The following is a 219446-nucleotide window of genomic DNA, read 5'->3' as shown; positions in this document are numbered from 1 at the left end:
GAAGACAACCTGGTTCCATGTTCTTGGTATGCATGCTGTCAAACAGGAAGGAGCCATGGTGGTGTTCAACGAAGGCTATCAGACACAGCCTCACTATGTAGCCTTGGCTGGTCTGGAGCTCACTATTAGGCCAGGTTGTCCTCAAACTCCCGGAGATCTGCCTGTCTCTGTTTCCAGAGAGCTGGGATTACAGGTGTGTACCACCACACCCAACAGCTGTGAACACAACTTGTAAATAGCACTTTCAGTCGGTCACACCCCTAAGAGCTTTAGAATGTTCTTACAGATGCACCAGGTAAGGTTAGAACATTCAGTCAGTGGCTGGTAAGAACGGGAGGGAGAAACTGGCCAGCTCAGTGTAAACCTGCCCTCAAGAAAAGGGACTGGTTTCTTTCTTGGTTAAAAGCCAAAGTGTCCTTGAGAAATCCCATAGCCCCATACTTGCCAAGGGTGGGAGATACCATAAAGGGGCGTGGTTTTTCCCTCTGCCTTTTCACCTTTTCCAGAAACCATACTGAGAATGTGACCAAAAACCACAAGGACCTGGACTCCTGGAATGAAAACTTGGACTGAGTAGCTCACTGTGTCCATATTCTTTGCCCTGGAAAGCCTTGTTAAATCCAAGGCAGTAAGACTACTTTTTTTTTTTTTTTCCTCAAAGGAGGTTCCTTTCTCTGTGATAACTCCATCTTGTGTCAAATTGACACACAAAAATAGCCAGCACAACTCCCAAAGACACCCCAATAGTTCTGTATCACAGATGTATTTTAATAAGCCAATGGACACAGGCTGGAAAGCTAACTCTGGCCATCTGTAAATGACACTGATTTTATCTTGATTATTTCACATGGTATAATTTACACCAAACTATTAGTCTAGATAGGAGACGGCCATCAGCAGATCTGGAGGCCAGGGAAAATAGATCTTCATAGTGACCTTCTAATACAACTTCTCCTTTCCCAGCAACTCAAACACAAGTGTGGGGAGGAAATGCAACTGCCCTTTCCCAAGATTCAAAATATATGAAAGGGAAGAAGATGAAGGGAAGTCTACTTCCCTGGGTCAGAATAGAATCTGAGTTCTCTCTCTGGTCCTGAGTGGAGATAAAGAGACTCCAGTCTCTCTCAAAGATTACAGCCTTACACACATATGCACAAATAAAAAAGATAGAAAAAAAAAAACCAGAACTAAATCAGAAATACATAGTGTCATTCAGTAGCAATGCATATTTCTGATAAGAGAGTCCATGGACATGTTATTGTTACAAGTGTGTCTTGCCAGAAACACACATGAACACATGTATGCCTTTCTACAATGTCAGAGTTTACTGCGTAACAATAAATCTACAAAGTTTAAGGGTTTTTCATTTGTTTGTTGTTGTTTTTCTGTGGCTTTTCCAGACAGGGTTTCCTGTGTAATGGCGCCCTGGCATCAGGCTGGTCTTGAACTCACAGAGATCTGTTGGCTTAGATTTTTCAAAACCTACTTTTAATGGCTTGATCTCCCTCCTAGCCCACCACCCACAAGAGGCAGTGGAAAAGAAAGGTTATTAGGATACAGGGTAAGTGGACCTGCTAAGAAATATTTCTTTGGATCAAATCCAATCTGCCTTGTCAGGATATCAGCCATGCAGCTCACTCTGAATCAGCAGTGGCAGCGCGATCCACTCACAAATACTGTTCACAAATCAGCAATGGCAGGCCGATCCAGAAGAAGCTGAGAGGCTCTGCTGTTTGCTGTTTAGAAGTAACTCCTTGAGGTAATTTCAGTCTCCAATTGTCAGGATATCAGCGGTCCAGGTCAGTAGTGTCAGGATAGCAAACAGGAATCAGCAGCTGTGGCTCGACCCAGCAGAAACGAGTCAGCAGGAGTGACCAGGATCAGCAGGGACACCAAGAGTTCTCTGCCTTGCCTCTCACAATGAAGTAATCAGTGAACATGAAGACCCAAGACCAACAAAGTGTTGCAAAGCTAGCTATGCAAGCCCGCCATCACTATAGGTTGGGTCCTATTTATACTCCCTGCAAACATCATGTGTCCTCCCATGGGTCTCGCCTAACCACGTGACTCTGTATTAGTTGACATATCCAGAAACTTCCACTTCACTTTGCCAATTGCCCCGAGTCTGAGGAAGTGGCAAGAAGCCGCCAGAACACACACCACCAGAAGTATTTTGGTGAATTTCTTCCTATAAAGTCAAGACAAACGATGACCAGTAAGGAATGGCAAAGCCTATCAATACGTCATCCACTGTCTGTTGGGTTTTATTTATAATCCTTAACCTCAGGCATCCTTTCACGTGTCTGCTTTAGCAAGGCATCCTTTACCTGCGTGCCCCAGCAAACCATCATTTGACATAACTGACTTTCCAAAGAAACCAGAAGTTTCTACTTCAGAGATCTGCCTTCCTCCAGAGTGCTGGGATTAAATGCAGGCACCACCATGCCCAGCTGAAATTCAGAATTTTTAAGGGTAACTGTCATGTAATTCCACCTACCTCGGTAGCCTAAGGCAAATAGTTATTTTTCCTCATTAATTTATTTATTCACTTTACAGTCCGATAACAGCCTTCCTCCCTCCTGTCCCCAAGTCCCACCCTCATACCCTCCTCCATTCTCCCATCTCCTTTTCCTCAGAAAAAGGGAGGCTTCCCCAGTGGGTACCACCTCACCCTGGCACATCAAGGTACAGCAGGACTAATAACATACACTTTCACTGAGGCCAGACAAGGCAGCCCCCAAAGGCAGGCAACAGAGTCAGAGACAGCCCCTGCTTTAATTGTTACAGCACCCACATGAGGGCCAAACTGCACACCTGCTACATCTGTGTGGGCGAGGGGGAGCCTACATCCAGTCCAGGGATGCTCTTTGGTTGGTGGTTCAGTCTCTGTGATCCCCCATGGACCCAGGTTAGTTGACTCTGTAGGTCTTCTTGTTGGTGTCCTTGACACCTCCAGCTCCCTCAGTCCTTCCCTTGACTCTTCCATGAGACTCCCAAGCTCCATCTAGTGTTTTGTTTGGCTGTGGGTCTGCATCTGCATCCATCAGTGCTGGGTAAAGTTCCTCAGAAGACTGTCTAGGCTCCTGTCTGCAAGCATAGCATAATGTCGGGGGGGAGGGGGTCCGGTCTTTTTTTGTTGTTGTTGTTTTTTGTTTTTTTTTCCGAGACAGGGTTTCTCTGTGTAGCCCTGGCTGTCCTGGAACTCACTCTGTAGACCAGGCTGGCCTCGAACTCAGAAATCCGCCTGCCTCTGCCTCCCAAGTGCTGGGATTAAAGGCGTGTGCCACCACCGCCCGGCCATGGATCCGGTCTTAAGGTGGACCATTCACTGGTTGGCCATTCCTTCAATCTCTGCTTCATTTCAATCCCTATACTTCTGGTACACAGGTTCTTTAATGCCAATCTTAATTACTAGTATTAATTCTCAAGTCATACCACACAGTGAGTATGACTGCATATGTATGACTCACAGACTGAATACAAGTTAGAAAGCCCACAGCAGAGCTGCTTGGTCTGTCAGTCAGACCAGAGCCAGGAGGGGCCTTTAACTGGCACTGCTGGAGTTGGATTCAAGAGCTAAGCCACTGAGGCCAGCTGCAGGTGGAAACGCTAAACAAGGGTCAGAGTAGGAAAGAGCCTTTCCTGTGCAAGCCCTGACTGGAGAGCAGGGGGATAGCAGGCCACTGAAGAGGCCACATCAACTGTGGGGGGACACAGATGAGTGGGGAGCCTTCAGTTGGGTGTCGGGTGACAGGTTGTGTGTGGGGTGTGCTAAGACAGTGTTAGGTCTATCACTTAGGGCCAGGTGAGGAAGTGCTACACCCTTCCCAGGATCTGGTGTGACTGGTAAGTTCTCCGCCTGATTTTTCGGATATGATTCTAGTACACTCTCGTATCCCTACAGCCTAAATTCACCCCAGTAAACGTATAGGGTGACCAACTCTTTACTCCCAGGAAGAACTCATTTATCTGTCTCTGCTGGTGTGTGGGGCTGCAGGTGCTCTCCATCAAAATGGAGTCAAAATCGCTGGCAAAATGGAGACAAAATCGGTTGGCAAAATAGTCTTATAGGCCACGCACAGCCTGGAAAGACACTGTTTTATTCAATATAGAGTAACTTGGAATCGGGTACAGCCTGATCGCAACAGTAATCTTGCTTGAAGCAGGTAATGATGTTTCCTTAGAGACCACATGCTATCTGAGGGGCTCACCGAACCTAACTTCCTGATACAAGAAAGGCCAGCCAGCAAAGCAGCCGTAGTTCTGTAACACATCTCCCAACCGATTGCTCTAAATGGAAAGATTGACACTGCGCATCTAAGGGACCAAAACCGCTCTTTTGGGAAGTGGATGTTCTCATGCTTTCAAATTCACGTGCATTTTAATGTCATTTTTTTTTTTTTGTAAACACAAACTTCTAAAACTTACCTAAAATTGTTCCACTAGTGCAGTTTCTCTACCTGCACTCAAGTTTTTTGACCTTGATCCTGCTCCATCAGAATGTTATCACCTACAGAAGCCAGGATGACTGACCCCTCACTAACCCCCACACCCACCTCCATCTCGTCATTCGCTCCCCTTGTTTTCAGTCTTTGCATCTAGAAATGTTTGAAACAGGCACAGTGGTGCTCATCCTTTAGTCCCAGCTCTCCCAAGGCAGAGCAGAGGCAGGAGATCTGTGGTTTGAAGCCAGCCTGCTCTTCAATGGCAGGGCCACAAAGTGAGACCCTGTGCTCACAACCATCTGTAATGGGATCCGATTCCCTCTCTTCTGGTGTGCATTAAGACGGAGCAATCATATACATAAAGAGATAAATCTTTAGAGTTGCCAATGGTCATGGTCTTTTCACAGTAATAGAAACCCTAAGATACACACACACACACTTCGAGACAGTGTCTCTATGTACCCTTAGCTGTACTGGACCTCTGCATGTAAGCCAGGCTGGTTTCAAACCTCTGCTTCCCAAGTGCTGAGCCTAACGGACTGCACCACCACGCTCAGCCATAGGCCACACTTGACCTGTCCTATCAGTTCCAAACTTCCCAGTTTGCAATGAGAGAAGCACAGAAACTGACCTTGTGCGTAGTTTCTATGCATATAACAATAATCAAAGAAACAGTATCAACTTGTGGGAGGGTCCAGAGGGGGTAACGTAATTGTTTCAATTATATTATATAGGGAAGATTCTATCTGTGCTAGAAATCAAACCTGGGTCCTATGGAAGAGCAACATTGAGGGGCTTTTTTGTAGAGAGGACTAGAATTTTAAAATCCTTTCGACATGCTGGTTTCTCAGTATGTTCACAGCACATTTAGCTTGTGGCCGCCTCATGTTAACCATGCAGCCTCCCAGCTAACTCACCTAGCATCCCGTCTCCTGCAAGCCTAGGCTCACTCTTTCCTGTCTCAATCTGTTTCGAATGTCACATCCTATCAGTTCGGCAATCTTGTCTGCCAAAGGGCAGTTTGGCTTTTTACACTTGGCACCTTTTATTCTTTATGCATCTGGGCTTGGCCCTATGGTTAGCATTGCTGCACACCTACACTTCTCAACACCTTAGGGTTGGAAGTTTGTGGGAGCTGGTCCTCTTAACTTAGGTCAGTCTTGGCAGCCAGGGTCTTCACTAGTAAAGCCAGGTCACATTCCATTGTTCAACGCACTGTGAGTGTAGAATCAGACCATGTCCCAGCTACCCGTACATATTCACGTTAAGGCCACCTAGAATCTGTACAAGTCAAAGTTGCTGATGTCACCAGAACCAGACAGCTGTACATTCTGGGGAATTTTGATTTATCAAAGTTAACAATAGCAATTGCTCAGCCTTCTGACCACTTATCACACAAGGACCAGCAGACACTTTCTGACTCATCGGAGATAGAAGAAAACCAGAAGTCAGGAAAGTACAGAACTCAACTGAAACACAAGCAATTCATGGGACAGTCTCTGAAGGGACAGAATGCAAGCAGAGCCCGTAGCCCCTCTTCCAGTACAGCAAGACAGTAGGAAGCCAGAAATGGAACCAGTAGCACATATTTTTAGCAGAGAATAAAACTAGGATGTCTATTCTTAGAAGGTGGTACACACACACAGGTACAGGGCAAGTGAGCCTCTTGCCTCAGGCTTCTTCAAGCCTAGAGTAATTTTAAGTCCCACACCTTTTTCTTAAACAGAAAACCAGCCAAGTATCTTCTAACATAAGCCCATCTCGACAAAAACCATAGTATATTTTTGCCTACTTACTTTCCGCTTATAGACACTTAGGTAGAGTACTTGCCAAAAAAACTTCAATAAAACACACTGTACATGAAGGCCCTACAGATGGCTTAAGGTCGGTTGTCACTTCTACCTTCAAATGTTTTAAATTCTCTGGGTTTCAGTTAAGTAGACACCAAACACAAAACTTTCTGAATGTTGCTAGACAATTAAGCAAACTTTTATTGAAGCTTACATTGTGGTACAGAAATACATTTCAGCTGATTAAAAGTCCAACACCAACAAAGAGAAATTATGGCACCAAAACTTCCCCGCCTGTAATTACACTAGACCACTAGTCCACCTACAGTCTCTTCTCTAGGCTTTGTTACACACAAACCTATGCAATTTTCAACATTAGAATTCTTAATTTTTTAAGATGGGGGAATCAGACCTCAAGCCAAAATCTACTGGGTTACAAAAATCCAGCTTAAATAACCACTGGTCCTCCAAATAGCAATTCAAAATAGGTGCTGTGCTCATTACAGAATCAGACTGATAAAGCTGACTGAAAGCTTCCCCAATGAAGCATTCAATCAACACTGTGTATAAAGTAAAAATCAGACAGTGTTCCAACCACTTGATTTCAAACCAAGTAGATTCAACATTTAGAAACGCTAAAAAAGTGTTTCATTATAAATACGGAAGGAACAAAACATCACTGCGTCAGTCCAGAAACTACCAAGACAACAGTAGGAGGGCAATTGACAGGGGGCTTAGTCCAGTTTGCTCTGTTTAAAATCCCACAGCATTTGCAAATGGCCATTTTTCTAGTGCCATTAAATAGACTCAGAATATCGTTCATCCACTCATTCACTATGTGGCTGAGTAACCTGGAGCGTCCTCCCTCTGGTCAGCCATTCATGTGATCTGAACACCACGGTGAAAAGGAAGACCACAGAGAACAGCCCACATCAGAACAAATGAATGGAAACTACAGATTCTCCGTTAGGAAAGATTGGTGGCAATGGCGGCCCTTACCGAGGTCAGAGGGTTTAGGAGTGACTTAGTGGACATTCCTCTCACTACTTAGTAAGTCAGTGAAGGCATGGCAGGCCCTCCATAGCCTATCAGTCCCATGGAGTTTTGTATTTAATGGGTTCTCAATGCTCATCGCCCCGGAGACTGAATTCTTTTCATTTGGTACATTCAATTTTGTCATTATCTTCCACAAAAGTTCATGCCAATAAGAAGGCCACATTCTTAGTCTTAGGAAAAAAAATTAAGGGACCACTTCCAAACTCATCTGGGGTGAAAGATTATAAGCCCACAGTGTAACAGTGTATTGCTTCATCAGGGGTGGTAAAGAAACCACAGGACTATAAATGCGGGAGCAACTATTAAAACAAAACAAGCAACTGGAATCATTTTCTTACAAAGACTCAACGTGTGGAAGAAAGACTTTAATTGCCATTGCATAAAACACCTGTGTGAAGTAAAAATTGGTTCTGAACAACATTAGTAGAGAATATACTCTAGAAAGTGGAGGTAACTGGATGTGAAAACTCTGGCAGCAGTTGAATAGAACAGTCGCAGATGGTCAGCTGAGGCCGATCTAATGGGGACGAAAGCCTTGTCTGTGGGGGATTTTGGACGATGCCTGCAGAAATATTACGCTGTGCATAAACCAAATCGAATCGTTTTCACAAGTGTCGTAAAGATTCATACAGTCAAAGTTCTTTTCCACATGCACTTCAGTTCCACAGCAAGAGTGGCATAGAACACCTAAACACAGAAGAGAGCATTCATGCAAGATAGCTAACTCCTTGATATAATAATGCATACACTTCAAAATGATTACACTATCATTACACCTAGGGCTTTCTGCAACTACAAGGTGGTGGTCATGGTCAGCATGGCCCCCAGGATCAACATCTAAAAAGCAGCCACCACCTCCTGTGTGTCTTCTCTTTTTGCGTTTTTTCTTCTTCATTTTTCCTAATCAACTCTGCTGTTGTTGCTGTTTCTTAGCAAAACTGGTAAAAACAAAATTGTAATCGTTGAACATAGCACTCTGGCAATCAAGACGTTTAAAGCCGTCAATCTTCTGGGGTGAAGAAAGCACTGTGCGACATTTAGAACTCTGGGGGAAAATTGAAACAAGCATTAGTATTCTGAAAATAGAATTATATTTTCAGACAAAACAGTAAGGCCATGAATAGATGACTAACTTAAAACTATGCATTTTGAAAGAGTACTATTTAAAGTATTTGTGTATTTGTGTGTATTTGCCACTGGGCAAAACGGGCATACATTTCTTTGTCGTTGCAGTGTTTGTGAGTCACCTCTATGGATGCTGAGATAAGGCCAAGTGCTCTTAGCTGCTGAGCTCTCTCCAACCCAAACCATGGCATTTTATTCATTCATTCATTCATTGTTTCCGTATGGGCTGGAAGCAAGGTTGTCAACAGGGAGCATCAGCAGAACAGGAGCTTACTAGGTTTCTCAGTCAGTCCAGCATATGCTAGGTTTCTCTGTCCAGCAGCCACAGGGAGTGGCCCTGTGACATATGGCTTAGTGACAACATGTGTGGCAAGGCCATGGCTTCCCTTAGGTTCCACTGCTCCTAGTAGCCACACTAGTCGGGCTGGGAAGTGCTTGCAAGACCTTGGATAGCCAAAGAAAAGGACAACAAAACACAAGTCCAGGTACCTGATTAACAAACAAGGTGGTCACAAATTTTCCTGGCTTGAAGACTTCCACAACTTTCCTGATCAGGTCGTCATAGGAAGTCTGACTTAGGTTTGTTTCAAAGCTAACATAAGAAAATTCTGGTTCTGGAGTGATGTGAATAGTCCAATATGTTCCCTTAGAAAAAAGTAACAGAAAGTTAATATTAAACAAAAGTTGTTATTAACAAAAAGGAGAAGACACAAATATTAAAACATTCAGACTAATAATCACTCACATCCGATTTCATTCCATTCATTGAATAGCCACAAGGATTGAACAGTGTGGCATCAATGACAGAACCTGGTATCAGGTCACGAATTCCACTCTCACGAGTGACATCCTTTGCAGTAACACCATCTTTCATGTAGAACTGGTCCATAACTGCTGGGTCAAGCTCACTCATCAGAATTTCCAGGGTTTGATCTGGCTGATTGATTACTCGGCTCTCTGGGAAATCCAAAGTATACAAGTACCTATGTAGAAGCAAAACATAGGTTTTACTTCAGAGCTGACAGTTTATACAAGAAGCCCAGTCTGAAAAGCCCATGGCCCCTCTTCACAATGCTCATGCTCAAAGCAGCTGTAGCTGCCCGGACACCAAGCCAGTCAACTATTAGCCTGTCGTGGGAAGCAGGTGCTTCACGAGCCCCAATCTCAACAGAAAAGACAGGAGCAATTAACGCCTTCAAGAGTCAGCCTTCTTTAAGAGTTCTAGGCAGGTTGATGAAACGCTAGTGTATGGCCAAACATCCAGAAGTATAGATAAGGGCAATGAATTGAAGAGTGTGTGTGTGTGTGTGTGTGTGTGTGTGTGTGTGTGTGTGTGTGTATTTCTAGGCAGAGTTTCAATGTGTAGCTATGGATGCCCTGGAACTCACTCTGAAGACCAGGCTGATCTCAAATTCAAGAGATCCATTTGCCCTTGCCTCCAAAGTACAGTGCCAAATTAAAGGCTTGCACTATCGCTGCCTGGCTAAAGGACAGGTTAACAAGGTGGGGATCAGGGTCGGAGGTGAATCATGATCAAACAAACAAACAAAACTTACAAACAACTTGCAATGGCCATAGTAGTCCACTTTTAATTAATGCCGCCTCTCAGGAGGCAGGCAAAGACAGTGACAGCCTGGTTTACAAAGCCAGCAAGCTACAAAATGAAACTCTGCCCTCCCACAACAATTCCAAAATTCCAACTTTGCTTAAAAAACACAGTATTATTAGGGGACAATCCTAGGGCCATGCACATGCTAAGTACACAGGGTACATGGAACACACCTCCAACCCTTTCCCATTTCTATTTTATGGCACTAAGTTGACTTTACTGGCCTTGTTCCTCCTACTTCAGCCTCCAGAATAGCTAGGATTAACAAGCGTGGGTTACTAGGTCTAGCTTAAAACACCCTTCTCCCCTAAACCGCCCCCCCCCCCACACACACATAGGCAACAGCCAAACCCAAATCAAAACTACATACCAACAGTCAGAATTCATCCGTCCCATACAGTAGGCTGCTCCATCTGTGAGGAAAGAGATCTTTTACAAATCATATAACAGGATGACTTACTATCAGTCATTCAACAAAGAGTATTATATGCCACCTAGCAGAAATGTCAGCAAAGGGAAATTAGAGTGACTTCTGACAGGAAACATCTCCCTTGCTGTCTTAAGATGTTTGCACGTGTATGAGTTTGCAGGCACCACTAGAGTGTTTTGTGCCCACAGGTCAGAAGAAGGCAGATCCGTTACCAGGTTGGCACCAGGAACCAAACCTAGACCCTTTGCAAGTGCTTAAATCACACTGGCATCCCACCTTTGCTCGGAGGCATTTGAGCTGGCTGCCACTGGTGCTTGTGAAGTTGTAGCTGGATCCTAATGATCGAGAAAATCACACTCACCTTCTTCCTAAAAGTTCCACAGGGTACAAACTTCACCTCTCTAAGCTGGTTTACATATCCTTCCCAAACTGTTTCAAGATTTTCCTTGGCCAGTAAACCAACTTGGAAACGACCCCAAGTAAATACCCACCCCTCTGGCAGCATGCAGTGGTTGATGTCACACATTACTGCAAGGGTCTCAAGTCTTATTTTTCATGGTGTTGAAGATCAAATTCAGGGCCTCATGCATGCAAGTTATGTGTGTTCACCACTCTTGTGAGCTCTCCATACCTAAGCCTGCAGAACAGGCTGGGCTATGACATGAGCCACAGGGCCACCAGCCTCTCTCTGCCTCCCACCCTCCACACCCACACCAGGCTGGTTGTGCTTTTATTTTAATTGTAGATACTAGAGATCAAATTTGGGTTTTTGTGTAGCAAGTAACTTACAACTACTTGAGCCATCTCCCCAGCAATTGTTTTCAAACCAACCTCTCACTATCTGGCCCACACTGGCTCTGAATGCTTAACCTCAAGCATCTGTCCCTTCAGTCTACTTAGTCACATGAACAGGCACATGCCCCACTTGCCACAATACTCTGCCCACACTATTTTTGTTAGAGCATAATACAATTTGTACTGTTTTACCCACACGACTAAAATGTCTGAAATCTTTACAACACCCAGGTAAACAGAAAACAGAAAAACAAAACAAAACAAAACAAAACCCCACACTATCAAACAGTGTAAAAAATCCCTGAAGTTCCAGGCCAGAACCAGATCAGCAAGGGCTATCATGAAACCCATCTCAGAAATTAAAATACAAAACACCCAATTCTAAATTCTAGGTTCACTTACTTGGGAAAATTGCATTAAGAAACTCAATTTCTTCCTGGAAATTCCGGTGTGGGTACCCTTGGTGAGAAGGCTTCATGAAATTCTTACGAGAATAAAAGAAGCTCTTAAAAAGAAAAAGAGAGATCTTTAAGATTCAAGTTTGATTCCCACATTCACATGGAGACTCAAGCCCACTCTAAGCACAGCACATGGGATCTGCTGCCCTATGCTGTCCTCATGGGCATTAGGCACATACATGTGTAGGCAAACCACTCGGATACATAGATTATACACACACACACACACACACACACACACACAAGGACAGCAAACCAGACTGTTCCTCCTGCCTCAGCCTCCCTTGGATACAAAAATTAAACACACACACACACACACACACACAGAGAGAGAGAGAGAGAGAGAGAGAGAGAGAGAGAGAGAGAGAGAGAGACAGACAGACAGACAGACAGACAGACAGAGGGACAGTAGACCAGACTATCCTCCTGCCTCAGCCTCCCAAAGCCAAAGCACTGGGACTGCAAGTGCAGCCACCAAATCCAGCTTGGAGTAATGGTTCCTATACATTAAGTAAAAACTGTACCATGTGTGTATGTGGAGGTCAAAGGACAAATCTGGAGTCACTTCTCTCCACCCCTTGTGGGTTCTGGGATTAGACAAGCTGTCAAGATTGCATGGCAAGTGTTCCCAATAGTCAACAACACAAAGTGCCTCTGTTTTAAATGTCTCACAAGGATGGGAGTAATCACTAAAGTCCACCAGTGAGGGCATGGTGGGTCACAGCTCTACTCTCAGCAATAAGGACTCTAAGCCAGAGTGTGAATTTGAAAGCAACCGGGGGCTCCAAAGCCAGACCCCCTCTTCTTCCCACCCCACAAAGCAGTTGTGGTAACACGCACATCTCTGGGAGGAAAGGCAGAAAGAAGGACTGAGTCTGAAGCAAGCCTAGTATACAACAACATCCTGTATTGCAAAACAAAAAAGCCAAAGACCCCAAACATGGCAGGAAGCAGTTCAGTGACAGAGCATTTGACTAGCATGTGTAAAGCCTTGGGTTCAATCCCAACCACAGGTGCAAAAAACCGAATTCTGAAGTTGTAGGGACATTCCATTCTCTGAGGTAAAATATTAAGATGCAACCAGAGCAGAAACCACACAGGTCTACATCCGAGTACTTACTTGAATTGAGTCAAACCCACTGTAATCCCGAGCAAGCTTCAACAGGGGAACCAGTGCTTTCAGTAAGAGGGTGGTACCACATGTCTTCAAAATGAAACGTCTCTTGGAGACAAACATGCTACTCTCACTGCAACAGAAAGTCACAAGATCATCACAAGCAACATCGGTGTTACTGAGAACACACATCACTGTTGAATGTATTTTACGTATTTATCCACCAAAACCAAACTACAACATAATTACAAGAACAACTGGCTTTACATCCTTTTACAGCTTACGACTGTAACATGCCTGCCTGCCTGCCTGCCTGCCTTCCTTCTATCCCCTAATATTTAGCCTCTCCTTCTCTCCTACACACACCTGCACACAGCTACTGGCTAGCTTCTGAATGTGCGTGATTGCATGCATTCCACTTCAAGATTTTATAACCTTGTTTAAATAGTATACATTCCAAGTTCACCCATTTTCCTGCAATTGTGTAATTTAATTTTTCTTTAGAGTGACTAGTATTCAGTTTTGTATAATGCTCATTCTTATGTCTGCATACCGCACACAGAGCCTAACCAAGTGTAGCTGGAATGGTTGTGTGTCCAATGCTACTTACTTTACCTCATCTTGTGCACCACTGTTCACATGTTAAGTACATAAAGACTCATAAGGAAACCAATGCTTTTACATCTTATATCTACTTGGCATAGTTCACAAGTTAGCATTTTGGTAAACATCTGCCTATGCCAAACAGAGTTAAACTGACAGTCACACCTAATTTTAAAAGGCTAATAGTGGCTTTTGCATACCAATACAGCAACCTGATTATAATGGAGCAAAAGTTCACACCTTGCCAGAAATCAGGGCAGCGATCAGTCAGTGGGAGCTGGATCAGTCAGCGGGAGCTGGCGGATATTAGATACTATGTTTTCCTTTGATCCCACAGATACTGCTGCTATGTGGGAAACAAGGCAACCATAGCAAAGAACTGCCAGACAGGGCTTAAAACAAAAAACCTACCTAGACACACAAATTACATTTCACACGGGATTCTTGGTTTTTTTGTTTGTTTGTTTGTTTGTTTGTTTGTTTGCTTTTCGAGACAGGGTTTCTTTCTCTGTACATCCCTGGCTGTCCTGGAACTCACTCTGTAGACCAGGCTGGCCTCGAACTCAGAAATCCACCTGCCTCTGCCTCCCAAGTGCTGGGATTAAAGGCATGCGCCACCACTGCCCGGCGGTTCCTTCTGAATTGAGCCACTACTACTTATTCGTGTTTGGACACTTAAAACTGAAGAAAAGCAGCAAGGATTCCAGTAAGAAGAACATGGTATCTCACATTATCCCATGAAGGCTGTGGTCAGGACGGCAACTCAACATCACACTTCACAGCACTTACCTGAGTACATAAGCTTCCTGCTTGTCAGTCTTTGTCACACTTATGATTGAGCACTGCACATCCTTCAAAAGGACATCCCACTCAGATCTGTTACCCAACAAAAAATACAATTATTAAAGTGCTATTTCTATCACACTTTATCCTTGTCAAGAAAACTTTTGTCCCAATATGCTGGAGATCGAACCCCAGTCCAAATGACAGGCAAGCACTCTACCGGCACCAAGTTATATTTCTGGTCTCTTAAGACAGGTATTAAATAGAAAATGTGACACAGTAACTAAGACCATTTATCCATTTATTTGTTTGGTTTTTTGAGACAGGACTGCACTGGATATGCATTATGTACACAGGCTGGCCTCCACCTCAGATTCCTGAGCACCGTGATTTAAGAAAAGTGTGCCACCACACTGGCCAATTCCCTCTTTCTGAGTGTGTCTATGCACAACATGCATGTAGTGCCCAGTGGCCAAAACAGGGTGTCAGATCCTTAGGAACTGAAGCTACAGATGGTTGTGAGCTGCCACCACCAGCTGGCTTTTCAGCATCTCAAGTCAACAGTTACTTTGATACTTACTACTGACATTCTGATCCATATGCTTCCTTGTTGGGCTCTGCGGCCTTTACGCGGGGACAGACGTCCTTGGCCTTATCTACTTACAGCACCTTAGAGTGTGTTAATCAAAAAATATCTCCAAATGTTGCCAACTGTCTCCTCAGTAGCAACTGTCTCAAGTAAGAAACCCCGACCCAACCACTAAACTAGCACATGATCCTAATGTGCGGCCTTTGTTGGCCATCAATTTCAGTGCTATGCTTAACATCTGTAGTATCAAGACTTACAAACAGACCAACCTGGTGCAACAGCTACTACAGGCAGATAAGGTCTACCTTTGTTACTTTCTAATAATGGTATCCCAAGGTACTTTCTAAACATCAGCAATAAAGCTTTCCCATTAATAAGTCAGCTTCAGCTAGTGCTAGAGTAGTTGTTCCAAGGCAGATAAATTTGTTCTGAAACTACTCAGCTTTGCTTTTAATAGAAAAAATGACCATAGCTGTTATACATGAATAGACACTGTAGGTTCTAATAAGTCAGTCAGTCTCAGTCAGTCAGTGTCTGTCTGTCTGTCTGTCTGTCTGTCTGTCTGTCTGTCTGTCTCTCTCTCTCTCTCTCTCTCTCTCTCTCTCTCTCTGTGCTGGTATAGTCAACTGCTTCAATCCTTGGTTTTGTTTGTTTGAGACGGTGTCTCTCTCATGTAGCCCTGGCCATCCTTCACTTACCTTGTCTCTGCCTCCCAAATGCTGGGATTAAGTGGAACACCACCACGCTGTGCCTACATGCACAGTGCTGCCTTTAATTTTATGGGGTGTTTTTCTTCTTGAGCTTCTGGCTGTAAGTGTAGGAGTCTTCATAATCACTTAGTTGGTAAGCCCAACTGTTTGACCCAAGACTTTCAATCAAACACCTGCTTCCTTTCATTCCACGACAGAAAGAAATGACTACTTTGAGCATCACCGTCACTTGAGGAAGAAGGGCTGGGTTACTGAGATGGAGGAAACAATGAAGTTGTCTCCTAGGACTGAACAGTAGAGGCAAAGCCAGGCACTGTATTTAGTGCCTGTGGACAGGCTTATAACCTAGCACGGGAGAGGCTAAGGCAGCTAGCTACAGGCCAGCATCAACTTCAAGATGATACTCAGTACCCAACCCAGCTCCCCCCCAGAGTAAAAGTGAGTAGCAGTTATAGAAAACCATATAGAAAGTATACCCCCACCCAAGTAAGGTTTAGAAGAACACTGTTATCCCAGCACAACTTTTAGTAGCTTAGAAAAAGAAAATCCCACCAAAATGCTACAAATACATGAACCAAGGGCACGTTAGCATTGTGCAGTCACAAATACTCCTACCATTCCACCTAAATCAAGTCCACATCACTAAAAAGGTACAAAAGGACCTGGGTTTGATCCCCAGTTCCCACATTGAGACCTATTAACTGGAATTCCAGTTTCAGTGGTACACAAATATATGTATGCAGGCAGAACACCCATATTATACATGAAACAAACACGTTAAAGGTTGTTAAGGGCTGAGGGGAAGGGTTGCTTGTATTTAACATGTACAGGTTACACTACCTAAGGACGGACTGAGAGTGTATCTGGAAACATTAAATACACACTGAGCACATACAGACCTGTATCATCTTTCTACTGCATAAGTGTAAGTAAGCCAGACATGTATACAAAGCCTACAACAAGTCAGAACAGTACCAGGAGGCAGACAGAGTGAAATCAGAAACAAGAGTAGAGTTACACTTCAGTCACCTGAAAGGTTGATACATGATGGCACACAGACTGCCAGATCCAGCTGAGCTAGAGTTGTCCACAGATCTTAATCTATAAATTTAAGCGGTTACATATCACTCCTGAAGTGGCTGGTTTCAAAGTTCAGTTTACTTAGTCACTGTTTAAAAATTCAACTGAAGCTACCAAATTAGTGAGCACAAAGCCTGACTAAGGTCTGTGTCCAAGAGTCATCATACTCAGATCACCTAACCATAACCCAAGGTAGTTCTTGTGTCAAAAAAGTAACTGGTCGGATAGTAAGTATTATGGTCGCTTACAGGACATCCGATGCTCTCTTCTGGCCTCCAAGGGCACCTGCATGAATGCAAACAAATGTCTAAACCAAACCTGTCCCCAGTTTATCTGTACTATTTTCTCTATTGCTGCCAGTATGCCCAGTGTATGCTTCTTAAAGAGAGATAATCTGGGGTCAACAAGATGACTCAGTGTTAACTATAGCACCCCAGTTTGACCCCCAGAACCAAAGAGGGGAAAAAAAAGATGGAAAGAACTGAGTTCTGTTAGCTGCCCTCTGCCCCACAGGAAGACACAACACACTTGCATATGTGCAGCAGCACAACAAAAAAGTTGCTGTGGGAAGCTCAAACTAAGGGGTTTTCTGGCAATGCACTGTAACTCCAGCACTGTGCAACAGTGGTCAAATGAAAGAGTTCAGAAAGTGTCATGGCTCATGTATGTATGACCTTAACAACAACAATACTCAAATTTTTATTTTGCTTATAACGTCCCTAAAGCAGGCTAAGAATATCCCACCAATTCTATATGTTATTTCTACCATCAATTTAAAAAGTCTAATATTTTTCAAATAATGCATTTATCTTCTTTATTGTTGCTGGATTTCCCACCTAACTTCACCTTACTAAGAATAGATCACTCTCATAAATTGTAAAGCAAAAAGATCTTATAATCAGAACCATTTTTGGGGACAGGTTTTCACTGGATAGCCCTAAGTTGGTCTATAGCCGAGCTGGGCCCCAACTGGACATCCATCCACTTGTGTCTGGCTCCCAGTGATGACACTTAACCCTAAGAAACTATGCTTCTTTTAATGTCAACTTCAAATATATTCCATAGGGTTAAGTGGACTCTAAAGCCCACCCAACACAGATCGCCCATCCCTTTAGCCGCCCTCACTACCCAGCTCACACCATACTCTTCTCCAAGCAAGGAACTGCTTACACCAAGCTGCATCAACTTGATTTTCCTTTGTTAAATAAAGTAAAGGGGTTGGCTGGGGTTGCAGGCTTGGAGAGATGAGACAGATGGGTGAGAGAAATTCAGGAGTTGGGCCTGGTGGCACACACCCTTAATCCTGACACTCAGGAAGCAGAAGGACCTCAAAGGCCAGCCCGGTTTATCTATATAAATGGAGCTCCAGGACAGACAACCAGGACTACGCAGAAAGACCCTACCTCTGAATAAATAAATGGAACTCAGGCCTCAACACCCCCGTCAGGCAGCTCATCTTTGCCTGTAACTCCAGTTCCATGGAATCTGATAACCTCTCCTGATCTCTACCAACACAAATTCAAGTGCACACCCTCAAATAGTAACAAAAACAATAAAGCAATCAAAGCCTATGCACGTGCTCCTTTCACTTGAGAAGAAATCTCTCAAATTTGCTTAGGTTATGTCCTAAGATGAATTATAACCAATATTCTACTCAGAGGGGAGAAGTACTCTCAAAGGCTAATTTCAGTATTTTTTGAACTCTGTCTTGGCTTAGAAAGATGGGTCCATTTCTATTCCCCCATGCCACATACAAATCGAATCTAATTTCATATCTAAATATAAAATGTAAAACCTTCAGGAGAAAACACCTTCCAAACTGTGAGATTAGCAAAGATATTTAAAATAGGGCATAACAAACTAAAAATGTGTGCACACTGGTATGCTTGCAACAGCCACTGAGAACTTAGGAGTGTGCCCAGCTCCCTTCAGACAGGGTTCATTAACCAGCCAGTCTCATTCTCTGTCCCTGCCTCCCTTCCTGCCAGGGTTACAAGTACAAACTTAAAATGACACAAGGGTTTTCTGCTCAGAGTTCAAGGGATCCAGTTCAAGTCCCAGCATTTGACCAAGAATGGCCCACCTCCCCAGCCCTAGGTTTGAGACAGGGTCTTGTTCTTACCTAGACTAACCCTAAAGCCCATGAAACCCTATTGCCATGGTCTCCTGTTGGGACAAGCCTGAAACCAAGAGACTGGCTATCTACCACCTCAAAACCTAAACTAAATAAACAAAAGCAAAAGACAGTGAACCCAAAGTCCAAGTTATTTTTACAAGAGCACCTCCAGAAAGACACAGATCCAAGTTTTCTAGGCTTGTTCATCAAGCACCTTTGCCCCGGGTTCTTGCCAGACTAACACCTCAGAATCCGTGAGGATCAGCACGGTGCTCGCACAGCCTCAGCAGCCTGCATCTTGCTCATGCAGACAAGGCTGACTCCAACCTCCCTGCCTCTGCCTCAGGAATGCCGGGATGAAGAACCTGTGCCACACACAGCACGCAGCCAGCAATGCATTCTTAAGAGGTCCTTCATGCTCTTTATAATCCATCCCTCCCTCTCTAAGGCCTCCAATCCACAGCAGACCAGTCTCGTCAGATCAGCCTGCATTTCCTAGGTTTACAGAAATGAAATCTTACAGCATGCATGCTTGTCAGGCTTTCTTTCTCATACATCTGCTTACATTAGTACTCATGTGTTTTTTGGCTCACAGAACAATGGCTCAGTTATCGCTGGGTAGCATTCTGTTGTATGGTTATACAACTATCCATTTGTTTTTAATTTTTTGGTTCAGGATCTCACTATGCAGCACCTGACTGGCTTGAAACTCACTTGTAGACCAGCATAGCCTCGACCTGCCCGGTGCCAGGATGTGTGTGCCACCAACTCCTAACAATCTCCCTCTTCCGTAGATCTGTTGGGGGCTATTACGAAACTGCCATTAAAATTCAAGTCATTTTAACCAATTAGATCTTAATGCTCTCGGGCCTGGTAACCTTGCTTAAGGCACTCTCCTGTTTCTTGTGAAGATGTGAAAAGCAATCCCTATTTCTAGTTACCCCAAGTCTTTCTATAGGATCGTGTTGAAAGTGTTTCACAGCTGTCTTAACCTCAGCTTTTAGTCTGCTCACATTTCGGGAGGTACTGAGGGCAGTATTCTCAGCAATGACATGCAAGGACTTTTTCAATCATTATCAAATACTTCGCAATACAACAATGTTAATGAGTTCCAAGACCAACCTGATCTACATAGTGACTTCCAGGCCAGTCAATGCTACACAGAAAAACTGTGTCTCCAAACAAACAACAAAACCCTCAAACTTTGTTTAACTACATAAAATTGCTTCTTGACAGCTTTAACACCCAGCTAGCATTTTTATATCGTTTTCTTCCTCAACCTTGGCCTAAAAAGGATAAAAGCCTGTTACTACCTTAGCTATTGTAAATATGTTTACTCCATCCTATTTATTACCCCATGGCTGTTCTCTCCATTTCAGAAAAGATGCAGGTCTCCTACAACCCCCCTGCTAGGCACTGACTAGGTGATTTATCCCCGCTGTTTCCCAGGCAGTTCTTTAAAACCTCAGAACAAACAGTGCCCCCTCAGCTGGATGGTCACTGAAAAAGCATTTAATTTTTTCAGTTCTTTCGAATAGATTCCAGCTACTACTTGATATATAGCAAAGATGGTTTTCAAACGTTTAAAGAAAGCACAGGTCGGTGGCAGAGGCAGGTGGATTAGCCAGGGCTATACAAAGAAATCCTGTGTAGGAAAAAAATAAAATAGCCTACCTTTTTTAAAAGGCTCATCTTTCCTCTACTCAGGAGCCACTTTAGTCAAGCGTTAATATACTTTAGCATTAATGTATATTACTTTAGCCTATAGGTGTTTTGCCTACATGTATGTGCCCCACAGGTGTGCAGTGCACTCAGGAGTCAGAAGAGGGTGTCATATCCCCCGGAGTCTGAGTTACAGATGGTTGTGAGCTGCTACGTGGATGCTGGGGATTAAATCCGGGTCCCTTGGACAACCAACCTGTGATCTTAACCTGAGTCATTTCTAGAAACCCACTCTGGCATTTCCAACTAAGTTGAGAACGATAATCTTCCCTTTATCAAAAATTTTGTAATTTCCTAGCGCACTCCTCTTTCTGTTTGTAGCAAGATTTTCTTGGAAGCAATCCTGAAAGCACTAGCTTTTCGAGACGCCGACCACAATTAGCTTTCCACTGGTAAAGAGTAAGCTTCTCTATGCTTGCTATGAGAAAACCTGAAAAGTGTTTGCAACTGAAAATGGCACACACTTCACACGACGATCGAAAACTGAGACCTTAGCACTTCGGGTACATTTTTTTCCCTACAATGGAAACGTTTGCAGCAACTAGTAGGAACTGCGTTTCCCAGTGTGCCTTAAAGTCTCGGCAGCACGTGGCCGCCGGGATTCTCTTCTCGCTTTTTGTCAGAGGACGGTTGCACCGCGCAGCCCAACATTCCTGAAACGCCCATTGGTCCACACCCTGGGGCCTGGCTCCGGAGGGGCCCAGGAGCTCATTGGTCCGCCTCTCAATGAACCGGACCACGCCGGTTCCTCCACCACTCTAGTCGCATTAGTGCGCCTTGGAGCACGGCGGAGCCCGCGTACCGGCCGCCAAACCCCGGCGCCTGGCGGCTGGTGTCACCGCCGCCGGGTCCATGCATCCTCAGTGTCACCCGCGCTTCTATGCTCCATTCTCACAGCGAGGTCACCAACAGCTCTCCGCACCACGTCCCGTGTCGCGTGTGATCGCCCGGGTGTGTGCGGGGGCCCCGGGTTTCCTTTGCTCCAGCTTAAGGCGTTAAATAAAATAGCTCTCCGGGCTGACCGGCTGGTACCCCGGGGAAGCGGGCAAACCCTCCGCCACTCCGCCGGGCTCTCTCGGACCTCGTCTCCGTAACAGGTTACACCGCCCAAGGTCAGGAGCCTCCGGGGCAAAGCCCGCGGAGGGTCCCGAGGCGCTCGGCTGCAGGGCACGTCGGGGCGTCGGCGGGGCCTGCCACTGCGACACGGCCGCTCCCGCCCAATCCCGTCGCCCGGGCGAGCGCCACGCGCGGCCGCCCACCCCACGGCGGGAGGCCTGCTCGTCGCCCCGGGGCCCAGGCCCGCCCAGCTCGTGCTCCGCCCGCCCCTCGCCCGCACGGGCACGCCGAACCGAGCCACACCTGCCGGAGGGCCGCGCGCCCCCCGCCGGGGCCCGTCCGCCCGGCACCGCCGTCCGCCGGGGACGTTACCTGAGCACGCGGCCGCGCCGGCCTCCTCCCCTCCCCCAGGCGCAGGAGGCCCCGCAACGGCGGCGGGAGAAGCCAATTCCCGCCCGCCGACCTGGCCCCACCTGAGGCCGCGACTCGTGCCTCGCAGGCGGCGGTGAGCCACCCTCCGGCCCCGGCACCCACCTTGGGATGGTACGAAGATCCCCAGATCCCTGGCTTGCGTCGGACTGCTGTCTGGAAAACCAGACCTCCAGCAGTTTCTCGGTCCCTTCGAAAAAATGTGCAGCTTCCATCACCGTGAGACTAGCGAACAACCAACAACCACAGAAAATCAACTAAATTAAATCTCTTCTCCCGCCGCTCCTGCCGCCGCTGTGGATTGTTCCAGCTGTGTTACTAAAGTTCAGGTTCCTTTTTTTTTTTTTTTTTTTTTGCTATAATTTTATATTAACTTTTTTTTTAAAAAAAGGACTAATAAAATTTTCCCGGCTATTTTCGTGAGCGAAAGTTGAACGTGAGTCTGTTGGAAATAGAGGCAGATACAGTTCAGTCTCTTGTAGTCCGCTGCTTTCCCGTTAGAGAGAGTTGAGCGAGCGCTAGCTAATGTCGCCGGCCATACTGTGTAAGCGAGGGTTCTGCGTGAGCGCAGACCTTATATAAGCATCCTCCCCGACAGGCCAGGAAGTGACGCAATCGCCCCGCCCTCGGGGCCTCATAGGGGCAGCTTCGTGTCCGTCAAACGTCGCCGAAAGCGGGCTGGCTGGCGGTGGGCCCACGGGGAGTGCAGGGGACTACCAGCCTGGTTGCAGATGGAGCTGCTGCTGTCCCTTGAGCGGGAGACCGCACTGTTGTCCGGCTGGGGACTTGGGAAGCGGGGATTGCTTGTGGAGCTGGTGGGGAGAGCGGGAGATAGGCGAGTCTGTCCCACGCTGCATACAGCTGGTTAGCAGAGAACACGAGGGAATCTCGAGGGGTGTCGGCGGGGCTCGGCGGGGGCGGTGGCCACTGCTGGGTTGGCGTGGTGGCTTTGATCCTGTGCAGTTCCTCGTTTGAGCCGAGGTGGTTTTTTTTTTTTTTTTTTTTTTTTTTAATTTTTTTTTCACGTATTTCCTCGAGACGAACGCAGCCTAGGCAATAAAATTCAACGTTTGTTAATGACGTACGTGTTGCCCGGGGTCGGATTGGAATGCGCTTTAATTCTGCTTGTGCTTTATCTGATGTGGGAATGAAGGCAGCTCTGGACGGGTTTACACAATAGCCAGAAGCGTTGTCTTTCTATTTCAAAAGAGAAAAGAGAAAAGCAACGTGGCGCCCTGCCTTGGAGGGCTCAGGCGCTGCCTACCCCCCACCGTGTGCCTCGCCTAGCTTAGGAGTTGGCTCAGTTCCAGCAGCCACCTATCTACCCGTACTCCATTAGGTCAACTGGTGAATATTTAGTTTGCAAAACTTTCTAGGAATTAGCTTTATTAAGCATAGTACGAGGTTATTTGATAATATTTTTCTTAGGCTATTCTTAAAGGAGTGAACTAATTGAAAGTATTCCTCTCAACCAACAGTACCCCGCAAATTTACAATGCTATCTCAAATGCCTAAAAAGGATTTTCACTGGTATAGTAATATAAACGGGTATCAAGAGTTTTCACTAATGATAATATAAAGTATAAATCAGGGGTCAAGTCGAAGTAGTTTTTTTTTTTTTTTTTAATATTAAGATGTTAACAAAGTTATTAGTCACTTGGAAACACTGGGGGAAAGTCCCCAAGCTCATAAAATTAAAAACTATTATAGTCACATGACAAAGTGATCTATTATCCTTAGAGAAATCCACTGCAAAAGACACTGTTGAAATTTGCTTTGTACATACCCTAAAGGCTAGCTCTTGTCTTACAAGAGCATGGATTCATGTGTCTCTATGAAATTTGTTGAGAAAGAACCTGTGTGATGAGGTAGATACTTTTGCCATGATTTTAAAAGCATCCAACTCAAACTATGGATAACGACAAAATATAATAAATGCTATTTATTCTATTATAATAGTAATTCGAGGAGGATGTGGTTATACTTGGAATAAAGATTAAAGGAATATTTCCGTGTTTTACAAGCTATTCAATTATTTGATGGTTGCTTATTGAAAAGAAGACTCTGCCTACAAACCACCTCAAACACTAATTGCGGTGTAAATATAATTTGGCTGGTAATTATTTATAATTAGTTGCTTTTTCAATTACTATTATGCCTTTTCCCAACCTAATTTAAGTTAACAAAAGTGCCAAGAATCTTAGCAAGGTAAATTATTGTTAGATACAGACTAACTTAACTAGTGTCAATGTGCCGGGTGGTGGTGGCGCACGCCTTTAATCCCAGCACTTGGGAGGCAGAGGCAGGTAGATTTCTGAGTTTGAGGCCAGCCTGGTCTACAGAGTGAGTTCCAGGACAGCCAGGGCTACACAGAGAAACCCTGTCTCGAAAAACAAAAAACAAACAATCAAAAAAACAAAAACAAAACAAAAAAGCCAAAAAAAAAAAAAAAAAGCAGTGTCAATGAATTGCCTTGTTTCTTTGTAAAATGTATGGTTTTGCTTAAGGACTACTATACTGAAGCTCAAATTCCTTTTACTTTTAGCTAAGGTTTTTTGCTTAAATATGTCACACAACTGAGTATGTCCACAAGATGTGCATCAGTATATGCCGGCAAATCCTCATACCCATAAAATAAAAACAAAGTTCTTTTTAGAAGTGCTTCTTTAGCAGGCTGCAGTGGTGGCACATGCCTTTAGTCCCTGTACTTGGGAGGTAGAGCCAAGTGGATCTCTTTCACTTTGAGGCCAGCCTGGTCTATAGAAGAATTCCAGGATAACAAGGGCTACCTACACAGAGAAACCCTGCCTTGAAAAACCAAAACAACCAAAATCAACTAAACAAAAAGAAGTGCTTATTTAATGTAACATTTTGCCTACACAGAAAGAGAGGAGGAGGGAGGGGGAGGGGGAAGGAGAGGGGGGAAAGGGAGAGGGAGAGGGAGAGGGGGAAGGGGGAGAGGAAGAGGGAGGGGAGGGGGAGAGGAAGAGACACAACTCTTTTAAAAGACTCCTATCTGCTCTGTTTTATTTATGTCCTAAAGATTAAACCCAAGGACTGAACTATATAGCCTAGGCTAGCCTAGGCTGATAGTGAACTTGGAACTCCTCTGCTCCTGTTTTTCCATATCAGGATCATAAGTACTCATTTTCTTTTGTAGACACTCCTATTGGGATGTTGGAGAGAGGCTGGGGATTGAGCCCAGGGTTTCCATATACTAAACATATGCTGTACTTGTGTGTGTGTGTGTGTGTGTGTGTGTGTGTGTGTGTGTGTGTGTATACTTGCATGTCCTCACCTTGCATGTGGAAATCAGAGGACAACTTGGGGAACCTGGTCCTCTTCTTTCCCCAGAGACCATCAAACTTGGTGCACCTTTACCCAGAGTCTGCTCCTGGCAGTCCAATCCCCAAGCCTAAAGCTCATTCCTTAACTCCATCCACTTCTCCCTTCTGCTATCACCCAGTTTTTTTATTTTTGTTTTTTTCATAAAACTCCAAAGACTGAAAGACAGATTCACACATGTAGTCTCTTCAGATCCCAGAAATGGATTTTTAGCCCCAGAAATTAAATAAAATGGTATTTCTCAAGGCCCACATTTGGTCAAATATAATGTTTCAGTCTTTGAATAGTTCGTGATGCAGTGCACTAACCCTCTCTCCAAATGCTGGGGCTTGAACCTAGAGCCTCAGGGATGCTAGACCATATCCCCAGCCCTACCCTTCCTCTGTGAAACACTCCTCTGGGCTCTTGTGATAACACTCCTCTTCAGTTTTTCTTCTACACTGAATTTTCTTCCCAGTGCTACAAGACCACTTACCCTTTCCTCTGCCTTCCTCGTTCTACACACTCTTTCCCAGATGATCTACTTAGTGCACCTACAACTTCTGATGACGCGTCTATATAAATACCATTCTGATTTCTCTCTTCAGTCCAAGCATTTCCTTTCCTTTTAGACCTTTGAAGCGCCTGCCTGCCTGACCACTCCAATGCTGAATGAGTGTTTAGATGCTAACATACCTAAAAAGATCAGTTGCTTTTCAGCAAAATCTGCCTCCTCCCCATCAAAACAGAAACCTGGTGTTCTCAAGTACCCCACTGACCTCTGTGCCCCTACTCTTGCCTCTGTGGTTGCACAGACCCGAAGGCACTCATGCTCTTCTCTTTCCTGTATTCTGTAAGTATAGTGGGCTTGTCAAGCATCTAGAATCTATCTTCTATTCTCTGCTTTTCTTCTTCCATCTTCATGCTTCAAGCCCTAAAATAGGACCCCTGGCCTCTTACAGACTTAGTCTCTTTACCTTCCTTTGGCTGCTTCAGTTGACTTACTACAGGCGGGAAATACTTTTAGAATAGAAGCCTAATTTTGACACTTAGAAAAAGATTTTCAGATTTACCATCACACATTAAAACTGAATTAACTTAGCTACATTACTATTATTATAATAATATACATGAATATATTATTACATTAATCTAAAACTGTATTAACCTCCTAGTTCCATTTCTGTACTGTGATTAAATACCCTGACCAAAACCAACCAACCAAAAAAAAAAAAAAAGGAATGTCACACATTCCTCTACTGAGTTTACCTTGAGCTTTGTATTAGCCAAAATGTAAATATACTTATTTGAGCCTACATCCCTGTCCTAGCCCAATGTCAAATTCTTGCCAAGTTTCTAGAAGCATTCCCAAAAGCTCTCCACACTGGAAAAACAAAATTGTTTTCAGTTGTGGTGTGGCTCATCCTTTAGCACACACCTCTGGCTAGATTACAGATGTGCCCTTCGCACATACCTTTAATCTCAAACTAAAAAAGTAAAATTACTTCATAGAAAGAGGCATCCATGCTTCAAAATGATGTCCAGTTGAGTGGCAAAGTAAGGAACCAGAATTCTCTGAGTTCAAGACCAGTCTGGTCTACAGAGCAAGTTCCAGGACAGAGAAACCTGTCTTTGAAAACAACAAAACAAAACAACAAACAAACAAACAAATCCCCCCAATCCCAAAACTAAATAAATAAGAAAGTTGTTTCTCTCTTTTGTTTTCTTCCTTTCCTTCATTTTCCTCCAACCCCCCCATCCCTTACATTTTATTCTCTTCCAAATTCACTAGCTTTCAAGGAAGCTAAAAGGATAAAGTACTCCACCAGAAGGCTTTCCTTGGGATGAGCTGAGAGGCTGCAGGCTCTCCTACCAAGGTCAGAACCTGTTACCCCAAAGCACTGCCCTTCCAGAAAGGAACATTTGAATGAATTTGGTAAGCAATGATCTGGAATCTTTACAAGCAAGTCCCTTTCCTGTTGACCGTGACCATCGTCAGATATTAATTCAGTATCTTGGTTGTGAAGTATCAGGCTTACAAGGTGCAAGACACGGTAAGTGCTTCTCTGCTGAGCTGAACTCAAAGGTTAACATAGCAATATAGACATCCTCACTGTGCTGAGCCACCAGGGTGCTACAATTAATAAGAGTAAGCCATCATTGCATTCTGTAAACAGCCCATTAGTACTTCCTAGAGGGGGACCTGATGCATGGGTCACTGATTTAATTAGCATAAAGGAAACAGTTTACCGGAGAAAGGGATTTGGTTTCTCAGCTCACAATTTCAGGTTACAGTCCATTATAGCAAGGACATTGCAGTGGCCGAAACCTGAAGCATTTAGTTACATCCATGGTGAAAAGCAGAGGGAACTTAATATGGAATGCTCAGTACTAGTCAGCTTGAGGTCTCCAGTTTTTGTTTAAAGATTTTATCTATCATTTGTTGTGGAGTACTTTTGGGGCCGCTTAGCAGGAATTTGACATTGGGCCAGGACAAGGAAGTAAGCTCAGGCAAGAGTATGACTTTGGGCTAGGACTGGAAAGTAGGCTCAGTTTTTTGACATCCTGATAAGCCCTTAGAAACTGTGATCACAGGACTTTGTTTATTACCTTGCTTGTTCCTTGACTATTTGTGTTTATTGTCTTGCTCATTTCTCAACCTAGAATTGACTTTTTTATCTGCATGTAATTAAAATGGTATAAAAGTAGACTGGGAAAAAATAAACCTGCTTCAGCTTCAGAACTGGCTGGGGTTGTGCTACAGTGTTGTCTAATTGTCTTTCTTTTTAATCCTTGCTCCACCCCTGGAGACCCCATTGACTGACTTAGCTGGCTTAGCCCATCTGTTTAAGTGCATGCATGCCTTCATGAATTTCTGTGCACCAAGTGCCTTTTTGCTGCCCTTGAAGGCTGGAAGAAGAACTGGAGTTTTTGACAGTTATGTTCTACTACATGGATGACAGAACTGAACCCTAGTCCTCTAGAAAAATCAATACACAGCCAGGCAGTGGTGGCACACATCTTTAATCCCAGCACTCAGGAGACAGAGGCAAAGAGAGCTCTGAGTTCAAGGCCAACCTGGTGGTCTACAGAGCAAGTTCTAGGACAGCCAGGGCTACACAGAGAAGAAATGGCACTGCCCACAGTGAGTTAGGTCTTCCCAACTCAATTAAGGTAGTCACAACCCAAAGACAAGCCTACAGGCCAACTTGATCTAGACCTTTTCTGACTGATATTGTCTTCACAGGGGACAATGAAAACCATCACACGGCCTTTAAGCCTGTCTGTGAGCCCAACCTGAAGAATCCTTCATCATTCACTCATTTCATACTCATTCTCTGACCTTTAGGTAAACTTGATTTATCTGGAACGTTCTTTCTTTTACTCCATGTGGGACTTGTTCATTCTCTCTCTCTCTCTTTTTATTCTTTTTTTTTTTTTTTTTGATAGGGTTTCTCTGTGTAGCCTTAGCTAATTTTGACTTTTTTGAGGGAGGTTCTCAAGATATAGCACAGGCTGCCTTCAAACTCTCAGTCTGCCTGGCCCAAGTTTCCCAAGAGCTGGGATTAAAGTGTGATTCATTGGGTCTGCCTCTACTTGCTTTTATTCTAGTAATTTGGGCTTTTAATTGAAATGTTGTTTCTTCTGGAAGTTTACCTATGATGGAAGGCGCAGACATAGTGATCCACAAATCTAGTGAGTCTATAAAGATTAAAGTTTGTTTGTACTGGCATAACATGCAGAGACAGGCAGATAGTCCAGAGTAAGCGGACAGTTCTGTTCCAGGAGGTTGCTGACCTGTTTTTTCTCATGAAGTATGTTGATATAAAAAGAAGAAAAAATCAAGAGAGTGTATTTTTTTTCTAAGCCAATACGGAAGAACATACACACTTTAGAAACATACATTCAGGTTAACATGAGTTTCTAAAGGATGTTGTTCCACAAGGACACAGTTTCATCAATTAAAAAAAAAATTACATAACCATTTGTAGCCACAGAAAAAGTAGGCAGTCATCAAGTAAACAGACTCCAAAGAGTTGGGGAAATCTGGGCTTTCCAAAACTTGGGGAAAAAAAGGTATTTGTGCCAGGCAGTGGTGGCACACACTTTTGGTCCCAGCATTTGGGAGGCAGAGGCAGGCAAAACTCTGAGTTTGAGGCCATCCTGGTCTACAGAATAAGTTCCAGGACAGCCAAGGCTACACAGAGGAACTCAGTCTCACAAGATGGATGGATGGATGGATGGATGGATGGATAATGGTTGGATAGAAAGAAGGAAAGAAAGAAAGAAAAACAGACAGGAAGGAAGGGAGGGAGGGTAACCATGAGGGCCTTCTTAATGTACAGGTCTCCATCTTTGTGGAAACAAAGTCACAGCAGTCCAATGAGTGAAAAACACAGTCTGTGTTCTCATGATTAAAGCATTTGTACGTCTCCACATTCTGGCCTGTAAAAGACAGGGAGCAAGCTATTTCTGGATAGAAATGGGATCTGGAGATGGTAACATCAGTTTGGTTTGTGCCACGGTCTGAAAAAAATTGGTCCCTTCAAAAAAAAAAAGAAAAGAAAAAGAGGCCGGGCGGTGGTGGCGCACGCCTTTAATCCCAGCACTTGGAAGGCAGAGGCCAGCCTGGTCTACAGAGTGAGTTCCAGGACAGCCAGGGCTATACAGAGAAACCCTGTCTCGAAAAACCAAAAAAAAAAAAAAAAAAAAAAAAAAAAAAAAAAAAAAAAAAAAAAAACCAAAAAAAAAAAAAAAAAAAAAAAAAAAAAAAAAAAAAAAAAAAAAAAAAAAAAAAAAGGAAAAAAAAAAGATTGTTGCCAGTGTACTAGCAATAAGGGATTAGGCCAAGAGTCGCCTTCTTAAAGGGGTTTAGGTGCTCACTCTCCAGAGGGATTTGGCCACAGCTGGTTCTCTCGCTTTTCATCCTTTTCCTACACGATGTCAAAGAAAGTCCTCCTCAGATAGCAGGAGCTTGATCCGTGAACTTCCCAGGCTCTCAACGCTCCCTAGAAGAACATTTAGTCTTGACTGCTCTCTTTCTCTGTCCCTCACCTCTCTCCCCCCACCAGTCTGTCTCTGTCTCTGTCTCTGTCTCTCTCTCTGTCTCTGTCTCTCTCTCTCTGCATGAGAGGCGAGAGAGAAAGAGAGAGCACACTAGTGATTAAGTGATTAATCCAGGGTCTTGCACGTGATGTTAGGCATGTGGGCTACTGCCTCGCTACGTTCACGTGAACTCCTGCTGCGCTATGTCCCTGTACACGTGAGCTCCTGCCGCGCTACCTCCCGTCCCTGTACATATTTGTATTGCTCCCTTATAATTATTGTTTCTCAGTTGTCAGCTTTCTTATACTTTCAACTTGATTTTAAGCTGCAGAAGAGCGTGTTTACTTTTGCTTAATGTTTTCTTCTCCTCCTCCTTCTCTTCCTCTGCCTCCTCTTCCTCCTCCTCCTGTTAGGGGTGGGACCAGAGGGCACATGCTAACCAAGCAATCTACCACTAAGCTATATATGTTCTGCTCAGGATAGCACCATCAGAAGTAATATCTGATTACAGAGTGGTCAGTACTCAATCAGCATTCGTTGAATAAATAATGATTTTCTTGAGACAGGGTTTCTCTGTATAGCCCTGGCTGTCCTGGGACAGGTTTTGTAGCAGGCTAGCCTCGAACTCAAGAGACCCATCTGCCTATGCCTCCTGAGTGCTGGGATCAAAGGCGTGCACCACCACACCTGGCTAAGTAATGATTTTTAAAAAGACTTGCTTATTTTTATCTCTGTTTTCCTTGCACGTTTGCCGATGTACATGCAGTGCCTGTAGACGCCAGAAGAGGGCTTCAGATCCCCTGGAACTAGAGTCATAGAAGGTTGTAAAGCTTCTACGTGGGTGCTAGGAATAAAACCCTCATCGAGGGCAGCCAGTGCTCTAAATCACTGAGCCATCCCTCCAGTTTCTTAGTAATGGACTTAAAAGTACCCTCCTAACCTATCTTACCGTCCAAACTAGCCTCATTAGCCAATATTTCCTCAAGGTCCACCCCTTGTATTTTTCACCATCAAACTCCTTTTCAACTTTTAACGTTAGCAAAAGATGAAGCTCTGCGTAACATACTCCTGTATATGCTGTTAGTTATCTACTGCTGCATAGCGACTCATGCAGACTGAGAGGCATAAAATAGCACACATTCTTCTATCCCAGTCTTCCTGTGGACTGGGAGTCCCCACACAGCCTAGTTGGGAGTCTCTGCTCCAGGGTCTCTTACAGGGCTGTAATCAAGTTCTCATTTTCCTTCAGTCAGCGTGAGCTGCTATAATAGAACACCGTACACAGAGAGCCTTGTGAAAAAATAAGAGTTTATTTCTGAAAGTTCTAGAACAGAAAGTGAAAAACTGGGTGCCAGAGGTGGGTTCCCAGGAGGGGGGCCCTCTGCCATGAATCACCATGTGGGGGAGAAGATTCAAAAGTCCTCGGTGGTGGAGCTGGTGGTAATGGTTCTTCCTCCTCCTCCTCTTCCTCTTCCTCCTCATCTTCTTCCTCTTCCTCTTCCTCCTCTTCTTTTAAATAAGGGCACTGATCTCACTCAGGAGGATCTCTCCTTATAAACCTATTTCCTTCCAGAAGGCCCTATATTAATGCCAGTACATGGGAAGTAGGATTTCAACTTATGAATTCAGAGGACAATGACAGAACACTCAGTCCATAACACAGCCCACGCTGCAGCCTCCATTTCAAGATTCAATGCGGAAAGTCATGCTGTTGGTGGAATTCAGCTCCTTCCTAGCTGTGGGACTGAGGGCCCATGGGGCATCCTGCCACCTTTGCACTGCTGTGTACTCTTATTGTTTAAGATTAGAACAAGTGACTTTGGAGGGTAATGGATTCTACAGGCCGCTGCCAGGCAAGAGCTGTACCCCGCAGCCCTTCATCTACTTTTAATTTTAATTTAAAAGAGTGATCGGATGCCGAAGCTGGCTCCCTCCTGTTTGCGAGAGCCAATTTTTACATTCTCAGAAAACTTGGAAGTGAATTGATAACACATTGGTAGCATGGAATTGGCTGCAGTCGAATTATTCACTTCAATGAGATTGGTAAACTCTGCCATCAGGACTCCTGATACTATCAAGGAGCTGCTTGTTAAAGATTTACCAACTGTGCTGGTCAGTTTTAACTTTCGACTCCACACAATCTAGAATCACTCAGGGAGAGTCATCGCATGATACTCTCTAGACCAGGTTGGCCTGTGGCCGTATCTGTGGGAGATTGTTCTGGTTGAAAATTGACCCAGTGAGGTCTAGCCTATTGTTTTTGGCAGCATTCCCTAGGCAAGGAATCCTAAACAGTATGAGAAGGGAAAGCTAGCAGAGAGCACACAAGGATCCATGTTTGCTCTCAATGCTTGACGGTCGGTCATGTGATGTTTTAAGTCCCTACCTTAGCGTCCTCAAGATAATGGACTGTAACCTAGAATTGTAATCTGAATTAACCCTTTCTTTCCCCATTGTGCTTTCCACCAGGGCATTTGTCATATCAACAGACATGAACCTAGGCACCAACATACCACTATGTTGCGGGATATTTGATCACACTGTGAACTCCAAGATTCAAAGCACACAGCAAGTGGCTGGTTTTCCAGAGGAGCAGGATTTGATTCCCAGCCCCCACTTGGAAGCCTATATCAGTCAGGGGTCCCTAGAGTCACAGAGCTGATGGAATGTCTCTATATAGTAAGGGAAATTATTGGAATGACTTACAGACTGCAGTCCAACTAACCCAACAAAGGGCAGCCATGAATGGGAGTCCAAGAATCTAGTCCCACGAGACTGGATGTTCCAGCTGGTCTTCTGTATGAGCTGGAATCCTGAAGAAGTAGGTGCCAACAGATGTGCTGGCGAGTAAGTGCAAACCAGGTGTTTGGAAGTCAGAAAATTATTGCCTACAGATTAGATGCTAAACTTCTTGATCTTGATAACTTGCAGTATAGTTATATAGGAAAAGGAATCTTACATAGTGTCAAATATATATGACATATATGTAGCTAAGGCTTTAAAACTTAAAAAATTTTTTAAAGTTCAATAAATATTTAAAAATATGTTCATGAAAATTAATTATTCTTAAATTCTATTATTAATGCCTATTGTTAGTAGTAATGATATATATCTTATATTCATATTTATATACACACATATATGTGTATGTATACATATATATATATATATATGAATGCCCACTTAAGAATAATATACTCTAGTGTCAGTAATCAGAGGCAGGTGGATTTCTTTGAGTTGGTCCACATAGCAAGTTTCAGGACAGCCAGGGTTATTAGTAAGACCCTGTCTAAAAAAAAGTTTTTCAAGCCAGTCATGGTGGTCAATCCCTTTAATCCCAGCCCTTGGGGAGGCAGAGGCATGAGGATCTCTATTAGTCTGAGGCCATCCTGATCTACATAGCAAGTTCCATGATCTCTAGACCCTGTCCCAAAGGTGTATGGGTGGTGGTGAGATAGCTCAGTGGGTTAAGGTACTCGCTGCTAACTCTGATGACCTGAATACCCACATGATGGACAGAGAGGATAAGTATTAAAAGTTGTTCTCTGACTCCACAGGTGCATAGTGGTAGATTCACACACACACACACACACACACACACACACACACACACAAGCACGAATACCCATGTACACACAAAGTTAAATAGGCCATGGTATCTCTTATCTGTATTTATAGTTCTTGAGGTGTGAGGCAAAAGGAGTGTTAGCTCAAGTCTAGCCTGGGTTATATGCTCAGTTAGAGGGTAGCCTAAGCTACAAAATGAAACACTACCTCAAAAAGCGGGGGGAGGGGGGCAGTGTGTGGATATGATATGAAAGTGTTTGGTGTTGAAAACTGTTCCTTGGGGCTGGAAACGTGGCCCAGTTGTTAAGAGCGCTTGCTGCTCTTGCAGAGGAGTCAGGTTCAGTTCCCAGCACCCACACTATTCTTAATTCCTGTCCCAGCAGATGGGCATCTCTGACTTCACTGACACCAGGCATAAACAGAGTGCACAATCATGCATGTAGAACATGTATACACAAAATAAAAATAAACCTTTACAAAAGAAGTGTTTTCCAGGCACTATTTTCAGTTATTTCTAGTTTTACCTCACCCCGTGTGTGCCTCTAGTACTCTCAGAGAAGCGATGTGACCACAAATCCTAAAACTAGGAAAAATCTCCATTAGGCCAGAGTGTATTCCACTCACACTGACAAGAAGAATTTGACAAGATAATCATTCAACTCTTTTTTTTCTTTTTAAAAAAAAAAAGTATGTAATTTTTTAAAAATTTTATGTGCATTGTTTTGCCTGCACATATGTCTGTGTGAGGATGTCAGATCTTGGAGTTACAGATAGTTATGAACTGCCATGCGGTTGCTGGATATTAAAGCTGGGTCCTCTGAAAAAGCAGTCTTAACCACTGAGCCATCTCTCCAGCCCCTCCACATTTTTTTAAAAAAAGATTTATTTATTTATTGTGTGTGAGTACTCAGTACACTTGCTTTCTTCAGATGCACCAACCAGAAGAGGGCGCCAGAGTACACGACAGATGGTTGTGAGCCACCATGTGGTTGCTGGGAATTGAACTCAGGACCTCTGGAAGAGAAGTCTGTGCTGTTAACTGCTGAGCCATCTCTCTAGCCCTCCTTTTTAAAATTATTGAAAAAAAAAATCCTCAGGTTTCAAGGTGAGGTGTTTCCCTACTTCAACAATGACACAGACCTAGGTCTCTGAGGCATTAATGTTTAGTTGTCTTTGCTTGGGAGGAACAGGAACCGTGAACTCGTTTCCTGGTGTCTAAGTGGTGTGGCCCAGGAGTACACCACCAAAGCCTACCAGATTCCACATGACAAAGATAATCATGTTTCTGTTGTTTTGTTTCTGAGATAGTCTTGCTCTTCTGCTACAGCTGTTCTCAGACCATGTAGCCCAGGATGGCTCAAAATAGACTGTGTAGCTCAGGATGGCCTTGAATTTGTGACCTTCCTGACTCAGTTTCCAAAATATAAGATTACAAGTGTGTTCCCATGTCCAGCTACCATGTTTGATTTTAAAAATTCATTTTATTTATTTATTTATCTATTTGTTTATTATTTATCATTTATTTATTTATTTATTTATTGTGTGGATTCTTGCATGTGCAGGTAGATGTTAGGGAACAACTACCAAGAGTTGGTTGTCTCCTTCTACCATGTGGGTCCTGAAGACCACACCCAAATCTTGGTACCAGGCACCTTTATCTCTGAGCCATCTCCCCTGCCCCAGGTGGCTTTTTTGTTGTTTTGTTTTTTTAATAAGTTCACATTACAGTTGCAGGTGGTTCAGTAGCAGATCTCCTGTGTGGGACCATAGACTGACCTCCCAGCCCCCAGCACTAGGGTAGAGGTTGAAAGTAGTTGAGAGTAGGGTGCTGCCTTGGAGTTTCATTGCTGTGAACAGGCACCATGACCAAAGCAACTCCTATAAAGGACAACATTTATTTTGGGGCTGGCTTACAGGTTCAGAGATTCAGTCCATTATCATCAGGAAGGGAAGTATGGCAGCATCCAGTCAGGCATGGCACTGGCAGAGGAACTGAGAGTTCTACATCTTGATTGGAAGGCAGCCCCCAGGAGGACACTTGCTCCTACAGGGGCGGGGGGTGGGGGGGACTGTCAAGCAGCCACAGGTGGAGCTTGAGTGCTGGGAGTCCTCAAAGTCCACTTACACAGTGACACACTCCTCCAACAAGGCCACACCTACTCCAACAAGGCCACGCCTCCTAACAGTGCCACTTACCATGGGCCAAATATAAACAAACCACCATAGGTGCATTTGTGGCTTTCAGGTTTGAAAACAGGAGTTCCTTCTGTTTAAATGCAGTACTTGTTACACAGCTTACAATATTTTGTTGTTCTAATTTGTGGAAACTTAAGTGATTAAATCCATGGTCACCAGCACGCTGAGTACCACTTAAAAACATCCTATCACTGAGCTACATCCCCAGCCCCTCCCTCTTTCTCTCTCCCTCTGCTTTCTTTTAGTAGATAGGGTCTCACTGTGTAGCCTGGCTTGCCTCAGACTGGCAGATCCACCCTCCTTGCTTCCTCAGTGTTGGGAAGGAGCATGAGCCACCATACAGCTGGCTAGGGTTGTTATTTCTTGAAGCACAGGTTCATTAAAAAAAGTTCAAAAGATTTATTTGACTTTTCCTTACGTGTGTATTTGTGTGCGTGTAACAGATGTGTGCAGTGCCTGCGGAGGTCAGAAGAGGGAGTAAGACCCCTGGAGCTGAGCTACAGGCAGTTGTGAGCCACTGGACAACCAGGAAATGCTCCTAACCACTGGGCATTCTCTCTAGTCCCCTGAAGTTTGTTTGTTTTTGAAGCTGTAGCTTAAAACTATAAACTCCCAAACCTTCTCTAGGGTTTTTATGTTTCTAGTAAACATGACGTTTTCTTTTCTTTTAAAGTTTTTTAATTTTATTTTTATATGCATTGGTTTTTTTGCCTGCATGTACATCTGTGTGAGGGTGTTAAATCCCCTAGAACTGGAGTTACAGACATTTGTGAACTGCCATGTGGGTGCTGGGAATTGACCTTGGGTCCTTTAGAAGAACAGCTAGTATTCTTAACTAGTTGAGCCGTCTCTCCAGCCTGTGACCTGACATTTTCATGAAGCAATCATTAAGGAATAGTCCCATCAAAAGCTTTTTAAGGGCTGAGAGGCACAACTGGGAGAGTCTTTTTGAGTTCTAGACCAGCCCTATGTACAAATCAAGTTCCAGGACAGCTGGGTTGCATAGAGAGAGACCCTGTCTCAAAAAAACCAACCAAACAAACAAGAACAAACAAACAAGTAACTTTTTTGTTTTTGTTGTTGTTTTCTGGTTTTGTTTTCAAAAGCTAAAGTTTTCAAAAGCCAATGTGGCCACCAAGGCTGGTGACAAGTTTGATCCCTGGAACCTACACAGACCCCTGCAAGCAGTCCTCTGACATCCACACACATGCCATGGCACCTTGTCCCCTAATAACAGTTAAGATCAACCACTCCTCAAGCGGAAGCTGAGAAGCCTGGTTTGGACCATCTTGTATCCCAGCTGCTTGGGGAGCTTGGTTAGAAAGGCCCTGAGGGTTACCCAGACAACTTATCGAGGCTCAACAAAGGTTGGGACCCATAGTTTTACCCATAGTAGAGTGCTGCTTACTGTGGTCCAGGCCCTGCAGTTGTCACCAGCCCCACAAACACTCAGTAAAAGAAAGTTTAAAAGATCATGCTTTTGCTGGGTAGTGTCGGCCCATGCCTGAAGCCCAGCACGTGGGAGGCAGAGGCAGGAAAATCAAGAGATTTTCCTGTCAGCCTGAAGAGCAAGTTCCAAGACAGCCAGGGCTACACAGAGAAACCCTGTCTCGAGAAACTGGAGGGGGAAAAAAAAGCACATGTTTTCTGAGAACTACTATATCTAGACATTCAATTAGGATGTTCACAGCTTATGGTAAAATTTCAAAGCATACATTTAATTTATGAACTACTAAGAAAACCAGCCTGGTTGGCTCCATCCTGCAGAAACTGAGGATCTCCAAGTGATGGGCCTGTTATCTGAGACCGATCTTGGTCGGGACCAACCCCACCCCACCCCAATCTCCACCCCTAATTCCCACATGAGGACCGCACATGCAGAACGTGCTCGGTTCTGTGATGCTTCAGCGTCATATTCACTGGCGGAATAAGGTATTGAAGAAATCTCTCAGTACCAGTGAGAGAGCAATGGATGTTCTGAGAGAAAGGAAGCCAGAGGAAATGGAAAACATGCAGGCAGTAAACTCCCCCAAGGTCGAGCAGATAAATATACTCCTCAGCAGCATAAGAGAAGACACCACCCCTAGAAAACGCAACCACGCAACCAGAAAAATACAAACAAGAAACCGTCAACAAATCAAGAGAGTGCTGGGAAATGAACAGAGCTAAGTTGTTAATTTCTTTTTAGAGAAAAAGAAAACAACAACAACAAAGGGCAGGAGATAAATTTGAACAAATCTCTGGTAAAGTAGCAGAGAAAAGATACATTTGTCTAAAGTCCCCACAGAAGACAGGAAGTAATAACCCAAGAAATAATATACTAAGTTTCAGAATGGAAGCACGTGGCACAGCTGCCAGGCAACAAATCTTTTTACAAATAAGGAGGGTAGGGCTGGAGCAAATCAAAAGCAAAAGGAAATGTGGTTCAGATTCGGGTCATCAGGCTTGGCAGCGAGCACCTTTAACTACTGGGCCATCTTACTGGAAGCCTACATTCTGCTTTTTATAAGATATACACAAAATGCTCCAACAGAAGAACAGCAGTGAAGACATAAATCCCCCTTCTGGCTCACTGTCATATGCCTCCAGACATAATGGGAATGGGTCAGCAAGCCCCCGGTTAAATGTTTTCTCTTATGAAGGTTGTCTTGAGCATGCTGTCTCTTCACAGCAGTAGACTTAGGCACAAGGCACGTATGTGGTGCACATACACATATGCAGGCAAAGTGTTTATACACACAAAAATAAATGCCAGGCAGGGTGGCACACACCTTTAACCTTGGGAGGAAGAGGCAGAGGGATCTCTGTGAGTTTGAGGCCAGCCTGGTCTGCAGAGTAGTAAGTCCAGGACAACCAAGGCTGTTACAAAGAAAAACCCTGTCTCAAAAAAAAAAAAAAAACAACAACAACAAAACAAACAAACAAACAAAGAAACAAACATAAAATTTAAATATTTTTTTAAAAGTTTATTTAAGCTATCTTCTTCCATGTAAAAAGCTAGGAATAGAACAGAGATGTGATACATGTCTGGAATCCCAGAGCCAGGGAGGCTGAGATACAGGGACCCTGGGCTCCATAACAAGACCCTGTCTAAAATTTTCGTAGGAAATTCTTTGAACAAAACATTGTAGTAATTTTAGTTTTGGTTTTCCAGATGTTCCTGGTGTTGCTCTATTGTCTTTACCCACTTGGAATCACACTGAAGGACTTTTGTAGGAAGGAGTGATCCCTGTCTCCTGGGAGCCCTTCATCTTTCTTTCATGTGCCTTGGTGACCTACATAAAAGTTAGTCACAACTCATCTGTATTCAGGTCTCTTGGGCGAAGCGCTGTGTTGCTTAACTTTGACAGGCCCGTGATCTGCAGTAGGAGATGGGGGATGTCAACAGTTCCCAGAAGCAGGATCTTTAGCAACTAAGGTGCGGCATCGCCCAGGATGCGGATAAAGGACACTATTCTTGTCAAACACGTTCTGTTCTGCATCTTCTGTTGACGAGTAAGCTCTGTAATATAGACATTCTAAGCCTTAAATAAATGGAAAAAAAAAAAACCAAAAACCAAAAAACAATGAAAGGGCAAAGGTAATTACCCAAAACCAAACATCCTGCCCAGCCTCTGAAAATTCCTGGAGAGAAAGTATCGTTTGGATTTCCCTTCACCCCTACCAAGTTCCACGGGCTCAGAGAAGGCTTTCTAAAGCCCAAGAGCCTTTAGGCTGGCATTACCAAGGCACGTGGGCATGGCAACGTCGTGGCCTACCACGTGATGTTTGACGCGGAGCCTGTGTTCTCAGTCACCCCAGAATAAACTGGAAGAGCTTGTAAGCACTGGAGGACACACTGAAGGGTAGCGTGGAAAGTTCCTGACCTCTGTTGTTGGCTCTAAAATCTTAGGTAGTTAAAAACTAACGTGCTAACTTAGACCACTGAATTCTTCCTGTGGGTTCCCCTCACCCCGCCTGACTAGAATCTGCTTAGGTGTGGGTATGACTTTTATTTATTCATGAATTAGTGAGTTAATTCTTGTCTAATGAATTAATTGATTAATTTAATTTAACCATTTGTTCATTCAATATATACTCTTTTTTTGTTGTTTTTGTTTTTTGAGACAGGGTTTCTCTGTATAGCCCTAGCTGTCCTGGAACTCACTCTGTAGACCAGGCTGGCCTCGAACTCAGAAATCCGCCTGCCTCTGTCTCCCAAGTGCTGGGATTAAAGGCGTGCACCACCACTGCCCGGCCATTCAATATATACTTGATAAATATATGTATATACAGCGCTGTGTTAATTCCTCAGTGTACAAACCAAGACACAGGAGCTTAGTGGTAGATCAGTTCGCTCACTCTTACCCCTAGCATTGCAGTAAATAAATACATAATTTGATTAAATAAAATTGATAAATATTGATTACTATAATTTTTCATAAGAAGTTTGTTTAAGAATGAAAAAGCCAGATGGTGGTTGCACATACCTTTAACCCTAGCACTTGAGAGGCAGGGGCAGGCAGATCTCTGCGTTTGAGGCCAGCCTGGCCTACATACAGAATCCCAGGATAGCCAGGGCTACGTAGAAAGGGACCTTATCTCAAAAAACAAAACAACAAAACAAAAACCAACCAAACAAGAAACAATGCCTTTAGCTCTCTACTTGTTTATCCGAGTCCCTTTCTCGTCCTTTGCTCCCTTTGTCCTTCCACTGAAGGATAATGAAGCAAGAAGGGCCTGGCTAGGTGCTAACCACCTTCCTGGGCTTGATTTTTCCATCCTACAGAATGATGACCCAATACAATTTAATTATATTTCATCAAAACTCATTATAGATTACTCAGACTGTAATATTGCATTATGGCAGTACAAAATGGGCTGAATTGCAAATCAGTAGAAGGAATGGAGAGCTGCACCAAGGAAAAAGGAGGAGAAAAAAAAGGGGGGAGGAGGAGGGAAAGGAAGATGAAGAGGAGGAGGAGGAGGAAGAAATGTAGAGACAGTGTGCAGCTGAGAGATAGAGGTTGGAGAATTTGGAAAAGCGGTTGGAAACATCCCTGGTTATTGTAGGTGCTCCTGCTGAGGCCTGGGACGAGGACAGTGCTGGGAATGACAGAGGCTTCTTAGGTGTTCGAATTTGGTCATGAGCAGCAATTAGATTGTTGGTAGAATCGTGGCATAAAGGCAATTTTGATGAAAGAAGATATTGAACAGTGGTTAAGGCTATTTATTCTCTTACTAAATAAATAGCAAAGAAATGGGTTAAATGTAAGAGTTATGAACTAGGTCGTCTGGCAGAAGGTATTTTTAATGTAATCTCTCTGTGTGTTTCATTTACTTGTTTCTTGAGACGCTATTTTATTATGTACAATTTGCAGGCTTCTTTTTTTTTCTTTCTAATTTATTTCCCATTAGCGCATGCATGTGTTTGTGTGTGTGTGCACACACGTGAGGGTTACGGTACACGTATCAGTAGGCAACTTTCAGGAGTGAGTTCTGTCCTTTCAGGATGGGTTCTGGAATCGAGCTAAGGCTACCAGGCTCATCACGGAGCCAGCATTTTCACCACTGAGCCACCCTGCTGGCCCCTGGCTACCTTTGAATTCACACATTTCTCCTTTGCCTCCTATCATGCCTAGCTTTCCATCATTTCTCTCTTCTTTTACAACTACATTTTATGTGTATGGGTGCTGTGCTTATACGTATGCCTGTGCACCATGCCTGGTGCTCAGGTAGGCTAAGGGTGTTGGATCCCCTGTAACTGAGGCTACAGAGGGTAGTGAGCCACCGTGTGTGTGTGTGTGTGTGTGTGTGTGTGTGTGTGTGTGTGTGTAGTGGGAATCAAACTGGGGTCTCTAGGAACCAGTGCTCTTAACCACTGAGTCATCTCTTCAGGCCTGTTGCTTTCCTTTAACCATACACAATACAGCGAGAGAGAAAGAAAGAAACTATGTAACAAGGGTTATTATAAAGAATGTGAATAGAAGCAAGCCAGGTGTCATTCTTCAGGACAACAGAAAGGCACTCCAAAGGCATTTCAGAATGTTTCCTTATTGTTATTTTCTACAGACAAGGTTTTGCAATGTTGTCCAGTCTAGTCGCTAGCTCCTGGGCCCAGATACTTCCTCCACTACTCCCTCCCCACCCCTCTTTCCACTGCACCCAAGCCGTTTAAAGTAGTTGGGATTTCAGGCAGACACCACCATGCCTGGCTGGTTGCTGAGATCTCTGGGGCTGCTCCCGCTTAAGCCCAGAGCTCTATCCACGAACTTGGTCCCCTGGAACTTAGAATTCTGCCCTTAATTGCAGTACAGTGCTCTTTGGCTGACCTATACCACGGCTCAAGTGTGCTAGCTGTGGCAGGAGGGCTGGGGTTGAAGAGAACCAGGCATTAAGCACTAGCAGTTGCATGTGATAATTCTGCAGGTGCACAGAGTTTATAAGCTTGGGACAAAGCTGCCACCACCTAGATTTCAAAGGATGTATCAGACAGCCCAGGGCAATGCCTACTGTAGCATCTTGGATGGGGCTGCTCCCACGACCAGGAACTATTAGTTGTCAAACGTCAGCCTGCAACTCTTGCAGGCTCAATACTGTAGTGCTTCCCAGAGACTCCAACCCATAGTCACGCAACACCTTGGGGAGCCAACTCCCTTCGGCAGTGTGGGCCATGAGTGACAGGGACATGGGGTCAAATTTCCAGCTTTGGGTTTACTATTGTTTGTTTAGGTACCTTTGGATCTTTCACTTTGTTTCTGATTTCTTCTTGTTATAAAGTTACCTGTCCTATGCCCATCACACCATTGCATTTTGGAAAGAAAGAAATTTCGTTTCACAAGCTCTCAGTTGGAAAAGGAATTTGCCTCAGGATGAGTCATGCCTTGAGTTTCACTTCATGCTATTATTTATTTATCATCCCAATCTGATATAGATGAGACTCTGGATGTCTTAATAGGGCTTCTATTGCTGCAATGAAACACCATGACCAAAAAAGCAAGCTGGAGAGAGAAAAGCATTTATTTGGGTTATGCTTCCACATTGCTGTTCATCACCAAAGGAAGTCAGGTCAGGAATCCAAGCAGGGCAGGAGCTGATGCAGAGGCCGTGGAGGGGCGCTGCTGACTGGCTTGTTTCACATGGCTTGCTCAGCTTGCTTTCTTATAGGACCCAGGACCAGCAGCCCAGAGATGGCACCGCCCACAGTGGGCTGGGCCCTTCCTTATTGATCACTAATTGAGAAAATGCCTTACAGCTGGATCTCATGGCGGCATTTCCTCAAGGGAGGCTCCTTTCTCTGTGATAACACCAGCTTGTGTCAAGTTGACACAAGACCAGCCAGTACGCTGGGTCTGGACTTAAGGGTTGGTATTGAAAAACATTATTATTGGAAGGGCATATTTCACACAAAGGACAGGAAAGGGTAGAATGTAGGATTGGAATATATCCAGTTAGTTTTATACACATTTAGTCTAAAAACATGCCACAGTTTTAATCAAGAAACCACACTCCCACTTCATCACAGTGAACTTCACTGTGTCTCTCATGGAACGAACAACGTTTCTTTGCCTGTGAAGGAACTTAACTACCTAACACAGCTCACTCGCCTGTCCTGTGTTTCCCAGCAACCTGATTAGCCAGCTGGAGGAGAAGGTAGCCTGGTGAGCTGTATGCAGTGCCCTCCTGCCTAGAACTGGTGGCCTCCAGAGTGCTTGATCAGCCTTTGAGGAAAGACACTCTCCTTTGACAGGAAACTTGTGGTTTTCTGGTCCTACATGTGATAAGTTGCACAAATAGACCTTAATTTAAAATGCAGAATCATAGGCGGGCAGTGGTGGCGCACGCCTTTAATCCCAGCACTTGGGAGGCAGAGGCAGGAGGATTTCTGAGTTCGAGGCTAGCCTGGTTTACAGAGTGAGTTCCAGAACAGCCAGGGCTACACAGAGAAACTTAGTCTCAATAAAAACAAAAACAAAAACAACCCCCCCCCCAAAAAAAACCCCAAAATGCAGAATCAGAGAGCCCACAGGCCCAGCCATGTTCTCCAATAGCAGTGTTTATGAGGAATTGAAGACGACGACATTCCTGACTCTTCGAATATGGGAACTACATCTTAACCCTCAGGGAGGAGCAGGGACAGGGACAATTGGGTCTTACAAAATTTAACATTGTGTAATTAGTATTTTTAAACAGTATACAGAGGTGGAAAATCATTAATATTAATAATACATCTAAAACATTTTATATTAATGGTTCTGAAGGTAGAACCCAGGGTCTTCGGCATATATCACAAGCTCTGAAGCGGTGCTACATTCCCGACATTTTATATTAAAATTAGTTCTTTAATTTGTAAGAAATGATAAGGTTACATATTTCCATGAAAGGGACAGTCCAGAGGGTTTTTCTTACAGTGTGCATTAACATATGTGTTCGGTAATGTATGCTGATTCTTGGCAGATGTATTTATTGAATGTGCCCTACATTTTATTAATTGAGGCGCACAGTAAAAAGTGAATATGGTTCTCCTGGGGACAGCGACTAGAAGATAATTTACAGCCATTCAGCATTCGACAAACCCTTCAGGCCGTCAGCAGTCCAGCCTCAAGGCAAACCGACGTCTATAACCTCTGCTCAAATCACCAACACACGTATGCTCGGGGTGCAACAGTAGGGGTGTTGTGTGGCCGAGTTTTTAGGAGACACTGACTGAATCACTTTACAGAACCCGAGGTACTTCATTGCCGTGTGCTAAACATGCCTGCAGCAGGCTCAAGCCTGTTTGTCTCAGCCAGGAGCAGGATGTCCTTGGGAAAAGGTCGAAGGCCTGACAGAGTTGGAAAGCTACATTAAAAAAACAAAAACAAAAACAAACAAAACCAAACACTTTGAGCAATAAAAATACTCAAAAAAAAAAAAAAAGAATTATTTTTAGATATACATTGTGCTGGACAGTTGTTGGGTTTTGTTTGTTTGTTTGTTTGTTTTTTGGTTTTTTCCAGACAGGGTTTCTCTGTATATCCTTGGCTGTCCTGGAACTCACTCTGTAGACCAGGCTGGCCTCTAACTCAGAAATCTGCCTGCCTCTGCCTCCCAAGTGCTGGGATTAAAGGCATGTGCCACCACCGCCTGGCTGTGCAGGACAGTTTTATGTCAACTTGGCATAAGATCAAAGAGGAGGGATCTGGCCTCAATTAAGAAAATGCCTTTATAGGATCAGGCTGTAGGCAAGCCTGCAGAGCATTAGTTAGTGATTGATGGAAAAGGGCCCAGCCCATTGTGGGTGGTGCCATCCCTGGGCTTGTGGTCCTGGGTTCTGTGAGAAAGCAGACTGAAGAGCTGGTCCTGCCCCTCACTGGCTGCAGCACTTGGAGGAGGGGCCCCTGAACCTTACCTGGGCAGTGCTGTAGAGCTGGCCCTGGTGACTTGAGTGCAAGAGAGCTGGCCACTCTCCTTACTGGCTGCAGCATTGAGTGAGCTGGGGGTGGGAGGGATGGGGCCGGTGCTGAAGAGCCTGCCCTGGTGGTGCTGGTGCAGGAGAGCTGGCAGGCTGACCAACTCAGCTACCACCCAGGCCCAGATCCAGGGCTTTGAGTTGGCCCATGCCAACATCCACCCCATCTGTGAACTGCAGGGGCTGCAGATCCAAAGCTGCAGGATCTTCATGACAAAGGGTAACAACAGGTTATCTGAGAGGAGTCCTGGTGAAGCCCCAGTATTGATGGCATAGCAGAAGCCAGAGGCCTTGAAACAGACCAATGACTCATGGCAACAAACATTTGTAAGTACAGCTGTGTGGACAACAGGGTATACTGTGGGACACAGCAACCTCCACGAAGAGATTTTAATTTCTATTTTTATTTTTTTTTTAATTTTCTTTTGGGGGGAGATTGCAAAAGTAGAGGGCAGATATGAAGGGATGGGGAAATGCCTGGGATTGGGGTGCATGAGGAGAACTTCCCAAATAGTGAACACAAACTTAAAATAAACAAACAAATAAAAAAACAAAACAAAACCAGGCAAGCAGCTATGAGGACTGAGCCAATAAGCCCCTGGTTTCTGCACCAGCTCCTGCCTCCAGGTTCCTGCCCTGTGTGAGTTCCTGTCCTGATTTCTTCAGTGAATGAACAGTACTGGGGAAGTGTGAGCTGAATAAACCCTCTCCTCCCCAAGTTGCTTTGGGGAGCATGGTATTTCATCCCAGCAATAGTAGCCCCAACACATAAAGTTTGAAACAAAAATTATGTTACACCCTAAAGAGTTAACAGCAATTACTTCTCCCAAATGAGACTGAGTATTCAATCTGGATTTAATTTTTGTATATTATAAATCCCCCTATTCATTGAATAATTTTACAATGATCTTTTACTGCTTATTATTATTATTTTTTACTACTTTTACTAGGCAGGTACTGTACTAATGAGGTGCTGTACATTTCAGTCCCTTTAATATATTTTATCATGTGATATGGAAGTGCATACTATAAAGTCGGTTCCTTTAAGCATTATCTTTTCCTATGTGTTCAAACTTTTTTGTTTGTTTTTAGACAGGTTTCACTGTATAACAGCCCTGGCTGTTCTGGAACTTGCTCTGTAGACCAGGCTGGTCTCAAACTCACAGAGATCAGTCTGCTTCTGCCTTCCAAGTGCTGAAATTAAAGGCATGTGCCACCACTGTTTGGCTTGAACTTCAACTTCTTAATATTTTCTTAATCTATGTGGATGGGGCTGGCCTTAAAAAGGGGCCTTCCTCTCTCAGCCTCCTGAAGGCTGGCACTGGGGTGAGCTCTCCCAGGCTTGGGTTTACTCTTGATCTTACTGCCACAGTCCCTTCTTCTCTTGCAGGGTGAGAAAGGACCTCACCTCTGACCATCATTATCTTCACAGCAGGCAAGCACATGCGTGTTCAAAGCCGGCCTGGCTATCACAGTACCCTGCTGTTTAACTGGATACTAACTTGGTGTTGCTGTGAAGGAATTTCATAGATGGAGTTAAACACGATCTGACTTTTAAACTAGTGGAGCTGGTAGAACTGCATAGCCCCTAGCTTCAGCTACTCTGGGGGCTAAGGAACTAGGCTCACAACAGTCTGTGCGTTTGAGACCACTTTTAGCAGGCTCCAAACTTTTAGAGACCCCATTTCAATTAAAAAAAAAAAAAAGGGCTGTATAATTACTGCATGTTATCTGGGTAGATTTTTTTTAACTTTTTTTTTTTTTTTTAGATTTATTTATTTTATGTATATGAGTACACCGTAGCTGTCTTCAGGCAGAAGAGGGCATCAGATCCCATTACAGATGGTTGTGAGCCACCATGTGGTTGCTGGGAATTGAACTCAGGACCTCTGGAAGAGCAGTCAGTGCTCTTTAACCACTGAGCCATCTCTCCAGCCCTATCTGTATGTATGTGTCTATATATATATATATATATATATATATATATATATATACACACACACATATATATATATATATATATATATAGTCATGTACATAGACTACTCCTTTGAATAACTGCCCAACAAATAAATGCATTGTAAGCTAAACTTTATACGTAAAACAAAACCAACCCCAACATGTTTAATACAGGACACATAGTTACCATGCTGCATATGTCTAGTACAGGAAAAGATAAAACGCCCAAGTACAGTTTCTCCTGGATTAGCATAGCTTTCCAACCACTGTAATTTCAAAAAGTAATAAGCTGGCCCATTAGCAGTCGGAACATATACACACCAGAACTAGCAGAGTTCTGTGTCCTGAGAAGCATGGGTCTGGAACCCTGACTTGGGATGGCAAGGAAATGAAGAAAAGACAGACACACAGACCCATGTGCAGAAAATCTGGGGTCAAGTGAGGTGTGCACATGTTGATCAAGTGGCTTACTACCAAGATAATCTAGAACCTCAATGTGTTTACCAGGTTCAGCACAAGGAGAGGGGTTAGCTAGTCTCAGCAGCACGTCTCTATAGGTGAGTGACGCAGGCTGTAAACTCTGAGAGGAGTCTGCAGTTGCTAGTTCTTGTACCTACTGGTCACTGGCTCATACTCGGACCTGGAGGATGGTTTTGCCATCCATCTAGGCTTACCCAAGATGGCTTTGCTGTTCTTATTGTCTGATGCACGAGGGTCCTTGACATGGTTATGCTTGTGTCAAAATACACATCCACCCAGGGCTTCTTCCATTCCCTACTGGAGAGAGGGGAGAGGGGAGAGGAAGGGATATGGGAGGGAGGGGGAGGGACAATCTTTATTTTTTCACAATCGCTCTCTTTTTAAAAAATATCTCCTTAATTTATTTGTCTCTGTGTGCTGTTGCTCACAGAGGTCAGAATCAGATGCCCTGGAGCTGGCAAGTTACAAGTGGTTGTGAGCCACTTGGAGTGGGTGGTAGGAACCATGCTCTGCTCAGCTGGGACAATGCTGGGCACTTCTTAACCACCGAGGTCTCTTTTTACAATCTTCAAAGTCAGTGTTTACTCATGCCTGTGAACATTTGCCTTGCAGTGCTGAAGCAGCTTTCCAAAGCACAGACTCTAAGCTTAACAACTTTCTGTTATGCTTTATTGCGATGTGTGTGTGTGCTTTTATCTTATCATAGCGGAGTGAGAGTGTTTTTTTACCAGGGTACTGGCAGTTCCTGTCCAGACACTGAAGCCAGAGAGATAGTGTTTGTGCTGATGCTGTGGCCTGGGTTGGGCAGATGAAGGGCAGGCTGGTTTCCTACTGTCCAGCCAGTGCTGCCTCTAAATAAATCAACCTCTTTTTTTTCTGATGAGTCACTGTAGCTGGGTTCCCACCAATACCAAAACAAGACCCCGGGCCCAGACTGAGGCCTGGACAAGGGTGTGGGTACAGGATTGCCAGAGCGGTTTCTCTTTACTCGCGTGACTCCCAGTGCTTGTAGTCTGAACACCCGTACAGGACCTCTCCTCGAAACCCGCAGATCATTGGTCAGGCTCACGCTTCGTCATCCAATCAGATCTCATTTACAAGGCACACGGGTAGGCAAGCCTGTGATGCCAGCAGTGTAAGGTCTTCTTGAGCTACGTAATAAATTCTACGTTAGCCTGAGTCACGTAAGACCCTGTTTCTAAAAACAAGCAAGCAAGCAAACAAACAAATAAAAATAACAACAAAGACATAAATTCAAAGGCAAATTGGTTATTATTGGAGTGTTGGGGCAAAGTCCTGACTTCTGAAGTTCTCACAGGCTAAAATCTGCCACTTACCCCAACATAAGGTGTTAAGCAGTGGTAAAGACAGAGAGCAGAGTGTGACCACACTAGGGAGGTCGGGTAAGCCAGGGAGAGTCCAAGTCTGTCTTTGAGGCTTTGAGAAAGGAACCAAAGGAAGATGGAGCAGGAGATCGTTCGCAGCCAGGCTTGTGGTCTGGTCCCTCTTAGTTTTGGTTCTGCAAGAGGTTCTGGCGAAGTTGTAGCTGCCGTCACCATGTGTGCTAGCTGGTCTTATGTCAGCTTGACATAAGCTAAAGTTATCTGAGAGGAGGGAGCCTCAATTTAAAAAATGCCTCAGGCGCTGGGGAGATGGCTAGATGGTTAACAGCATTGGCTGCTCTTCTAGAGGACCCAAGTTCAATTCCCAGCACCCACATGGCAACCCAGACCTGTCTGTAACTCCAGGATCTGAACCCCTCACACAGATATACATGCAGACAAAACACCAAAGCACATAAAATAAATACTTTTTAAAAAATGCCTCCAGAAGATCTGGCTGTAAGGCATTTTCTTAGTGATTGATGGGGGAGGGCGGGGCTCCGCCCATTGTGGGTTGCCCCGCCCATTGTGGGTGGGGTCATCCCTGGGCTGGTCGTCCTGGATTCTATAGGAAAGTAGGCTGAGCAAACCAGGCAAAGCAAATCAGTAAGCAGCACCCCTCCATGGCCCCTGAACTAGCTCCTGCCTCCAGGTTCCTGCCCTGTGTGAGTTCCTGTCCTGACTTCTTCAGTGAATGAACAGTGGTGCTGAAGTGTGAGCTGGATAAACCCTTTCCTCCCCATGTTGCTTATTGGTCATAGTGTTTCATCCCAGCAATAGCAGCGTTAACTAAGACACCCTTTAACTTAGAAAACTTTATTAGGACTCCAGGTGTAGTGCAGTAGGAGCTCATGTGCTTAGCTTAGTGTGAAATTTGGGGTCTAATCCCCAGTATCAAACAACAACAACAAACCCAAAGAATTTTATTATCAAAATGTGATCCTGTTACTTGTGCCTTCCGTGGGCGTAAGCTTTTCTCTGGTGGAGGGTCTTGCTTCAATATCAATGGCTGCTGTCTGACAAGGGTAGTAGATGCTGAAGGTTTTGAATGGCTAAGACAATTTCTTGAAATAATAAAACCAAGCATAGGCGGGCTGGAGAGATGGCTCAGCGGTTAAGAGCACTGACTGCTCTTCCAGAGGTCCTGAGTTCAATTCCCAGCAACCACATGGTGGCTCACAATCATCTGCAATTCCCTCTTCTGGTGTGTCTGAAGACAGTGACAGTGTGCTCACATACATGAAATAAATAAATAAATCTTAAAAAAAAAAAAAACAAAAACAAAACCGAGCATAGCGCTGAAGCTCAGTGGTAGAATCCTTGCATAGCAAGGTTTCCAGGGAGGGAGGAGTCACGTTTTAATGTTGTCTCTCTTTCTCTTTTCAGTTTTCACTCCCTCCTCGGAGACCCCACTGACTGACTGACTTGATCACCTTTTTTTTTTTTTTTTTTATTTTAATGAACGATTTTGCTATAGCATATGATTCTGTTGGTAACATTTTTGTTTGTTTGTTTGTTTGTTTGTTTGTTTGTTTTTCGAGACAGTGTTTCTCTGAGTAGCCCTGGCTGTCCTGGAACTCACTCTGTAGACCAGGCTGGCCTCGAACTCAGAAATCTGCCTGCCTCTGCTTCCCAAGTGCTGGGATTAAAGGCGTGGGCCACCACCGCCAGGCAGTTGGTAACATTTTATCTGTAGTAGATCTTTCAAAAGTGGAATCAGGTGGAATTCAGGTGACTGAATGACCTGAAATCCTGGCATTCATCCCTGGCTTTCTTTGCTCACTCACTAGCCCCCAATTTAAGATTCTGCCTATAATTCTCTTGCTAGTTTGCTAGTTTGAATCCTTGAAGGTCATCTGTGAGGGTTAAAGTCAACTTACTCCAAACTCCAGTTAGTACTGATATTCCGACATCTTCTTTTGGGTCAGGAGTGTTCTTTACCTTCTAGACTACTGACTAATTTTCAGGTTTTAAATTTACTGTGCTCAGACCCATCAGAGGAATCACTATATCAACAATTGCATTAAGACATTCTTTTTTTAAATAATAAGATTTAAAGCTGAAATTACTCCTTAATCCACAGATTTCAGAATGGCTATTATGTTTGTAGGCATAAAAACAATATTAATCTTGCTGTCTAATCTCCATCAGAAGTCGTGAGCTACAAGGCCTGTCACCATTACCAACAAATGATGAGATTTTGAAATGATTCTTTTTTTTTTCCCCTTGGGGCAGCAGGTCAGTGGGCTTAAGAAATTCAGTGAACTGTCTTTGGTGGGGTTGGGGTGCCATTATCCAGGCTTATCTGTTCCATTTAGCAAGTGTAGGCAGAGATTCTGTATAATTCTTAAAGGCTTTAGGATCTGTGACTTCAACTCAAAGTGGCCTGGTGACCTGTAGGTGATGCATACACTCAATCCCAGCACTTTGGAGACTGAGTATATTTGTTTTAACATGACTATATGTCAGACAAGAAGCAAACTCCAGAGAGGTTAACAGGTCAAAGATGCAGTGCACTATGGCAGGGGATAAGAGCTGCAGGAGTTTGAGGCAGTTGGTTACACTGTGTCTGATATCAGGAAGTAGGAATGTATAAAAGCTGGTAATTAGATTAATTTTCTCCTTTCTATTCAGTCCATGACTCGGCCCAAAGATGCCTTTTATGCTAGGCATCCATTTTAGTACTCACCAGCCGTTTGTCTCTGACTTCAGTCTTTGGAAGATAAATTCCCAGTAACCCTGATTCAGTGATCTCTACTCAGAAATGTATAGCAGTGACCATCTACTTATTATGACATGACTAACTGCCATTTTTCCTTCTGTAACTTGCTTACACAGATACTCAAAGACTGTTTTGAGTTGCCTTATCCACTTATCTTTGCAGAACAGAACAATTTTTACTTGCCTGTGTAGATATTGAAGGCCTTCATCTGGTTATCCCTCTTTCAAGTCCTTCCTCATATACCTCCTTCATGGAAATCTTAAATTTGCCTCAGAGATTGTTCATCCTGTTAGCAGCTAATCAATAACTCTTTTAATTATAATTGGATTGGGTCTATGGTCTTTCCCCAGGGGTCACAAACTCTGTATCACCACCCACAGTTAAATTAGTCTCAATTAATGTAATATAAATAATTCCATGGGCACACCCAGAGGGTAACCTAATCTAGATAATCCCTCACAGATGTGCCCCGTGGTTAATCTAATCTACATAAATCTTGGAAGAAATTGCAGAGGTTAGTGTCCGAGGTAATTTTAGACCATCTTAAGTAGACAGTGGTAATTATCACACCAAGCCAGGAAGATGGGGAAATCGAGACCAGTTTGGTCTACATAGTGAGACCTTGTCTCAAACAAAGCATAGTAAAACAAAACACTTCCTATAAAGTCACCAGTTGTATTAGCCTCTAACAAGAACAGCAGCTGGTGCGATGCCAGGCATTGATTTTTCCCTCTTTATGAAAGTCTTCCATGGCATCTTCCTCCAAGAACAGCTGTTGTTGTGTCTACATTAAAATCTATTGTTCACCATAATCACCTTGACTGATGTCTCAGCCCAGGACCTGGAAGGATAGCTCAGCTGTTAAGAGTGGACTCTTGCTGCCCTTACGTGGGATCAGAGTTCAGTTACCTGCTCTCATGCTGGGTGGTTTTGCTCTCGGTCTGTAGTTCTCTTGAGATACCCTGTGATCCCCCTGCGAAACATTGCTTGAAGTCTCTTCCTGATTCAGTCCCACTTTATGTTAGAGCGTGCTGACTTTGTCCAATCTAACAGTCTGTAATGTGCTGTACTTCTCAATAAACTTGCTTGGCAGAAGACACAGCTCATGTAAGACCTCCTCTGAAACCCAGCTTTTCTGTCTCCTTTATCGTCTCATCTCCTGGCTACCTCCTATTTGGGGATCCTGTCACCGAAGAACATCCTGGTTCAGGTCAAGATGGAGAGAGAGAGAGAGAGAGAGAGAGAGAGAGAGAGAGAGAGAGAGAGCTTGAGGCTCACCCACAGCAGTGTGACATCAACAAGTCATGATCATGAAACATTAGTCTAACCTTAATGTTCTTAGTTTATGAGATTATTATAGGAATAAAAAACTATTGTAAAATTGTGTTCTCTAACAGCACTTGTTTTGGAAGTATATAATAAATGTCACTCTCTTTTCTTTCCCTTTCTTGTGCCCCAGGTTAGGGGTACAGCTCTGTAGTAGAGCATTTGCCTTGTGTGGTCAAGGCCCCAGGTTTAATCCTTAGCAGTTTAAAAACAAAAACATAAATAAAAAGAAAAAAATAAATTTCCTTCTTAACCCCTACCTAGAATAAGTAAAGTGAGTTTTACTCTCATCAAATGCACTGACGATAGTATATTATATACCCATGAGAAATGTAAAATATTAAAATAATTAGCACTTGCTTATTAGCTTATGAGATATAAATTATAAGGCTTCCACGAAGGACCAAATATGGCTTATGAGAGACGCATGAAAAAATTAGAAGTTCAGATCATGGAAACTTGAGTAGGAAGAGAAGCCTCCCATCACACAAGGCTGAAGGGGTTAGTTAGAGAAGCCTCCCATCACACAAGGCTGAAGGAGTTAGTTAGAGAAGCCTCCCATCACACAAGGCTGAAGGGAGTTAGTTAGAGAAGCCTCTCATCACACAAGGCTGAAGGGAGTTAGTTAGAGAAGCCTCCCATCACACGAGGCTGAAGGGGTTAGTTAGAGAAGCCTCCCATCACACGAGGCTGAAGGGGTTAGTTAGAGAAGCCTCCCATCACACGAGGCTGAAGGGGTTAGTTAGAGAAGCCTCCCATCACACGAGGCTGAAGAGAGTTAGTAAAAATGAACAGTTACTAGAATGACTTTAAAATAAAACACTGAGCTTCCTGATTGCCATACCCAGAGAATTATATAAGGAGGTTATTCTAAGGATCATTTCCATCTATTCATAAGAGGATGTATCACATGGGTCCTTGTCCAGGGAACATGGAACATCTTAATGGAATGTACTATAGTAGTATAATAGGAGTGACTTTTATAACGTTGTTGTTTTCATAGCAAGAAACTAAACAAAGATGGGATACAGGTCGAATTTCTTCTCTTGTGTAACTAAACCAGCAGAGGCTAGAATAAAATTGCTGAAGAAACTCTTTAGAGACGGATTAACTCTAATCCTTAGAAATCTTGCCTTAGACAATTAGAGAGCAAGTTATCTGAATCTCATGGAGATGGCGAAACTCCACACAGAGCAGTCAGGACTCAGCCTCAGGGAAATAGCACTTCGAGGGGAAGAGCAAACCTCAGGGCAGAGACCCTGGGTCCCGCCCCCGGAACTGCACATGAAAAGTCTTATGCACCTACTAACATGGACCACTTCTTCATTGTCTTAAATATTATCACTGTGCTCAACGGGAGCCATTCCCAGTGAGATTCATAAAGACACCCTAAATAAAAATATACTGAAAATAAAACACCCCCAAACTTAATCAATTGATGTCTCATGCTTTATGATTTAAAGTAGAAATATTAAGCCAGGAGGATCTCCATGAGTTCAAGGCCAGCCTAGTCTACATAGTGAATTCCAGGCTGACCAAAGTTATATAGAGAGACCCTGTCTCAAAACAAACAAAGGAACAAAAGCAAAATGAAAAAACAACCAACCAACCAAGAAATTAAAAAATTAAATAAGATAGAAATATTAGCATAGACATTCGTATGAATTTTCTAAGAGTTTAAAATAGAAATAACTGGAAGTGTTTGTGAGCTGTCAGAAATGAAAATATTTTGGCAATCATCCATAGTGAAATATTTAATGACATTATTGTCTATATACCCTAAGGGATATTTTTAAGTACACTATATAAATTGAGGTCTTTCTCTATCAAAACAATATAAATCTACAATGTTCACATCAAGGCTACAACATAGCACATAGAAGAGAATAAAATTATTTAACCAATATTCAAATTATAAGATTTTTGTTATGAAAGAATAGTCATATCCGTGTATATCTTTGTGTACTTATCTGACTTTTTTTTCTTTTGAGACACTTATATAGATCAGGTGGCCTCGAACTCATAGAGATCCACTTGCCTCTACCTCTTGAGTGGTACCATGCCCAGTTTTTTGTGATGGTTGTTTTTTTTTGGGGGGGGGGCGGTGGGGGAGGGAAGATAGAATAAGGTCTCACTGTAGCCCAGAGTGTCCTGGATTTCAACATAGTTAGTTCTGGCTGGCTTCTGGCTAGTTTCTGAAACAATCTCCTGCCTTAGAATCCTAAGTACTATGTTATAGGTATGAGTGATTATACCTAGATGTGTAGGATCTTTTTAGAGGTAATTTAGATTGATAATATGAGATTAAGGTAAACTATAAATCCAGTGACTGGTGTCTTTGTAAAAAGAGGAAAGGAGCTGAGGAAGAAATCCTTGAGGAAATAGAATCCGAGACCAGAGGATCCTTGGAGGGCATCAGAAGCTGGAGAAGGCAAAGAAGGATTTGTCTGTAGAACAGAAGGAGCATGATTCTAGGTACACCTTGATTTCAGATTCTCGGCTACAGAACTAGAAGGGAATAAGTTTCCATTGTTTCAAGTCATTGTACTGGTTAAGTAGAAACAAATATAGTGAACACCAACTTTTATAACAGTTATCAAAGAATGATACAAGGACTTCTGAGTACGACTAAAGCCTTTTCTGGTAGTCTATAGTTTAGAATCTGTGTAGCAATTTCCTCCTTATTAAACAGGTTTACTAAGATTCAGGACCTGGGGGCTGGAAAGATGGCTCAGTGGTTAAGAGCACTGGCTGCTCTTCCAAGGGACCAGGGTTCAATTCCCATCACCCACATGGCAGCTCACAACTGTCTATAACTCCAATTCCAGGGCATCTGACATCTTTACACATACATACAAGCAGGCAAAACAATGTATGAAAAATAAAAATAAATCATTAAAAAATAAAAAAATAAAGAGATTTAGGATGTGAACAATTTATAGGTCTCAGGAAATCCCTGAAACCTATCAGATTCACATGGCTCCTTCCTCTCCAAGTTTACGTAAGCAGTAATAGCTAGAGAGAGGGGACTCACCGATCTGTTGAGCTGCTTTCATTGTCAGAGAACTCCAGGGTTGTAGTTTTTGTGAGTCAGTACCCAGGATGGGGTCACCTTTATGGTGATGAAGCTGCCTTTGAATTGCCCATGCTCCTGCAAGGAACCTCAATAAACTTTTTAGTGTGTCAAATTGATTCTTTGGCCTGTCACCAGGGCCTTATCTGGGATAAGTAGAAGTTGGTCCATGTCTGTGCTAGAAAAGCTTTGTAGCATAAGTAGTCTCATAATATGAAGGCCTTTTAAATTTATAGATATTTGCACTGAGAGACCAAGCATTTCAACACGTATTAATACAGTTGCACCTCACCATACAAGTAATCATTATCTTAACTGCTACACACAAAGAAAATGCCAGTCTTTGTAGCTGGGTGTGGTGCTACAAGCCTGTAATTCTAGCACTTGCTGGGTGAGTCAGGAGGCTCAGGAGTTCAAAATCAGGGTCAGCTACATAAATTCAGGGCTGACCTGCTGTAAGACAGACCCCGATTCAGAAAATAAAAGGGAAAAAAAAAAAAAAAAAAAAAAAAGAAAGAAAACCAGAACTCAAAAATTTTTTTCCCTGACCTACCTAAGACTGTTGTAAGAGAAATCTCACTTCTCCGTTCAAATCTGACGTCCACCGTAGCTTATAAATTGTGATGACTAAGCTTGTAAGAATGATTGGGCCACCCCAAGTTTCCTTACTGCTTCTGTTCACACATGCAGTGAACCTGATGTGAAAGATTTACAGTTCATTTCTCCTCATGACTAGTCCGCTGGAGGCCGGGCAGGCATGCCATTTGACTTGAACAACACTGTCAAGGTAAGTTTCCATTGTGAGTTCTCTGCCTGGGCCAAGTGAGCACAGCACTTTAATTTTTAGAGCAGACCTTTCATGTTCTTTACTGGAACGTGATTATGGCTTGTTACCTGTGGGGGTACTATTGGTTAATAAAGAGTGGATGAGCCTATAGCTAGGGAGGAGAGACTTTCCATCGCAGTGAGGGGGGCCCAGGTAGAGGGAGGAGAGAGAGAAGTCACCATGAGGGTCACAAGGAGGGAGTCACCATGAGGACACAGATGGAGTAGAGATAGCCAGGGTGAGACTGGGAAGTGCCTGGGAAGTCCAGGCCAGCATAGTACTTGAAGCTTATTGATAAATACAGTGGGTCTCCATGTCATTATGTAGAAACAAGAGAGGCATAAAAAAAGCCCCAAATCCTAATACTTTTACAGGGTATCAACTCCAGAAATCATAAAGCTTACTGAAGTCATCACTACAAATCTATTTTTTCCTTTGGTTTTATATACTCACTTCACATCCCAATTGCTTCCCCTCTCCATTGCCTTTCCCCAAAATCCCTCCTCCCCTTCTCCTCTGAGAGAGTGGAAGTCCCCCCCCCCTTTGGTATCCCCCCTACTCTGGCATATCAAATCTCTGCGGGGCTAGGAGCATGCTCTCTTGCTGAGGCCAGACAAGGGAGTCAAGCTAGGATAATGTATTCCACAAATGGGCAACAGCTTTAGGGATAGCCTCTGCTCCAGTTGGTCAGGATTCACATGAAGATGGGTGCTGGACATCTGCTACATATGGGTGTGGGGCAAGTGTGGGGGGGGTCTAGGTCCAGCCTGTGCTTATGCTTTGGTTGGTGGCTCAGTCTCTGAGAGTCCCAAGGGTCCATGTTAGTTGACTCTGTTGGTCTTCCTGTGGAGTTCCCATCCCCTTCGGGGCTCTTAATCCTTCCCCCAACTCTTCCATAAAAATCCCCAAGCTCAATCCAATGTATGGCTGTGGGTCTCTGCACCTACAAATCTATCTCTTTTTTTCTCTTTCTTTTTTCTTTTTATTGGATATTTGATCTATTTACATTTCAGATATCATCCCCTTTCCCCATTTTCCCTCCCTAGAACCCCCTATCCCATGCCCCCTCCCCCTCCTTTTTGCTTTTGTACCATTTTAATTACATGCATGTATTAAGGTTAGTTCTAGGTTGAGGGTCTAGCAATACAATAGATGCAAATAGTTAAGGAACAAACAAGACAATAAACACAGATAGTCAAAGAACAAGCAAGGCATTAAACACAATTCCGTGAACAATCCCGAGATCATTGTTTCTAAGGGCTTATCAGGATGACCAAAGATTCTGAGCCAACTTCCCTGTTCTAGCCCAAGGTCATTTTCTTGTCTAAAACCTACTTCCTTGTTCTAGCCTAAAATTTAGATTCCTGTCTGAAATTACTTCTTTGTTCTAGCCTAATATTTAGATTTTTTGTCTGACATTACTGCTTTGTTCTAGCCTAAGATTTAGATTCCTACCTGAAATTACTTCTTTATTCTAGTCTAATGTCAGATTCCTGCCTGAAGCCTACTTCCTTGTCCTTGACCAATGTCATATTCTTGCCAAGCAGCCCATTTCCTTGTCCTTGGTCCATGTCAGATTCTTGCCAAGCAGCTCCAAAGGCTCTCTGCCTCTCCTTTTTTATTTCATTAACAAGACTGAGCCTGTTTGAGGTTGTTCTGACAAGAATGCCTTTCTTACCCATCATGGAATATGCATTATCCAAAGCAATGCACTTCTGTCTTAGGTTGGTAAGGCTCTGTGCAGAATCTTACCTGTCCTTGGATTGCCAGCCTGTTAATTTAATAACTCTGTTTGAGGGTACAAATCTATTTCTTTAGGATAACTTTTCACATAAAAATCTGAGTTACCTCCCTACAGGTGTATGTATATGTATGTATATGCACATGTGTGTGTGCACAAATACATGTGCATTTACATACATATACATACATACATACATACATACATACGATTTAATAGGTTATATGATTTTAATAGCTTATATGATTGGAGGCTGAAGAGTATAACTGTGACTGTCTGCATGCTGGTGAGCCAGTAGCCACTTAGTTCAAGAAGACAAAAACCTCAGAACAAGTGGAGCTAGTGACAGCACTCTTACTATGAACCAGTGATGTCCTAGTATGAGGCTGAGGACCTTGGAAGCTCTCTGTGGAGTGGGGATTGGAAAAGATGTGGTGCCAATGGCAGCAGTAGGTGCACCTTCTCAGGAAGAGTGGACCTGACACTCACTTCTTTATCCCACCTCTTTGTTCCCTCCAGGCTTCTAGCCTGTCAGTACCACCTGCATTCAGGATAGGTCCTCTCACCTCAGCTGGTATTTGGCATATCAACTGTCTCTGAAGACAGCTACACAGACACAATGGGAATGGGCTTTACTGATCTAGGTATCTCTTGATTCAACCAATTGATGACCATTATTGGAGTCTTTAGGTAAAGTGACCCCTCAATGGAACCTTTGCACCTGCAGAAACGGGCTTGCCTTAGTATCCTTGATATCCAAAACTTTATACAGTCGTTCTGGGTATGACTCATGAGAGGCGTGGCTTCAGTGTAGACACATAACTCAGCACACAGGGCCTCTTACAGAAGAAAATGGGAAAGGAGTATCTTCATATTCTTTACATGACAATGAAAAGGAGCTTGTCACCAAGCCTGACAGCCTGGATCTCATCTCTAGGATACACATGGTAGAAGGAAAGAATAAAATCTTATAAGTCATTATCGGACCTTTACACTTGTACTATGGCATGCCTGTGCTCATACAACACCCCCCCCACACACACACACTCACACAGACACACAAACACATAAATAAATGTAACAAAGGTTTTTTTTTCTACTGATTTTTAAAAATTTTTTTATTGGATATTTTCTTTATTTATAATTCAATTGTTTTCCCCTTTCTAGGTCTCCTCTCCGGAAGCCCCTTATTCCATCCCCCCACCCTCCATGAGAGTGCTTCCCCACCCATACACCTACTCCCGTCGTCCTGCCCTGGCATTCCCCTACACTGGGGCATTGAGCCCTCCTTAGGCCCAAGGGCCCCTCCTCCTATTGATGTCCAACAAGGCCATCATCTTCTACCACATAAGCTGCCAGAGCCATGGCTCCCTCCATGTGTGTGCTCTTTGGTTGGTAGTCCAGTCCCCGGGAGCTCCGGGGGGTCTGGTCGATTGACACTGTTGCTCCCCCCACAAGGCTGCAAACTCCCTCAGCTCCTTCAGTCCTTCCTCCAACTCCTCCACTGGGGACCCCACTCAGTCCAAAGGTTGGCTGCGAGTCTTAAGCATCAGCCTCTGTATTTGTCAGGGTAATAAAGTAATTAGAAGACCACATAATGTATGTGTGTGTGTGTGGTGCGTGTTTGTATGTGTGGTGTGCATGTGTATATGTGTATGTGTGTGTATATGTGGTGTGTGTGTGGTGTATGTGTGTGTATATATGTATGGGGTATATGTGTGTATGTGTGTCTCTCTGTGTGGTGTTTGTGTATGTGTGGTGTTTGTGTATGTGTGGTGTGTGTATGTGTGGTGTATGTATGTATGTGTGTGGTGTGTGTATGTGTGGTGTATGTGTGTGTGTGTGTGGTGTGTGTGTGGTGTGTGTATGTGTGGTGTATGTGTGTGTATGGTGTGTGTGTGTGGTGTGTTTATGTGTGGTGTATGTGGTGTGTGTGTGGTGTGTGTATGTGTGGTGTATGTGTGTGTATGGTGTGTTTATGTGTGGTGTGTATGTGTGGTGTATATGGTGTGTGTGTGGTGTGTTTATGTGTGGTATATGTGTGTGTGTGGTGTGTGTATGTGTGGTGTGTGTGTGTGGTGTGTTTATGTGTGGTATATGTGTGTGTGTGGTGTGTGTGTGTGGTGTGTTTATGTGTGGTGTATGTGGTGTGTGTGGTATGTGTGTGTGTGGTGTGTTTATGTGTGGTGTATGTGGTGTGTGTGTGTGGTGTATGTGTGTCTGTGTGTGTGGTGTGTGTATGTGTGGTATATGTGTGTCTGTGTGTGATGTGTGTGTCTTCTGTGAGCATGAGCATCCCATGGCACACGTGTGAAGGTCTGATAAGGACTTACTCCATGCCATTGCTCATTACATGGAGGTCAGGAGACAATTTGTGGGATTCGGTATGTTCCTTCTACTAGGTGGGTCCTGGGAATTGAACTCAAGTCTTAGGCTTGCCAGCAAGTGCCTTTGCAGGTTGAGCCATCTCAGCAGCCCAGAGCTCTGCATTTACCAGTCACTGGACCAAGGTTGCTACAGGGAGATAGCATGAGCACAGACTTAGGGAATTCCTGACGGCTGAGAGCTGAAAGCTGTTGCAGGCAGGAGTCTCAGTAACAACTTCAGGGACAGATTCTTTTATCCAGAAGAATATCTGGGAAGTCCATCAGATCACACACTATATGTAGTAGGATTCAGAATAGATTTCTGGACTGCATTGTGTGCACGAGTGCGTGTGTGCATGCACTTGTGTGTAGAGGCTAGAAATAAACTTTTATTAAGTAAGCTATTTAATATACATATTTTAAGCTTGCAAGAGGATGACTTGTGAGAGTTGTTTTGGTTCTCAACTTCCACTGTATGGGTTCTGGGTGAGGACTGAATTCAGGTTATTGAGCTTGGTGGCAAGTGTCTTTTCCACGAGGAGTCATCCTGCTGGCCCACTTTTAAAAATTATTTTCTTAAAGGTAGGATCCCTCCATGTAGCTCTGGATGGCTTTAGGTCAGTGTGAAAAGAAGCCTGGCCTTGGACTCTCAGATCTGCGTGCCTCTGCCTCCCAAGTGCTGTGACTAAAGGGTGTACCACATGCCTAGACATGCCATGTTGTACAGGATGGAATCCAGGGCCTCAAGCGTGCTAAGCAAGCATTCTACCCCCAGTTTTTAAAACTTCTATTTACTTTCAGATATATCCTCACTCATACCTGGGTCTACCATTTAATATTTTAGTTGTTCATGTGAAAAGCAGGAGGGATGGATCGCGTCTTTAGAGGTGTTTGTATTATATGAGGGGTGCACACACCGCTGTGTACAAAGAACAAGTATAGTAGTTACTTTTTCCATTGCTGTGACTAGAGTCCTGGAAAAAAAAACCAAACTAAAGTCTGGAAGGAAGGAGTCCTTCTGGCTGATAGTTTGAGGGGACCCAGTCCACCACAGTGGGGAAGGCATGATGGCTGCGTGTGAGGTGGCTGCTCAGGGTCGGCAGTCAGGGAGGAGAGCGACAGGTATGCGGGCACTGTGTTGGCTCTTCCCACTTTTAGACTCAGTCTGGAATCTCACCCATGGATGGTGCCTGCTGCCCTTTCAGAGTGGGTGTCCTCCCACCGTCAATCTCCCCTCTAAATACCTTCACCCATATATGTGCTGTATTGCCCTAAGTATTTTGCAATCCAGTCAAGTTGACAGCTGGAATTAGTCACGCAACAATCAACTAAACATCTTAGAGCTAGGTATGATGGTGTAGCCTTTAACCCCAGAACTCGGGAGGCAGAGGCAGGTGGATCTCCGTGGGTTTGGGGCCAGCCTGGTCTACACAGTGAGCTCCAGGACAGCCAGAGAGAAACAAGCAAACAAATTATTCTTGGGGTTGGACATTAAACTCAGTAGTAGGATGCTTGCCTAACATGCACAAGGTCCTAGGTTTGACCCATAGTACTACAGACAGAAGAAAAAAATAACCTGATTTTCCAGCATCACACAGTGTACTCATTCCTAAAACTATATTTAGACCAATCTTCTTATTGGAAAGAAACGAGAAAAATCGTGTCTCTTTTATTCTTTGCCAGCACTTTGGTCAGTGCGTCCTAACCAGATTTATACTTGTTCTCTCAAGTCTTGCTTCTAGTCCTGCATTTCCTAGTTTGTCCAAGGTTCTATCTCATCGGTAAAGTCCCAAACACTGAACCCATGTTGGAACATCCCTGTCCCACGGACTCTACATTTAACTAACCGCCAAGTTCTGTTGAATTTGATTCCTAAACAATTCCCAACACCCACCTCTCCCTCATAGTGGGCACTGCTATTCCCTGGGTTGTGGTGTTTGTTTCTTGTTTTTACCAGCGCTAAAGCAGTAGCCCCTTCAATGGTACTTCCCTTTAATGTCTGTCTCCTGAGCAATATTGTTAGGATTTAAAAAAAAAAATACACGGATTATATTTCTCCTTAGCTCAAACGTGTTTGATAAACGGCATAGAGGCACATACTTGTAATTGCCGAGCTTGTGAGGCTGAGGCGGGAGGATCCCGAGTTTGATGGGTTACATAGTGTGACCCTGAAACAGACTGACAAACTTTAATGACTTACTACTTATAGAACAGTGAAACATAAAGCCAGTGAGCATGCACACGCACAATCTGACATCGCCTTATTTGTCTTGTCTTATCCTTTCCTTCTCTCTAGCTTAATCTTGCAGTATTCAAACTGGCTGCTTTCTCATCACGTGTCATGCTGTAGCAGGGGTGCAGGCTGTGTCATGCTGTAGCAGGGGTGCAGGCTGTTCTGCCTGACAGCTTTATGTGTTCTGCTTTCTCACTTCTTCAAGGTCCTCAGTTCACGCTGCTTCCTTCTGAAGGCTACCCACCCAGTCTAACAATCATCCTGCCGCTTTTACCACTGCATCTTGTGCCATACAGTTCATATTACTTATTAATTTATTTTCAAGACAGGCTTCTTTGTGCAGTCCCGGTGTAGGGTGGTGTTGAATTTAGAGATCTGCCTGCCTCTGCTTCCCAGTGCTAGGATAAAAACCCAGCGCCACTGCTGCCACTGCCCCAACCAGTTCCATTTTTAACATGCTTGCATATCTGTTTATTTAGATCTACAATACTTAGTGAACTTAGATTCTTTCCTCTCTGTCCCTCCCCAACTACCTTTTCTTTTGCTCACCTCTCTCTTTGTAGCTGAAGATGATCTTGAATTTCTGATCCTCCGGATCCTCTGAGTTGGGGCCACAGGAGGGCATGGTTTTCTGGAGTTTATGTGGTGCTTAAGATTGAAGCCACATGTTTGTGCATGCTACACAAGTACTACACTGAGTGAGCTATAGTCCCAGCAGTCATTCAGATTCTTGACTGAAATAAAATCCTGACTTTCAAGATTTAAGGGAGTAACCCAGAAAGGGCTGTGGCGAGAAAAGGAACAACCTCAATTCAGTTTTACAAGAGTTTCTGAAAACCCAGCAGGCAATGTATTATACTTTAAAAAAAAAAAAAAAGATTGCTTCGGGCGAATTGATCATCACCTCTTTTGTTACCCTACTCAGTGTTACATCTGAATCCTATCCTAGCACTAGCCAGGTTTTATGAAGTATGTGACATGCCATTATAGGGGAGGGAAAAATAACTTCCCTGTATCCTTCTAAGTTGTTTGGTTAGTCTGCAAGTTAAATCAGCGTAAACCAGATTAGCAGAACTATCTAGGCTGGCTCCAAAGTCCCGGGTTCAAGAGATTCTCCTTTGACTCTGCCAAGAGCAGCAGCAACTACAAGTGTGTGCCACCATGCCTGGTCTAAGAGACCAAGGTTAATTACAGACTATGCACAGGAGTCCTACACAATTAAATCGAAAGGCCTGATGATTGAAGCTCGTGCCATACAGAATAGAACAAGAATTGGAAGTTTTAGTAGGTAGTGCAGACAAATGAAGGGAGAGGGAAGGAAATAAAGAGGGAATAACTAGTTGATTCTTGTTTAGATGGTCTCTCCAGCAAAAATGTTGTTTATGAATAGCTAAGCTGCCTTTCTGACACAAATACCTTATCAAATTTCCCTTATACATTTAACCTTGTTACAAAAATGCTTCCTTTTAATTTAGGTAGTGGAAGGGAGCTGAAACGCGCGTGTCGAATGGATCTCAATTTCTTTTCGTTTAAAAGCAATCAATATGCAGAGGGGCACATTTTTAGCTTGGCACTTTGTTACAGTCCTACTTTGAGGTGATGGGTTCTGAGCCTCAGACACCATAACGAAACAACGTCATGAGTAAGATAAATACCTTAAACCCCTAGGTGAGCCTCGCCATTATGCAGACTGTAAAAACGCGCTTTGTAACCCTGCAAAAATGATTGTTTTTAAAACGCTGCATTTTGCAATTTTCCAGGCGCTTTAATTGTTTTCAGACAGATGGTTAAAGCTCGGCTACGACACCCGCATATGCTAGGATAAAACCGACTACAGCGCCAAGAAAAAGATGATTGGCTGTGGGCCCTAGAAGTTACACGGTTCCCCTAGCAAGAGCTGGGAAACCGCTGAATGTTCAGGTTTTGAAATACGGTTTTTGCATCGTAAAGAAAGAAGATTAACCTATCAGGAAGAACCGAGTACATCCAATTACCAATCAAGAGCGGGGGAAAAAAGCCAAAGCCGGAGATACCCAGGCACCAAAGAGGACGTCACTCTTCAGTCTCTGCCAATAAGCCGAGGCAAGGGGCGGGGCTACAAGAGGATCAATTGCACAAGAAAACAAACAATGTGTAGTACAACTGTCTAAACCCCAATGCTAAGCTCTGGATGCGCCGGAATGAGCTCCTGAGCAAGGCTCTCGTGAGATGCTTCCCGCTTTTCTAGCCTAATGACAGTCAGAGACGGGTATCTCCTTCCCAGCTCAGCAAAGTCTTCCTTCCTGCCAGCTCCCACAGGCTCGCAAAAAGCCCGCTGCAACTTTGGGCTACAGTTTACAGGAACAGCGGAGTACCGCGCTACCTGAGGGGGTGGGGCGGCGGCAATGCGCAGGCGTACATGCCTTGTGGAGGCGTGGCCGAAAAGGCCCAAGGAACTCGGGGAATTGTATTCCTCGCGTCTGAGGAGGTAGCACAACTACAAGCCCTCTTGAACTACATTTCCCAGGATCGCTCGCGACCTCGGGGCGGGCCGCTTGGTTCGTTAATGAGTTCGAGAAAGCCGCGGCGCGGCCCACCAGGTTCCAAAACAAGGAAATGAAGGGAGGAGGCGGGACTGTGGGTGCCTGCGGGAGCCGCCGCCGCCGCCGCGGAGGAGGAGGAGGCGGAGGAGGTGGCTGCCGCGGCCGCCGAGGAGTCCCTTGCTGAAGGCAGACCGCGGAGCGGCGGGCGGCGCGCGCGCGCCCGTGCGACGGCTGTTGGAGAAGTGGAGCGGCGGCGGCGGAGGAGGGACTGAGTGGCGGCGGCCCCCGCGTCCCGGTTTCTCTATGGGGGAAGCAGACAATGGATTATGATTTCAAGGCGAAGCTGGCGGCGGAGCGGGAGCGGGTGGAGGATCTGTTTGAGTACGAAGGGTGCAAAGTGGGACGCGGCACCTACGGGCACGTCTACAAGGCGAGGCGGAAAGATGGGTAAGAGCGCGGGCGGGGAGTGGGCTCGCCCGGTCCCCTCCGCTGCGGAGACCCGGAGGGCTGGGTGGGTCGGAGCCCTTGGGACGGGGCGGCGTGGGTCGCAGAGCGACGTCCTGGGGCCAACTCGGAGGCTCTGGTGCTGCCGCCCCCCGCTGGCCGGTCGCGCCCCTCGAAGTGGCACAGCGCAGCCCCGTCGGGGGCGTCGGTCGCGCCTGGAGTCGCGGCTGCTTGCTTAGCAGAGGGCAGCGGGACCCGGTGGAGACCGCGCCTGGAGGTGGAGTTTAGGGGTCTAGTCCGGGGGTGGGGGGGGCGGGGGGACCCTCGGGAGGGCTTGACTGAAGAGTTACTGGTTTGGCCCTGTGCTGCTGACGGTCGTGGTGGAACTTCCAATCGGCGCAGCGCCTTCCCGGGGCGGCGGTTTGAAAGCTCGCGGGGGGCGCCTCCCGTCTGGTGGCTCAGCGCTTGGGGTCCTGGCTGACCCCTCGGGTCTGACTCCCTCGCCAACCCAGCCTACATCCCTGTTGTTTTCTTGGGGACTTCCCGATCCTGCTCTCAATTCCCTCATTTTAATATTCTGAATTCAGCACTCTGAAGGTGGACCCTGGAGAGATTAATTGTATATTACAAGCTTTAAGTGTTCTCTGGTTGCTTACCTTTCTTGCCTCTTGGCTATCTTAGGTATCCCCTTCCCCCGCTTTTTTGGAACTCAGAGATCCGCCTGCCTCTGCCTCGTCAAGTACTGTCATTAAAGGCGTATGCCACCACACCTGGTCCATTTCTCTTTACTTCAGGAGGAAATCTTGAGTATTAGTATACCCCAGTTCTCAATCTCTGTCAAATGGCTGTGAGCTTTGGTAGGGTTTACCGAGAACTTACACCATCAAGAACAGATAGCGGAGTGACAGGCTTGGGCCTGGACCACCGTTTTCTTAGTGGAGAGAATCTATAGGAATCTCTTGGGAAGTCTTTATGGATTGTTATGTCAGTAAAAGACAAGTTAGATAAAGCATTGAGAATGGCCCCTTCGGGGTGAAGGGCAGACCGGCTTTTAAGAGAAGGACAAGTGGAACCAAACTATAGGCCTGGGAATGGTGGGTTTAAAGCCATTTGTCACCTTGGCTCTGTTCTGGAAGGAATTCCTTTCCCTTAGGTTCTGTAACTTAGACAGACTCAAACGACTGTCAGACCCTACAAGAGGGAGACCTTATGATTGCGATGGAGCGTTTTTGAAAAGCAGATTATGACCACACCTCAGATTTAAAGTGCTTCTTGGGGCTCCTTCACACTGCTGTGATTTGATATGGTTGTGAGGAACTCTAGCATCAAAGTACGCAGTGCATGTGCTAATTTTATAAGAAGAAATCCAGAACACAATCATGAAGTGTTTCATACATAGTACCTGGAAAATTACAGGTAGTATCCTGGTTTCAAGGATGATGATTAATTGCTATTGCAGGTAGAACTGTATAGGCCGAGCTACTCAGTTGTTTGAGCTGTCTCTTTAATTACCACGCATTCTCGAGTGCACACCAGGCACTATAGGGTACGATAATTGACTTACACTTTGTCTTTGGAATATCCATTCTACTGGTTAAATTGGTATTCCAGTGGGAATCTTCACAGGGATGTCTGGGGAAAGCAAATTCAGTGCTATTATTTGGACATTGTTGTTAACCCCCAGAGACTGTGTTAACTTTGTTATACATTTAATCTAGAATAAAAAAAGTTTTAATTAAAAATATCTTAAAATATTTTTATTTGCCCTGAAACTTTGAGAGAAGTTAACAATTCTACTTCTGAGTTGCATAGCATGGCTGGGATCACAACAGAAACAGTTCTTGCTTCTACTTACTTTTCCGTATGTCTCTATAATAAGGATATTGATTAAAATACACTTAATTCTTTGAGTGAAATTGGTAAAGTAGAATACATAAAATAAGGTCAGTTTTTGTATTTTCAAAGTAGAATTAAAAACAAAAAAACCGAAAACATTTAGAGCTAGAGGCAGGCATAGGTGGATCTCTGAGTTCAAGGCCACCCTGGTCTACAGATGGAGTTGCAGGCCAGCCAGGGCTACACAGAGAATCCTTGTTTCAAAAAAACAACAAAACAAACCAACCAACAAAAACCACTTAGAATATGAAATATATTTTCAGATCATTATATCACATGTACAGACACACCAGTATATCACATGTAAAGCAAACTATGATAGGCTTTATTTATTTATTTTCTTGGGTTAAGGGTCTGGTTCAGATTCCTGGCTTTACACTAAGCACTCAAGTCTTTGTGATTTGGTAGTGGGATTAATTTTATATCCATTACTAATCAGCAATTGAAAGACCATGGGGTTTTAGTGGTAGTTCTCAAATGTGATATAGATTTGGATAGTAAAGGATTTTATCCTCTGGTCATTCTAAATTACAGTTTCCCTCTTTTTACATTTTATTTTGGTAAGCTTGGGAAAAATGAGTGGTGCTATTTTTAGGGAGCAAGAGAGATGAGGGCCTGCTAGAGAGAAATAATTCTAGCGTATATAACACTATTGTATATATATATATACATATATATATATATATATATATACACATATATATATATATATACACACACACATAAAAATGTACACTAGCATATATAAACAAAAATTGTTAGAACTTTAGAATAACATAGGAAAACCTTTGCTTCTGACTTAGAGATAGCTTACAGATTGTTAGTTCCTTCAGAATGAGATTTTCTTTTCTTTCTTTTTTTTTTTTTTTTTTTTTTTTTCTTTTTTTCTTTTTTTTTTTTTGGTTTTTTGAGACAGGGTTTCTCTGTATAGCCTTTGGCTGTCCTGGAACTCACTCTGTAGACCAGGCTGGCCTCGAACTCAGAAATCCGCCAGCCTCTGCCTCCCAAGTTCTGGGATTAAAGGCGTGCGCCACCACTGCCCGGCAGAATGAGATTTTCAAATGAGAGTCAAAATAGGCCATACCATGCAGGGCCAATTATAGCAAGCTAGAAATGTAAGACATGTCTGAGTTTTTCACCTTTTTATATTTAATTGGTGCATAAAGAGTTCATACACAGTGGTACTTAGTGATGTTTTGATCCACGTGTACATTGTATACTGTTTCAATCAGGGTAAAAATGTCTCCTCAAACACTTAACATTTTATTGTGTTGAAAACACTGGAAATTTTGTTTTTAACTTACTTGACATGTTAAATATCTTGTGATTATATACAATTTCTTTGCTGTTCAACATGGCACCATGGTTTATTTCTCCCAAAGTTTTTTCCTTTAATAAAAGTGTTTCTCATTAATTCTTCATTTGGAAGGAAAAATATTGATCCTCTGTAAAAAGAAGTCAGGCTGCGCCCTCAAGATGATCTACCAGTGAGAGTGTGCTGCCAAGCAGAGGCTTGAGCTGGACCCTGGGATCCTCGTGGTGAAAGGAGAGACCATTTCCACAAAACTGTCCTCTGACTTCCACCTATGACATGTGGGTGCCCCAGGCATTCAAAGGAAATGAATGCCAAAAATTTCTATCAGGCTTAACTAGAAATATCATGTGTGGGCCATGGCATGTGCATGGAGGTCAGGAGACAACTTTGTGGCAAGGTTCTTGTCTACCTTCACGTAAGTTCTGAGGGTTGACATGAAGTTGCCATGCTGGCATTGTCAGACAGGCGCCTTCACCTGCTAAAACATTTTGTTGGCCCAAATTTACTCATTGGTGCTGGGTTCCAATACAGGACCTTGGGATACCAAGCATGCGCTGTGCCACTCAGTATGCTATGCTTCCAGCTCCAGGGTATCTTAGGATTTTTTAGTATGAGTAAGTATTCATAAGATTTTTCTTCAGTAGTAAAAAGTCTCTCACTGCTGGGAATATAGCTTAGTTGATAGAATGTTGCCTAGCACACAGAAGGCTCTGGGTTCTACACTGTCTAAACGGCATAAATTGGGCTTGGCATGATACTAAAGCTTGGGAAATGGAGCCAGGAGGATCAGATGTTTAAGGCTGTAGTTGACTATATATGAGTTCTGTCCAGCCTGGGGCACGTGAGACACTGTTTCAAAAAAAGTTGGGCATAAAACTTCATAGTTTCAAGTCTGAAGATAGTATCTTTTCAGTTAGGAACACTTAATTATGACTGATAAAGGAATATTGTTAAAAAAAATCTTTTCATTAAAAGGGTTATAAAAACCTGATTCTATGGCATAGGATTATATGTGAAAACTTCTCTAATGTGAGTTGGATTTCCAAGACCAACTGAAAACAAAAAGTTGCTTTTTATGACTGCTTTTGAAAGGTACTTGGTAAATGAAAGTGGAATAGCTGCCAGAGTTCCTAAGAGTTTCAGTTCTGTCTTAGGTTTCAGATGAGAACTGGGGTACGCATGTTTTACTATCATGTAGTCCTTCACGTCGCTGTAGCTACATGTAGATACGCATGGACAGGTAGTAGGTACGGTAGCATCTGGCTGTTTTTAATGGAGCTCCCACAGTTGGTTTATAGATGATCATGTTTGCATTTTGATGGGTGGCTTCTGAGGTTTAGGTAGTTAGCTCTGTGGAAATACACAGTATTTCCAAACTGTCGAGCCCTTTAGATCATCTGGGAGCTCAGGGAGCTCAGGGGTCCAAGAGGTTAGCTCACGGTCACACAGCACTTAGGAAGCCTGAAGCCCAGTCTTGTAATTCACTGTGCATTTTCCTTCCTAATGAGAAGAAAGCAAAAAAGGCCATTTTGCCTCCACTTTTGGTAATTTTATTTTAAACACTTCTTTCATGCAAACAAAACAACCAACCAACCAAACAAACAAAAACCCCCAAAACCACCCATATCAGAAATACAGGAAAAAACTATGAGAAAAGAACATTTAAAAAGGAGTGCAGAGGAGGAAGGATTTGGGGTAAAGTTGGTAGCTTGCCCAAGGCTCTGGAGTCAATCCCCAGAGCACCAGAACAACAGAAGAGTGTGTCCACATAGCTGCTTAGCGTCCTCTGACTTACCCTGGTCCTCTGGGTCACCACTGTGGACCTTTCTCTGACTTGCACAGCTGCAGAATTGGTGTCTGCCTTTGGTCTTTTCTCACTGGAGGCTAAAACCCAAGTTGCTGCCATTGTTTTTTCTGAAAATAAAGTCAGGTATATTTTGTTTAGGAAAATTATACATTTCTTTTTATGTCTAACAGGATCAGCCCCTTAATGTGACATCAGAAGACGTTTGCAGTTACATCCTGACCTATTCTTCTTTCTCCAGGTCATTGAATTGATTTACTTTTGTGGCGTTGAACATCATTTCTAGGACTCAGGTCTTCCCTGTCAGACATCTGTGTTTTCCCTAGGATGAGGTCGTCTCGACAGCCCTTATTCCAGTCTCCTTATCCTTCTACATCAGTACCCAGAAGTCTCCCCTTAGTCACTCAGAGGACCTAGCCGTGCCTCCGTTCCTCCTATAAAAGACGTTACAATCTTTCACAAGTTGTTAGCTTCAGTGTCTAGTACACGGTTGGGTATATATACACAATCAGACATTATGTTGAGCTGTGTGTAGTGGAACATACTTGTAATCCCACCCAGCACTCTGGAGGCGGAGGAAGGAGAATGGCTTCAGTTCCAGCCTGGGCCACATGAGACCCTGTTGGAAATAAACCCAAACTGTTGACTTTTAAAAATTCTATAAAGTGGGAAACATGCTTTCATGACCTTAAGAACAAACTGAAATCACACACACACACACACACACACACACACACACACACACACACACGAGAACTTATGTGTAGAACTTATGTACAGAACTTCTGTGCAGATCAGAGACTCACAGCGATCCTGGCTCTACCTGCTATGTGCCAGCATACCCGGCATGGGGTTTTGAAATCGTGGTATTATATGAGATACGTGATTTGATATATTTCTATAGGACTAGCTAGTGATTTTAGGCTAACCTAAACTTGACCGTCTGATCTTTCCACTTTGCCCCAGCACCTGGTTAATACAGGTCAAACCCAAGGCTTTGTGCAGGCTAGGCAGGCACAGGAGCTACTTAGCTATATTTCCAGCGCTGGCACTAGTCAGTCTTATCCCCCAACCCCTTATTTGTGCGTATATTACTTTTTTCTAAGAAGTTATACATTTAATTGTCTCCCTTTCACTTTGAGGCAAAGGCTGGCTCTGTATCCCAGGCTGGTCTCAGACTCCAGAGTGCTAGGCACACAGGTGCGTACTGCCATACCTTACAGTTTCTTTTAATAGACATTGATAAAGGGCATACGTTATTTTGGAATAGTAAGCATTTTTTCTTCTTAGACCAAACCGGTTTTTGCTAGAGTGTGAATTCTTCTGTGCTTTTAATAGCTACTTCATAGCCATGCTTAGAAGATGTCAGACTCATATATTTTAGAAATTCTTTCATGATATTACAGATACATGGTTAAAAAGGTATTTTTAGCATTTAGTAATTGAAGTGAACATTGGTTTAATTATCTTATTTTTGCAATATAAACTTTCTAAAACTTCATTTTTAGACCTAAGGGAAATAATTTCTCAATGACTTGATAGAAGCAGTAGTCCTGAGACCGTGAGAACAGCAGCACTAGTAACCATTTTAGGCTTGTGCAGCCGTCTCAGCTGTGCGTATTTACGACTGAGTCTGAATAGATTGGTAAAGAATACCAGTGCTTACAGAGCAGCGGCAAAGGAACCACTCCATGGTTTGAAATGAATTGAAGATATTTAATTTTCAAAAAAAGCATTTTGTGGGCTGGTCAGTGGTTTAGCACTAAGAGCACTTTGTTACTCTCTCAGATGGCACAGGTGTCATTCCCAACACCCACTTGGTGGCTCGTAACTATCTGTAACTCCAGTTCCACGGTACCCCGTGAATTCTTGGTCTTCATGGGTATCATGCAAGAATACATACATACATACATGCATATATGTAGGCAAAACACTTTCAGAATCTATTGTTTTAACTAGAATGAATTTTAAAATACAGTGCATGTCAGTATTGTTGAAGGAAGTGTTTCTACTTTTGTCACTTTTTGGGGACTTGATATACTGGATAAGAGGTTAATATATGATATTAAATGGTGAACTTGTTTTTTGAAAAATGCTTAGGATAGAATAGTCAGGGTTAGAAGTTGATATAGACTATTTTAAGTTAGTATATTATAGTTTGAAGATTTCTTGGTGGTATCATTAGAGTTAAGTAGTTAGATCTTTTTTGAATATTTGGATATTAAAAAAGGAATTTTGCTTAGTGTGGTAAATACCTTTAATCCCAACAGTGGAGCACAGAGGCAGGCAGATTTCTGTGAGTCTACCCTGGTATATATGGCAAGTTCCAGGCCAGCCAAAGCTACATATTAGAACCTTGTCTCAAAAACAAAAGCAAAAAAAAAAAAAAAAAAAAAAAAAAAAAAAACCAAACAAACAAACTCCTCCTCAAACCAAGAATTACTACAAGTCAGTGTTTGTAAAGGATGGACTTGTTATTGTGTTATGTAGCTGGACAATGTTAGTACTTCCTTTTGGTTCTAAAACAGTGACAAATATTATTTTTAGAGTGCATTTTAAATTTAAGTAACTAACTCAGCCATTTCTTAAAAATAGCATTTTTGGTCTGGAACCAGGCAGAGTTAGCCAACGATGCTATTTTAAAGATTTTTGCCCATGTATAAATAGCTGACCGTCCAGCACTTCCTGTAATAGCTGTTTGGAGCACGCACTGTGCAGGATAAAAGAGTATCTCGAGAGAGGGAACAGGATGTAATTTAGGATGCAAGTGTGTAGCAGTAATGTTTTAAGTTGAGATTTGAGTTCTGCAGGAGTGAGTGATGGATCACAGAAATAAAAGCCTTTAGAGTCATTAAACAATTGGTATCCTCATAAAATGTCTTTAATTTCAAATGTAATAAGTCCTCTCTTGTTTGGGGATCAAAAAATATAGTCTTACTACAAGGAAAGCTCAGCTTCCTTACTGAGACTTTAAACTGTATTTTCTACGTAAAAATAGAAAGGGAAACAGTTTATGATAAGTGACTGTGTCTCAGCAACAGGTTTTTGACTGTTGAGTGTGTCCTGTGCACTGTGGGCTCACCACAGCCATTACTGTGTCTGTGCACTGTGGGCTCACCACAGCCCTTTACTGTATCTGTGCGCTGTGGGCTCACCACAGCCTTTACTGTGTCTGTGCACTGTGGGCTCACCACAGCCTTTACTGTGTCTGTGCACTGTGGGCTCACCACAGCCTTTACTGTGTCTGTGCACTGTGGGCTCACCACAGCCTTTATTTACTGTGTCTGTGCACTGTGGGCTCACCACAGCCTTTACTGTGTCTGTGCACTGTGGGCTCACCACAGCCTTTACTGTGTCTGTGCACTGTGGGCTCACCACAGTCCTTTACTGTGTCTGTGCACTGTGGACTCACCACAGCCCTCGGTAGCATGGGGCCACGCGATGTTTGTCACCTGTATTTAGGTATGATGTTGTACAGCCTCAAGATGCGGTTGGCAGCTTACAGATGCATAAAGCTTTTAAAATGAAAGCTTTCAAAAGAAAGTCATTTGCAAAATTCAAGGTCATCCTCAACTACAGAGAGAGGTGAGGAGACAGGGAGTTGAGGAGGGAAAGAGGAAAGAATCTAAGTTCCCTGAGTATTATAGAGCTACATAAACAAATATGCAAGCCGATTAAAAATGAAGTAGCCAGGAAGTGGTGATACATGCCTGTAATCCCAGCTCTCAGGAGGCAAGTAGATCTCTTGAGTTCAAGACCAGCCTGGTCTACAGTGTGAGTTTTAGGACATCCCGGGCTACAGAAAGAAACCCTGTCTCGAAAAACCAATAAATAAGTAAGTAAGTAAGTAAGTAAATAAATAAATAAATAAGGAAACTTAAAAGGCTTGGCTTCCCTCAGTGCTTTAAGTCACTTTTAAAGACACAGTTAACAGTAACCACACTGCAGGAGGTCAGGAATGCTGTCCAAGTCTCTCAGCTCTTGGCACACATGCTTGGGGTTCTGGCTTTACTTCCCAGCCCTGTAAGAAGGAAAAATTTTACAGTACAAAATGAAAATGAAAAAGTAAACTTAACTTTTGAGAAAAGCAATGCTGCTGCACCTGCCTCTGACCTACTACTGGTGAGCGTGTTTAACTCCTCTTTTAAACTGATTTCTCTAATTTGGATGCGTATCTAGTCTGTGGATGGAGATGGTACCCTTGAGACTAAAGGTTGGCCTGGGGCTTTGGAGAGGTGGAATCACAGGTGATTCTCAGCTGAACTGGACTCAGGGTTTTAGGGAGAGCAACAGCAGGTCCCCTTTAGCTGCCAAGCTGTCTTTCAGGCACCCTCTCCCACCATAAAGAATGAAACAAAATGATGCACGTATGCCTGTGTATGTGTGTGACTGTGGGCACATGTGCCATGGGGGCGTTGTTTTTGCCTCCCCCCATGTGGATACTGGGATTGACCTCAGACTGTCAGGCTCGGAGGAGAGCACCTTGGACCTTCTGTGCTGTCTTGCTGTTCCCAACTCTTGTGCTTGTTTAACAGTCATTAGGAAAATAAGGATGCTGCTGTCTTGATAATTGCCTGTTATTTCAGCTTGCAGGAGCTGGAGGAGGAGCCTAGTTGAAGGGCAGTCTGGGTACAGAAAGATCAGACCCTCTGCCTGTTTCTCAACAGATACCCTTCCCACCACCAAAACCAGTAAAAACTTTCCAACAAAAAAACTATAAGTAATCCATTTGGAAGGCAAAAGTTATAATACAGTTTTGTAGCAACCAAGAATTTACCTTTCCATCTAGACCAGTGGTTCCCAACCTTCCTAATGCTGAGACCTTTAATCCTCGTGCTAGAAGACGGCCCCCCAAAAGCCCTAATTATTTTTGGTGCTACTTCCTACCTGTCATCTTGCTACTGGTATGAATCGTAATATAAATACCTGGTATGCAGGACATCTGACATTCGACTGCTGTGAAAGCGTTGTTCAGCTTCCAGCAAAGGGGTCATGACCCCAGAGGTCGAGAATTGCTGCTCTAGATGTTAGCTGTTTACAGCCATCTCTGAAGAGTTGACCTTGAGTGCTGTGCTGCACTGCACTGTGCTGCTGTGGTGTCCCAAGGGAATAGGAAATTGTCAGCTCTGTTGTGTTGTGGGGCCACCAATATGTGTGACTTATCATTGACTGAAATTTGGTTATGCAGTAGCACATAATAGGGTCCTGTGTAGCGCAGAACCAGTGTTGTTTGCTGATCTTTTCATAGAAATACTTTTGGTTTTATTCTGTTAAAATCAGTAAATAATAGCTGTACACAGTAAGAACCAGACCTTCAACAGCTGTATACAAGAGGAAAAGTAAAAGCTTTCTGTTTTACTGTCTTTCTCCAACTTCTCCTCACTACTCAGAAGGAAACACTACTGTTAGCCCACTTTCTTTTATTATATGGTTTAGGATTACACCGTGGCTTTGGTACTAGTGCATGTTTACGTTGGTAAAGGTGCTTGGTGCCAAGCCTGAGTACCCGAGTTTAATCTCCGAGACCCACAAGATGGGAAGAGAAACTGATTCCACTGACTTCCACACATATGTTGTGGCACATGTACAACTACACTCATACACACAAGAAAGAAATATGTGCATAAATATATAAATAAGTAAGTAAATATGATGATTAAAAAAACCCCACAAAGCATTGTCCATGTTTGACTGGTATTACATCGAGCTGCGTTCTCAGTCCTTAGCAGTATAAAAAAATTTATTTCATTTATTTTGTGTGTGCTCATGTGTGTGTGTCTTAGGTTTTTTCATTCTTATAGGATATACAGACATTCTAAGTTCTTTTTTTTTTTAAAGATTTATTTATTTATGTGTGTGAGTACACCATTGCTCTCTTCAGACACACCAGAAGAGGGCATTAGACCCCATTGCAGATGGTTGTGAGCCACTGTGTGGTTGCTGGGAACTGAACTCAGGATCTCTGGAAGAGCAGTCAGTGCTCTTAACCACTGAACCATCTCTCCAGCCCGACATTCTAAGTTCTTATATGTGTAATAATGTACTTTATTTTCATACTTGGTTGACAAGTTTGGCCATGTGTAGAATTTTTAGAACTATTAGTTATTAAAATTTTATTCTTTCAGTACAGAAGTGCTGCTTCATGTTTTCTAGAATACATCGCCCATGGGAATTTTTTTTATTTGTACTTTTTTCTTGTTTTTCTTTTCTTTTGATAGACACATTTTTATTTGTTCTCTCATACACTGCAACCAGCCCGCAGCTCCCCCCTTTACTCATCCCACTCTTCCTCCTCCCCCATTTGTATTCTTTAAGGACTTCTCAATTTATTTATGATTCTGTAACATTTACAAATGTCTGGAAGATCAGGTCTCTTTTCTCATCTGGCTTTGTCTCTTGTGTCTTTAATACTGTTTGCGTATTCGGGTAGATAATTTAACTTGGAGGTTAAAATCCGTAATGAGTAGCTTTAGCCTTACGGCTCGTGTCTTCTGCTGCTGGTTTTCCACTCCTACCATGTGAAGATCCTTCTGTGGGTTCTTTCAGCAATTGAGTGGTGTTTCAGGGTCTCATGCAGCCCAAGGGGACGGCTAAGGCTGGTCTGGCTCCTCTTCGCTTGCCTCTACCTCCCGAGAGCTGGGTCAGGGGCACATTCTTACATCCCATTATTGAGTTGATTGCTGCTGCTCCTCCCGTTGTCCTTCATCTGTCTCAGGTAGGTATGTTCATTAACGCCTCTCTGCTGTCCTGCAGGTGGCTTAACTTTGTTGCCCTCACTACATCTGTGTTCTGAGAGATTTTTCCTTTATGTTGATTTCCTAGGTATCAGCTTGGTCTTCAGTGAGGCCTAGGATCTTATTGTTGTGACTTGAATTCAAGATTCTGAATTTTTTGTTGTAGGAGTTTCTAGTCTTGTTGCTATGAGCAGTTCTTTTCTTTTCCTTTCTCTCTCTCTCTCTCTCTCTCTCTTTATAAATAGCTTTTAGAGAGAGAGACAGAGAGAGACGGGGGAGGGAGAGAATGGGAAGAGTGTCAGACAGACGTGAACGTGTTAGTAGTGTGGGACATGTTGAGTGTGCTCCTGACACAGCTGCCTGTGGAGTTAGCCGTTGTCTGGACTAGGTTCTCTTCCACCTTGTTGAGGATGACGGTGTTTCTTTTCTGCTTCTGTGAATATAGTCTGTCCTAGTTAGTGAATAAAGAAAAGAAATAGAAAGGGAAGGCATGACTGCCCTTAGGTCTTGTGAAGGAGGAAGTTTACTACAAGTATGTGGGAGAGCATAGTGAGAGGCAGGGACACCTGGGGGAGTCCAGAGTGGTCTTGACCCTGAACGTGTGGGAGAGAGAACCAAATGCAGCAGCTAGGAGGCTAGAGGTGCAAAAGGAGGGGCAGGCAACCAAAATGTCTAGATGACACAGGGAAGGGCCTTGGGGTTGTAGAGTTCAAGGTAGAGGGCTGGGTAGGCCAGTTGTATCCTGTGACTGGTAGGGACTGAGGGCAGGTCCGCTTTCATATGTTAACTAGGCACCTCAGCAGCTAGTCCTGGGTTTGAAACTTAATAGTCAGTTTGCAAACCTTTTGTGGAGGAGGAGCTGTTGGGGATGGAGGATGAGGTGGTGGAGGAGGAGGTGGGGGTGGGGGTAGATGATGATGATGTAGTGGAGGAAGAGGAGGTGGTGGAGGATGAGGAGGAAGTGGGGTGGAGGAGGAGGTAGTGGAGGTGGGTTCTGGGTATTGAAGTCCTCATGTAGGGACAACAAGCACTCTTATCAGCTAGGAATTCTTTTTTTGTTGTTGTTAGGTTTTATTTGTTTAGCTTTTTTTTTTTGAGACACTGTCTTATTATGTAGCTCTGACCTGAAATTCACTAGGTAGCTCAGAAGCGATCAGAGATCCGCTTGCCTCTGTCTCCTGAGTGCTGTTATTCAAGGCATGTGCCACTATAGTAATTTTTTTTTTATTACTGTGTACTGTTTCTCTTTTTTCCTTCCCTGAGGTTTTCTTACAATCTCATGTTACACTAAGATAATGGAAATATTTTTCTAGTTTAACGTTCAGAGACACATTTATTTTACTTACCAATATGTAGGGACTTTCAAGGGCTATAGGAATGTGCTGAATTCTGCAATTGTAAGTATTGTGCTGTCTGCAAATTCAGTACCTTTGTATTAAAGATGTGGTTGAGAAAATGTAAGGTTTCTGTTTCATATTTTCCCAAATAAGTAAGTTTGCTGTATTTATATCCAGCTATATTACTTTTTAAAGGTTTTCTTCCCCCTAGATGACGAAGAGACAGTTTAGTATGAAGAAGTTTACGTTTAATCCCCTGCAGAACCAAAACCCAGTGAGACAGTAGAGATGAGGCATGCTGAGTAGATACAGTCATGTCAGCCCTGTGATAGTCATTAATGAACAGTCTCCATCTGTCCACATGTCACCCACCAGCCTGTCCATCCGTCCATCTATTCCTGTGTTGTCCGTTAGCACACCCATTGTCTGCCTGCCTTCTGTCCATGGATGTATGACTTCCCCTCATTGTTCTTCCATTTGTGCCAATTAATTAATTCTTTACTAGTATTTGATTTCTTCTGTGAGCCAAGTGTTGTGACATAGGTAATACTGCAGAGACAAAGGAGGGTATGATCTGTTGCAAACCCAGGATGTGATGCTCAGAACAATTACTAAGGACAGTCTCTGTGAGATGGAAAGCTGGGTTGAGAGAAAAACTGAGGATTCAACCCAAGGACTCACAAGTAAGAGAAGAACTTTAAAAATTATATTGGAACATCTATTTACTGTGTATAAATTCCCACTTAGAATGATAAAATAGTTAAAAACTACTGTGTAATTAGAGGAACCAGAAGTGGTGGATTGATTACTTCAAGGAAACTTTTCTGAACACAAGAAGACATTTGTATTTGCACATGGTTGGGGAGAGCAGTTGTGACATGCTTAAGGCCTGGGCAAGTTCAAACCACAGAATCCCAGAATGGAGAGGATGAGATGGGCAGGAGGTCCCAGAGCTGAAGAGTGCCTGTGAGAGGGAGAGGCAGCTTTCTTTAATGGTGTGAATGCGGGTCCCTTCATCTCACTCTGGGGAGGTACCACACCCAAGAGGAGTGAGTTAGTTGTCAGCACAGACTGGGGTGTACTTGGAGGAAGGTGAGTGAGAGCAGGAAGTAGATGAGAGCGTGGGTAGGGAGAGGGGTGGAAGCAGCTGGAGAGATTAACATCAAAATGCATTGTATGAAATTCTCATAAACCCTTTTTGTTTTAAAAAGTACGACGTGTAAATATCTTGTATTGGAATAAGCAGGAGCCCTTTGTTTTAGTCCTGGCTACTTTGGGCTGAGGATGATAGCTTCAGTCTGGAGTTCTGTGCCAGCCTGGGCAACATACCAAACCTTGTCTCTTAAAAAAGTTTAAAATATCATAAATGTTTTAATTTACATATTCTAAAAACCAATATATAAAAATGACAGTAAGGAAAGTTAGGAGGGATTTTAGAAAAATAAGAAAGAGTATATTTGAATGTGATAGTGTATATCTGTAATCTCAGAACTGAGGAAGTTGAGGCTAGGGGACTGATTGTTTGATGTTAGCTTGGGTCACATTGAGACCTAGTGACAAGACAAGATCAAAACAACAACAACAAAAAGTTATTTGTGAATACCTGGGGGTAAGTATTGTTAGTATTTTGATTTATTTTCTTATAGTGTATTTTTAAAAATACATGCATAATATGCTTTTTTCTAGTAAGGTAGAATTTAAATAACAAAATTCATAATTCTATGTAGCTAGGTGGGAGATTGAGGCGGGAAGATCTCTTGAGCGCAGGGTTTTTTTTTAAGGCCTGGGCCACATATTGCAACTATTTTAGTGAGATTTATTTTTTTATTTTTTATTTTTTTTTTTTGGACAGGGGTAGAGAAATGGTTTATCATTAAGAGAGCATACTCCTTAAGAGTATGTAGAGAACCTGAGTTTGGTTCCCAGCACCTCCTCATCAGGGGCGTGTCACAATTAAGTGCCTGTAACTAGAGTTCAGGGGAATCTGAAGTCTGGTTTCCATGCATACCTTAACTTTGTGCACCTATCCACCCCCAGACACAATTAAAAATAGAAAACTCAAAAGGAGGAGGAGGAGGAGTAACAGGAAGAGGAGAAGGAGGAAGGAAGGAGAAAAAGAATGGATAAGAAGGAGAAGGAAGAAAACGGGGAAGGGAGGAGGAAGCTGAAGAAGAGGAGGACAGAGAAACTGGGCCTGGTAGGTTGTACTCCGAATCCTAGCTAATACCTCGGAGGCAGCTCTGCAGGTGGACCTCTAAATGTGAGGCCTGTCTGGTTTACATGGCAAATTCCAGGCCATCCAAGGTTTCACATAGAGTCTTTGTCTCAATAAAGGAAAAAAAAAATACAATTTAGCCTGTTTTAGTACAGTCAGTGCTTTGTAACTGTTACTACTGCCTAATTCTGGAAGGTGCTCATCTCCCAAAGGAGCCCTACCCCTGCGGAGTCCTCATTCATTCCTTCCTCCCTCAGTTCTGGCAAGCATGGTCTGCCTTCTGTCGGTGGATGGTAAACAATCTGGCCTTTTATGACTGACCTATTTAACTTCGCATGGTACTTAGAAGGTATAGCATGTTGCAGTATGTGCTAATAATACTTCCTTTTTGTGGATGGATAATAATACAGCCACATTTTGTTTATCCATTAATGAAAATTTGTGTTCCCTCTACTTTCTGGTACCTAAGAATAATGTAAATATGTATGTATACACATTTTTGTTTGAGCATATGTCTGTGTCTGTTTTGAGTGTATACCTAGGACGTAGAATTGCTGAGGCATATGGTAATTCCAATGTAGAGCGTTGTGAGAACTGACAAGATGTGTTGCACATTGGGCGCACCATTCTATATTTTTACCTAGTGTTTGTGTTCAATTTCTGTCTTTAAAAAAGATTCTATTCTTTGAGAATTTCATATATGCATTCAATGTGTTTTGTGTTTGTTGGACTCCTTTCTTCTCCAACTCTTCCCTCACCTCTCCCGCAATGCTTCTTCCAGACCCAGGTCACCTCCCCAACTCATGTCCTGTTTTTTTTTTTTTTTCTTTTCTTTTTTTTTTGAGTTGGGGTCTCTTGGTCCTGGTCCTTGTTTCTGTCCATCTCTTTCTCAAAGACTCACTGATCTAGCATATGTACTGGAGTGTGGTTGACTTACGTCCTCCCGTGTGTTTGCTATTACTCATTGTTCTGTCTTTCTCTTAAGAACTTGGAGTTTATTTGTGTGTGCATGTGCGTGTGCATGCATGCCTTTGTTTACATGAAGGGCCATGTCACTCACGTTGCTAGGTCAGAGTTGGTTCTCTTGTTCCCCCTTTAGGTGGGTGCTGGGGAGGAGACTTACATCGCCAAGCTTAGTGCTTCTTCCCTCTAAGCTGCCCACGAACCCTCGCCTCTGTTCTTTTGATAACTGTGCTCGTGGAAATGGTCTCTTGAGAGAGTTTTATCTTCCTATTGGCTTCTGATATTTAATATCTTTTCATGTATTTATTGGCAATTTATATACCTTAGAAGAAAAGTCTATAGAATTCTTACTTTAAATTTTCTTTTTTTTTTTCCTTTTTCTTTTTTCTTTTTTTTTTTTTTTTTTTTTTTTGGTTTTTCGAGACAGGGTTTCTCTGTGTAGCCCTGGCTGTCCTGGAACTCACTCTGTAGACCAGGCTGGCCTCGAACTCAGAAATCCACCTGCCTCTGCCTCCCAAGTGCTGGGATTAAAGGCGTGCGCCACCACCGCCCGGCTTAAATGTTCTTTTTGATTATAACATTTAAAAATATTTGTGGTTATTCTCTTTGATTGTATATAGTGTTTACATTTTTTCCTTCTTTTGAGACAAGATCTCACCAGGTGTACCAGACTGCATCACATCTGTGATTCTCCTGCCTCTGTCTATCTTTTATATTTTTGTCTTATTTGTTTCACTGTTTTTCTTGCATGTATTTCTGTCCACCACATGCAAGTCTGTGCTCAGAGTCTAAGGGGGCATTGGATCCCCTGGAATTGGAATCATGGACAGTTGTGAGCTACCATGTAGGTTCTGGGAGTTGAACTTGGGTCCTTACTTTGTTCTCTTATGCACTGAACCATCTCTTTGGCTGCTGCTTCAGTCTCTTAAGTGCTCAGGCATAGGCTGGTACCACGGTCCCAGGCTTAGATATTACAGAATTGAGCTTTAGAGGTTCCCTGAGTGCCACAGACAGCAGACTTACATAGTGCGCTGTGGACATTTGGATCTTTGAGAGGAGCACATCTGTCAGAACTACCAGCCCGAGCCGTTTGCATGTGCCCTTTTAGATTGTGCTTTCTTGGTTTTGATGATGTCATGTTGTTGAGAACCTAAGTGTTTAGCTTGTTGTGATAAAAAGAAAGTATTATGCAGAAGAAGTGATGTGGAGCAGGAAAGATGGCAACAGTGAATTGGATTTCAAGAATTCCTTCAGGTAATTTTGTGAGGAGGAGGGGAAGAAGAGGAGAGACAGTTTTGTATTTCTTCTTTCTTTCCCTTGGGTGGTTTGGTTTGGTTTGGTTTGGTTTTTTGAGGCAGGGTTTCTCTGTGTAGCCACAGCTGTCTTAGAACTAACTCTATAGAGCAGGATGACCCGGAACTCAAAATCTGCGTGTCTCTGCCTCCTGAGGGCTAGGACTAAACGTGTGCTCCACTACCATGGACTTGTTTTCTGTTTCTGTTTTTCATGATTGGAAATAGGGAATGACTTCTAACTCGAAATCAGAAGAAACTTTGCTAAGGTACATGTAGGTTTTGGAGGTTTTTTATGATTGTAATGTTTATTAAATAGTAGGGAAAACTGAAGTAAAGCCAAAGATAGACTTTTAAAAGCAGCTGGCTTGATGGAGGGGCTATTTTCAGATTTAATGTTACACTGTTCTACTTGGTAAGAAAAGTCTGTAGCAGTTGAAAGACACTCCCCCACTGCGTGAAGAGAAGTGCTAGCCCTGCTCTCTCTTCATTCCCATAGCACCTCCTGAGTGGCAAGAATGCAGGTCCTGCTTCATCCTTCAAAAGGTCAGCTGTCCTGATAAGAAGGACGGGCTCCTAGTGAGGAGGGGTAGGGACTGTGTGCTGCCAGGTGAGACAGGAACAAACAAGTCTTACTACACATCTTTGCATTGTATACAGAGGAACCAAAACAAGTACAGTTTTTTAGAACACACCAGCAGTATCATTCATTCATATCATTCATTCAATAAGTACTCAGAATGGAGGTTGGCAGTATATTTGCCAAGGTGGGGGGGGGGGAACCTAGATGATAACCATGTGGTCCTAGCTAAAGAATTTGGCCTCTAACCTGGTAGAGAATGAGAGTAATGCATTCCAAATGTGTACATTCCAGTAGTTTCCAGGATAGAAATAGACATGTGTCTCCACTCCCACCCCCTTAGTTTTACAAGGAATATATGTTACAAAAAGGAAACAAAAAGTGTTTTAAGTGCCTCTCCTCCCTTTTTCTAGAGATGGCCACTGCCAAGTGGCTGTAATGGCCTCACCGAGGGCAAGCAGCCTCATGGCCAGTTTTCTAACTGTGGGGGGCAGAGGACAGAGGGCAGAGGAGATGTGAGCCAGAGAAAAAGCCTAGAGAGAGAATGACAAGAAATGCTGAATTTCTGGTCTTTGTGATAGCTGTGGGGAAGACAGGACAGGGCTAGGGGAAAGGGCATGAGGATGTTTAGGGGCAGAATTCTGTGACTAAGTAGAGGAGTGGAGACAGAAGAGTGGCTGCCATAGAGACCTGAACCAGATCGTGATGTACTGGGCAAGGTTTGGGTAAGCGAGATTGAAATGTAACTATTTTTAAAATTTATTTTTTGATCATAAGTTGCTGTATTTAGTTTTCTTATTGTTGTTACTGTTTCTTTTTTTCAAAGCAGAGTCACACTATACATCCCTGAATGTCCTGGAACTCACTTGGTACGTGTGGGTCAGGCTCTGGCCAGTGTGCTGGATCAAATGCATGAGCCTCCTCACTCTGCTCTTTTTCTGTTTGGTAATAGCTGTCAGAATAGGTGTGAGGGAATCATAGTAAGGATTTTGTTTGTTTTAAGACAGAGTCTTTGTTAGTGACTGAGGCTGGTGTTGAACTGGCAATCCATTTGCCTCTGCCTCCCAATGTTGGAATTACAGGCTTGTGGTACCATGTTAGCTTGAGTTTTTGTTTTTTGTGTGTATGTATAGGCATATGTGTGGTGGTCACAAGAAACTTGTAGGATTCAGGGATTGAACTCAGGTTCACAGGTTTGGTGACAAAATGCTTTTACCTGCTTATCTTACTGGCCTCTTTTCTTCTTTTAGGATTAGAAAATGTGTGCAGTATAATTAAATGTCAGTAGGCTTAAAGGGCAAAATTGCAAAACTTTAGGGGTATTTTATGGTATTGTGTTAGGCACATCACCTTTTTTTTTTTTTTTTTTTTGGGACAAGGTCTCACTGTATCCCTCTATGGTCTGGAATTCACCTTGTAGACCAGGCTGGCCCCCAGCTTACAGAGAAATGCCTGCCTCTTTCTCTGGAGCGCTAGGACTAAGGGTGTCCAGCACGGTGCTTAGAGGGTGTCATTGTTTTAAGACAGGGTTTTGTTCCTTCTTCCCTGTTACTTGGTGAGACTGAAACATAATTACATAAAGGATCATAGTCTTCTCTTAATAGCTAGTAAATAGATCTTGGAGGTTTTTTCCTCTCAGTTTTTGGAGACACTGTCTCACTGTGTAGCTCAGCCTGGCCTTGAATGTCAAGCTTTCAGTCTTCACCTCAATTCTCAGATTACTACCCAGTTTATCTTGGAGGGTTTTAAAAAATGTCCGTTATTAGAGAAGAGTGAAACACAAAATTATGGATCTAATTCTTTTACCTGATTAAATGTTTAATATTTTATAGGAATGGTTTCTGGAAGTTGTGTTTCATGGTTATTTTGATTTTACAGTATTGGAATAGAATTCCTTTCTGTCATCCTGCCTAGCATGTGTTACTCGTTTCAGCGTTACCTCGGAATTAAGTCTTGCTTTTGGAATAGCTTTAGCTTTCTTTACAGTCTTCCCTGCAGCCCCTCTTCTCTGTAGCTGCTCCTTCCAGGTGTTTTAAGTAGTTTCCCCCTATACATGTTAAATAATCTCTGGTTCTTAAGAGAATGTGCCCCAGACTATAGGACTCTCCATGTTTTATTTTGTGAGGTTTATTTTTCTGTTTAATACCTTTTATTTTCCACATACATGTATTGGTTCTTTCATACAATTACAGAACAGTTGTTAGTTTCAGTTCATATGAATTCACACTTGTGTTCTGTTTGTTTTCCAGTAGCCCAGTAGCGTACATTTTTTACTTTTTTTGAAGTGTATATAGTAATTCAAGCTCAGTAATTCAGCTTAGCAAAATATATGATGACCTGTGCTATTAGTGATACTTTATTGATCATCTTGTTGTCAGATCTAAATCCTGATTTCCTTGTCAGATATGTAAGCCTACATAGCATTTGACATTTTGTGTTTTGGGCAGTGGAACTTTATACATAAACTCTGCTTTTGCCTCTGCTGTGTTCGGAGATTCCAGGAGGGCTTTGTGTGGGGGCCTCAAGTGCTGGAGGTTGCAGACTTTTCAGCAGAAAGTAAAGAGAGTGTTGCCTTCCCGTGTGTGCTGGGTGGGAGGCATCAATCGAGAGCTCTGTGTGTCACCACAGAGCAGTGAAACCGATACAAGCGGATCACTTTGATCACATTTACGATGCATTTTTATTCGTTATTACTAAACTCTATAAAAAAGAAAGGAAGGAAGAAAGAAATAAAAGACTTTGGAGCTGCTGAAATAGCTCAGTGGATGGAGCATTTGGTGCCAATAAGCCTGTTGAGTTGTAATCCCTGGGACCCGAGCAGTGGCAGGAGAGAAGCAGCTTCTGCAGGTTGGCCCTTGACTGGCGCATGCACACTGGCATTTGTGTGCTTGCTTGCATGTACACCCACAGACCAGTGCAACAAAAATCAGGAAACTCTATAGAGCTAAAGAGTGACTTTCACTTCTCTGACATTAAGATTGGGGTGATTAATAAAGAGAACACTGGCACATTGTCTAGTGTGACTGTGCCGTTTCTCAGACTTAGCTACACTGTGGTTTCTTCTGGGAACGTGTCCAAGTCATTATTCATGTTGTATTCTTCCCGACCGCTCCTTCTACTGAAAGATTGCTTCACAGTGAATAGAGAGGCAGCCTAATCCGTGACTCATGACTGGAGGACAGACATTCTTGTGTTAGGTTCCATGTGCCAGAAATGTTAGTCTCCAATATGCTAATTACCTCTCTTCCCAACTTGTTAATATGCTCTTCTCAAGTTTGTGCTTGTTTTAGTAGAGAAACAAACACATCCCACATACTTGTAAAATACGTTTTTATAGAGGCTTTTATAATGAGTTGCTTTTAAAGAAAACAATGAGATTAGGATCAGAAATGCTGATATACCTTCTTGGGCAATGTTTCTTTGACCAGAAAAAAAAAGGGGGGATTATTTTGCCATCTATGTGCCAAATCTTATAAATATTACTTCTATGAGTTGATGTAACTGTTTATGAACGTTCTCCATGTTACTGGAACAATTCCCTTAACAATTGTGCATAGGCACACGCCTGCTGCACATCCCTGTGTGTGAATTTGGGTGAGCATGCTCCTCCAGTGTTGGGCCTCAACTTGCGCCCTGTTTGAGACAGTCTCTTTTCCAGTCCATACCAAACGCTCTGCTTTTCCAGTACATACACCAGTGTAGTGGCCTGGGAGCTTCTGCAGATTCTCTACCTTTGTCTCCTAGCTCTCTGCGGGCGCACAGGGATTACAGACAATCAAGTAATACTTCAGGCCTGTATGAGACCTGTGGGCATTTGAACTCAGGTCTTCATTCACTCTTCATGTCTTTGTGACCAGCCCTTTTACCTAGTGAGACAGCTTTCTCGGGTCTGGGAGCTTTGGATTGTTGTTTGGCGGCCTCACTGTGTAAGCCTGGCTGGCCTAGAACTTTCTGTATAGACTGTGGCACTCTCATCCTCAGAGATGCCTGTGCTTCAGTCCCTTCAGTGCTGAGGTTAAAGTTGTGCATTAGCACACTTGCTTTACATTTTTCTTTAGTTCATAAAAGATCTGGAGCAGCTAGTATAGTTAACGATATTTGCTATACTGCAAAGCACAAAGTTAGTAACAAGGTCAGTTTGTAGGTAGATTCTGAATGAGAATTAGAGGGTCTGATTTTCTTGTTTAATTTTATTAAATTTTTAGAGTAATTGTTTATGTCCTTTGGAAATTACGTTCTTTTAGGTATCAAGTAAGTGGCTGTACATTGCACCTGACATGCAGGATGTACAGTTTATGCAAGGTTGAGTAGCATTCATTGCTCAAGACAGGACCAGTCAACTGAGTTCACCGTTTGTTTCACTTCTCCCTGTCTCTTAGCAGCAATAGACAGGAGTTTCAGATTAGTTAGTGGAGGAAGCTGTACCTTTATATTGAAACCCTGTGGGATTTTACTTGCTTTAATGGCTATTTTTAGTTTACCAGTAGTAATTGAAAGTAATTTTCTTGAGAAATTTTTTGTATTCCATTTACAAGTCAATTGGTTATTTTTATCGTTTTTAAATTATGCACAGTTATTTAACTGTGATATGATATATATGGGTACAATTAAGAGTCTCAGTAGAGCTGGGCAGTGGTGCCACATGCCTTTAATCCCAGCACTTGGGAGGTGGAGACAGGCAGATTTCTGAGTTTGAGGCCAGCCTGGTCTACAGAGTGAGTTTCAGGACAGCCAAGGCTATACAGAGGAACCCTGTCTCTAAAAACAAAAAAATAAACAAAAAAAGAGTCTCAGTAGATTATCAAAACATAGAAAGATGTCTCATCTACCTCCTGCTCGTTTTTTAGCTTCTTTGAGGAAGATGAGATTAAACATATAGTTATAAAAAAATTTTAGAAAGTGTGTATGTGTGTGTGCGTGTGTGGGTGTGTATGCGTGCATGACATTGGAGGTGAGAGGCGTTGGATTCCCTTTGGAACTGAATTTTGATCCTCTGCAAGAACAGGGTTGACTCTGCTGACTCATTTTGCCAGGGTGTCCTGAACCCTCCCTCCCGACCCTTTCTCTTTGAGAGAGTTTCTGTAGCCTTGGCTGCGGATTTCCTTTGTTAATTAGCCAAGGTTGGCAGTGAACTCCTGGTTTTCCTGCTTCTGCCTCCCAAGTCCAAAGTTGCAAGCCTGTACCAATCATGCCTGGTTTTATCTGGTGCTGGGAATTGAACCTTGGGCTTCGGGCATGCTAGGCAAGTACTACACTAACTGAGCTACACCACCAATCTGTAGCATGCATTTTACATATGAGAACATTGTTTTCAGAGCCATGCTCTTAAGGGTTCTGTCCTTCCTGTTTTCAACTTTACTTTCCCAATCCTGTCTCCTTCTAAGCAATAGGCATCTGACATCTCCCTTTAGACATCACCAAGCTCCTCAACTTTTCAGTTCCCTAAAACTTGCTCAGTCTGCTGTCTGTAACACAGCACCTGCAGCACAGTTGCTGCCCATTGCTCAGCCTGCTAGCAGGAGTCACTCTGGGCTGTCTGTTCTGTTGCTTTCCTGGTGTCCATTGGCCCTGTGTCCTTTCAGAGCCATCTGCTCTTCCTCCCTAGCTTACACTGCTGTGCCCACACAGCTGACTCTCAGGGTCTCTTAACTACTTTCTCTGATCTTCACCCCTCTAGTCTATTGGTAGGAAGTGGACTGCATGGGTTCTTACCTGTGTCTTAGGATGAAGTTCAGGTTCCTCAGTGCACCTTCCCTGTCCGTCCTGCTTGTTTCTTTTTCAGCTTTTTCCTTTTCTTCCCCTTGCTCTGTCAGCCTTCAGATGTATTATGCTCCTTTGCATGTGAGCCTTGGCGCATGCTGTTCTTTTCTCAGGAGAGGAAAAAGACATGGAAAACATCGTTGCGGTGATTAAAGCTAATACAGTGGTGGGCCCTCTGCTTGACTTGTAATCTAGAAGTGTTACTTAGCAATGCTTTTAGTGGCATTGTAGCATGGGCTAGGAATGCAGAGTTGGTGTTTGAGGTTTGCACATCAGCTTCTGCACTGTACTAAGTACCATGAAAGAAAAGCTATTTGGAGCTGCTAATAAATGTAGTACGTCCTGTTGGATAGTACTGATTTCCTTTGATTTAAACAGTTGATTTAATGGTAAATTGAAAACATAGCTATTCGGCTATTCATTATAAATTAAGAGTAGAATGGCTCATTATTACTGGTATTTACATTTGATATTATTTGGGTAACAATTTTATATAACTAGTATCTTGGTTTTTAACTTATTAGTGACTTTAACTCTTGGGTTGACATTTGTATGAAATACATCATTTCATAAGGCTAGATTTGCCTTACTGTTTTTGTTTTTGGAGATTAGGTCTCTTGTTGCCCAGGCTAGCCTTGAACTCACTGTATAAGTATAGATGATCTTGGACTCCTAATTCCTCTGCCTCCATATCCCTAAAGGTGGTGACATCATAACCATTAAGTAGACAAATCCAGGCCAACCTTTGTGGGAACGTTCGAAAGAAAATTGTGAGTAGTTATGTAAGATCTATTTCTCAGTACACACAGCACATTTTAAGATGCAGAAATGAGAAAATTGTTTGATAGCTTGTTCTCTTTAAGTGTTCTAATGCAGGGTGGGGCATGGTGGCACACCTTTGTTTCTAGCATTGGGGAGGCAGAAATGGACTGATCTTTGTGAGTTGATGCTATCTTGATCTTTATAGACACCGTCTCAAGCAACAGTAACAAAAACCAACAAACAATAAAAACTGTACTATTGCAACATTATTCTCAGAAGTAAATATCTAATATCTTGGTTTGACCTCATGATTTATATGCAATGTTGATTCAAGTTTGAAATAAAATCTTCTAAGCCAATTAACTTTTCCCTTGTAAGTCTATTTCAGAGATCATGGCTATAAAGGGCCAGAGCCTTTCCCCACTGTATTAGGGAAGAGACTATAACAGTATCTAACTGCAAGTAGGAACTATGCCACCGTTCCCACCTAAGTGTAAGTATGTGGGCCTGCAGTTATGATTCAGTGGGGAAGGCTCTGGCTGCACTTCTGTGGCACCCATATTCTATTCCCAGCACCCACACGGCAGCTCACAGCCATCTGTGACAGCAGTTCACATTCGTTTCCTCTCAGTGTTGAATTCTTGCAGTGCAGGGCTGTATGACAAGATTTTTTTCCTGGGGAGATGCAGCAGTGCCAGGTATCTGATGCCCTTTATCGGCCTCTCCACAGGCACCAGGCATGCAAATTGTGCATGTATATGCTCAGAGGAAGCACTCATTCACATGAATGAATGAATGAATGAATGAATGAATAAATAAATAAATAATCAACCAATCTTTTTTGTTTGTTTTAAAGAAAGATGTCTCAGTGGCCCAGGTTTAGTAGCACTTTCTGTGATAGAAAACTAAGACATTTAAAATGTTATAAAATGTTGATTTTAGTATTTTGGATCTTAGTAACCTTTTGGGGTATTTTATTTTGAATAAATACTTAAGATTTGAGGTAATTTTGTACAAAATATCCCAGAACAAAGCTGGAGGTTGGGCTGGGTATAGTTCAGAGATAGAAAGCAGTCTTGGCAAGTGCAGAGCCCTGGGCTTAGTTTTTAGCACAAAATAAACCTAGGAAGCAGTATTGCCTGCTCTAATGATCTAATTCTATCTGACTCGACAGAGCTACATTTGAGAATGACAAAATATTTACATATTTTTTTTTCTGTTCCCACCAGACGGAAGTAGTTGTATTCTGGTAAATTTTAAGACATACTGCTTACTGTTTCAGTGAAAATATTGATGTACAGTCATCACTGTCGTTTTTATTTTATCTTTCACATACTTTTTTTTAATTGTTGAAATTTTGCAGCTCAGGGGTGTGTGACAAGATTCTTCCTAGGGAGATGATGCAACACACACACACACACACAAACACACACACACACACACACACACACACACACACACCCCTCACACCAGATAGGGGAGCCCATGTCAGCAAAGTAGAAATACCACCAAAGTCTAACGTCGTGATCCAGTGAGTTTTATTGATGTTACAGGAATATGGGTGAAGGGGGGTTCCTTATAGGAGCAGAAATGACTCAAAGACAGCTGTATCACCAAAGCTCATCCCAGCACAGGTGACTGCTCACAACAGCTGGGAACCTGGTGCACACTGTACAGCCTGCAGGTAGTTCAACTGGTTAGGGAGTGTCCTTTCCAAGTGACTCAGTTGGTCTAAACCTCTTCTAGGCAGGTGGGCTTGTTTCATGGTCTTTGCAGTTTGGCTTGTCTGAGAGTGAGTCTGTCCAGTCTTTAGTGTTTACTCTTGAGAAGGAGGGACCTAGTGAATCTAGTCGGTTTCAGGGACTTCCTGGAGCTATCTTGAGATGTTTACTTTCTGTCTTAAGATGAAGGATGGACTGTTTCCAAAGGAGAAAACTGCTATGCAACGAAGACCTGGGACCTTGAATATGCTGGGTGCTTATCACACTGCTGATACGTATCTTTAAAAGGAATTTTTCTAGATTTTCTTATTTATGTGGAAATCTTTAAAAATTTGATCAAGATAGCAGGTACTTACATCTGACGGTTTGTAAGTTTGTTGGCTGCTTTTTTGGGATGGAGTAAAGTATGTGACAGAGTGAAATAGTTTTTTATAGCTTATGATAGGATCACAGAGTTTTTAAAGTACTAACATAAAATCTAAAAATATTTTTAACAATTATAAAACTTTCACTTTTTCCTTTTACTGAAAATCGATTGTGTTTTCCTCACATAATATATCCTGATTATGGTTTCCCTCCCCCCACCCCTTCAGATCTACTCCTGTTGTTTCTCATCCCCCCCCTCCCATCCAGATCTACTCCTTTATCTCTAATTCCCCCCTCCCATCAGATCTACTCCTGTTGTTTCTCATTAGAAAACAAGCAAGTTTTTCAGGGATAATAATAAAAAGAAAATATAAAAAGATAAAACAATAACTGTCATATCAGAGTTGGAGAAGACAAACAGAAGGAAAAGCCCAAGAGAAGGCACAAGAATCTGAGACCCACTCATTCGCACTCAGGAATCCCATAAAAACGCCAGCCTGGAAGCCCTGTGTAGTGCATACACAGGGGCCGTGCAGGCCTGGGCATGCTGCCTCAGTCTCTGTGAGTTCATATGAACTTGGATCATGTTAATTCAGAGGGCCTTGTTTTCTTGATGTCCTCTATCCCTTCTGGCTTTAACACTCTTTCTGCCTCCTCTACCTTGGCTTCTTTGAGCCCTGAGGATCTGATGATGACATCTCATTTAAGGCTGAGTGTTCCAAGATCTTTTATTCTCTGTATCATGTCTGGCTGTGGGTCTCTCTTTGTTCCCATCTGCTGCTGGAGAAGCCTCTCTGATGACAGCTAAGCAAGGCGCTGATCTGTTTCATAGCTGTTACTTGAACCACAGTGTGGTCAAAATTTTGATGCCTGGTATGTTGTTACTTGTTTTGGGCCTCTTATAATCTAGATAATGCCCACACCCACTCGTTTGTGTCACCTTTTTTTTTTTTTTTTTTTTTTTTTTTGGTTTTTTGGTTTTTGGTTTTTTGAGACAGGGTTTCTCTGTGTAGCTCTGGCTGTCCTGGAACTCACTCTGCAGACCAGGCTAGCCTCGAACTCAGAAATCTGCCTGCCTCTGCCTCCCAAGTGCTGGGATTAAAGGCATGCGCCACCACCACCCGGCTTGTGTCACCTTTTATTTAATGGGCCAAGTCAGTTTCCTTTGAGAATATTCCATATATAGGTAGTGGTTACTAGAGAGTTTCTCTGCACCTCTATAGCATGCTGCTGTGAGGGGGTTGGGAATCCCATTATTAGTCTGTGGGTCTTACCACTTGTTCGTGAACGCAAATGTTTGTTTACCCTGCTATTCATGGCACAAATAATATCATCATATGGATGCTGTTATGTCAAAGAGGTTTGTGGGACCACTGGTCACCATCATATAAGGCCACCACTACCACCTTTACTTTTATGTTCTTTTTGTCACTATTCTTATTTTTGTGGTTTTAACAGTCATTTAATAATATTGGTTGCATGGGGAAAAACAAACATCTCTTCCTCCCAGGCAGAGAGCATGGACAGAGACAAGGTTCCCTCCAAGACCAGTCTGGTGAACCAGTGAGTTAGTTCAGGTTGTTACAGGAATGTGGGTGACTTACACAGGCAGCTACACCACTGAGAAGTGCCATCCCAGTTAGCTGATGGTGGTAATTGGAAGCTCCAGGGAAACCAGGGCCAGTGAAGGTCTAAGTGAATCCTAACCCTTCTCCCATGGTTATAGGAAATGTTCATGAGCTTGACTTTGTGAGGGGTTCTGTTTGTTATCACAACCACTCTGCTTATGATGATGGTCAGGTACAACCCAGAGAAAACAGCTACGCTGCATTGATGCATCTTTGTCTAAGTCAGTTGGTTACTTTTTGTTCATGTGGTACTGGCCATCCAGTGTGCTTACCTGTACCTTTTTGTTAAAAGTAACAAAAGACAAAGGCAAGGTGCTTTCATTTCACTGAGGCATCACTCTGACAATTCCATTATCTTCAACTGACTCCTGGATGTCTGCGGTAGAAACATACATGCACATGTGTGCACATATGTGAATGTGTATTTATGCAGTATTTTTGAACATTAACTTGTTCCATGTGCTTAAAGATATTTAGCTACACTAGGTGTTTCTGTTTCTGCAGTGTGATGGGTTGTTTTGTAATTTGAGACAGAATCTCATTAAGTAGACCAAGCTGGCTTCACACTCTGTCTCTGCCTCACAAGTGTTGGGATTAAACACATGAGTGACTCCACCCAGCTGGAATGTGTGTGGAATACATTTCTACTCTATTTCCTTTCATTTTTGGCTAATATTAAGCTCTCCTCGAGTTTCTGTAGTAGTCTCTTTATATTTGATTATTATTATTATTATTATTATTATTATTATTATTATTATTAAATCTACTCATTTGTCCTGTGTACTATCAGCATTTTGAGACTAGCTGTCTGATGTTTTGCTTGTCTTGTTAGGAAGCCTTTGATGGCTTCCATCCTGTGGGTAAAAGGACAGCTTTTTAGCATACATGCAAAAATGATGCTCACTTGACTTTCTTTTCATTTCATTCTTGTGTTCTAGCTGTTTGTTTGTTTGTTTTGAGAAAAGTGTTCTCTTTTATGTAGCTCTGGCTGTCCTGGAGCTCACTCTGTAGACCAGGCTGGCCTCGAACTCCCAGAGACCCACTTACCTCTCTCACTAGCTCTGGGATTAAAAGCATTTACCACCAGACCCATCTTCTAGCCATATTCTTGTAATGTCTGTTTGTCTCAGTTTCTGTCTCTGGCTTACTACCTTAAGACAACAGGGTCTATGAACCAGAAGCTCAAAATGTTGGCTAGGCTGGATGGGCAGTGAGCTTCCAGTATCCGTCTCCACATGCAGTGTTGGCATTATAGCATGAACAGCCATGACTAACAGCTTTTATGTGGTGCTGGGGATTTGAACTTAGGCCCTTTTGCTTGCACAGCAAGTGCTCTTACTTACTGAGCCATCTCTCTAATCCTTGTTTCTTGAATGTAGTATGGATTTAAATTTTAGGTTTCTGCCAAACATTTCTGTCCTGACCCTTTTACTGCTTAATGTTTTTTGTGCTTAACTCTGAAGAACCATTCAAATGTTCCTTTGATAAACAGATAGTTGTCCATTTCTAGCCTTTTCTTTTGGACCAAGCCCTCTCATGTTTATCCTATGTCTCCTCTCCCCTTGCTCATGTCCCCCTCTCCCCCCCATTTCCCCATGTGAGAGCACATAGCAAACCACATCTCTTTCAAGTGTGCCTCTGTGTAGAAAGACTCAACAGAGGAGTCGGCTTTCCTTTTCCCAGATCCCAGCACAGAGCTTTGCACACAGTTCAGTGCCGAGTGAAATATTTCTGAAGGGACTGGGGAGGGCTTAGTGGTCAAGTGCACTTCTGCTCTGCAAGCATGAGGATCCGGGCTTGGATCTGTCTCCACACCCAGTGTTAGCATTATAGGCCTGAACAGCCATGCCAGACATTTCTGTGGATTCTGGGGGTTTGAACTTAGGCCCTTATGATCTAGTTCTCACATAAAAATCTGGGTATGGTTGAGTGTACCTGTAATCCTAGGCAGAGACAAGTAGATATGGAGAATTGTGGGAGCCTGCTGGCCAGTCAGCCTAGCTGAAACTGAGTTTTCAGTCAGTTAGAGACGCTACGTCAAGGTAATAAGGCAGAGAGGGGAAGACACTAGGCATCCTCTTCTGGCCTCTGTATGTGTGTGTGCATAGACATTTGCACACTCATGTTATATGCTTGTACCAGATACAACATATACACAGAAAAACACATTTCTGAAATAAACGGTATCTCTGCTGTCCCCTGTGTCATTTGTGGTAAACCTGACTTGAAATTTATGAATTTTAAAGGGAGGACAAATGTCTTACATTAAAGGTTTGGTTTATAATAAATACTTGCTGCTGGTTTTGTTTTGTAGACTAAATCTCTTAATTTGTTTTTGTTTTTTTTTTTTGTGTGTGTGTGTGTTAAGCTTAACATTTTTGATAACTAGAATTGTAGGCATTACTGTAGATATATTTGTTTTAAAGTCACTTTGATTAATAAGAATTTGACATCTTAAGAAATTACATACTGATGTTTACCAGTGCAGCATTGAATTTAAGATTTTTAGGAGTATAGTGAGAGCTGAACTAATTTTGGCAAAAAAGTAAGAGGCTGAGGGTCCCATCCACATCCAGCTTCATTAGTAAGATTTCAGGGTTACTGAGCCACAGTTGAAATACATTGATGTGAGAATCATTTTCATTTAAAGTTCAGTATATAATAATAAATAATAAATACTCTAATCAACATGTGGATGTTGGTTAGGCCTGATCGTGCTGCCTACAATTCCAAGTATTTCAAACAAAGCAAGTTCAAGTCCTGTCAGGGCTACACACTGTGTTCTAAGGCTAGCCTGGGCTGCTTAGTAATACTGTTTAGAAAGGACTGGGGCTTAGCTCAGTGGTAGAGCGTTTTGCTCTGTATAAGTCATACAAAAGTCCCTGGTTCAATCCCTAGTATTGAGAAGAAAGAGGGAAAATGGTTGTATAAAGCTAAGGCCTGGGCACTGAGGAGAAGGAAGTGTTGCTATTAGCTGATTGCTGGAAGCCTGTTCTGATCCTGTGTTGGTTTGTTTTTAAACCACCTTAATTCAAATTTGTAAAATACCTATATTTGAATTCCACATGAAGTAACTATTGAAGATTGAAGATTTTTACAGAAAAATAAATACTAGTGAATTAGTTTATAAGGAAAGAGACCCAGTAAAGTCAACCAGTCTTTGTAAAGGATATAATGAATTGGTTGTTAGATTTAATGGTGCAGGAGAATGCTGACTTAGAACTTTATTTTTTTATTTTATTTATTTATTTTTTTTTGTTTTTCGAGACAGGGTTTCTCTGTGTAGCCCTGGCTGTCCTGGAACTCACTCTGTAGACCAGGCTGGCCTCAAACTCAGAAATCCACCTGCCTCTGCCTCCCAAGTGCTGGGATTAAAGGCGTGCGCCACCACTGCCCGGCTTAGAACTTTATTATATTTAGAGATGAATTAGATTTACAATATTTGGTAGGTGGAAGTGTTATTGATGGTATCCATTGATGAGAGGAATCTAAACTAATAGAAAGACCTTGTTGCTCAGGATTATTTTAAGTGGCCATTATCATGCAGACAACAAAAGAAATTTCAATTGTATTATTTATGAATGAGTTTTTAAAAAAATACTAAAAGCAGGGGTGTAGAAATAAGGTCTATATGGATACATATAGTATCATTGTTAATTTTTTATTTTTGAGATTATAATATAATTAAGTCATTTCTCCCTTTCCTTTACTCTCTTAAGCCTTCCATAGATCCCCCCCGTCACATTCATGGCCTCTTTTTTTCATTAATTTATGTTACACGTATGTATATGTATATATATATTTCTAAGTACATAAATACAAGCTGCTCAGTCTGTATGTTTCATATATATGTATATGTGTTTTCAGGACTGAACATTTGGCATTGGATAACCAGTTGCTGTCCTGTTCTCTGGTAGAGCCCATTTCTCCCACTCTCAGTTCTCCTTAATTGCTTGTAGCTCTTTGTGTAGCCTCATGGGCTCCACCCCAGCCCACCCATCCACTTTGCGTGCCTGCTGCTGCCATTCAGCCCGTAGTCTGCAGGCATGCTGGGGAGACCCAAGCTTCTGATGGAGCTTCTGACTTACTAGGAGACATCTCATAGCAAACAAACCCTTTGTCTTTCTGCCTCCTCTTCTGCAAAGTTCCCTGACCCTTTTGTGTGGGAGTTGTTTTGTAGATGTCATGGGTGAGACTAGGTTGTACAACCCTGTATTTTGGTTGATTGTGGTTTGTTGTAATGGTCTTTGTTTGGTGCAAAGAAAACTTCATGATGAAGGGTGAGGACTGCATTTACCTGTGGGTATAAGGAAAAAGTTCAGAATTGTTAGGACTGTGGTGGTTTTCAGTACCAGGCTTGGTCTCCTCCTTACCCAGTGGCTCTTAGGTCCCCTTAGAGAAGAGTTGGCTGTGGCAAGGAAGCTGTGCCACCACTGCACCCTTAGGTTATCCTGCCATGCCGGTTATTGTTGTGCTTCACAGGGGTCACAGCTGGGTAGGAATGTTGGTTGCTTCCTTGTTTTGGAAGCTTGCATGGCACATTCTGGTGTCATGAAAGGTAGCCCTCTGGAAGGAGGAGTTTAGGTCAGTTTTAGCTCACAGGCCTCTGGACCCCGTGTCTGAAGTCTGTGGTCTCTTCAGCAACGGGCTAACTTCTTACCTTTGGGGGCAACCGAGGGCAATAGCAAACAGCTTGTATGTTTTGGGAGTTTCTTGGACATCCCTGATAACACCAAAGAAAGTTTCTCATGTCTAGTGTTGGATTTGTTTAGGTGGTTTTGGGCTCTTGGGAGGAGCCAAATTGTCAGCCCAGAGGAGAAAATTTCATTTAAACTATGTATGCATATTTATGCACAGAATTAAGTATATTATATAGATTTTTAAATAGTAACTAGTTAATAGGATTTCTTACCACCTTTTCAGATATTCTTACTGTTATTTTACCTTCTTTCTACTTTTATATTATCTCCCTCCTAGATCCTAAAGACCCCACTTCCAGTTTCAGATAGATCACTTGGACTCTGCTCTGTTATCTGTTCCCCACGCCCCTTCCCCACCAGCAGCAGTCTCTCTTTACTTTCTGGTTTCTGCAGTTTGAAGTGGGGATTTCTGCTTTCCTTACCAACTCAGTTGTGTCACATGATGGTTTTCTGGAAGCTGGCTTGTCAGAGGGCATGTGATGTTTTGCTGAAAACAGACACTTGAGAAGGCATGTAATATTTTAGAAAGAATATAAATGGAACCCCATAAATGATGAGAGGATGTTCTTGCATTGCTACACTGTGCAGCGCTTTGCTGGACTTCACTCATAGTTGGTGTTTGCTACTGAACTGGATTGCTGACAATGAAGAGGGGAACTGCCTCAAGGAACTACTTCTAATAGTTCACAGCACCCGTTTCCTCTGGTCTGTGAGGTTGAAGAGAGGTTGAAGCGTTTAAGAACCTTAAAGTAGTTTTTGAAAACAAGAAATCCAAGCCTACGGTAGTTCCTCCAGGGTCCACAGTTTCATCTGAAGGTTTAGATCAGGAGCATCTGAAGAGAGAGCGAGCATGTGACTGGGTGATGCTTACTCACCCAGTACAGGTTTTTCTAGTTCAGACTGCTTATCTTCATAGTTAATTATTTTTCTATGACATAACAAAATACAATCACCAAGACAGCTTATAAAAGGAAGCATTTAATTTGAGACTCATGGTTCCAGACAGTAAGTAGTAGGGTCCATGGCTATCATGGCAGGGAACATGGCAGCAGGCAGGCAGGTGGAGTGCTGGAGCAGTAGCTGAGAGCAATCACCTGACAGTTACAAGGCAGAGAGAGCTAACTGGGAGTGGCTGGGCTCTTGAAACTTCAAAGCTATGGTTCATCCCACCCTACCCCCTCACGCATACCTCCACCAACAAGGCCACGCCTCCTAACCTTTTCAAATAGTTCCACCAACTGGGGACCAAGTATTCAAAGATATGAGCCTGAAGGGGCCATTCTCATTCAAAGCACTGCAGTCTAGTGACAGGTTAGGTTTTGTGCCAGTTCTGTATTGGTTTTATTACTGTGGCTCTGTAATACCTTAGGATCGTGAATGGTAATCCCTTTAGCTTGTTCTTTTTGGTCAGGATTGCTTTGGCTATCTGGGATCTTCTGTAGTTCCGTATGTATTTTATGGTAGTTTTTGTTTGTTTGTTTGTTTGTTTGTTTTTCTGTAAAGAATGAGATGGGGTTTTATTGAATTTATAAATTTGGTAAAATGGTTGTTTTCACAATATTAACCAATCCGTTAGCATAGGGTGTCTTCTTTCTCTACTATATACATCTTTCTTGAGAGCTTTAGCGTTCTCACTGCTGAGGTTCTTCATTTTAGTTAGGTTTTATTGCTAGATGTTTTCTTTTCTTTAAGGCTATTGTGAATTGGGTCTGAGAGCTTGAGTTCTCTTCAGTGTTTCTGTCTCCTTACTGAATTCCATCTAAGTTCTGGATTGTCTTCATCATTCTGTCAGCAGTACGTTCTTTTGTCCAATTTCATTGAGCTGTTTCTTTGTGTCTTCTTTAAACTCATGAATTGTTTGCTGATGTTTAGATTGATCTTTGAAACTCTGTATCCTGGTGTTGGTCTAGCTGATGTTCGTTGGCAAACATTTCTATAGGACTGATAGTTTTTTGAGAAAAGATACTGGTTTGATCTTTCATATTGTTATTATTTCTGCGTTGAGATCTGTGCATGTGGGTGGACTTCTTTTGTTCCATGTTGTAGGGTGCATGGCTAGGTTGGCCTAGAGGTTGGAAACGGCTTGGGAGGATTGAAGTCAGGTGACAGGGGACTGTGCTGGTGTACAGGATGTGCCTCCTAGTCTAGTCCTGGAGTGTGAGGGTAGTTTTGGCTGCGTGGAAAGGTTGAGGGTGTGGCATGGGAGGGGCCTGTGGTTTGTGGAGGTAGGGAGGGTAGGTCCTGGCAGAAGCCTAGATATTGGATGTGGCTCGAGCAGGGATGGCCAGACTAGCCTAGGCACTGGACATGGGACCCAGGTGAGATCTGGCAGGATGGGAAGGGTCAGGTTCACATATGGGGCTAGACCAGGGAGAAGTATGTCAGTATTAGTTTTTAACTTTATTTATTTTTGAAAAATGTAATATTTAAAAGTTTACTCTGATATGGTGCTGTCCCAATGCCTGTAACACACTTTCAGGATATAGAGGCCCAAGAATTGAAATTCAAGGCTTGTCTAAGCTACCTGGCTAGCAAGACCTTTTCTTAAAGTGTGTAGGGAATAGGGAGATAGATCAATAGGAGTGTGTTTTCCCGGCAGAGTTCTGGGTTAAGTTAGCATTAGGGAAAAAAAGTCACGATATTACAAAATAAGAACAGTAGTTCCAAATAAATCATTGCTGCTGTGCTGGGTAAAAATATTCATTGAGTAATTCAGAATGATAACAGCAGAAAACTAACTCTGGCTTCCTATTATTCCAAACATTCTGTGTTGCTTTTTCCTTGAATGTAATATTAAAGCTTTCTAGCCTGCAGAATCAGATTGTCACATACTAAAGGAAAGGACATACTTTGGTGTATTCTAGCATCTTCTTGAAGAAAAAATAATATTGGCCAAGATTCAGGTATCAGAGTTTGAAGAATGTGTGTCTTAGTGGTCATACTTACTTTTAAAAGTTAACAGTGTGCCACAGCCTTGGATCCTGTACTTTTGATAGCTGTATCATTTGAATTCTCTTGGGATTTAGGAAAGGTAATTGAGGATAAATCTCTATATAGACGTGTATGTTTTCTACAGACTATGAGAGGTGAGTCTGCCTTCAGAAATGGTTTCGTTTTGCCCCCATGCTCTCTTGGCTCTGTCTTCTTCTTTTGGTCCTAGTTCTCTCTTAGACCTGAAGGACTGACCTTACCTGTGCGCTTCCTCCAGCACAGTAGCACCACACTCGCAGGCTCACACTTAGCAGACTTGCGTTGTAACCTGATGTCACTTTGCCTGTGGTCCTATCCAGCTCCTCTCTGGCCGCCCCAGCCTCAGTCAGTGGATGGTATTGCCACTCACAGGTTGACAAGGTAGAGGGTTCACTTCTCAGCCATCACACACACACAGCCAAACTGTTACTAAAATTGTCAGTTTTGATTCAGAAATTGTTTATTTTATTCATTTTATTTTTTAGAGCCCTGTGCCATAGGCAGTGCTGTTTATAAGCTCAGTGCTTGGACAGACAGGCTGTACCATAGGTTAAGACCAACCTGGGCTTCATAGTTGGGTTTGAGGGTAACCTGTGCTGCACAGCCACACTTTCCTCACCCCCACAAAACTGAAGCTCAGGCTCACCCTTCCCTTCATTTGTCTTTTTTATTAATCTTCCTTATCTAGTCATTTGGGACTGACTGTCCTCAAAAATGACTTACAAGTGTCTACTCTTCCAGTCTTATTCTTACTGCCACTCCATAAAGAGCATCGCATTTGGTGGTGGAAGGGAGTGCTGTCAGCGCTGCCTCCAGGTGCTGCCTTCATTTCTAGTGTGGAGGCTGTGGCTCTTCTTAGGCAAACGGTCTGTTGCCACCTCACGGTTTCCCTGCAGTAGTTTTACATGCCTTCAGTCTTATTAGTCCCTTTTAGAACATATCCTAGTTTATTTTCTGTTGCTGTAATAAAAGCCATGACCAAAGGCAACTTGGGGGAAAAAGTGTTTATTTTCTCTTACAGTTAATAGTCTATCATCAGAGGTAGACAAGGCGGGGAGCTGAGGCAGAATCTGAAGTAAACAGCATGGAGGAATGATGCTTACTCGTTTGCTCTCCAGGCTTGCTCAGTTTGCTTTTCTAGTATCTGCCCTGAGGCTCCACCCACAGTGGACTGGGTCCTCCCACGTCAATCACTAATTAAGAAAATGCCCCCAGGCTTGCCTATAGGAGGGTTTGATGGAGGCATTTTCTCAGTTGAGGCTCCCTCTCCCCAGATGACTTTAGTTTGGGTCAAGTTGAGAAAAAAGTGAAATGTAATTTTCGTTGAGTTTAGAATGAAATTTTATCTCCAGGTCTCAATTTAGGCTTTGCCATTTTCTCCCAGGTAGATGGTATTGCCACTCACAGGTTGACAAGGTAGAGGTTTCACTTGTCAGCCATCACACACACAGCCAAACTGTTACTAAAATTGCCAGTTTTGATTCAGAAATTATTTATTTTATTCATTTTATTTTTTAGAGACAGCATTTTGTTTATAGCCCTGGTTGGTGTAGAACTCTCAATGAAGACCAGGCTGGCTTTGAACTCACAGAGATCTAGCTGCCTATGCCTCTGAGTGCTGGAATTGAAGGTGTGAGCCCATCGTTTCTTCCCATGTACATGTGCTCTGCCACTGTGTTTGTTTGTTTGTTTGTTTTCCCTCCTAGCCATCACAATTTACTTTCTGAGAAAGAATCTGTGAAGGAATCTCCTCTGTTCTTTTAAAAGATGGACTGTCCCTGGGTGGTGATGGCACACATCTTTAAACCCAGTACACGCAGAGGCTGAGGCAGGGGTTCAGAATATGAAGCCAGCCTGGTCTACAGAGAAAGTTCCAGGACAGCCAGGGCTACACAGAGAAACCCTGTCTTGGAAAAAGAACAAACAAACAAACAAACAAACAAATAACAACAACAAAACAATTAACCAACCAAACCCCTGGACTGTCTCCATTTGCATAGCTCATTCCCCAACCTCTTTCCCTGCTGTCACTGCGCTCTGCAGTCACACTTGGTACTTACTAGCTGCTTACTAAGGATGTGTTGTTTCATACTGCATGCCTGTCTGGATTCCCTGACCTCATCTCTCTTCTGCTTTGGGAGACCCTCCCTTAGAGGGATAGCTCATGGGGTTGCCTGCCTTCCTGCATATGTCCATTGTGCTGCCTGAGCCTTCTTTGTGAGTAACTTGAGGCAAGGCATGTAGACTAACCCATTTATGTTTCCCACTTATTCAGAATTTCTTTTATAGGTGGCTTGTGATATCCAGTGTAATTTCTTAATTTATTTATCTTCAGAGTTTGACATAGTTTTGAAAGTCGAAATGTGAATGCAGTAGTTAATTTGCTGGAATAAAATAATAGGGCTTTTCTATTTTCATCAGAAATAAAAAATAGATTTTAATTTTCTTATTAAAAGACTCAAATTTTTAAAGGATGTGTTTGTATGAACGTGTGTGTGTTAGTGCATATGTGTGTATGAGTGTATATGTTTGTGTGTGCATATGGAAGCCAGAAGTCCCACTGTGTCATTCTCTGCTCATTTCTTTGAGGCAGGGTGTTCTTCAGGCCCCTTCCACCCTTTTGTTCTTTTGAGACAGTCTCAGCTCAATGGCCTGGGAGTAGCTAAGTAGGCTAGCGAGCCCTAAGAAGCTGCCTGTCCCACCCTCCCCTGGGTGGGAGTGACAGCGTGCTACCATGCCAGACTGTTTTCCCTTTCCCTTACAACGAGGTAGGCATTTACTGTGGGAGCTGTCTTTCCAGTCCCACAGGGTGTGCCTTATGCGCCTCCGTAGTCCTTGTACTTGAAGCAAGTACAAGCCCTGGGGTAGTACTGCTACCACCAGAAGGGATGCTAGGATTGGGACACTCAGCATAGGTGAGAGCAGCAAGCTGCCCTGGCTTGTGTGCCTGGACTGAACTATTTCTGGACATATGCTAATACCACATTATTAGTACTACAATAGTCTCTTAACATTTGTTTCTGTGGTGGGTATATCTGCACAAATGGAAGTTAGGCAACTTGTGCATTCTCCTTCCATTATGTGGGTCCTGGGGAGTTTGAACTTAGGTTGTCAGCCCTAGGTGTTCTGCCATGTAGCACAGGCTGGACTCAAACTCAAGAGATCCACCTGCCTCTGCCTCCCAAGTGCTGAGATTAAAAGTGTTTATTAGGTCTGGTGCCTATGGTCTTTATGCTGAGGTTTTGAGTTTGTCTAATGCCTCCTTGAGACCTTGCCATTTCTTATGCTGAATCTCAAATGTACCCCTTCACCATTTACCACGTGACAAACATAAAAAAGATAACTATAATGATACATGCACTTCATTTCCTCTCAATTTTAAAACTTCAAATCTTAAAATTGAAGGTTTTTCAAGATTTTATTAATTTAAAGTTTAATATAAATTTAAACTTTATAAGTAAAATAATGACTAGGTTTGCTCCTTGTTTCTGTCCATATAATTCGGGGTAAGAGGCCTATGCTTCAGTCTGTTCTCGAGCTTTCAAATTCCTTTGACAGCCTGGATATGAAGTTTAAAAGCTATTAATGTGATGTGTTAATTTTGCACTTTTTGACTTACTGCAAAAAATCTTATAGTTTCCATAGCAACAATAACCTATCCAGATTGTGTAATATTCTTTACAGTATTAAAAATAAAACTGCAATTCCATGAGTTTCTGGAGCACCTCATGTAGGAGAACTGGGACTTGAAAGATTTCAGTGAAAAATAAGCTGTAATTGAATGTGAAAAATGTGTCAAAAAGCTTTTTATAATTTTAAGAATTAATAGCTTGAAATATTCAGTAAAAGATAGCTGGTAGCTAATTTGATTATTAGGCATGAAGCATGTACATTACCTTTGTCAGTATCCTAAGCACACTGGTTCCATGCAGTCAGCAGTTCTTACACTTGGAGAAGAGGAGGCACCGACTTTATCTGCTCCCTGAACTCTGTCTGTGCCTTTTTAGTGGTTACTGAATGGTCAGGAGACAATGGAAGAAACGGGAAAGCATCATCTTAGCTTTTCCTGTTGTTTGTCTTTGTTCCTCAAAATAATGCTTGTGAGCCTGGTGTGGTGGCACAAACCTTTCATCCCAGTACCCTGGAGGCAGAGGCAGGTGGGACTCAAGGCCTGCCTGGTCTGTCTACACATTGAGTTCCAGACCAGTCAGAGCTTCATAGTGAGACCCTGTCTTAACCCGCCTTCCCCAATATGCCTAAATTAATCATTTTGAAAATACCAAAGAATATTTAAAGTTGGCAGTTGTTTCTGGAGTATTACATTATTTTACTAGTACCATTAACACAACTTCCTGCATCTTAACATGTGTTTTTAAATTTGTGTGTGTGTGTATGTGTGTGTGTATATATATATATGTGTAGTAGAATAGCCTATATATTTTCTTGATAAGGCATAGTGTCCTAGTTGCTGTCTGTGGCTGTGGTGAAACATTGACCAGAAACAACCTGCTGGGAGGAAGGGCTTCACTTCATCCTACAGGCCCATCACTGATGATGTCTGGGCAGGAACCTGGAGGCAGGAGCGGAAGCAGGAACCATAGACCAGTGCTGCTCATGGCTGACTCTCCATGGCTTGCTCAGCTCGCTTTCTTACACAGCTCTGAACCACCTTCCCGGCTTGGGGGGGTGTTGGGTCCTGTATGAGTGGGCTGGACTCCTTCATCAGTCATCAGTCAAGAAAATCCCACAGACTTGTCCACAGGCTAGTTCCTCATGTGGTTTCCTTTGCTCCAGCCATGCTAAGCAGTGGCTCTCAACCCTGGTGTCTACCTTTTGTGTGGGTGTGGGTTGAACAGTCCTTTCAAAGGGGCCACATATCAGATAGTTACAGTATGAGTTACAACAGGAGCAAAAGCACAGGTAGGAAGTAGCCATAAAAATAATTGTATGGTTGGGGTGGTCATACCATGAAGAAAGGGTTGCAGCATTAGGAAGGCCCCGTGTTTCCGATGACCTTTATAGCTGGGATTGGGTAACTGCACCACAGGCTAGTCTTGGGACATCTGGTACCCACATGCTCTGAAGGCTCTAGAACCTATAGGCCCTGGGGCCAATCTTTAGCAGTACTATATTTTTTAAAAAATAAGTAATTAAAAGATGCTTAATTACTCTGATTGGCATAAATTGGGAAAAAATAGAATTTTTAGACTGCTGGTGGGAGTTAAGCATCTGTAACTCACTTACTTACCCCAAATACGTGGTTAAGATGATAACAGCTGATGCTCGGACTGGGAGGTGGTGGCACGCGCTTTTAATCTGAGCTCTCAGAGGCAGGTGTCCTGTGTCATGGACATAGCAGGACAGGCTCCTTCATGTGCCGCAGCAGTTCGCAGGTGGGGTGGGGGTTGGGGTGGAACAACTCAGAGCCCTGGACCTTGGTTAGCTTCGAGCTCTTGTGCACCCCCGCCCCCCAGGGCCAGCTCTCCAGCACTGCTCCAGGTAGCTGATCCAGTGCTGCATCCTGCAAGGGGTGTCTGTCCGTCCGTCCGTCCAGCTCGTCTGTTCTGGCTCACCTGCTGGTGAGGTATCTTGTGGCAAACGTTCTCAAGGTTGTGTTTCTTTAATGAATAAAGCTACATGTTCTTTAATCTTTTTCTGGTGTCCAACCCTGCTTTGTACCCCATAATTTTAGAATAGTAAGCCAAATGTTCTTTCCCAGTTATTTCCACATCATTTATATCAACTAGATCACTCCTATATCAAGTAAAAAAAATGTAATCAGGCAATGCATAGCATATTTTAAAAAGGAACAGTTCTACTCTTCGCCTAATAATACTGTCCGTAGTCTGATTCTCCACACATTATAGCTCTAACCTTCTACCAACCAACCAGCAACGCTAAGCTGCAACTGATAAGGAAACTGGACTTACCACTCCGTTACCAGCCGGCCAGACATTCAGACCTGCAGACCTCCTGCCAGGGGGTTTGGAGAGTTTTTTTGCAGCACATTTTTTCTTGATGAAAGAGTTCCAGTGAGTAAGGCAGAAACCTGGAGCCATGGGTACATAATCCAAGAGTTCCGCTTAAAATAAGAGCTCCTTGCCATCGTGGCGCTGCACACTGATTCTCAGCACTTGGAGTAAAGAGGCAGGAGGAGCTTTGTGAACTCCAGTCTAGCCTAGTCTACACATCAAGTTCCAAGTTAGCTAGGGATACAGAGGAAGACCTCAGAGAAAGGGACAAGGGAAGAGAAGGGGAGAAGGAATGGGAGACGGAGAGGGAGAAGGAAAGAGAGGGGACCCATAGATTGAGAACAGTGTTTAATACAACCAAAAGATAAAAATTGGAGGGTATAGATTATGTCCCTGTTATTAGAACAATACATGGCATGATTTATGTTTGCCAGATATTCAAATCACAGTGATGACAGTCAGCTGGGGCCTTCTTGTGGCTGGTTCTGGTCTGTACTCTGAGGCTATTATCTGTTAAGACTCCCTCCTCCCATCATTGAAGCATTGTATTGGATTGGTTAAAATCCTTAGTAACTATTAGGCTTCCCTGTATTCCCAACCCTGTCTTCTTTGCTTGTTTTCAGAACTCTCTCTTAACTACTAGATTTCTCCAGGAATGTTTTGAGGTTTTTTTTTTTTTTGTTTGTTTTTTGTTTGTTTGTTTGTTTTGTTTTGTTTTTTTCCAAGGCAGGGTTTCTCTGTGTAGCCCTGGCTGTCCTGGAACTCACTCTGTAGACCAGGCTGGCCTCGAACTCAGAAATCCGCCTGCCTCTGCCTCCCAAGTGCTGGGATTAAAGGCGTGTTTTGAAGTCTTAAAAGGCTTTTGCTTGGCGCCTTGTAACTGGGAGCTAATTAATCACATAAACTGGTAGTTTATATCTGTCAGTTACTTCTGTAGTGATGGTTTATAACAGAATAGTTCTGTAGACTTCAGGAATGGGAGTGCTCTTAAAACGTGCTTGAGTTTATATCTCTGCTTGTTTACTCTTTGAAACTAGTGCTGTCTTTAGTACCCCATTCTCTTCATTTTGAATTTCCCGTTTTAGCTCTGTCTGGTGTTCTTATTATAATTATTTTTTTTTGGTATTTTATATTTCTATACTAGAAATATCAAAAATAATCAGCAATGCATGGCATAATGACAGTATTTAAATATTATTGAAAGACTAAATGTTTTCACTGTTTTTGTAGTTGTAATTTTAAATGTAATTATAATATGGAAAATTGAAAACTTTTTATTTTTCTCTTCACATGCAGAAAAGATGAAAAGGAATATGCACTTAAGCAAATCGAAGGCACAGGAATATCTATGTCGGCTTGTAGAGAGATTGCAGTAAGTAGATATAGTTTATTTTGTTATCAATATTGGATATTTAATATAAAATATGCATCAATGTGTTTCAATGGATTATAACTTCACATATTTAATTTAAGGATAGTTTATATAAAATGGGGAAATCTGGAAACTTAAAATTACCAAAGTCATTTTTGAGCATTTCTTTTTTCTTAATTTTTACTAAATTTATTTATTCACCTTACATCCCAGTATCAGCCCCCCTCACCCGCCCAGTACCCTCTCTCATGGATCATCCTCCCAGTGCTCCCTCCCCATCTCCTTTGATTTTTTGTTTTTGGGCTTTATTTATTTATTTATTTATTTTCTTCGGGGGGAGAGAAGTTGCAAGGTGGAGGGCAGATACAAGGAAGGATGAGTGGGATTGGGGTGCATGATGTGAATTTTACAAAGAATAAAAAGTAAAGCAAACAAACAAACAAACAAAAAACCCAAACACTATAGGAAAAGGATGGTAAAAAAACCATCTGCTATATCAACACTTAGAAATTATTTTCTTTGCAAAAATTCTCCTTCCCACGCATATAAAAATAGAGCCCATATCCTTTTTATGCAGTATACTTTGGTCCAAAGTAATAGAAAAGTAAATTTCAGCTGTGAAGTTAGTTGAGCTATTTATTAATCATACTAGGTTATATGGAGTATATAACAAATTGTGAGATATAACTCAACAGTCTTAAACAATTGAGATGTTTACATGGCAAAGAGTGGCAAGGATGGCAGTTAGCCAGGGCAGCAGGCTTTAGAGTGTGGGTTAGAGGGGTTGGGGATTTAGCTCAGTGGTAGAGCGCTTGCCTAGCAAGCGCAAGGCCCTGGGTTCTGTCCTCAGCTCTGGGAAAAAAAAAAAAAAAAAAAAAAAGAAAAGACAAAATAACAATAGAGTGTGGGTTAGAGAGCTGCCCTAATCTTTCTGGACTGATGCCTAGTCTTTCTGTCCAGTCTATGACAAACCTGCATAGACTAGATGTCACGAGAACATCTATTTTTGATACTTTGGTAGACTAGAGCCTCCAGTATCAGGGCACTGACAGAGTCTGTATCTGATATGGGCCTAGTACCCTGGTTTATGGATGGTTGGCCATCGTTTTCTTGTGTCTTCTATGATTGAAAGTGTACAGGGAATCTTTCTGGGGTCTTTTAGAAGGGAGCCAGTCACTTTTACACAGGCTTTGTCCTCATGACTTAAAATCACTTCCCACCTCACAGAGGGCCCATGAAGTAGTGATTTAAAAATTTGAGTTGGGGTTAAGGCACATAAACATTCAGTTTAGAACTGGAACACTGGCTTGGGGTACAGTGTTGCACAAGTCTGAAGACTGGAGTTTCATCTCTAATACCAGTAAATGCTGGGTGGGCTTGCCTCTAGCAAGATGGTGTAGTAAAGTCAAGGAAGACACTGGCCTCCATGTGCTTGTGCGTGCACACAGTGTATGTGCTCTTGCTCACGTATGTATGTGCCCACACAGGTGAACATATATGCATGTGCATGCATATACACACACACAAACACACACACACACACAAATCATGGAAATAGAAACCTCATTTTTGTTACTGCCAGAGGGAAGAGAAGTCAAGAAACCCTCCCTCCCTCCCTCTAGTGCTGAGAATTGAACTCAGGACCTCATACATAGGAGGCAGCTGATTAACCACTGAGCTATATCTCCAGCCCCTGTCCTGACTTGTTGCCTGGCTGCTGAGTGTCTCAGCTCTGGCCTGAATTGCTGAGAAGTCCTGCTTCCTTAGTGACTTCTGTTTTGCTGTTTCCAAATGTATGATTGCATCCACATTCCAGCTCTGGTGTTCCTGAGGTGATAGGCAGAGCAGCAGTTAGGGACTGTCACTTTCAATTTTTGACCTCCCAGTGCAGTAGATATGTGGGAACGAAGTGAAGAGCTTGCCGCTCTTGTTTTCTCTGTAGGTCCCGTGCTGGGACAGCCTGCTGCTATAAAGTTCAGTGGAATCCTTACAGCCTTTGGTGTAGATGAATAAACTTTTTTTTTAAGTTATGAAATAGAATTGATAGAATATATATTAGCTGGTAATTTAACTCTTGAGAAAAGCTTTGAAATATCCATGAATAAAACTGTTTAGTTTTTAAAATTTGTGTCTACAAACCTTAAAATTATTACATTAAGTTTTATATATTAAAAGTGGAAAAGTTCATGGCATTAGACACTAATTTTAAGAGTCTTTTATAAATAAAGCTTGCATTTACTATAAAGAAGTATCTAGCCTTGTGAGGATTGTTTTCTTGTATCATTTTATGTTTCAATAAGTCTAGGTTTCCCTCAACTATGTGTCCAACTTTGTTAAAGTGTGCATGTCTGGAACTAGGCATATAACTCAGGATTTTACCCTTCATGTGAAAGGATTAGATTTCTGTGGGAAAAAACCTCTAAAGCAGACAGCTTCTTTAGAAGATATTTTTTTGAACAGGATGTTAGATGATAATTTTTCATAAAAAGTTTGGCATAGTTTTTAGAACAGAACTAAGGAAGCTTCATGTTATTGACACTGGACAGAATATGTTCTTTGGTTGCTTTCTTCTTAAAAACAAACAAATTTTACTTTTAGGAGTGAAGGCTTGATACAGATAATTCCTTATTGGAATATGGATTTCTTGTCCTATATGGTGATGGTTAACATTTTTCCTGTTATACAATATATTTGGCTTCTTTAGCAAAATAAGTACTATTCCTAATTTTTCCTTCCTTCCTTCCTTCCTTCCTTTTCCTTCCTTCCTTCCTTCCTTCCTTCCTTCCTTCTTCCTTCCTTTCTTTTCTTTTCTTTTTTTAATTATTAAATTTCTGTTTTTTTATTTTGAGACAGGGTTTCTCTGTGTGGCCTTGGCTGTCCTGAACTCACTCTGTAGACCAGGATGGCCTTGAACTTAGAGATCTGCCCGCCTCTACCTTTCAAGTACTGGTTTCATGTGTGTGCCCTACAACCACCTGGGATCTGTATGAGTTTGAGGCGAGTTTGCTCTACATTGGGAGTTCCAGGCCAGCCACAGCTACATGCATAGTAAAACCTTATCTCAAACAAATAACAAACAAAATGTTTTCTTAGAAGATACTAAAGTTTAAAATTTATTATGGTCTTATGTATGTCTGAATATATGACGGGCACATGTAAGTGCTTGTGTGCCCTTGATCATGTGGAAAGAAGCCAGAGAGTAACAGGTTCAGAGTTCTTCTGGAATTTACAGTGTCTTCTGAGCAAATGCATACAGCTTCAACTCCACCAGTACCTGTCCTCTCCACCTTCATGTTCCTCCAGCTTCTTTCTGAGACATTCTTATTTTATCTGGAGTTTGCCAGTCTGGCTAGACTGTCTAGCCAGCAAGTCCCAGGGGTCCTCCCAGCTCCACAGCCCTAGCTCAGGGAGCACAGGCTGCGCATGCTTGACTTGTGCACACGCGATGTTTACACCTCCATCCCCCTGCTTGCATGGCAAGCACTTTATTGACTGAGCCATCCCCCCAACCTCTGGTTTTAAACCGTGAACTTATTTAAAATTAGTAATCTTAGACTCAAACTAAGATGGACATTTCTCTATTTGTGAGTGTTGATTTGGAGAGTGTGTCCATGCACACACATGGTCAGAGAACTACTCTTAGCAGCTGGCTCTTCTCTCTCACTTTGTTGAGGCAGTCTGTCTTGCTTCTTCCTGACGGACTGCACACGCAGACTGGCTGTCTCCACTGATCATTTCAGCACAGAAGTGTGACACAGGGATCGATCACACATGCTTGCTTTTGTGTGTGTGTGTGTGTGTGTTCACTTACAGGCATGGCATGTGTTTGGAGGTCAGAGGTCAGACACAAGTAGGTTTGAAGTTTTTCCTCCCGCTGTGTAGATCTCAGGAACTGAACTCAGACTTTCAGGCTTGGAGGAAGTTGCCTCTACTTGCTGACTTCTTGACTCTTAGAATATGACATTAAATGGGGTGGGGGCAAACAATACTAACATATTCTTTTGTTTTCATTTTAAGGTAGGAAAGAACTTGGATTTCGGATTCAAATAGGTCTTGGATTGTATAGACTCCCTTATGCTTCCTGCATGTCTTGAACAAGCTGATAGTAGTGTTGGGCCCGATTTTACCTGTTTTGGGGTTGCCATAGAGATGAGGGCTTTTTGTTTGTTTGTATGGTGTTTGTTTTGTTTTGTCTTTTTGAGACAGGGTCTTTCTGAATAGGTGTTGCTGGCCTGGAATTCATATAGACCAAGGCTGGCCGTGAACTCCTAGAGACCCATGTGCCTCTGCTTCCCTAAGCTCCGCCTCCCTGAGCTCCGCCTCCCTGAGCTCCGCCTCCCTGAGCTCCGCCTCCCTAAACTCTGCTTTTCTAAACTGGGATTAAAGCTGTGCACTGCTATGCTCAGCCTTTTTTCTTTTCTTTGTTTATTTTTTTGGTGAGCTTTAGTTTTATATAATAAAGGGTTAATTTTTCCCTACCCATCGCAGTAGTAAAAGGAAAGGGCCAGCTTTACAGCAGTATGCTCTCGTTTCTCCGACGTTGAATTGCTAATCTTATGGAAGATAAATTGTGTCTTTAACAGAGGTCTGGTAAATACTTATTTTAGTTATTTGCTTTTTGTTTTGAAATAGGTAGGTTCTAGCTATATAGCCTGCATGGAATTTGCTCCTCAGTTGTTCTGTAATTTGATGTAGTCTGCCTGCTTCTGCCTCTCAAGTGCTGGGATTACACGTGTGCACCACCATGCCTCACACATAGATGCTCCTTTCAGAAGTTCAATACCTGCTATTGTCTTGAATGGTAAATTATTTTGAGGCTATACTACAACAGAAAATATACCTGTTTCCTCCTCCATTGTAGCAGTTGGTAGGTACTAGGAACTACTTTTTGTGACAGTTTGCACAGCAAACTTCTTATGCATATAGAAGTCTTGAGTTTTGAAACATGAACTACCCTTTTTCTCAGAACACATTGAAATAAAAAATACCAGCCTATTCCACGCAAATCTATTAGTCACACAGGTGACTGTTAGGCTGTCTAGAGCTACAGTGCTCAAGGACAGCCTGTTACTGGTTTCTTTTGGTTTTAGTGTGTCACCCACTTAGCTATAAGGCCTTGCTTGTTGATTCTGGTGCTTGATTGAACCCAGTGCCTCCCTTGCACATGTTAACTGTGTGCTGCCACTCTGCTACACTCTAGGAGTAAGTGGATTGGGGATTAAAGTCCTGAACTTGTGCTTTTGAGACAAGGTCTCACTAGCTGAGAGAGGCTTAAGTTTTCCATCCTTCTGCCTTTGCCTCCCACATGTTGGGATTGAGTTAAAGTCTTTCAACATTAGCTCACATCTCGTGTTTTCATAGTTAGTGATAGTGATGGGCAGGCTCTTTAGGTCTTTCAGGTGCTTGGGGTCTGTAAAAACTAGACTAGAGACTGGGAACAATTAGACAAAGTGCAAAGGTTGTGTGGCAACCAAGAAGAAGAAATGGAAGCCATCCTACTGAGCAGTGGACTGGAGCTAGTTGTTGACCGTAAGGAGAGGAGAGGATACAGTAGGGGACATGGCTCCAGTCAGTGACTATGGTAAGTGGAGGCCACCAGCAGACAAGGCGGTCTAAACAGGGAAAGCCCACAGTTGCACACGCTAGCTAGCAGAAAGCTTAGCATGATTAAGAGAAAGGAATTTCCTCCAGCACCAGTGGGTTATCATAAAGACACAGACTCACTGTTTCTATTTGTGTTCTGGTGATAAAAGGTACTCACATAAACCGCAGTTAGAGCAATGCAGTCAGGATGGAGGTTTAGCAGATACGAACAGGAATTAGACTGCACTTGGAAAGCATGAGGCATCCATTTCAGTTTTATAAGCCTCTTGGCATACTGAGCAGGTCTGGTCATCTAGAAGTTTGACTGTTGTTTTTCTTAGAAGAATGTTTTAATTGATTAGAAATTCTACACCTTGTAGATTATGGTGATACATAATTTTTTGAGGGGGTGGGTGATCTACTTTCTGGTAAGTTTGCCAAGCCATTTTATATGACTTATATTAAAAAACAAGCTGGAGACATAAGTCTATATTCCCTTGTGGTTTCAGTCTTGAGATGTTTCCAGCATGGGTTCATTTGAGTATTTTCTTGTTGAGCTTTTAAAAATTATCCCCATTCCCACCCCATCCTGTATCTGTTTTGATTGTGTTGGGCATTGAACTCGGCTGCCTGCAGTGCAAGTTAGGCACGTGGCCAACTGCTGAGGTATACACCCAGCCCCGGGATTCTTAAAAGTTGATCCTGTCATGTTATGGAATTAAATATATTTTAATACTTTATGGCATTCTTGTTTGTCCTGGTCAGCTTTTGTGTTATGTTGAGTGCTGCCTATTTTACTGTATTTCTGCGAGTCTTGAAGTATCCTTTGTTCTCAGTACATTGGGAAGGGGACATGGAGAGGGCTGGTCAGATTCGTTTGGAGTACTGGACCCTTTTTCAGCATTATTTACTTTGATGACTTCTTTGAATTTTGTTGTCTAAAATACTAAGCACAGTTAATTAGAGACAACTCTAAAAGTGTTGCTGTCTCCGTTTCTCTCGACACATCCACATCCTCCTGGGCTTCAGTCTCAGTATGAACAAAAGGTAGCATGCTAAAAATAGGCTTCACGTTTGGATAGGTTAAGTTGGTAGTAGTTAAAATAAACATTAAAAGCTATCTAGTGAAAATTTTCTTCCTTTTCCACGTCGCTAGATGAACTCTAGGTTGGTGTCTTAAGTCTCTACTATCGTCTTAAAGTTTCTATATTCCCTGTGGCTGATCTTTGAAAAGTTTTGCATAGAATATGTTCTGCAAATGATTTAGGAAAGGATAATATAGATATTTCAAAGTAAAGTCCTCTGATGGGAAAAGTCTGTTGGTGTTATTACACTTGAACTTAACCATAAGAGGTGCTTTACTGCCATGGTATGCGGGAGAGCGCCTCTTTACCCCAAGTCTGTGCTTCTGTCTAAGGCCAGGGCTACCACACGTTCCCAGTGCCGTCCTGACAACTGAGGGCCGAGCATGGTGTAGGAAGCAGCTGCTACCTGGTTTCCCTTGCTGGGTCTTTATTCTTTCTCCTGTGGCAACCACAGTGCACGTTCTCACAAGTATACAGAGCCACATAGAAACAGCCCCTCAAGGTTCTTGTGGGACGGAAAATGTCAAAATGTCGTGAGGCTCTCCTGGTGTTTGAACCTGGTATGCAATGACATCTATAGTGGCTTTTGTTTGTTTTCGTTTTTGTCATTTAAAAAAACCTCATAAGAATAAATGCATTAGGTAATTATATCATCCATACCTGTCTTAACCTATGAATTGTAGTTGTGCCAGTAAAAATAATTTAAAGGTGCCCTGCATTCCCATTGCCTGTGGCTTATGTACATGAGATTTGGTATAACTCGTACTTTTTCTTGTCTTTGTAAAGAATTTCTGAAGGAATTTCTCAAGAATTGTAAGTAAATACATTTTTATATTTAAAAGACAATTTTTTGGAGGGTGTTGTCATTTGTTTATTTTTGAGACAGGTTCTTGCTCTGCAGTGTAGGCTGGCCTCCCAACTGATAGACTATCTGGCTAAGGGTAGGTTTTCTCTTTGAATTTAAAAATGCTTATTTAATTGTATGTGTGTTGCGCGCACACACACATGTGAACACGTCACGGTGCACATGTGAGGGTCAGAGAACAACTTTGGGAGTTGGTTCGTCCTTCTGACATTTGAGTCTTAGGCCTTCAGGCTAGCAGCGGCTGCTTCACCTTCTAGCTTCACTTGCTAAGTCACCTGCTGCTCCGTTAGAGACCTTTAACCAGCAGGAACATGGGCTAAAGAAGTGCAACTCACTGACCATGGAGAAGTCCCCCTGGGGCCTACATGGAGCCTTTACCCCGCTGGCAGTGTTCATGGTATTGGAAGGAGCTCTGCCTGAAAGGTGTGCTACTGCAGCATGTACCACTAGCCAGCCAAGAGCTGGTTGGATGTAAGGCCTAATCCACGAGATGGAAGGCATCCCTGACGCTGCTGAGATGGTCAAGAACTTGAGAGTAGATAGGCTATGGACCTAGGGGAAGACCAAATACTGTTCTGCTAAAGGAGCACAGCAACAAGGCGCTGCATAACAACATTCTGCCGTAATAGATCAGTGCCTTGCCCATCATCAGACAAGCTTCCCTCTCTCAGTAAATGGGAAGAAATACAGAGACCATAGCTGAACAGTGTGTGGAGTGGGAGACCTCAGAACACTCTGTACTAAACAGGGTGTCTCCATTATTATCCTCTCTCCTCATGGCTCAGGGGACCCTTCAGAGCAGGCAAGAAGAGTGTAAGAACCAGAGGGGATGGGGAACACCAAAGAAACAAGGCCTTCTTAGCAGAGAATGACTGGAGCAACATGAACTCAGAGACTGGCGGCAGGCACGGGGCCTGCACAGGTCTGGGCCTGATGGGGTTCCAGTGCTGGGAGAGGAAGTGGACCCCGCCCCCTGCCCTAACCTAGAAGCAGTCTCTAACTGATAACCTCTTGTAAATGAAAAGGTGGTTTTCTCCAATGGAATCTTCACTGGGTGTACACTCTCTTAAGGTCAGACCCATAAAGTGAACTAACTCAGTGGTATTTTTTAAGTTGTCATCCTGTACCCCTGCCCCACAATGATCTGTCTGGCCATTTTTTCTTACTTGACAAGCATTTTGTTTATATATTATGGTTTCTGATTTTGTATTTTTAGGGGATTTCTCTGTGTGCCAATGTGTATACCTCTGCACCTATATGTATTTCTTAAGCTTTTTCTTTGCCTCTGTGTGGGGAGGATCTGTAGGAGTTGGGAGAGGGGAAACCATAATCAGAATATATTTATGAAAAAAGATCTATTTTCAATAAAAAAAGAAATAAAAGTAGAAGCATTCATATGCAATAAGAAAAAACCCATCATAAATAATCAGGAAAATATTAAATAAACCCTCAGTAGGGATGTTTTAAACATATCACATCAATAATAATATTGTTTTCAATGGAATAAAATACTGGAGCTGTTTACAACACTAGTAAATTGTAAATTATATTGTATCACTGAGTAAAACAATTTGTTTATCTAGCAGGGATATAGGTCTGTTACTCTGGATTTAGAGCCTTGTAAAATACTAAAATATTAATTATATATGTATATATAAATACGTTTTTGAGTCACTGTTTGTTAGTGTTATAACAATTTATGTAATACATAATATTAATTTGTGAGTGTCACCACTCTGTACCTGACTGTGGAAAAATCCTCATTTTACCCCAAATTCTTACCGAATTTAGATGTCTGTGAAGCTTACCTGTGTGTACGCTGCTATAGTTTTACCCATCTCTGACTGCTGAATTTCGGTTATCTTTCTCTCATTGCTTATGCTCTTGTTCTCATATTTTTTTCCTTAGATTTATTTTTTACAAAATGTTTTTCCGAGAGATCTGTTCATGACTGTAGCGGTTTATGACTCCACAAAGACTGGCCGTACTCGTTCTGTGCACTTTCTTAGCGTCCTGACCCGCCTCATCTGTTCTCTGGTGCTTAGTGTCTTCACAGAGGACGTGGTAGATTATCTGTTATGTAAACGATGGCTCAGTTGTTAGCCTTAGTTTTTTTGAAGGATTTTTAACTCAGTTTTTCTATGAAAGAAAGATGAGTACTCCTGAATAGGCTGTATAGGGTTGAAGTTTCTAGTATTTCAATGAACTCTTACCAGTGTTTTTTTTTTTTGGGGGGGGGGTGGGTATAGTTTTTCCTTGCTTTCATAGAACTAGCTAAGAGATGGTCTGATATAGTCACTCTTGAAATTTGGAATCTATATAGCACATAGTGTGGAACAAAGTGAGTTCATTGTTAAATGGTTGTGTTAAATGGTTAAATGGTTTTATTTAAACATTATAAGGCTGTGAGACTCATTCTCCAAAGGTTTTCAGTACTAGACACCTGAGACTTGGAGCTGAGACACCGGTGAAGTGGAAGGAGCGTGCCAAGGGTCTGACTGGTCAGTTACTAGTCAGGGTGGAAAGCTGATGCGCATCAAGCTCAACCGAGAATGTTTTGAACATAGTATGAAAAGAATACATGTGTGTTGCTTAGTTTTATGTCAGTTGACACAAGCTGGAATCATTTGGGAAAAGGGAGCCTCGACTGAGACATTATTTCCATAAGATTTGCCTCTAGGTGAGTCTGCAGACCATTTTCTTCAGGAATGAGTGATGTGGGAGGCCCAGCTCCTGGGTTGGATGGCACCCCTGGATCGGTGGCTAGTATAAGAAAGCAGGCCCAGCAATCCAGTAAGCTGTTTTATGGCATCTGCTTCAGTTGCTACTTAGAGTTCCTGCCCTGTCCTCCCTCAGTGATGGATGTGTTTTATGAGCTGTTAAAGGGAAATAAATTCTTTCTCCTCCAAGTTGCTTTTGTTCATGGGCTTTATCAGAGCATCAGAAACTAAGACAGTGTGATGCAAAAAGAATACATGATACAGAAGAGACACACTATGTGGCACAGGTTAGTAACTTCAGATATTTGAGAGGCCAAGGTTGGAAAATAGGAAGTTCAGAGCCTCCATGGGTTACAGAGCAGTTCAGGGCCAGCCTGGGCTATTTGGTGAGATCCTGTCTCAAAAAAGTAAAATCAGGGCTGCCACCAAAGCTGTGTGTTAGAGTATGTGTCTAGCTTTTCTTCAAACTCTTGGCCTGTATGTATGCAGAAAGCAAAGAAACATACATAATACATATAAACCCTTTTGTGCATAAAATTTGACTTAGGATGGCTCGATGGTTAAGAGCCTGGCAGCTTTTACAGAGAACCTGGTTCAGTGCCCAATGCCCACATGGTAGCTCACAACTCTCTGTAACTCTTGTCCCAGGAGATCTGATGTCCTTTTCTGACCTTCATGGGCAGTTTACTTACATATATACAGCCAAAATACTCATATGCAAAAAACAAAAAAATAAATCTTAAGAAAATGTAATAATTGTAATAATTGATTTAAAAATCTGTTTGTGCATATGTGTGCATGTATGCTGGAGCCCACAGCATGCCACTGTGTGCATATGTGCTGGAGCCCACAGCATGCCACTGTGTGCATATGTGTGCATGTGTGCTGGAGCCCACAGCATGCCACTGTGTGCATATGTGCTGGAGCCCACAGCATGCCACTGTGTGCATATGTGTGCATATGTGCTGGAGCCCACAGCATGCAGCTGTGTGCATATGTGTGCATGTGTGCTGGAGCCCACAGCATGCCGCTGTGTGCATATGTGTGCATGTGTGCTGGAGCCCACAGCATGCCACTGTGTGCATATGTGCTGGAGCCCACAGCATGCCACTGTGTGCATATGTGTGCATATGTGCTGGAGCCCACAGCATGCCACTGTGTGCATATGTGCTGGAGCCCACAGCATGCCACTGTGTGCATATGTGTGCATGTATGCTGGAGCCCACAGCATGCCACTGTGTGCATATGTGCTGGAGCCCACAGCATGCCACTGTGTGCATATGTGCTGGAGCCCACAGCATGCCACTGTGTGCATATGTGCTGGAGCCCACAGCATGCCGCTGTGTGCATATGTGTGCATGTGTGCTGGAGCCCACAGCATGCCGCTGTGTGCATATGTGTGCATGTATGCTGGAGCCCACAGCATGCCGCTGAGTGTCTTCTGCCTTTGCTTTCCATCTTGGTTCTTCAGGTAGGGTCTTTGGTGCAGATCTTTGACTAGACTGGATATTTAACAAGCCCCAGGGAGCATTTTGTCTCAGCCTCCTAGCACTGGATTACAGCATGTACTACTGTCTCTGGCTTTTTATGTGGTTGTTGAACATGGACCTCAGAGTCTCTTTACAAGTCAAGCAGTGAACCAACTGAGCCATCACCCCACCCCATGAAAATAGACTTTTATAGTGTCTTGATAGTTGTCAATAAAAAGGATAAATAATTTTTCCATGTTTCTATATTTTCCGTCTGTCCATCCATCCGTCCGTTCGTCCGTCCATCCATCCATCCATCCATCCATCCATCATTTTTTGGATCACTTCTTCCTTCCTCCCTCATCCCTTCTTAAGGGCTCATGTATCCTAATCCTTGGCTGGCCTTCAACTTACTATGTAGTTGAGGCTAGCCTTGAACTCCTAATCTGCTTCTACCTCCCTAATGTTAGTGATAGGCTTACAGACATGCATTACTGTACTTGGTTTTACCTTTTCTACTTATTGACAAGTTCATATTTTTGTTAGTGTGTGTGTGTGCTCGTGCACCTGCCACAGCATGTATGGAGTTCAGAGGACAGCTTGCATTAGTTGACTTTCTCCCTTTATCATGTGGGTCTTAGGGATCAAATTCAGGTTCTCAGGCTTGACAGAAAAAAACATTGATCTGTCTCTTTTGCTCAAGTTCAAAGTATTTAAACTCAGGAATATATTGTTGACCTGCAATATTAATACTGATCTCAAAAATGATCTAAAATATGCCACTGAATAATAATTGTCCTTTCCAGCTTGATATTTTAGGGAAGATAGTTTTATTGATTTAATTTATTGAGAGTACTGTGTGGACTTTATGGGGTTTGTTTGTTTATTTTGAGATATGTACTACTGTAGGCTAACAAGATGGCTTACTTAGCAGGTAGTAATGCTTGCCACCACTCCTGATAACCTGAGTTGGATCTCCAGAATTCATCTGGTGGAAGAAGAAAACTGACTCTGGCAGGTTGTCACACTGTGTCATCCATGTCCCTCCTCCAAATAAATAAGTAAATAAATAAGCAAATAAATAAATAAGAAAGGAAAAAAGAAAGCCTTTCTGAATATAACATGTAACTTTTAAAAACCTTGTAGTAAATATTCTTTGACCAATAGCAAAATTACTAAAGTGAGTGGCCTTTTTTCTCCTAAATGAAGGCAGAGTTCATTTTGGAGGTCTCTAGTCGTCTTTCTCAAGGAATTATAGAATTGCTGGCTATAAACAAGTGCATGTTCCTCCTAACATAAATAAAATAGAAGCTTAAGCTATAAGTTCAAGACATTTTTCGTTTTCTTGTTTGGTTTTTGAGACAGGGTTTCTCTGTGTAGCCTTAGCTGTCCTGTAGACCAGGCTGGCCTCAAACTCACAGAGGTCTGCCGGCCTTTGCCTCCTGAGTGATGGGATTAAAGGCATGCACCATCACCAGAAGGCTTTCAAAATGTTTTTCTGTATTTTCCATTATGCTGCCTGTCTTAAGATTTCTATTGCTTCGATAAAACAACAAGAAACAACTTAGGAAGAAAAGGGTTTATTTTGCTTACACATCCATACCATTGCCCATAAAGAAGGCAGTCAGGGCAGGAACCGGAGACAAGTGCAGATGCAGAGGCCATGAACCTGCTGCTTACTGGCTTGCTTTTCATGGCTTGCTTATTAGCCCATTTTCTTATCGCACCCATGCCAGCCCAGGGACGACACTGCCTACAGTGAGCTGGCCCTCTCACATCAATCCTCGGTCAAGAACATGCACCACAGGCTTGCCAGCCAGTCTGGTGGAGACATTCTCTCAGTTGAGGTTCCCTTTTCCCAAGTGACTGTCTTTAGTCAAGTTGACATGAAACTCACCTCCATTCTGACTTGAGGACACCCCTCCCATCCCTCAGGGCATTTAAATTAGGTCCCAAGTTTTCAGACCCCAGCTGTTGCTAGCATCTATCTCACCAGGCCCTTTCCCCTTTTCTTGGCATTTGTGTTGACTTTCTGCTGCAACTGAGGCTTCCTGAACTGCCAGCATGGGCAGAAGGATCCGATACTATCTATCTATTACTCAAGACAACTGGCACTAGTTTACTTTTGCTTATACACTCCTGTTATCTTATAAAGCATCTCTTACTACCGTGTTTCGTAAGTAAAGAAAGAACACGTGAAGTAATATTGCTGCATGAGTCTAACCTGATTGTCTTGGCTGCATTGTAAAGTACTAGGATTATTTTTTTCCCAGTCAGATGGAGTCACTCACTGTTCTTTGAAGCTACTGGTATTTTAAAATGACACTGAAATTGGTTCCCATAGCAATACCCCACCCATTTCTTTTGGCAAACACTGCATCTTTTTACAAGCTAGATGGAGAAAGAGAAGTATTTTCTGAGTTTATTTATAAAGCTGAGCCAACAGGATGAAGTTGTTTAGGATTTTAGTCTTTATCTCTGAAGAGGTAAAAGACTGTTAGATTAAGCTAAAATTAATGAAAGGTTTTTTACACTTGAATATAAAGTTAGACTTTAAGTGTTTTTTCCTCTTCTCCTCCTTTTCTTCTTCTCTTTCATTTTTTTGAGACATGAAAATAAGTTTCTCTGTTTAGCCCTGGCTGTCCTAGAACTCACTCTGAAGACCAGGCTGACCTTGAGCTCAGAGATACCTGCCTCTGCCTCCCAAGTGCTGGGATTTAAAGTATGTGCTGCCACTGCCTGACTGTGTTTTATTATGTAAAAGTTAATTTTTTAAGATTCTGTTTTATTTTATGTATATGAGTGTTTGCTTGCATGTATGTATGTGTATGTATGTGTACCATGTGTGTGCCAGGTGCCCACAGATACCAGAAGAAGGCATTTGAAGCCCCTGGAAGTTCTAGACAGCTATAGACAGTTATAGGCAGTTGTGAGCCACAGTTGGGTGCTGGCATATTGAACTCTGGTCCTCTGGAAAAACAGCCAGTGCTTAACTGCTGAGCCGTCTACTCAGCTGTACAAGTTGATTTTTGAGTGAGTGAAGGAATAGTGAGTCTAGAACTTGATACTTGCTAGCTGGTGTGTTGAGCACTGGACTTGTGTTAAATCAACATTGTTGGTCTCATTAAGTAGACATGAGGAGTTTAAATAAATGAAAAGCTAGAGATTAAACATAAAGCCAGGTCTGCCCTGAAAGCGTACATGTACCATTATTTGGACAGAGCAGACTATATTTAGAAATGTGTATGTATATACATTAATGAATACAAAGACAATTAGTAAAAGAAGAAGCCATGGATTTGATGGTACGTGGACGGGCTTGGAGGGAGGACAGGGAAGGGAAATGCTGTGATTATATTACAGTCTCAACAGCAGCAACAACAAAATCCCTAAAGTCGGCTGTCCTGACTGGTGTGTATTCTCAGGTCTCCATAGATGGAGGTGGGAGGCTCGTCACAGCACTGGGAAAATAATCTACCAGTCAGCTAAGCCTCCACTCAAAGCATACACGGAATATAAGTCATGTGAAGTTTTATTTAAAGTGTGTATTACCTGTGCCCAGACGTGATTATAGACAGTTACAGCAGTGTCCGTGTGGCACCTTGGTAGTGATTTCCCAGCTGTTTAAGGCTGCGTGGGATTTTGTGCAGTATTGTTAGGTTGAGTGGGGAAGGAAGGCCATCTAATGTGTACAGTGTGCCTTACAGGTGAAGTTGCTTCTCACTGTCTTAAGCAATACGCATATTCATCTCAGTATTTGGTTTATTTTTCTGAGAAGTATCAGTAACATTATTAAACTGGTACTTTTTTCTATTCAGTTTTGTTCTCTAAATTTGACCTAATATTTTTGTTAACCCAGGCTTTTGAGGTTTCCAGCGTTTCAAAAACAGGCCTAATTCCATTTCCTCCAGTTTGGCCCTTTTTCCCTGTTGTGTAAATTTTCAAAGCAGCGGATTCAAACAAATCCTTTCAAACTAGCATAAATTATATTTTTAGGAAGTTAGTATATCCTTTAGCAGTTGGTTCCTGTAGCAAATCCCACACACTGAATGTATAACAGAGGAAGGCGCAGACAGTAACAATTCTGTCCTGCTGGGCTTGCCTTATCTAGTGGGTCCGGTTGAAGAGTCTTTCTCATTGGTGGGTGGGTGTTCCTCTTGTGTGTCTCTGGCTGGCGCCCTCCCTGTTACTGTATCACTTAGAATTCTGACTGATCCTGTTCTGTTTTCTGTGTATGTGTTAGGTTTAAACATTTACTTAGACACAGAGACAAACAATTTTACCTCCTACTTTTGAAGTCAGTGAAGAGGAATTCTTTCATGGTCAAGGTTTATCCTACTTAGTTTTCATGTCTTAATTTTTTATTTCAAAATGCTTTTCAACTTCATCTTAATTTTTAATTAAATGCTTGAAGGAAGATCTTAGTATGTTGCGCAGGCTTGCTTCTGGCTCTGTGTAGCCCAGGTGCCCTTGAATTTGTATGGATATTCCCCTCTCAGTCTCTTGAGGGCTGGAATTACAGGTATGCGCCAACAGGCCTGGCAGCTTCTTTTTTTTGCTTTACTGCCTTTGTCTAAATCCTTAGTATCTTTTTTTGCCTAACCGTTAGCAACCATGTCTTCTTGCCTCTCTGCCAACTTGTCCTAAATATAGCTGCTGGATTAATCTCAAACTGCAGACACAATTAGGCTACACTTCAGCTGCAGAACCTCCTCCATGTGTGCTCAGAACCCAGCAGCAGAGACACATTGGTTCCCTCCGCATCCGCCAGTTAAGTCCACTGTGTTCTTTTCTCCCCTTTCACAGTAGACACTTGTTTTGTTGATATGAAATTCTTCTTTCCCCCCTTTTTATTTCCAGATACTGGAGTGTGTAACGGGGAAGCTTAAAGGTTGTTAACAGTGGTGTGTTTGTGTGTCAGGCTGTGAAGGGGCGAGTCCGGGACTGCTAATACTGGGAAGGAGGAGGAGCCCCAACTGAAGAATTGTCTCCATCAGATCATCCTATAGGGATGTCTGTGGGGTGTTTTCTTTATTGCTAATTTATCTAGGAGAGCCTGGTCCCCTGTGGGAGGTACCACTCATCAGTAGGTGGGCATGCATCATGTTAAGGCAGCTATGAGCCTGGTCAGCACCCTAGTGAGCTGCACTTCTTCATGATCTTTCCTGTAGTTTCTGCCTGAGCTCCTTCCCTGGCTTCCCTTAGACTGTGGCCTAGAAATGTTAGCCACATAAACCATTTCCCCAAGCTGCTGTTGGTCGGAGTGTCAGTCACAGTAAGAAGCAGCCAACTGAGACGGTTAGGAGCATTACTGCTGCTGGGTCTGCGGTGGAGCTCAGGGCTGAGGTTTATGTGCTCAGTTGTGTTGACTGTGGGTCTAGTTTGATTGTTCTCTTTTGAGCCAGGTTTTAAAGAGTACTGGTCTATCTAGCCTCCTGGTTCACAGAATACATGTGTTCCTGGATTTTGCTAGTCACTTACCCAAAACAATGGAAAGGGAATATTCTAGTCCTTGACAGAGAACAAAATACCACAGTTCACACGAGCAAACTAACTAGCTTTCGTGTGAGCTGTCTCTATGCTCTGTTCATACACTTGTTCATAGTTGAAGCACTGAAGGGCCTCAGCTGTCACTGTGAAAGTGACAAGTAGTTGGTAAAAATTTGGTAGTTGACAGGAAAGCTCATGTTTAATCCCATTTTTGACAGTTTTGATTCGTAGTCTAATATTGACTATACTAAACCCAGACCCTTTTTAGAGATGGTATTAATCCCTGTGCCCAGGTAGCTTTATTCTGGTTAGTGTTGCTACTTTGCTTCCATTTAAAAACTCTAAAAGAACATGGTGGGCATAGTCTCTGTCAGCTTTGTGATGCCTGAGGTCTCAGTTGGGAAAACTGACAGTGCGAGCACTCACACGGCAAGGGGCTGGAACACTGAGGCTTCTTTAGTAGCATGCCTACTGCCTGGCCGGAGCTGGAGACTAGAATATAAATTTGAAAAAAAAAAAAATAGGGATAAGTGGGTGGCAAAGAAGGTTATAGGGTCACATTTAGTCCAGGCTGGCCTCAAAACTCACTATGTAGCCAAGGATACCCTTGATTTCCGAACCTCTTGCCTCCATATCTGGAGTTAGCTGAGGTGACAGACACAGGCCATTTTGTCCAGTTTATTAAAACTTCCTCTCCTCCTTTCCCTTCCACTTCTCTCTTCTCCTCTTCCTTCCTTTGACAGTCTCACTATACAGCCCTGCTTGTCTTGGAACTCACTGTATAAACTAGGCTTCAAGTTCACAAACATCTGCCTGTCTCCGCCTCCCAAGAACTTACTTTAAAGAAAGACCTGTGTCATCAGGTAAAAAAAAAAATCATTTCTTAACTACTGTATTTTCTCCCTTAGGGGATGGAAAGATGGCTGGTTCAACAGCTAAGTGCACTGGCTACTCCTGAAGAGGACCTGGGTTCAATTCCCAACACCACATGGGGCCTCACAACTGTCTGTAACTCCAGTCCAGACCCCCTTCTTGCCTCCAAGTACCCCCAGGCATGCATGTGGTGCACTTGGACAGGCATGTGGACAGAATACCCAGAAAACACTCCCCAGACACAAAACATATCACACAGGGTGTTAATTAATGAAGAGCAATACCTCTTTCACGTAAATTTGTGTTTGGCTCAGCATAAAGTCTTAGAATTCTTGCAAGCAGTGGACATGGCAGATATGGGAAGTGCTGGTGTGGCTGGTGAGCCCGTGGGTGCAGGACTGGGGAGGACACCGTTGACAATCTCTCAGGTGACAGCTGTTCCGTAGAGCTGTTGACATCTTATTCCCTGCAGGTTTCTTGCATCAAGGTTTTAAAGGAAGAGTCAGCACTGGCACTGCTGTTCCTTCCGGCATATAACCCAGGGATTCCAGAATGTCTATGAACCCAGCTCCAGTTTGCTGACACTACCAGAGAATCTTTGTTTCTGAGCCCATACTGGAAATTGGGAGCACCTCCAAGCCATAAAAGCGTGGAGAATGGCTTTCCCAGAGCTGGTCAGGAACAGCGCGGCTCCCGTGGTTCTGCTGCTTGGGGAGGAAGAGGTTCTGTGTGTTTCTTGAACCACTGCTTCACGTTGGCATCAGAGGCTCTGCCAGGCGTTGTGAAAGAAGTCTTGTTCAAGGTGGTGAAAGTCACCGTAGAGTCAGCTCTGGAGGAGCGGGCTGGGATGTTCTCTGTTGTGCCCATTGAGCCTCAGCTAACAAGTCGAGAGCACACGCCATGGTGAGCTCATCTGCGGTCACTAACTGAGTCGGGACTTTGAGAACGTGTGATGATCTATTAGACTGTTAAACCGTTGCCATGGCAGAGCCACGCTGCTTACTCTTCTGACTCTCTTCAGGACAAACAGCAACGAGCCTTCCAGTTGAGCAGCGTTTTCTTGAACTTTGCTTGCTTGTTTTGTTTTGTTTTTTGTTATTCTTTTGTTACTTATTCCCTTTCCTGATGTGAGCATCTTCTCCATGTTGGAAGCGTGCAGTCTGTTCACTCTGTACGTAGTTTTGTGCTTCTGTAGCTTGTGTCCACGTTTCCTTCCTTTTCTGATTTCTATAGAGTTAACCAGATCTTCCTTACTGCTTTTTCCTCCTCAATTACTGCTTCAAAAATAATGTTTTCTAATTTTGTATTACTCTTGCCTTTTTGTTTTGCTTTTTTTTTCCAAAGAGAGGATTTCTCTGTATAGCCCTGGCTGTCCTGGAACTCACTGTATAGACCAGGCTGGTCTCACGCTCCTGGAGATCCACCAGCCTCTGAGTACTGGGATGAAAGGCGTGCACCACCACCGCCTGGCTTGTTCTTGCATTTTATGTGGATCCTCTTCTAAGTTTACCCAGTGATCTTTGCCTAGTGTTTTATTTTTACTGTTTACGGTCTTTAGTGGCTTTATTGAACTTTCTTCTTTGTATTGTTTTTCATTACAGTAGATTTTTTTAATCTTACATAATTTCTCCTTTTTGTATACTCTTTGCTCCTTATTTAGTTATATTTTGGTGTCAATAAAGACCTCTGGATGGTAGTATTTTGAGTCTATTAATGAAAATGTTTCCATTTTTTACCTACTTAAGGACATCAATGCTGGGCCTGATGGTTTACACTGTACCTTCAACTGTGTTAGGAGGGTTGTGACTTAAGGACTACCTGGGCAGTTCTCAAAAGAGAAAAACAGACAAGTATATCAATGGGGCCACAGACTATGTCAGTGGTACAACACTGTAAAATACTGAGTTATGGCTATATACTGGGCTGCCTGGATATAGAGTTAGAAGTGTGCCAGCAATCCAGGACTCTAGCCTGTTAGGCATGTATCTGCTCATTTCATCTTTTCTGACTTGATTTGATTTCTGCTTTTGATCATGAAATTTGGCATCTTATTCCATTTGTGCTACTATATTAAAATTGTCTTAGATTAAATAATGTATAAGCCATAGAAATTTATTTTTCATAGTTCTGTAATCTGGGATGTTAAAGATCAGGGTACCAACAGATCGTGTGTCTAGAGGGCCCCCCTTCTCTCTCTTTCCTACACACACACACACACACACACACACACACACACACACAGCCTTATCCTCATGGTTTTGTGTGGTAGAAGGGGGCAGACAAGCCTCCTTGGGACACTTTTCATTCATGAGTGTCTACCCTCTTCAAGGTCCTACTTCTAATAGGTCTGCATTGCGATTAAATTTTAGCATAAACTTAAGAGGTGGCAGACATCCAGACCATGCATGGTACCTGTGAACGAACCCTCCTCTTTGTCTTTTCAGATATGTTGAAGTATATCTAATGGAAAGAATGAAGAAAATGAAGTAGTCTTGCAGTTAATATTCTATCTTATGTTGCTGTCTCTGTAAAATGTCAACCCTGCTTTAAGGAAGTGAGAAAATAGTTTTGTCTGAGCCATATACAAGTGATCATGTCCTAAGGGAAAAAATAGTGTTGCCCAATACATATTCTACCCTGGAAAAGCTTATCATGATTTCTGCATTGAAATTTGAAAAAGTGTTTGAACTTATAGGTGGTCCTCTGTGTTAGTTCATTTTTCATCACAGTAATAAACTACCTGAGGTTGGCCAACTTTATAAAGAGATTTATTTTGGTCTTAGTGATAGTTCAGAACATCTAAATCAGGTTGTTGATAAATCTGGTCACCTGTCCTCTGGTGAGGGGTTAATTGTAGATGATATCAAGGTACAGATTCAGGTGGGAGCAGGCTATCACATTGCCAAGGAAACCAGAGAGTGACAAAGGGGCTGGGATTCTCATGTTTGCTAACTCAGGACGTCACAAGAACTACCATAAACTTTGACTGGCACGTGTGCTCCCTTGACCTAGCAACTTTTTATTCATACATTATTGCCTCCGTAAGGACCATACCTCCAGCACAGTGGACTGTTGGGTACACACCACGTCTACACCATACTGTCTACTGTGCTTGGTTTCTGTAAGTAGAATGGACTTTTAGAATGTAAGAATGTGTGTTGTGAACCCTCTGCCTCAGTCTGTCTTGTGCTGGAATTGGGGTTGTGTGCCACTTGCTTTGGACAATGTTTGTTTTGGGATGGATGGTAATGGTCTGTAATGATATGGTGGTGAGTGGTGATTATCTTCCTGACGGTGTTCTAGAAGTCATTGAACGTGTTACATGATACTGGGAAATTTTTCATTTGGTGATTTTTTTGTAGTCTTTTTTTTTTTTTTTTTCCAGTAAATCTTGAGAGTAGTGCTCCTTTTGCAGATTAGGTTCCATGGAATACTAGAACTTAGAAATGTTCATAGGCTGTTGGGAAGTTTTCCTTTGGAAGAAAGGAGGATTGTACCATAAATGTGTAATTAGTAAGCTTTCTTACTGTGGGCTTCATGATGCACCTAGCCCAGTAGAAGCCCTGAGATGTGGATAGTCAGGAAGCTGGTTGAATTAAGCACTTTCTAAACTTAAGCCAATAACTGTAGCTTATTCTGAGTACCGTACTCTGTAAACCATGCAGTGCTGTACTTTTATATGAGTGTCAGTGCCACAGGGTCACTCACTGCATACACTAGCATCACTACAAACAAGTCAGTGATGGCCTGTGCTAGATGTCATCATGGCTGTGGTGTCACTGGGTGTTGAGAAGACTTCCACTCGGCCTTAATCTTAGAGGTCCACAATCACTCATGTGGCCGTTGTCCTTATTATGCATTATATAGTCTGTAATTAGGGTGTTGACAGTATAATTAATAAATAAGCTTTAATACTTCTCTATAGAAAACAGCTGATACTCAACATTTGTCCATTATTAACACATCAACATTTAGACATTAATATTTAGTCATATTACACATATTCCCCAAATGTCTGTAGGGTGGATATCATTTCTCATTAGGTTTATTTAACTGTAGGATTTTGGCTTCTCATATACTTGAGTTTATTTCTTATTTTATTTTATATCATGCATGCAAGGCAAGTAAGCAGTCTCCCTTCGTTACGGATTGCTGTCATCTGTAAGTGATTAGATCAGTTATGGTATCCCCCCATTATTTATGCAGTGGTTGAAAATAATGAGGAGATGGAGCCATAGTGGTGTGGACTAGAACCTTCTGCTTATTTTAGTGATGCTATGGTTTGAATATTTGTGTCTCCATGAGTGTTTTCACAACCCTAAGGTCATCGTGCAATTGGTGCCTTTGTGAGAGCGACCAGAAGGATTCCTTACCTCTTACATCACAAGAGGCTACAATGAGCGGGAAGTTGGCTGTCATAGTTGCTGGATCTGCTGGCAACTTGATCTCGGAATTCCCAGCCTTCAGAACTGTGAAATAACGTGTCTGTAGGTCACCTAGTCTTTGGTAATTTGCTGTAGAGAGCAGCTCCCATGGACTCAGACAGGAGTTATTTTATTTCCACCTAGACTAGCTGTCTTTTGGCTGATGCCCTAGGGCCGTTGCTGAGAGTTGTTTCAGTGTGGTTGGCTCCTGACCTGGACAAGTGAGTCAGCCTGACCATGACAGGCACAGTGTCTCAGCACTTTCCCTTATGCATTGCTGACAGGCCGGAGCAGATCTCTCCTAGGCACCTCTTGGCGGTTAGACAAAGCATGTTGGCAAGACTCACATAATGAGCTGCTTGAGATGGCCTCAAGACTAGGCAGTTTAAAAGTTATGGGTTTTATCTTATTTATGCTTCCTCTGCTGTTCTTCTCTAGTGGTGATTAGAGTGCTGAAGTTAGAATTAATGTTAGAGACTTTTTTTCTTGATGACAAATTTCTAAAGCGAAGTGCCTAGTCATCTGTGGAGAACTGTGATGTCTGACAACATCTTGGCATGTATCCCAAGCACATGGATGACGAACTCATGTTTTCTTTTGGACACCATTTGTGGTAAGGTTCCATGATATCTGTATCTGTACCTGACACATGTAGGAATTTTAAGAACACAGTCGCTCCTTAAAGTAAGTTTTCTGCCATGATTGTGAACTGGATTCAGAATTGTGATTGAACCAGCCTGATCTACATAACGAGTTATCTAAGGCAGTCAGGGCTCTGTTGAGAAACCCTGTCTCAAAACAACAACATCACACAAGAAACAAGCTGTTGTTGTAAGATATTTAATAACTAACTCTATTAGTTCTTAATATGACCTGGCTAGCGCCCCAATAATAGAGACATAGTCCTATGGATTTATTTAATCAGTTTAAGCACAATTACTAGAAAATTACCTTCATACTATTTTTCTATACTAGGCTGGCTACTTCTCAGCTGTTCTCCCCAAGTTACTTCCTGTCTGAGTCTCAACAGAGTCATTTCTGCTCCATCAGTCTTTCCTTGGCCCATCCCGTCTAATGGAGACCTCCTGCTCTTTTTTTTCCTTCCCTCTCTCCTGTGGTCTCTATGGGAACCCCAACCCAGTGACTGAAGCCCCACTTACCTCTGTCCTCCCCAGTAATTGGCTGTCAGCCACCTTTATTTAAGCAGGTGGAGAAGATTGGTGAGCAAAGTTTATACAAGATATTTGGTGTGTGTGAGAAAGTGCTTGTCAGGACTGCAACCAGATCTTGGGGGCTAGTGTTTAGCATTTGAATCCATAGCAGCATCATACCCACCTCCTGCCAACCAACTAGCCAACAAACAATGGGAAAACAAAACAAAAACAAAGAAAATCCCCCAAAGACCACGTTGTGGATTGGATGGAATTCCTGCATTTTGCCCTATGTTTCTTCTTTCTACAATTACATCAAGGTTGTTACTTATTTTCCTCTAAAGATAATTGGAAAAACCACTTTGCTTTTGCCCCTAAGAAATTATATTGCTAATAATGAGGGTCCTGGGTAATGTCGAGTTTCCTTTTACATAACGAATCTGTGCATTTTCTGTTTCTCACTTTATATGCATTGCTTCTTGCATAAGGCAAAGCTTTTTCCTTACCTCTTTCTTAAGCAGATTTTTAAATAGAAGAGTGGAGAGCCAGTTGAGCTATCAAGTTGTTACGTGACTATTTTAAGTATGTGTCAAATTTAGCAACTTTAACCTGAGAGACTATGATTAGTGTATGTATGGTACGGTTGGTGGGATGTACATCTGCTGGTCGGAGCATAGTTCTCTGGAGTTAGTTCTCTCCTACTTTAAAATGGGTTCTGGGTGATTAGCTCAGGTCCGCAGACTTGTGGGCCACAAGCGCTTTATTCACTGACCATCTTGACCCAGCTTCTTGACCCACCCTATACCATCTTAGTTGTTTTCTTGTTGAAATAGCATGAATGGTAGAGTGTGAAAACTGTCTCTACCCTTCCGGAGTGAAAGGTCACATTGCTAGTGTTAGCGTGTTGCCGGAAGCACATTAAGGTGAAGCTTTCTTAGAAGATTGGTTAGAAACCGTGCCCTTTAAGACTCTTACAAATAGATGCGGTAGGATGCTGGGGCTGGAGACAACAGGAGTGGCAGTATCAGCAGGTCATGTCCCCTCTGTCTCCTGGCCTGAGGGAGGCAGCTCTCAGAGTTAGATCCTGTATGCTGCAGATAGAGGTCAGTAGGATTCACAGTGGAAGGTGGATGGACAGCCTTTGCCCTCTCCAAGAACACAGCAGTGACTGCATGAGCTAGCACAGTCTAAACCAGTGGTTCTCAACCTGTGGGTCACAGCTCCTTTTGGAGTCTAGCAGCCCTTTCATAGGACTGCCTAGGATCATCAGAAAACAGATAGATGTCTTTACATATGATTCATAACAGTAGCAAATTACAGTTACTAAGTGTGTGATTACAGTTATTAGCTAGCAACAAAAATAATTTTATGGTTGGGGTCACCACAACATGAAGAACTGTGTTAAAGGGTCACAGCATTAGGAAGGTTGAGAACCACTAGTCTAAAACAACACTGTCTGCAGGAACTCACTGTCTCGAGGGAAGTACATGATGCTCTCCAGTGATGAAGTTTACTTTTAGCCCTCATTGTAGCTAGGAACTTGCTGGCCCCAAGTTCCCAGGCTTTGGTGAGGGCAGTTAGCTTCGTTTTCTGTGCCGATGTGCAGCGGGTGGGGCTGGTAGAGGTTCATCCCAGATAACATTAGTGCCATCCACCACGGCAGCACCCGCTTGTCTCTGACCTTCATGGAGAAAACTGCTCCCGTCTGTAAACCAGGTAGCCTCAGCTCCCAGCAGGGGTCAGTCGGAGAGGTCTTTCCTCCACCCATGGGCTCTCCTCTTGGGCCAGTTGCGGCCCATTGGGCAGGAAGTGTATCTGGACCCTCATCTTGGAGAGTCTCGTCCCAACAGAGGGTCCTCGGACCCAAGATCTTTTCTTGGAAACATGGCCATAGGGTTGGAAGAGGACTCATGCTGAGCCTCTGTCCACCAAGAATTGTGTGGGTCTCCCCTCCACTTTCAGGGTTATCCTGGGCTCAGGGAGGGGGGTCTGAACCCTGTCCTCCCTAATCACTGTCTTCCCCCAGGGCTAATACCTTTGCCGTTTGGGGGTGCTTTTCCCAAGGTCTGGGATTTCCTGCCCCTGGCTTCCATTTGTTAGGGCACTCTCGGGCCCAGCGGCCCCTCTCCTTGCAATGCGAGCACTGGTCTTTCTCAAGGAGTTCTCTGTCTCTCTTTGATGGAGTCTTTCTTCTCTACTTTGCCTAACTGCTATGTCTGAGATTCTCTGTAAATTCCTTTCCTGTGCCTTTTTTTTTTCACCTCCCTTTCATCTTCTTTTTTTCCCCTCTCTCTTTCTCTTCTCTTTCTCCTCCTCTTTCTCCCTGTTATGTAGACTTCCTCAGCAACCTACACTAAATCTCTTAACAACTCATCCTGTAGTCCCTCTGGCCTCAAGCTTTTTCCCGATGTCTCTACTAGCCTGGTCTATAAAAGCCACAGTCACAGTAGCTTTGTGCTCCTCGCTGCTGGGGTCATAGGGTGTATATTGCCGGAATGCCTCCATGAGCCGCTCTAGAAAGGCTGCAGGTGACTCATCTGGTCCCTGCGTAACCTCGCTTACCTTGGTCAAATTGGTGGGTTGTTGTTCAGTCCCCTTGAGACTTGCCAACAGAAACTGGTAATAGACTTTCAGGTGCCCCTTACTGGTCTAGTCAGAGGAAACCCACTGTAGACCTCAGCCTGATCAGTCAATGGTGTCCCCATGTCTGCGGGGGCATTCTTTCTGGTGCCCCATGTCTGCGGGGGCATTCTTTCTGGCTTTTTGCATTATCCTCTCTCCCTCTTTGGTCATGAAGAGCACTCTCACAAGTTGTTGTGTATCATCCCAGGCGGGTTGATGAGTAAATAAAACAGTCTCAAAGAGATTAATTAGCCCCTTGGGGTTATCTGAAAGGAGGGGGGATGTTGGGCCTTCCAGTTGTACAAGTCTGCTGAAGAGAAGGGCCAGTATTGCATGGCCTGATTGCCCTTATCTAGAGGCCCATACGCCCTCAGTGGGAGAGCCATTGTGGTATCAGGGGAGGTGGCTCTCAGATTTTGAGTCACCATGGCAGGGACTGGGAACTTGGTGAGTACGATGGCTCTGGTCTCATATGAGCTGAGGATCCTGGTGCTGGCATTGGCAGGGCCATTGGGGGGGGGGGGGGAGGGTAGGGGAATATGGAGGAGGAGGGTCTTGGGGCAACAGGTCCTCTGTTGAAGGGTCTTGAGGATCAACTTCTTCTCAGGTCCAGATCCCTCCTCCTGTGTGTGTGTGTGTGCGCGCGCGCGCACGCATGCATGTATGTGTTGGGGGTGCGGTGGTGGGTGGCTGTGAGAGTTGAGAAGTAAATGAAGAGAAACAGTTGGAACGGACGCTGTGGGTTACTGGCTGTATTGCCATGTTCATTCACTAGAAGGTCATTTTGGCATAATCATGTGCTACTTAATATTTTAGAATTCATTCTGTTAAAAACTAGAATCTTTAATTACATGTTAATTTTGGCTACAGTAAGCAAATAATTAGGGAAGAGTATGAAATATGTGAAATCTGAGTAAACTAATTTTCTTATATATTTTTCTGTGTTTTAAAAATGTTGTTGTTTCTCCTGTTGTAACAAAACCAAACGACGCAGCGCTTCTCTAAGCCCGCAGTGACTGTCTAGTCATGGTCTTCTGGTTTTGCCTGCTGTAGGCAACTTTGCTTGGGCTGCATCCTGGTTCTATTTCTCCTTCAGTTTAGGTTTTTTTTTTTTTTTTTTTTTTTTTTTTGGTTTTTCGAGACAGGGTTTCTCTGTGTAGCCCTGGCTGTCCTGGAACTCACTCTGTAGACCAGGCTGGCCTCGAACTCAGAAATCCACCTGCCTCTGCCTCCCAAGTGCTGGGATTAAAGGCATGCGCCACCACCGCCCGGCCAGTTTAGTTTTAAAAGTCTTTCCTTTCCCACATGTGACTGGCCCCTTGCTGCACCAGTATTTGAGACAGAGGTGATACTGACTGTAGAATTTAATGTTTTTGGTTTCTAAAAACCTCCAGTAGAATCTGATAAATGTAGCATTTGGGACCCTCTGCTCAAGTTGGAAGGATACCTCACTTCCTAACAGGACCTTCTCCTGTGCCAAGGAGGGACCCATTTTCTTCTCTAGAGTTCTAGACACTGGGTTTGGATCCTCTTTCTCTTGTGTCTCTTTTTAAAAATGTTCTATCATTTATTTTCCCAAAGAGTTCTCTATTTAATTCTCTTCCCGTCACTTGGTACCTCTTCTCTGCAGTGTAAATCCCACGCTCCTCACCTCCAGACAAGCCCTGTCTCTAAGCTCCAGATCCTGATGAATAGATTTTAAATATCAAAGCTCAGAAATAAAAAAAAAAAAAGCTTGCTTTATAGTGTACACATGTACACTGCTAACAGTGAGATTATTATGAATCTTTGTTTCTTCCTTTCTGTGCCGGCTCTCACTCGCCCTTTTCTGACACCGTCTTGAAGTCCTCTGGTATCAGTTTTCAAGGGCTAAGATGAAGGCTGTTCATGCATACTTGTCTGATTTGCATCATTATAATTTAATGATTTCTAGCCTTTTAAATCTAACCGTCATTTAGTGTGTTTTCGTAAAAGCGTCATATCTGCCAGTTTAATTCATTCTAAAAGATTAAAGTTGGGCTGACCATACAGCTCAGTTGTTGAGTGCCTGATTTCGAACAGACATTGCATATTTTCAACATTACACAAACAGTGTAATAAATGCCACTCCGTTACGTATTTTAAGCATTTGTTAATTAGAAATAGTAGATGCATAGTAGAGAGACATAAGTTAAAGTTAGATCCATCCCTGTGTAAGAGCAGCCCTCTGTTTCCTCATAATGCATATGGAGGTTTACCCGGAGACTGGAATTAAGTCGTTTTGTGTAACAGAGTCAGTGCAGTAGCTATCTCCTGGATTGTGTTTAGTTCAGAGCAATTGGTTGCTTTCCTAGTTACCTTGGTTAAAATTTCTGTGAAGTGCTTTCTAATGAAGGATGCACAGTTCATTGTTGAGTCTATTCTGTGTTCATACCTCCTCTTGAAGCATAGTGATCCAACGGCGTTTAATCATTTCTATTGTTGGTTCAGTGGTTATTAGTTACTAATGCAAACCCTTAGCTATAATTTGTAAACTAGTGTATTTTCTTACAGTATTTGGAGTGATCACTCAACCGTTTAAATTTAGAAAATGGCAGCGGGAGGGCGGGAGAGAGGAGTGAATTAGAATGCTCTTGAGGATTAGGTTTTACCATGCAGACTCCATTGTGTCTGTTTCTTTTTCATAGTTTAACTTTGTATATTCACAGTCCTGTGGATTTACAAAAAGTTTTCAAATTCTCATATGTCATGTATTACCCGGAAGCTTACCTAAATAAACATACATCCTATCACAGTAAAGGAGATGTGAACTTACTACTTAGACATCACAGCTTAGATACCGCTCTCAGAGCAAACGTGCAGAACTTGACGTCAGAGAGAAAAGAAACCAGGTTGTTTGGTAGACGAGGAGCAACGTCGGTGTAGCCACGGCGGCATCCTGACGGCATCCTGGTCGGCTCTCTCGTCCGCAGGCTGCGGACGCTCGGCAGGCAGCGCTGTGTCCATCACAGCATGTTTCTGTAATGAGTGCTTCTTACTGCCTCGGTTGGTTAGCTTTTTAGGAATGGACGTAGAGCTGTATGGCTTTCCTTCTCCCCTCCCTCCCTCCAGCTCCTCCAGGTTCCCTTCTTTCAACCTCTCCCAGGCATCCCCCCTCCCCAGGCTGATGATTATTATTATTGTAACATCTGTCTTCCATCTTCTTGTGTATTCCCAAATGTATATAACTGTAGCATACTGAGTCCATAGTAGTCCTTTGTTGCCTTTGGTTCTTTATCCAGAAGTGGGACCCCACAGAATGTCTCCCCTTCCAGGTTAGAATGCCTGTTGATCCTGACACTTTGACACTTCATGATGTTTGTGCAGCTATTTCTAGAGGAGGCTGTTTTGAGTGCACTTCCTGCAATTCTGGTTCTTAGGATCTTTCTGCCCCATCTCCTGCAGTGATCCCTGAGCTATGTCTTGGGATACAGGAGTGTTATGTACTGATAACTGTCGGGACTCACCATGTTCCATTGATGTCTGCACTGTGTCCATTTGTAGTTTTCTGTGATGGTCTCCACTTGATGTAAACTCAGGCTTCTTTGAGGAGGGTTGGGTGGAACTGACACTTGGTTAGGGTTTTTCTTTTTTTCCCCAACTTAAATACAATCACAGCTCCCGTTTATCAAGAATTTATCTTATGCTATGCCTTCTACATAGATAATTGCATGCTTGTTTTTTCTTAATGGTAGTTATGAGTAGTAATTCTAATTCATCAAGAGTTTGGCATTGAGTTTATATACTTAATCACTGTGTAGTCATTTATTTGTTATGGAAACTTGTGTCAGTAGATTATTCTGCAAGATTCAAAGTTAATTAACTTTGTGTCATACTGCTAGTAAGTCAGAACTCACTTTTTTTTGTGTTGGTTTTGCTTGCATTATGTGTGGTGTTGTATTGTGACAAGTAGCAGTGGGGCACACTGACCTTTGGAGCTTATGGAGCTCATGACTGGTACCTACGCATTGCCACTGCAGAGAGGGGAAGTGTGGATTTGCGTGTGTGTGGTGGGGCACGCACACAATGAAGGAAGCCTTGAGCCACAGTTGGGTTACTGTGCTTATTAACTTCCTTTCATACTGTGAGTGCCTCCTGCTGGAGGGTCACACTGCACCTGTCAGGTCGGAGAGTCTAGCTTCACTGCTGACTAGTAACAATCATTTAGGCTCACTCCCCAGTGAAATTAGGCAGTTCTCCCAATTTACTATGAAATTCACTACCTCATTATTATGTCATTTTAAATTTTGATATGCTCAGTACTTTCTAAAATAAGGTCATTGGAATGTTTTTTACCCAAGAGAAAGTTTGATGGCCCTGTGAGTCATATTGTTATTTAAAAAAACAAGAATAGAAAGTTGAATTTATTTTGGGAAAAGTAAGTTATTTGAGTATAAGAATTTTAGAGTCCTTTTTAAAAAAGAGTCTGGAACCCAAGGGAGCATTATAGACAGCACGCAAGGCAATGTGGGTAAGAATAGGAAGGGGAGCGCTGTGGACAGCAAGATGTGGTGAGAATAGACTTGTGTGTTGGAAGCTCCAACTTGGTAAAGAGCCCCAGGCTTCAGGAGAGACCTTAGTGTTTAGAGGAATGGACAGGGCTCTTACTTTACAGTTTGCATGTGTTTAGGACAGTGAAAAGTGGATGCTTTCTATAATGACATGTCTGGAAGATGTGTCCACTGAACATCTTGACAAGGCTGCATTGCAGTCAGGTTACCACACTGAGTATCTGCCCAGAAGTTACCATTCCGTATGTGTCCTAGGAAAACCATAGCCTACTTAACTGCTGTGTCAATGGATCTAAACATACCTTTGGTTGCACAGATCGTGTGGAACAAATATTTATGGAACAAAAGACTAAAGTCCATTGACAAGATAGGATTTTGCCAAAAAGTAGGCCATGGTTCTCTCCATTCATTGTATCCTTTCTAGATAGCCACACACTCTCTGACGAGTGGAGTGTTAGAGAGGAAGGGCTGTCTCTAGGATGGCTGATGTTTCTTAAATACCAATAAGAAAAGTGTGTGTCATCTCACATGATGGAACAGGTACTAGTGATATTTTGCTATGCATTTTATTTTGTAAATGTATTTTTTTTATACATTTTAGAATACTATATCAGCATTGTAGCAGTATGTCTCATTAAAAGACCTGTGGTTGGACTGGAGCTATTGCTCTGTGATTAGGAGCATAAACTGCTATTCCAAACGACTTCCATTGGGTTCCAAGCCCCCATGTCAACACTCATAACTGCCTGTAACTCCAGCGCCAAGAGATCTGATTACTCTTGTAGTCATGTCCACATGCTCTCTGCACATATAAACACACACACACAATTTTTAAAAATTTAAAAATATATACTTTAGTGTACATCTATCTGAAGCTGTAGCATGTGGATATATACTTTATATCTGAAGCTGTAGCATGTGGATATATACTTTAGTGTACCTCTGTCTGAAGCTGTGGGCAGGAGGCAAGCATATATACAGATTATTTGCATAAGTATTATTCCATAAAGTTTTCATTTGGTCCGTCCACTTCTTTGTCAGGGTGGAACTTGAAGCTTGCACCCTGTGAAGGGTATTCTTTTTTGTTTGTACAGGACATTCATGTGACAGATACTTGAGATAATCAGATTACTACATGCAAAAGTTTATTGTGTCAGATTTCCGGCCATAACTTTTTGGCCCATTTGCCTGGAGCTTGTGATGGCTCCGTACCTCATAGACAGAGCATGTGGCAGCAGAGGCGTGCTAATACTCATGCCTTTGGGGTGTAGACTGAGGAGAAGAGAGAGAGGAGGGTCCAGAGGCCCAGCATCTCCTCTGAGGGCAACTCCCAACAGCCCTCCTTCCCTCCACAGGGCGCTGTAAAGAGTCCACTACTTCCTGATTCCAACCTGGAGTGCTGACTAAAGCTGTAGCAGAGAGGACTTGGGGAAGTGTTCCCGATCCAGCATTGTCAGCTCCCGTCCTTATGAGTGAATGCACACGAGGAGCACCACTGATAGCCCATGCACTCCAGAGTGAGCAAACGCTACCACTTGACTGACTGAAATGTCTCCCCGTTAGTGACACAGGATTAATTTTACTATCTTTTCACATTTCATCATCTAAAATGACCCTATTTTAAAACACACACACACACACACACACACACACACACACACACACACACACGAACGAAAAGGACCAGAAAGGTGTTGTCAGAGTATTTTGAGAGCTGTTTCCCCTTTCATGCTGCTTACCTCAAAGCCGGGCCCAGTGGTGCAGACATGTCCTTCAGGAGGCTAAGTCAGGACTGTAGTAAGACCCGTCTCAAAAGAATTCTGTTCAGGTCTGAGAAATATGTCCCCTCCTAGGCCCCTCCCTTGCTAATCACAGAATATTCATTCTCAATAATTCTCATATTCTCTCCCCCCCCCCCAGCTTTTGAGGGAGCTGAAGCACCCTAACGTGATCGCCTTGCAGAAGGTGTTCCTTTCTCACAGCGACAGGAAGGTGTGGCTACTGTTTGACTATGCAGAACATGACCTGTGGGTAAGTTTAAACTCCTCTGTCCAGAGGATTATTTTATATACATAAGGGGCAAGTCTGTAAGCAGAACGTACTACTAATGCACTGAAAAGAAAGCCTACTATAATTCACAGTTCAGAGCAACTGAGGTAAATGTTGGTTTTAAAAATGGGTACTTAGCCAACGTTTATTGAAATGATGACATCGGTAATACTTAGAAGTAAGAGATTCCTCTCATGTGCTCAGCTAATGACAGTTTGGTAATGTGTGTGGGAAACACTAGTTCCTTTCGTGAAGTGCACACACATTTAATCAAGTATATACTTGTGAGTAGTTGTTAAGTTCAAGTTGATCTCTTGCTATTTTTGGTATTTAAAATTGGGTCTACCAAGTAGAAGTATGTATACAGTTTTTAGAATGCCTTCTCAATACATAAAAATGCCATTCCTAACTAGAGCACTTTAGTCTCTAAAACTACCAAAAAAACAACAAACCAGATTTGACAGTTAAATTATGGATAAATTTGGTTCCATATGTTGTATTTTGCCTTCTATATAAATGAAAAGATCTGAATAAGAATAACTTTGACAGCCTTATAAGGTCTTGAATGAACTTTGAAAGTTCATGAGAGAACCAATTACTGTGAGTCGTCTCTGATCTCTACGTGTGCTTGGTGTCCATGCATGTGTGCATACAAAGGAAAACATACATGTTTACACACACACACTCATATACATGTGCACACACACAAAACACATAAATAAAATATAATAATTTTTAAAAAAATATTTTGTTCATCATGTTAATGCATACTGGAATCCAAGCACTTAGATGTGGACATAGGAGGATCAAGAATTAAAGATCATCTTTGAATATATATAATGAGTTTGAAGTTACCCTGGGCTAACCTGAGGTCTGATTCCAAAACAAAAGTGTTTTCTTTATTTTTCTTATTTCTCCTTTGTTTCTACAAAGCTTACTTGATAATAAAGCTCACTTCCAACAGGAGTATCCGAGGGCTGATGCTGTGTCTCAGAGTGGTTCAGAGTATAGGCTGTTCTTCATAGACCTGAGTGGGATCTAAGTGCAGCTATAGGCTAGGATTTAGACATGGCCTGGAGCATTCTCCTCCCTTGCATTAAGGTATTTTATAACCCATATTCAACATGTGATGAGAAGTGTGAAAAATGTGGTATGGTTACTACTTTCCTTTGTACTGTTGTTCTTCATATAATGCTAACCTCTAGGGGCACCTGGGCCTCCCCTGCAGTGCATAGACACCTAGTGTTAGTGCTGTCGTCTACACATGCTCACTCCTTATAGAGCAGGTTGCCGCCCTTGCCTCCTCCCACCCACAGAACATCAACACTGTTCTTACACAGGCATCGGACTATCTGCCCCTTTTACCATTTAGAGGCGGTTTAGTGAAAATTGTTAATGTTTTCAGTAAATCTGATTATAGACCCAAATTAACATGGTCACATTCATCCCAAAATACATGTCTTGGACAACCTTATTATTCAGAAATGTTTGTGTCATTAACTTTAGAAGGTAACTGTAAATTACAGAGCTTTTCTCTCAGTGTTGATTGTGGTGGGGTTTGGTGGAGATATGAGCAGAATAGATTATTATAGTATGTTTTATTTTCTAATCTTTAGCATATTATTAAGTTTCACCGTGCATCAAAAGCAAATAAAAAGCCCATGCAGTTACCAAGATCCATGGTGAAATCGCTGCTGTACCAGATTCTCGACGGTATCCATTACCTCCACGCAAACTGGGTGCTCCACAGGGATCTGGTAAGCACTTTGATTGAATTCATCAACACAGGGTTTTCTTTCTTAAATTTAACAAAATTATTCATTTTGATACAGTTATAATAGAGCATTAGCTAAGAAAAAATTGTAAATACATGCAAAAGGAGGGATAAAAACTCACTTATAACCTACAATCAAAAGACCAGGAGCTGATGCAGTGGCAGTTCCTGTCTGTAATCTCAGCACTTGAGAAACTGAGGTAGGAGGATTGCCATGGGTTCAAGGACAGCCTAGGCAGTGAAGAAGTCTTCCCCCACCCCTTAGTTCTTCTCTACCTGCCCTCCCTCCTTCTCTCCCTCCCTCCCTCTCTCCCCTTTTACCTCCTACAGAGTGCAGTAGTGCACACCTGCAACCCCAGTACTCAGACAGTAAGATAGTTTACAGCCAGCCTGAGCTACCATAGCAAGACCCTGTCTCAAATAATCAAAAACCAAACAAACTAGATTAATTTTAGACATCTGGTCTCTATTGTTTCATTAAATCAATACATGTAAACATGTAAGCTGTAAACTGTCAGTATGATTTTTTAACATTAGTAGTGTATAATTTTAATGCTCAGTAATTATGTAAAGCTGGTGGATTACAGTTCAACTTGTTCATTATATAAAAGCACTAGTAATGAAAGTTAAGTTCTAATTTTTTTGTCCCCTTAGGCTTAAATAATATTACCTCTGGTGAAAAGAATGTTGTTATCAATATTACTTAATATTAAATAAATGCATTTAATAGCTAGAACATACTTATTAGGCAAATTAGCCACAGTGCAAATGTTTGGTCTTATATTTTAATTTGGTATATGTATAATAAACCTTTACTAATAATTAACTTATATGCTAAGTACTCACCTTGATTTGCAGGTTAGGTTGTTGGTTTTTTTTATTTATTACAAACATAGGGGTATAGGATAGCTGTGATCCTCACGCCTTTATTGTTGCAGGTATTAGCTTCCCCATAGAACGTCATACTACATTTTTTAAGGCTTTTGTGAATCTGAGATCCAGAAATGATAGGGTTAGTGTAGGTAGACTGCAGCTGTATTAGCTGAGGAGAGCTATTTGCTGCAGGAAAGAATGGCTGCATGAAGAGAAGGTAGTTCGTATCCCTTGGCACCTTGTCAGTCAGACACCTCCTGTTGTGGCTGGCATTGCAGTTGAATTGCAACCGAATGGTAGTAACCACAAATCAGCATTCCTTTAGCATTTTTAGGAATGATAAGGATCTTTAAGTTTCCTAGTGTTCCAGTTCTGCGTTTACCATGAGTGTATCACCACATTTGAGATTGTTCTGGAGTGACCACATGGAGAGCACTTAGGTGTCTATTTTCAGGGTTCCGGTCACACTTGAATCATTAGAGGGAATCTTTTATTCAGGCTTGGTTTGAGTGTTTTCCTCTTGTTTTTACAGAGTTACTATTTTGTTCTAAGTAGAATAGTTTTCTGACAGTCTGTGGACATTAATTAATACTACCAGGACTCTTGCTTTTCTTGTTGATTTGCTGTCTGTCTTCAGTGTTCTCTTAGTTATGGCACAGCCTTCTCTTAGCACCCAGCCTTCTGACCTGTTTTGTAGCTTGCATCTAGAACGTGCCATTGTCATGTTTATATTCTCTCTTCTCCGCACCTGTTCTTAGCCCATGTCCCCTTCCTTGTTCAGGCCTTTATTGCATCTGACTTTTATCATGGTACTGCTTCTACATGTGTCTACTCCATTAACTCCTCTAACAGTCTCTTTCCTTCCAGTCCATAGAGACCACATGACCATTTATTAGCCTCTCAGGAACTTTGGCATAAGTAAAGTTTTCAGGATCTTACCGAATACAGCTCTAATGACTTCAAACACTCCCCGGGCCCCATCCCTTTCTGCTTGCCTTCTACTGTTGGTTATTCTTACATTGTCCTGAGATTTCTTGCCTTAATGGCTTACATTTCCTTGTCTTATTATTCTTGTCCCTGTCTTTTAAAGCTCTGCAGAAATATTTAAAGCTTGGAGCTAGAGACGGTTCAGTAGTTAAGCACTGGATGCTCTTGCCAAGGACATGGGTTTGATTCCAGGCACCCACATGGCAGTTCCAGGGCATCTGATGCTGTCTTCTGGCCTCCACAGGCACCAAGCATGCACGGGGTACACAGGCATACATGCAGAAAAAAGCATGAATACATATAATAAAACAAAATAAGTTTAAAAAGTAAAGCTTATTTTCATAATCCATCTCAATTTTGAGATGAAATAATCTTTGTTATTCATGTTATATTTCATGTTTGTTTTTTTTACGCTATTTGTTTATATCATATAGCTGTCTTAGATCAGTGGTTCTAAACCTGTGAGTTGCAATCCCTTTGGGGGTTGAATATCCTTTCACAGGAGTCAAGTGAGACCATCACAAAAACATTTATAATTCATAACAATAGCAAAATTATAGTTAGAAAGTAGTTATAAAAATGGTTTTATTGTTGGGGTCACCACAACATGATGAACTGTATTAAAGGATTACAGCGTTAGGAAGGTTGAGAACCACTGTCTTAGAGCATCTCCTAGACTGTAACTTTTTTGAGAAGGCAGGGTTTTAATCCTTGTTGTATACAGTAAATATTGTAGAAATAGAAGAATTTGAAACACTTCCTCCATGAACTGTTATTATTTGTGTGTGTGTAAGACAAAGAGAAATGGGAATGGTACAGACGCACCTGCATCAGAGTCCCTCTTAAGGAGGTGAGGACTAAGAGGCAGCAGGTACACCTGTGCACCAACAGTTTTAACGGAGGGAATAGGATGGTAGGTCCTCAGAGGTTCAGACCCAGTGCTACTATTCAAGCCAACAAAAGCTACTGTGTGTGGTGCGGGAGGAGGTGATGTTTCGTGGAGGAGGTAGAACTTGACTTGGACTTTGACACAGAATTTAAAAACTTAGGGGAGAAATGCTGGTTATAAATATTCAGATAAGAAACTGTAAGGTGAGAAGGCACTTGTATTATCTCAGAAAGGACATGGGTTCTGCCTGGCTCAAATAGGAATAAATGGTGTAGTGTAAAGAAAAATAAAAGTATTTGGGTTGCAGCTGGTTCTGTACTTTGGAGGGTTGGTTTGTTATAAGGTCCTGAAACTTTGTGATCAAAAGAATGGATTCCCCACTGATTTCAAAATGCTTTTTTGCCCATAGGGTGAGCACAGGACGTAAATATATTATGAGAGAGGTTCTGACCTATCACAGTGCTTATCTGTATTTTGTCCACATGGCTACTGTAACTTTCCACCATTTTACGTAATTCTAATAAAATTGAGTGCAGTCTCCCCAGTCCTTCCCACTGGCTAGGAGCCTAGCATCTGGACCACACTTTCCTGCTTGTGCCCAAGTGTTTTCAGGAGTGGAGTGGTTAACCCATTTGACATTTACATTGTCATCAGTGGAGAAATGTGAAGTATATAACATGAGAGTGTGTTATTAAAAAGAGATAGAGATGTTTGAAATTTATTGTAGTGGGCTGAATACCAGAGCTGTCGTATGAGGCCCCGGGAGGCTTTTAACTGCTTCGTTCCCCACTGCTGTAGACCATTGTGAGTCACGCGTGTGTCTTTGTACTCACCGTCTCTAGCTGATTATTTCACAGGAGAAACCTGGAAAATCATGCAAGTGTAGTATTAGAAAAGATATATGTTGTGGCCTTTACTCTACCTCAACGCTTTGCCTCAACACTTTTGGGGCTAAGTGCTCTGGTCAAGAGAGAGAGTGGGGCTCTTGGGGCAAGAGACATGAAGAATGAAGACAAGACAGGGTGTGATCAAGTCTCTTTTTTATCAAGTCTTATTGAAGTCTCTCCTTTGAAGGGAATTCTGAGGTATTTATATACACAAGCAGGAGAACACAGGTGAAAACACTTTACCACGTGCACCATACAGCTGAGGTCACTAAACAGCAAAACAAGCTATGTGGGATAAACAATATATTTATCAGAGTGTGTTTCAGCTGTTATAGGCTTTTGACAACCAAGTCTTTCATCAGGGTATATGGTTCCAGATGGCTGCAAAGTTGATCTAGCCGCTTTCTACTAAAGTCAGCTCCCAACAGATATAAACTTGCAGCTTGATAATACAGTGAGATTCCTCTCAATGGAGAGTAGCCAGAAGCTAAGGCTCTAGAGTTCATATACAGAATCACTACTCTTCAAAATAATTTTTAACTGATTTCATGTCTGGAACAATATTTCAGTTATATGATTTAGATCCTAGAATGTAATACAAAAGCAGAGAATTTTAAAGCCACTAAAAAGATTATTGGAACTGGGGAATTGGCTTTAAAAGGAGAAAGAGCTAAATGTGTTTCTCTTGGCTGAGAGAGTGAAGGAGAGACAGAAGTCTATAGATACTTGAAACCTGTAAACAGTTAGAGAGAGTGCTGTATTTTAATTTTACAGCAGGACGCAGGGCAGAGTAAGATGATGAGGTGCAGGATGGCTTGTGTTTGTGGGATTGCTGCTCTGGCCTTGGAGGAACGCCAGCATGTAGTTGGCAGCCTTTTTACAGTGGTGAGCTTCCTAGAGCAGAGTTCATACCTCACTGATTCTGTCCTGCTGCTGTCTTACTGTATGTGCTTGTAAGGCACGTGAGAAGAGAGTCTGCAGAGCATAGGACAGCATTCTTCAGTGCAGACAGAGGCATGCTGGCTGAGTAGGTCCACTGATCTTCAGTTTCAGAGCATTGCTCCTGGGTCAGTGGCATGTTTGACCTACAGTTAGACTGTCTTTCCTCTCTCATGTCCTGGACCCGGCACCTGCCCAGCTCTCAGTCTTACTGAGTGAAGACAGACGTGAAGCTCTGGCCTGTCCTGGCTCTTCTCTGCTAGGGTATTTGTGGAAAATCTTTCTACAAGTCCAACTTGGCATTCTCAGTAGTTGTTTTGTTTTTTGTTTTTAATATTAGTGAGCTGAATTTGTATTTGTCTAAAAGTCCAAAGGAGAGGGTCGAGAGATGGCTCAGGTTAAGTGTATTTGCTGCACTTGCAGAGGACTTGGTTGAGTTCCTAGCACCCAGATGGCTGCTTCCACCCACTTTTAATTCACATTGCAAGAGAGCTACACCTTTTCTGGTGCCTTGGGCTCCACCCACACGCACACGGTGCACACATGTACATATAGACAAAACATGCATACAGATAAAAAAAATAGTGAAACTTTTAAAATAAAAAGTAGAAGATAACAGAGCGGTGGTGGTGCACGCCTTTAATCCCAGCACTTGGGAGGCAGAGGCAGGTGGATTTCTGAGTTCGAGGCCAGCCTGGTCTACAGAGTGAGTTCCAGGACAGCCAGGGCTACACAGAGAAACCCTGTCTTGAAAAAAAACAAAAAACAACAACAACAACAACAACAAAAAAGAGTAGAAGATAGCAGTTTCTTAGCCATTAGGCCTTCATTCCCTTCCCTGTACGTGGAGGTCACAGAGTTTATACAGTTGACTCCTTACCTTAATACTGAACTTCTAAATTACTCCCACCAGCCCTTCTATAGGTGCCTCTGGACAGTCCTTATTAATCCACCAACATCCAAACGCGCCTTCGTCCCCAGCATCCTTCAACCTGACCCTCTGTCTAGCCTCTCTGCTTAAGCAGAGAGCGGGTGTAAGTCTGTGAATCATTCTTTCTGGTTTCTAAAGATTGAAAAACTAGTCCATGTTATTTCCTGTAGATTACATTTGAATACTACAAATATTTTGCCAAGTCTTAATATTTAAAATATAGAAATTTTAAAAAGTTAACTAACATTAAAATTAGTAAGTGCTTTGTTTTCAGTCTTCCTTGTTAACTGAGATAGTACTGAGAGGCTCTGGAGACAGGAAGGCTGTGCTAGTAGATGGCTTTCTACTTTCATTTGATTTATTAAACTAACATTCTACTTAAAGAGAGTTCCTACCGAACTTATCTGAATAGGACTTAATTGTTCTGCGATGTCAGTTTTAATGTCATTTTGCAGGGCTCACAGCAGGGCCATGAGGCAGTGGGTGGGGCTCTGAACTTACAGGAGTGAGAAAGCTGAAGCAGCAGCAGTTTTCTTCCCTTGTCTCCCTGCTCTTCACTCTTCATGCCCTGCGCTGCATGGCAAGCTGCTGCAGTTCCTGCACTCACTTCCTTCTCTCTGTTGCTTTAGTCAGGTTGTTTGTCACAACTGAAACAAAACCAGAACACAAACTGATCAATAAAAAGCAAGAATGGCAGAGGTCCATGAATAGAGGAAGTTTCCATAATTTATAATCTCGTGAGGAATTAAGTTTGGTAGTGTGAAAGGGCCTCGGGGCCTTGATTGGGCCTTAAGGTGGACTAGAGAGAGCAGCTCAAGATAGGGAGACCTAAACATGGTCATTTTCTTAATTAGTGATTGATGTGGAAGGGCCCAGCTCACTGGTGTGGTGCCACACTTGGACAGGTGACCCCGGGTGCCATAAGAAAGCAAGCTGAGCAGGCTGAAGGGAACAAGCCAGTAACATTCTTCCATGACCTCTGCTCCAGTTCCTACATCCAGCTTCCTGCTTTGAGTCCCTGCTCAGACTGCCCTCAGTGATAGAGGATGATCTGAGCGAGAGTTACATGATGGAATAAACCCCTCCCCCTACGTTGTTTTGTAGGTGTGGTGCTTTATCTAGGCAATAGAAACCCTAAGAAAGATGGGGGTGGGGGGAATTAATTCAGGTGGTATACATGTGCACATTTGCACCCACACAAAGACACATAAAAGTAACTACAAAAAGAAAAAGGCCACAGACAGGAGCAGGAACCTGAAGGCTTTGAAGGCTTTTTTTTTTTTTTTTTTTTTTTAAAGACTGAACTAACCATTCAATCTTGTGATGGTAAGATTTATATAAAATGCTATCTCCGTTTTAATTACAAATTGATGAGTTGTGATAAACGGTTACCTAGGAGGTCACCACCACTGGCGGTGTTTCCATCTCTTACTGAGCACACAGGATCTCCCATGTAAGACTGACACTTTGCTTTCTCCTGGTCACAGTGTAATGGTTCTTTTGAGGGATCGTATTGTCCTCTGAGCATACATTTGAGTAGAAGACAAGGGACTAAATCTATGTACCTAGAGATTTCCAGTGCTCTGGCTCTCCCAGTGCTGGCCTGGAGAGTGTCTTGGGGAGTTTGCATTCTCAGGTGGGCCTGAGCTCTCAGTTAGACAAGAGAGCTCAGTTTACCCATTGTTCTCTGATACACTTCCTTTCTCTTATAATAAGAATGCGCAAACCACACAAATAAAAACTAAACTAAATAAAAAAGTAAAAGCATAGATGGGGCTTTGGACTGTGAGGGCCGAAGCTAACCCTGGAACAGGGACATTGTTTAAGTTTAAGGGACATTGCTTAACTCTGACTAAGTTAGAGTGTCATGGATGTAATAGAAAACTGAGTTTTGTCGTTGCTTCTGTGGGGTGTGCTGCTTGATGCTGAATCTGAATGCCTGCGCGCTGTCATTCCTGCTGCTGGTACCAGCGTGCAATGGTTTGATGTTGGTTCTCCTCTGGACTTTGGAGGGCCTTAGGTAAATAGTCTTCCAGATACATGTGTTTCTTTTGCACTGAGCTTTTTTTTATAATGTTGGCTTTTATTGGTTCTTGTTAGAGAAAAGAAAACCATATCTTTGCTGTTCAGGCCTCCAACCACTTCTAAGTGGCAGACAAAGAAGCACATTGTTAAATGTTGGCAGTGCTGGGTTGGCAGGCACTGTTTAATGTGAGTACCAAAATCAGATTAACACAACTGATATATTACAGAAAGACCAGCCTGGTTTTAAGGTAAAATGAAACCAGTCATGTACTTAGAATTTTGGGTTGTTTCTAATTTACATATAGCTTACATCAGCTATAGACATGAAACATAAATGGGAAGACTTTCTGACTAAAAGATACATTATAAATACATTTTTAAATAATGGCTAGGTGCTCTGGATAAAGAAACCTACAGTGTGCCTAATATGTACTAGACACTGTACTGAGCACTTGAGAATGTAAGAATTAATGAAACATGACCTTTCCCTCATTGGGTCCATTGTGGGGAAATTTATACACAGGTAGTTGTTTAAAAAAAAAAAAAAAAAAAAAAAAGTGCTTTAAAAGAAACTATAAGATAGGGTTGTAGTTCACAGAGAACTCTTCCCTAGCCATGGACAAGACTCATTCCTGACACTCAGATTCTCTTCCTCTCTCTCACACCCAGACACACACACACACACACACACACACACACACACACACACACACACGGACCAGCTCAGGATACAATACTGAGAACACAGAGGTAGAACCTAAGCGGCTGAGTTGAGGGCCAAGGCTGGACCACTATACGTAAATTCGTGTGGCAAAAGCAGTGTGTCTGGGAGCATTTCAGGCAGAAGAAATGGCACCAATAAAGATGTAGTCTAAAAACTGCCAACAGGGGTGGGTATCACTGGAAAAGAAAAAAGGCAGAAAAGCAAGGAAGACCAGCTATGGTGGGTCCTAATTGTTCTGTTTAAAATACAGGTTTTCCTGGGCTGGTCAAGTTTTTAAGAGAGATGGCTCAGAGTTATGGAGCTAGTTTGAGGACTCGCGGGTAGCAGCTCTATCAAGTTGTTGTAGTCAGCGGGCGAGAAAACATGACGCTCTGAGGCAAGCTGATGAGAATAAAGAGGAGGAAAGGTAGTGAATACTTACTCTTCAGAAGCTGAGGAGCTAGATTCAAGGACAGGACCAAGGTCAGACTTCTGCTTTTGTTGACCAAGGAATACTAGGAAAAGACAGTTTTGTTAGGGAGAAGGAAGAATTAACCTTGGCTGGCTGGAGTTTTCGGTACTTGTGGAGATGATCTGTTTCTACATGGGAGATCAGAGACCTAGCAGTCTTGATTTGGGAATCATTAGTGTACATGTGATTTTTGGAACCCTGGAATAAAATCCAAAATTTTAAAAACATATTTGGAAATAATCTCAGTATATTTTAGGGTATTCATTCATTTTCTGATACTTCTATTAAAATTGGGATGTTACCCATCAGAGGATACTTTTACCTAACCCCATAACTGGGTGGATTGTGAGTGCTTACCACTAGGAACTTAGTTGTTTATATTCTGTTTCTTAGTATATGGCAGGGCTCTGTTCTCTAATGTCTGGAAACCTGAAGTCACATTGGATTCTTGCATGTCTCACCTCTGCCTTTTCCATCCGTCTTTCCACTCCTTTCCCTTTGTTCTTTCATTCGTTTGTTTGTCTTGCTTTGGTTTTAGGTAGACTCAGCTGTCCTGGAATAACTAGAATTCATAGTTATATTTGCCTCTACTTCCCAAGTGCTGATATTAAGGGACTACTCCACCGTGTCCAGCGATCACCATTTGTTCTTTTGAGACTGGCTCTCCTTTCTCAGGCTAGCCTTAAATTTGCTAAGTAACCAAGAAAGACTTTGAGCCCTAATCCTCTCCCTTCCACTTCCCAAATGCTGGGATTACTGGTTTAGTCACTGTGCCTTGCTGTATTTTTAAATGCTCAACTATCCAATTAATGAAGTTGTTTTAAGGTATAGATAATTATGGTAGAGTAATGTCTGCAAATGACGACTGTGCTCAAGAAAAGAAAGCACCGCGCTTCCTCTTGGGTAGTTATTTGTTCTGCAGCACAGAATCTTATTTGTTCAGGGAAACAATGAAGAACAGTGTGCGGAAACAAATGTCCTGGGATTTGACGTCTGTATCAAATGTGAGGGGAATTGTACTACACTGTATTTAAATGAAAGCATCGTTGTAGCCATTAATATCAGGCCAGCATTGTCCGTTGTTACAGAAAATAACCCAACTTAACTCTGATGCCCTGTCCCTACCATTCAAGACTGGCTCACCTGTGTGTCTGGTTTTTGGTCTTTGGTGCTGTTAAGAGTCATACTGAGATTCCCAGATCTGTTCAAGTAGGGACTGCAGAACAGGCAGAGTAGAACGGTATGGATCGCGGTGGCTGTTCTATTTATGATACACCAATTAGCTGAAGGGAATTTAACCCTGTGCAGTAATTGATCCTATAAAAGGAAAAGCGGATCAGGAGCACATGTAAAGTATCCTGTGTAAGCTTAAGAATTATTAAATTCTGCAAAAATAGGAATACTAAAGGAATAGCCCTGTATAATCATGTTACTGTTGCATGTTTTCATGACTTGCCTTTAGAATAGAATTTAACTAAAACACAGTAGCTTTGATTTTTGTCTGTTTGATTTTATTGCTGATAACTTGAGGCATCCAGCTTTTGCCGGTTCTGCCGTTTCTATGGCAACTAAAGTGTGCAAGCCCAGCAGTATCACTTTCTCTCACAGCTGGCTTTTGTGTTCACAGTAAGAAGAAGAGTTTTGGTGAAGCGTGGTCTGTGCTAATTGGGATGGAAACTGGGTCAGACAGTTTTGGTTTGCTTTTTTTGTTTGTTTAGGTTTGTGGTGTTTGTGTTAGGTTTGGGCGTTGAACACCTCAATTCCTTTTTATTATTAATTTAATAATAGTATATAACTAAAAATATATTAACTATTAAAGTTAGTCTGTTGAAAATTAAACATTCATAGACACAATCCATATTAAAGTTAGTCTGTTGAAAATTAAACACTCACAGACACAATCCAGTATGAAATCTTGAGAATTGGATCGAGGTGTTCTAAGCCCTGTTTCATAGCCCTCTATACCCTGATTATTTCTGTTTTTAAAAAGTGTGAGAAAATACTCTGAAGAGCTGAACCTATTTTACCGGTGGATGACCACATTGACTTGTTCTGAGGGGACAGCAGGTAATCCCATTTTCAGGATGAAAATGACTGGGTAATTCTAGTTCTTGGTGACAGGAGGCCTGCCCTGTGAGTGCTGCTCAAGCTTGGGGTCCTTCCTTGAATGGTGCAAGAGTTGGTCAGCCCCTCCTGCTCCAAGCCAGCTACAGTCCCTGCCTTCACGGCAGCACACAGAGCCCTTAAAAGCTTTCATAGGCTTTCAGTATATGGTCACCAGGACAATCTGGAGCCCCCGCTCCTCTCTGCAGGCTCATTTTACGGGGGTACCAGCATTGTTTTTCAACATAACCTGACCACAAGAACTCCTAATGAGCTGAGTAGTCCAAGCCAATTTCCTGTCCTTGCATTTTACTTATTTTATGAAGCTATTTGTTGTTCTCATGTCACAGACTTTGTTGTGCTTATATCTCAAAATTTTAAAGTGCTTTAAAATCTCAAACTTTAGGAATTACAAATATTATAGGAAATAATATGCAGAATGGCTTGTACAATAGGGTGCTCTTACAGTGTAAACACCATGACTGTAACCGTTCTTACAGTCTCCAGAGCCTTCCTCTGAGCTTGCCTTTGCCCTCTTTACACTAACTTGTTTTATTTAGTACATCTGCCTTCTGTAATTGAACAAAAAATACTTTTATTGGTCCATCAGTGACCTGATCATCCCTTTTGGTCACATCTCTTCAGCTATCTTGTTTACCTCTGACAGTCACACAGAGGGAGCGACTCTGTGCTCTCTGGATACGCCTCTCCTCTAACCTTTTCCCCACCTACACCTCTTATGGCAGCCCTCAACCACTCTGAGAATACAGACTCAAGAATGTGTCCAGTTGTTGTAGCTCAAAGAGCTCATGCTAAAAAGCAGAACCACTTGAAACAGGAAACAAGCCCTTCCTTGGTTTCCTTTTTGTAATAGCCATCCTTGTATTCTGCCTCGTAACCTCCGTGGCCCTTCATATCCTGTATGTCGTTCACTAGCAGCATGTTTGCCGCGGACCCTCAAGTCGCTCTTTCCCTGCCTAGATGGTTTTTCCCTGAGATGTCCAGGTGGCACACTCCCTCCTGCACTGCCTTCAGATCTTATTCCAGATGTCACCTCCTCAAAGGGCCTTTCTCTGAAGAGTATGAAATAATGCTTAAAACCCTTGAAGACAATGCCTTCCAACCCTATTCCTTGCTTTCTCGGTTGTTCCCATCATCTTAATATACATGTGCAAACATATTTGCGATACTTATGTATTGCATACATATTGCTAGACACATACAAATACCATGACCTGTTAAGAACTTGCCCCTTATCAAGTGCACCCTGCTTGCTTTGTTTTCTCCCTGTCCTAGCATCTTCCTCCTCCTAAGACTTAGCAGGTGGCCTAGATTTCAAAACACTTATTCTCTTCAGTCTAAAAATAGGTGTAGCTCACTGTGCAGAAGTTTAAATACTACATTTATCTCTGCTTGGGTTTAAGCTATATGAAATGGCATCCTGTAACATATCATTTAAGACTTTCTTTTTTCATGCAGTATAATACTTCCAAGATTAACCGTGCGTTTATTTGTATTTTAATAATTTTCTTAAAATGAAGACTGTGTTACAAACATTCTCTGGTATTATGTAAAAGTGAAATTACTGATTCAAAGTGATTCACTTACTCACTTTTGCAAGATTATACCAAAGTATTTTCTAAGCATGCTATGCCAGTGTATCCCCACTAGAACGGAATGGTGTTAGCGCGGCTGCATCTCTGTTGTTCACCTGTGTTATTTGAGCCAATCCACTAGGATAAAATGCCACCTCAGTGCTCCTACTGACTTAGGTCGAACCTCTTTCCATATGGTTTTTTATTAAAATGTATTTTTGCTATAATTAAATGTCTGATTTTATTTCTATTTTTCTATGCAGTTGACTTTTTATTTTGACTTATAGAAGGTCTTTCATCTTATAAATATCCTGGTTGTGCTGTGGACCTAATTTTCTTTGGTTTTTGATTATTGGAAGTTTTCTTAATGTAGTAAAATTTATCAGTCTTTTATGGTAAAAAAAAATTTTATTTTCTTCATGAAGAAATTTGATCAGGGATGGAGAGATGGCTCAGTGGTTAGCCATTGCTTCTCTTGCAGAGGACCTGAGTTTGGTTCCTACTACCCACATTGGGTGGCTCACAGTCTCTTCAAACTCCAGCTCAAGCAGGTCTGATACCTCCTTGCTTCTGTGGATACTGCATTCATGCGTACAGGCACACTCACATGTACACAGTTAAGAATAAAGTAAAAAGAAACCTGCACCAAATGTCGTGATGTACCCCTCTTATTCTGTACTCAGGAGGCTGAGGCAAGTGTGTCCTGAATCTGAAACCAGTTTGAGTTATATGAGTTATAGGCCAGCTGGACTCTGTAGTAAGCTCCTGTCTTAAAGAAAAGAAAGGATATTTTTGTAATTTTATTCAAACTTTTAGCTTTTATTTATATTTTATTCCTCTTGAAATTGAAACATATACATACATATATATATGTGTGTATATATATATATATATATATATATATATATATATATATGTGTGTGTGTGTGTGTGTATGTATGTATGTATGTATGTATGTTGTGAGGTAAGGACTCATTTTTTCCCCATCTTTGGGTGACCTGTTCCTTCATCATTGTTTAATAGTTTCTTTGCTGACTTCAAGTTCTCAGTGATGTGGCCCCCAAGGCTCTGTCTCATTCTAGCCCAATGGTCCTCTTACCTGAGCCACTGTTTTGCTTTGAGCCCAGTTTCTATGCTCACCCTTCTACCCTTCAACACAGGCTCTCACAGCTTTCTTGGCTACTCTTAGGTCTTTGTTCTTACGTATGCATTTCCTGTTGGAGTGCTGTAGGTCAAACCCTAGTCACGCTACTCAAGTGCTGTGCCGCTGAGCTGCACCCCAGTCCTGGTTGTTGGTATTTGTTAGTGTAGTTTAGTTTGGTTTTTTAAGAGTCTTGCTGTGTCACCTGGGTGGCATGGGAATTGATTGACATGCAGCTTGTTTGAGTCTTTTACCAACCAGCCCCTGTACCCCGACCCGCTCCAGCTGTCTCAAAGATTTTATACTTCCCCTCTGGTTGGTATTGCTGCCTGGGTTTTTAAAATAATACTACAGAGTGTTTTGTTTTGCTTCTCTCTTGTTTGTTTATTCTTTTGAGCTGCTGCTGTTCTTCAACGAGTCAGGCACATCCTTCCTTCCTAGGCTTCCTGACATAACACTCAAGCCATAAACTTTATAAGTGCTTTATTAGCTGTCTTCCACACATATTTAAGTTATAAGTTACAAGTCATATTTTGGTCCTGGGTGTTTTTCATTTTTGTATAGTTTCTCCTTTTGCCTGGAATGCTTTAGAAATCTTTTTTTTTAAAGTTCCAAATATGTGATATTTTTGCATATGTTTTCATAATTGACCTTAACATTGTGTGTGTGTGTGTGTGTGTGTGCATGTATGTGTGTGTGTATACACAGGTGTGTGCTTGGTCACATGCACTCTCATGAGAAATTGTTTTTTGTTCTGGCTCAGAGGCCAGAAGTGGGAATCAGACTCTCTGGAGCTGATTGCAAGTTGGCTGACATGGGCTTTGGGAACTGAACACTCCCAAAAAAAGCAACAAGCGCCTTCACCTACCTGCTGGGCCATCTCTCCAGCCACAAGTCTGTTCTATGTTAGGAGTCTTTGTAGGGTTCCGTGAGCCTGAAGCAATTGCTCTTTTCTGAGTTTATTCATATCCTAGCCATCTTTACTAAAGTTATCTTCCAAAATATTGTTCTGATGCTCACTGAAAAGAGTTATCATTCTGCATAGTTTAACACTCTCTTTTAAACCTCTCTCCATCTTCCTGCACTAGACTTACGCTCCTTGGAATTGTCACGTATTTCCTTTTGACTGCTGAAAGTCTTTGTTTGTAATGGACCCACCTGTCCATCGGTAGTTAGCAACCGAGAGTTTTGAAGGTTCTGTTTCTCCCCTGATGATGTTTTTCCAGTTCTGCCCTGGGGTGAGAGTCTCCGGTTTAGTATCGCACTCCCCTGGCAATGACTGGACCCAGATCCTCCTGCTCCCATTCTGTTGGCTAGCCTGGCTTGAGCATCTCCTGTTACTGTCTCCTGCTCTGTTGCCCCCTCCCAAGCCAATATAGCTCATAGTTTTCAGGTTCCATAAAAGACACAGTTGTTCCTGTCACATGAAGCCAGGGTCTCAGTGAGATCTTTGTCATGTTTTTTGTTTTTTTCTCCCAGTTACAAAGTCCTGTAAACTTCTTTTAACTGTCCTCAGCCCCAACAGTCCCTCTGTGTTTCCTTATCTCTTCACAGCAGTTCTGGTCTCTACTTCCTGCCCTCACTGGCTGCAGTGTAAGGGTCAGACTGCCTCACCGGGCATGGGCCTTCTTCTCAGTCAGACTTCTCACTCTTCTCCTCAGTCAGAGTCTGCTGGGCACTCCTCTTCAGAGCCTTGCTCCTTCCCCCAGCTCTTTGTCTGTTAGCATTCAGGATCTGGGTAATGGACTCTGTCCCTACCCTCACCCAGTAAGAACTGCCCTTAATAAAGTGCTAGTCACGTCATGTGAACTATTGTTTTCATGAAAGTATTCTCCTAAAACAGAAATGAGCAACATGAGCAGGATCTTGAGAGGGAGACAGCAAGAGAGCTTGTCTCAAAAGGAAACTTGCTGCCTGTCTGTCCATCTGTCTACTCACTTAGTACTTGAGTTACAATAAATTTTAAGTACATACAGTTCACACACACACACACACACACACACACTCACTCACACCCCGATTTTATTGTCCTACATTTTGAATTAGTATTTGGAGTTTTTTTTTTTTCCTTCCTTCCTTCTTTCCTTCCTTCCTTCCTTCCTTCCTTCCTTCCTTCCTTCCTTCCTTCCTTCCTTCCTTTCTTGATTCGTGTGTGTGTGTGTGTGTGTGTGTGTGTGTTTTCTTTTGTCTTTCAAGACAGTGTTTTTCTGTGTAGCCCTGGTTGTCCTGTATGTAGACCAGGCTGGCCTTGAATTCAGAGATTCTTCTGCCTCTGCCTCCTGAGTGCTGGGATTAAAGTATGTGCCACCATACTGCCTGGCCATATTTCGAGTTGCTTATTTTTGCTTTTATTGTAATTGATGTGAATTCTAGTGGAGTCTATCTGTATCAGTGATGTTTTTGTAATGCAGTCTAAATATACATAGCAAGGAATACTCATTTGGTTGACTTAAGTGAGAGTAGTTATATTGTGGTTTGAAATTTTCACATTAAAAATAAATATATTTGAGTTGTGCAGGTTTTTAAGTTATGGGACAAATATAAATGATAACTTGAATTACTCTGTAATTTTTTATATGATACAACTTTGAAAATAGGTATGTTTCCCTGGCAAAAATGTTTATATGAATTTAGTGCTGACATCAAGAATATCAAATGCCTTAACTGTAAAAAGTGCTTAATCTTTAATTAGTTTAGACTGAATGAAAATATGTAAAACTTATATTTTCATATGAAAAAATTTCCATTTTGGAGCATGTCAAAAGGATAAATGTAGTAATTTGAATGCTCTATTTTTATTTCTAGAAACCAGCAAATATCCTAGTAATGGGAGAAGGTCCTGAAAGGGGGAGAGTCAAAATAGGTAGGTAATTATTCCTGAGATAACGGATGAAGAAACTGAGCGACTTCTAATGTTTTCCCCTTTTAATACCCTCATTCAGTTGCCGATTTTAAAATTACTTTCTCCGTGTTTATAGAAAAGATGTTGGAAAATGTAGAGAGCCTGTAAAACCACCCATTCTCCACAGTTCTTTTCTCAAAATAAGATCCTGGTATTGTAAACTGAGGCATCAGTTAAGAAACCCCATAGACATTTGCTCACATACAGTATACAGTGCGTTTTATGTCACCACCACTCTTTAACATGACACCCAGCTTACACTGTTGTTTCTTTAGCTTGCCGATACCCTGTTCCCCATCATCCTAACCCTGATGTAATGATAGCAGCCTCCTGTCCTCGGCCCAGACACTGGCATACCTGTTGACATGACTGCTTGTAGCTCCTCACACTCCCCTCAGGCAGGAAGGGATTTAGGGAAACTTCATTGTTGTTGGGACAGGGATACTGAGGTGGTACAAATGGTACTGTCACTGAGACAGAGTCCACCCCTCGATGAGGCAGCCTCTCTTCCATCTGTCCTGCTGCTTGCTTCCTACTTCATCATCCTCTTCCCAGTCAGTTCCAGAAGAAGCTGCTCTAAACCAGTAACCCTAGTAACCCTGCTCTGAACCTCTGCCTTGAGGTGACAGAGTTCACCTTCATTGAAAACTGTCTTGTCTCAAGTACCTGAGAGTTAAGTTGCTTTTTTCCCCTTCTTGGTTCTTCCCATTATTTGTTCTATTTTTGTTTTACCACTCACACATTTTCTTACAGGCATTTGTTGAAGACATACATTTGCTTGGCAAAGCTGAAAAGGGCTAGTCCCTCCCAAGAGTAAGAGTCATGTAGACATTTGGCTATGCAGTGGAGTAGATGCTTTATTATGTTACCTCAGCCTCAGAGCTGCCTTCTAAAGGTAGAGACCGCAGTGAAGGAAAACTGGACTGTAAGAGCTGTGTCTTGCTCACTCTTTGAAGCCATGACTAAGGCTTCTGTCCCGAGACTTTTCCCTACAAATAGCCTGGTGATAGCCACTGATTTCCTCCAAGAAAAGGCTGACTGACAGGTGCCCGCTAGTTCCCTCTGTAGCCTCTGAGAACCACTGCTTTTCTTAAGTCCCTGCATTACCACATTAGCGCTTGTCATTTAGCCCTTCTTAAGGTTCCCCTGTGCTGGGAAACACTGATAGTCTCCCTTCAGTTTTAAACCGAAACTTACCTCTGCCAACCAGTGCAAACACAGCTCTTGCCCCCAAGTGAAGTGAGAGGTTGTTATGAGCCAAACAAGAGTGACTGTGACTTCCCAGTGTGGATTCAGGTTGCCTAATAGCTACGTCTCTTGTAGGAGCAGTTACGACAAACTTCTGTAGTCACAGAACAAAAGAAAGCCTTCTATCAAGGCATTTCCCAAACTCGTGTGCAGAAACATAAGGTAGACAGACAGATGCTTAGAGCAGAGCTGGGTGGTGGGTGTGTGAAGAGGCCGGGGGCAGATGGACCGCTCTGCTGTAGGCTCAGTACACTGTCCAGTGAAGTTCTGAGCTTTCAGCTGATGAAAGCTAGTGGTCTGTCAAATTAGTACTTGGAGAGGTTTTACCCAGTGGTTAAAAGGATAGAAAATCAGACACAGAAATGGGGAATAATATCCTGAGCTTACTTGGCCCTGGGCCTGCAAAATTCCAGTTTCCCACAAACACAGTTGTGACGAGTGGTCAGCCTTATTGACCCTTTGTTGATCGGTGGGACGTCTCTCTGAGCGTGAGCTCACAGTTCCCATTCGTGGCACACTGACACATGTAGCCATGGAGAGGTTGGAGGTGACGTCTCTCTGAGCGTGAGCTCACAGTTCCCATTCGTGGCACACTGACACATGTGGCCATGGAGAGGCTGGAGGTTGCTTTGTGTGCCTGGTGCTCAGAAGGTTCATTTCTCACATCTAGTGAAGGTGAATCTGAGTAGGCAGGAAAACAGTTACAGGAGAGGGGAATTGTTATTAAAAACCACTAGGAAGAAGCCCCACATCACATTGTTAGCTGTCAGGATCTAGGTCAGATTGTTTTTCCTCTTTTGCCCTTTGTATCTGACATGTATATTTACATGTGACGGATAATATAAACATTATATGTAAAATTAAAATAATCAAGAACACAGTATGAACTAAAGAGCCAAAGGTAGCAGGTGAGAGTAATAGACACTTTTGACCACATCCTCGATTCCAGAAGTTCATGTGCTTTTCCCCAGTGCCTATCTGTAATCATTTATATCCTGTGAAACTTTTCATTTGATATTTGGGATATATGAAATAATGTATTACTTTTTTGGTTTTGGGGGGTTTTGTTTGTTTTGTTTTTTTTCAGACCAGGTTTCTCTGTGTAGCCCTGGCTGTCCTGGAGCTCACTCTGTAGACCTGCCTGCCTCCTGAGTGCTATGATGAAAGGAAAGCTTATTTCTGTTTTAATTTTAGCTTTTCTTGTGGCCAGTTTGGTTTTGTAGCCATAACTTTAAGTGGTCAGTTTTTGTTTCAGGACTGGCCTTTAATGTCCACATAATCTTAAGTGTTATTTGTGATATATTTTACTTGTCCTCCTATTTATACTAAAGTCTGAGAAAGTAAGTGGTAACAGTTACATTATAGAAGAAATCAGATAATAGTACTTTCAAACTTCCTTCCCAACAAAATCTTCCTTTCCCTATGTACTATCAGGGGTAGAAACAGGAGGCCAGGCCTGGGAAAGATTAACAATTTGTGGGCATAATAAAATTCTATTTCTTATTTTACAATCAGAAGGGAAACTGGAACACCAGTAAGTTGTTTTGTAATTTTACCCACCAATTTACTATTCAAGATCAGAATAACAGTATTATTTAGTAATATTCAGAATGTTTTTATTTATTCATTGATAGTTTTATATATATAAAGTATATTTTGATCATCTCTACCCCAGTTCCCACTCTACACATTCCTTTAATCCAGCTCACTCCTACCTCCATGTCCCTTTTAAAAACATGAATACTCGGAGTTCATTGAGTGCTGCCTATGTGCACAAGGATGTAGGGCTGTCTGCCTGACCCTGAATAACCTGCCAGTGGCCATGCCCTTAGAGACATAATTACTCCCCCCAAACCCCACTGGCAGCCATCGGCTTCCAGTAGTTTCTGAGCAAGAGATGGGGCCTTGCAAGCAGGTCTAATATAGGCCCATTGCTGTGAGTTCTTGAGCCCCGTGTCTGTGTCATGTGCAAGAGGCATCATTTTACAACACTCTTCCTGTCCTCCAGCCATTGCATGTTTTCTACCCCCTTTTCTGCAGTGTACCCTGAATGTCAAGGAGCAATGCTTTTAACATATTGCCTTGTACTATGGAATACTCTGAAGATTCATGTAATCAGGAAACATGATATTTACGGTAGAGTCTCTTAGATGTAAGTTTCTTCTTTTGGGGAGAATAATTTTACATTTAAATATGAATCCTTTTTAAAATGTATGTTTTAAAAATTAGTCTTAGTAGATTTCTTCTAAACCTGTACTTGCAGAGAGGTCTCCTTTAGCACTTTGACTGTTGTCTTTAGAAGATTGGTAGTTTTGTGTACTTTGGGTCAACTTAGAGCCATTGGGTGTCAGTGCAGTTAGCTGTTGTACAGTGAGTAGAAGTCTGAGTAAGTAATAACCAGTAATGCAAATGGTTGGGCCTGTTAATATTGCTTCTTTTTTCTTATTAGGAAGTTGTGTGGGTTTAGGCACTGGTTTAGATTTAAAGTTGCGGCATCCCTAAAATGGAGTTCCATTAGGAAAATCTAAAGTAGATCTCTGTCAACATGAAGGTTAGAGCTGTAAAGTTATACTGAAAAATAGGAAGTTGTTTCTGGGAAAACATCAAGGTGTAAGTCAAGTCGATGGTTGAGCAAGCACTCAATGCGTGATTAATGAAAGGATGGGATGCTGCCACGTTCCTTTGCAGTTTTACCAAAACAAAGATTAGCAGTTTATCACTTAGGAAAATGAAATGTCTTAGTTTTTAAAATACCTAAACACAAGGGTTTCTAAAGTGTTATAAAAAGTGAAAGTTAGGAATGTTGTGAGAGTGCTTGGGTTCCCTTGTCAGTGTGGTGGCACGTGAGTTTGTGGTTGTGTCCTTGGAAACTGGTCCAAGTTTGAGGTGGAAAATACAGGCTGAAACATTATCCTCTAAAGTTCTCTAACACAAGAGATACTTTGAAATACCTGACAGGGTCCTTCCTGTCCAGGCTGAAGGGAGTCTAACACATTGTATCCAGTTGACAATCACTTATTTTTAGCTCTTGTTACTTAGTTTTTCTCCAGGTGTTCACTGTGGGAAAACTCCATTAACAGTTATTTTGTATGTTTCCCGAAAGAGATAATTTTTAAAACTTAAAAGAATTAATTGGGAGTGTGTTTGGCTAAGAAAGCTAAAAGCTTTGGTTAATGAATTTTAACAACTAATGTTTTAGTTGCATTTTTAAAAATTTCATCACCTATCCAAAGGATTAAGGATACTGTAGAAAATTTTACAAATAAATATAAATATTTGTTCACTAAAACGAGTTTTGCAGACACTTGTCTAATTTAGCAGAAATGCCCTAGTTCTTTATAGTGACTAAATGCTAATGACCAATTTTTTTTAAAAATTATTTTTTACAGGTTTGGCCATTATGTCTGTATGAATGTATGTACATCATGTGTATGCTTGGTGCCTTTAGAGGCCAGAAAAGGGTGTCATATCCCCTGAAACTGCAGTCATAGATGATTGTGAGCCACCACTGGGTGCTGGGAACTGAACCCATGTCCACTGAAAGACCAATACTAACGTCGAACTACTAAGGCATAATCTACAGCTCAAGTTTTAAATGACCTGTTTAGTAAAGGATTAAAACATCCTTAATCTTTAAGCCAGTTTTTTATAAAATATAAAAACTTATTATTTTAAGTAGAAAGATAGATTTTAGTTTTGTATCAGTGCACTTGATTTTGAACTTAGAAAACCCTTAAAATAAATATGTGTTTTGAAGTACCTTCGACAAAATTTTTTAGCATTCAGGAGGCTATGGCAGAGGAATTGCTATGAATTCAAAGCTGGCCTGGACTATAGATAGATAGATGGATGGATGGATGGATAGATAGATAGATAGATAGATAGATAGATAGATAGATAGATAGAAAAAAATTCCAGACTAGCCTGGACTAGAATGAGACCCTGTCTCAAATAAAGAAATGGTAAGTAAATATAAAAATTTGAAATTAGACAATATTTTTGGTAAGATGAAATGCTTTCTAATAAACATCTTTTCTCATTGAAATAGTTTAAATTCTTTCATGTTGTCTGCATGTGGAATTATGTATGTTGATAACAATATTAATTCAAAATATAGTTGTCATAGCAAAGATTCAGAAAGGAAGCTATCTTATTCTGCCTGTTGGCAACTTATGAAAACACATTTGGTAGAGTTCCAAATACACAAAGATTTACAGGCAACTAAGGATGCTGAGAGTGGATTGTCCAGTACCAGACGGTCGGCCCTAAAAACATACATAGGAGGGACAGTATACAGATTGAGCAGGTGTTCGTTCATTCGTGTGTGTGTGTATGTGTGTGTGTGTGTGTATCCATATCCACAGCCTCCTGAGTGCAGGGTTTCTCTGTGTAGCTCTGGCTGTCCTAGAACTCAGAGAGATCCACCTTCTTCTGCCTCCTGAGTGCTGGGTTTAAAGGCCTGCATCAGCACCACCTGACTTTTAATACCTTTCTTGTCTCAATAGTTGTAAAAGCTCTTTTTGGCTCTCTTTTGTAGACTTGCAGTGTTATCATTTGGTGCTTTCAAATTCAAATTGTAGTAGTCTTCTCTTTCAATACATTTTGCTTTATTTCCTAGAACTTCTAGTTTAAAGAAACAACAACAAAAACACAGTTTAGGGATACTGAATATTCCTCATTGCATGCGTGGAGTAAGGGTGGATAAAGCCAAGTTATAGTTTGATAGGTTTCCCTGTTTTTTTCAAATAATTGGTAATTGAATTACTATAATTATTAAACATAAAACCAGGTAAATTCCAGGTGGCAGTTGTCTCCAAACACTTCCTACTTTAAATTTCTGTTTCCCTTTGTTTTGGTGAAGGTATCTTTCCCTTAAAAACAGTGTAGTCGTGGACACTAGGGATTTGTGTTTTAGATCAAATTTATGTGCCACTTGTGGAAAAAAATTCTTTGGGTCTCATACTAAAGTAGGTTCCTTTCAGTGTGCCTGGATCTATTCTGAATGTTTACAAGAGCATGAGGAGATAAGACACTGGGTGCCCACCCCTTCACAATGACACTAATAAAGTTACTTCTCAGAATGGGGTGTGTTGTTTCATTGCCTGAGGCTGGTGCTCATCTTGAAGAGACCCTGATACCTCCATCTTGATCAGGAGAGGAGAGGCACTTATCATGTTTGGTATGTCTGTGGCCAATGATCATAGAACTTGTAGAATTTCTAGACTGAAGGATTAGGTTCCAGTAAACTAGAGAGGACACAGAGACGTTAAATTGCACACCCAGGTTCTGGGGATGCTCACCAACAAGTTCTCTGAAAACAAGCATCGTCACCAAATATTCTGGTGGGTGCTCTGCAGTAAGATAAGAGGTATCTGATAATAACCTGCTGAGAAGAAGGGAAGACTGTCAGGTACACTGTCAGCTACAGCAAAACTCAAGGAGACAGTGTGGGTGGTTGGACATAATAGAGGACCTGCTGATACCTACAGTGATTCCTCTGATGACAGTAGATCTTCCATGAGGCCTCATGATGTGGAACCAGAACTGTTGGTGTAGAGTAGATTGTTCACCTCCGAGTGAAGAGAGGAGTTCATTCTGAGGGGCATGAGTAGCCGTCAGCAGGGAGCACACAGCCAAGTTTCCTTGAAGAACATTCCAGAGTGGGGGTGCTTGCATGAACTTTATCCTCCAGAACAAATCAGTCAAGGTATTTCCCAAATACATTGGTGGGGTCATATCAGAGTAGCTAAACTCTGCTGGGTTTTACATGTTACTAATAATATTCTTCGCTTCTAGCTTGTGTCTGTGTATGATGCCCAAGTTTTACCTGGTGTGTGAAAGGATGGAAGGCCAGACAGAGATGCAGACAGCAGATGACTGTTAAGGAAACTAGAGAGCTAAGATAATCTGGCTCTGGGTCTGCAGCATTCTAACTCTACAGTCACAGGGTTCACATGGGTGGCTCAGCCTGGTGCCTTTAAACGAGAAGTGTGACCGACCTTTTCTGTGCCACTTCCGCTCAGACCTCCATCTTGTTTTCTTTAGCATTTGTGTCCACGCTTCATGTTGTTGCCCCTACTCCACCCCCCCACCCTGCTTCTTTACTTCTAGGATAGAAACCCTTAATGTTCACCCTTTGGTTTCACTCACCATAATTTGTTATAATCTGACCTTAAAGCCCATTCTCTGTCAAAACTGTCTCTGAAAAGACCTCTGCCCTGGCAGACCCAGTGGTTTATGTCAGTCACTGTTCTTAACACAGTGACTCCTGAGTGCTGTGGCCCTGAGGCTGTGTTCTGTCTTGGTCTGTGTGGTTCCTTCCACACTGAGCTGCTGCTGTTCTTCTTGCTCTCCTCAGTATGCTGTTTGAGGACACCTTTAGCACCGGTTTGGGACGCAGCTTCCCTCTAATTATTTCTTGAAGGGTTTGACAATGTCTGATCTCAAATGTTAGATGTAATAAAAGTGAGTCTATAATTCAGATGTTTGTTGTCCCTCTCTTTACTATCCGGCCCTCCTGGTGACCCAAACTCCATTGTCCCTAAGCAGACTCATCATCTTCATCTTAGACTCTTCTGGTTTTTGTCAATCACGATGTTACTATGATTAAGGAATCAACAACATTTTAGTGTAGTCAACATAAAATTTTGTTGTCTACTCAGAACAGCTACCTTATCGTTAAGAATTTTAAGATTATAGTTTTGTTAAAGATTGGGGATCAATAAGATAAAATTGAGCAATAACAGTAAGAGTGACTATAATTGATTCGGTGACTTATAAACTTCGTTTTATGCCATGTTCCTGTGTATATGGTTCTGGGGTTGTATATAGAGCAGCATGCACACTAGATAAGTACTCCACCACCGTGCTGTTTCCCCAGCCCCAGATTACTGTCTAAAGATAGGAAAGTGGGGACTGAAGGCACAGTTCATGGCAGGGTGCTTGCATAGCATGCGTGAGACCCTGGGTTCCATTCCCAGTGTTTAAAAAATGAGCAGATCCCTGTTTAAGGACTTAGTGTAGTTCTCGTTGGGCTTGGGACAGTACAGTTGAGTGGAAAGGAGGCACATTGTATCCTTTCCTCCCCAGCATCCTCAAACACCCTCCAGTATGGCTTATGCCCACAGCCTTTGCACATCAGAGATTAAGAAGAGAGGATTGTCTGGGGCTACACCAGACCAGCCTGGGCTAAGAGTAAGAACCGGTCTTAAGAAACCCTAGTATTTAGCAGTGCTTATCTAACGCCCTCCCTCCCTCCCATCTCAGACCTTCAAAGCCCCATTCCAGTTCCACCTTCTTCTGTCTGCTTCTGCTGTGGGTCAAGCGTCCTTCTAGCTGGGACCTTAAAAGAGATGTAGACCTTCCTGTCTCAGGACTTGGTGCTTCTTAGGAACCAGCAGAACTGACTCCTGTGACGCGGTTCCGTCCTGCAGACTGCTAGGTGCTGGGTCTTGGTGCTGCTGCTCCTCTGAGCTGATGTCTGACGTTGCCTAGTTAGCACCCACACATCCATTTCATTGGACACGTTCACATGCATTGTCCTTTAGAAAACAGCCAAAGCCATGCTTAGGTCACTTACGTGCTCTACAATTAGTAATTATTTGGAAAGGTACCTGTAAAGTTCATTCAGTGAATTAACTGACAGTGAATTAAAATTAAGAGTCAGGTATGGCAGGCCACACTTTAGTCCCAGCACTTGGGAGGCAGAGGCCAGCCAGAGTTACACAATGAGGCCCTGTCTCCAAAACTAATTAAATAAATACATTTTAAAAATGTAGTGAGGGGGAGGAGGAGAATAAGAGAAGCACTGCTTTCTGCCTTCAATACGACATGTGTTTCAGCGTGCAGACAGCATCCCAGCATACGTTTCCATCACCACACTTTACCACTAGCGACAGTTAGCTTCTACCCTTATATCAAATAGTGCTGTCAGTATTGTATAATAATAAAAATAGATGTAATGTTGGTACAAATACTGACTTTTTGTTATCACTAGAGAAATTTGGTTTTTAAGGGGTAGACATTAGCACTGACTTCCTTGGTTAGCTTTTCTTTTTTTAAGAGCTCAGTACTCCAGAGCAGTTTCATGAAGCATTATAAATTATTCAAAGTCTAAAGAAACAATATAGTCAATTATAATTTAATGCATATTATAGCATACCTAGTCTCAGATTAAATGATCCATTATAGTTACCTGCATTTGTACTTTTTATAGTTCATTTGGGTCCCGTACACATTCAAAATGTACTGTGTATATTGTATATTTTAAATTATAGAGATTTATCATTCTTGTGACTCTGCCTTTGTGGTTTGTAATTATCATGTGTATAACTTACTGGATGTCGATCAGTGTTCTAAGAATCCAGCTACTAGAAGGCTGGCTGGTGCCTTAGTTGAAGTGCCTAACACACAGCACAAAAGACCTGAATTCAGACTCCCAACACCCAGAGCTAGGGGGTGGTGCTTGGAAACAGGAGGATTCTGGAGTTTGTTGGCCAGCTAACCAAGCCAGTTGTAGAAGTGTTGAGTTTAGGGAGAGACACTGTCTCAAACAGTAAGGTGATGAGTGTTATGTGACTAACCTTTTCCTGGGGAAATGCTACACTCTCACCCTACCCACCCCAGATAGGGAGCTCATGACAGAGCAAAGTACGGATGCCACCAGAGATCAACTTCATCTCTCATTGGTTACTTTACAGAGTAGGTGAGAGGTTGCTTATAGGAGCAGAAATGACCAAAGACAGATACATCACCAAAGCACACCTCAGCACAGGTGACAGCTCACAAAAGCTGTGTAGCCTTCAGGTAGCACAGTAGGTTGAGTGTCCTTTCCAAGTGACTCAGTTGATTTAAACCTCTTCTAAGCAGGTGGGCTTGTCTCTCCTTCCTCCAAGCAGCTGGTCTGGTCTCAGTCTCTTCTTTGCCCCTTTGCCTGTCTGAGAGTGACCTCAGCAGTTGTTATGGTTTATCTTGGGAGGAAGGGACCCAGTAAATCTGATCAGTTTCAGGGACTTCCTGAAGAATTTTGAATTGTTTCCCTTCTGGTTTAAGGAACTTCCCTGCTGGGGTATATTGTTTCAATCTCTGAGGAAATGGCTAGACAACATTACATAATATAGGAAGACACCTAATGTCAGCACCCCCTGCAACTCCCCCCCCCCCAACACACACACACACACACACACACACACATACACACACGGTGCACACCTTTAATCCCAGTACGCAGGAGACAGAGGCAGTTGGTTCTCTGTGAGTTCCAGGCCAGCCTAGTCTACAGAGTGAGTTCTAGGCCTGTTATACAGAGAAACCCTGTCTCAAGGAAAAAAAAAAAAAAAAAAAAAAAAACAACCCAAACAAAACTAAAAGCTCAAAAAGAATATGGCTGTTAAATTAAAACAATGTTTTTTAAGTACGATGTCTTACTGTTCTTGTAAACGTAGACAAGTAATTCAGTTGTACTTTGGCTTTAGGTTCTTCACCTCAAAAGTGAGAAGCAAAATACTAATCTATGATGAAAATGAAATGACATTGTATGATGTGTATAAATGCCATTTGTAAATTGTAAAGGGTCTTATAAATATAAAGTACTTCTTTATGAAATCATAAAAAAGATCTCTAGAATCTTAGAGTGACAAATGCTAGTTTTATATACCCCTAATGCTTAAGTTAGTTAGCTTTCATTTACATCTTTGTTAAGTGAATTACTATAGCAATTATCTATATGTTTTATAGCAATTATTTATTATGTTTTATACATGTTTCAGGATTGTGTACAATGTGCTGTTACAATCAACTTTCTAGGGGAAAGGTCCCAATATGGCATTTTGTGTTTTGAATGCTCTGATTGCCCCCCATAGCCGATCCTGTGCCTCCAGTATGCTGTCCCTGAACACAGTTGGGAAGAGACACATGTAACTCAGACATCCTGAGTTTGCAGTGCATACTAAACTGAGTGTTGTGCAGTCAGTCTCAGGTGGATAGATGCACAGTCTCAAATGGATAGGTGCACAGACTCAGGTGGGTAGGTGCACAGACTCAGGTGGGTAGGTGCACAGACTCAGATGGGTAGGTGCACAGTCTCAGGTGGGTAGGTGCACAGTCTCAGGTGGGTAGGTGCACAGACTCAGGTGGATAGGTGTACAGACTCAGATGGGTGCACAGACTCAGGTGGGCAGGTGCGCAGACTAAGATGGGTATGTGCACACACAGTCTCAGATGGGTATGTGCACACAGTCTCAGATGGGTAGGTGCACAGTCTCAGGTGGGTTCAGGTGGGTAGGTGCACATACAGTCTCAGATGGGTAGGTGCACACAGTCTCAGATGGGTAGGTGCACACAGTCTCAGATGGGTAGGTGCACAGACTCAGATAGGTGTACAGACTCAGATAGGTGCACAGACTCAGATGGGTAGGTGCACAGTCTCAGATGGGTAGGTGCACAGTCTTAGGTGGGTAGGTGCGCATACTCAGGTGGCTAGGTGCATCGTCTAAACAAGGAGACTCAATCCTAACTGCTCCCAAGAGCCTGGACTCTCAGGCTCAGGCTCAGGCTCAGGTCATACTTCTGACTCTGAACTTAAATCTTCGCTCTCAGGAAGTCAGTACGTTTAAGCTCTAGTGTCTTGGTCAGTAAATAAAGTTGACAGGGTAGAAGCCTCTATCTTAGCACAAATAAACAAAACAGTTCCTAACCAGCATGTGGTTTCAGAGGAAAAGTTCATCTTTGAAAGATTAAAGGCAGTTACCAACTCCTGCATGGCTCTGATCATATGGCAAACTGAGTTTTATATTTGTTTTCTTTTTCAGCTGACATGGGTTTTGCCAGATTATTCAATTCTCCTCTAAAGCCACTCGCAGATTTGGATCCAGTAGTCGTGACATTTTGGTATCGGGCCCCAGAACTTTTACTCGGTGCCAGACATTACACAAAGGCCATTGGTAAGTGTGGAGATGATTGACAAGCCGCACGCTCATGAATGTGAGATCATTGATAATAAAGCCAGTGCTCTGGAAAGAACATGCACATCTTCCTCCCTGTGTGCTCACATAGCATACTCATCTGAAGAATGGGAGAGCGAGGTCAAACTGTCTTCACAAAGAGAAAATCAGGGCAGGATTTTACCATAGAAAAGATCCTTTCCAGGTATCCTAACCAAGACATGGTATGACGTGCCAGCTCTCTTACTGCTATGGTCTGCAGGATGGCACCTCGTCCAGTACAGCAGGAAATACAGTAGGTAGGATGGCTCTGCTCAGCTACTTGCCAAACCACTGAGAAGGAGAAAGAGCTAGAGAAAGGAAAGCAGTTATGAGCATGTTTGTTAGGATTCAATGATCTTCCTCACAGCAGGCACTTTGGAGATTTCACTGTCTGAAGGCTGAGAAGCCTCAGCTATAGGTAAGGAGCTAGCAGGCAAGAATCTTCCTCAGCTCTGGAAGTTTCTGTACATCGAAGAAAAAGAGAAGGCAAAGAAGAAATGAACAGTGGCCACGAGAAGGGCTGGGCTTCTAGGGCTTCACTTGTGGGGATTTCCCTGCACGTTCTTTTCCTCAAAGCTCTGCCTCCTGCTCCTGGGCAGATCGCTGAGCACCTTGGCTGTTGCACTAAGAGTGAATTGTCACTCAAAATCCACCGGAAACACGATTCTGTATCTGTTTACAAATGCTCTAACCCCTCAAAGCACTGTGAGTACTGTTCCTGTGCTTAGGAAGATGCCTTAGCCTCCTAATTAATTCATGGGTAAAGAGCATGCACATATTACAGTGCCTTGTTTATCGGGAGATCTGATTTCTTCAAAATCCAGATACCCAAAGTACTTAGATTATAACATAGTGCTGAAATAGTATAAAACATTTGTGAATATTACTAAACCCGAGTGGTCTCAGAAATGTGGGGATTAGTATGTTTGAGGAATGTGTGACATTAGACCCACCCATGTCCAATCAGATCAGAGGCTGTGGAGGCCCTGCTGTCAGTAGAGTGTCTGGAGTGTTTCCAGGGCTGAGCTAAAAACCTGCATAGCTCTTTTGTATTCCAGCCTTGTGGGGCTGCTGTTCTTGTTATCCAGGTCTTTTCCTTCCAACTATTGAGAACAGTTCCTTAGATAACCTCAGAAGGCCGCAGAAGGTAGGAGGGGAGAAGTCTGAGGGTGTGTGTGTGTGTGTGTGTGTGTGTGTGTGTGTGTGTGTGTTGGGAGATGTTAGTTGGAAATTAATAGATAGAACCTTAAAACAGACAAGATGGTATAAAATTTAGGGCATAAGGGAGGAGGCATTGCAGCATGTACCGTGACTTTATCATCCATAAATGCATTGCGCACATTAATAATCATCCTGGTCCTCAGGCAGCACCAAGTGCCTGGTGGAGGATGTGGAATCAGCAGCAACCTGTACGCCCCTGGGCCTCACCCATAGTTGTACAATATATGAAAAGGAGAGTTCCCATTAAGTAAAAGGATATATAGCCAACAGTTTTTTCTGCTAAGATTGTTTTCCATTGTATCTTAGTTACGTTTCAATTGCTGTGACAAAAACCATGGCTGAGGCACTGATCAACGGAAGGCTTTAATTTGGGATCACAGTTCCTGAGAGAGTCCATGGTTGTCATGGTGATAGGAGTGTTCTAGCAGTCAGGAAGACACAGGGCTTGAGCGTTAGCTGAGAGTTTTACATGTTGACCCACAAGGTGGAGGCAGAGAGAACTATCTGGGAATGGGGTGTGCATTTGAAACTTCAAAAGCTCACTCCAGTGACACGCCTTCTCCAACAAGGTCACACCTCCTAATCCTTCCCAAACAGTTCTGCCAACTGGGGACCAAGTATACATATATGAGCCTATGGGGGTTATTTTCATTCAAAATGCTATACCCACCAAAGTTGATGTTGTATATACATGGTAAGCCCAGGCTTTCAAGTGCTTTCCCAGGCAGTCCTGTGTGCCCTACACACTGGGGAGCACTTTTTGAGAAGCATAGTTGTAGGAAAATAGATGTGGTGGGTTTGTTGTAATTGTTTGTTTATAATAAATGTAAGTGGATATAAGTTAGAAGTCAACTATTTTTTGAGTAAGTAAAACTGAAATTGAATTTAATCCAACTTGCGACTTATTTGCTCGCCCAGTTAGTGATATTTAGCTCATGACATAAAAATGTAATTACTTGCCAGGTGCCAAGTAATGCTAGCGCCTGGGAGGACACTGATGCAGGAAGGTTCAAGGCCAGCCTGTGCTACCAGTGAGGTCATAGTTCATCTCCAAAACAAAGTCATAATAACCAAAGTCCTAAGTATCTATTCACAGTAGAAGTTAGGGAAAATATTAAGATAGGAAAAGTCTTTGGGTTTACATTATTAAGGTAGGCATATCTTTAGGCTTAAAATATTCAGAACAATGTATATAAACACATACATACTCACTCATTCTCACTTTCCTCCATACCTGGTGATGTCAGAAACAAGTATAAGTGACGTAAGAACTAGATGGAAATACAGATTATAAAATAATGTTGTCAGGAAACAGTTTCTCACTGCTTGCCTTTCTGAGGTTCTTCATGCTAACAGTTCAAGAAGAAGTCTACATTTTGCTTTCTGTCCTTCGAATAAGGGACCCACTGGGAATTGATGTGACTAGCAACATACAGTAGTAGTCCTTACTGACAATATTAAAAGCATTGAAGAGGGTGAAAGCTGATGGAGCTATTAGGGACAAGAATGACAGACGGCATGGCATGGAAGACAGGGAAGGGTTAGACAGTAGTGCAGACTGTTACTGTATTGTGCTGATGGCATTCACGATGATGGCGCCGGGCTGTGTCATTAAGGAAGATTAGATTGTATGTAATCTGATGCAGGTTATGTGTGGTAGGCGTGGTTATTGAAGGCCATTTCCCATTATCCAGAAGGCTGATGTCTGTGCAGGAAGGCATCCGAATGGTCAGAGAAGAGAGGCATTACAGCGTGGGTTTCTGTTGGCAGTTTGGTTTACAACAGAGCATACTGACTTTTGTTGTAGTTGATGAATATAATTAAACCATTTGCTTATTTAGTTTATCTAAAGGATGTGTTTGGCATTGTGGCACACTTTTTTTTTTCTATGTTTTGCCATATTCCTAGCAGTATTACCTACTTCTATACTTACTAAATAACATTTCTCAAAATGGACAAATGTAAACATGTATCTCAAAGTTAACTCACTTATGCATATAGCAAAGCATTATAGGAATAATCTTAAAGTGCTAGGATATAAGTTATGTCTTCAATAGATAAAGCACAAATACAATGATGGATAGTTAGTGAAACATTCATTAAATTAATTCATTTAGTTAGTTAGTGCTGGTGGGGGCTTGTGCAAGACAGTGTCCAACCAGTGAGTCATAATCCTAGCCCCTTACAAACGTTGTCCTGAAGCTTTCAGTAGTGGCGAGGCTACAGCTGAGGGAGGGACTGTGTTAAGACAGAGTGTGCCCCACTGGCACCGTGCAGTGCTTGGATACACTTCCTTAGCTAATTAACTTCTAGACTTGGAATTGGTTGCGAAGTGGACTTTCACAGTTTTGCAGGCAGAAGTTGAGTTTTCCACAGTCCTTTTGCTCTCTGTGCAGACTTAAGATGAAAGAATTTATTATGCTAACTGATGATAATATTGTTTCATTCTGTCAGATGTATTATAACCTGTTAGATGATCAACTAAATGTTTGAGTGATTAAATTAGTTGATGACAGTTTGGAATTTATTGTGTCAAGTATGGTAGCACAAGCCTAGGATACCAGCACTTGGAACACTGAGACAGAAAGATTACAAGTTAGAGGCCAGCCTTGGCTATAAAGTGAGAAGCTCTCTCTCAGACTTCTACCTAGAAAGAATCTATTGTTTGACAAGTTTAATTTTTTCCTAAGCCTGTCTCTACCAGGAAATTTATAAATAAACATTTCTTTTATTTGGCTTCCAATCTGTTATATGATGATACAACCATCCCATGTTACATACATGACACACACACACACGCCACAGTACACATGTGGAGGACAGAGGAGTCAGTTCTCATACCTTTATGTGAGTTCCTGGGGCTAAACTCAGGTTCTAGACTGCATGGCAAACGCCTTTAGCTATCTTGCTGGCTCTATGTAAGTCTTGTTTTTGTTTATTTAAAGAGGGATCTCTTATATCTCAGGCTGGCTTTGAACTTTTGATGTAACTGAGGATGATCTATAACTTCCACTTCCCAAGTGCTTAGATTGCAGGTGTGTGATGTCGTGGCCTGTGGGTTTGTGGTGCTGGATTGAGCCTAAGACCTTGTACACTCATGACAAGCTCTTACCAAATGAAGTACATTCCAGCTTCTGTGGGCTTCCTTAATATGCTTACTGTATTTTACATACTGGTTTACTGAAGTGTATTTTTGTGTGTATGTTGGAATTCTGTCCAGGAATTGCAACTAAGGAAATTAATGCATTTGTATGAAAGGCTGCCTTTTCTTTCCTAGACATCTGGGCAATAGGCTGCATATTTGCTGAACTCCTGACTTCAGAACCCATTTTTCACTGTCGTCAGGAGGATATAAAAACAAGCAACCCTTTTCATCATGATCAACTAGATCGGATATTTAGTGTCATGGGTTTTCCTGCAGGTAATTTGTTGCCCTTTTCAAAATATTATTTTGAGTTACATTTCAAAAGTGTTTCTTTGTAAATATATGCATAAAGTTTGTTTTTGTAAACTAAAAAATTAGGAGACTTTTTAGTAAGATATTTTCTACATTAAAAAAAAAAAAAACCAAACTTTTTTTTTTTTTAGATAAAGACTGGGAAGATATTAGAAAAATGCCAGAGTACCCAACTCTTCAAAAAGACTTTCGAAGAACAACGTAAGTAATTTTACATTGTAATTCAAGATTATCTTGGCTGTGAATGCTGGGAGACACAGAAACAAAACTCTGAGACTGAGTAGTTGAGGAACAGCAGAAATTAATACACTTCCAGAGCCTGAGAGGTCCAGGGTACGTGTGCCCGCAGGTGTCTGCCCTGCTGCTGTAGTGTCTTGTGGTAGAAGGCACAGGGTGTGAGCCCTGCGTAGAGCTCACCTGGTAAGACATCAGTACTGTTCACGACACAGTCCCCTCCATTGTAAGCTCCTTGGAATGTTGTGAGTGATACAGATACACAGACATTGTTAACTACAGGTATAGATTTAAACCAGAGACTAAGATATTAGTTATACCTGTGATTTAAAGAATTATTTTCCAAATGATTTTAACATATATACCTAATTTAGGACTGCAATATTTAAAAACAGAGACCAGGCCTGATGGCACATACCTTTAATTCCAGCACGTCAGAAACCAAGGCAGGCAGATCTCTGAGTTCCACACCAGCCTGGTGTGGAAACTTGCTACAGAGCAAGTTTCAGGACAACTAGGGATACACAGAGAAACCATGTCTCTCTCAAATAGCGAAAATGCAATTAAAAGTTGCAGTTCTAGTCTAGAGGCTTAGTTCAATCCCACTGCTGTGGGTTTGCTCCTGTCTAGATTATGGTCAGTGACTGAGATGCTATAGTCAGAAGGCAGAAAGGATGGTGCATGGAGGACCATGTGGTCCAGGATGAGAGTGGAGCAGACTGCTGCAGAGATGATGATGAATAGACATGAGGGGGGTGCAAAGGCCAGCTTCCTTAGTTAGGACTCTCTAAAGGAACAGAGCTGACAATGTGTGCACATGTGCATGTATGGATGTATTCGTGCGTATTGGCTTATAGGATGAAGTCTAGTTAGCTCAGCAATGGCTGTGTCCTACTGGAGAGGCTGAGGATCTGCTAGTGTTCAGTCTGTGTGGCTGGATGTCCCAGCAGAGCTGCCAGTCTTCCGTCTGCATTGGCATTCCAAAGAAGTTGGTTTTAATGGTGGTAAAGAAATAGCACAGCAACAGGATAGGTAGACTTGCCAACAAGAGTGAGGACAAGCAGGTAAAAAGCAGTTTTCTTCTTTCATGTCTTTTATCTGGGATGTCCCCAGAGAGGTGCTCCCACATTTAGGGTGGGTCTTCCTGCTTCAGATAATCCAATGAAAGAAAATCCCTCACATTCCCAGCACCTCCTTGGCTCACAGTTGTCTATAACTCCCGTTCCAATGGATCCTATGCCTTCTTGAGGTTTCCAGTAGGCATGGCATGAGCATGTACACAGACATACATGCAGCCAAGACTCCCATACACAGAAAATAAAAAAGGAGGGAGGCAGAGGCAGGCAGATTTCTGAGTTCGAGGCCAGCCTGGTCTACAGAGTGAGTTCCAGGACAGCCAGGACTACACAGAGAAACCCTGTCTTGAAAAACCAAGGAAAAAAAAGAAAGAAAAGAAAAAGGAAAGGGACTGGAGAGATGGCTCCACAGATGAGGGCACTCAGTGCTCTTGCAGAGGACCCAGGTTTAGTATGTAGAGGGCAGTTGACCACCTGTATGTAACTCGACATCAGGAGTCTGACCATCTTTTTGGCCTCTGCAGGCATTGTGCACATGTGGTACAAAGCACCCATACACATGACAAACTAATAATGATAGTAAAAAGATTGCTCTCAGGAGTGGCTTGTATTTTATTTGATTCCAGAAGTGCGGTCAAGTTGACAACCAAGATCCCTTCAGCTTACCAGGAAAATTTCAGTTCAAGATGGCTGGTAGAAATGAGAGTGCGTGCAGGCCGGTTCATCCGTTTCCCGCTCCTCGAGAGCTGTCCATAGTGGTCCTCACCTCTGCCTTTGGGATAGCACGCAGCTCAGATTTCCAGATTTCCGCCTCAGCTCCTTTGCCACTGCACGTTTTCCCAGCAAACTCCACGGCTTTGGTTGCCATATTCACCGCCAGTTAAGAGGATCGATCCTTCCCAGTTTGTACAAGTCACACATGTCTTACCCAGGCCAGGGAAGGTGGCTCAGGGGGAGAAACGGTTGCAGCTCAATGACCTGAATGTGGGAAGCTGGATGTGACTTGTTCTCCAGCTCCGCGTGCTTATCATGATATGTGCAGATAGAAACGTGCACACACACACATAAATATCTTCTTCAAAGTGGAGTAAAACTTTGGCCTAGAAAAATATTTTAGAACCGAGGGATTTTTTTAGATTCTAAAAATGCTTTGGATTTCAATTTTTGGGGTAGTGCTGTCTAACTCATATCTTACTCAACTTTCCCCTAGTTTTCAGACTGCCTTATTAAACTGCCAGTGATCTCAGCCTGAAGAAGGACTCCTGTCTGTCTGCTTGAGCCTGAGCCTTTGTGCTCTGTATTCATGTTCCAGGAAATGGCTTCATGATTCTCCTAATTGTTCAAGCCCAAGACCTGTGACGCAGACTCACTCCCGTCATTTCATGTTCCCTCACTGGAGCCACATGAGTAGCAGATCTACTCAGTTCTTTCTTCTAGAGATGCTTTGACCTTGTTTCTACCCACGGCCCTTGCCAAATCAGAGTGCCAGCAGGCTCTCCTTCAGCCCTGCAGTGGCCTGGTCCTTGTGCCTTCATTTCCATTCTTCATTCCAGCTCTTCTCGTGTTACAGTATTGGCAAAGCAAACCTGAAGAAATTAGGCATGGTGACTGACATCAGGGTAAACCCAATCCTTGGAAGGTTGACACAGATCAGTAGTCATGAGGTTGAGGCCAGCCTGGGCTATGATGTAGTGAGTTCCAGGCTAGCCATGACTATATAAGTAAAAACCCCTGTCTCAATAAATAAGTAAATAACCATAGCAAAATGAAAACAGCACTTTTGTCCTAAGTCCTCACTGCTTTCCGCTCCATAACTGCCACCAAACCTTGGCTTTAGATTTCTCTCTCGAGCTCTCCCTGTTTGATGTTCTGTAGCCCAGACATTACAGACATGTGTCTCCTAGTTTTCAATCAGTTTGAGCATACTGATTGTGCGCACGCTCTGTACTTACTCCTTAAGCCTCAGCTCCTCTGCATCCTGTACTGCTGTTTAATGGCTCATGCACACACCGTTACGTATATCCCTGTGGCTAGCACATCCTATGCTCGTTAGTTTAAAGTTAACTGCTTCTAGTGTACTGCCTAGCACTAGGCTGTAGCTTAATGGAGTGCTAACTTGCCATATACAAGATTCCAGTTTCAGTCCCTAGCAAAGCAAAAAAGAAAAGAACTTGGACCAGGGTCCTCCCTTGCCCCATAATAAATGATGGAACACAGGGTCCGGCAGGTATGACGATTGCCCGTTGGCCTCTGTAGTGGGTCTAACATAGCACATAAAGGTTACTGAAGCGAACCATGCATAGTAACAGCTCATGGGGAAGTGTGAGCACTTGGGAGGATGAGAGATTGAGTCCCAGTTGAGCCTTCCACTGAGTGAGGCCCTGCAAACAGATAAGTACAGTCTGGGCATAGTGGCACACACCTTGAAGAAGACTAGGCTAGCCTGGTCTACAGAGTGGAGTTCCAGGCCAGCCAGGGCTACATAATGAGATTCTTCATCAAAACAAAAACTAAAGAAACAACAAAGAAATCACTAAAGCAAATATATTGAAAACAGCTCTACCAATTACTATTTCAGATAAAATAGTATTTCAAAAGTAAAAGAAAATTAACTTGGGGGCTAAAGGGATGGCTCAGTAGTTAAGAGCACTGACTGCTCTTCCAGAGGTCCTGAGTTCAATTCCCAGCACCTACATGGTGGCTCACATCCATCTGTAAGGGAATCCGATGCCCTCATTCTGGTGTGTCTGAGGACAGCTACAGTATACTCACATACATAAAAATAAATAAATCTTTAAAGGAAAAAAAAAAAAGAATATTAACTTGCTTTATCATACCAGAGAAAAAGAACTCCCAAAATACTTCGCACGTGAATTGCTAAGAAGACAGTAGGTGTTTTTGTAGTTGTTCTAAGGTGTCAGTTCCAGGTAGCTCACTAGAGAGCAATGCGGGGCTGAGGGCATCGTGCTGCTCACTGGAAGGTGTTTGGATTTAATCCTCAACAAGTCAAAAAAGAGAAAGAAAGCATTCAAGAGAGATCATCGCATCCACTTTCAAAACCAAACGTTCAAGTAAACACAATTTGATAAATACTTAGCAAGTTTATGTCACTTTGGAAACTCTTCAGATCCTATAACAGGGTAATTCACAAGGTAAACAGTCCATCTTAGTGTCCACACTAAGAAAGACACACTACAGTTGCAGCTGTGCAATTGAATTCGGCAGTCAGACAAATTCAGGCTTTTTATATGATAGTAACAACCTAGCGTCCAGCCTTATCGCAGGAGAAGAGTTGACTCTGGACAAAGACGACCTAAGACCGATAGAGAAACTTGATTTCTCTGTGAACTGTCAGGCTTCTTCCCATTGCCAGACCCGGCGTCTCCCTGTCCATAATCTCTCTGATACACACACCTATGTATTGTCTGGGCTACGGGCACTGCTTCTCTGAGAATGAGTGTTCTTGGGAGCGTGTTATAAGTGTAACTCAAGTGGCTGCTGTGACGTAGACCCTGTTGTTCCAGACACCTAAGATGCTGAAATGGGCTTGAGGATAGCCTGGGCTATACAGCAAAATCCCATCTCAAAAACTAAGTACAGGGTTAGAGAGGTGGCTCAGCAGTTACAAGTACTTGCTGCTCTTACAGAGAACCCCAGTTAGGTTCCCAGCACCCACATGGTGGCTCACCACCGTCTATAACTCCAATTCCTAGAACTCAAGAGATCCACCTGCCTCTGTCTCCTGAGTGCTGGGATTAAAGGTGTGCCACCCCTTGCCTCCTGCTCTATTTAAACACTCTTTAAGAGATGCCAACTCTACTTCAAATATAAATTATAAAGGGCAGAAAGGGAAATTAACACACACTAAAAATAAGCTATATTTTTATGTTTTGAAACCATTTAAACTTTAAATAATATTAACAGTTGATATACTTAGCTATTCTGTTTCTTCAGTGGGTGGATATTTGGTTGTTTCTAGGTTTGGGAGTTGGCGGGGTCTTTTTTTGTTTGTTTCCTATTACAGAAATTCCAGTAAGAATATTCTCCTTTGTCCTGATACTTACTCATGTGTCTCTTACGCTAGGCCTAGTGACAGGCCTGTGACCCTAGCTGCTCAGGAGGCTGGGACGGGAGGGTGGTTCAAAGCCAGCATGCACAACTTAGTGAGAGAGACCTAACTCAAAATAGAAAGGGGAAAGGTAGGAGACACTGCTAGCTTAGAGTACTTGTCTAACATTCGTGAGCTACTCATGGAAGGAGGGCCGAGCGAGCCGTGTCTTAGAAGGGATTTGATCCGAGCAGTTGCTGAGTTTCAGGATATATGTGTTTGTAGCTCTGATGGTGGTACATAACCGTATCTCAAGAGACTCCAGCACTAAGACTCTGGAATTTAGTGTATAGCAACCCTGCTTGTTCGTAAGTGTCGGTAGTGAGTGATGTCTCACATCCACCTTAAAGAGACTTGCCTGAAGAGCTCCCCTTTTGGAATGTGAACCACATGTGTTCCTCTCACCATGTGTTTGTCCTGCAGGTATGCCAATAGCAGCCTCATAAAGTACATGGAGAAACACAAGGTCAAGCCTGACAGCAAGGTGTTCCTCCTGGTAGGTGCTTCTCCTCCACATGGAGACCACACACACATCTGGACCTCCTCACTGTGGAACTGTCCCAACCAGTCTTCCTTTTGAAAGGAAAGAAAGAAAGAAGAAATGAATGGATGAATTGCTGGATACTTGAGAAATTAAATCTTAATCTGTTGAGGAATCTTCCTTGACTACTAGTCTTAATTTATTAAATGATTTATATCAGAAAAAGGAAAGAATTTCAAGGGGCCTTTTTGGTAATTTGATGAGTATGTGTATAGTGCTAGGTACACAGTACAAGGTGATGTGAGGGCTAGCAGGGTGGCCCAGTGGTCAGAGCATATGCTGCCCAGCCTTGACAACCTAGGTGATCCACAATCCCTGGAACCTACATAAAAGAGCAGATTAGATAAACACATACACTTGCACACGTGTCTGTTCACATACATGTAAGAGATGTGTTTGCTGTTAATCATGTTAGACGTTTACACAAACGTCAGTTAGTTGACATGTCAGCAACCTTTTCAAGTGTTGTCATATTTCTCATTTATTGTTCTAGCTTCAGAAACTCCTCACCATGGATCCAACCAAGAGAATCACCTCAGAGCAGGCTCTGCAGGACCCTTACTTCCAGGAAGACCCTCTGCCAACATTAGAGTACGTATTCATTTCCCTCTCTATGGCTCCAACTCAAAGGCGCTGGGTGCTGCTGAGAGCCAGGGGAGCATTTGCTCATGACAGCTGCCTACAGAGAAGCCTCCTCAGAGAGCCCATGCCCATTTCATAAATGAGCGCCAGACAGAACAGGTGTGACTCAGCTGCTGTGCAGCAGATCAGAGGTTGACCAAAGGGATGGAGCTCGTGACATCTGCGACCTTCTCCTTCCTCTCACCTCGCCAGGCGTGCGCTCCGGGCCCTATATATTAGAAATGCACGTGGTTTTCTGCAAGGGAAATTAATTTTCATGTTGAAGCAGACAGAAAGTCAGTTTAGATTGGTGCTGATGACTAGTGTGGACAGTCCTGTGTCTTCCACAGCTTGCTAGCAGCTGCCCTGTGTTGACAGTGAAAGCGGCAGTCGGAAGAGCGGCGGTGACTTGCTCCTTCCTTATTGCTTAAGTTAAGTTGGCTGGAAGGTGTCCAGCAAACACTAGCCACAATAAAGAATAGGATGTAAGTTAAGAAAGAAAAAGTAAACTTTTAAAGTAATTTGATGGAATTACAGATTTCAGGTACTGACATGAATTTCTTTAAATGGTTTTAGTGTGTTTGCTGGCTGCCAGATTCCATACCCCAAAAGAGAATTCCTTAACGAAGATGAACCAGAAGAGAAAGGTGACAAGGTACAAGCCTGGTGCAACACTGGCTTTCAGGAAGCAAGAGTAGCAGGGAGATGACTGGGTGCGCACTTGAAGCGTGCACCGAGGTTTAAACCACACTTCCTCTTCTGTTTTAGTAGCTTATTCTGTTCCCAGTTGTTCCTCATTTTGTCCCTGAAGTGCCAGCCCCACCCTGCTGTACTTCTGCAGGACCCCCACCCCCCAGTCCTTTATGTTAAAAGAATCTATTAGCCACTCTCCAGCATTCTTTTCCAGAGTCCTGACCTGAAGAGCTTTTGCTTGCTTTAGGAGGGTGAAGTATCTCCCCGTGTGCCTTACAGCCCCGCCCCCCATAACCCGTTTAATTTGGAGATGCTATACCACCTCAGTGAACTTCAGAGAGCATTATTCTGGGCTTGCTGTGTTAGGCTTTGGGAATGATGTATTTTAGAGGTTACCCATCTCAGTCATTCCAGTCATATGTATGCAACCAGGCTGTGAACCCCAGGTGTGTCACCGGTCACACGTGTGCAACCAGGCTGTGAACCCCAATTGTACTTACAGTCATATGTTCATATCAGGCATTGAAAGGATACTTCCTGTTTATCTGGCTTCACAGTAAAATTTCCAATCTTTTTTCCCCTTAAAAAGAACCAGCCACAGCAACAGAACCCACATCAGCAGCCTGCAGCCCCCCCACAGCAGGCAGCAGCCCCCCCACAGGCTCCCCCACAGCAGAGCAGTGCCCAAACCAATGGAACTGCTGGGGGAGCCACTGCTGGTGGTGGGGGTACTGGAGGGGGGCTGCAGCACAGCCAGGACTCCGGGCTGAATCAGGTGCCTCCAAACAAGAAGCCCCGGATCGGGCCATCGGGTGCAAGCTCAGGCGGGCCTGGCATGCCATCGGATTATCAGGTTTACCCCTGAGTTTCTTTTCTTTTCTTTTCTTTTCTTTTTCTTTCTTTCTTTCTTTCTTTCTTTTTTTTTTTTTTTTTTTGATGAGAATATATTTTATGAAATGGGAAATTGACTTTTAACAAGTCCTTTCAGAGTTAAATAGTTCTTAGCTCTCGAGTCTTATATAAAATCAGATATTACATTTCTAGCATTATATGAAAGGATAATTTCTAGTCGTATTTCATGTACTTGTGAGATAGTTTGTATCACGACTTGTTTATCGCCGGGCGGTGGTGGCGCACGCCTTTAATCCCAGCACTTGGGAGGCAGAGGCAGGCGGATTTCTGAGTTCGAGGCCAGCCTGGTCTACCGAGTGAGTTCCAGGACAGCCAGGGCTACACGGAGAAACCCTGTCTCGAAAAACCAAAAAAAAAAAAACAAAACAAAACAAAACAAAAAAAACGACTTGTTTATCATAACACCCCAAGGGAGAAAGGAGGGAGGCCTGAGGCTCCTTAAAGAAATGTTATCCATGTGGCCACATTGGATAAGAGAGACATGACACAAGCAAAGTGTCTTACTTGGACAAAATCAAGAACACTTAGAATAGAGACAGATCCAGACAAGACTTGCTCTCACTGGGAGGAAACAGCAGCCACACAGACAGGGAAGCGGTAGAGGCACACTTGAGCGGCGATGACACTAGGTAATACTCTCAGTGTTGAGACGAGGACCTTGCTTCTGTACCACTAACTACAGAGACTAAGGACGTCTTCATCTTTAGCCTTTTCCTTGTATCTCCTGACTCTAGGATTTACCAGGAATAAAAAGCTTTTAGGTTTGTTTTGTCATAAACTCTTCAAAATAAAAAGGTAGTTTTTACACTGTCTGACAACAGTGTGATGTCTTACTAGCTTGTATTCAAGCCTGGGTTACTTTTACCGTGTTTTATTCAGCCCCACACTGAACTGCTCTGTGAGGACACTGCCTCGTTTAGTAGTTTCCATGTGTGGTTTGGGCTGCTTCAGTATAAGGTACTGTGGTTTACACTTGAGAGAGAGGAGCATGGTGGCTCACACCTGGAACCTCAGCACGGAGAGCCTGAGGCAGATGGGTTGTTGAAAGTTCCACGGCCAGCATGGCCCCCACCACCACCACACACACACACACACACACACACACACACACACACACACACGGGGGGGGGGGGGGGGGGGCGGTGATATGCAAATTTTTCTTCCTGTTGAAAAAGAAAATGTCATTTTAAAGTTGTTTTAGCACAGGGTCTTAGCTGAAAGCTGTTCATTCATGCTTGATCTCTTGGGGCCAATGGAGTAGGAAATTTGCTTTATTTAGTTTCTAGATGGAAAATAAGGTTCATTAGTGAGAATGTTTTGTTTGAAATAGTACCTGAAGTTTGTGACCTCCTTACTGCCAGCATGCAGTCGGTGTCCTTGCTTGCTTATTGGTAGGCCCCCAGTGTCCCTGGCTTCTGCCTCTGAAACCTCCACCTAAAGGACTGCTTTTCTAGCCACAGCTTACTGATAACGTGAGGATTTGCAGGAGGTGGTTATATCGCACTGGTTGCATTTTTTTTTTTTTTCATTTACCAAACTGTTTTGTTATCAGATGTCAGTCATGTCAGAGGTTAAATTACATTTCAGAAAGTCCTTTCCTGCCTTTCTTCACCAGTGTGCTCCCTCCCCACTACCTAGCCAAAATCAGTGCTGACCAGGGTAGTTACGGCCTGAGCAGGCCTCAGTTTCAGATAAGCAGAACTTAGACCTGCTGTGAGCCTCATGATGAAAGTAGCTAATAACTCTGTTCTCTTGTGACTGGAACCTTGACCCCTCTCTACAGTTACTAACTCCCTGACCCCTTTTCTCTTTTTTTGGTTTTTTGTTTTTTGTTTTTTTTTTTCCCTAGCACTCCAGTTCTCGCCTGAATTACCAAAGCAACGTTCAGGGGTCTTCTCAGTCCCAGAGTACGCTAGGATACTCATCATCTCAACAGAGTACCCAGTACCACCCGTCTCACCAGGCCCACCGGTATTGACTGACCCACCCTCGGTCTCTGAGAGCACAGACTCCAGCAGCGTGGTGTCTGCATTACAGAGAACCCCAGAATGAAGACTGACTCATGCAAAGCACAGCCACTTGAAAGGAAACCTTTGCATGCTAAGTATTTTGAAGGACAAATATCTCTTCTTCTTGACTTAAAGAAGATTCTTGTGAAGTGTCCCCAGCCCTCTTCCCCCCGCATGATTCCTCTGTGACTTTCCTGATGAAGCATCTGGTCTACCCCAGCACTTCGCATCCTTCAGTAGTCTCTGAAGGCGTTTCTGGTGCACCTTTCTCACGCTGTAGCAATCATTATATTTATCTTTTCTTAGGATTTCAATGTTCTAGGAACAGGGTTCCAATGGTGTATAATTTTATACTTCATGAACTGATATAGCAACACCAGTCAAATGCACCTTTTAAAGCACTACAGAGTCTTCACAGACTAACTGCTTTGCTCTTGGAAGTCTTAAAAAGAAACTGTTACTGTCCCAAAGTACTTTACTATTATGTTTGTATTTATCTCTTTCAGGGAAGGTCTAGTGAAAGACGAGTGTGGGACAGATGGTGCCCACAACCAAAAACAGCGTAGGTCTTTGCAGCTGCCTGCTTATGCTATGAAGGACTAAAGTACTTGGTGGTTTTTATATAATCATTTATGGGGAACTCAGTTCCCAGAATCCTATTCTGAATAATATTCAGTAATTAAAATTATAATTTTAACTTCATGTAGCTAAGCCTACTTTAAAAGAGGTTTCGGGAGCTTTGATGGAATCTGGTCCTTTGGGACTCACCTGGGAGGTCTGAAGAGACTTTCCTGCACTAGGACCTCACAAGGGGTCCTGCTGATCAAAGCACGCTTCTTCCACTTGAAGGAAACGCTTTTTTCTTCTGTCAAGAAGCTGCTGGCTCTTCGGTCTCTTCACATCTGGTCAGCATGAGTAACTTTCTTTCATAATCAAGGATACTCAAATAGAAGCCTGTTAATTCATCTGCAGTGTTTTACATTTGTATGTACATTAAGCATAAAGTGACTATTTTTAAAGCATGGTAACATTTTAGGTTTCATTCATGTTCGAAGTATGTATTATGTATGCATAATTTTGCTATTATTGAGACTTAATGCTGTCAAGAATCTTTTTTATTGCACTGAATGCTTTCTTTTGCCCCTAGGAAAAAACTTAATAATTGTGCCTAAGAACTATGGGCAGATAGTGTAAAGTAGATGAGGTGAATATTTGCATTTCCATGATCTACGAATTAGAGGGGAGTTCTTTCTTAGCTCCTTTTAAGGAACCCCCACCTCCAGAATCAAGAGGAAATATAAAGGCTTAGAGCTCCCATTGTAGTTCAGGGGCCAGAACATCTGTGCTCTGATGCACACCTATGCTCTGATGCACACCTGTGCTCTACTGCACACCTGTGCTCTGGTACACACCTGTGCTCTGATGCACACCTGTGCTCTGATGCACACCTGTGCTCTACTGCATACCTGTGCTCTACTGCACACCTGTGCTCTGATGCACACCTGTGCTCTACTGCATACCTGTGCTCTACTGCATACCTGTGCTCTGATGCACACCTGTGCTCTACTGCACACCTGTGCTCTACTGCATACCTGTGCTCTGATGCACTCCTGTGCTCTGATGCTCCTAGCAGCACCAGCCTTGTTTTCAATGTTTCTTGAGCTAGAAAAAATAGCCAATTGTTGTATATGCAAACTATATGCATTTTTAAAAACTATTCTTGTGAACCTATCTACCTGGTTATGATACTCTGGGGTCCATATACAAGTAAACTAAGATTTTTAGAAGCCAGTATACATTTTGCACTATTGATGTGATACTGTAGCCAGCCAGGACCATATGATTTCAGCATAATGATCCTCATAAGTAGTAATAAAGGCTGTACAGTGACATGCATACCAGGACCGAAAATGAAGTCATCGACACGGGACATGCTTCATTGGGAGGAATTTCTGTCTCCTTAGATTTGTCTTATCCTTTATATATATTTTTTTTTAATAAGAATCAGCCTCCTGCATAATGTAGCTATCTATATAAAGTCTGCCCTGTGCCCTGGAGCCTTTGTCCAGGGCACTGCTCTCTTATCACAGGCTCAGTGCTCTGCTGGGTAGAACAAGAACAGGAGACATTCCTTGTTACAGCCAGTCCAGTGACAGTAGACTCATGTGGGACGTCTGTGCCGTGTGGTTGACTTACAAATGTCACGTGATATGAAGGTTCTTTTGTTTACTTCTGAACCCACTTGGATAACTATGCTTCTGAATTTTATGGTAAACAGTGTTAGGGGGGAGCAGATCTGTGTCTGACCACTCAAGGAGCAAGCCAGCGATCAGCTGTCACAAAAGGCATCTATGCATATTTGAAATGTTCACAGCAGCCTTCAGCAGCACTTGGGTGGCCCTTGTGGACAGAGCGCACTCTACTAAACGTTTGTAGAGATTACAGTGAAAACAGAAGTTCTGTTCTTGCCGTGAGCTCAGTTTAATGAGAGGCATTAGCCCCTAGTCTGTGTATATACATATATATTAAATCAGTTCTTCGTACACAAACTGGATACACAGTTCTGACAGTGCGCACTTACACATTCACAGGACTGTTGTGGTAAAACTGACTCAAAACAGGGCACTTTGTCATTTGCTTCCAGTCTAGTGTTTTCCAGGACATAGCCAGAAAACTCCTATCTATACAACTGGGTTCCACATCACTGCACTGATTCTGGCCCTTTGATTTTCTCTTCTTGTCTCAGGGTTGGTGATGCATACCTGTGCCCAGTACTCTTAGAAATAATTTCTGTTCATTATTTCCTTTCTCTGTGAAGGAAGCAAAGCCTTTTGTATACATTAAGGCCATAGTCTGATGGGACCTATGAAGCTTCTTAAGGGTGGAATTTACCTTTGTGAGCCTCAAGTGATGGTATTTCTCTTTGAACGTTCATTAGATACTACTTTCTTCTCTAGGGACACAGGGAGGCATCCTCTGACTTAGGGGAGCTTTGGAGTCTAGGGAGGATTGAAGGATTGAGTTGAGAGGTTTCTGTTCTTTATATTAAAAGTCACTTTTAAAGGTAGCTTTGTGGCAAGGTGTTTGGGGGAAAAGGATTCAGGCATTTGGTGACAGAGTAGCTAAAAGTATGATAGCGTGAGTTGGTGATTCGAGGCTGAAGCAATCCTTTTGATGAAGTAAACCATGAAGTGAGATGCAGAGATCAAGGGACAAGTCTGTTTTTATATCTGTGCTTTTGAAACCTTAGGACTTAGAGCCCGGACATTCTGCACTCACACAGGCTCGCCGCCTCATCCCTGGTTTTTCTTGTGCCTCTGAGATGATGCTCTGCTTTGCTAAAAGGAAGAGGAATTGGAGAGTAGGACTTGCAGCTTGCTTTTTGTTTAAGATATAGCAGCAGCTACATACTGCTCCCTAGGTGACCGAGAAAGACAGTGAGTGGCCATTGGGCTTAATGGAGTCTCGAAGGAGTCGGGTTCAAGTAATAATTTTATACAAAGTGTAGCAGTTTAGGTCCCCATAATCATCAAGAATCGTTACAAACATCATAGCCCCAAAGGTCAGTGTTTGAGGGATTTCAGAAGTGTATGATACCCAAGGATACTTACCCTTCCAAGCCGTTTTCCACAGGGAGTGTTGCTAATGTGTTATATGGGAAATACCTAATGCACTGTCACCACCTAGTGAGTACATGAATACTAGTTAAAAAAAAAAAAAAAAAAAAAAAAAAAAGCTTTGTCTGGGTAGACACTAAAAGCATTATACAAAGCCAGGACTGAGATGTCCTTTTTAATAACAACTGAAAGTACTTTTTATATATGTTATACAATATGTCCTTTCTAAACTAGTTTGTATTCTGGATAATTCCTGTTTGTGAAGTGTACCTGTCTATCTTTTTGGTCATTTTCTGCACGCACTCCCTCTGTATGGTTAGATATCGCCGTGGCTCTCCTTGCTCTGCTGTGATGTGTGTACGCCAAGCCTGCTGCCCTCAGAAGCCCGCTCCGGGGATGCAGGGTGTGTGGCCTTGGCCTCTTCAGAACTGGGTGCTTCTGCTCTGGAGTTATCCAGCCACCCTTCTCAAAGTGACTGTTCCAGCTGCAATGAGTTACATCACATTTATTTTATATTCTTGGTTGAAATAAAATTTAATTGACTTTGTTTCTGCCTGGATTATTTTAGGAGTAGACACATGGTTTTTAATTTGAAAAGGTATTACGCTCATATGTGTGCATATGGGCATAGACAGACCGGTGCGAGTGTAAATGCCTCAGTACAGACGTCTGTCTGAGAGTTTCTGTGTCTGTGACAAAATACCCAAGGGCAGCTCGGGAAGGAGAAAGTTTATTTCCTCATAAAGCTTGTAGTCATCATCCACAGAAGTCAGGGTAGGAGCCTGGAGGCAGGAGCTGACGCAGAGGCCATGGAGGGGGCTGCTGACTGACTGACTTGTCCTGGCTTATTCAGACCGCTTTCTACAGTAGCCAGGACCAAGGTTTGTGGTGCCCACAGTGAGATTGACTCTTGCACATCAATCATCAGTCCCAGAAAATGCACTCCAAGCTTGCCCACAGACAGTCTGGAGGAGGCACTTTCTCTGGTGCAAGTTCCCTCTTCCCAAGACTCTCTCACTTGCTTCATGTTGACATAAAACCAGCCAGCACAGGTTGGAGCACAGCTGTCTGGGAGTTGGCTCTCTTCTGCCACATGGCTTCCAGGAGAGTGCCTTTTCCTGCTGCACTGTTCCCCTAGTTCCCAGAAAGCAGCTTTGTTTGTTTGTTTGCTTGTTTGTTTGAGCTTTGGCTGTCCTGGAACTCAGTCTGTGGACCAGGCTGGCCTCGAACTCAAAAATTTGCCTGCATCTTCCTTATGAGCACTGGGATTAAAGGTATGAGTCTGCCTTCTTGCCAGGTACAACATTTTATTCAGGGCAATTATGACACAAAACCACAGGGAAAATAACTTGGACATAAAATTACAGTTTCCTAAACACGTTTAAGAGAAATAACAGAGAAACCCTGTCTCAAATGAAAGAGAGATATGTAGATTTTTTTTTTTCTTTTAAAGAAAAAGCATTTTTGTGGATGGTGTTGGGAACGAGATTCTGCTTTAGAAACGGTATTCTCGTGGACCTGGCTGCCCATCTAGTCTGCCTTCTGAGGCCACCCCAAGTAGTCAAAGGCATCATGGAATGAAGACTGTTTTAAGCCAGTTAAATAGAAAGCTTCCCTTTTTGTGTAAAGCAGACACTGTACATCCAACTTGACTTTCCCTGTAGAGTCACTTGGCCCTGCTTCTGTTGCTGTGATAAAACACTGACAGAAAGCAACCTGGGGAGGAAAGGGTTTATTCGGTTTACACGTCCTGGGTCACAGTCCACTGAGAGAAGCCACAGCAGGAATCCAGAGCAGACACCTGCAGGCAGGAGCTGATCCAGAGGCATGGAGGACTGCTCCTTACTGGCTTGCTCAGCCCATTTTCTTGTAACACCCTGGGTTACCACCACCTACAGGTGGCTGGGCCGTCCCATGTAAATCATCAATCAAGAAAAGGCCCAACAGGCTGGTTTGGTGGGGGCATTTTCTCACCTGAGGTTCTCTCTTTCTAATGCCTCCAGCTTATGTCAACTTGACGTACAACCAGCCAGCACAGGTCCTGTGCGACTCTTAGGTCTCTTCTTGGAAGACTTGTTTTTTGTCTTTCTCCTACCATCAGAGTAAGAGAACATGCACTGGATGGACCTTGAACACTCATACCTACCTCTAAGGTTTTAGGATTTTACAACTGGCATGGTACCCAACACAAAGTAGGTTCCAAATGTGGCCTGTCAGCTGTATCGCTTGTCTGCTTGCATCAAAATCCCGGGTCCTATAGTACGCCAAGTTTGTATATGGGCAAAGTAAAGCGTTTTGGTGAGTGGGATCAATTTAGAGATCACAAATTGTGGTTTATACACTATCGTGGTCTCCTTAGTCCCTCTATGCATCCTCTTGGTCACTCACTCCATCCAGGGCGGCCCCTCGTACAAAGGAGGATGGATAATGGTTGGTCAAAATGAAAGCAATGGTTTTGTTTTTTGCAAAGTTACTGACTTAAGCACGGACATGGGACATACCAACCAGGATAACTGAGGTGAGGTCTTCTGAGGGACAGTCTCTAGACAGATTTGCTCTGAGCTTAAAAAAGATAAACACAATAGAGTTAGTTCCCTTTCTCTACGACTACGAGTGAGAAGCTGTGACAGCAATATGGGGACCAGGAAGGGAGCCTGCCTCACGGACAAACAGTGAGGACCAGAGGGAAAAATAGAATGAGCTGAAACCTAAAAAATGCAACATCAGATCAGGAAATTAACCAACCCTGAAGCTGCCATAACTCTGGATTTCTTTTCTAAACCATTGTATTTTTTTCCCAATATCCAATTTTATTTTGGGCCTTCTGATATTCACAGTCAAACTCTCCAGCTCTGAGGACTTCTTACTGCAAAGAGCACAGAACCCTTACAGCATCCTGTGGAATGTGTATGGTTGACTCTGATGTTAGCATCTTAAGTGTCCGAACATTAACCATTTATTCCTTAGAAGCAGTGGCATGCAGTAATGGTAAACAGTGCTCAGAAAAACCCCTCGGGGTTCAGGGCATGCACAACTGCCCTGGGTCTCCAGGTTTTCAGTGCAGGGGTCTGGGCTGAGGCTCTTTGCATGCAACAAGATTGCAGCAAACCCTTCCCGCTCTGCAAGGCACTAGAAGAGGGTCTCACCCTCTGTTCTCCAAGTCCTGGACCTTGAAAGTTCTACGAGAGCCTTCCCATACAACCTCCCTGCATTACACAGCCTCCACAGAGCGTCATTTTTAATAGTTTGTGATAGGTGCCTAGTTAGATGCACACGATTTAACATGTAATTGTATATATGTCCTGTGTTTTTCTTTTGTTAGCGTCCGTTTTATCACACACACACACACACACACATACACACACACATACACACAACACACACGCACACATACACCAGGTGAATAAAAGTAAAGAGACGGTAGACATGGTTGGGCTGGGGAGATGGCTCAGTGGGTAAGAGTGCTTGCTTTGAAATCATGAGGATCTGAGTTCAAATCCCAAGCACACATGTAAAAAGCTAGGCCTGGCTCCATATTCCTGAAACACCCAGCATCGAGGGACAGAGAGGTACACTCCAGATACTTGCTAGGCAGCCAGAGTAACCTAATCAAAGAGCTTCAGGTTCAATGAGAGACAATAAGGAGAGAGCAATAGAGGGAATACCCAGAGTTCTCCTCAGGCCTCTGTGTGCTCATGTGCATGCTCCATACATACACCGTTGGGGGATACCTGAAGAGAAAAACTCCCAAGAGGCCTGAATAAGCCAATGGAATCTTTAGTAACCACTAGTGGGAATGTCCCAAGCACATGAGCGGGAAACAGCCTCAACTTCCAGTTGGTTTGAAACTCTAAGGGCAAGAAAAAAAATGCAATTTTGACATAGACTGAAAGGCAGCTCGGGAGAGATAACCGTCAAATGGTCAGGCACTTAGCGTTTAGCTCAGGGTTACATGGCCTAGGAATTTTGGGCTGATCCAGAAACCAGTTTACCTTAGGAATTTATGGCTGGTCCAGAGACCAGTTTTACCCAAGGTAGTTTTAGTATTTTAGTATTTTTTAGTATTTCTCAGGAATATTTTCACGAAATGACATAGCTGTATACAGTTCAGTCGCCCACTACAGCACCATGTGTGCTACACACACAGAAGGTAGACTCGGGAAAAGTATTGTCTAGGCCAATAGTTTTAAATCTGTCCCAGACACACCCCTTTTAATAATGAGTTTATAACAGGCATGTAGAACCTGCTTTTGTTAAAAATCATGGACTCTTCACTTGGGTCCACAAGGGAGCTGGGAGCAGGATCAAAGCATGGAATGGGGGCCTTCCTTTTGGGTTGGTCTCATTTACTTTGGCAAGGACTCTTGTTTGGTAATCATGCTAGCAGTGCCCGTCTACATGACCGATCTCACACTCCTTGAGGCCATAGATACATAGATAACTCACTGCCTTCCAACTGTCCCCTTGAGTCCTGATTCCAGTAACAACAGGACAAACAAACCACCCTCTTTGTTCCCACCCCCTCACCCCAAGATAAGAATTACTGTTTATGATGGGGGGCCCTGTAATCTGGGGGCAGATTGTCTTACAGGAACAAGATTGGCCTCTTAGGCGTTGATAGCCCAGGTCAGCACTTTATAGAACTACCTTGCAGTATAGAGAAGAGAAGAGGAGAAGAGGGGAGGGGAGGGGAGAGGAGGGGAGAGGAGAGGAGAGAAGAGAGAAAAGAGAAAAGGGGAGGGGAGGGGAGAAGAGAGAAGAGAGGAGGGGAGGGGAGGGGAAGGGAGGGGAGGGGAGGGGAGGGGAGGAGAAGAGAAGCAAAGCAAAGAGAAGAAAGAGAAGAGGGGAAAAAAAGCCATGCACCATTTAGGAAATTCCTCAATGTAGAACCCTGTCTGTACATTGAGCATGCTCAGAAGTACTGACCCTTGACCACTCTAGGCCATCAGTACACCCAAACCATGAATTAACCTCTAAAGTCCCATAGGTTTCTAGAAGGCTCCTAGAGAGACCTTTGACAGGCATTTAGGGACCGTTTTCCTGAGAAGCTTTGGCTGCTCACTTGGGCTTAGAGTAAACCTCGGTGTGAAAGATGCCAAAACCTCCATGCTTCTGTGTTGTGTCTGTCCCTTTTATTTTGGGTCTGTCACCAGCTTAACTCTGCACATACTCATTGATCACTCAAGGAACACCTGTCCAAAAACAGTTGGTACTTAGCCTACTTCATCCTGCTTGAGGCCGAAGGTACAGAGAGTAACCTCCCTACTGTTGGCTCTTTTGCAATCTCCTGACCCAGATCTCCAAGGACACCGGAAGGTCTTCAGCTGGCGTCCTAAGCCTGCAGGCCCTTTGGAGTCCAGGATCAGCAGATCCTCCCCCAGATAGATTACCTTACAATGACGTCATCTCCGAGCAAGAGGAGTCATCCCCCAGGAAATGACTCTTGCCTAAGCATCAAGGACTTGACACCACCTTACAGACCCAGAACTGAGATAGTGATTAACTAGCTTACACCTTGACTGAGATTGCATATCTCTTGCCCTTGTGATGGCCAGGCATTTATGCTGGTACCAATAGCCATTTGTCTCTGATTCCAGTCCCTGGAGGTTAAGTTCCCAGTATCCCTGACTCAGAGTTCCCATACTTTCCTCTTCCTAGTCTGGGTTCTATCAGTCATGAGGCTAAGAAGTAGATGTCCCATTTGCTTCCTTTCCTTCCTTTCTAATTTTCATGAGACACCTTATATTTTGAGTTAGTTTCATCATGGCTTTCTTGTGGAAGCACAGTATCACAGTGGCTGTGCAGTCTTTTTGATAAATCTCATTTCTGGGTCTCTATATTTGTCTCATATCTGTGAAAATGAAAGGAAAAGCACAATGAAAGCAGCTTCAGAGGCTTTGGTGAGCGGGGCGGTGGTGGCGCACGCCTTTAATCCCAGCACTTGGGAGGCAGAGGCAGGCGGATTTCTGAGTTCAAGGCCAGCCTGGTCTACAGAGTGAGTTCCAGGACAGCCAGGGCTACACAGAGAAACCCTGTCTCAAACAAACAAACAAACAAACAAACAAAAACAAAAACAAAAAACCAAAAAAAACCAAAAAACCAAAAAACCAAAAAACAAAAAAACAAAAAAACAAAACCAGAGGTTGCGGTGTAGCTCAGTGGTGGAAAAGTTACCTCACATGCACAAGGCCCTGGGTTTAATCCCTATCAGTGCCAAAACAAAGTGGGGCTTTGAAGACCATTATGAAATGGCTTACACCATTCTAGCTGCCTTGGACTGTGAAGTTCAGTTGTACCCTGGCCTCAGGCATCTGGAGGGAGATACCTAGTGCCCAGAGGTGTGAGGAGCCATTTAATCGGTTTTACTGGTATTTTATTAATATTTATATTTTCCTTTTTATTTATTTTTAAATTTTTCTTAAACATACATGTGGGGTGTGTGTGTGTGTGTGTGTGTGTGTGTGTGTGTGTGTGTGTAGGGGCGCACCTGCTTACATGTACATGCAGATGAGGGTCAGAAGACAACTTGAGTCTCCTCCTGAGAACTATGTCCAGCACCTGCGACACAGGGCCTTCCATTGGCCTGGAGTGTACTGATTAGGCTAGGCCAGCTGGCCAGTGGGCTCGAGAGGGCCTCCTGCTTCTCTGTTTTCCCCAAACTGGGATTACGAGAGCTGTTCCCACACCTAACGTTTCTAAATGAAGTCTAGGGGCCAAGCACACGTCCTCACGCTTGCAAGCTGAACCCTCTGCCCAGCCCCGCTTTTTCTTTAAACTAATTAATATGCAAGGAAGTGGGTTTCGATGTGATGTTTCCACTTGTGTATCAGTCTACGTAGTTCTTACTCATCTGCCCCTCCTCCCCCTTAACCCTGCTTCTGCTCGCACGATATACACGGTCCATTTCCCCTGCCTCTTCCTCCCTTCCCTTCAGACCAGTTCTTCCTTTCTCATGGGCCCCTTTCTATTTTTATGTCCCCCTCCTGTACACACACACACACACACACACACACACACACAGACACACACACATTTAGAGCTGCATTCTGTAGGAAAAAGGAAACACACAATGTTTGCCTTCCTAAGGCTGGCTTATTTCACTTAACGGTGATCTCCAGTTCCATCCATTTTTCTTGTGAATGTCATCATTTCATTTTCTGTTACTATGGAACTGTAGAAACCAATGGCATGGAACTGTCACCAATATGGACATCAAACTGATGGTGATGAGGGGCAAGCATCAAACTCACACAGCTACAGCTGCTTCAGCAAAGACGGCAGAGCACTCGTGTGTGTGTGTGTGTGTGTGTGTGTGTGTGTGTGTGTGAGAGAGAGAGAGAGAGAGAGAGAGAGAGAGAGAGAGAGAGGCCTTTTACACACAGTGCTGGGATAGCCACATGTAGAAAAATGAAAGTAGATCCATAACTCTCACCCTACACACACACACACACACACACACAAACCACTACCACCACCGCCAACAACAACAATAGCAACAACAACAAAACGATTTAAAGTGGACCAGATCTTCAGGCACTGCTAAGGCTGGTAGAAGAGAGCAGCAGAGAACGGGGAACTTATCCCAAGAACTGGATGATGGCATTGCATGAAGGCCAAGGGCTTCTGCGAGGTGCAAGAAACCGTCAGCAGAGCCAGGAACGCCTGCGGCATTGGAGAAAATGCTTGTCTTCCATTTGGATCCTGGCTTTTGTCCTTCCCAATGTGCCTGCTCCCCCAGTTTCCAAGACCCCAAAAAGCTTCTACCCTGGAACTTTCTGGGTTTGGACCGATCTACACAGCTCCCTATTCATTATCATCCCTGTGTCCAAAACTTCACTTGAGAGAGCCATGTTAGACCGGGAGTCACCTCTAAAACTGCCGGTGAGAAGTTTCGGCCGGAGGCTAGAACTCCTAAGAGACAACTATTGAGAGAGGCCTCAGGGTGACAACTAGATCTTAACCAACCCTGAGTGGCTTGGCTCAGAGCCCTCCAAGAACAACCCAGTGGCAGGCAATACCCGAGGGGAGAGCAAGGCCCACAGCTGGCATGGTTGCTTCGTAGCTGACCTTCCAGAGAACATGGTGAGCCTGGAGTCTGGCCCTGGCAAGCTGGGGGAAACACAAGGTGCTCTGGTTTCAAGCTTGAAAGGCTGAGTCATTCATTTCATGCCCAGGATACCCAGGAGCCTCTCGCCAGTCTCCACTCTTCTGGTTTTCCCTGTCTATCTGACCTTTCATGGTTGACCCACCCCTAACTTCACAAAACAGCTACATTTAGGGTGAGACCCAGACGTTTGAGGGCACAAACCTGTAGTTTTAACACTTGAGATGTGGAGGCAGGAGTTCAAGGCCATCCTCGGCTAGTTTGGGGTCAGCCTAGGGTACACGATAACCTTCCTCAAGGGAAAAGACAAATCGGCACCTCAGTTTTATTAGCCATATTTCAACTACTCAAAAGTTACATATTGCTAGTCATTTTAGTGCCGATGCAGAAAGTCCTACTAGGTGTCATGGGTCTCCATTTTGTACTGTTTGAAAACCACAGGACTCACTTGGCAGCGGCTGTGTTGTACGGGAGGGGTGTTCTTTTATTAAGTTGCTCTCCCGTCAACCTGACTGGCTTCACATTCCCTCCATTGTGCCCGAGAAGTCTGCACCAGATCAGAGGTTTCCACTTATTTTATCTCCAAGGATCCCTTAGATTGTCCCTTTGTTCTCTGGGACCCACACCCAGGGTTAAAAATAAAGTGTTTTATTAGGTAATAATTGGCTTACCCTTCCACTTTTGTTAACCAAGACTATTTATAATTACCAACAAAACCCTCTAATCAACACAAGATAATCAGAATTCTCATATTGTGTTGAAGTTATTCCAGTCCAAACTTAGGACTCCGGCATGAGGCTTTTGCTTGGCAGCCTTATCTTTGGTAATTATACACTTCCCATGTAGTGTCTTTGAAATATTGAAAATAACATTAATCTCTTCTCCCTGTCTCTGCTATTACCTTCCCCTACCCCTTAGAACTTAAGGGGATCAGTTAGGAGTCTTCTGAATACAAGATCCCTTAAGATTTATGTAGGTTTTATTTTTTTTATTTACTTATTTATTAGAAAGAAAACAAGTTTATTTGAACACTGTAAGGAATGGCCACAACAACACTGCCTATTGACTGTCCCATCGGCCTGTTGGGTTGGTTCTAACCTAGAGCCTTGTTCATGCTGGGCAAGTACTGGGCTGGCATCACTGAGCCATGCCCTCGGCTGTGTTTACTTTTAAAGAGCTTCTGGGGTCAAAGAAATGAAGCATTTTGAAGAAAATTAATTTAAATGTTTATTTGATTTATGAACCAGGTAGAGTTTCAAGTGTTCTATTCAGACCCAGAAGAGTTTCAAGTGTTCTATTATGTAATATGGGCATCAATATTTATAGACCAGAAAAGGCTGAAGAAAACAAAAACAAGACAGAGAGACAGAGAGACAGAGAGAGAGAGAGAGAGAGAGAGAGAGAGAGAGAGAGATATTTCAGGCTCAAAAATAGACCAATTAAGAGAGTTAAGAGGAGGGCCCAAATTGGCCTATGTGAACATGTATCTGTTAATAACAGTTCTTGATTTCTTGGGAGGTCAGGAGTCACGGTTTGGCAGTGTAGAGCATCACTGAACAGCACAGGCTCCGTGGGCAGTGGGCAGCCGGCATACTAGAGTGGAAACAGAAGGCAGAACACACACCCAGCAGGGTTGTCAGCCAACTCAGGGGGAACCAGAGAGGAAACTCCACACCAAGCCAGTCTGTGATCACAGTCCTGGTTAAAGTGAACAGCTGACCCCCTGGGAGATAAATGGGGAATTTCTAGAGCACCTAAAAAATCTTACAGAGAATATCTCTTCATGCTTGGTCAGAAAACTGAGCCTGTGTAGGAGGGGGAGTCAAGAGAGCCCAGTGAATGGTAGAGACAGCCATGAAAATAGACGGGACTTCAAAGGTATTCCTCCTCACACACAGAAACTCAGTAACAAGGAACGCCCCTCCTCCAACCCCCAGTTTTCAGGTGTACTGGTTGAGTCATTGGTTGACCCCAGAGCTCTGCAGATACAAGCACAGCCTTTACAAAGCTGGGCTAAAACTTACACAAACTAAAGACACAGACTGAGCAGACACTGGGCTAAAACTTACACACACCAAAGACGTAAATGAACCAGACATATGCCAAGTATCTTAGCTGCTGAGTTTGGACAAGTTAATGTCAACAGCAGGGTCCAGAGTTGCTACTGCATATAAAAAAATGCCAACATTCCAAAAAAAAAAAAGAAAAGAAAAGAAAAGAAAAGAAAAAAGACATGAGAAGATACGAGACAACAGCCCTGACTAAATCTGAGCAGAGAGGAGAGTTGGCTGATGAAGATTTCCAAGTAGGTGCTGTGTGTTCCAAGGAGTAAAAGAACTGTGCTCTGGAATTCAGAAATCAGCTCATGGTTGTAGGGGCCTAGGCAGGAGAATCTCTGAGTTCAAGGCCAGCCTGGTTTACAGAGCCAGTCCCAGGACAGCCAGAACTATGCAGAGAAATTCCAGATTGGGAATGCCCACCCCAACCCCACCAAAAAGAAGCCAGCAAATTAATAAGGACTCAACAAATAGAGGATCTCAATAAAGATGTAGAAACTTTAAAAAAAAATAATCTAAATGGTTTAAGTGTATAATGACAAATTTACCAGAGAATGTTACTTAAATTTAGAACCTTAGAAAACGATCCAATTTGAAGAACAATGAAGAAAAAGATTGAATAAAAGTAAACCCTCAGATGCTGGGTGGGGAGACACTGAACATACCATACCTGTGTAATCAAACTTCACAGAGTCAAAGAGAACATGGAACAATATACATCTATTGATATAATGAATGAAAATTATCTTCTGATAGCAACCCTCATTTACAGGCCCCCAAACTCAACACATCTAGATAAATTCAAAGAGATCCGTGACAAGGCAAAGATTCCCAGACTGGGTCCAGTGATGTGTGATCTACAGGAGGCAGTCTGAAAATCTAGGGGTATAGCTCAGTAGTAAAGTAGCTTGCAGGAGGCTGGACACGAGCTGTGAAGAGGCTTCCAGTAGCTTGACCTCTTCACAGATCTCCTCGGCTCAGGAGCTGTCGAGCAGGAAGGCCGAGCATTGCTCTGGGCGATTGAGAATGTGGGCTCTGGAGGCCCTGAAGTGCTGTGTCCACGCTTGCCTGAGCTCTAGGGTGTTGGGGGAAGCATTTAGAGTCTCATCAGGTTTTCTGACTTCCTGCTGGCCTTTCAGTAGCAGAGCTGACTAACCTCTCTTGACTTTTATCATTGCCTTAGGTTTCACCTCACTTGAGGGACTTGGGCTGAAACTGCCCGAGGCTCTGTCACCTGCAGTGCAGCCCAGCATCTGGATCATTGCCATAGCCTTTGTGGCTATGAGACTGGTCTGCCTCCTGTGTCCCTGGCCTTGTCCGGGCTCTGCAAACTCACATTACTCTCCTTGGCATCTGAGAACTGTAAAAGGACGGTAACGTGTAGAATAACAGAGAAATGTGTATGAAGAAGTCAAATAGTGGCTGGCGCGTGGCGTGCAGCGTGTGCACTTTCTCTGCTGTGGTAGAGGCACAGAGACACAAAGGAACCCAGACTCGCCTTCATAAAACCTTCTGCTTAAATGAGAGTAGCTTAGACTTCATTCCATAACTACACATAACTACAGCTGTCTCAGCGTGCTTTCTGATGCTATAATGGAATGCCTGAAGCTGGACTTTGTTCTTGGCTATTGTGATGATTTTGAGGCAAGGCCTCATCGTCCCTAAGGAGGTGCCTCCACACAGTAGGTATCATTACACAGTAGGCATCATTACATATTTGTCAATGGGCAGGTGAATAAGCTCGGACAGGAGAAGCTGCCCTGCCTAGGGTTAAGGGTTCCTTTGTCCCAGCCCTGTAACGGGCCCTATATGCCAGCAGATGTAGCTGATTCTGGAGAAAATGCTGGGAGGGGGCTGCAGCCCCCAAAGGCCCTCCCGTGCCGCTCCACCCCTTCTGTGGTCCTTCAGCATTCTCCTTCCTTCCAGAGGCTCCTCAGGAGTGACCCTCAGACCCTCACAGCCTCTCCTCAGGAGTAACATCTTTCCCCTGATGCCCTTTCCTCACCATCTCACCCATTCTGCCAAGTTAAGGTTCTGTTTACCCAGCAGCATCCCTTAACCTGACAGCCCCACTCCACACAGCCTGCGGCCTGGAGGGGAAATGGGGCACTGGGGCTTGGGTTTGGGTTTAGCCCTTAATATTGAAAAAGTTAATAGGAAGAGTACTGATCAATGCAGGACCCGTTTCCCAGAGCTGCCACACACAACAGGGATACTACTTACATCTTCAGTGTACAGTCAGCAACAGCTTACCAGGGAAACTATCACTGGGAGTAGAAAAGCATCAGCCGAGCGCCTGCTGTGTGCAGAGGAGACTGTATTTCCATCTGCCTGAAACCAGTATTGTTTCATGTAGAGGCGAGTGGACTGTGACTTTGAGTCATGGAAGGAAAATGTTTCTACTTTTACAAGGTAGCGACTGTGGTGGGTCAGGCCATCGACAAAAGGGCCATCTTCATTACCAACAGAAATGATGGCTCAGCGTTCCCTGGGGACTGTACACGGAACAGGTTCATTGTTCCTCTGAGACCAAGTGCCCGGAGACCCCAAGCAGAGCCAACATTCTTTCTGTGCATTACCCCTAACAACTAACCCCAAGAATGACATATTTCCTGGCATTAAAAAGATACTTCTGTGGGAGGCTGAGGCAGGAGGATCATGTGAGCCCAAGGCTACATAGTGAGATCCTAGCTCAATGAATGGATGAAAGAATAAATAAATAAATAAATAAATAAATAAATAAATAAATAGATAGCAGGGAAAGGGAGGAAGGAGAAGAAGAAGAAGAAGAGGAGGAGGAGAAGGAGGAGGAGGAGGAGGAGGAGGAGGAGGAGGAGGAGGAGGAGGAGGAGGAAAGATATATATATTTTTAAATGAATGCCAGACAGGCCGTGGGGTGGCTCAGTGAGAAAGTACTTGAAACTCAAATACAAGGATCTGCTTTTTATCCTTGCTGGGAAGATGGCTCAGTGGTTAAGAGCACTCACTGCTGTCAGAGGCCCAGCTCCCAGCTCCCACATCAGGTGGGTCACAAACCCCTGTAACTGTCTCTAAGGGATTCAACATCCTCATCTGCACATTTCTCTCCCTCTCCTCCCTCTCCTCCCTCTCCCCTTCTCCCCCTCTCCCTCTCGTCCCTCTCCTCCCTCTCCCACTCCCTCTTCTCCCTCTCTCCCCCCTCTCCTTCTCCTCCCTCTCCCCCTCTCCCCCTCTCCCCTCTCTCTCCCTCCTCTTCCCTCTCCCCTCTCCCCTCTCCCCTCTCCCCTCTCCCCTCTCCCCTCTCCCTCTCTCCCCCTCCCCTTCTCCTTCTCCCTCTCCTTTTCTCTCTCTCACTCACTCTTTTTCTTTCTGTGTGTGTTTGTGTCTTTCTTTGTCGCTGTATCTGTCTCTCTCTCTCTCAGACACACACACACACACACACACACACACACACACACACACACTCAAAATAAGATAAATACAAAAGAAAAGAATAATCAGGCTTGGTTGTGATTCCCTGGAACCCCAGTCCTGGGAAGGGAGGGTCCCTGGAGCCACTGGCCCGCCAGTCTAGCTGAATCTTGGAACTTGAGAAGTCCAATGAGAGACCATGTTTCAAAAACTAAGATGAAGAGCAATTGAGGAAGATGCTTGACAAACTCTGGCCTCCATACTGTATGAGCATGTGCGCCCTCACATACCTGTCACACACACACACACACACACACACACACACACACACACACACACGCATGCACACGCATGCACACACACACATACAGCCTGAGATGTTTGCCTGGATATAGGCAGGAATTACATGATGCCTATCAGTTGCTCTGATGGCTGAAGATTCATCTCTTAAGTGTCTGTGACCTACAAAAAGAACCCACGTAGGGGTCAGGGAGCAGGGGAGCGTCCAAGGAGTAGAGCCTCAGATGGTCTTGGATCGCCTGTGCTGAAGCCTCGGGGGTTCAGGCTCCCTTTGCTCCAAAGTCGTTGGAGGCAGAATGCCAGGAAATTGTCGATGCAGAGGGATTGAGTTCATTGTTTGCTCTGTCCCTTTCAAGTCCGTCTCAGCCAATGGCCTCCACATGCCCTTCTGTTTATTAAAGGCATAATTCGAGCAAAGAGGAAGCCAGTCACCCACCTCTCACGTATCTTGGGGAAACATCAAGCAGGCTGAAGGGCTGCTCCTCAGGAGGGCATTGTCTCTGTGCCACCCAGAGCCCTGATCTCAGGCATCAGGATGCAGGGTGGGGTCCTTTGGGGTCCCTTCCCTTCAGTTTCTCACCGAGATCTGGTCTGCCAAGCAAAGACAGGGACAGAACCCAGGTTGGCAGTTAGCACAAAGGGTCAGTTCACTAGCTCATTCGGTCGTGCTCCTAAATACACAACCCACTTGAGGAAGCCCATCTACTCCAGCCTGGGCTCATGTCATAGAATTGTTTGTTTTTCAACCCTGAGGCTCTACACACACTTCTCAAAAAATAACAGACATGACTCTTAGGGCCTGATGCTTTTAGACACTCTAGAACATGGTAACAGCAGCAACAGGCTGAGGGAAACCCTCTCCATCCAATCTCCTTCCCGCACACATTTGACCTCTCTCACTGTCAGTCTTGTGGACTGTTACAATTTTGTTAGTAACTTAATTTCTTTTTTTAAAATCTGTTTAAAAATGTTTCTCTGTTCTCACAGAACCCTGACTTGGAAACATCTTCCCATCTGCCCTGTGTGCCTCTCCAGCCTATGGACCTTAATGCTGCTTCTTCCCTTGCTTATAGGAAACAGATTAGCCTACACTTCCGATTGCCAGCTACCGTGCACCTGGCCAGCAGGCGTGTCTGTGCGTTACTGCATATTACCATTAATATTATTTAACTGTTGCCAGAAGAGCCAGAGAGAAAGGCAAGGCGTCCCTCATGGCGCCACATAGATGCTTGGCTATCAACACCCCATCCTTCACTCTTTTCATCTGGAGCAGAAATTGTTTTCTCTCTCTCTCTTTCTCTCTCTCTGTCTCTCTGTCTCTCTCTCTCTCTCTCTGTCTCTCTCTCTCTCTCTCTGTCTCTCTCCTTGCTGCCTTCCATGCACCAGCAGCTGTGGGTAGATGCACTATCTGCAGACGCATATCTCTTAGGTTTGAATTCTGGCTTTTGTCTTGGGTCCTTATCCTGTGTTCTGGGAAATGGATGCATGTCCCTTCTTCATGAGATTGTTACAAACACTGAACGTGTTACTGCACGTGGAGGGTCTGGTAGACATTAATGAGTTAAAAAATAATGTTAATTTTTTTCTGTCATCAATATATTTATAGCTTTTTATATCTCCTTGGTGACTAGTCTGTAACAACAGTGTGGTAACAGAGCACACTGGTCTCCATAGTAGATGCCCAATAAACTCCTGAAAAATTTAATTTTCCTCTGGTTGCGGTGGCACACAGGAAGCTGTCGAGTGAGAATCACTATTAGTCTGAAGCTAGCCTGAGCTACACAGTGAAACTCTATTTCAAACAAACAGACACCGTTTCAGTTGCCCCCACTCTCCCAACACAGCTGAACACAAGGATCAGTCATGGTTTAGAAGAACATTAGTTTTGAGGTTGCTTTAAAAAAATGATTGTGTATGGATGCTTTGCCTTCATGTATGTGTGTGCACCATGTATGTGCTTGGTACCTGCAGAGGTCAGAAGAGGCTATCAGATTCCATGGAACTGGAACTACAGGTGGTTGTGTGACTCCATGTGGGTGCTGGGAACTGAACCAAGAATGTCTAAGAGACCAGTCAGTGGACTTAACCCTGGGCATCTCTATAGCCACAGGGCGGCTTTTTGTTTGTAATACTAAAGATTAAGATGTGTGTGTGTGTGTGTGTGTGTGTGTGTGTGTGTGTATGTGTGTGTACCTGCAAGGACCAGAAGAGAACATCAGATCTCCTGGAGCTGGAGTTAACAGGTGGTCGTGAGCTGCCTGAAGTGGGTGCTGGGAGCTGAACTCAAGTCTTCTGCAGGAACAGAATGTGCTTGTCACCTCTCAGGCGTCTCTCCAGCCTAAAGAAGTTGCTGTCTACCATTTTCCTGTCCGCGTGATGAAGCAGGGACCGATCAGTGGGCAGAAGGCCTGTCAGCTGGCTGTCCCTGCTCCCCACATCTCACCCCAGCAAAGCTTTTTTCCCCAGGGGCAAAGTTCAAAGAGTCTGACAGCTCCTTCCCCTGCTGTGGGGTCATTGTAAAGTTTGCTTTACAAATACACGTTTGGAGTCTGTCCCTCATTACTTAACAGAAAGTGTCTTGTCGCCAACCAGATGCCTCCTCTTGACCTAATTTCATAACCTTCCTCTTTCAGACCTTGCCTAAGTGAATTCTCTCTGCAAATGTACAAGTCAAAGAAGTTAAAACAATGACCACTATGTGCACAGTGGGGTCAACTCTATTTCACATATATGTAGTGCAGGTTACCCTAGGTGGACTTTACAGGGGCTCTGCTGACTCCTTCTGCCCAAGGAGCTGGCCCAGCACTGGCCAAGCACTGTGAGCTGGAGAGGGCAGAGCAGAAGCCACTGAGCTGCTGCACACACCCCAGAGAAGGAACCCCCAAACGCTGCCTCGTGCACTCTGCACAAACACAAGTTCCGTTTCTTTGTGCTGTCCTGGAGTGTTTGCCAGCTCCCAGGTCACGTTGCAGGGGACCATGTGGCCCTGCAATGAAAGGCTCTATTGTGACCACTGGTCAACAAGGCAGGGCAAAGTCTGTCGGTGCAGCAAAACCAGGAGCCTCCCCATTTTTACGTGCTGAGAAGAGTGTGTTTCATATTGTGTAGCTGGGGGGTGGGGGCAGTTCCTTTAGAAAAACAAAACAAAACAAAACAAAACAAAACAAAACAAAATAATAATGAAACAAAAGCCAGAGCAAGGAAAGGGAGATACTTATCTGGTCATGGTCTCCAGCTCCAGAGGATTTAAAATAGCTTAAGCAATGGCTTACTATTCCCATGTCTTTCCCTCCTCTTCTTTCTCTCACCACTGACATCGTCCTTTTCAAAAATGTCCTCTCACAGCAGCCCCGAGCTTCTGTTGGGAATTCTCACTCAACAGGAGATGGCAGACTGTTTAAAAATATGTAGATATATTCAGTAAATATTCCGTTCACATGCACAGAGACGTGGAAAAGCTTTTAATACAAAGCCCCAACTGGTTCGGAACAGTTGCTATACACAAATGCTGGGCTGAGTGTGCATCGGAAAACGCGAGTTACCGTTGAGTGTGGTGGCATGTGCTCATAAGTGTCAGATCTCGGAGGGAAACTGAGGCAGGGACATCGGGAGTGCAAGGTGAGCCTGGAATGCAGGGTGAGATCCCGTCTCAAAAAAATAAAAAATAAAAACGTAGAGAGCAAAAACCCACAAACAAACAGGAAATAGCAGTAAGAGGCAAGTACTTAACACTCGGACTTAGGTGGGTGAATTAGTCTGAGCGCTGACTAGGTGGGGCAGCACACCCGCACACCCAGCTGGGTCCCAGTGTCCTTGTCTATGACATGACACACAAGCTTACAGGGCCCTTGATGCTCAGCCCCAGCTTCAGCTGTGCTGTCTGCCTCATGCTGGTTCGTTGGTTCCATCATATCCAGTTATTCTGATTGGCCAGGGCAGATGATATCCACGGGACTGGAAGCATCCACCTTTTCATTGCAGTGAGTGCAGGACAGGCTGGCATCACGGAGTGCATCACGGAGTCCACAGTAAGTGTTGGAGACTTTCTTCTGCCTCAGTTTCTCCGTGGCAAATGGATGATAAGGATTTAGGTGACCTCTGAAATCCAGCTAAACGCTAGTGTACGTGACTCTAGAAACTTCAAGAAGTGGACACTAAGACTTGGTTCTGAAACGGAACACCAGACAAAATGTTTTGTCTTTCCTTTGAGACAGGCTGGCCCTGAGCTTGTGGGTTCAAATAATCTCCCTATCTTGGCTGCAGAATGCTGGGAGACTGGAGCCACACACCAATCAATTAAAATGTTTAAATCAATGATTTGCAGACCCAAGGCCACAGACAGCACAGGGTAGAGATTTCCTGAGTGGGAACAAGGATTATGATTACCCCTGCTTAATCGATAGACAGTTCTTGGCTGAGGGAGGCTTCTGTGTCAGGCTCAGAGAAAGGAGGTCAGTTAATCAAGGTCACAAGGTCAGAAGGACTTGAGCCTGTAACTTCCCTGGCCACTTGCCAAGAGGAATTCAAGTAGAGCCAGATAATCTAGTAGATTTATCTTCAATCTAGGGTCAGGGGCCCAGAATTCACAGGGCAGTCTCTGCAGCAGAGAAATACAGCTGTGGTTTTACAGTATGCCCTTGGAATATTTTTTTTAATATTTATTTATTTATTTATTTATTTATTTATTTATTTATTTATTATAGTGTTTTGCCTGAAAAGGGCACCAGATTTCATTATAGATGGTTGTGAGGCACCATGTGGTTGCTGGGAATTAAACTCAGGGGCTCTGGAAGAGCAGCCAGTGCTCTTAACCTCTGAACCAACTCTCCAGCCCAGTCTTTGGAGTCTGGGTGGGGATAGGCACAGGCACATGGCACCACACAGGGCTGGAGAAAGAACTACCTACCGCAAATAATCCCCAGGATTATGCAACTTCTAGAGTTTGCACTGACAGGGACTCCATAATCCTGTTCCTCTCATTCACAGCCTGAATGGAGGAATCCACTGCTGTCTCAGTAATAGGACCTAACCACGATTGACCAGAAACAGCTCAAGCCCCTCCCAACAAGACTTAAAACCAAGTCTAGAAAGCATCAGACTATTTCCCATTAGTGGCATCTGAGAACAATACTACAAATTGCTTTAAAAGCGAGTCTTGGTGGAGCATGCCTTCAGTCTCAACAGCTGGGAGGCAGAGGCAGGACTATCTCTGTGTTCAAGGCCAGCCTGGGCTACTCAGAGAGATCTTGTCTCAAAAAAAAAAAAAAATTAAGCGAGAGAACACCTAACATTCAGTAAGGTAAAACCCAAACCAGAGACAGGTGAAGTGTGTCGAGACCCTTCATAATCAGGCTGTAAGACGAAAATAAACCTTAGGGCCCAAACGAAAAACATTATCAGAGCCAGTGAGAGGTTAAAGGTACTATACTTGCTGATTGCTTTCCGAGTCCAGAACCCACATTAAAACACACACACACACACACACACACACACACACACACACACACACACACACACACACAGAAAGGGCAGGAGAAAGGGCTCTGCAGTGAGCCTTTGCTTTTGGTCCAAGAACGATATCCCTAGGGGAGCCAAGTCTTAGTGGTCAAAAATCTGGGACCCCGAGGGATGGTATACGTGGCCCAATCATCCGTACTTTTACCTAGAAAGATCAGGAAGAACACAGAGATGTAAAACGGAGCCGTGTGAAGCAGGCGCGTGAGTCAGCTGGTTCTGTTCCCCACCACCACCCCACACTCCCCCTCCCCCGTTAAGAGAAGGTGGAGACTTCTGTATTCTCTTCTCACCGAGAGAGATTCTGGGTCGGACATGGTGTGCTGGGCTCATGTTTAGAGAGCCTCAGTCCTCTCTTGTGGCGTGCTCCGCCTTTTAGCTACATTCTAGCAATATCTTCCGCTAATACCGGGATGTGAATCCAGTCCCCAGTAGGACAATATCAGACGACAGCTGCAGACTAACTAGCAAAGGCTTTGGAGCAGAGGCAGGACTTGGAGAAGTAAGCAAGCATGGAAAACAGGATTCCGGGGTAGTGGGAGAGCAAACCCCGGCACCTTGTCAGGGCCAGGATATGTAGCAGAAAGTAGCCACTGGGCGCATGCTTGTCTCCAGCGGGCTCTCCCACAGCTCTTGACCAATGGGTTCTCATGGAACCTGGTCATCCTACATTTAGCAGTGGGGCTGACTGGGACCGAGCCTGCCTGTGTGTCCTACTGAAGACTTCACAAGGATCTCCACAGAAAGCCAGTGGACTAGTGTCTGTCACGCTCAGGGTGTCAACTGTGTAACTGTGTGGAACACTCCCAAAAGAAGGCTACCCCGCCAGGCGGTGGTGGCGCACACCTTTAATCCCAGCACTTGGGAGGCAGAGGCAGGCGGATTTCTGAGTTCGAGGCCAGCCTGGTCTATAGAGTGAGTTCCAGGACAGCCAGGGCTACACAGAGAAACCCTGTCTCGAAAAAACAAAACAAAAACAAAAAACAAAAAAAAAGAAGGCTACCCCATTCTCCTGTCCGCACCTCCCCTTAGCACAATACTGGAGAGCAGCTGGTCTTGAAGGAGGAGAGACTGGAGTGTTTTAGAAATGGACCTGGAGGTCGGATGCAGGAAGGATCAAGTTTGGATTTGGTAGAAAAAGTGATCTGTCAGTCACGACACTGATACACTAACAGACTTGGCACAACACAACAAAACCCAACAATTACAGCACAATGACCTCTATGAAGGGAAGCTTGAGGGGCAGCGGGGATAGGTCAGTCAGCACAGCGCTTGCTTTGCAAGCATGAAAGCCTGAGTTTTGATTCCCAGAACCCACATAAAAAAGCTAGGTGTGGTGACATAGACATGTAATCCAGGTGTTGAGGTGGAGGTGGGCAGATACCAGGGCTCGCTGGCCTAGCCTACTTAGCAAATTCTATGGAAGTGAGAGACCTTCTTTTGAAAGGAGGTGGAAGAAGACTAGAGGAAGGGGCAGGGAAGAGGAAAAGAAAGATTTTCCCCTTGGCACTCTCCCAGCTGTAAACAGATGTTCATTAACCCAGCAAAGGACTTGAGAGGTCACTTCACCACCACCACAGCCCGGTGAGCTCTGGGGACACCAGCTCCTGCCCAGGAGTCTTTGCTGCCATTATTTTAGTCCACAAGAAAAACTGAAGAAAGTGATTCTGTCCAGTGAACAAAGGCTTTATGGGTCTCTGGTCCCTTCTCAGCTGTATGTGGAGGAGTTTACACAATCTTTATAAATTAGAATATGAAAGTAAGCTATGACGCACACACCTGCCATGACCCACCACTAAATAGTTACAGTGATTAGCACTTTAGTGTTTCCTCTCAGACTGGTTAAGTTTAACATAGACATATAATATCTAGGTAACTTACATAATTGATATATATTAATATATAATATCTATATATTAATACTCAGATGACTATACATGTCCACCACGTATATAAACAAAATGGATATCATGTACACATATTAGGAACACTGTGTCCCAGCTTTGCGTTGTTTTAAATAAGGTGCAGTGAGCACCCTTGTACATAATGACTCCTGGTGCATATTCTCTGCACTTCCCTTGAATGAGTTCCCAGTGGGAGTCCATGCTGGGAGGCTGCCCATTTTAATGTCTGGCAGCTGGATCCCTAGCTAGCTGTGGGGAAGAGCCTGAGAAGGAACTGGAGTGTGGGAAGAGCTGTGTTAGGGGAGGCTGGGAAGGATGCCTCTCTGCTTTGTGTCCATCTGCTGATCGGTTGAATGTGTCCCTGCCTCAGGTTCACCTCTCCTTTTCCCTTCTTAGTGTTCCTCCCATTCTGCACCTCTGCCTGGATTTCTCCTCCTCCTTCTCCTCCTCTTCCTCCTTCTCCTCCTCTTCCTCCTTCTCCTCCTGTTCCTCCTTCTCCTCCTCTTCCTCCTCCTCCTCTTCTTCCTCCTTCTCCTCCTCTTCCTCCTTCTCTTCCTCTTCCTCCTTCTCCTCCTCGTCCTCCTTCTTCTCCTCTTCCTCTTCTCCTACACTTCCTCCTTCTCATCCTCTTCCTCCTTCTCCTCCTCTTCCTCCTTCTCCTCCTCTTCCTCCTTCTCCTCCTCTTCCTCCTTCTCCTCCTCTTCCTCCTTCTCCTCCTCTTCCTCCTTCTCCTCCTCTTCATCCTTCTTCTCCTCTTCCTCTCCTCCTCTTCTTCCTCCTTCTCCTCCTCTTCCTCCTCCTCTTTTTTCCTTCTCCTCTTCTTCCTCCCCTTGTCTTCTTCCTCCTCCTCTTCCTCCTTCTCCTCCTCTTCCTCCTTCTCCTCCTCTTCCTCCTCCTCCTCTTCTTCCTCCTTCTCCTCCTCTTCCTCCTCCTCTTTTTTTCCTTCTCCTCTTCTTCCTCCCCTTGTCTTCTTCCTCCTCCTCTTCCTTTTCCCCTTCCTCCTCTTCCTCCCCCTCCTCTTTCTTTTCCTCCTCCCCTTCTCTTCCTCCTTCTCCTCCTCTTCCTCCACCTCCTCCTCTTCCTTCTCCTCCTGCTCAAGTCTTCCATTTTACTGCATTGTGTCCTATCCTAGCTTCACAACTCAATATGGCTGCAGCAGCTGTTTCACAAGCTCTGAGATGTGTGTGCATCTGGAGAGAGGTCTTGTTAGCAGCTCCATGGGGAACTCAATGATTGGCTTGATGAAGGTGACAATATGTGAGCCAATAACTATGGCCAGAGAGTAGGTATTGTAACTGGCCACCTCTAGGCTAAGTTGGGAGAGGAACTACCAGTTGAGGAGGTGGAGTTTTTGATATAAAGTGGCATCCTGCCCTGGGAAAATCCTTGAACTACCACTCTCAAGTAAGTAAGTGGTGAACTATCTCTTGTAGATTCCTGGAGACTATGACCATGCAGTGTGTGGAGATTTTATTTTTACTATTTATGATCCTGCAGCTGAAATTCAGGATCATTTATGTACAAGGAAAGTGGTCCCGTGCCGAGGTAGAGCCCCAGTCCAAGAACCAGACCAAAAGGAATGACTGGAAATGAAGTGAAAACGTGTATGATCAAGAATAGAGATCAATCCCAGGACAGCTCCAAACCACAGACACTAACTTATCTAAGAAGACAGTTGTTTACAAAAAAAGAAAGAAAGAAAAAAAAAGAAAAGATCCCAATTGTACCTCATAAACACAAAAAGGATTTTTTTTTTTTTTTAAGACAGGGTTTCTCTGTGTGGCCCTGGCTGTCCTGGAACTCACTCTGTAGACCAGGCTGAGATCACCCTGCCTCTGCCTGTGATTAAAGGCGTGTGCCACCACCACCAAGATCTCAAAAAGGATTTCCAACAAAGGCCAGTGTGACCTTTCTCTTTCATCCAGATTTACAGTGCATAAAATCATTTCACTCTTTAATCCCAGAATTTGGGAGGCAGAGGCAGGCAGATTTCTGAGTTCGAGGCCAGCCTGGTCTATAGAGTGAGTTCCAGGACAGCCAGGGCTACAAAGAGAAACCCTGTCTCTAAAAACCAAAAAAAAAAAAAAAAAAAAAAGTCATTTCACTGACGTCAGTTTATAAGCATCCCACAGGTGACAGCGTGAGCTGTCTGACTCCATCTTTGTGCTGTAGGTATTTGTTTTCCCCCAAATAACTCTGATCTTTAAAGCTATTCTTTTCATTTCAATGAACATGATCTTTTCATGGCTAGCCCCTGAACTAGACTCTTAGATGTTCTTCCTTTTTTATTTAAACTAAAAGTTTTTTAAAATATATGTTCTAATTATGATTTCCCCCTCCTCTCCTCTCTACCCCCCCAACCCTGTGCCTTCTTTCTCTCTCTCTTTAGAAAACAAACAGGCGAATAAAAAAAGGAAACAGAATGTATTAATCATGGTTCTCTAGGGTATAGAGCTTATAGAATGAATCTCTCTCTTTAGATAGATAGATAGAGATATCTAACTGTAGATACATAAAGAGAATATATAGAGATCAAGAGAATTCTAATATATTCTTATTAGAATAATCTACAGGTTGGGGTCTAGCTAAGCCAGCAATGGCTACCAATGAACACAAGGCCCAAGGATCCAGTAGTTGCTCAGTCCACAAAGCTGAATGTCTTCCGGATACAATGGAAGCCTCGAGAAGTCAGCTCCAATACCAGCGAAGGGCTGGACTTGCTAGTTAGGTGAGAGTAAGCAGGCAAGAAGCAAAAGCTTCCCTCTTCCATGTCCTTACACAGGCTTCCAACAGAAGGTGTGGCCCAAACTAGAGGTTGGTTTTCCCAGATCAAAATATCCAGATTAAAGGTGTGTTTTCCTAACTCAAGGTTCAGATTAGAAGTGGATCTTCCGACTCCAAATTAACTCCCTCATAGGTGTGCCCTTCTATTTTTGGGTTTTAGTTAACTCCAGATGTAGTCAAGTTGACAACCAAGAATAGTCATTACACAGAATAAAACAAAACAGAATGAATTGTCAAACAAAAAACACAAAAATGCCAAATAAAGGGGAACACCCCCACACACACTATAAAACTACAAAATCAGAAACCATAACATAAAAGAAATTATTTTTTTAATTCTTAGAACAACTACAAAGAAACCTTAGCACTTTTATTTAGATATAAGAAAGAGGAAGCCAAGAGAAATGTCATACTGTTGCTTGAGGTGGACCCAGAACCTCTCTCCAAGTGGCTATAATTGGTTTGTCAACTTGACAGTGTAGGATCACCTGGGAAGAGAGTCTCAGTGAGGAATTATCTAGATCAGACTGGATTGTAGGCAATCTGTGGAATGCGAGTTGTAAAGCACACCCACTGTGGGTGGTGCCATTCCCCTGGACAGGACCCCGCCCTGTATAGGCTGGAGAAGGGAGGCTGAGCACAGTGGTTCATACACCCCTTCACTCCTCCTGCTTCTCAATTGGATACATGTGGCCATCTCTCTCAAGTTGCCGCCACTGGGACCTCCCCACGATGGTGGACTATAACCTAGACCTGAGCTAAAGCAAACCCTTTATCTCATATGTTATTTCTCTCAGAGTGTTTGATCACAGCAGCAGCAATGAAACTGTTAGCATAACCAAGCCCCGGACTGGGTAGGCCAGAATGCCTTTCGCAGGGGAAAATGTGACACTCCCCAAGCTGTTTGTGCTGATTTCATGAAGTGCAGCAGCTTGAGGTATCTTATGGTTGTGGGAATGGGACAGGATTAAGTAATCAAGACACCAAAAGAAAAGTCTGGAATTTCAGATATTGCACAGACAGGAACAAAGGCCTAGGGCTTCTCAGAGGACACCTCACTTGGGTCTTCTGAAGGAACTCCTTTGGTACAGCTGGCCTATCAAGGGTGGGGGCGGGAGGGTTCTGGAAAGCAGCCTGGTGCTATCTCCTGGTAGGGCCAAAGACTGGACATTGACATGTTAACAAGCACCCATAAAAATCTCCTGTACTGATGATTCTCCTTGTACCTGCCATTTATTTTATTTTTTTATTTTTGAGCTCAATTTCTGCCTTTCATTTGTGCATACACCCTTGGCACTGCTCGGCTTCCTGGAAATGTCATTTGCAAAGCATCCAGGTCGAAGCGACAGGGTTTATCTTATCTGCAAACTCTGCTCTCTTAGTCGTAATTCAGACAGGTCCCACCTCCCACAGGTGAGTCACCAACGCAATGTTTGAATCATCAGAAAGAGGTGCTTCCGGGCCAAATGGGTGAAGTTACACAAGCAACAAAATTGTTTGTAGAGCCCTTGGATCAGAACAATCTGGGGTGTGTTTTCTGTTTGGTACAGGAAATGAGGTGTGTGTGCATGACTCCAGTTTATGGAATTTGGCAGCCTTCCACCAATATCTCCGATTTTGTTACACGTATTTGAACAGAAGGAAAGTCTTTGAGAAGACAGTGAAACCCGTCCTCTGAACGGGGAAAGGTGAGACAAGTCGTGGGAGTTGTGCGGAGAACATGCATTCTGTTTGAGTCAGTTGGGAGCAGAAGATGCATGGCAGGCAGCAGGTGACTAGAAACCAGCTCCAAGAAGGTGTCCAAGTCTCAGGTCTGCATTTGAGGCTTTATTCCCAAAGCTCCCGCAGCAGCTGGTTCTGGACCACATGATTTAGGGCTGGGCTTTAGGCAGACCCCTTTATTGGCAAGATGAAATTACAGGATCACATTTTGGTGCTTTACGAGATGGGGCTGGGGGGGCAGTGCTTGTCCAGATTTAGGGCATTGTGGAAGAAGCACACATTCAAAAGGGGAGACCCCTCTTCTGGGCATCCTACGTTTGAAGTCTTCACGAGTCATCAAGAAGGAGATGGTCAGGAGCCAACTGGAGACCAGTGCTAGAGCCTTCACAACTGGGTGGGACCAGAGGAGGTTTCCATGGAAACAGCAAAAGCAAAAGGGAACTGGGAAGACCTGATTTAGGGAGCAGAGAGGTGGGATAACACTAAGCGAAACAGTAGCAAAGAGAACAGTTCCCTGAAGAAGGAACTCTAGAAAGGGGGGTGACCAATCCTGTGGATTTCGGCAAAGGGGCTATGAAGTTTAAGGGGTAACCAGGAGCTGCTTTTCTTGAGAAAACCAGTGACAAGAGGCAAGGATCAAAGCCAACCTACAGAGATTTTCTTTATCAGATTTGGAAGATGAGATTTCGTGTAACTGGGCTGTCTTTGGGTTCTTTATATAGTCACGAAAAATCCCAAATCCTCACCCTTCCCAGCACCTGAGTCGCTGGGATAATAGGCATGTACTACTAGACATGGCCACTTACCAACAATTAATTGCTTAGTACCAAGGATTGGACCCGGGCCTTGCACATGGCAGATAAATACTATCACAGAGTTACTAGCTAGCTAGCGTCTGCTGACGAAGTATCTAAAAGTATAGTTTGGCGTGGTAGCACAGACTTGTAATTCAGCTCTTGGGAGACCGAAGCAGGAGGATCTTGCTTTCAAGGCCCGACTGGCTACATAGTAACATCCTATCCTCTCCTCCCTCCACCCAAATAATGATTGAGTTATACACCCCAGAACAGTCACCGTGGAAACATTGTTGCCATTAAAAAAGGCTAGCAGGAAAACAATGCAGACAAGTAAAGATTATATTCTCTTCTGTACTCTTCTATATAATTGATATGTTATCATAATGAATTGCTTTAAGTCGTGAGAGAAGTGGGCTAAGTCAGAAATGGGAGTAGCCATCCGAACCTCTCACAGGGATTAGGGCATCGGAGGATGGAGCTAGCGAGAGACTAAAGCTTTCTTTTCTTTTGATGAGATACAGCTTAGACATGGTTCTTGGTAGAGTGTCAAGACCCACAGGGAAGAAGAGGATGAAGATGGAGGGACAAGTAGTGGGTAGAATGTCCCTAGGAAGATGTCTACATCCTAGCCCCTGAGACTATGAATGCGACTTTATTAGGCAAGAGTATATTTGTGGAAATAATTAAGGATTTTGAATTCACCTGGCTTATCCAGGCGGTTCTGCAATCCAGTGACTGAGACGGGAGAGGACAGACATGGAGAGAACTTGGGGAATCCTATGTGGAGATGAGAGTGATACAGCCACAAGTCAAGGAATGCCAGACATCACTAAGAGCTGGAAGGACAGGAACTGTCCCTTAAAGTCCTTGGAAGTTGGGTGTCAGAGTACCACTTTGACTTCAGGTGTCTGTTCCCCACAGCTGTGACAGAAACGACCACGTTTGGTTTTTTTTTGGTTTTTTTGAGACAGGGTTTCTCTGTGTAGCCCTGGCTGTCCTGGAACTCACTCTGTAGACCAGGCTGGCCTCGAACTCAGAAATCCACCTGCCTCTGCCTCCCAAGTGCTGGGATTAAAGGCGTGTGCCACCACCGCCCGGCACGACCACATTTGTTGTGGCTATTTTTTTTCAGTAGCATCC

The 219446-nt window shown here is 43.1% G+C and overlaps 2 protein-coding genes and 1 long non-coding RNA gene across 4 annotated transcripts; 1 reads left to right on the top strand and 2 right to left on the bottom strand.

Moving 5' to 3' along the window:
* Positions 1-6402: 6402 nt before the first annotated feature.
* Amd1 (adenosylmethionine decarboxylase 1) lies at positions 6403-22460 on the bottom strand. Its single transcript, XM_034524415.2, has 8 exons — positions 22016-22460; positions 14215-14301; positions 12829-12955; positions 11653-11755; positions 10396-10438; positions 9162-9399; positions 8906-9061; positions 6403-8336 (listed from the first exon to the last, which is right to left on the bottom strand). The coding sequence occupies exons 1-8, from the start codon at positions 22123-22125 to the stop codon at positions 8196-8198; spliced, it is 1005 nt and encodes a 334-aa protein (XP_034380306.1). The 5' UTR covers positions 22126-22460; the 3' UTR covers positions 6403-8195.
* Positions 22461-66158: 43698 nt separating this feature from the next.
* Positions 66159-190382, top strand: Cdk19 (cyclin dependent kinase 19). 2 transcript variants are annotated; one of them, XM_034524173.2, is made up of 13 exons: positions 66159-66550; positions 109859-109934; positions 142666-142776; positions 144411-144551; positions 160919-160976; positions 173072-173203; positions 177744-177887; positions 178055-178124; positions 183765-183837; positions 184376-184473; positions 185080-185158; positions 185786-186049; positions 187958-190382. In XM_034524173.2, exons 1-13 carry the CDS (start codon positions 66423-66425, stop codon positions 188084-188086), a joined length of 1503 nt encoding a protein of 500 aa, XP_034380064.1. In that variant the 5' UTR covers positions 66159-66422; the 3' UTR covers positions 188087-190382. The 2 variants fall into 2 exon arrangements, with proteins under 2 accessions (XP_034380064.1, XP_076773058.1); XM_076916943.1 differs by lacking the exon at positions 160919-160976 and having other exon boundaries at positions 66264-66550; positions 187958-188270.
* Positions 190383-201107: 10725 nt separating this feature from the next.
* Positions 201108-209765, bottom strand: LOC143435269 (uncharacterized). Its single transcript, XR_013105406.1, has 4 exons — positions 209427-209765; positions 207779-208978; positions 206022-206176; positions 201108-201431 (listed from the first exon to the last, which is right to left on the bottom strand). It is a non-coding gene; the product is annotated as an uncharacterized LOC143435269 (long non-coding RNA).
* Between the last annotated feature and the right edge of the window lie 9681 nt (positions 209766-219446).

This window comes from Arvicanthis niloticus, chromosome 20 (genome assembly GCF_011762505.2).
Source record: "Arvicanthis niloticus isolate mArvNil1 chromosome 20, mArvNil1.pat.X, whole genome shotgun sequence".
NCBI lineage: Eukaryota > Metazoa > Chordata > Mammalia > Rodentia > Muridae > Arvicanthis > Arvicanthis niloticus.
Note: the sequence above shows the minus strand (reverse complement) of the source record. Positions and strands in the feature narration are given on the sequence as shown.

Bases quoted from the DNA above. Each gene is read 5' to 3' on its own strand.
- Amd1 (XM_034524415.2), bottom strand. From the start codon at position 22,125: ATGGAAGCTGCACATTTTTTCGAAGGGACCGAGAAACTGCTGGAGGTC. The intron at 9,062-9,161 runs GTGAGTGATTAT...CTTTTTTCTAAG, and splicing joins TGAATGGAATGAAATCGGAT to GGAACATATTGGACTATTCA. The intron at 8,337-8,905 runs GTACCTGGACTT...ATTTTCCCCCAG, and splicing joins CCACCTTGTTTGTTAATCAG to AGTTCTAAATGTCGCACAGT.
- Cdk19 (XM_034524173.2), top strand. From the start codon at position 66,423: ATGGATTATGATTTCAAGGCGAAGCTGGCGGCGGAGCGGGAGCGGGTG. The intron at 142,777-144,410 runs GTAAGTTTAAAC...TCTAATCTTTAG, and splicing joins ATGCAGAACATGACCTGTGG to CATATTATTAAGTTTCACCG. The intron at 185,159-185,785 runs GTACAAGCCTGG...CCCCTTAAAAAG, and splicing joins CAGAAGAGAAAGGTGACAAG to AACCAGCCACAGCAACAGAA.